Raw genomic sequence first — 282569 nt, forward strand, 5'->3', positions numbered from 1 at the left:
TACGGCGTAGGAGCGTACCCGACTCTTTTCTGTCTACCAGATTGTTTCATCGTTATGGTTCTACTCAAGCGGGCTGAATTCTTTTTAGGACCCCTGAGGAAGGCGTGTGTTTTCGAAACATGGACCATGTCGGGTCCCGGTTTTCAACACAATTGGACCATATTTTGGATACAAACTGTTCATTGGTCTATGAATTGCAATTAAAGTTTTGTTTTTTTAATTTAAAGTCTTGGTATCTTGTACATTATTGCTGCAGTTCTTTTTTTGTTTGTTGCTTGACATTTTACTGCAGTCCCGTTGGATTTTTTGCTTATGTTTTATTTATATGCAACCATGCTTTGCTTGCTATGCACTGAAGAATTTTTAAATGGCAGCCTGTATGTCAAGCTACAGTATAAGGGAAGAAACTGCTGTGAGGATTCTCTCAAGCTCAAGAGCATTTTAAATTATCTTAAGCACCAAATTCTGTTTGAACTATGTAGCTCTATACATAGGAACCAACTTTTCAAAATGACTAGGAGTAAACCCATTTGAAATGACCCCTTCCTGAACACAGTCCATGAGTTTGCTCAATATTGGGGGTGCACAAGCACCCACAAAACTGACTCCTATGGCTCCATACCACAAGCTGACCTAGCAAATTTTGCATCCAGTAAAAGAAATGGTACATTCAAGGAAGGGAAAAAAAACACACTCGTTCATTGGTCTGTGTGAGAAAACAAAAATTAAAATAAATAAATGATAAAGATGACAGAAAAGTACTTTTGTTTTCAGCAAGCAAATACTGCAATAGTGTATAAATAGTGAGAGATGTATTTACAAACAGCAGGACAGTGCTGATTCTTTCCTAAATCCCAAGCCAAAAACTGAGGTGACTACACCTGGCTGTTTCCTCCATTTGTACCCCCTCCTACTCCACCATCCATGCCTTCTGTGGACTGGGAGGAAGGAGGACGGGAGCTTCTTGAACGAGGCTGACTGGTCATTCCTAGCGGGGTACCCAAGCGATTACTCATTTGGGAGGTCGTATCATCTGACTCCCAACGCTCCAGCTCTTCTCTCACTAGACGCTCCATTTGTTCCCTGTGGATTTCATTGTCATGTCCAAGCCTTTCATCCTGTGCAACAGAGAGGACCTAGCTTTAGAGGCAATGTCATCTTGATTGCACTCATTCCATTTTGAGATTATATATACATTCAGTGGAAAACAGCAGTTAGATAATCATCCTTTCAAATTGCTGCTCCCTGCCATCTTATGGGTCCAGAGGTATACAAAAATGTGTATTTTCATGATAGGAGAAACTGATACGTATTGTCCCTCTAATAAAATGTTTTTCAAGCACAAAACCAAAATATTATAATAAATTTTAAAAGATCTGGGGGCCATTGACAACTTATTGTAATGAATAGACACCATTTTCTAGTGAAAGTATATTTGCAAATGGGGGGAGGAGGGTGGTTTATAGTTTTGACTTTAAAAACTCTACAAACCAATGCCCCGGCATTTATAGACAGACTCTTGATCCCTTATGATCCCCCTAGAGCCTTAAGATCAGCCTCTCAGCATACCCTCAATGTCCCATCCCTGAAGATAATCGGTACTCGTCGCACCCTTATTTTTTCAGTAACCGCTCCTTTGATCTGGAACTCTCTTCCTCTATATTTAAGAGCAGAACGTAACTTGCACAAGTTCAAGAGCGGTTTAAAGTGTTTTCTCTTTAAGGATGCATATAACTGCTAATGAGTTATCTACCTTCTTTAACAATTTTTTAACTGTTTCTCATTCCCATTCCATTAATTCTTAATTATTTTTTAATTTTATTTCCCATCTCCTATTGTATTTTCCTTTTATCTATTCTTTCTATAAAAAATTGTATTTCCGCCCCCTTCTCCTATTGTTTTAAAGGCTTGAGTTTGTCTGTTTAGTCCTGGTTTGTCCAATAATTTAATTATATATGTTTTACAATGCAGACATGCCTGTCTTCCTGTAATTTTTAAATTTTTTGTTAAACGCTTTGTACTGCTGGATAAGCGTTTAATCAAATACTTTGAATAAACAATAAACAATTTACTGTGGGTTTAATCAAAAGAAAAAGAATATTTATATTGTATATTTTTGATTAAATGTTAAAGGAAAGGGGGGTGGGAAGAGAATAAATTTATATATTTGATGTTATATTAGAAAGAAATTCAAGTGATGTATTTAATTTCAAATGTTTTATTATTTGTACACTTGATGTAAGATTAAAAATAAATAAAGAATTTAAAAAAAAAAACAACAACAAAAAAAAAACCCCCAAAATATTTGACCAAATTAAAAAAAAAGTTTGGCTTGGCAGCTCCTTTCTCAACTTTAACTGGCATCTACCCCAGCAGGGGCTAATGCACAATGAGAGTTCAATCCCCTTTTAATTCCTTCTTTCCACTTCCCAGCGACTATACCAAGTGTTGTCTAGTTGAGACATAGACCATGGACCTCTATGTAAATCAGTCAAAAGACAATACTCAAGCTACTCTATAAGTGCTTCTCTTGAGCACCAGCTGGAGCCCCCTCTCCCGGCCTTTGAATGTTGATGCTGCAGCCCATACCAGCCTGAAAAACTAAGCTGAACCAGTCCAAATACTAAACCATGGCCTCTTGCAGGCTGAGACCCTTAAACTTTGTAACTACCATATTTTTTGTTCTACAAGACGCACTTTTTTCCACCCAAAAGTGGGACGAAATATCAATGCGTCTTATGCAGCGAAGATACTTTTTTTTTTTTTAAACACCCCACCCTCACCCCGTTGTACCTTTCTAAAGGCCCGTGCCAAATTCGGCTCTCCCTTGCGTCTGTGAGCGCCGGCTGTCTTCTTGGCTTCCCCCACAGCATCCTCTGGATTCCCCCTTTAAAGTTAATTAGGCTCGCAATGGGCTTCCCGCACCCAGCAGAGATGTGTCTTCCGCGCTGTGACCGCCGTTGAGCCAATTACGGCAGCCTGCAGAGTGAACTTAGCAGGCTGCCATTGGCCTCCAAAGCATGTTGCCTCTGCCGCGGTTCCACCCCTGACGTCAGAGAAGGGGCTGGACCGCGGTAGAGGAAATGTGCTTCGAAGGCCAACAGCCTGCTAGGTTCACTCTGCAGGCTGCCGTAATTGGCTCAGCGGCGGTCACAGCGTCGGAAAACAATCTCTCGACAGAAAAGCAGAGCTGTCTCCCCTGATCTCTTGCCCCAGATAGCGAGCAAGAAGAGCAACTGTTGGGGAGGTGATGAGAGCATGCCAACTTCGGAGCATGCATTCGGACCCGGGCAGAAGCTGCAGCCCTGCACTCTGAGGGCTTCTGCCACCCATCCCAGCACCATCTGGGAGCCTGAGACAACGACCTCGCAGGAAGCAGTGAAGGTAAGGCCCCACCCATTGTGAGGGCCCTGGCAGGACGCTGGACCTGGACACCGGTGGGGGGAGGGGGGAGAGAGACAGAATGGGACCTTGAGGAGGGGCAGGAAACAGACTTAAAGACAGGGCAGATGCTGGACTAGAGGGGGTAGAGAGGGGAGGACTCAAAATGTTAGCAGAAGGAAGATAGAGAGAGGGAGAAACCTGAAACAAAGGGGAGGCAGAAGAGAGGGGGGCAGATGTTGGACTTGGGGTTGTATAGAGGGAAGAGAGAGAGAGAGACTGCAGAGGTGGAAAGATTCTGGACAGGGAGGGAGGAAGGAAGGAGAGAGAAGCAGAGAAAGACCTGGAAGAAAGCAGAACAAATGTTGGACATGGGGGGGGGGGGGAGGTTGGTAAACAGAAGACAGAGAGAGATAGAGACCTGGACCATAAGGGGATGGGGCTGGATTGTGAAAGAAATGTTGGAGGCACAGTCAGAAGGAAGTCCAACCAGAAACTAATTAAATCACCAGACAACAAAGGTAGGAAAAATTATTTTATTTTCAATTTAGTGATTGAAATGTGTCAGTTTTGAGAATTGTGTGTATATGAATAATGAAAGGAAAAAATTGCATTACAATTAGTAGGGGATGGGGGACAGGGTACAGAGCCTGGCAGGGAGTGAGGGAAGGCTGGGTGCAGAGCCTGGTATATGTTAGTACACAATCTGGTTTAGAATTTTTTTTTCTTGTTTTCCTACTCTAAATCTAGGATGAGTCTTATGGAGCGAAAAATACGGTATTTGAATAATTCATAGGGCTGTACATTGATTTAAAATTTTAATCCCAAGATTAATCATATAAAGGCCCCCTTGCACATTTCCTATACTGTACAATGCAAAATACAGACAGCAGAATGAAATTCTCAGAACTGACAAACTGAAAACAAAATCATTTTTCTTACCTTTGCTGTGTGGTGTTTTATTTTTCTAATCATTTTGCTCCTTGTCTCTGGTTCTGCTTTCCTCTGTGTGCTCTGAACTCTGTTTCCAGGGCCTCCTCTTCATTTACTATTTATTTTCTTTACTTTCTTCTACACTCCCTGCCTTATATCTATCTTTCACATCCAACCTTCTATTTTTCTGCCTCCTTCTCAAATCTATCTAGTTTCCAGCTCTTCCCTTTCCCTCCATCCTTGGGCAGCATCACCTTCCTTCTCTTCCGTTCCCTGACATTCATATACAGTTCCCCTCTGTTCATGTCCTCCATCTTTCTTCCATTTCCACCATCTGTCCCTCTCTTTCCCTCACTCATCATTCCTCTAAAGTTTTTGGTGAATATCTTCGTGTTATTACATTTGCAATTTTTCATAAAACATACATTTTATGATGTCTGATTGCATCCTTTCTTAACTATTATGCAATGCCCGACAATGGTTTTAATTCGGTGTTGGCTTTCTGTAAGTGAGATGAGCAATGTTTTCATGGTTCCCTATAGTCTAAAATGCATTTGTATTTCATAATTTATTCATTTCATTTTTACATTGTTTTACCTCTGATGTACACAAGATCACAATCCTGTTTGCTCAGTCTGGGCTTTGTGGTGGATTGTTGAGTTATTTGAAAGGATCTACAATTGGTATGTTTTCTTTAATGTAATTTTATCACATATGTGTAAACTGATAACCTTAGTTACCTCACTCTGCATTCATTCATAGTTATTCATATTTTTTGTTTTATTTATAGCTATTAGTATCATTGATTTTACAGTCATATGTTTAATACATTTTTACTGTCTGTTCTCTTTAAAAATAATATAATTTGTTGATATTATATTGTAATCTTTAATTTTGATATTTATTTATATACTATATATTTTTGTAGATATATGATTGTGATCCCTGAGGTAGGTGCTCCATAACCGAAACACAGATCATCGGATCTCTTCAATTGTCAATAATCACCACTTGCAATTCAACCATTTTGTCCAGTGCATTTTCTACTGTGGATTGACTTGTGTTCCAGATTTTCTACACTCTTGTTTAATTTCTCTCTTTCCCTGCCATCCACGATCAACTCTTTCTCTCTTCTCCAACCATCCAGCATTGCTCCTCTCTTTCTACCCCATCACTATTCGTTCCCAACAGGATTGTGTAAAGCACTTTCTAATACCTCAAATACATGAGTCTATTTTATAGTCAAGAAGCCTACACTAATTTTTTTCTTCAAAATCTACAGGTTCTAACACTAAAAATTAAATGGAAAGCTATATTTAGTACAACTGTTCTGTTCAGTAGTAAACCATAGATTCTAGGTGGCTGGTGAAAAAATATGCTTGAAATTCTGGAAATTTCATACCAATGGAATTCAGAGAAAACCTCTTGCCATGAAAAAGTGGCCAAGTGCACTACCTGAACATGAGAAATAAAGCAAAGCAGTGCGGTTTTAGTATTAAAAAACTGGCTACTTGCCAAAACGATATGGTCTGACTCACATGGAAAAACAGCACGGAGAAAAATCTAGTGGAAATATAGCAAGTTTTATTTTTGATGCAGCAGCTGAGAACTCACAGCAACCTAAAGAATTTGCTTCCAGTACTTTTCTCACCTCTGTCACTCCATCGAGCAATCTACCCAACACATCTCTTCTTTTCAGTTTGGCCCTTTCCATAGTTTCCAGCTTCACAATCACTGCATCTATCTTGGAGACGATGCTGCCAATAGAATGTTCCATACGATCCACACGTCTCACCAGGCTAAGGACAAAAACACACAATTATCGGTCATGGTTTTTCCATTCTTCTGGAGAGAGAATTTTTAACATATTAATGTTCAGTGGTATCTAATGTGTTTGGCAAAATATGTCCTATAAAAAAAGGTCCAGAAAGAATTTCCTGAATATGGGAAGGTTATGTACCTTGCTGATCTTCTTTCTAGGAGATAGGACATCAGTTTTGAACCAGTGGGTTTATGCACCTTCACCCGCGGGGTGTGTGTAGAAAGCCTTATTTGCATTTTTTTGCTCAGCCTCCCTTCTTCATGGGCTGTCCTGTACTCCTCAGTTCATATCAAAGTGGTCAGCCCTGGAGAACACGAGAGAGAGGGATATGGGTATTCTCCCTGGGAAACAAGTTTGTTCTACTCATAACACAACAAATAACAATAACATTAACAATGATGAACACTTTATAACCCATAACAAAGCAGAACACACTAATGGTCACAGGGTTCTATCAGATATCCCCTGTTTTCTTGAGATAGGGGAGCTTCTCTTATCTCAGTTCTTGCTAGAGGCCAAGGGAAGAAGCAAACTTTAGTGCTACAGAAAAGACAGACAGAATGGCAGGCTAGGAATCATCTGAAAGGATGGGTTGCAAGACTGATGTTTCTATCTCCTAGAAAGAAGATTAACAAGATAGGTACATAATCTTCCCCTCTAGTTCAAAAGGAATGTCAGTCTTGAATTAGGGGGCCATATCAAAGCAGTCTCTGGAATCTGGGGGGGTGGGAGGGAAATGAGCCTGCTGACAGCACTGAAGCTCCGAAGGTGGTATCCAATCTTGCCGCTACATCCATTTTGTAAAATTTTGTAAAAATATGGAGAAAGGACCAAATGGCTGCTCTACAAATCTCTTCCATGGACACTGCTTTAGACTCTGCCGAGGAAGTTATGCTCCTAATGGAGTTAGCCTTCAGGGAAGTCAGAGGTATCTTACTGCTCCTGAAATAAGCTGATGAAAAGGCCTTTTGAATCCATTTGGAAATGGTCGCTTTCAAAGCTGGCTAGTGCCTACTAACACAAAAAGATGGTCCAACAACTGAAATTCATTAGTCACTTCTAGGTAATGCAGCAACACTGAGCTCATCTAGCAATTTCATGATCCTGTCCATCTTCTTGAAACCCGTAAGCGTAGACACAGGCAACCGGACCTCCTGGTTGACATGAAAGCTAGACACTACCTTCGGCAAGAAGGATGGTAATGTACGCAGTACTATTTCCATCTTTGATATTCTGAGGAAAAGTTCCCTGCAGGATAGAGTCTCCAGTTCCAATACTCATTGTGCAGATGTGATAGCCAACAAAAATGTTGCTTTCTCAGTGACATCCATTATCAATGCCTTCTCCATTGGCTCATATAGAATTCTGGCTAGAGCTTGCAGGATGAGATTCAGATTCCACTCTGGAGAAGGATAATGTATTGGCAGACACAGACATAATGCTCCCTTCAAAAATCTGGACACATCTGGATGAGAAGCCAATGCTCCTTTGTTGATCCGAGGTCTGAAGCACAAGAGACCCATGAGTTGTACTTTTTTTTTTTTTTTTAATTTTTATTTATAAATTTTCCATTCTTACAATATTTGATTCATATATAATATTATCAATTATTACATATCAAAATTTTATCATTAATAATTCATATTATTTAAAATATAATATGATAAAGATTATACAATAACATATAGAATATAAATCCCTTCCCCTTTTTATATAATATGTTTCCATTAATTAATCAATTCCCACCCCATTCATATATAATTTTTATCATTGTGCTAAGAAACTAATCATTAGAATAATTTGTCAATGGTTGCCAAATTTTCTTGAAATTAGGAAGATTTCCCTGTTGTAACGCTATTATTTTTTCCATTTTATAAATATGACAGACAGAATTCCACCAGAACGTATAATTTAATTTGGTATAATCTTTCCAATTTTGAGTAATTTGTTGCATGGCGACTCCTGTTAATATTAGTAATAGCTTATTATTGTTTGCTGAAATCGGACTCTTAGTTCTCATTGCAGTGCCAAATAATATAGTGTCATATGAGAGTCCTACATGATTTTCTAGTAACTTATTAATTTGGGGCCAAATTGAATTCCAAAATGCGTTTACACAGGGACAGAAAAAGATTAAATGATCTAACGTCCCAATTTCCAATTTACAATGCCAGCATCTATTAGATCTAGTACTATCTATTTTTTGCAGGCGCGTTGGGGTCCAGAACACTCTATGTAATAAAAACAACCATGTTTGATTCATAGATGCTGACCTTGTAGATCTTAATCTCCAGGACCAAAATCGTGGCCATTGAGATTCAGAAATTGTCTGACCAATCTCAATACTCCAAATATCCCTAAGACCTGTTTTCTTTTTTTTATTTAAAAATCCGTATATCAGTTTGTACCATTTTGCGGCTTGGTGACCCAAAAAATCCGTCTGGAAACATAGAACCTGTAGACTATATTGATTATTTAGATTTTTCCATTCAGGGAACCCTTCCTGAATGGCCTGCTTCAATTGCATCCATTTAAAATATTGTGTTTTATTTAATCCAAATTTATTTTGCAATTGTGAAAAACTAAGCAGTGATCCTTCTGATATAACATCATTCAATGTTCTTATTCCTGCATTTATCCATTGTTTCCAGACGATTTTAATTCCGCCAATTCTGATCCTGGAGTTTATCCATATTGATTGATTTAGAGATTTAGCAATAGGTTCTGGTGATAGATTACTGATATATCTCAATGTTTTCCAAGTGTCAAATAAAATTCTGTGGTCTTTGTATCTTTTAGGCATTGTTATAGTTATTAACTGTTCTGGATATAAAGGGAACAGGAGCCGCCATTCTAAATACAGCCAATCTGGTACATTTTCTAAAAGGTCTGGGAGGATCCAATACATACCCTGTCTTAAAATATAGGCTTGATGATACCTATAAAAATTTGGAAAATTTACCCCCCCTTCCATAATTGGTCTTTGTAATGATACTAAAGCGATTCTTGGTCTTTTCCCACACCAAACAAATTTTGTAAGAACATTGTTAAGTTTTTTATAAAATGACCCCTGAAAAAATATTGGACTCATACTCATTTGGTAACAAACCACAGGCAATATCATCATTTTAACTGTTTGAATTCTTCCCCACCAAGAAAGATGTAGTGGATTCCATTGCTCACACATTTCTGTTATTTTTTTCAATAAAAGTTTTTCATTCTCTTTGACTGTATCTTCAATTGTGTTTTTGATCATAATTCCTAAGTATTTTATTCCATCTTCTTTCCAAATAAATGAATATGGGTCAAATAATCCTTTGGTGCAATGAACATTTATTGGGAGAATTTCAGATTTGTTCCAATTAATTTTATATCCAGAAAAAGTACCATATTTTTCTATTAAATTAAGTATACATGGAATAGTATTTTCCGGTTCTCTTAAATATAATAATATATCATCTGCATATGCAGATAATTTAAATTCAAAACTGGTAAATGATATTCCCTTTATCTCCTTAGTTTTGTTTATTGCAATTAATAAAGGTTCTAGGACAATATCAAAAAGTAAAGGAGACAAAGGGCATCCTTGTCTAACTCCCCTATGCAAGTTAAATCTATTTGATAAATTATTGTTAATATATAATCTTGCTCCAGGAGAGCTATACAATGTCTGAATCATTTTAATAAAACCGGATCCTATACCAAACCATTGTAAAGCTTGATATATAAAATTCCATTCCACTCTATCAAAGGCTTTTTCTGCATCTAGAGATATTAAAAAAGCAGGATCATTTATATTTTTTGCTAAATTTAATGAGTGGAATGCTAATCTAGTATTATTTGAAGAATGTCTTTTAGTAATAAATCCTGTTTGATGTACATCAATAATGAAAGGAAGGGCTTTTGCCAATCTTAATGCTAATACTTTAGCCATTAATTTGTTATCCACATTCAATAATGAAATAGGCCTGTAATTTGATACAAGAGTATGATCTTTGTTTGGTTTTGGTAAAACTATAATTATCGATTCTGCCATAGTACCAGAAATATTTTCATTCTTTATTTGATATTGATATAAATTTAACAGATGTGGTAATATGATATTTTGGAAAAATTTATAAAATTCAACAGTATACCCATCTCCACCTGGAGCGGATCCAACTCTAAGAGACTTCAATGCTGTTTCTAACTCTTTTAAAGATATAGGTTCTTCTAGACTTCCTTTTATATGATCTGGAATATTTGGTCCAATATATGAATTTAAAAAATTTAATCCATCTTGTTCTTTATTTTTATAAGAATTGGAAGTATATAATTCTTTATAAAAATCAAGAAATTGTGTTATAATATCTTTTGTGTTGGTATGTGTGTTACCTTGTGTATCTTTGATTGCAATAATCTTAGATTTTCTTTTCTTTACTTTAAGAAAATTTGCTAATAATTTTCCCGCTTTATTTGAATTTCCATAATATTGTACTTGTTTATTGAAAATGTCTTTTCTCACAATTTGAGAAGAAATCTCATTATATTTAACTTTTAATTTTAATATTTCTTGTAATGTTTTATTTTCCCATTTCTCAATTAATTTGTTTTCTAGTAATTTAATTTGTTTTCCTATTTCAATAAATTGTTGTTTTTTTTGTTTATTAATAAATGTTGAGTATGAAATAATATTTCCTCTCATAGTTGCTTTAAAAGCATCCCATAAGATCTCAGCATTAATAGTATCTGATTCATTAAATTGAAAGAATTCTTGCATTTTTATTTTAAAATCTTCAAGAAATTTTGAATCCTCTAATAAATCATTATTAAATCTCCATATTGAATCAAAGTTTTCAACTTCATAATTTTGAAGGTTAATCCACACACCAGCATGATCTGAAATTATAATGGGATCAATTATTGCTTTTAGTACATGCTGCGCTATATTATTAGAAACAAATATATAATCAATTCGTGAAAAAGATTTATGGACCTGAGAACAAAAAGAAAATTCCTGATCATTAAAATGAAGAATTCGCCATATATCTACTAAATCACAAGATAGAATCAAATTATCTAAACCTAATGATTTTATAACTTTACTTGGTTTTTTATCCAATATCGGATCCATTACAGCATTGAAATCCCCTGCTACTATTAAATTAGATGTAGCCAGTGGTAAAAGTAATTGTTGAATTTGTTTAAAAAACTCCATTTGATTCGTATTAGGAGCATATAAATTGAATAAATTCAGGGTTGTATTTCCCAGAACCATTTCGATATGTACCCATCTTCCTAAGGGATCATAATTAATTAATTTAAAATCTGCATTACATTTTTTGTTTATTAGAACAGCCACTCCAGCTTTTTTTTTTAAAGCCGGTGCAAATAAACATTTAGAAATCCAACCTCCAGATAATTTTTTTGATTCAATTTCTGAAAGATGGGTCTCTTGAATGAAGTAAATGTCCGCATTTTGATTTTTAAGGAACGATAATAATTTCTTCTTCTTAATAGGATGATTTAAACCATTGACATTCAGGGAATACATTTTTATGTCCATCTAATTAATAATTATGTTGTAACCAATATTCTATGATAATTTACAAGATTAGTTCCCAGCACATTCAATAAAAATTTATCTCTTATCCCACCCATTATTTTCCCTCCCTCCCCACCCATTATCATATTCTGATTTGGAACACGCATTGGTCATGCAAAACCTAAATCTCCTTTCCCAGGCAACTAATAATTCATTATATCATTCAAAAACATATTTCTAAATTCTATATATTCTTTATACTTCCACCCTTATATCATTGTAAATTATGTCCATTTAATCTATAAAATTTTATAAATTTATTGAGAATTATATATATTTGATTCATAAAATTAAATTCAATATCATGCATATATGTAATGTAATACTCTGAATAAATAAATATATTACAACTATAGCTCTTATTCTCTATATATTCTGTTATTCATCATGTGAATTAAATATATCCATTTTTATAAAAATATTATTATTAATAATAATGCATTTCAATCATTTCTTAGATCATCTTCATAATAAATTAATTTGAATAAATATTTGAATAAAATATACATTTTATATCAATAAATAAATTTTATGATAAATTCATATTTTATTAATTATCTACCAATCAATAACTTAATTTCTTATTTTTATAATAAGTTAATGTGACTGAATAATTGAATTAAATAAAAATCTTATAGTAGACATCTATTTTATTAATTAATCCTGTCAATAATCAAATTATTTTCTTGTATATATTTCATAAAATTATAATTTTCTTACACAGAATTAAAATATTATATTTATAATAAATTAATATATTTCATTTTTATATCTTATTCTCAATATAGCAATAATAAAATTTCCTTTCAATATTTTTAATGATATTTTCATTGTAAATCATTTCATTATTCATTAATCATAATAAATTAATAGGCTATATAATTGAATAAATTCTCTATTTTGATTAAAATGTGTATTTTATATAAATTTTTAAGTAAATAATTCATTTATTTATATTTTAATAATTAAAAAAAAAATTTTTTTTTTTTATATTTTATTATATTTTTTTTTAATATTAATTATTGTGGATGTTAATATTTTATTAATCCATTAATTATTGATTTAATAAAATAATATTATATTATTGCATCCACTATATCAATGAATTATTTTCCAATTAATAACATTTCTTATGTCTTAAAAATTTTTTTTTTTTTTTTTAATAATCTTCTTTATTTTCCCTTTTTTCCATCTTCTTTCTTCTTTCTTCAGCTGAATTATTCTGTTTTTTATGTAAAGATAGGTTCTTTTTGTGACAAAAATTCTTTCAATTTTGCAGGGTCTTGAAAATATATGGATTTATTTCCACTGGATACTCTCATAGTAGATGGATAATATAGTCCATATATGTATCCTTTTTCTTTCAGCTGCTGTCTGTATGTGAGGAATTGTTTTCTTATGTTTGCTGTATATTTAGCAAAATCCGGAACTAAAATCAGTTTTGATCCTTTATAGTTCAAGTTTTTATTTGCTTTTGCCATTTTTAATATTTCTTGAGCTTGTTGATACCTTAAAACCTTGAATATCAAAGGTCTTGGAGCAGCCTGATTTACTGGCTTTCTTGTGGGGATTCTGTGGGCTCTTTCAATTTCTAACGGCCATTTTGAATTGAGCTGAAGCAGTTTAGGTAAAAGATTTTCCAAGAATTGTACAGGATCTCCCCCTTCAATATTTTCAGCCAGCCCCAAAATTCTGATGTTCTTTCTTTTTCCTCGGTTTTCCATGTCCACCATTTGATTTTTTTAAAGCTGCTACTTCTTTTTTATCTTTGTCATATTCCTGTGTGAAGGAATCAAACCTCTCCATTTTTTCTTCCAGCACTGTCATTCTCAGTCTCTCCGTTTGGATCTCTTGTTTCATGTTAAGAAGCTCTTCTTTTACCTCAGATATTTTATTGGCATTTTCAGTCAGCATCAGTTTTATTTTGAATAGTTCAGTCATAATATCAGACTTTTCAGTGAGTTCTTCAGTCTCCATCGGGAACGGCACACTCGATGGTGACAGGGGAGTTACTTTTGTTCTTTTTGCTGATATTCCCGATGTTGAAGGTTTTTCAGCTTTCCCCTGCTTCATGCTAGCCATTTCCGACGTTGTTTTATATATTTTTAATATCGATTTGAGAAAGTAGAAGTTTTATTTTTGTTCCGTTTGTTGCCTGGATACGGGAGCGCTGCGGTTAGGCTGCCATATCGTGCGCGCTCCAAGCCACGCCCTCCCATGAGTTGTACTTTGATGGAGTCCACTGTAAGGCCTTTTTCAAGTCCTTCTTAAAGAAATACTAGCATCATTGCAATTGGGGCTGTATCCTCATTCTTTTGTGCATACCAGCTGTAGAAGCCATTCCAGGCCTTCATATGGGCTGACAGCACTGTCTGCTTCTTGGACCTCAGGAGAGTGGCAATGAGTGGTCTGGATGTTCCAGGGCAATGGGCCCCTTTGTTAGTAATCCTAGATGACAAGGTAGTCAGGCCCTGGTCCCGCTTCAAACGGACTAGATCCGCATACAATGGCTGCCTCAGCCAATCAAGTGCCACCAAAGACTACCAGTACCTGATGGTCCATTATCCTTCACAGGACTCTGCCTATCATGGGCCATGAGGGAAGATATACAGCAGCCCCTCCAGGGGCCATGGCTGAACCAGAGCATCCAAGCCATCGCTTCCAGGTTTATACCTTCGACTGAAGAACCAAGCTGCTTTCTTGTTGGATGCTGATGCCATGAGGTCAATTATCGGATGTCCCCAGTGACTTGCGATGGTGCTGAATGGCTCCTGAGATAAGAGCCCATTCTCTGGGATCTATGGCCTGGTGGCTGAGAAAATCCACTTGTACAATGTCCAGTCCCATTACATGTGCCACTAAGACTGCCAACAGATGGTTCTCTGCCCAAAGAAACAGCAATTGGGCCTCCAAGTGCAGAGGAGAACTCTTGGTACTTCCCTGCTGAATGACATATGCTACTACCGTTGCATTGTCTAAGAATAATCATACTGCTTTGCCCTGTAGGAAGTTCCCTAGTGCCTGCAATGCCAAGTGGATAGCTCTGTCAGGTGGATAGTTCCAACCTGTTGGTCGACTGCTTCTTCTGTGCGGGGGACCAATGCCCCTGCACTGGCCACCCCTCGCAATGTTCTCCCTAGCTGAAGATGCTGGCATCTGTCCTCAGCCTCACCCAGGGAAATTTAGCTCCCCCAAATCTCTGTCTTGGGCTCTGGAAGGATCTCTGGCTTTCATGAAATCAGACACAGTTTGTCTCCACCACCTCTACCGGTGACTGTTCATTTTTCTAATCTCTTCTGGAATTTGACTTGATCGAGGCTTTGTTCTTGCAGAAACTTTGTGATGACTACTTCACTGTCATGGCAAGGTTCAATATATAGTGAGGTTTAGATTCAACACGTCTGGCTGTAATCAAGCTTGGCTGTGTTCAATCAGCTGAATATAAACATCAATTAAATTTGGTCAATTGGTTGACTTGACTACCGAAGGAGGCAGTTACTTTTTTTACATGGGTGATATTAAGGGTGTTAAATACTGTTCCTTAAGAAAATTAAATAATTTAAAAACTTGTTTATTCGGGTTCCCTTTGTCCAATATTATATTTTACTTAAATATCAGGAAATATCCAGAGTAAGTAACTTAATAGGAAAATTACGGGAAGGGGGGGGGCTTTTCACCTCCTTGTGACTCTGGACAAGTCATTTAACCCTCCACTGTCCCAGGGACAGAGAAAGTACATGTATATAATAAATGTAAAACTGCTTTGGTCATACCACAGAATACTAGTATATCAGATCAATAAGTTTTACCATTCACATCACTCTCTCTCTCTCTCTGCCAGAGACAGAATCCCTCCCCCTCCAAACTTATTGATGATATTACTTCCTTTATAGGGGGCATTCCCTATAAAGGAAGTAATTTCCGTATACTAATGACAAAGCTAAAAACCTAGTTTTTAAAAACCAATTGAAGACATAAAAAAAACAGGTTTGTTTGAGCTTCCAAGGCACTATTAAAATCAAATCTGTGGAACCAAAACCTCTCTTTCTGGTCAGTAACCCAGAGACAAGGCAATATCCAAAATTAAGGACAATATTAGCCTTAAATAACTTTAGAATGGACAACAATGCAATCCCTACTTGTTTTCTGGACTTGTCAGGCTGTGAATTTGGCCTCTGCAGCATTCCTAGGTAGCTTCTAGACTGGCCTGGCAGGACTAAATGAAACAAAATTAAAGAAGGTGAAATTTAAACTTAGCTGTTATCTATGTAGGATCATTCCATACAAGCTGCACATACCCAATCTCCATCTAGACTGGGTAGGAGGAAGCTATGACGGTTCTCAGGATTCTTGTACCCAAGATAAAAACCTTCTTGTCCTAAAAACCCAAGTATTTACAGAAGTAGTTCTTTCTTTTCCAGTAGTTTGGGACAATCTAATGTATTGCCAAAAATATGATTTGAAGCAAGCCCATGCTTCCCTTAAAAACCGTATGTGCCTGCAAGCTAGGGGTATGCACAAGTGAAAGACAAGAGAAGGACCAGGATCCACAAAATGCAACATAATCAGGGAGCTGAAATTGTTGGGGTTGGGGATGGGAGGCTAGATAGAAGTACCAAAAAGAAAGAGTTCATGAAAGCTAAACCTTCATCAAGCCACTTGAATGTAGGCGATCAAGAAAAACATGTACTCTATGACCCAACCTAGCCAAGTTTCAGCAATGTGCCTTCGTCAGAAGTTGAGACAATCTAGATAGGTGCTTGTATATATGCACAGTTGAACTGACTTAAAAAGGACAGGTTTACAAACACACTTTCTTAAAATAATCCACCAAAAGGGCACTAGGGACTAGAGGTACTAGAGAAGGATTAAAAGAAAGGAAAGCGATGGATTTGATACCAGGGTGGAAATAGAAGAACTGAAGAGGAAGAGAAAGTGGGCATGGGAAGATTAGATTCTTACCTGGATAATCTTCTTTCTGTAAAAGAACTCTAGGTGAACATCGGTCACGAGCTGCTTGCAGAAGGGATTATCAATCACATTTTCAGCTCTTCCTCCTTCATTAGTGGAATACAGAGCCCTCTTCAGTTTGTATCAAAGCAATCAATATCTACTCTAACAAAATAAAGCAGGAGGGGCATGGGGAAATTCCTCCCCCAAAAGTACTTTTCTATTCTGCTCTGTAACTCATGAAAAAGAACAATAATTAGCAAGAACTAATAACATAAGTGTATCAACAAAAACACCCTGCTGCGTGTAACTAGCACAAATACATATGGGATTCAGGAATTCAATACTGTAATTATGGTTATTTTTGAAGCTGAAGGCATTGAAAGAGTTTTTGTTTGAGGAATAAAAACTGGAGATTTTGATGTATAAAGTTCCCAAGACAGGATTCATTTCCTGAGTCTACAGATACCAGCTCCACCAAAACCAGGTGTCACCAGGTTTGTTTGGTTTTTTTTTTTTTTGGGGGGGGGGGGGCAGTTATGGGAGTGAGATTTGGGAATAAGGCTGGTTACAGTAGGGAAAGAGGAGATAGTGGATGGCTTATTTAGAGGGATGCTTTTCTATTCAATGCTAGACAATGGATATAAGGCTAAACAACTGGTGGAACTATACCCAATACTCTTGTAAAAACCTACCTAGGGACCAAGGCTGATTGTTGGGGAATGTATGGTGAGTTAGGTGATTATACACATTTGGTGTGACTGTCTTTTAGTGAGTCCTTTTTTGGAGGAAATTAAGCTATTGTTGGAGAAACTATGGGGGTATGTGCTTTTGCCTAGGAGCAGAGGGCTATTAAGAAGGCCTATTTATTTATTTAATTTGTTTTCTATCCCGTTGTCCCCCAAAGAGCTCACAACAGACTTACAGGCCTAGAGAAGATCTAAATGCTGCTATAATAACATATGTAACTTCAAAAGGTTGCGAGCATTTTGATTTCCCTTAGGTTTTCCTAATAACCCCCCCCCCCACTACCACCAAATCAAGCTGCAGGAAACCCTGGGGGTGGGAATGCTGCAAGGAGAAAGGGCTCCATCAATTATCACTCACGGGCAATGACTTGGTGTGCAGAATCATGCTCTGCACTTAACCAGATCAGATCCACAAACCAGGAACCTTGGAGCAAGTCAATCAAAGCAGGAGGGGCATGGGGAAATTCCCCTCCAAATCAGTACTTTTCTATTCTGCTCTGCAGGCTAGGAGCTAGGCCAGAGACCAGGGGAATCAGCCTAAACAATCTAGTATCTGCAGGAAGTAGAGAAAATACAGGCATTTTTCTATACAGAGCATCAGCTATTAAGCACAGCTATTTACCTATAACAGGTATTATACAGGGACTGCACGCAGATATTCTTACATGTGGGTGACATCATCCATCGAGCTCAGTACAGACAGTCCACAAGTGCTGTATCACTTTAAAACTTGAAGACTGCCGTACCACACTTGTGCAAGTGCCTTCCTGTTCAGTAAAAAAGCTAAGAAGCCAACTAGGTGAAGTGGGAGGTTTCTTAGAATATTTGCCTGCTGTCCCTGGATAACTGTGCTTTATGCCAGAGTGGATTCCTTCTGCAGATAGCTCGCGGCCATTGGGAGTTAACCCACTTGTCCAGAATGACTTGCCTATTGCACTGAAATACCCATTGTATCACTGATAAAGTCAATTTTTCTACCTCCATTTGATAATAGGAAGGGAATATAACCCAATAGTGGGGATGATGCAGCCTGGATGCTAAAGAAATAGTAGTATGTGAAAGGTAACTTGACAAACAGGCTTCCATGCACGAAGGACAGATAGAAATTGCATGCCAACAAAAAGTTTGCTATGGTAAATCAAAGCCCTTTTCTACTTCCATTATTCTTTTTCTTCTTGTGAATGTGTAAAGCTTACAGTTGAAACTCTTCATATGAAACTCCACTGGAACTACTGCCTCTTCTTCTGGAACTGTGACCACTGTCCTCATCATCATCCTCTTCAGAATCATCAAGACTCCGAGGGAAGCTACGACCACTCAGGGGACGAGGCAAAGAACTACGATCTAACTCCAGATCCTCCTTGAAGAAAAGACATACAGTTAAGATTACAGAAAGTTAAGGCTGCATACTGGCCTTCATCTCATTATCCTTTTAAAAGCACAGAAAATCATATACTGAAGACCGTGTAACTTCAGCAGGCCCTGTCTATTTCTTACCCTTTCCTTCTCTAGGTCATTTCTCATCTGCTGGTGCTCGTGCTCTGTAAGCTCCTGGTCTCCATCTTGGTCATACTTTGCAAAGATTGCCTCGATCTCTGCATCAGTATGACCTTTTCTGAAAGAGAAAAAAACCAGACATTTCTCCAACTTTAACTATTTCACTCTACATTTTAACCACTAACTAAACTGTTTCATATTTACTGTTCCCTCTTTTCTTCCTGTCTTATTCACACACAAAAGTATGACCTATTTTTGTTACTGGAACTTCTGCACCTGCGAGCAGCCCTTTAGAGCAGCTGGCTGAGACTAGAAGAGCCAGAGTTCAAATCCTGCTAATGTTAATGTCATTTCATTCTCTATTACCTCAGCTACAAATTTATATCATAAATCCTCAAGGATTAGAGAAATCCCTACTGTACCTGAATGTAACTTAATCTTCAGTTATCAAATAAAAGGCACAAGTTACATTTGCTTTGAATCTAATGGATGAGCAGAAAATCTCATCCTTCCACAAAGAAATCTAAAAAGTATTTTGGAAACATTTCTACAGTAACAACCCATTTGGGTTGAATTCTTTAGTCTGCATGTTAGAAATACAAATTTGGTTTCAATAATAATGGGAGTCATTTTTCAAATACCTATTTTCCAATTTCACTGAATTTATGCCATTGTTCCGATTTAACAAAACACAATAAAAAGAATACATAAAAAGAAATATAAAAAGACCTTGGCAGCTTTCAGATTCTACCTCAGTCTGATTAATGTAAAAAGGATGATTCTCTTCTCATCTTTGTTAGAAAGCTTTTCCAGTGGAACTCTGTTTCTGTTCCACTATCCACTATAGATGTTAAATAAGACTAATTTTTATAGGGGAAGATTAAGAACTTACCTTGATAATCTTCTTTCTAGTAAATAGGCACATCATTGATCATGAGATTTACCCCCTCTCTTACAAAACTGCGCTAGCAGCTGCCGTGCGGTAATGGCCCCAAAGCCCATACAGATTTAAAGGGCTTCGGTGCTGTTGCCATATGGCAGCTGCTAGTGCGGTTTTGTAAGAGAGGGGGTAAATCTCATGATCAGAGGTATACAACCCACAGGTTCAAGAATGATGTGCCTATTTACTAGAAAGAAGATTATCAAGGTAAGTTCTTAATCTTCCCCTATAAAAATTAGTCTCATTTACATTTTTCTGCTCTACCGCCCCTCACTCTGGGCTGTCTTGTAATTCCTCAGTTCGTATCAAAGCAGATGGGCAGCCCTAGAAAAGAAACATAATAGGGAGAGGTATAGGGACTCCCCCGAGAAACAAGTCTGTTCTGCTCATATCAAAACATTTAACACAAAATAATCATGAACCATTTAAAACATATAATGAGGTAGAACAAATAAGCCACCTACCTGAGTGCAACCTGCATTAACAGTCTTGGAGTTTTGAAAGATACCCCTGGAGTTTTGAAAGCTACCCCTGGTATCTTCAGAATCCTTAACCTTGCTGGACAGAGGAAAGAAACAAGATATCCGGTAATACTGACATGTCTGAGACAGCAAGCAGGCTAATGAACATCTGACAGGGAAGGCTTCAAGAATGAGGTGCCTATTTGCTAGAAAGAAGATTATCAAGGTAAGTACCTAATCTTCCCTTTTAGAGCAACAGACACATCATTCTTGAACTTGTAAGATGTACCAAAGCAGTCCCTAGAATCTAGGGCGGGACAGTTGAGCCTGCTGAAAGTACTGAAGATTTGAACACAGTAACCAATTTGGCCACTATATCCACCCTATAAAACCTTATGAACGTATGGAGAGAGGACCATGTAGCCACTCTACAAATTTTTTCAGGGGAAACTGCTCTAGGCTCCACCTATAAGGATGCTACGCTCCTAGTGGAATATGAATTTAAGGCTACAGGAGTTTGATTTCCGTTGGCAATATAAACTGAAGAAAGGCCATACAAATTCATCTAGAAATGGTCATTTTTTAAAGCCAGACAGCCAGTACCCAATAGCACAAGGAGAAGATCCGACAGTCAAAACTCATTCATCACTTCCAGATAACAAAGCAACACTCTGTGAGCATTCAGTAATTTCAAAACTTTGTTACTTTTCTTGGACTCCAAGGGTGTGAAAGTTGGCAATCGTACTTCCTGGTTGACATGAAAACTGGAGACTACTTTTGGCAAAGAGAAGGGACTATCTGCAGAAATATCCCAGTCTCTGAAAATCTGAGAAAAGGTTCCCTGCAGGATAAAGCCCGTAGTCCAGACACCTGATATACTGATGTGACCGCCATGAAAAAAACATTGTTTTATCTGTCAGGTCCATCAATGACACCTTCTCCAAAGGCTCATATGAAGCTCTAGTGAGAGCCTGCAGAATGAGATTAAGGCTCTCTATTGGAAAAGGTTGATGTGGGGAGGAGTGGCTAAGATGGTGGCGCTAAGCGGGAAGTGTTGAGAACGCTCCCATCGCTGGAGGAATTTCCTGCTATCGATAATGCCGCATACGAAAAGAAAAGGTACTATGAGGGTACCTACCTCCTCAACACCCTCGCTTGCTTTGGTTCAGCGAACGTTGGAGCAGTCCTTCCCGGCAATTTGCTCGAGATTGGGCGAGTTAAGCCCCGCTGTGAGAACGAGTGGAGAGAACTCATTCTCGCTGGGGCAGAAGATCTCACTCTCGCCAGCACCGGTAGTACCGCCTCCTTGTCCGGCTGACGCTATGCCCAGGAAGTGGAAGGAAGGGAGGCCGAAGTTGCACCCGACGCTCCCACAGAGAGAGGTTCCGTGGCAGATAAGCTTCTGCCGATGCAGACCAGCGTAGGAGAGTCATTCTTCTCCAATGAGGACACTCTGTCAGCTATCTTCAAGATGCTCCAGAAACTGGATGTTGCCACAACAAAGACGGCAGAGGAGGTAAAGGCTCTTGGAGCCAAGTTGGACAATGTTACTAAAACTATTGAGCAGATGAATGTTGAGACTAAAAGCTCACTTAAGAAGTTACAAACTGATGTACAATCATTAAATGATTATAAGAAAACTGCAATAAAAGACAGTACTTTTTTGCAAAGGAGGCTAGAAAATATAGAAAATTATAATTGCAGACTGAATGTGAGAATATTGAATTTTCCTAAACCTCCTGGAATTCTACCATATGATATGTTTAAAAAATGTGATGGAAATCCTTGGCTACTCTTTAGAATTTACTCCCCCTTAGAATAAAATATATTATCTTCCATCAACTATTTAAAAAAAAAAAAAATCTCAGGAGGCTATGGAAGAGGAATAAGTTCAATCTGCTCAACCGTCACAGGTTGATTTAAATAACATATCTGCTATATTTGAAGAATCTATCTCCGAGTCAACGTTGAGAGCAACATTACTGATATCTTTTGTTTTTCAACAGGACATGGATGCATTTATGAAACTATATTTTAAATTTTCTAAAAATTTGTTTTATGGTAAAAGAATATGGGCGTACCTAGATGTGACAAAAATCACCCAAGAAAGAAGGAAACAGTTTTTGTCTTTAAAACAAGAAGTAATATCTTTGGGCGCATCTTTCCTTCTGGCATACCCTTGTAAATGCATTATAAAATACACCCAAATTAAGTATGTGTTTTTTTCACCAGACCAGTTAAAATCCTTTCTGGAGCTGAAAAAGATAGCTTGATGAAGTGTGCACAGGTACAATGAATAAGTAGTAGCAATCTGTGAATTAGTGTAAAGCCTTACTTATTATTTCTTATGCTAGTTGAATTTATTCTCTCAATAGTATTTAGGCTGCACTCCCCCGTTAACTGTGGTCTAAGGAAGGCTGTAAAATTATTCCACTTCTATATTTTTGGATTTATATTAATATTATTCTACTGTTTTTCTGTAACAAGAAGTTATTTTTCTTGTAAAAATTTGATGAAAATATAAATAAAGAATTAAAAAAACAGAAAAAAGTTGATGTACGAAAAGGATGCAGATGTAATGCTCCTTTCAAAAATCTGGACACATCTGGGTGAGAGGCCAATGTCCTTTTATTAGCCTGGGATATGAAACACGAAAGGCCCGCAAAATGTAATTTGAGGGAGTCAACCACTAGAGCGACTAGGCTTTTTTAAGCCCTTCTTGAAGAAATGCTAGAACCAAAGAAATTGGTGATGTGACTGGATCCTTACTCTTCTGTGCACACCAGCCCTGGACGCACTTCCAGGCCTTTGCATAAGCAGCCAATTTGGACTTTAGGAGAGTGGCAGTTACCACTTCTGAATAGACTCTCTGAACTAAGGCTGCGTGCTCAAGAGCCGTAAGACTAAAGTGCTCTGGATCCTCCAGGGTGATTGGGCTTTGTGAGAGTAACCCGATGACAGGCTAGTCTGAGACCCTGGATCCTCTTTAAATGGAACAGATCTGCAAACCATGGACACCTCGGCCAGTCTGGTGCAACAAGAACTACCAATCCCAGGTGCAACATTATTCTTCACAGGACTCTTATCATGGGCCATGGAGGGAACACATACAGAAGCCCTGCTTGTGGCCACAGCTGCACCAGGACATTCAGGCCAGTGCTTCTTGGCTCGTATCTTCGACTGAAAAACTGAGCCATTTTTTTTGTTGGCCGCTGATGCCATCAGGTCGAACATCAAGTGCCCCAATTCGCAATGATGTTGAACACTTCCTGAGATATCCGAGCCCATTTTCCAGGATTCATAGTCTGCTGGGGGAGGAAATCTATTTGCACATTGTCCACTCCCATTACCATGTGCCTCCAAGAGCGTCAGCAGGTGGATCCTCTAACCATTTGAACCTCTAACCATAGTGCAGCATTCTTGGTGCCCCTCTGCCAACTGACATAAGCTACTGCTGTTGCATTGTCCGAGAAAACTCTTTATCACTTTGCCCTGCAGTAAGCTCCCCAGTGGCAGGCAGATGGCTCTCAGCTCCAACTAGTTGATCGACCACTTCCTCTGTGAGTGGGACCAACTACCCTGCACTGGGTAACCCTCGCAATGAGCTCCCCAGCTGTAAAAGTTGGCATATGTCATTAGGATCATCCACATGGAGATGCGATGTGGCACTCCCCAGGATAGACACTGTGGTAGCAGCCACCAGTTCAGACTGCAACGTGCTTCTGTTGTCCAAGGTAGGGGCATCTACAACACATCTATTTGCGGGGATCAGCGTGATAAGAGCGCATCCTGGATAGGGTGTTAAGTGTACCCTTGTCCAGAGGACCACGTCTATAGTTGCCACCATTAACCCCAGCATCTGCAAGTAATGCCAAGCTGTTAGTGCTGGCCTGTTCCAAAACTCCCTGATCCGATTCATAAGCTCTGCGGGATACCAGGATAAAAACTTTGTCGTACTTCGTGTTGAAATGGACACCCACATACACCAGGAACTGTGTTGGCTCCAGGTGTTTTTTTTCAAAAGTTTATGACTCGGCTCAGGCTCTGCAGGAACTGGACCATGTACTCCACCGCTGTCCTTCCTTTGGATTCGGATGGAGCTCATATCAGCCAATCGTCCAGGTACAGATATACTTGTATCCTCTCCTTGCGGAAGTGTGCTGCTACTAAGACTACCACCTTGGTGAAGGTGATTAGTGCTGTGGTCAAACTAAACAGAAGGGCCGAGAACTGGAAGTGCTGTTTCAAAACGCAGAACTTCCTGTGATATGGAAAAATAGGGATATGCAGATACAGTCATGTGAAAAAATTAGGACACCCCATGAAATATTCAGTTCTTTCTTAAGAAATGTTCATCGATGTCAAATCTTTTTTTTTTATTTATCTCTGGAAAAGAAAGTAATGCAATTGCAGGTAAACCACAAAAATTTTCCTTGATTTACTCATGAAACAAAAGATATCCACAAAAGTGTGTATTCTGGGGAATAAATTAGGACACCCTCATATATCCTCCCACTTAAAGTGGCTCAAATCACACACAGGTGTATCACATCAGGTGCACACGATTAGAACATTGTTACTCAGCATTTTGAAAGAGATTTGCCCTGCTTAAACCTCAGACATTTAGTTTGGTGTGCTCATGACTGCTGCGGTGAGAGTGAACACTATGGTGAGATCAAAAGAGCTGTCTGAGGCCTTCAGAAAGAAGATTGTAGTAGCTTATGAGTCTGGTAAGGGATTTAAAAAGATCTCGAAGGAATTTGACATTAGCCATTCCATAGTCTGGAAAATAGTGTATAAGTGGAGGACTTTCCAAACAACTGCCATCATGCCTGTCCCGTGTCATTCTCTACTCTTGAGCACTGGTGAAAGCACCTAAAGCCACAAAAATTATCTTGACCTGACCCCCTAGGGACTCTTGATCTGCTGTCTGGTAATGACTTTGGCTTACAATCCTACATGTTGGCCATGAGATTGTCAAGACCCTTACCAAAGAGTAATTGACCTTTAAAAAACAATTTACTCAGAGTAGCCTTAAAGGAGGAATCTCCCACCCACTGTCTGATCCAAAGCATTCTATGGGAAGAAATAGCATATGCAGCGACCTTGCTCAGGATCCTGAATAGATCACAGAGCATCTGCCACATAATCCACTCCTGACATAAAGAAATGAGGTTCTGCGTTGGCCTCTGGTCCCAGAGTGCCACATAACCTCGAGTAGCAAACATATGCAATATATGACGCTGCTAAGGCCACATTCAACCCCAACATTGTGGCCTCAAATTGCCTCTTAAGGACAAAATCCAACCTGCAGTCCTGTGTATCTTTCAACACCACTTCCTCTTCGCTTGGGAGAGAGGTATACTTGGTAACCTGTGCCATCAGGGAATCTATCTTCGGATGCAGAAATAGCTGATGAAAATCAGCATCTTTAAGTTTCGGCATGGCCTTGGTCACCAAAAGAGACCTCTCTGGGACTTCCCAATGGTCTGTCAACATTTAAGTTATGTTCACATGGGAGGAAAAGTGTGTGGTTTGAGTCTTAGTGCTGCTCATAAGCAAGCACTGAGCAGAAGACGACTATGGAGGCTCTACCTTTAATTCTTGTAGAGACCCAGTAATTATTTCCAAAAACACTGAGGGCTTAAACAGCCTTACACTAATTGGGTCCTTTCCAAAATTCAGGGCTCCCAGCTGATCAGGACCTGATCCTCCCAGGTATGATGCTGAATCTCCTACTACTGAGGGCCCAGACTGGGAGAGTAAAGACACAGATACCAGATCTACTTCATCCCAGTTCTCTTCTGAGCCCCCATATCTTATGCATGGCTCCACTGTGGGGAAGCTGCACTCTTTGGGGGTGGGGGTGAATCCCTGGCGCTACTACTGTCTCCCCAAGGAGTCAATGCAACCACTGTCCCCCCCAAGGAATCAAAACAGCCACTGTAATTCAAATATGCTTCATCATACTATTAAATTCTGGATCAAAACACTGACCAGCATGCCCAGAGGGCCTTTGCCTGCGTTCCTGTGTCCCTTTCTGGGGATTTATGGCAGATGCACAGCTGTGCTTCGCCTGGGACACACTTACTAACTAAACTAAACCTTAAGTTTATATACCGCATCATCTCCACAGACACTTATACCATTTCCCAGCTCAAACCAGGATTTTTGACCTAGAAACTCGAGCTAAGACCCCATACCCCCAGAGAGACTAGAGAAGGGTAAGCCAGCGTAGCACGTGGAACACAGACGGTCCTCAGTCAGCCATTGCAAATATGGCACAAATCCTGGATATCCTAGCCTGAGGAGTCCATCTAAGGTGATTTTAAGCCAAACTGAGGTGTTCTGAGTCAGATATAGGCTTTTATTTCAAAATCGGGAAATTTAAGATGGTTGCAGCAGCAGTGATTTTGATGCCAAAAATGGCCCATGAGAGCTAAATAAAAGGTCAAAAAATTTGGAGAACAGGATTTTAGAAGTGGGGGGGGGGGGGGGGGGGGGAACCCTGTCCCTAGCTCCAGAAACCTTCACAAACCATTTTAGAGACCTCCCCATGATTTTTCTCAGCGCTATAGAAACAATAAATAGTAGTAGTAATGCTATTACAGTCTATATTTACTGTGCTATGCATGTGCTAGGAGCTGCCTAGGCTGAAACTGCAGCCAGAGAAAAGAGACTTCTGCCTCAGAACAAGGTTGGAAAACCAGAAAGCTTGCTTTTTCAGAGTACCTCTCGGTCCTACCAGCCGCACTAATAGCTCAAACCTCTACTGGAACTTATGCGTGATCATGGGAGGAAAAGCTGTCAGCACCCGATCCTGGAAAAACGACCACAGGGCCACTCAGCCTGTACTCAAGCTCTTTGTGGACAAAACCTGGAGCAAGCCTTGTACCCAAGGGCTTCAGAACTGTTAATGCAGGTTGGCCAAGCAGGTGCCCTGCAAAGCAGGTTGTCTCTTGGCTACAAACTTCTGCCCCAGTGTCTGTGTCTGTTCGCAGCCAGAGATTTCCCTTAACAGGAATCCTCTACAGCACTGAAAAGCCTCACGACTGGATAAAAAACTCAAAAATAAACATGAGCAGAACAGACAGGCTCCTACCATTTTGTATGTAGAGGAAAACTGAGGAATTACAGGACAATCCAGGGGGGAGGTGGGAGTAGAAAAATGTAAATGAAGCTCTCTAAATAGTAAAAAACAAAAAAGCAGAAGATTAAAAGGCTCAAACCAGTCTTTTATTAAAAAACCAAGAGGTTTCAGATATGTATAGACAGACTTCAAACAGAGTTCTTTAAAATCCCCAATATGTGCATACCTGCAAGTTTAAAGATTCTTAGTTATATTTCACATCTAAAGATTCTTAGCTGTATTTTACGTTTATAAGGGTTTCTTGTATTGTGGCTCTGACAAGTGTTTTTATTTCTCTAGAACTTTGGAAGGCTCTGCCATTAAAGTGGTGCAATTTGAGAGGTAATTTTACCAACACATTTCTTGGTGGTTTTATTTTTTCTTCTGCTTTAGTATTGATTGCTATAAATTGATAATGTCTATATTTTTATGCTTGTATTTAAGGTAGATTTTAATTGTGTGTTTGTTGTTCTTATAGGTGTATATATTATTATTTACATTCTATCAGACTCAGGTTATAATTTGTGACTGATGCCCCTGACGCATGCACTAAAACACGTTGGGCGTTTTAAAGAACTCTTTTTGAAGTCTGTATACCTACATGGGACCACTTGAACCTTTTTATCTTCTGCTTTTTGATTTTTCTATGCTGTTTTTGCCTTTATTTTTTATTGTCATTTAATGAGGCTCTCTACACAAGATCTCAAAATCAGAGGTACACAATCCACAGGTTCAAGAACGATGTGCCTATTGCACTAGAAATGAATTTACATGAAAATCATGCACAAAATTTATAAGATCTGATAACAAATGGACATATATTTTCCAATAGTATACCCTTATTACTTGGGCATTTTTATTGAAGCCCTTGGAAATGATTTTTCTTACCCTTTCAGATCCTGTCTCAGCTCATCAAAGTTTAATTTGCCCCCACTCTGATGCAGACTATTTGAAATGTCATCCACTGGGGTTCTTTTCAGCTTAAGTTTTATCATGGCTTTATTGCATCCCTAAAAAGAAGATAAATATTTATATCTCTAGATGATAATCTGATTAAATAGTGCTTCATTTGCATAAATGACTCTTATGAAGATAGCATTAGGAGTTATGAGGGTACAAGCAAAGATTGTACAAATGCTATCCAGTTTGTTGGGTTGAAGATCCCTTTTAACCAAACCATGACTGAAATTTTATATGTGAAACGGGTGTACTCAAAATCTACAAAGTGATAGCATCTAAAACATGCTAAATGATTTTATTTTTTGATTGGAACTGGATCAAGGACATATGCTAGATGTTATTTACTTAGATTACAGCAAAGCCTTTGACACGGTTCCTCATAGGAGGCTGTTGAACAAACTTGAAGGGCTGAAGTTAGGACCCAAAGTGGTGAACTGAATTAGAAACTGATTGTCAGACAAATGCCAGAGGGTGGTGGTTAATGGAAGTTGCTCGGAGGAAGGAAAGGTGAGTAGTGGAGTTCTTCAGGGTTTGATGCTGGGGCCGAACCTGTTCAATATGTTTGTGAGTGACATTGCTGAAGGGTTAGAAGGAAAGGTTTGCCTTTTTGCAGATGATACCAAGATTTGTAACAGAGTAGACACCAAGGAGGGAGTGGAAAACATGAACAAGAATCTGTAAAAGTTAGAGGAATAGAAATTCAATACAAAGAAATGCAGAGTAATGCATTTGGGGATTAAATCAGAAGGAACCGTATGTGCTGGGAGGTGAGAGGCTGTTAAGCACGGATGGGGATATCACCTTTGGGTGATAGTATCTGAAGATCTAAAGGTGAAAAAACAGTGTGACAAGGCGGTGGCTGTTGCCAGAAGGATGCTGGACTGTATAAAGAGAGGCGTAACCAGTAGAAGAAAGAAGGTATTGATGCCTCTGTACAGGTCATTGGTGAGGCCCCACTTGGAGTACTGTGTTCAATTTTGGAGACCGTATCTGGCGAAGGACATAAGAAGACTTGAAGTGGTTCAGAGAAGGGCAACAAAATTATAGAAGGTTTGCACTAAAAGACGTACGAGGAGAGATTGGAAGCCCAGAATATGTATACCTTAGAGTAAAGGAGGGACAGAGGAGATATGATTCAGACGTTCAAGTACTTGAAAGGTATTAACGTAGAATAAAATCTTTTCCAGAGAAAGGAAAATGGTAAAACTAGAGGGCATAATTTGAGGCTGAGGGGTGGTAGACTCAAGAGCAATGAAAGGAAATTCTTCTTTATGGAGACAGTGGTGGATGCCTGGAATGCGCTCCCAAGAGAGGTGGTGGAGAGAAAAATAGTGACAGAGTTCAAAAAAGCGAGGGATGAACACAGAGGATCTAGAATAAGAAAATAATAGTAAATATGGAAGAACTAAGGCCAGTACTTGGCAGACTTGCATGGTCTGTGTCTGTATATGGCCATTTGGTTGAGGATGGGCTGAGGAGGGTTTCAATGTCTGGAATGGTGTAGATGGGCTGGTGATGCTTTGACAAAGATTTCAATAGTTGGAACATAGGCACAGTACTGGGAATAGCTTTGGATTCTTGCCCAGAATAGCTAAGAAGAAGAAAAAAAAATTAAATTGAATCAGGTTGGGCAGACTGGATGGACCATTTGGGTCTTTATCTGCTGTCATCTACTATGTTATTTTAGAAGTCAGACACATGAAAATTAAAAGATTTAAGGACTAGTCACATGTACCAGGGCTTCAGATTTAGGAACAGATAATATAGGCATTAAATACCAGATAGGGAAGGGAGGGAGACTGGGTGCAGAGCCTGGCAGGGCAGGAATAGAGGGAAGACAGGGTACAGAGCCTGGTAGGACAGGGACAAATGGGGAGCAGGGTGCAGAATCTGGCAGGGAAAGGAGGGGGGCTGGATGTAGAGCCTGGCAGGGCACTTGAATATTACCCCCCTCCAATTTATATTTGAATCAACCTTTTCTCCTCTTTTTTTTTTTTTTGGGGGGGGAAGGTTACCTCAGTTTATATTCAAGTTTATACAGTACCTGGTCATATCTTGTCTTTTTAAATAATCACTTGTATAGCCTTCTTACCCCAATCCCCCACTACTTTCTAATCTTGCCTATAAGTAACAACATACTGGTTAACCGTGAGTTATAGAACACAGTATAAAGTATTATGTGGGATGTTTAAGAGCTTAAATATTTCAAATTTTGTGCCTCACAGAGTGCATTGCGGGTTAATACTGAAAAACATGTAATAGACATGCGTCAGATGCCTCATGCTATAACCATTGACAGTTCATTTTCAATTGTTGGGCAAGGACTGTGGAATGCCCTGCCTAGTACACTACAATCTTGTACAACACTTCAAGTTAAAAAAAAATCTGAAAACTTATCTTTTTATGAAAGCCTTCTTGAATACTTAAGAGAAACTTTTTGAATTTATTGCAGCACAACTCTCAGTGAATGATCTTGATGGGATGTTTTATGAAAATATTTTATTGCTAAGGATATTTGTTTTATAGTATTGTGTATGTAAATTAATATAAACTGCTTAGTTGTAGGCAGGATACAAATGAATAAAATAATTAACATCTTAAATCTGGTCCTGTAAGTGCAAAGTCCCAGCCACGTCCTGTTTCCCTCTGGGCACACTTTTACAATATAACAGGATACAGTTCTGGTGTCTAAAGTTAATTCTTGTAGATACTGTAATCCTGGTACAGTCTTCTACCGTGAAGGAGCAGCCTGAGGGTCCTGAGAACCTGGGGAACTAGGTTCAATTCCTGCTGCAGCTATTTGCGATTCTGGGAAAGTCACTTAACCCTCCATTGCCCCAGGTACAAAATACTACAAGTGCCTCTATATAATATGACAAAAACACTTTGATTGTAGCCACAGAAAAGCAGTATATCAAATCCCATCCCTTTTCCCCTTTCTTAGTATGTCACCCCTGAGAAGGGTTTATAACAGACTGCATTATTTTCTGTTTACATGGGATGACAGCCAATATCAATGGCACCATAAAGAAATTAGGTTCTTACCTTGCTAATAATCTTTTCAAGTAGATAGGTGTGTCATTCTGGACAGAAGGGTAAAATCCCCATGCTTGCAAGCCATGCAGAAGGAATCCACTCCAGCTTTTGAATCCTGCCTCCTTCACTAGAGGGCTCTGCTGCCTTCAGTTTTTCCTTCTGTACATGAGCTAAAAGGAGTCCTTCTGATCTGCTCTGTATATTTATTTTTTTCTGTCTTTATCATAGTTTTTTGATGGATTTCAGTGCTCAGAGCTCCCCTAGTTGAGGGTCCAGCCTTGCCTGCGTGGAGAAGCAGACTGAGGTCTGCAGTTGACAGCCCAATCCCTGCCTGCAGAAACTTTTCTGGAACTGCTCGCTAACTGGATTGCAGGGGCTTGAGCGTAGGCTGTCAGGCATCCATAGGGTGCTTAATGGGATTCTGCAGAGTTCCAGCTACATTTCACTTCCCCCATTCGCATGTGCGAGTCTGCAGGGGTTAGAGGCTTAGTTAGTCAAACTCCGGTCTGACTGGCAGCTCAAAGTTTCAGCAATGGAGGAGCGGTCTGTTTGAGGCAGTGATTTCTTCTCCCAGATCCAGCTATTTTAGGAGCCAAGGCAGGCTGCAGCACATATTCAGCACAGGTCACATTGAGTAAGGCTGTTACACCTATGAGGAAAACCAGGGGAGGGGGGGTCTTTAAAACCTTTTTTTCCCAGGTTTCTGCCCCTTCCCCTAGGTTTCCCCACCTCCAAAATCCCTTTTTCACTGTTTTTTTAAATTTTAGTTAAGGCATTTTGGAGCCATTTTTTGGCACCAAAATGCTGCTATGGCGGCCATTTGTATTTCATGCTTTTTAAAAAAGTTCTCCAGATCCTTCAAATCACCCCGTTTTGCCTCAAAACTGACAGGGATGGAGTCCTTAGGCTCCTTTATCTTCAATTAATGCCAGGTTTATGCTGTATTTGCACCATGTGCCAACAGCACATAAAGGGGGGAGGGGAGGCCAGGAGCAGCTAGCTTAGCCTCCCCCTTTGTTCTCCAGGGCTGAAGAACAGTCAGGGGGGAGGGGGGCTATCAGTTGGGAGTAAATCCCTTTCAGAGCCCCAGAATGGTGGTTATGCTAAGTGCAGGAGCATGGAGCCTGAGACATACAAGCTGGAGTCATCTAAAGGACACTCTGCACTGCCTAATACAGCATTTTTTCCAGAATTTGTCAATTTGATGTGGAGAGCTTCTCAGGATGGACAAGATCCCCAGGAGAAGTCTGGCAGCACACAAGGAAGCACGTGAGGGGGCTTGGGATTCCAGGGCGCATCTGCCTCAGTATCAGAGCCTGGCCAGGATCCGGTGGACCTTTCTGAGGGAGACTCAGAAGATGAGGGGTCTATTTGTATGTCTTTACTTTCACAGAGCCCTCCCTGTCTGGAGATTTACGGTTGCAGGCAGATGCAAGTGCGCAAGATATAGTGGTGGCCCTCGATCAAGGGGATGACCTCATGGTCCACTGGCTGTTTAGACCCTCAATTCTGTTAGAGCTTATTGTGGACTCTTTGCAGGAGTTAAACCTGGACTCCCAGCAGGTCCCCTCTGCTCCCTGCTCTATAATAAGCAGAGTGAGAGCCCCTTCTTTGTTTCCCTGGCATCCTGATATCAGTGTATTAGTCACAGAGCATTGGGATGCTCCTGAAGGGTCCCTTAAAGTAGCCAAGACAATGGCTCAATTGTATCCGATGGCAGAGGTGGGCTCCATCTCTGGCAGTATTCAAATCCAGGCCCAAAGCCCACTGCTTTGAAAGATGCTTCCAATTCCAAACTCCAACCCACCTTCTAAGCACCAATATCTGTCTTATCATTCCCTCTGTAATTTCCCCACCTTCTTATCCAGTTTGTCTGTCTTGACTAGATTGTAAGCTCTTTGAGCAGGGACTTTCTCTTTTGTGTTTTGATGTAAACCACTGCGTATGTCTAGTAGCACTATAGAAATCATTAGTATTATTAGTAGTGGAAATGTCAGCAGCGCGCCTTCCCTATCTGGAGATAGAAGCTTGCACCCAGATAATGAGTTTGTTGGCCAAATCAGCTCTGTCTGCCTGGCACTACCTCCAAGTGCTCGACTCCGTGGCAGCCATGACAGATGTGGTCCCATGGGTGAAGGCTCACATGCATTCTCTCCTAAGTGCATTACTATCACGGTGGTCACTAGAATTTTGGAAGCAAGTTTAGAAGAGAAACTGGCTCCTTTTTGGTTACAAAGATTTGCATGATAATTGAGACTGGCTGAGGCAGAAGTGGGACAAAGGAAAATAGGAAGGTCCTGAGGCCCTTGTCAGCTTAGTGAGTAAAGTGTATCAAGTAGGTCTAGAAGCACAATTGGGACTGGGGATGTGGTCTGGGAAGCTCCTTGAACTAACCGGCCATTTTATTTTGGGCCTGATAGTGTGGGAAAACCTGAGCTGTTTAGCATGGCTGTGCTAATTTTAGTATACAGAGTATTAAAGAACAAAATACTAATGAACATGAAACTAGCAGGCAATTAATTAGTACCTAGGCCCTTTAAGGATTTTGTAACAAGAATCTCAGAAAATAAATTCCTACCTTTCTGATGAGATCTGACAGCTCCATTTCGCTCTTCTGCTGTGCTAGATCTGTTTTGACTTCTGTGTATGTATCATTGATAATAGCCAAAAACATGTTCTATTTTTTAAGAAAAAGTTTTAATCAGCAAATGATAATAGCCAAAAACACACTTAATAAGTAGTTAGTTCCAGAAGACTCGTGATATTAAAATTGATTTGATATCTTCACAGCTGGTAGCAATCAAGTAATAATTTTCTCTTGGCACATGTGGCTTCAGGACAAGATTCTGGCTAATAACTTTCTAATATAGTCAGCACTGTTAACCCCAGAAGATACTTCAAAGATCCTTTCTTCCTTTGCTTGAATTATTTGACTACCTCCCAAAGGCACATCAAAATCAAACTAAGGCAATGTATTAACCAATAATAAAAACACAAAATTAAAATAAACAAATAACCATTAAATAACAAAATACTATAAATGAATATAAATTAAACAACCCTCTCCCTTTTACGAAGCCATGTTAGGCCTTTTTTTGTTTTAAATTGCTGGCCGTGGCAGTAAAAGCTCCAATACTCATAGGAATTCTATGCTTGTCGGGGCCTTTACTGGCACAGCCAGTGATTAAAAAAAAACCTACTGGGACTTTGTAAAGGGGGGGGGGGAGTTTACAAATGAAATTGTAATTAAAAACATCAATAGAATTATAATCTCTAAAAACAAAAAGAATAAGAGTATATAGAAAAAAAATCCTAAATATAACAGCATGACAAAATAAAACGTAAGAATTCATTCTTATTTCTTTGCATTGTTTGAACTGCTTAAATATTCTGCTCAGAAATCAATAGGTAAGGTACACTCTAATGCTGTCTGATAAGAGAAAGGCAGGGGAACACTGAGCCTTTCTACCTTCTAACTTTTCCCCTTATGTCTTACATCTGCTAGTTTTTTTTTTCCTTTAGTCCCGCCAGACCAGTCCAGAACTTGTGGGTTTTGACTATCGACCATCAGATAGAGAGAGAGAAAGAAAAAAAGTCCTGGGTGCTTCACCCAATAAGGGCACCATGCAGCTTTAGATGCTCAGTATTACAAATGACAAAATCAATTAACAATCTGTTTTCCATTCCACTTGAGCTGTTGTACTAAATACTAATCATATTGCAGGTATAAAAAAAACGAAAAACCAACAACACAAAATAAACCTTTGAAAAGTTATTGTTAAAGTAAACTGAATGTTAAACCTGAAGAGAGTATGACTGTTGATAAAAGGGTAAAAATTGCAATATTAAAGTGGTTTAATAACTAGAAAGCACAGTTACTTACCGTAACAGGTGTTATTCAGGGACAGCAGGCAGCTATTCTCACATATGGGTGATGTCATCGACGGAGCCCCGATGCGAAAGTCTCGTGAGCAGACTTGCTTGTAGAACCTAGAAGTTTCAAGTCAGCTGCACCGCGCATGCGCGAGTGCCTTCCCGCCCAGCATAAGGCGTGTCTTCTCAGTTCAGATAGCTAGCAGAGAAGCCAACCAGGGGAGGTTGGTGGGTTGTGAGAATAGCTGCCTGCTGTCCCTGGATAACATCTGTTACGGTAAGCAACTGTGCTTTATCCCAGGACAAGCAGGCAGCCTATTCTCACATATGGGTGACCTCCAAGCTAACCAGAATGGGATGGTGGGAGTGTTGGCAATATAGAAGAATAAATTTTGTAATACTGTCTGGCCAAAATGGCCATCCCGTCTGGAGAAAACATCCAGACAATAGTGAGAAGTGAAAGTATGAACTGAGGACCAAGTAGCAGCCTTGCAAATTTTCTCAATAGGTGTAGATCTGAGGAAAGCTACCGAAGCTGCTAATGCTTTGACCTTATGGGCTGTGACTCTACTCTGTAGGGGTAATCCAGCCTGAGCATAGCAGAAAGAGATACAAGCAGCCATCCAGTTGGAGATGGTATGCTTAGAGATTGGATGTCCCAACTTGTTCGGATCGAGGAGACAAAAAGTTGAGGAGCAGTTCTGTGTGGTTTGGTGCATTCCAAATAGAAGGCCAAAGCCCGTTTACAGTCCAGAGTATGAAGAGCTGATTCTCCAGGGAGAGAATGAGGCTTTGGGAAAAACACTGGAAGAACAATGGATTGGTTGAGATGAAATTCTGAAACCACTTTAGGTAGGAATTTAGGATGAGTACGGAGGACCACCTAGTCATGACGGAACACAGTGAAAGGTGGATCAGCAACTAAAGCTTGCAGCTCACTGACTCTTCGAGCAGATGTGAGGGCAAGGAGAAACACCACTTTCCAAGTGAGATACTTCAGATGAGCCGTAGACATTGATTCAAATGGAGGCTTCATCAATTGAGCAAGAACAACATTGAGATCCCACATCACTGGAGGCAGTTTGAGAGGAGGTTTGATACTGAAAAGTCCTTTCATGAATCTGGAAACCACTGGATGAGCAGAGAGGGGTTTCCCTTCAATAGGCTGATGGAAAGCAGCAATTACATTGAGATGGACTCGAATCGATGTAGACTTGAGGGCAGAGCTGGATAAGTGCAAAAGATAATCTAGCACAGAAAATAATGAGGAATGTTGAGGCTCCTTATCGCGAGATGCACCACGTAGAAAATCTAGTCCATTTTTGGTGGTAGCATTGGCTAGTGGTAGACTTCCTAGAAGCCTCTAAAATGTCTCTTACAGGTTGAGAAAACTGAAGAGGAGTTATGTTGAGAAGTACCAAGCTGTCAGGTGTAGAGACTACAGGTTGGGATGAAGCAGAGACAGAAAAACTGGTAGAAGATATGGCTCCCTGCTGCTGAGTTGAAGTAGAAGGGAGTACCGAGCTTGTCTCGGCCACCGAGGAGCAATGAAATCATGGTGGCATGAGCGTTCTTCAACTTGACAAGAGTCTTGAGAATGAGAGGGGACTGAGGGAATGCATCCAGGAAGAGATTCGTCCATTCCAGTAGGAAAGCATCTGCCTCGAGCAGAACTGAGGCAGTTTGTGGTTGTGGGGGGCTGCAAAGAGATCTATTTGAGGCATGCCCCACTGTGAAAAAATGTGATGTGGAGGCGAGGAATGGAGTGTCCATACGTGAGGTTGCAGAAAATGACTCAAGTTGTCCGCTAAGCAATTTTTCGCCCCTTGGATGTAGACAGCTTTTAGGAAGGTGTTGTGATGGATTGCCCAGTCCCAAACCTTCAGAGCTTCTTGATAAAGAGAGGAAGATCCCGTCCCTTTCTGTTTGTTGATATTGGTTGTCCATCTGAATGAGGACGACCTGGTTGTGAAGAAGATTTTGAAAAGCTTTGAGAGCATTGAAGATCACTCTGAGTTCCAACAGATTGATGTGACACCGGTGATCCGCACTGGTCCAGTGGCTTTGAGTATGGAGACCATCGAGATGAGTGCCCCAAGCGTAGGTCGAGGAATCTGTTGTGAGGACCTTCTGATGGGGGGGGGGGGGCGTTTGAAACAGTAAGCCTCTGGAGAGATTGGAAGATAGCATCCACCAGCGGAAGCTGTCTCATGGAAGGAGTGACTGCAATGCGTCGAGAAAGTGGGTTGCAAGCCTGCATTCACTAAGATGCCAGGGTCCACTGAGAAATTCTGAGGTGACGGCTGGCAAAAGAAGTTACGTGTTCTGTGGAGGCCATGTGACCTAGTAGTACCATCATGTGTCTCGCTGAGATTGAAGAGCGGGAAGACACTGCATGACAGAGTTGAAGGAGAGCTTCCAGACGTTGTTGCGGAAGGAATGCTCTAAATTGGATAGTGTCCAGAACAGCTCCAATGAGCTATAGATTCTGAGAGGGCTGAAGTTGGGATTTAGGAAAGTTGATTTCGAATCCCAAACTTTGTAGGAGCCACATAGTCCTTTGGGTCGCTACAATAACCCCCTGAGATGTCGAATCTTTGATGAGACAGTCGTCTAGGTAGGGAAACACCTGGAGACTATGGTTCCGTAGAGCTGCTGCTACCACCACCATGCACCTGGTGAATACTATGGAAGATGAATCCAGGCCAAAGGGTGGAAGGGGATGCAAGTAGAAACTTCCTTTAGATACAGAGAACATAACTACCGTATTTTCACTCATATACCGCGCACCCGTGCAAAATGCGCACACGGGTATACCGCGCGGGGAACACAAATTTATGTAATAAAATGTTAATATAACGCGCAGATGTGTATACCGTGCATGCTAAAACCTCCTCCCGCCTACTCCAAACCGGCATCCTCCCCCCCGCTCACGTCACCCCCCCTCCCCCGCGATCCTACATCCCCCCAGCACCGCAAATACAACTCTTACCCGATTGGGCACCGGCACCAGCACCAATGCACAGCATGTGCCAGTGCCAGTGCCCGAAGATCCTCCCTCGTTGGTTTGGGCTGGGCTGGGCTGGGCCGGGCGGTACGAGAGAGATCCTCCTTCTTCCTCTGCCGGGCTGGACTAGGCTTTGAGCATTTGCACATGCGCCTTTTGGTCTCGCTCTCTCCGAGATTATCTCGGAGAGAGCGAGACCAGAAGGCTTTGAGCATGTGCAAATGCTCAAAGCCTAGTCCAGCCCGGCAGAGGAAGAAGGAGGATCTCTCTCGCACCGCCCGGCCCAGCCCATCCCAGCCCAAACCAACGAGGGAGGATCTTCGGGCACTGGCACATGCTGTGCATTGGTGCTGGTGCCGGTGCCCAATCGGGTAAGAGTTGTATTTGCGATGCTGGGGGGGATGTAGGATCGCGGGGGGGGGGGGGAAGGATGCCGGTTCGCAGGGGGAATGCCGGATCAGAATGTAAAAAAAAAATTGTAAAACGCACTCACACGTATAATGCGCATGGTTATGCATGGTTTGTAAAATCGTGTATAACGCGAGCGTTATATGCGTGAAAATACGGTAATCGTTCTGATCTATATTTAAAATGGGTCTTAGATCGCCTGTCTTCTTTGGAACTAGAAAGTAACAGGAGTAAAATCCCCTGCTCTGCTGTTCCAGGGGAACTTCCTTGATGGCACGGAGACAAAGCAGACCTTGAGGTTCCTGAAGGTCGGTCTGGGATGGATTGGTAGGATACTCTCTTGGAGAAAGCTCTGGTGGAACTTGAGTGAAATGAAGAGAGTTTCCATCTCTGATTATTGTGGGATGGAAGGACATAGGCAGAAGGATGGAGGTTATGCTCTGTTGGAGTCAAAAAAGCTGCAAAGCCTTAGGTGCAGCAGAAGGCTGAGGTTCCTTGGAAGGGGCTTGAGTGTAAGGAGCCGCTTTGGAGCATAATGCCTCTGGAAAACCGTAGTAGGGCATGAAGGTTTTGTAGGAGCTGACTTTGGCTTGACAATGGAAGCAAAAAATTTTTCATGATCTGACAACTTCTTAGTTGCAGCCTCTATGGATTCATCAAAGAGGCCATTGCTCTGACAAGGAATGTTAGCCAGATGGTCCTGAAGATTAGGATCCATGGCAATGGTGCGAAGTAAGGCCAAGTGGCGCAGTGCTACAGAAAAAACAGTGGCCCTAGCCAACAGTTCAAAGGCATCATAAGATGACTGGAGAAGATGCAATCCGAGTTGTGACAGAGTAGTAGTTATGTCTTAAAACTCGAAATGTCTAAATAAATCCAGGTTCTTCAGAAAACCTGGAAGAAGATAAATAAGGAGCTTGATATAGATGGCGGGATTGGGGAGATAATTGTGAATTCTCAAACCCTTTGCAGTGTAGAGATCTATACTTAGAGACCAATTTGCCTGGAAGAGCAGGTATAGCATAAGGAGTTTCCAGACAACGTTTGAAAGCTTGAGATAAAAGCTTGTTAAGAGGAAGCTTAAGTGACTCTGCAGGAGGTTGAGGGATATGCATGACCTCGAAATACTCCTTAGAGAATTTAGAACCAGCATCGAACTGAATTTCCAGATCATCAGCTGATCCGCCAAGGCCTTGCCACGAGAATGGCTCAATGACCTCGAGGTGCCTCAAGTGGAGAACAAAGGTGAAGCCTCTCTGGAGAAATGACAATCTAAAGCAGGGGTGTCAAAGTCCCTCCTCGAGGGCCGTAATCCAGTCAGGTTTTCAGGATTTCCCCAATGAATATGCATTGAAAGCAGTGCATGCACATAGATCTCATGCATATTCATTGGGGAAATCCTGAAAACCCGACTGGATTCCGGCCCTCGAGGACCGACTTTGACACCTGTGATCTAAAGAATATGGAGACTTGGAGGAGGTAATGAACTGGAGTGAGGAGTTGGGGCCTCGAAGAACTGGAATGAGGCCCAGATGAAGAAGGCTGTTCTTTAGAAGATCTGCGTCTCAATGAATGTCTCGATGAAGGCCTCGATCGGCAACGAGAGTGGTGCTTGGAAGCAGTCTCGAGGATTGAGGTAACTTCGCCCTATATATGGAAACAGGCAATGCTGCTGGTGAATGGATAGGGCTCGAAGCTGTAGATCGAAACTCGGTGGTATGGATCGAGAAATTTCGAAGCACTCCCAAAGATTTTGCTACTTGTATGGAGTGTGAAGATTCAAATCGAAACACTTGCAAAGAATCTACTCCTTGCATAGAGTGTGAAGTTCCAATCGAGACACTCGCAAAGAATCTACTCCTTGCATCGAGTGTGTAGATGCCAGACCAGACACTCGCAAAGACTCTGCTCCTTGCATAGAGTGTGAAGCTTCAACTCGAGGCACAAGCAGGGACTCGACCTTGCGGAAGACTGATTGCCCAGGCTGGATTACAGGAGGCATTGTCGAGGCAGAACCATATTTGCTCAATAACTGAACAAATTGCTGCTCTAACATGGTCTGAAGAGAAGCCTGCAAAGGTGGATCTGCGTCTGAAACCAGACCACTTGCTGAGGCTAAAGGCTCCAAGGTGAGGACCAGCGCAGGAACCTTCTGCTGAGGTATCTGACCTGAGTGGAGCTCAGAGGAAGATAAAGCAGGTGTACTTGAGGCGAAAGACAATCCAAACGAAGACGGTCTGATGAGACTCGAGGTTGGTGAAAGCAGGAGGACCCTCGCTGGAAGGTGGGACCGAGGTAGCACTCAAGGTCGAGAGTGTCACCGAGGAGTTCATGCTGAAGATTTTCTCCAAGAAAACTCTATGACGTTTAAGGGCTTGAGGTTGAAGAGTAGCCCAGCGCTTGCACGACTTTGGATTATAGGCAGGCCCTATTCGTGAGAGAAATTGCACGTTGGCAGTGGCTACGCTTCTTGAAGCCTGTGACCGGCTGGGACATAGGAGGGAAGAGAGCCGCTGTGAAGTTGACGCCCACAGGCTGCAGTCGCGCGGCCTGGCCCGCCAGTCAGTCACTGAAGAAAAAATTAAAAATTAAAATAAGTCTTCTTTTTTTTTTTAAACTGTAAAGAAAGAAAGTAACACAGCAATTCGTGAAGAAAATAAACAAACTGCAATGAGAGAAGGCACGAAGAAACAAAGTTAAACGCAGAGAGTCAAAGACGGACTTCTCGGCTCCGCGGAAAACTGAGAACTAAGGAGACACGCCCTGTGCTGGGCGGGAAGGCACTCGCGCATGCGCGGTGCGGCTGACTTGAAACTGCTAGTTTCTACAAGCAAGTCTGCTTGCGAGGCTTCTGCATCGGGGCTCCATCAATGACGTCACCCATATGTGAGAATAGGCTGCCTGCTTGTCCTTGGATAAATATAATATAGAGAGCATTTAGACAATTTTCTTTCTAGTGCCACCATATTCAACTGGCAAAACCTAATGTCTCCTTCCTTAGCTTCCCATCAGAGCAGTCCAAAACTTGTGGAATGTATCAAACCCAGTTCCCAAGATAGATGGGACTCCAAAATCTCTATCCAAATAATTTCAGTCCCAAATGCAGTATACAGCCATGTTCCTACATGGGACCAACAGTGCATTATGAACGTAAGGAGGACTGATCAGAAAGTACTGCTTGCAACTCCTCCCATGATGTCGAAACACCTCTGGTAGAAAGTTTTCAAACCTAGGCGCTTGCTCACTTTTGAAATTAAATACATATATATGCCAATGAAGCCTTATCCCAGCTACTGGGCAATGATGGTTTTTGAAGCTGATTAGCCTTATCTGCAACTTGCAAAGAGAAAAATCTGCTCAACTTTGGAAATTGGTTATCACTCTAGTAGTAATTAAAGTACACAATAGACATGGAGCAAAAATAAAGATTTGATCTAATTGAAATAAGGACAGGAGTGCTTGATCAACATTGCTGCTTCTTGAACCAGAAAGATCTGTACATGTTAAAACTTGTAGCTCTTAGAAGAAAAGATAAAAATCAAGAATAACTATATAAAGAGTGAGATTCTTCCAAGTTGCTCCTTAAAGGGAGTTGAAGGATGGAAGTCCCAGTGTATTAAGCAGCAGAATCAAACTCTACTCAGGACAGGAGAAATGCACCAAAGAGAAGGTACACTACACTAAAGAGAGACTTTCAGGTGGCCTTGAACACATGACAAAGTTGCAACTTGAACTTAAGGGCACTCAAGCTATTCCAACCGGAAGAAAGATGCAATTCAATGGAGAGAGATCTGTCTCCTCTGTATATCACTTGTCAAGATTCACCAAATTCTCAAGTAAGCTAAAGAGGGAAGTCAATTCTGAGACTTAAAAAGCATGGCCAAAACATACTCCTCAAAAACTACAATGCTTGAAGCATAGAGACAGATTTCTTGTAGTAGAATCTCTTCTACTGGGAAGTCTGAGGATGCTGAAGTACTTTAGATTGAATCGACTATCCAAAACCTCCAGTTAGTTTGGTGCCGTAACAAAATTATGGAGGAGAAAGAAATGTGAATTTCTGGAGCATCCAACTTCAAATCGGAATAGACTGGAATATATACTGCCATGTGACCAGAGCTGCAAGTAACATACTCCTAATGGAACTGTGTAAAATTTATGAAAATTCTTCGTTATATGTAGTGTTTTTGCACAAAATTTCCCCATCCTAAGGCCTCCTCCTTCAGCTCCAGCCTCCCCAGTTCCATCTTTCACTCCAAATACAGTTCTCTCTCAGGAAGACCCCCACTACTGTCACCAAAGCCTTCTCTCACTTGCAATGCATAAAGTCTCATTCTCCCTCCCTCTCAGGCACACACCCTTACCTCTTATTCTTCTTCCTGTCAGGCATACATCAGAATCGAATTGTTTTTCCTACTTCTCCCCTTCTCATTGCATCACTTCCCCACACTCCCCATGGCATACCGTTTGACCTCTCCCCACACTAGCAGTACACACTCAACTTTTGCTGCGTCTCTCCCATTCCCATGGTACATACATTGCTTTCTCTGATGACCTCCCATCCCCATGGTACACACTCAGCTTTCTCTGCCCCCTCCCAAAAATCTCAATGGCACACACTTTTGCTGCTCGACCCCCCCCCCCCAAATGCACTCTAGATTCTAGAACATAAGACTAGCCACACTGGGGCAGAATGATGGTTCATTTAGCCAAGTATCCTGCTTCCAGTAGTGGCCAATCCAGGTCACAAATACCTGGCAGAATCCCAAATAGTAGCAATATTCCATGCTAGCAATCCCAGGGACAGCAATGGTACGAAGAAACAAAGTTAAACGCAGGAACTTGTCCAAATTTTTATAAACCCAGATACATTAACCACTGTTACCACACTCACCTAGCTCTACTCCCATCTCCATGGTATACTCACCTTGCTCTGCTCCTTCCTCCCTATGGCACGCTCACTTTGCTTTACCTCCCCCTCCAACTTTCCCTATGGCATTCTCTCCTTGTTCTGCCCCCTCTTCCATAGCACACTTGCTTTGCTTGTTTGCTGCCTTTCAACCTCTACAACGGTATTTTTCTAATCTAAATCATATTATTGATTCCAGAGGAAGGCAACAAAAATAATCTTGGGATTGCACTAAGAGACCTACGAGAATAGGCTTCACTCATGCCACTGCTTCAGGGCACAGGATTAACAGGCAGCACGCGCTCTCAACTCATACACCAACTAACTTCCACAATAGTGCCACAAACTGATGGCCACCATTGGGGTATCCTGAGTTGATTCAGATAAGCAATATTATTGATATTTTTGAGCTGCATGTTCATTTTACAAAATGTTTTAAGTGTGTAATTAACAATGAAGGATTTTTTTAATGCCTATGATGGATGGTATGAAGTAGAGCACCATAGCTCTAGTTCAATTTGTTTATGCACATGGAGCTGTTCCTTGGGTCATCTGAGTCTTTTTTTCCTAGAGCCATGATGCAGGGAAAAAAATTTGTCCATGTCCTTGCGAGCTTAGCCCCATCCCCTCCAGCTCAGTCCCCATCTCATTCCCACAAGCTTGGTCCCTGCCCCTGCAAGCCACCTGATCCCATCTGCATAAGCCTCGAATATTATGATTTTATACCAAACGTTATTTTATTAAAGTATAAAAAGAAACAATATTCTGTACAACTGTCATTTTATAAACACAAATAATACACAGCAAGGATCAACAAAACCCATCTCCCCTCCCCTTCACAAATATCCCCTCCACTATCGAGAAAACTGAATAAGCCAAATTACAGAATGCTACACAAAAAAATCATGCAAACAGAATACCACAGTCACACACAACAGGAATAGTGTTAGGGGAGTGCAACTAGGGCAACTTCCCTCTGGTCAGAGAGAGTGAGTCTAAGCCAGCTGGAAGCTAAAGAAGCATAGCCTGGGCTTTCCAGTTATGTCCAATACCAGCTCTAGCAGGATACATATTTCAAATCTGATATATTCTAATCACAAAATAGAAAATAAAATTATTTTTTTCTACCTTTTATCATCTCATCATTTTATTCTTCAAATTATGTTGGTCTCAGGCACTGGTCTCTGTTTTCCTTTGTTTTCTCTTAACCATTTGACATTTTCTTTTCTGACCATTTGACATTTCTTCTTTCTCCACGCTCACCATCTATCTTTTATCTCTGTGTATGTATAGTTGCCCATGTTCAGCATTCTCCTTCTCTATGTCTCCTATATATCCCTTTCTAGTATTTCCCCTGTGTCCATCTCCCTGCCTTCATCATCTCGCTATTCTATGATCGCCTCTTGCTGTGTACAGGGAGAGGGGAAAGAGAGAGAGAGAGAAAGATCCAGGGTGCATCTCTCCCATTCCCTCTACTGCCACATCCAACATTTCTCCCTCTCTCATCCCTTGGATCATGTGCATTTTTCACCATCGCCCACCAGCTCCATGCCCAACATTTCTCCTTCTATCACCCCTCTCCAGCACCATGCCACACCTCTTCCTCCATCACTATGTCCAACATTCCTCCCCTTGCATCCCCTTCAATCTGTCTTTCTGTTCCATCTCCACCACCATTTCCAAAATGTTCTCCCTCATGTACCTCTACCGCACTCTGTCTCTCTGCTCAACAATTTTCCTTTCCCCATGTGCACCATCGCTTTCCCTCTCACTCGCACACTCATGCCCAACAATTCTCCTTTTCTATTCCCTCCCTCCCTTGTGCCCAAATTTCATGTCTCTTACCTTTCTTCTGTGTCCCGAATTCGTGCCCCTCTCCCTGCCTTTGTCCCAAATTCGTGCCCCTCCCATGTCCCAAAGCGCTTCTTTCCTTCCTTTCTCCCAAGATAATATCCCCTCTCTCCCTTACTTGTTCCCTTCAGGGCCGTCCAGCTGGGCTGCTCCTTCCTGCCTTCAGCAGCACTTGTTTGCAGGGACGCAGTCATCGGTTCTTGCATGTGGCTGACCCAGAAGCCATCTCTCCCACGTCAGGACAGTTGGCTTCCGGGTCAGCCACGTGCTGCATCCCTGCAAAGAACAAGTTCGGCTGAAGGCAGGAAGGAGCAGCCCACCTGGAAGGAGGACTGTTGAGGTAACTGGGATCCCCAGCTGACCTGGAAGGCTTCCTTTCAATGTCAGCTCTGACATCGGAGGGAAGCATTCTGGGTCAGCTTCAGCGGAGGGGGTATGCAGCTGGAGGGCAGGAAGGAGGCCCTTTTATAAATGGGATCTCTGGCAGCGGTTGCGAATGACAGTGGCTCCACATTGGGTGTGAGGGTGGGAGACTGTTTGACCCATGATAAGGAGGGAGGGAGGAAGGCTGCTGGACTCGCAAGGGGAGCTGCTGACCGGGAGGGGTGAGAAGGAAGGCAACTCAGCAGATCCTTTAGTGCGGGGACAAGGCCATTCACTACTCCACACGGCAAGTCATGGATAACAGTCACCTTGTCATTCTCTATTTTTTCCTTCATGTTTTGACAAGACCTTTTCTTTGTATATTTGTGTAGTAATTCTTATATATGATATTGGAGAATAGGGTTGTTTTGTGATTCCAAGGTGTGTGCACCTCCAGTCCTTCCTATATTTTTTTGGTTATACCACATTCACATCATTGGAGTACAGGTCTTGCCTATCTTGGGGGGGAGGGGAAAACATCTTATAGGGAACCTAGCAAGTAAAATGAATAATTACTTTACTTTTGGTTCAAACAAATTTGACTGTTGGATGACTGGATGGACCATGCAGGTCTTTATCTGACGAGATTTACATTTACTGTGTTATTTGGTTTTGAGTTTAAAACCTCAAGTAAGGTACTTTACTGCTCAACTGACACTTAGTTCTACAACTGGTTCAAGAGCAGCTTCAGTAACAAGTCCAGGAGCAGCATGGTCTACCTGTCACCATCTGCTGGCGACAGAGAATATTAAACATCTAAGGCTGCAAGATGCCCTTACTAGACTATGAACTTAGGACTTATTTTGTTCTCCCTCTGTCTCTATCTGCTGGTTGATGAAGGCACAGCCCACAAGGTCTGGAATGATCTATGAGGACTCTATGGTAAAACAGAAAAATAAAAAATGTAAATATGAACACAAAAACCAAAGAAATCTTAATTAGTAAAAAGAATGCAATGTGAACACACAAGACCAGGTGTAGAGAGAAGATGTGAGGCATCATGAACACACACAGATAGATGAGTTTTATGCTGAAAATGCTTCTATGCAGGACTCTTAATACATTGTGGAAATCAAACTTGTTAAATAAATGTTATAGCCTGTGAGAAAGTTTTGGTGGAGTGGGAATAAAATAACTGAATTTAAGGCAGTATGGGATAAGCAAAGAGAATTTATGGAAGTGACAGTTAAACCAGAGGGAGGCCATGGTATTTTAACAGGAAGGAGACTAGTTATCACCTACTTAAACACAGAGTATTATATGATTGCAATCAGGGTGCTATTTCATTTTCAGTGGGGTTCATGCAATATTTATCATTCAGTCTTCACTGCACCTATTCTAAAATAATTTCATCAGACTGAACATATCATACCCAAATGGAAAGCTAAAAAACAAAAACAAAAACCGGCAAGAAACTGCTTATGAATGCTAAAACCATGGCAGCTAAAAATAAACAAATTTCACTTAGCAAAAGAGAAAACTTGATATGCTGCAAGGTCAGTCAGAAAACTGCTAACACTGTGGGGTACATTACTTTAGCGTCCACAGATGCAGGTCAACTCAGGCAGTCTGTCACTCTCAGAAAACTTGCCTCCTTATAGCAATGCAACCTCCAAAGTTGCAATTAGTTTCCTCTTTCTGTCAGGTTCTTAGAGGAAAAAATGGATCTGAAAATCTAAGCATGATTAATTGGACTGAAGGAGAAATCCAAGGCTTTCAACTCCCTCCAAAAGGGGGAAAACTGAATTGGCCCAAATTTTTATTATTTGCATTTTTCTACTGGGCATACTTAAAGCTAATAATGGCAGTAACAATAGCAGCTATGTTTCCTGCTAATAAAGATTTTGATAGTGCTACAGACTTATTAGATATTGCTAAAATATCTGTTTAAGAGGTCAAAGGAAACAGGAAGAAAGCAAGAGAATGAAAATAAATAGGAAAAATAAATGCATCTAGTAATTTTAACAATGTACATACCAAAAGAATGAAGAACATAAAGAACACAAAAGTAGTAAAATAAATTGGTCCCAAAATTCGATTAGCGTCTTCAACTTCTGTAAAGTTAAAATCTCCCAAAATGATGCGGAACTGAGTAAAGCTAAAAATAAAAATAAAACTCATAAAAATAAAATTAAAAACAAGCATATCATCACAAGTACTATAGCTCTTTTTAAAGGAGCCTAGTTCAAGAAAACATTCTATCAGAGAAAAAGAACTATGAGCTCAATGTGAAAATGCATGATTTTCATCCTGGGGTTTTCTCTAAAATGTAAGTGAAAGTTCTATGGAAAATAATTCTCTTTATAAATGGGCATCCTTGAACTTTCAGTCTAATTGCAATTATAAATTTCAAATTTCAGCTGATGTGTAAATTGACACCACTCTCTTCAGGGTTGCTGCCCATGTAACTACTAGCACTCCCATTTAATGAACTCTATGCATCCAACAGTATAACCTTTGAACTGAAGAACCAGTGGTCCTAGTTTATGTTGGCTGTTTGATGGTAAGTCCATGCTCTGGTTACTCAAAGTGGCACTTGGTTATCATGTGCACTGATGCCCAAAAAGCATAACTTCCAACTTGAAATGAATGAACTCATCAATCTGTTCTCTGCATATTTGACACCAGAGTAGAGAATGACACGGTGGCGGTTACCCGCGGCTAGCCGCGGGTAACCCGCCAAAACAGGGAATGAAAAATAGCAGTTGCTGCGGGGATGGGGACAAGGCCATTCACCGCCCCGTGGAGCGGTGAATGGTCTTGTCTCCGCAGTGAGGCATCAAGGATCGCGCGGTCCACCACCCGCCCGATCGATCGTTTAACCAGCTTCCTCTCTCCACCTCACCTTAGTTTGCCGGCTTTCTTTTTCGGCAGCCCGCACGCGCAGCTGCTCAGTAATCAATCTTCTGCTCTGATGCAACTGGAAACAGGAAGTTGCAGCAGAAAAGATTGAACTTTGAGCAGCCGCTTGTGCGCGGCTCTTTGAAAGCGTGCGGATCGCCGAAAAAGAAAGCTGGCAAACTAAGGTGAGGTGGAGAGAGGAAGTTGGTTAAACGAGCGAGCGAGCCAGCGGGTGGGTGGAGGCTGCGGGGACCGTGTTCCCGGCTCACACAAGAAAGGAGGGAGTGAAAGTGACACAAAGGCTTTAGAAGCTTAAAATATACTTGCCGATGGATAGAAGGAATGGAGAGACGTGATGGAAACTTTCAAATATTTGATGGGCTTCAGTAAAGGAGTCACGACATGGCATAACATTACAGGGAAAAAAGTGTAGGAAGACTGATGCCTGGAACAGTCTGCTAGTAGAAATGGCAAAAACCCAAATCTAAAAACACAGAACACAGTAATAAAGGGCTGCTAGTGGTGGTGGGGGGGCTGATAGAAGATATGAAAGAAGGGTGGTAGAAAGGAACAGATGGTAAAGGAAGGAGGGAAGGGTGGTGGTGGAAAGGAATAGAACAGACATTGAAAGAGGGTAGAGAGGAACAGACCCTGAAGGGAAATGTGGAAGGCAGAGTGGGGAGAAGACGTTGGAAGGGAAGAAAACAGATGCCAGACTATGGGGGAGCGGAGGGAAGAAGATGGGTGCTAGACCAATTGGGGGGGGGGGGGGGGTGAAGGGAGAGGCACAGTAACAGCAAATGGAAGACACAGAGAGAAGACACACAGTGGATGGAAGGAATTGAATGAGAAGATGTGGAAAGCAGAAACCAAACAACAAAGGTAGAAAAAAAAATTCTATTTATTTATTTATTTTTTGCTTTAGGAGAAAGTAGTATATTAGTTGTGTTGTTAAAAATTTATAAACAAAGCCCTGCCAGCTGAACATCTCTTTCTCTAGTTCAGCAGCAGGAAAGCACAGTTACTTACCGTAACAGATGTTATCCAGGGACAGCAGGCAGATACTCTTAACGTTTGGGTGACGTCACCGACGGAGCCCCGGTACGGACACTTTTAACTAGAAAGTTCTAGTTGACCGCACCGCACATGCGCGGGTGCCTTCCCGCTCGACGGATGAGAGCGTGGTCCCCAATTAAGATAAGCCAGCTAAGAAGCCAACCCGGGGAGGAGGGCGGGTCCTAAGAATATCTGCCTGCTGTCCCTGGATAACACCTGTTACGGTAAATAACTGTGCTTTATCCCAGGACAAGCAGGCAGCATATTCTTAACGTATGGGTGACCTCCAAGCTAACAGAGGGGGAGGAGGGATGGTTGGCCATTAGGAAAATAAATTTTGTAACACAGTTTGGCCGAAGAGTCCATCCCGTCTGGAGAAGGCATCCAGACAGTAGTGAGTAGTGAACGTGTGAACTGAGGACCAAGTGGCAGCCTTGCAGATTTCCTCAATGGGCGTGGAACGGAGGAAAGCCACGGAAGCAGCCATAGCTCTGACTCTATGGGCCGTGACAGCACCTTCCAGTGAGAGACCGGCTCGAGCATAACAGAAGGCAATGCAGGCAGCAAGCCAGTTAGAAAGCGTCTGTTTAGAGACAGGGCGACTTAACGGTTAGGGTCGAAAGATAGAAAGAGCTGAGGGGATGAGCGGTGAGCCCTGGTGCGATCAAGATAGTAAGCAAGGGCACGCTTACAGTCCAGCGTATGCAGCGCCTGTTCCCCAGGATGAGAGTGGGGTTTGGGAAAAAAGACAGGCAAAACAATGGACTGGTTGAGGTGAAAGTCCGAGACCACCTTGGGAAGGAACTTAGGATGGGTGCGCAGAACCACCTTGTCATGGTGAAAAACAGTGAAAGGTGGGTCGGCAACCAGTGCATGCAGCTCACTAACCCTCCTGGCAGAGGTGATGGCAATGAGGAAAAGCACCTTCCATGTCAGAAATTTGAGTGAAGTAGTGGCAAGAGGCTCAAACGGAGGTTTCATGAGGGCTGACAAAACCACATTCAGGTCCCAGACGACTGGAGGAGGCTTCAGAGGTGGTTTGACATTGAAGAGGCCTCTCATGAACCGGGAAACCAGGGGTTGAGCCGTAAGAGGTTTTCCGAGGATAGGCTCATGGAAAGCAGTGATGGCACTGAGGTGGACTCTGATGGAGGTAGACTTGAGGCCAGCGTCGGACAGAGAGAGCAAATAGTCCAGTACAGTTTCCACCGCCAATGAGGTGGGATCGTGGTGATGCAGTAGACACCAAGAGGAGAACCTGGTCCACTTCTGATGGTAACATTGGAGGGTGGCCGGTTTCCTGGAGGCATCTAAAATGCGACGGACAGGCTGAGACAGATTCTGTGGAGAGGTCAGCCCGAGAGAAACCAAGCTGTGAGGTGGAGCGAGGACAGATTGGGATGTAGTAGAGACTGATGCTGCTGCGTAAGTAGAGTAGGAAACACAGGAAGAGGAATGGGCTCCCTGGAGCTGAGCTGGAGCAGGAGAGAGAACCAGTGTTGGCGAGGCCACAGAGGAGCGATGAGAATCATGGTGGCATTGTCTCTGCGGAGTATGAACAACGTCCGCAACATCAGAGGAAGTGGAGGGAAGGCATAGAGAAACCGACCCGTCCAGTTGAGCAGGAACGCATCCGGGGCCAGACGATGAGGAGAGTAGAGTTTGGAACAGAAAAGGGGCAGTTGATGGTTGTGAGGAACTGCAAAGAGGTCCACCTGAGGAGTGCCCCACCGATCGAAGATGGAGTGGAGTGTGGTCGGATCCAGAGTCCACTCGTGAGGTTGAAGGATGCGGCTGAGATTGTCGGCCAGGGAGTTCTGATCGCCCTTGATGTAGACAGCCTTGAGGAAGAGATTGCGGGCCGTGGCCCACGTCCAGATGCGGATGGCCTCCTGACAGAGGAGGGGAGAACCGGTGCCACCCTGCTTGTTTATGTAATACATGGCGACTTGGTTGTCTGTGCACAGGAGAAGAACCTGAGGGTAGAGAAGGTGTTGGAAAGCTTTGAGTGCATAGAACAAGGCCCTGAGTTCCAGGAAGTTGATATGATGTTGACGTTCCTGAGGGGTCCAGAAACCCTGTGTGCGAAGGTCTCCCAGGTGGGCTCCCCATGCGTAGGGGGAGGCATCCGTGGTGATGACCATGGAGTGAGGGGGTAGATGAAAAAGCAAAGATTGGAGGAATTCAACCACCATTGAAGAGATCGCTGAAGAGACGATGTCACACAGATGGGATGAGAAAGAAGGTCCGTGGTCTGAGACCATTGGTTGGCTAGAGCCCACTGAGGTGTTCTGAGGTGGAGTCGTGCCAGAGGGAGCACATGGACTGTGGAAGCCATGTGGCCCAGTAGGACCATCATCTGCCGAGCAGGGATGGAGTGATGAAGGAGCACCTGGCGGCAAAGATGGAGCAGGGTTTGTTGACGGTCGGAGGGGAGAAACGCCCTCATCAGAGTGGTGTCGAGAACTGCTCCAATGAACTGAAGTCGCTGTGTGGGAAGCAGATGCGACTTGGGGTAGTTGATCTCGAACCCCAGAAGATGGAGGAAAGAGATGGTGTGTTGAGTGGCTTGTAGCACAAGCGGAGACGTAGGTGCTTTCACCAACCAATCGTCCAAGTAGGGGAACACCTGGAGGTTGTGAGACCTGAGGAAGGCCGCCACCACAATAAGGCACTTGGTGAACACCCTGGGCGATGATGCGAGGCCAAAGGGTAGCACTTTGTACTGGTAGTGATGGTGCTGTATCTGAAACCGGAGGTAGCGACGTGAAGTCTGATTGATTGGAATGTGAGTGTAGGCCTCCTTGAGGTCTAGGGAACATAGCCAGTCGTGTTGAGAGATAAGAGGGTAAAGCGTGGCAAGGGAGAGCATTCTGAACTTTTCCTTGACCAGACACTTGTTGAGGTCCCTGAGATCGAGGATGGGACGTAGGTCTCCTGTCTTCTTGGGTACCAAGAAGTAGCGGGAGTAGAATCCCTGACCCCTTTGGTCTTGGGGGACTTCTTCGATGGCATTGAGAAGAAGGAGGGATTGAACCTCCTTGAGAAGGAGGAGGGTTTGAGAGGAGTGAGAAGCAGACTCTACAGGAGGATTGTCTGGTGGAAGATTCTGGAAGTTGAGAGAGTAGCCGTGGCGAATGATGGTAAGGACCCACTGGTCTGACGTGTTGACCTCCTGAGAAAAAGTTGCAGGCGTCCTCCGATAGGTTGAGGAAGAGCTAACGCTGGTGAGAGACTGGCTATGCCCTGGAGAAAGGAGTCAAAAGGGCTGAGAAGGTTTTGATTGAGGGAGAGGCTTGGCAGGTTGATGAGATTGGGAGCGAGCCTGAGTTTGCTGTTGCTGACGAGGTCGGCGAGGTTGTTGCAGAGGTGGATGAAGAGGTCTGGCTGAGAATCTGCGTTGGTATGAAGACTGCTGTCTATAGGGGCAAGCAGGCGGAGTCGTCTTCTTCGGTTTGATGAGAGTATCCCACCTGGTCTCGTGAGCAGAGAGTTTCTGGGTGGTGGAGTCTAGGGACTCTCCGAAAAGTTCATCACCAAGACAAGGTGCGTTAGCCAGGCGGTCTTGGTGGTTAACGTCGAGGTCGGAAACTCTCAGCCAGGCCAGACGTCTCATGGCAACCGCCATGGCCGAAGCTCGAGAGGTGAGCTCGAAAGAATCATAAATAGAGCGCACCATGAATTTGCGGAGTTGGAGCAGACTGGAAATGTGTTGTTAGAAAAGAGGGACCTTACGTTCAGGAAGATACTTTTGTAATGAAGAGAGTTGTTGAACCAGATACTTCATGTAGAAGGAGAAGTGAAAGGTGTAATTATTGGCTCTGTTTGCAAGCATTGAATTTTGATAAAGGCGCTTGCCAAATTTATCCATCGTTTTGCCCTCTCTGCCAGGAGGGGTAGAAGCATAAATACTGGATCCCTGGGTTTTCTTCAAGGTGGATTCGACAAGAAGAGATTCATGGAGTAGTTGCGGTTTGTCAAACCCCGGGATAGGGATGACCCTGTAGAGACTATCCAGTTTTCTAGGGGCCCCCGGTACTGAGAGAGGGTTCTCCCAATTCTTGTAGAAAGTTTCCCGTAAGATGTCGTGGACGGGTAACTTTAGGAATTCTTTGGGGGGTTGCTCGAAGTCTAGGGCATCTAAGAAAGCCTGTGACTTCTTAGAGTCAGATTCTAATGGGATAGAGAGAGCCGCTGACATTTCCCGAATAAATTTGGTGAACGGGGATTGTTCAGGCTTGGAACCGGTATCGATTGTGGAGGGCTCTTCGTCGGTTGAAGAAGCCTCATCGTCGGTACCGGGTTGGGATTCTTCCCAGAGGTCCGGGTCCCTGATGTCGGTGTGTATAGGACGGGACGGTGGTGTGGATGGTTCTGCGTGGCGAGTCTTAGAGAGAGATTTGCCAGAACGCATGGAGACGGTACGGGGGAAGAGGAGCGGTGCCGGTCTCGGTCGGCTTGGCGACGGTCCCGATGTCGGAGAGGATCGGCATCAGAGTGTAGTTGCACGAGAGGGTTGATGGGTTTCCGCCGCGAGCACCGGCATGGACGTGTTTAATGGTACCGATGGAGTCGACTCCGGTGGTATGGTGCGAGGCTCGGGCCGGTCCGGTACCGTAAGGAGCGGGGCCAATATTGTTCTCAACAGGTGCTGTAGTTGTTGCTGTAGCTGCTTCTGTAATTGAGTTTGGAGTATGGCCGCAATGCGGTCATCCAGAGGAGGCACCGGTACCGCTTTTTTCTTTTTCGGTACCATAGGTGCTGCTCTATGCCCCGGCGATGAGGAGGCCGATGACGAGGCACTCACCGAAATCGGGGCGGAGCGTTTATGGGGTCGGCTGGATGCCGGGAGGACCGGTGTCGCCGCCGTGGCATGAGGGCGGTCAAGGGAAGTGGAAGGCTTCTTAGCCGGCTTACCTGACGCCATCGACCCCGAGGAAGGATCAGGCGGTGTGGAGGTAGTCGGTGCCGACTTTAGCGGCGCCGTCGATGGTGTGGCCGACTCCATGGCAGATCCGGTGCCAAAAAGGATGTTCTGCTGGATCTGCCTATTCTTTAACGTACGTTTTTTAAGAGTAGCACAGCGGGTGCAGGTGTCAGCCTGATGCTCTGGACCCAGGCACTGTAAGCACCAATTGTGCGGGTCAGTGAGAGAGATCGGGCGTGCACACCGCTGGCACTTCTTAAAACCCGGCTGAGGGGGCAAGAATGGAAACACGGCCTCCGCAAAATCAAACCCGGAGGCCTGTATGTTGGCAACAGGCCCCGCCGGGGCCGGCCAGAAAAATAAAGGAAAAGACAAATTAAAGAATTTTTTTTTTTTTTTTTTTAGACGAAAAAGAAACCCGAAGGGAAAAAAGCAAAAAAGGAAGAAAATTACGCGAGCGGGAAGGCAAAGTAGAAAATTTCAACAGCCGTTGAAAGCACATGCGTCTTCTTCGCTCCGCGGAAACGAAGAAACTAGGGACCACGCTCTCCTCCGTCGAGCGGGAAGGCACCCGCGCATGCGCGGTGCGGTCAACTAGAACTTTCTAGTTAAAAGTGTCTGTACCGGGGCTCCGTCGGTGACGTCACCCATACGTTAAGAATATGCTGCCTGCTTGTCCTGGGATAACTTTGATTTATAAGAAAGGAATAAGCTAAATATTGCAGTACTAAGGCTTATATGGATGCTGCGGGGACAGTAATGGGACAGTGAATGGGATGGCAGTGGCGGTGACGGGGCGGTGAAAGGGATGGCGGTGACAGGGCGGTGAAGGGAACGGCGGTGACGGGGCAGTGCAGAGGATGGTGGGCCGGGGACAGTGCAGTTACGGGGACAGATTTTTTCCCCGTGTCATTCTCTACACCAGAGCTCGCACAGGCTCTGCCATTATTGCTTCAAGAGACTTCCTGAAGAAAGAAAATTAGCAGTTTTACACAGCTGTCTCCTGGGGTAGGGCGAAGCAGGGTTACCACCTGTGTTTTGATGTTCTCCATCACAATACTACTCCAACATTCACTGCTGGCTTCAAGCTCGTCTAAATGTAGAGAACCAGCAGTCTCGCAGGACTTACTGGCTCCATGAATTAAAACTTCAGAGTAAAGCCAGCACAGGCAAACAATTAAGTGCTGTTCTCCACCTGCTGCTAGGAAGGACGATGAGAATCATGCTGGGAAAAATAGGAACAGGGCTATAGAAAGAGAACTGTGTATGCATTTTTTTGAGGTGGGGGGGGAAGAGCCACACACAAGCAGAGTTCACTTATGCTCTGTTGGTTCTCAGTTTCTAAGCAAAGGATAATCACTTTAAACAGAAAGCAGCACCCAATCAAATAAGGAACACAAAATCTGCAGTACAGATCAGCAGAACTGAAGCTTTGTACATAAAGTAGTAATAGCAGGTGAAAATGTGGCATGGCTTACTACTTCTTGACAGATATGTGCAGAAGCCTGGAAAGCCTGCTAACTTGTATAAGGAGAAATTAGGTTCTTACCTGCTAATTTTCTTTCTGTTAGCCTGTTGACCAGTATAGTTCTTTACTGATGGGTTATATCTCACTGTGACCAGCAGGTGGAGACAGACCAAAACTTGGCTATAGTATATTAGCTAAGGCTCCCCCTTGCCAACCCAGTCTGCCAAATAGCCAAGTAGAACTGAGCACAATTCTAACTGTAAGCAGTAAAAATACACCGAACAGGAGAATAAAAACAACAAACATATAGTAACAACTGTTGGAAAATGCATAGAACTGGAATCCTGCAGTGAAAGTGTCCCCACAACTCACCAGCTAAGCTAACTGAGCCATAGCCTCTATTCTTATATCTCCCCGGCCCTAGAAAAATACTAGAACCCACAGAAAAATAAATATCTGCACGTGAGCAAAACCCACAATCACAGTAAGAAGACAGAAAGGGTGGGGAACTATACTGGTCTACAGTAGGCTAACATAAAGAAAATTAGCAGGTAAGAACCTAACTTCTCCTTCTGTGTCGCTTGATAGACTGGTATAGCACAGTTACTTACCGTAACAGGTGTTATCCAGGAACAGCAGGCAGATATTCTTAACGTATGGGTGACGTCACCGACGGAGCCCCGGTACGGACACTTTTAACTAGAAAGTTCTAGTTGACCGCACCGCGCATGCGCGGGTGCCTTCCCGCTCGACGGATGAGAGCGTGGTCCCCAGTTAAGATAAGCCAGCTAAGAAGCCAACCCGGGGAGGAGGGCGGGTCCTAAGAATATCTGCCTGCTGTCCCTGGATAACCCCTGTTACGGTAAGTAACTGTGCTTTATCCCAGGACAAGCAGGCAGTATATTCTTAATGTATGGGTGACCTCCAAACTAACAGAGGGGGAGGAGGGATGGTTGGCCATTAGGAAAATAAATTTTGTAACACAGATTGGCCGAAGAGTCCATCCCGTCTGGAGAAGGCATCCAGACAGTAGTGAGTAGTGAACGTGTGAACTGAGGACCAAGTGGCAGCCTTGCAGATTTCCTCAATGGGCGTGGAACGGAGGAAAGCCACGGAAGCAGCCATAGCTCTGACTCTGTGGGCCGTGACAGCACCTTCCAGTGAGAGACCGGCCTGAGCATAACAGAAGGCAATGCAGGCAGCAAGCCAGTTAGAAAGCGTCCGTTTAGAGACAGGGCGACCTAAACGGTTAGGGTCGAAAGATAGAAAGAGCTGAGGGGATGAGCGGTGAGCCCTGGTGCGATCAAGATAGTAAGCAAGGGCACGCTTACAGCCCAGCGTATGCAGCGCCTGTTCCCCAGGATGAGAGTGGGGTTTGGGAAAAAAGACAGGCAAAACAATGGACTGGTTGAGGTGAAAGTCCGAGACCACCTTGGGAAGGAACTTAGGATGGGTGCGCAGAACCACCTTGTCATGGTGAAAAACAGTGAAAGGTGGGTCGGCAACCAGTGCATGCAGCTCACTAACCCTCCTGGCAGAGGTGATAGCAATGAGGAAAAGCACCTTCCATGTCAGAAATTTGAGTGAAGTAGTGGCAAGAGGCTCAAACGGAGGTTTCATGAGGGCTGACAAAACCACATTCAGGTCCCAGACGACTGGAGGAGGCTTCAGAGGTGGTTTGACATTGAAGAGGCCTCTCATGAACCGGGAAACCAGGGGATGAGCCGTAAGAGGTTTTCCGAGGATAGGCTCATGGAACGCAGTGATGGCACTGAGGTGGACTCTGATGGAGGTAGACTTGAGGCCAGCGTCGGACAGAGAGAGCAAATAGTCCAGTACAGTTTCCACCGCCAATGAGGTGGGATCGTGGTGATGCAGTAGACACCAAGAGGAGAACCTGGTCCACTTCTGATGGTAACATTGGAGGGTGGCCGGTTTCCTGGAGGCATCTAAAATGCGACGGACAGGCTGAGACAGATTCTGTGGAGAGGTCAGCCCGAGAGAAACCAAGCTGTGAGGTGGAGCGAGGACAGATTGGGATGTAGTAGAGACTGATGCTGCTGCGTAAGTAGAGTAGGAAACACAGGAAGAGGAATGGGCTCCCTGGAGCTGAGCTGGAGCAGGAGAGAGAACCAGTGTTGGCGAGGCCACCGAGGAGCGATGAGAATCATGGTGGCATTGTCTCTGCGGAGTTTGAACAACGTCCGCAACATCAGAGGAAGTGGAGGGAAGGCATAGAGAAACCGACCCGTCCAGTTGAGCAGGAACGCATCCGGGGCCAGACGATGAGGAAAGTAGAGTCTGGAACAGAAAAGGGGCAATTGATGGTTGTGAGGAGCTGCAAAGAGGTCCACCTGAGGAGTGCCCCACCGATCGAAGATGGAGTGGAGTGTGGTCGGATCCAGAGTCCACTCGTGAGGTTGAAGGATGCGGCTGAGATTGTCGGCCAGGGAGTTCTGTTCGCCCTGGATGTAGACAGCCTTGAGGAAGAGATTGCGGTCCGTGGCCCAGGTCCAGATGCGGATGGCCTCCTGACAGAGGAGGGGAGAACCGGTGCCGCCCTGCTTGTTTATGTAATACATGGCGACTTGGTTGTCTGTGCACAGGAGAAGAACCTGAGGGTAGAGAAGGTGTTGGAAAGCTTTGAGTGCATAGAACATGGCCTTGAGTTCCAGGAAGTTGATATGATGTTGACGTTTCTGAGGGGTCCAAAGACCCTGTGTGCGAAGGTCTCCCAGGTGGGCTCCCATGGAGTGGGCTCACCATGGAGTGAGGGGGTAGATGAAAAAGCAGACCCCTGGAAAGATTGGAGGAGTTCAACCACCATTGAAGAGATCGCTGAAGAGACGATGTCACACAGATGGGATGAGAAAGAAGGTCCGTGGTCTGAGACCATTGGTTGGCTAGAGCCCACTGAGGTGTTCTGAGGTGGAGTCGTGCCAGAGGGAGCACATGGACTGTGGAAGCCATGTGGCAAAGTAGGACCATCATCTGCCGAGCAGGGATAGAGTGATGAAGGAGCACCTGGCGGCAAAGATGGAGCAGGGTCTGTTGACGGTCGGAGGGGAGAAACGCCCTCATCAGAGTGGTGTCGAGAACTGCTCCAATGAACTGAAGTCGCTGTGTGGGAAGCAGATGCGACTTGGGGTAGTTGATCTCGAACCCCAGAAGATGGAGGAAAGAGATGGTGTGTTGAGTGGCTTGTAGCACAAGCGGAGACGTAGGTGCTTTCACCAACCAATCGTCCAAGTAGGGGAACACCTGGAGGTTGTGAGACCTGAGGAAGGCCGCCACCACAATAAGGCACTTGGTGAACACCCTGGGCGATGATGCGAGGCCAAAGGGTAGCACTTTGTACTGGTAGTGATGGTGCTGTATCTGAAACCGGAGGTAGCGACGTGAAGTCTGATTGATTGGAATGTGAGTGTAGGCCTCCTTGAGGTCTAGGGAACATAGCCAGTCGTGTTGAGAGAGAAGAGGGTAAAGCGTGGCAAGGGAGAGCATTCTGAACTTTTCCTTGACCAGACACTTGTTGAGGTCCTTGAGATCGAGGATGGGACGTAGGTCTCCTGTCTTCTTGGGTACCAGGAAGTAGCGGGAGTAGAATCCCTGACCCCTTTGGTCTTGGGGGACTTCTTCGATGGCATTGAGAAGAAGGAGGGATTGAACCTCCTTGAGAAGGAGGAGGGTTTGAGAGGAGTGAGAAGCAGACTCTACGAAAGGATTGTTTGGTGGAAGAGTCTGGAAGTTGAGAGAGTAGCCGTGGCGAATGATGGTAAGGTCCCACTGGTCTGACGTGATGACCTCCCAACAGCTGAGAACAGTTGCAGGCATTCTCCGATAGGTTGAGGAAGAGGTAACGCTGGTGAGAGACTGGCTATGCCCTGGAGAAAGGAGTCAAAAGGGCTGAGAAGGTTTTGACTGAGGGAGAGGCTTGGCAGGTTGATGAGATTGGGAGTGAGCTTGAGTTTGCTGTTGCTGACGAGGTCGGCGAGGTTGTTGCGGAGGTGGATGAAGAGGTCTGGCTGAGAATCTGTGTTGGTATGAAGACTGCTGTCTATAGGGGCGAGCAGGCGGAGTCTTCTTCTTCGGTTTGATGAGAGTATCCCACCTGGTCTCATGAGCAGAGAGTTTCTGGGTGGTGGAGTCTAGGGACTCTCCGAAAAGTTCATCATCAAGACAAGGTGCGTTAGCCAGGCGGTCTTGGTGGTTAACGTCGAGGTCGGAAACTCTCAGCCAGGCCAGACATCTCATGGCAACCGCCATGGCCGAAGCTCGAGAGGTGAGCTCTAAGAATCATAAATAGAGCGCACCATGAATTTGCGGAGTTGGAGCAGACTGGAAATGTGTTGTTAGAAAAGAGGGACCTTACGTTCAGGAAGATACTTTTGTAATGAAGAGAGTTGTTGAACCAGATACATCATGTAGAAGGAGAAGTGAAAGGTGTAATTATTGGCTCTGTTTGCAAGCATTGAATTTTGATAAAGGCGCTTGCCAAATTTATCCATCGTTTTGCCCTCTCTGCCAGGAGGGGTAGAAGCATAAATACTGGATCCCTGGGTTTTCTTCAAGGAGGATTCGACAATAAGAGATTCATGGGGTAGTTGGGGTTTGTCAAACCCCGGGATAGGGATGACCCTGTAGAGACTATCCAGTTTTCTAGGGGCCCCCGGTACCGAGAGAGGGTTCTCCCAATTCTTGTAGAAAGTTTCCCGTAAGATGTCGTGGACGGGTAACTTTAGGAATTCTTTGGGGGGTTGCTCGAAGTCTAGGGCATCTAAGAAAGCCTGTGACTTCTTAGAGTCAGATTCTAATGGGATAGAGAGAGCCGCTGACATTTCCCGAAGAAATTTGGTGAACGAGGATTGTTCAGGCTTGGAACCGGTATCGATTGTGGAGGGCTCTTCATCGGTTGAAGAAGCCTCATCGTTGGTACCGGGTTGGGATTCTTCCCAGAGATCCGGGTCCCTGACGTCGGTGTGTATAGGACGGGACGGTAGTGTGGATGGTTCTGCATGGCGAGTCTTAGAGAGAGATTTGCCAGAAAGCATGGAGACGGTACCGGGGGAAGAGGAGCGGTGCCGGTCTCGGTCGGCTTGGCGACGGTCCCGATGTCGGAGAGGATCGGCATCAGAGTGTAGTTGCACGAGAGGGTTGATGGGTTCCGCCGCGAGCACCGGCATGGACGTGTTTAATGGTACCGATGGAGTCGACTCCGGTGGTATGGTGCGAGGCTCGGGCCGGTCCGGTACCGTAAGGAGCGGGGCCAATATTGTTGGCAACAGGTGCTGTAGTTGTTGCTGTAGCTGCTCCTGTAATTGAGTTTGGAGTATGGCCGCAATGCAGTCGTCCAGAGGAGGCAACGGTACCGCTTTTTTCTTTTTCGGTACCATAGGTGCTGCTCTACGCCCCGGCGATGAGGAGGCCGATGACGAGGCACTCACCGAAATCGGGGAGGAGCGTTTACGGGGTCGGCTGGATGCCGGGAGGACCGGTGTCGCCGCCGTGGCAGGAGGGCGCTCAAGGGAAGTGGAAGGCTTCTTAGCCGGCTTACCTGACGCCATCGACCCCGAGGAAGGATCAGGCGGTGTGGAGGTAGTCGGTGCCGACTTTAGCGGCGCCGTCGATGGTGTGGCCGACTCCATGGCAGATCCGGTGCCAAAAAGAATGTTCTGCTGGATCTGCCTATTCTTTAACGTACGTTTTTTAAGAGTAGCACAGCGGGTGCAGGTGTCAGCCCGATGCTCTGGACCCAGGCACTGTAAGCACCAATTGTGCGGGTCAGTGAGAGAGATCGGGCGTGCACACCGCTGGCACTTCTTAAAACCCGGCTGAGGGGGCATGAATGGAAACACGGCCTCCGCAAAATCAAACCCGGAGGCCTGTATGTTGGCAACAGGCCCCGCCGGGGCCGGCCAGAAAAATAAAGGAAAAGACAAATTAAAGAATTTTTTTTTTTTTAGACGAAAAAGAAACCCGAAGGGAAAAAAGCAAAAAAGGAAGAAAATTACGCGAGCGGGAAGGCAAAGTAGAAAATTTCAACAGCCGTTGAAAGCACATGCGTCTTCTTCGCTCCGCGGAAACGAAAAAACTGGGGACCACGCTCTCCTCCGTCAAGCGGGAAGGCACCCGCGCATGCGCGGTGCGGTCAACTAGATATTTCTAGTTAAAAGTGTCCGTACCGGGGCTCCGTCGGTGACGTCACCCATACGTTAAGAATATGCTGCCTGCTTGTCCTGGGATAAAATTCTTTACTGATGCGACGTAGAAAAGCAGTATCCATCAATGGTGGGACCCCCGAAGGGCTGACAAAGCACAGTTACTTACCGTAACAGGTGTTATCCAGGGACAGCAGGCAGATATTCTTGACTGATGGGTGACGGCACCGACGGAGCCCCGGTACGGACAATTTTAGAGTGATCTCACTCTAAGAACTTTTAGAAAGTTCTAGCTCGGCCGCACCGCGCACGCGCGAGTGCCTTCCCGCCCGACAGAGGCGCGCGGTCCCTCAGTTAGTATAAGCCAGCTAAGAAGCCAACCCGGGGAGGTGGGTGGGACGCAAGAATATCTGCCTGCTGTCCCTGGATAACACCTGTTACGGTAAGTAACTGTGCTTTATCCCAGGACAAGCAGGCAGCTATTCTTGACTGATGGGTGACCTCCAAGCTAACAAAAAGAGGGATGGAGGGAAGGTTGGCCATTAGGAAAACAAATTTTGCAAAACAGATTGGCCGAAGTGACCATCCCTTCTGGAGAATGTATCCAGACAATAATGAGATGTAAAAGTGTGAACTGAGGACCAAGTAGCAGCCTTGCAGATTTCCTCAATAGGAGTGGAACGGAGGAAAGCTACAGATGCTGCCATTGCTCTGACTTTATGGGCTGTGACAGAACCTTCCAGTGTCAGTCCGGTCTGAGCATAACAGAATGAAATGCACGCTGCAAGCCAATTAGACAACGTACGTTTAGAAACAGGACGTCCCAATTTATTCGGATCAAAGGACAGAAAGAGTTGGGGAACTGATCTGTGGGGTTTCGTACGCTCCAGATAGTAAGCAAGAGCCCTTTTACAATCCAAAGTATGCAGAGCTTGTTCCCCAGAATGAGAATGAGGTTTTGGAAAGAAAACAGGTAAAACAATGGATTGGTTGAGATGAAATTCAGAAACAACCTTGGGGAGAAACTTTGGATGTGTACGCAGAACCACCTTGTCATGGTGAAAAACCGTAAAAGGTGGATCTGCAACCAGTGCATGAAGCTCACTGACCCTCCTGGCAGAGGTAATGGCAATAAGAAAAAGCACCTTCCAAGTGAGAAATTTGAAAGGAGAGGTAGCTAAAGGTTCAAATGGAGGTTTCATTAAAGCGGAAAGAACCACATTGAGATCCCAGATAACCGGAGGGGCTTTAAGAGGTGGTTTCACATTGAAAAGCCCACGCATGAACCTGGATACCAGGGGATGAGCTGAAAGAAGTTTTCCATGGACTGGCTCATGAAAAGCTGCAATGGCACTGAGGTGGACCCTGATGGAAGAGGACTTCAGGCCAGAATCAGACAAAGAAAGAAGATAATCCAACAACGTCTCCACCGCTAGGGAAGTGGGATCAAGATGATGAAGAAGACACCAGGAAGAAAACCTCGTCCACTTTTGATGGTAACATTGTAGAGTGGCTGGTTTCCTGGAGGCATCCAGAATGGAACGAACGGGCTGAGACAAAAGAGTATCAGTCGAGTTCAGCCCGAGAGATACCAAGCCATCAGGTGTAGAGACTGGAGGTTGGGATGCAGAAGGGTTCCCTGCTGTTGCGTAAGCAGAGAAGGAAACAGAGGAAGAAGAAAAGGTTCCCTGGAACTGAGTTGAAGTAGAAGGGAGAACCAATGTTGCCTGGGCCACCTCGGAGCAATCAGAATCATGGTGGCTCGTTCCCTCTTGAGCTTGAACAAGGTTCTCAACATGAGAGGTAGAGGAGGGAAGGCGTACAGGAACAGATTCGACCAGTCGAGGAGAAAAGCATCTGCTGTGAGACGGTGTGGAGAGTAAAGTCTTGAGCAGAAACGGGGCAGCTGGTGATTGTGAGGAGCTGCAAAGAGGTCTATCTGAGGAGTGCCCCATTGAGTGAAGATAGACTGTAGAGTTACAGGGTCGAGTGTCCACTCGTGAGGCTGGAGAATTCTGCTGAGTTTGTCCGCTAATGAATTCTGTTTCCCCTGAATGTAAATAGCTTTCAGGAAGAGATGATGATCTATGGCCCAATTCCAGATCTTCTGGGCTTCCTGGCATAACAGGCGAGAGCCTGTCCCACCCTGTTTGTTGATGTAGTACATCGCAACCTGATTGTCTGTGCACAACAGAAGGACCTGAGGAAAGAGAAGGTGTTGAAAGGCCTTGAGGGCGTAAAACATCGCTCTGAGTTCCAGGAAATTGATTTGATGCTTCTTTTCCTGGGCTGACCAAAGACCCTGAGTCTGGAACTCGTTCAAGTGAGCTCCCCATGCGTACAGAGAGGCGTCGGTGGTGATGACTAGTTGATGAGGAGGCTGATGGAACAGAAGACCTCTGGATAGATTTGAGGATACCAACCACCATTGCAGAGACTGACGAAGAGATGATGTCACAGATATGTGTCGTGAGCAAGAGTCCGACGCTTGGGACCACTGGGTCGCAAGGGTCCATTGAGGAGTGCGCAGGTGAAGACGGGCATGAGGTGTGACATGAACTGTGGATGCCATGTGTCCCAAGAGCACCATCATTTGTCTTGCTGAGATGGACGGCAGAGGAAGTACCTGGTGACATAGAGACTGAAGGGTCTGAAGCCGATTGGATGGCAGGAAAGCTCTCATGAGGAGTGTGTCCAGGATCGCTCCAATGAATTGAAGTCTCTGAGTGGGAATGATATGAGATTTGGGTAGATTGATCTCGAATCCCAGAAGTTGCAGAAACTGGATGGTTTGGTTGGTGGCCAGAAGGACCGCTTGGGCAGAAGTGTCTTTGATCAACCAATCGTCCAGGTAAGGAAATACCTGCAGGTGGTGAGAGCGCAGAAAAGCCGCCACCACAATGAGACATTTGGTGAATACCCTTGGAGATGAGGCAAGACCGAAGGGCAGCACCTTGTACTGGTAATGACAATGATTGATCATGAATCGGAGATATGGTCTTGAGGTTACATTGATCGGTATGTGAGTGTAAGCCTCTTTGAGATCGAGGGAGCATAGCCAGTCGTTTTGATTTAGAAGGGGATAAAGTATGGCTAAAGAAAGCATCTTGAATTTTTCTTTTACTAGATGAATGTTGAGATCGCGAAGGTCCAGGATGGGTCTGAGATCTCCTGTCTTTTTGGGAACTAGAAAGTAACGGGAGTAGAATCCCTGCCCCTTTTGATCTAGAGGAACTTCCTCTATAGCGTTCAGAAGGAGGAGGGATTGGACCTCCTGAATAAGGAGGGCTGATTGAGGACTGTTCAAAGCAGACTCTTTTGGCAGGCTTTGAGGTGGGAGAGTCTGAAAGTTGAGAGAGTAGCCGTGGCGGATGATGTTGAGGACCCATTGGTCCGAAGTGATTACTTCCCACCGGCTGAAGAACAGAGAAAGTCGACCTCCTATTGGTTGAGGCAGGAGAACAGGAACAGGGATACTGGCTATACTGCGGAGAAAGAAGTCAAAAGGGCTGTGACTTCTGCTGAGGAGGTTGTTTCGCAGGTTGCTGCTGTTGCTGCTGTCGGGGAGGCTGACGTTGCTGTTGCCTCTGACGTCGAGGTTGTTGAGCAGTGGTAGGCAATGGACGGGCTGTGAAACGGCGTTGATAAGCCGATTGCTGCCTGTATGGTCTCGGTGGAGGAGGCTTCTTTTTATTCTTGAGCAGGGTATCCCAGCGCGTCTCATGAGCCGAGAGCTTTTGGGTGGTAGAGTCCATGGAATCCCCAAAGAGCTCATCCCCTAGGCATGGGGCGTTGGCTAACCGATCTTGATGGTTAACATCAAGCTCGGATACCCGAAGCCAGGCCAAACGGCGCATAGCCACCGACATAGCTGTCGCTCTGGATGTAAGTTCAAAGGTGTCATATATGGACCTAACCATAAACTTACGAAGTTGGAATAGAGACGACAAGCAGGAGTGAAAAGATGGATGTTTTCTTGAAGGAAGATACTTCTCGAAGGAAGCCATGGTGGTAAGGAGATGCTTTAAATAAAAAGAAAAATGAAAAGCATAATTACTAGCTCTATTTGCTAACATAGCGTTTTGGTAGAGCCTCTTACCGAATTTATCCATGGCCCTTCCTTCTCTGCCAGGAGGGACAGATGCATATACACTGGCTCCTGAAGTCTTTTTAAGGGTGGATTCGACAAATAAGGATTCGTGTGGAAGGTGAGGCTTGTCGAACCCAGGAATGGGAATTACCTTGTATAGAGAATCCAGTTTACGTGGGGCCCCTGGAACAGTTAAAGGAGTCTCTAAATTTTTATAGAAAGTTTCCCTCAAGATGTCATGAAGGGGAAGCTTCAAAAATTCCTTTGGAGGCTGATCAAAATCAAGGGCATCCAAAAAAGCTTTAGACTTTTTGGATTCAGCCTCCAAAGGAATGGACAAAGACTCACACATCTCTTTCAAGAAATTGGAGAAAGAGGAAGTGGTCTGCTTGGAGGATGGGTCAGGGAGAGCCGAATCCTCCTCCTCTGAGGAACATTCTCCTTCAGAAAGAAAGGGTTCCTCTGAGTCCCCCCACAGATCAGGGTCTCTGACATGGGAAGAATGGTCCCGAGACTCAGGTGTCGATGTTTGCATGTGTCGGGTTTTGCGTACCGACTTACCCGACCTCATCGATACCGAGTCAGGCGATGTTATCGGTCGCACCGGTGCCGAAGTCTGTACCGATTGATGGTGAGCTGTCGGCTCCGGTGCAAGGACTGGCATCGATACCGATGAAGTTAGGTGAAGCGGTACCGAGACAGTAGAAGCAGGTAAAACAGGTTCGACAACCGTACCGACACGGGTTGATGTACAACCGGTACCGATGGCTCGGGTGCGGACTGGCACCGGAAGGTTCTGGTGTCATTATAGCAGGAAGGAGTCGTTCTAATTGCTCCTTAAGCTGCACATGAAGGATGGCCGTAATGCGGTCATCGAGGGATGGCACCGGTACCTGCTTTCTTCTATCTGCGGTACCTGCGGTGCCGCTCTACGCCCCGGAGATGAGGAGCCCGATGTCGAGGGACTCACCTCAATAGGGGCGGAGCGCTTCCGCTGGCGTCTAACCGGCGGCAGGACTGGGCTCACTGCACTCGAGGCCGGAAGACGTTCCAGCGGGGAAGGCTTCTTAGCCGGCTTACCTGACTGTTGGGATGCCGGTGTGGAATCACGCGGCGTCGAAGACGAGGGTGCCGACTGAAGCGGTGCCGAAGCCGGAGATCGAAGGAACGGGGTCGGACATCTCGGCACCGAATAACAACGCTGTTGAATTAAGCGATTTTTTAATGTTCTTTTCTTTAAAGGTAGCACAGCGGGGTGCAAGAAGAGGCCTGATGCTCAGGACCCAAACACTGCAAGCACCAGTTGTGTGGGTCCGTGAGAGATATAGGCCTAGCACACCGCTGGCACTTTTTAAAAACCCGGTTGAGGGGTGCATGAAAGGGAAAACGGCTTCCGCCAAATCGAAGGCCGAGGCTTCGATGGTGGCAGAGGCCCCGCCGGGGAAAAACCGAAATTGAAGAAAAAAGAAGTTTTTTTTTTTTTTTATACCAAAATAAAAGTAAAGTAATAAAAGAAAGTAATAAAGTCAAAAGTTACGCGAGCGGGAAGGCAAGTTATAAAAAAATTTCAACAGCCGTTGAAAACGCGTCTTCTTAGCTCCGCGGAAACTAAGAAACTGAGGGACCGCGCGCCTCTGTCGGGCGGGAAGGCACTCGCGCGTGCGCGGTGCGGCCGAGCTAGAACTTTCTAAAAGTTCTTAGAGTGAGATCACTCTAAAATTGTACCGTACCGGGGCTCCGTCGGTGCCGTCACCCATCAGTCAAGAATAGCTGCCTGCTTGTCCTGGGATAAAGAACACGCTCACCGAATACTGCGTCCCGATGCGTGTGAACATTCACACAGTAGTGTCTGACAAAGGAATGCAGAGAAGACCAAACTGCAGCCTTGCAAATATCCATTGGAGGCACTAAAGAAGACTCAGCCCAAGAAGCTGCTTAACCCCGAGTGGAATGAGCCTTGAGAAATTCAGGAACAGGCTTTTTCTGAAGAAGATAAGCGGAAGCAATAGTCTCCTTGATCCAGCGCGCAATGGTAGCCTTGGAAGCGCCATCCCCCTTACGAGGACCTGCTAGAAGTACAAAGAGATGATCTGATTTCCTAATTTCCTGGGTCCTCAGCACATAAGAGCAAAGGACCTAACTGACATCCAACTTGCGCAATTGTTTCTGCTCAGAAGAACCTGCCCTATCACCCAACACTGGGAGGACTACTGACTGATTAACATGAAAAGTAGAAACTACCTTTGGAAGAAAGGCAGGAACATGCCGCAACACAACTCACTCCCTAGAGAACTCCAGGAAGGGAGACTTACAAGAGAAAGCCTGCAGCTCAGAAACATGTCTAGCAGAAGTAATATCCACCAAGAAGACCACTTTAAGGGTAAGGTCCTTCAACGAGCAGGCACCCAAAAGCTCAAAAAGGTAAGCGCACCAGCATGGACAAGACCAGATTAAGATCCCAAGATGGAACCAACGGTCGCACGGGAGGCTTAGACAATTTGGCCGCCCGCAAGAAGTGAACGACATCAGGAATGGCAGTCAAAAGCTGACCTTGTAACAATCCATGAAAGGCTGACAAGGCCGCAAGCTGAACCCGGAGAGAAGATCAAGCCAGGCCAACCTGCAAGAACTCTAAGATGTTACACAGGGAAGTGAGAAGAGACCACTCCTCAAATATACACCAAACCCATACATAAGCCCGAGAAGTGGAAAAGTCTCCGAGACCCCCAAGAGGGTTAAGATCACTTAATCGAAATATCCCTTCTTACCTAGGCGGTCCCTTTCAATGAGCCAAGTCGTAAGATACAAGGGACCCAGATCGAACATTGGAATGTGGCCCATGAGACAGATCGGTCGAGAGAGGCAGAGGATCCGCCACCAAGATGCCTCACCCAGTCCGCGTACCACGGATGCCTGGGCCAATCCAGAGCCACAAGACTCACTAGGCCTGGATGTCGAACAATGTGGAGAAGAACTCTGCCCACTAATGGCCACAGAGGGAACACATACAACAGATCCTACATTGGTCATGGTTGAACCAGAGCCTGACCATCTCAGCGCCAACTGAAGATGCGGGATGTTCTGACATTAATACTCGTGGCCATCAGGTCAATGAGGGACTGACCCCAAGACTGCACTATTAGCTGAAAGGCTGCATGGCTTAGACACCACTCTCCGGTATCTAGGGTGTGACGACTCAGAAAGTCTGCTTGCACATTCTCCACGCCTGCTTTGGTGGGAGGCCGAGATATCCTGAAGATGAGACTCTGCCCAGAATATGAGCAGAGCCGCCTCCTGCGCTACCAAAACACTGTTGATGCCCCCCTGATGATTGACATAGGCCACCGCCTTGTTGCAATTTGCTTATCTGGGCCTCTGGGAGGAAGACCTTCCCCAAGGAGGTGTCGAACAGAACTCCTAGATACTCCAGGCGCTGAGAGGGGGGCCAACTGACTCTTGGAAAGGTTGACAACCCATCCCAATGACTGCAGAAAATCCACCACCCGAGTCATGACCCGAGTGCTCTCCTGCAATGACTTTGCTCGAATCAACCAGTCATCCAGGCAGGGATGAACTAGAATGCATTCTTTGCGCAATGCCACCGTTTGATGACCACCAGAACAGACTCTACTGCTCTCAAAGCTGGAAGCTTTACCGGTATCAGTGGCCAGGCTGCCATCTGAGGCAACTCTACAAAAATGGGGGGGAGGTGGAGGAAGGACCTGCCGGGTTTGACACCCCCGAGGTCGGACGGATCCCAAACAGGACCCGTCCAAGCTCCGTCCGGCACTAAAAGGGGAACCAGGAGTCCTAAAACAAATTCCAACACCCTTACAGAGGGAGCCAGATTTTTCCTACCTCTACCTGCTGGAGACTGAGAAAGACTGGGTAGGCAAGGGAGAGCCTCAGCTAATATACTACAACCCAGTTTTGGTCTCAGTCTCCATCTGCTGGTCACAGTGAGATATAACCCATCAGTAAAGAACTATACCGGTCTATCAGGTAGAACAGAAAGCACAGCTACTTACCGTAACAGGTGTTATCCAGGGACAGCAGGCAGATATTCTCTACATGTGGGTGATGTTATCTACGGAGCCTCCTAACATACGTTCTCGCAAGCAGACCTTGCTTGAAGATATTTAAGCTTGCGAGTGGACTGCACATAGTGCGAGTGCCCCTCCCGCCTGACCTAGGGCATGCGTCTCCTAAGCGTAGCCTCAGTTCAGATAGCTAGCAAAGAAGCCAACCCGGGGAGGTGGGTGGGTTGCGAGAATATCTGCCTGCTGTCCCTGGATAACACCTGTTACAGTAAGTAACTGTGCTTTATCCCAGGACAAGCAGGCAGCATATTCTCTACATGTGGGAGACCTCCAAGCTAACCAGAAAGGGATGGAGGGAGAGTTGGCAAGTTAGGAGAACAGATTTTGCAAAACTGACTGGCCAAAATGGCCATCACACCTGGAAAAAGCATCCAGACAGTAGTGAGAGGTGAACGTATGAACCGAGGACCAAGTGGCAGCCTTGCAGATTTCCTCAATCGGAGTCGAGTGGAGGAAAGCAACAGACGCCACCATCGCTCTGACCTTGTGGCCAGTGACTCGACCTGGCAGGGAGAGACCAGCCTAAGCGTAACAGAAAGAGATACAAGCGCTGACCAGTTAGAAATGCCGGCTTAGAAACAGATTGCCCCAAGCGATTAGGATTGAAAGAGATGAACAGCTGGGGAGCAGTACGATGAGGAACAGTGCACTTCAAGTTGAAGTCCAGCGCAGCGCTTATAGTCAAGGGAATGCAGAGCCACTTCTCCAAGATGAGAATGGGGCTTTGGGAAAAACACAGGAAGAACAATGATTGGTTGATGTGAAAATCCGAAACAACCTTAGGCAAGAATTTAGATGGGTACAGAGAACCACCTTATCTTGTTGGAAGACAGTGAAAGGCGGGTCCGCCACCAAGCCTGAAGCTCACTGTCCACGACGGACAGAATTAAGGGCAATAAGAAGACACAACCTTGCCAAGTGAGAAAGTTCAAGTGAGCACCACGCCGAGCGGCTTAAAGGGAGGCTCCATCAATGAGCAAGGACCACGTTGAGATCCCAAACCACAGGAGCAGGTTTAAGGGGCGGATGAACGTGAAAAAGGCCCTTCATGAAGTGGGAAACCACAGGATGAACAGAGAGAGGTTTTCCATCAATCGGCTGATGAAAAGAAGCAATGGCATTGAGGTGGACTCGAATCGATGAGGACTTGAGTCCAGCGCCAGATAAGTGCAACAGATAATCCAGGACAGAAGACAAGGGTCCTGGTGCAGCTGAGCACACCAAGAAGAAAACCGGGTCCACTTCTGATGGTAACATTGGCGAGTGGACTCCTTCCGAGAGATCTCCAGGACATCCAGCACAGACTGGGAGAACTGGAACGAGGGCATTAAGTCCTTGAGGAACCAAGCTGTAAGTGTAGAGACTGCAGGTTGGGATGAAGAGATCCCCGACTCTGCGTAAGCAGAGAAGGAAAAACAGGCAGAAGAAGAGGCTCCCTGGAACTGAGCTGCAACAGGAGGGAGAACCAGAGCTGTCGGGGGCCACGAGAGTTAATCAGAATCATGGTGGTGTGCGTGGACTTGAGCATGAGGAGAGTCTTCAGAATCAGCGGGGAATGGAGGAAACGTATACAGAAACAGGTTCATCCAATCCAGAAGGAAGGCATCCACCTCGATCCTGTGAGGGGTGTAGACCCTGAGCAGAAGCGGGTGTAACTTGTGATTGAGGGGGGACACGAACAGATCAACATCCGGAGTCCCCCAACAAGCAAACACCTGACGCAGGGTCAAGGAATGGAGAGACTCATTTCGTGAGGCTGCAGCAGATGACTCAACTTATCTGCCAGGCAATTTTGCTGGCCCTGAATGTAAGAGTGCTTGAAGAAAAAATGTTGTGGCGGATGGCCCAATCCCAGAGCCGCATCGCCTCCTGGCACAGGAACAGGGACCACCGTGCCCCCTTGTTTGTTGATATAATACATGGCGACCTGGTTGTCCATGTGAACCAGCACCACACGGTCCCGCGAAGCAGGTGACAAAAAGCTTCAGAGCGAGGAAAACGCCCAAAATTCTAGCAGATTGATGTGACAAAGGCGGTCGGCACTGGACCAAAGACCCTGAGTGAGAAGACCGTCCAGATGTGCCCCCAAAGCATAGGGCCGACGAGTCCGTCGTGAGGACCTTCTGTGGAGGAGGAGCATGAAACAGAAAACCTCTGGAAAGATTGGAAGAGAGCATCCACTAGCGGAAAGACCTGCTTCAACAAAGGAGTCACGACAATGAGTCGAGAGACAGGATCCCGATCCTGGTTCCAATTGGGATGCCAGGGTCCACTGAGGGATTCGAAGGTGAAGTCTGGCAAAAGGAGTCACGTGAACTGTGGAGGCCATGTGGCCGAGAAGGACCATCATGAGCCGAGCTGGGACCGAGGATAGGAAGGCTACCCGTTGACACAAACGAACAAGGGCCTCCTGATGAAGCCGAGGCAAGAAAGAGCGGAGGCGAACCGTGTTCAGGACCGCTCCGATAAACTCGATAAAAAAAACCCAAGAAGAGGAGTGCAAAAAGGACTACAGGGTGAAACTGAAAGAAACCAAGAGAGAGATACGTCTGGCGAAAGCACAGGCGGAAGAACAAATGGCTAAAAATGTAAAAAAAGGAGACAAAAATTTTTCAGATATATTAGTGAAAGGAGGAAGATGAAAAATGGAATTGCTAAACTAAAAGATAATGGGAACCGATATGTGGAGAGTGATGAGGAAAAAAGCAAATGTGCTAAACAAATACTTCTGTTCTGTGTTCACAGAAGAAAAATCCTGGAGAAGGACCGAGATTGTCTGGCAAAGTTACACGAGAAAATGGAGTGGATTCTGCGCCGTTCACGGAGGAAAGTGTTTATGAGCAACCTGAAAAAATTGAAGGTGGACAAAGCAATGGGACCAGACAGGATACTATGGGAGCTCAGAGAGGTTCTGGCAAGTCCTATTAAAGACTTGTTCAACAAATCTCTGGAGACGGGAGTGGTTCCTGGGGATTGGAGGAGAGCGGATGTGGTACCTATTCACAAAAGTGGTCACAGGGACGAAGCAGGAAACTACAGGCCGGTGAACCTCACTTCAGTTTGTTGGAAAAATAATGGAAGTGTTGCTGAAAGAAAGGATAGTGTACTTCCTTTAATCTAATGGGTTACAGGATCTGAGGCAACATGGCCTTACAAAAGGTAAATCGTGCCAAACAAACCCGATTTAATTTTTTGATTGGGTGACCAGAGAGCTGGATCAAGGACATATGCTATATGTAATTTACTTAGACTTCTGCAAAGCCTTTGATACAGTTCCTCATAGGAGACTGTTGAACAAACTTGAAGGGCTGAAGTTAGGACCCAAAGTGGTGAACTGGGTTAGAAACTGGCTGTCGGACAGACGCCAGAGGGTGGTGGTTAATGGAAGTCGCTCGGAGGAAGGAAAAGGTGAGTAGTGGAGTCCCTCAGGGTTTGGTGCTGGGGGCCGATCCTGTTCAATAAGTTTGTGAGTAATATTGCTGAAGGTTTAGAAGGAAAAGTGTGCCTTTTTGCAGATGATACCAAGATTTGTAACAGAGTAGACACCGAAGAGGTAGTGGAAAATATGAAAAAGGATCTGCAAAAGTTAGAGGAATGGTGTAATGCCTGGCAACTAAGAATTCAATGCAAATAAATGCAGAGTAATGCATTTGGGGATTAATAATCGGAAGGAACTATATATGCTGGGAGGTGAGAAGCTGATATGTACGGATGGGGAGAGGGATCTTGGGATGATAGTGTCCGAAGATCTAAAGGCCAAAAAACAGTGACAAGGCAGTGGCTGCTGCCAGAAGGATGCTGGGCTGTATAAAGAGAGGTGTAGCCAGTAGAAGGAAGAAGATGTTGATGCCCCTGTACAGGTTATTGGTAAGGCCCCACTTGGAGTATTGTGTTCAGTTTTGGAGACCGTATCTGGCGAAGGACATAAGAAGACTTGAGGCGGTCCAGAGGAGGGCGACGAAAATGATAGGAGGCTTGTGCTAGAAGACGTATGAGGAGAGACTGGAAGCCCTGAATATGTATACCCTAGAGGAAAGGAGGGACAGGGGAGATATGATTCAGACGTTCAAATACTTGAAGGGTATTAACGTAGAACAAAATATTTTCCAGAGAAAGGAAAATGGTAAAACCAGAGGACATAATTTGAGGTTGAGGGGTGGTAGATTCAAAGGCAATATTAGGAAGTTCTACTTTACGGAGAGGGGTGGTGGATGCCTGGAATGCGCTCCCGAGAGAGGTGGTGGAGAGTAAAAACTGTGACTGAGTTCAAAGAAGCGTGGGATGAACACAGAGGATCTAGAATCAGAAAATAATATTAAATATTGAACTAAGGCCAGTACTGGGCAGACTTGCACGGTCTGTGTTTGTGTATGGCCATTTGGTGGGGGATGGGCTGGGGAGGGCTTCAGTGGCTGGGATGGTGTAGATGGGGCTAGAGTAGGTTTTAACGGAGATTTCGGCAGTTGGAACCCAAGCACAGTACCAGGTAGAGCTTTGGATTCTTGCCCAGAAATAGCTAAGAAAAAAAATTTAAAAATTTAAATTGAATCAGGTGGGCAGACTGGATGGACCATTCAGGGTTTTTATCTGCTGTCATCTACTATGTTACTATGTTATGACTGAGACGGACAGAGGTGAGACTAGGGAAAGTTCACCTCGAATCCGAGACTCTGAAGGAGTAAAATAGTTTTATTCGTCGCTCGCAGAACCTCCAGGCAAGAGGACGCTTTGATCAACCAGTTGTCGAGGTAGGGATACACCTGCAGCCCTCGGAGACGCAGGGCCGCTGCCAGCCACTACCAGGCATTTCATGAAAACCCTTGGGTGAGGCCGCTAGGCCGAAGGGTAGAACACGATATTGGAGGTGGAGATCCCCCACCCGGAATCTCAGATACCGGCGAGAGGCCAGATGAATCGGAATGTGCGTGTAAGCCTCCTTGAGGTCCAACGAGCACAGCCATTCCCCCTCATCCATCAGGGGATACAACGTAGGAACGGTGAGCATTCTGAACTTTTCCTTGACCAGAAACTTGGTCAGAGTCCTGAGGTCCAGGATTGGACGTAGATCATCCCGTCTTCTTGGGAACCAGAAAATAGCGGGAATAAAACCTCGTATTCCACTGATCCGGAGGAACCTCCTCGACCGCCCGGAGGCGAAGGAGGGCCTGAGCTTCCCGTAGAAGAAGAGGCAGTTGAGACCTGGCAGAAGAAAACTCTCTTGGCGGAAAGTCCGGGGGTACGCAACTGAAGTGAAGAGAGTACCCTTCCCAGACAATGGAAAAACACCCAATTGTAAGACTTTCCCACTGAGGATAGAAAATGATGGAGACAACCCCCGGATGGGAAGGGAGGAAGGCTCCAGAGGGAAGGGAGCCGGCTGGCTCATACAGGAATTGTCAAAAAGATGGCCCAGGCTTTGCCGAGCCGGCGGCTGGGCTTTAGCAGGACGCTGCTGCTGCGGCTGCTTCGAAGGTGGGCGAGAAACAATAGGAGTCAATTTTTGCGGATACCGCCAAGGAGGAATTTTGTACGGCCGAGCCGGAGGAGTCTTCGGCTTAAGCCGCACTAGAGAGGCAAAAGACCGTTCATTGGCTCTGAGAGGCGCTTAGTGGTTGCCTCAATGGAATCATCAAAGAGCTCATGCCCACACAAGGGAGATTGGCCAGACGATCCTGGAGGTTGGGGTCCATATCCACAATCCTGAGCAAGGCGAGGGCGACACATGGGCGATCGCAAAGGCCGTGACCCTCGAGGACAACTCGAAGGTGTCGTAAGTCGCCTGAAACATATAGAGGCGGAGCTGGGAGAGCGTCTCCTAGAGAAGTCGGAACTCCTGACACTGAGAAGCCGGCACGTCCACCTGGAACGAGTGGAGGGCGTCCACACAGAACCTGAGATAGGACATGAAGGTAAAATTATAGTTGAGGACACGGTTCACCATCATTGGGTTTTGATAAAGACGGCGCCCAAACTTGTCCATCATACGTCCCTCCCGGCCCGGAGGGACCGCGGCGTACACCTTTGAGGGATTGGATTTTTTTAAGGAAGACTCTCCCACCAAGAATTGGTGGGAAAGCTGAGAGTTTTCAAACCCCTTGACCGGGATCGTCTGGTAACGGGACTCCATTTTGGAGGGAATGGCAGTAACCGCATAAGGCGTCTCCAGGTTCCGTAGAAATGTCTGTCGGAGAACCTGATGCAGCGGCAAGAGCAGCGCCTTACGGGGCGGGTGAGTAACACCCATCTCCGCCAGGTATTCCTGGGCATAACGGGACTCAGACTGGAGATCCAGTTGCAGGGCCTTACCTATATCAGAAATAAAACGAGTAAAGGAGTTTCAAGAAGAAGACTCGTCCTTCTGAGGCGACCCAGAGCGAGATCTGGGGGCAGCAGAGAAAGAGGGGGAGACTTCCCTCGAATAATATGCAGGAGCCTCGGAGTCTCGGGAACGAGAGACCGAGGAGGCGATGAAGAACGGCCCCATGGAAGGCGAGTTGGGGAGGACTCGTGCGTCCGAGGCACCAGCTTGCGGAGCCTCAGTGAAGATGGGGCAAACGAAAACTCCCCTGCAGGCCTCGAGGAAAACCCCTGGAAGCAGCCGCCCACCTCATCAGGGAAATCGAATCAGATTCCAACTCCGAGGCTAGCACAGGCCCTGCGGGTCTCGCGGTCGGAGACCTGCCTCGAAGGGGTGGAGAAGACTGCAGCTTTTTAGAAGAAGCAAGCCTCGACGAGGCAGAGGGCGAAGAACGGGCCCCCTTCTGGACCCCGAAAAGTCACATGCCCTGAATCCGGGACGAAGAATCACTCGAGGGCAGTCTGCGAGTCTTGTGAGTACGGCCCTGAGATACGACAGAAGAACGCCCAGGCTGGTCAGACTGGGACTGAGTCGAGACCAGGACCAGTTGACTCACAACCGAGGAAATCTGTGTAGTAAGGATAGCCTTAAGCATGTCCTTGAACATAGGCACCAAGACCTAAGGATGTTGGGTCGGAGGTGCAGCAGTGCGCTCCTTCGGGGGCGACCTCAAGGAAGAGTATTCCCTACGTAAGGAGGCACGCTTTGAATGAAGTCTCGAAGAGGCCGATGAGGTGGCACTCACATGAGACTCCGAGGTAGGTTTCTTTGCTGGCACACCTGAGGAAGAAAGAGGAGACTTACCCGAGGCCAGTGTAGCAGGAGGGGCCGAGGTCGAAACCTTCGAGGCCGAGGATTTCAAGGCCGAGGCACCCAACGACGGGGGCGAGCCCAAGCTCGAGGCCTGTCCCGCAAGATCCATCGGGCCAAACAATTGGAGAATCTTGGCCACCCTCTGATGAAGAGCCCGCGGTTGCAAGGTCGCACAACGTGGGCAAGACTCGGCACGGTGATCCGCACCCAGGCACGCCACATACCAACGATGGGGATCGGTGATGGAGATCACCCGGTTGCACTTGGTGCAGTTTTTAAACCGGTACAAGGCCGGGACATAAGAAAAAATACAGCCGTGGCCCCGCGAGGCCAGGCGGCCTGAGCAAGACAGGCAACACGGTCAAAAAGACACGAAGTGAAAACCAAATACGCGAGCACAGCGACTCCCCCGAAAAAAGCAAGCTGCGGTGCAAAGATGCACAACGAATGCGCGCGAAGCAAGGGAGCAGAGCTTCTGGCTCTGCGGAAAACTTATAACTGAGGCCACGCTGAGGAGACGCATGCCCTAGGTCGGGCGGGAGGGACACTCGCGCATACGCGGTCCACTCGCAAGCTTGAAGATCTTCAAGCAAGTCTGCTTGCGAGAACATCCGCTAGGGGGCTCCGTAGATGACGTCACCCACATGTAGAGAATATGCTGCCTGCTTGTCCTGGGATAATATATAATTTAAACACATCATAATACTGTTATATGCCACAAAACCTTAAGCACTGTTGTATTAAAGACATCACACAAGAATATCAGGGTCACATGCAAAAGTCTAAGGGTACAGAGGAGACTCAATGATACTTACATGCTGTCTTGGAAAGTGCTGAAATCATCAACTTGTGTGCCAAAAACAAGGTAAGCCAGTTGAGCATACGCCAGAAATATAATGAAAAACATAATGGCAAAGCCCATGATGTCTTTGGCACAGCGAGACATGGTAGTAGATAACTGGCTCGTGGTCCTGTTGAAGCTAACAAACTTAAAAAGCTGTGGAAAAAAATTATGGAGTCAGAAAGAGAAGTATGTTGCATTAAACTAACATGGGAAAACAAACCCTTTTTTGTACATTTACACTGCTCTCTCTTGAACATGACTACCATATGAATTACCTAAATTCCTTTAACTGATCATAAACTGGTATTACCAATTCCCCGTCTTACATGTCTGGAATCCACCAGACCTTCCGGATTTTTCTTCACAGCCCCAACATTATGGAATTCTCTTCCGAAACACATTCATAATTAATTTCAACTTAAGTTTAAATCTGCTATCAAAACATGGCTATTTAATCAGGCATTTCCAGAATGATGAGACGACACTCGGTTTTGTGTTTTGCCTATCCATGTTATCCTTTCCCCTCTTGTGTTTCCTTTTGCCTTCCGGATTGGTTTATTAACTTCTTGTAATGATTGTTTCTGCTTTGTCAAATAAATTGTAGTTTCTTTCCTTTCTTTTTTAGATTTCACACTGTCTTGCTCTGTTCCACACAGTGAAAGGAAATATATAAGAGTCACAAAGAAAATAACTAAAACAGCATAAAGATGTAAGGCATTACACAGAGGAGTCTTAGGTATTATGTGTATCTCCATTTATACACTACACTAAACTCCCTTAGTGGGAAGATACTATAAATAATAAAGACCAACAATTTCCCACTTTAGTGAAAAAGTGCATACACAATACACTATATAGCTATTACTGGAAAGGCCTCAGTCACGGAGCCTACGCAAGTCATAGACACTGACCCCAAAGATCCGCGTAGTTTTCCAGCTCCTTAGCTCCAATCATTGGCCATATTACAGTCATTAAATTACTTATTCTAAACACTTTATATTATTTTTTCTTCTTTTTTTTTTTTATCAATAACTTAATCTAAAAAGGTCACTATCTAAAAAAATTTTTTTAAATATAATTTTGCAATCTTCTATATATGATGCACCAATTCAACGTTACGAGACTATGTTTTAACATTCTCAGTTACAGTAATGTCATTAGTATTTTTCAATGAAATTACTTAGCTTTGTATTAGTATTCATATCGTTTGCATTCAGCGCTATGTTTCAAATCTTGCCAACGTGGCCAGCGTTTCGTGGAGTATTGTTCAAAACCACTGCCTCAGGGCCAACTTATGAAACAAGCTTCTGAAAATAAAATACAAAATCAGTAAAGGATATTTCTTATCATATTCAGGATTATATATTGAAGAAGTTCTTACTTACTATGTTGTACAAATCCAACAACAGTCTCCAAACAATAGACAAAATGGCGACAGCCTCATTTTAAAGAGTTTTAACAGTGTACTGACGTCAGTGCAGATATCACATTTCATTAAAGATACAGATAACAAAAAACCCCCAAAGGTGCTAACACTCCCCATATATTCTGCAACCTTTTATGGGAAACAATTCAAAGAGGATAATATACTAAGAAATCTAATGGGTAACTCAGTAAAAATGTTGCCACTCCATTTGTTTATTCAAGCCGCTTGGGTACAGGGTCTGCAGACGACTGATCCATCGTTGCTCATGTTGTGCTAAAATCCGACGAAAATTACCTCCTCTTATGTCAGGTCTGACTATTTCTATAATGACCGCCCGTAAGGAGTTAAAACTATGTTTCATCTCAATACAGTGTTTGGCCAGTGGGGCACCCATGTTGTGGTTCTTGATATTACTTTTATGTTCAGTCAAACGGATATTGAATTTATGTGAAGTTTGTCCCTCGTAAATAAGCTCACAGGGGCATCTCAATATATATACAACACCTTGCGTTTTACAATTGGATTTATGGTTTAGAGTGTATTCTTTGTTATCTTTTGGATTCTTAAATATCCTAGTGCACTCCATTAGGGTGCACATTTGACAACTCCCACACATTTGATGTCCTAGTTCTTCATATGTCCTGCTTAGAGAATGACACGGTGGCGGTTTACCCGCGGCCACCGCATTTTAGCCGGGGTCACCCGCCGAAAACGGGGAAGAAAACTAGCAGTCGCTGCGGTGACGGGGACAAGGCCATTCACCGGCGGGGCGGTGAATGGTCTTGTCCCCGCAGTGAGGCATGAAGGATCGCGCGGTCCCCGCAGCTCACACCCGCCTGCCCAATCGATTCTAGTGTTTAGCCAGCTCTCTCCCTTCTCCTCACCTTAGTTTGTAGATTTTCTTTTTCGGCGACCCGCACGCTATCAGAGAGCCGCACACGCGCGGCTGCTCAGTGTTCAATCTTCTGCTCTGACGCAACCGGAAACAGGAAGTTGCAGCAGAGCAGAAGATTGAACACTGAGCAGCCGCGCATGCGCGGCTCTCTGATAGCGTGCGGGTCGCCGAAAAAGAAAATCTACAAACTAAGGTGAGGAGAAGGGAGAGAGCTGGCTAAACACTAGGATCGATTGGGCAGGCAGGTAGTGGCTGCGGGGACCGTGCGATCGCTAGTGTTCCCGGCTCAAATTGGAAGAAGGGAGTGAAAGGGAAAAGGATTCTGGGCCAAGGATTCTGGGCCAAGGGGAAAGAAAAACCCACAGCAGGAAAGAAAGGGAAGGACTGGCAGGTGAGCCAGATGCTAGAAGCAGGGGGGGGGGAAGAAAGAGGGAAAAAAGCTAGATGGGGTTGAAAAGAAGAGACACACTGGTATGGAAGAGGAAGATAGGGGAAATCTGGACACAGGAAGGTAACAGAAAGAGGGGAAATTATGTGCATGGGGCATAGGGACAGAGACATAAAGGGGACATGCCATGGGGATGGTATATGGACACAGGGGGGAGGGGCAATGACAGATACATAGGGGAGATATTAGAAATGGAGAAAATAGGAGCACAGAAGCGAGATGGTTTGTGGGGATGGGACAGGGACCGAGCTCGCAGGCTCCAGTGGCTTGCACAAATTACATTGTAAAGTGCCATGAAAATAAGAGGGAGGAAGGTAGATAGATAAGCCACGTGAAAGGAGCTGAAGGGTAGTAGAAAGGAACAGATGGTAAAGGAGGGAGGGAAGGGTGGTGGTGGAAAGGAATAGGACAGACATTGAAGGAGGGTGGAGAGGAACAGACCCCGAAGGGAAATGTGGAAGACAGAGTGGGAAGAAGACAGATGCCAGACTATGCGGGAGCGGAGGGAAGAAGATGGGTGCTAGACCAATTGAGGGGGGGGGGTTAAGGGAGAGGCACAGTAACAGCAAATGGAAGACACAGAGAGAAGACACACAGTGGATGGAAGGAATTCAATGAGAAGATGTGGAAAGCAGAAACCAGACAACAAAGGTAGAAAAAAAAAATTATATTTATTTATTTATTTTTTGCTTTAGGATAAAATAGTATATTAGTTGTGTTGATAAAAATGTATAAACAAAGCCCTGCCAGCTGAATATCTCTTTCTCTAGTTCAGCAGCAGGAACTTTGATTTATAAGAAAGGAATAAGCTAAATATTACAGTACTAAGGCTTATATGGATGCAGCGGGGACGGTGACGGGGCGGTGAATGGGATGGCGGTGACGGTGACGGGGCGGTGAAGGGAACGGCGGTGAAGGGCGGTGCAGAGGATGGTGGGCCGGTGACGGGGACAGATTTTTTCCCCGTGTCATTCTCTAGTCCTGCTATCTGAGGTGTCTCTAAGAATCGAAGGACAAAGTATTTCCTTAAGATTTCGATTGCGGCGATAGGCTATTCTCAAGGAGTAGTCTTTGAAAGTTCCCGCTATTTTTAGTATTTCCCAATGTTTTCTCAATGTTTGGGCAATCTGGTAACTGTTATTCGAAAAGGTCAGTATGCATGTCATAATTTTCTCATGTGTAGCAGAATTATCCTTGGTTTTAGAGTTTAGAAGATGTTCCCGATGATTGTAGTATGCCCTCCTATATGCAATATTTACAGTCTTTAGTGGATAGCCGTGTTGTAAGAATTTTTCTTTCAGACAATTCGCTTGAGTCCTGAATTCAGTGTCTGAGGTACAAATTCTTCTGATCCTAAAGAATTGAGAAAAGGAAGACTCTTTTTTAAGGAACCAGGATGGGCACTAGAGAAATGTAACACAGAGTTGTTCAAAATTATCCAATGGAACAACAATGGATATACTCTTCTCAATTTTTCAAGCAGGTGAAATTGTGGACTAGGTATATTGATGACATTTTTCTTATTTGGAATGGAGGTCTGGAAGAACTGATGACCTTCCTGCATTATATTAATAATTGTCATCCCAAAGTAAAATTCACATATACCTTTAGCAAGATTGAAATTTCATTTCTGGATGTGTGGATAACTATAGTCGAGAATGAGTTTCAAACAAGGGTTTATACAAAACCCACTGACTGTAACTCTGTGTTACATTTCTCTAGTGCCCATCCTGGTTCCTTAAAAAAGAGTCTTCCTTTTTCTCAATTCCTTAGGATCAGAAGAATTTGTACCTCAGACACTGAATTCAGGACTCAAGCGAATTGTCTGAAAGAAAAATTATTACAACGCGGCTATCCACTAAAGACTGTAAATATTGCATATAGGAGGGCATACTACAATCATCGGGAACATCTTCTAAACTCTAAAACCAAGGATAATTCTGCTACACATGAGAAAATTATGACATGCATACTGACCTTTTTGAATAACAGTTACCAGATTGCCCAAACATTGAGAAACATTGGGAAATACTAAAAATAGCGGGAACTTTCAAAGACTACTCCTTGAGAATAGCCTATTGCTGCAATCGAAATCTTAAGGAAATACTTTGTCCTTCGATTCTTAGAGACACCTCAGATAGCAGGACATATGAAGAACTAGGGCGGGGGTCGGCAACCTGCGGCTCCAGAGCCGCATGCGGCTCTTTTCCACCTTTGCTGCGGCTCCGGTAGTGTGTCACGCAGGCATGCAGCTTACAAGTCCGGCGTCGCGGCGGGAAATAGCCATGCTGAGCAGTGAGCTCAGCACATACACAGATGAAAGCCTTGCTTGCTGATTGGTCCGGCGGCCCCGCCCCGCCGTGCCGCCGGACCAATCAGCAAGCAAGGCTTTCATCTGTGTAGTGCTGAGCTCACTGCTCAGCATGGCTATTTCCCGCCGCGACGCTGGACTTGTAAGGTGCACGCCTGAAAAAGAAATCATCCTGGCCGGGGTCGGTGTCATGCTCCGGAGATCTACAGCCTTCCTATCCCTCTCCCTTCTACCTGCTTCCGGCCACATCCCCTGCTCCGCGGCTCTCTTCGGCAACTCAGCAGCAGCGATCGACACAAGCTTCTGACGTCGGGGCCTACCCTCTGCGAGTCCCGCTAGTTTCAACTTCCTTTTTCCACAAAGGCGGGACTCGTAGAGGGAAGGCCTCGATGTCGGCAGCTTGTCTTGATCACCGCTGCTGACGAGTTGCTGAAGAGAGCCGCGGAGCAGTGGGGTGTTGCCAGGTGCAGGTAGAAGGGAGAGGGCCAGATGCAGGACTCGTGGGTGAGGGAGCAGAAGAGAAAGAGAGAGGGAGGGAAACAAAAGGAAATATTTCATACAGGGCTGGGCCTGAGTGGAGGGAGGGTGGAAAGATTCTGGCTACAGGGTGCAGTAACAAAGGAAAAGGGGGGGAAAGCTGAAAATGGAGATAGTGACACAAAGAAGAGAAAGGGTAAGCAGGACCTACTGAATAAGGATAGAGATACAGAGGGGACATGAAGAGGAGGTGAAATAGAGACATAAAAGTAATGCTGAAAAAGTGTGTGGGGGGAGATAAAGACATTGAAAGGGCAAATGGTGAACATGGCGTAAAGATAAGGACAGAGACAAATGAAGATTCTGAAAAAGTGGTGAGATAGGGATATAGGTGAGATGGACACAAAGAAGGGTGATGTTGGAAAATAGGTGGAATGGTAATTCTGACAGACACAGAAGGGAAATGCTAGATCAAGGAGAGATGGGGCTCAGGCTGGATGGAATGAGGAGAAATGCCTTGTTGGCCCGGAACTTCCTCTCCTACGTCAGAATTGACGTCAGGGAGCGGAATGCTGGTCAGCGCAACACTTCTGCAGGGAAAGCTTGGGACGGCGGTGGCTTGGGGGCTGTTCCCCGATTGCGGTGGCAGCAAACCGAGTGGCTTGGGGGAGGGCACGGAGACAGAAAGAAGGGGGAACAGGGAGACAGAAAGAAAAAGTTGGGGGAGAGAATGAGGTCTGGAGGAGAGGAAACATACAGGAGGCTGAAAGAAAGGAAGAAAGATTGGATGCACAGTCAGAAGAAGAAAGTGCAACCAGAGACTCATGAAATCACCAAATAGCAAAGGTAGGAAAAATGATTTTATTTTCAATTTAGTGATCCTGTATATAGCATTAAGATAAGAAACAATATATGCAGTGTTAGATTTGTTTTATAATGGTTTTGCGGCTCCAAGTTTTTTTTTCTTTTCGAAAACGGGTCCAAGTGGCTCTTTATGTCTTAAAGGTTGCAGACCCCTGAACTAGGGCATCAAATGTGTGGGAGTTGTCAAATGTGCACCCTAATGGAGTGCACTAGGATATTTAAGAATCCAAAAGATAACAAAGAATACACTCTAAACCATAAATCCAATTGTAAAACGCAGGGTGTTGTATATATATTGAGATGCCCCTGTGAGCTTATTTACGTGGGACAAACTTCACGTAAATTCAATATCCGTTTGACTGAACATAAAAGTAATATCAAGAACCACAACATGGGTGCCCACTGGCCAAACACTGTATTGAGATGAAACATAGTTTTGACTCCTTACGGGCGGTCATTATAGAAATAGTCAGACCTGACATAAGAGGAGGTAATTTTCGTCGGATTTTAGCACAACATGAGCAACGATGGATCAGTCGTCTGCAGACCCTGTACCCAAGCGGCTTGAATAAACAAATGGAGTGGCAACATTTTTACTGAGTTACCCATTAGATTCCTTAGTATATTATCCTCTTTGAATTGTTTCCCATAAAAGGTTGCAGAATATATGGGGAGTGTTAGCACCTTTGGGGGTTTTTTGTTATCTGTATCTTTAATGAAATGTGATATCTGCACTGACGTCAGTACGCTGTTAAAACTCTTTAAAATGAGGCTGTCGCCATTTTGTCTATTATTTGGAGACTGTTTTTGGATTTGTACAACATAGTAAGTAAGAACTTCTTCAATATAATCCTGAATATGATAAGAAATATCCTTTACTGATTTTGTATTTTATTTTCAGAAGCTTGTTTCATAAGTTGGTCCTGAGGCAGTGGTTTTGAACAATACTCCACGAAACGCTGGCCATGTTGGCAAGATTTGAAACATAGCGCTGAATGCAAACGATATGAATACTAATACAAAGCTAAGTAATTTCATTGAAAAATACTAATGACATTACTGTAACTGAGAATGTTAAAACATAAGTCTCGCAACGTTGAATTGGTGCATCATATATAGAAGACTGCAAAATTATATTAAAAAAAATTTTTTTAGATAGTGACCTTTTTAGATTAAGTTATTGATAAAAAGAAAAAAAGAAGAAAAAATAATATAAAGTGTTTAGAATAAGTAATTTAATGACTGGAATATGGCCAATGATTGGAGCTAAGGAGCTGGAAAACTACACGGATCTTTGGGGTCGGTGTCTATGACTTGCGTAGGCTCCGTGACTGAGGCCTTTCCAGTAATAGCTATATAGTGTATTGTGTATGCACTTTTTCACTAAAGTGGGAAATTGTTGGTCTTTATTATCTCCATTTATAAACAGAATATTTGAAAGAAAAAAAAAAGACCCTACTCTTTGTAAAACAAGTTAGGATACACCCACCTTTTGATATAGCCTTCAATCCTTCAATAGCCTTAACCCTACTCCTCTGCCCTCCAACCCAGCCAGCTGATTAACCGTTCCCCTTAACTGTATCCATGACATCCTGTTTGTCTGTCTTGGCTGTTTAGATTATAAGCTCTTTCGAGAAGGACTGCTTTCTTCTTTGTGGCTCTGTACAGCGCTGCATACGTCTAGAAGCGCTATAGAAATAATTAATAGCTATCAGGTCTGATCTCTACAATGCAATGTAAAGTGGGGCACTAAAATAAGTGATCATATAGTGTAATCTTCTTACAATAAGCAATAGCTTCTAATATAGAAAAACAGTTCTCTCAATATCTCAAATGTTTAAATCCCTTCCATTTATGTGATATATGGAACACATTTTCAATACACGCATTAAACATTCATTGTACACCATCTAGAATTGTAAGATAGTGCAGTGTATAAATGTTTTAAATAAATAAATACTGTAGGTGACACATCAGTTCAAGATAGAAGACTCTACACTGTGAACCGAAAAAACCCCACACCAAAATGGGTTTTTTTGTCGTTATCTTCCATGGAAGTTTGTGAATTGTAAAATGTTGTAAATATTTCCCACTGCACCACATCACTGCCTTGTGAAAATGAATTGTTGCTATAGGATACGCACAGAAGATGGTATTTGTAAACAGTCTCTTTATCAAAATGGTTTTCACTGCCGAAGATCGAATTCTGATAAAGAACTTGGTATTGCTAAAAGGTAACAGTGGTCGGCGAATGATGAAAGTTTCCACAGATAGTTGGAACAAAACACTTGTGGCTATGCAAGAACCGAGCAACAGGCACTGTGGATCGTAAACCAGGCAGTGGATGACCATGCTCAATTTGCAAACAAGAGCACATTGATTTTGTTCGTGATCTTGTACTGAGCCAGGAGGATGCACCACAAACACACCAAACAACTTGTCAAAGAGCAAGAGAAGCAGGAATAAACTAGACAATTGTGGTTAGGATGATTCATGACAATCTGAAATTAAAATGTCTTAAAAAGCATCATGTCCAAGAGTTAAATTTACACAACAAAGACACACGCCTGAAAATGGTGCAAGCAGCTTTTGACCAAGTACCCGGAGCACAGCTTCAGCTTCATCTGGTTTACAGATGAAAAGATATTTACAGCAGCTCCACAGATTAACACACAGAATGATCGCCTGAACGTGCCTTCAACAACAGTGAATTAGTATGTAGGCTTATAGATGAAAATTATTTGTAGAAGAATGCGTACTGTTGCGACCTAAGGGGCGGCCATCTTAGATCATTCATTCGGGTGGCCACGTCGTATAGAGCACATACAGTTCTGAGTATGCCAATAGTTTAGTTGTTTTTGGTTGATGCAATGAATTTTAGTAAGCATTGAGCACTTAAGTTATGTTTATTGTAGGGATTGTGTCCTGAGGAAACCCGAATAGGGTGAAACATGTTGGCAGTACTCTATCCCTCTTGGCTGAACCACCCAAGATAAGTTCAAACTTTTATCAATTATTTATTGAATTAACACGATAACATAGCATTGCACAAAAAAAACTTAAAAAAACTAAAGAGACCCGATGACGATAGGGGGCATAAAGCCAGTTGCTATGAGACATAATTGAGCATCTGGTGGCACCTCTGAGGGCCTGAAGACTTTTGTTAATGAACAGTTGTAACATAGAAGATATTGTGGGAGGGCTATAGTTTCAACAACAGTGAAGCATGAGGTTAATGACAAACGCCTACTATTGACCTGCCCAACTTTAAGCCAATCAGTCATGGTGTCGGTCGCAATCTTGAAACTCGGATTCACAGATCTGTTCTTCATCGATCCTGGGGTTAAGATCAACAGTGCATACTACCAGGACATCCTCTCGATTCAGAAGCTGTTGCCAGCAATCTGTCACACATCGGGAGACTATTTTATCTTCCAACAGGACAATGCCCCAGCACATCAGGCAAAGGACACCGTAGAACTGCTACATTGGGAGGCCCCAGACTTCATTGGTCCAGACCTCTGGCCTGCAAAATTACCAGACCTAAAGCAGGTTGACTACCGGATCTGGGGGCTGATACAGGAAAGTGTCTACCAGACAGCAATATCTGACGATGAAGACCTTAAACAGTGCCTCATCTCTGTTTGGGCTGATCTGAAGCAGAGCATCATTGACAAGTCCATAGATCAGTGGCTGACAAGCTGAGGGTATGCTTTTGTGCGAAGGAAGCACACTTTGAACATCTGCTTAATTTAAACATCACTTTTTGATTTTAAATTTTTCAGCAAGATACGCCATAACATTTTTGATGCGTTTTTAATCAGTTCACAATTCAGTTTCACAAGGTAGTGTTGTGGTATGGTGGGAAATATTTACATCAACTTCATTCAGGATATGATACACTAAATTTCATAAAAATCAGCTGAGTTCTGTGGAAAATAGGACAAAAAACACTTTGGTGGGGTTTTTTTTTCAGTTCACAGTGTATATGCATATATAGTCCTTTATATAAGAACATAAGCATTGCCTCTGCTGAGTCAGACCATAGGTCCATCATGCCCAGCTGTCCGCTCCCGCGGCGGCCCCGCAGGTCAATGTCCTGTAAGCGATCTATTACTTTAAATCGTTTTGTACTATATAGTAACCCTCTAATTGTACCCTACCCCTTTTCCTTCAGGAACTCGTCCAATCCCATTTTGAAACCCAAAATCGTACTCTGCTCTACCACCTCCTCTGGAAGCGCATTCCAGGTGTCTACCACCCTCTGAGTGAAGAAGAACTTCCTAGCATTAGTTCTGAACCTGTCCCCCTTCAATTTGTTTGGGTGTCCTCTAGTTTTTCTTGTCCCCGTCAGTCTGAAGAATCTGTCCCCTTGTCTGTTTTTATAATTAATATTTCACATATGTTAGATTTTATAATTTATACTACACAATATATTTGCAGTTTCTGGTTATTTTATATTGTTAATGAATTTTGTTTTCTATGGATATTGTTATGTATATAGCTTTTTATGTATGTATTATTTATACTTTTATTTAAAAAAAATTTTGACTCCTAATGCAGGCCTAGTGGCCAAAACATGTGTCGAGTCATTTTTTGATCCAATAAACTCCTCAAGCTGTATGCCATTAGACCATTGTGTGCTCTACATTTCCTCTGCTGTGTTTTGTTTATTTTTTATAATGTGCCATTTAGGAGGCTGAAGAGTAAAACTAACACCAAAAAAGCTCTTTGTATAGAAATCCTCCTTTATCTCATTAGAAACATGCACTTCATTTGCTTTACTACATCCTCAGAACAGGGCTCTGGCTATTGCTTTTGTTCACAGTATAAAATCAACTCAAAAAGAATCAGTACCTTAACCCAGGCAAAGAACACAGTAACTGCAGCCACGTTGTTGAACTGAATCTGCCAGTATGCCAGAGTCTCAAAGTTGGGAAAAGTATTCTGATCTTCCAGCAATCTCTTCAGCAGCCCATCCATGGCTGATGCTTTGTATATGTAAATCCCAATAGCTACAACAGACAGCTGAGGGCCAAAAGGACATTTCAACAATTGTAATGCTCATTTTCATATTCATTCTGCTTATCTTAACATAACATAAAACTCACTTCTATACTGTAAATACCGCTAAGTTCTATGCGGTTCACAAACGATACAGAATACAGGTGAATACAGCAACGAAGATCTAACTTCCAAAAGATTCTATAAAAAGATGCGTTTTTAAAGCATATCAAAATTGTTGGTAGAAAGTTGGAAGATGTAAAAACATAATTCAGATCCTTAGCCCATAAAGCCGCTTGAAAAGACAACAGACGCTCCTGGAACTTTTTAAATTTACAACCCTTTGCAGATGGAAAAGAGAATAGCGCATGAGATTTCCTAGAATGTAAGTGATGATAAAAGATTCCATAAGATATTCTGGGATGAGACCTGTCAATGTCTTAAAACAAACATATCCAAACTTAAACTTAATCCACGCCTCAGCCAGCAACCAATGCAATTGACGATAAAAAAAGGTAGCATAATCATACTTCTTTAAGTCATCAATCTAACCGCTGCATTCTGTATATGGAGTCTTTGGAGATTTTTTTTGGCTCCAGCAAAGTGAACAATATTGCAATAATCAAGTTGGCTAAGAACCAATGATTGTACTAACAATCGAAAGGAATTTATACTGAAATATGCTCTAATGCAGAGGTGCCCAATAAGTCGACCGCAATGACCGGTAGATCGCAAAGGCAAAGCGAGTCGATCACGGAGCCCGGGATAGACTTGCGTTGCCTTCGCGATCTACCGGGCTGATCAGCCTTCCTCTCCCCGACGTTAATTCTGCTGTCAGAGAGAAGTTCCAGGCCAGCCAATCGCTGCCTAGCTGGCCAAACTTCCTCTCCGACATCAGAATTGACATTGGGGAGAGGAATGCTGGTCGGCCAGACACTTCTGCAGGGGAGTTGAGGCGGCGGTGGCTTGGGGGCCTGTTCCCCAATGGCGGCAGCAGTGGCTTGGGGGAGGGCAAGGAGAAAGGGGGCAGGCAGTGAGACAGAAAGAAAGAAGGGAAACAGAAAGAAAAAAAGGGGGGACATGGAGACAGAAAGAAAGAAAGGGGCAGGGAGAAAGAAAGGGGCATGGAGAGAGAGAGAAAGAAAGAGAGAGAGAGAGAAAGAGAGAAAGAAAGAGGAAAGAGAGAGAAAGAGAAAAAGAAGAGAGAGAGAGAGAAGAGAGAAGAGAAAGAAAGAGAGAAAGAAAGAGAGAAAGAAAGAAAAGAAAGAAAGAAGAAAGAAGAAAGAGAAAGAAAGAAAGAAAGAGAGAAAAAAAAAAAAGAAAGAGAGAGAAAGAAAGAAAGAAAGAAAGAAAGAAAGAAAGAGAGAACAGAGAAGAGAGAAAGAAAGAAGAAAGAAGAGAGAGAAAAAGAGGGGAAAAGAAAGAGAGAGAAAGAGAGAAGAAAGAAAAAGAGAGAGAAAGAGAGAAAAAAGAAAGAGAGAGAAAGAGAAAAAGAAAAAGAAAGAGAGAGAAGAAAGAAAGAAAGAGAAAGAAAAGAAAGAGAAGAGAAGAGAGAGAAAGAAAGAAAAAAGGGGAAGGGCAGGAAGAGAGGAAGAAAAAGCTGGGGGAGGGAGTGAGGTCTGGAGGAGAGGAAGAATACAATAGGCTGAAAGAAGGGAAGAAATATTGGCTACACAGTCAGAAGAAGAAAGTGCATCCAGAGACTCATGAAATCACCAGACAACAAAGGTAGGAAAAATGATTTTATTTTCAATTTAGTGATCAAAATGTGTCCGTTTGAGAATTTATATCTGCTCTCTATATTTTGCACTATGGCCCTCTTTTACTAAACTGTAATAACGTTTTTTAGCGCAGGGAGCCTATGAGCGTCGAGAGCAGCGCAGGGCATTCAGCGCAGCTCCCTATGCTAAAAAAATGCTATTGCGGTTTAATAAAAAGGAGGGGGGTATATTTGTCTATTTTTATATGGTTGTTACTGAGGTGACAGTGCATAGTCATCTGCCTTGACCTCTTTGAAAAAAAACCGGAATGTAAATGATAATTAACATTTTCTCTGCGTACATTGTGCTTTGTGTTTTTTAAAAATTTTATTGTTGGTAGATCATTTTGACTTGGTCATTTTAAAAGTAGCTCCCAAGCCCAAAAAGTGCTCTAATGATTCTTAGTTTCCACAACACATAGAAGCCCTTTCAGACCATTGAGTCAACCTGATTTTTCATAGTAAGATTTTGATCAAGGATTACTCCAAATATCTTTATAGTTGGTTGAACAATGTATATTATAGCATTTGAACAATGGATGAAGCATCTTCCTTCAAATTCAGAGATGCAAAGAAAAATTTGGTCTTATCTGTATGAATTTTCAATTTAAATTCTGCCATCCAAGATTCAATTGCCAATAGAATCTCTACAACAGTTTGAATGATTTGAGAAAAAGAAGTAGATATAGGGATTAATACAGTGATGTTATCTGCATAGCGAAATAGTTTGATCTTAAAGTTGGATAGTCTATTTCCCATGGAAGCTAAATAGATACTAAAAAGTAAAGGTGACAGTGGAGACTCCTGAGGTACGCCACAAGGGATGCTCCAACTTTTGGAAAGCTGTTGTTATTGATACGTTTGAGACTTTAGGAAACCTTCAAACCATTTAAAGACCTGACCATGCACACCTATAGCATCCAAACATTCTAGTACTTTGTCATGGTCAATGAGATTGAAAGCACTACTTAAATCCAATTGTAAATTAGGGCACTAATACCCTTACTAAAAAGATTGCACAAATTACCCATCAGTGATGCCAAAACTGTCTCTGTGCTATATAATGGTCTAAAACCTGATTGCGATCCATGCAAAATGGAGAAATGCTCTAGATAGTTGAACCACTGTCTGCATACTAAGCCTTCCATAATTTTCACAAAAAATGGGATAGACAAAATAGCCTAAAATTAACCACTGAGGATATAGATCCCTTAATATGGCCACCAAATGATGGAAAGTTACAATTTTAAGCAAGTGAGTTAACCAGGTAAATAAATCTAGTTGAAATTTTACAGGAGCTAATTTCATAACTGTCGGGGGACACAGGTCCAAAGGACAACATGATTTCACATACTTGCTGTAGAGTTTTCTAAAATCATTCCAATCTGGGTTAGCAAAGGTGCCCCACTCTAAATTTACATAACAGATTTCTGTTGGAGGTAGCAAAGAACCTTGATTTTTACTTATAACCAATGGACAAGATGCTCGTAAGGTGTCAAATTTTTGACTAAAGTAATTTGCTAAAGTCACAGAGTTGGAAGAGCCACATGCGCTGATAGAGAAAAAGAGTTTGTGTCAAAGATATTGGTAACAATTTTAAATAGTTCTTTGGTATTAGTACCCGTTATATTAATTTCTGAGGAATAAAATGCCTTGCGTTTCTCCTTTATTAGTTGTTTATAAGAATGTACCACTTTCCTCCAAGTATCTCGGTCAATTTGATTCCCTTATTTTAACCAAATTCGTTCTAATCTCCTCACTGTACGTTTTAAAGCAAAAAGATCATTATTGAACTAATGTTTGGAGTTACAAGAACAATTTTTTGGTATTGTTTTTGTTTGGGGGGCCAATCTGTCTAAGATGGTTAAGCTTGTATTTTCCCAATGCAGGCCAAAATCTTTTGGAGTATCTGGACCTTGAGTTTGCTCATAGCTTGTCCAAAAAGTAATAGGATCTAATTGTTTCCTTGAAATTATTTCCCTTTTTAACATTGATGGTTGTTTTTTCAATTTATGGTTCCATCTAAAATTAAAATAAGAAAGTGGCCAGACCATAAATTTGGACTTCAGGAACCATCAATCAATGAAATGGTTGAATAAGCGACTCCCTTTGAAGAGAAGGTCACTAAATAAATCCAAATGGTGGCCTTTTTCATGCGACTGCGAGAAGACAGGGATAATATAATCTAGAGAGGACAAGAAAGTGATAAGATCTAATTTGGCTGTGGTAGCTTCCTCTAAATGTAAGTTGATATCCCCAAATATAATACTATAAGGTGAGGAAGTAGAATTATGCAAGACAAATTCCTGGAAATCATTCTTTGCTTTCAACCAACTCCCTGGAGAAACATAAAACAGAATGAAGGAGAGGGAGTCTAATAAATCTTTTCTACTTATTCTGCAGGACAGTATCTCCAGGGAATTGGTAGCTCTAGATTCCAGAATACTGAATTCAAAATTGTCCTGCAGAACAGCAGCAAGCCCTCCTCCTCTCTTATTCTCTCTGCAAAGGGGAAGAATTTAATAACCAGTTGGTAATAAATCTCCAATAATGGGATCATCATTTGAGAGTAACTAGGGTTCTGTCAAAAAAAGATAGGCAAGTTGCTTACTGGTAATCCAATAATTAATTACGACGGCTTTGATTCTAACTGATCTAGAGTTGGTATTAGCACAGGAAATATCTGAGAAACTAGAGAAAACTACAGGATTTAAGTGAATAGGTTTAAGCTGTCTGAGCCTTTTCTGAATGTTGCGTGTCGTACGAAAATATTATGAATACATGTTTCTATGGGAAAGGGACCTTGCTGAACTTGTGATATAAATGTACCAAAAAGATAAGTAAGTATCTATGAAATCTACGAATAGTATAAAATTGGAATTTGTTCAGATAAAGTATTAACTTCCCTTAACTTTCCATACAAAAAGTTAAAAAGTAAAATCAGTAAAACATGCATTTTGCTTATCTTTAAAATCAGTAACTATGACAGCAAGAAGATTACTTTAAACTGCACTGCACTGAAAATGACTGCTCAGACAATAACGTAAAATTTTATTTATACACCACAAAACCTTGAAGTTATATGTGATTTACAGGATAAAAGAAGACTGAAAATCACAATGAAATACAAAGCATCAAACTTCCAAAAATCTGAATAACCTTTCTTACCTAGGTGTTCCCTCTCAAGAGCCAAGCCGTAAGACAAAAGGGACCTGGATCAAATATTGGAATGAGACCCTGGGTAAGAAGGTGGGCAGCTGAAGAGGATCTGCCATGAGAAGACGAACCAGATCCACTACCACTGGCGCCTTGGCCAGTCCAGAGCCATCAGGATCACGCGGCCGGGGTGCTGAGCAATGCAAAGAAGGACTCTGCCCACCATCGGCCACGGAGGAAACACGTTCGGGAGGCCCACCGCCAGCCAAGGCTGTACCAAAGCATCTAGCCCCTTGGCCTGAACATCCCTGTGCCGACTGAAGAACCAGGGCGCTTTGACATTGACCCTCGTGGCCATCAGGTCCATGACCGGCTGACCCCAAGTCTGCACAATCAACTCGAAGGCTGCGGGACCGAGATACACCACTCTCCAGGATCTAGCACATGATGACTGAGGAAGTCCGCCTGGACATTCTCTACTCCTGCTATGTGGGAAGCCGAGATGTCCAGAAGATCAGTCTCTGCCCAAACCATGAGCAGAGCAGCCTCCTGCGCCACCAGACGACTTCTGGTTCCCCCCTGACGATTGACGTAAGCCACCATTGTGGCATTGACCGAGAGAACCTGAACAGACTTGCCTGCTAACGTCAGCTGGATGGCTCTGGTCCCCAGAACTTTGATTGACTAAGATGCCTCCTCCGGAGACCAGCTGCCCTGAGCCGAGCGACCGAGGCCCTGCTCCCCAACCAAGGAGACTGGCATCTATGAGAAGCACTGTCCACTGGGGCTGATCCAGACTCACTCCCTGTACCAGATTAACTAACCCCCGAAGAGGAATGGGAGAGTCCAAATCGTGCACCTGGGGCAACCACCGCTGAGAAGCAGCGCATACTGAAGTGGGCGTATGTGACCCGGGCCTACCGAACCACGTCCAAGGAAGCTGCCATCGACCCTCAAGACCTGGAGAAAAACCTGTGCCCGAGGACACCGGGAAGCCATCAGAAGGTGAATCTGCGACTACAACTTGACCACTTGGGCCCCTGGCAGGGAGACCTTCACCAAGCAGGTGTCAAAAAGAACCCCAAGGCACTCCAGGGCCGAGACAGAGCCAACCAACTATTGTATAGGTTGACTACTATTTCCAGTGACTGCAGGAACTCTACAACCCGAGCCATAACGTGGGACCTCTCCTGAAATGACTTTGTTTGGATCAACCAGTTGTCCAGATAAGGATGAACTAGAAGCCTTCCTTGCGCAAGGCCGCTACCATGACCACCATAACCTTGGTGAAAGTCTGCGGAGCCGTGGCCAGACCAAAAGGGAGCGCACAAAACTGATAATGCCCTCCCAAGATCACAAAGCAAAGAAACCGCTGATGGGAGGCGCAAATTGGAACATGCAAGTAGGCCTCTGTCAGATCGAGTGAGGTCAGGAATTCACCCCCAGCTAAAGCACCAGAATGACAGATCTGGGTCTCCATGCGAAAAGATGGAACTTGCAGAGCCCTGTTAACCCCCTTTAAATCCAAGATGGGCCAAAAAGTCCCCTTTTTTTGGGCATCACGAAATAAATCGAATACAAGCCAGTGCCACACTCCTGTGGAGACACTGGTCCTACTGTTTTGAGATCTAGCAATCTTTGAAGCATCTGGAAAAAGGCCTGCTTCTTCCATGCCATCTGACAAGGAGAAGCAAGAAAATGGTCTGGCAAGGAGCGGGAAAACTCCAGAGTATAACCATCCCAAATCACCTTCAGGACCCACTGATCCATTGTGATTGTGGCCCATCCCTGGTAAAAGTCTCACAACTGAGTGCCCATCAGAACCAAGGGAGGAGCCGGCAAGGAGTCATCGGGCAGGAAGGGCGATAGGGGAACCGGCAGAGGAATCACAGGCCCCCCCGAAAGGACTGCATGTGCTGAAAGAATGGCCCCAGGGAGATCCAGAGGCAGGAAAAGTAACTGTCCCTTGACCAGGGCGATATCTGTGGAAATCACACAAACACCCCCGAGCAACACCATCCTGCACAGACAGGCGGGCACGGTCCTCAGGAAGATGGGGCACCTTAGAGTCCGTTAAAGTCTGAACCAACTTATCCAAATCCTCGCCAAACAAAAAAGACCCCCGAAAGGGAAATTTTGAGGCTGCATCCACCGACCAAGCCCGGAGCCACAGGGTACAACGAGTGGCCACCCCGAGACAGGTCATAGATGGCATCAGAGATAAGAAGCACCCATCTCAATTTTGGCTTCTTTCTGTCCCACCAAGGACATGTCATCAGATTTATGGGCAAGGACAAGCTCAACCCACCAAAAACAAGCTCAAGCCACCAGACACATTGCTACCTGGACTGCTAGGGCAGTGATATCAAAATTCTGCTTAAGAAGGGACTCCTACCTACCTACGCTCCTCAGAATCCCTCAAGGCTGAGCTGCCCTCAACGGGCACCATATGCCATTTCACGATGTCCGAGACCATCGCATCCATTACTGGCGATTTCAAGGTATCCCTATCCCCATCCAGGATGGGATACAGGTGAGTCATAGAGCGTGCAAAACAAAAGGGTGCCTCCGGCGCTTTCCACTGCCACAAGCACAATATCCTGAATATCTTGATGCATACAAAAAGAGTGGGATTCTGAGCGGATCCCCCGAAGCAGAGGGTCCACTACACATGAGGGCTCTTTCACATCTTCCTCGAAACACAACACCAAGGAGACCTGAAGAATAAGCTCCTGGAGCTCTTCCTGCTGAAAGAAGCGTACCACCGACGCGTCCTCACCACCAAACTTCCGCTAGCGGCATCCATTCTCCCCGAGAGGATCCTGGAGGTCTTCCAAAGGGTCCAGGTCCTCAAGAGAAAACTGCTCTTCATATAAAAAAAATCATTGTCGCAAGAGACCCTTGGCCACTTGGATGAGAGAGGAGGAGACAGGGATGAAACTGGCGCTTAGATGGGCCTAACCAAAGTGGACCCCCTCTTCTGATCCCCAAAGCAGAAGCAGGGCCACCGGCTGCCTGAAGATAAGCCTTGAACAAGGTGAAAACAAAATCAGGGGGAAAAAAACCCTGCCGGCCCAATGGGACTCACTGCCAAAGCAGAGGACCCAGCAGAAACCAGCCCCTGTCTCTCCAATACAGGGGAAGGTCACCTGAGGCTGCAGACAAAATGGAGGTGCGACCTGCAGGAGGAGGAGGAGGATATCTAATAAAGACATTTAAATATTCTTACATAAATGTATAGGAGGCAAATCTCTTTCAATTGAAAGGAAGCTCTGGAATAAGAGGGCATAGGATATAGGTGAAAGGAGGCAAACTCAGGAGTAATAGCCTCCCAATGGAGGTTGTGGAGATGAAGACTATCTGAATTCAAGAATGTTTATGTTTATTAATATTTATAGACCGCTATTCGATATATCATCATAGTGGTTTACATAGTACTCAAAAAAAAAAAAAAAAAAGGAACTCCATAATCAATAGAAAAGTAAAATACAAAGAAAATAATAAATTACAAAGTAAATTCTAATTGAAATAAAAAATAGAAAAAAAAGATTTTAAAACTTAAAATACAATTATAAAAAGCAGCAACTGCAAATCTCTCCCCCAACGTTTGTACCAATATGATATTAAATATCCCCTGACTGGAAAAGCAATTAAGAGTATGCGAATCCGAAAAGATAAGTTTTTAACAGACTTCTAAATTGAGAGTTCACTACGTAATTCTAATTGCAACGAATTCAATAGATAAGGTACAGAAGTAAAAACGTGCAGAGGTAATCTCACTAAGTTGACTGAAGTTAAGGATAATTGATGACCATTAGTGGAAAGTAAATTTCTACCTGGTCTATATGGATCAAAAGATTAGCTAAATATTCTGGTTGCCCTGTTTATAGTGCTTTGAAAGTTAAAGTCAAAGCTTTATGCATTAGTCTTGACTTCATTGGATTTCTAAGGAACAATAAGGGATAACAGATGATATTGATGGGCAGACTGTATAGGCCATATTCTTTATCTGCCTTCGTTTTCTATCTTTCTGTTTGTTTTTATTCCTTGCCCATTTACGGTTTTTGCTCTCCTCTGTCTTATTTATCTCATCCCATCCTTTGCTTATTTTCTCTTCTTGCTTTGCTGGCTCCCTCCCCTTCTCTGTCTTTGCACTACATTCTTCTCCCCCCCCCCACTTTCCCTCCTTTATGCTGCAGTCCCCTATCTTTTACATCTTTGCCTGAGCTCTTTCCTTTCTCCCATGCTCTAGCAATAGTGCATTACTGAACTGATACAACAGTAAGAAATTCAACTCGGAAGCCTTTTAATTAAATTCTGTGGGACGGAAGAACAGTTGTACCTGAACTTACGAACTGGGGTCCTGCCTCTCCCTTCCTGTGCCAACACGCCCTATTCCTCCTTTCCTGTTCAAACATGACCCTCCACCTTCCGTGTCCTAACGCACCCCTTGTAGACCTTCCCTCCGTTCTGCATCTCAAATTTGTGCCTCCCCCCGCGGGGGTGTTTATCTCCTTTGGCCAGCTGCCTCCTCCCAGATGTACTTCTCTTCGCAAAGCCGCAAGCAGTGGCTCCTGCACGCAGCCCTCAGCTAACCCAGAAACCTTCTCTCTGACTTGGAACAATAGAGGGAGTGAGGGAAAGAGATGCAGAGGTAGGGAGGGAATAGAATGGGAGAATTGTTGGGATGGGTGCCTAAGCGAGAGGGAAAGAGAAATGGGGAAATGAAGAAAGTGGTGAATTATTGGGCACAGGGAGGGAGAAATATTGGACATGTTGGTGAGAGAGGCGCGAGGTACAAATGTATGGGGAAGAGAGAGATGAGAGGGAGAAATGTTGGATGTGGTGGTAGTAGAGGGAACAGTGGGACGGATGAAGAACAAAAGTGTAAACCTTTTATTTCCTCTTTCTATTTAAACTACAGTACTTTATTTTGAGGACTGTTTCTTTAATAAAACCTTAAAAAGCTACTGTTACCTGCACAAATTTTGGATATGCAGGCTATAAATGTTTTAAATAAATAATATTTAATGTTCTTTAATGATTTTATAGACTGTGTACTATAAAAGATCCAAGTTACAAATTCAACAAGAACAGTTTAAAGAAACAGAACTTGTTCTTAAACCGGGGGACCGCCTGCATTTTCTGTCCCCCTCACAACATACATTCCAGCTACAATACCTAAACTACATTGGTAATTACTTGCCAAACATGAGCTGATAATCAGTAGTTCTGCATCCTGCTTTCAGCAAACATAGGTTTCCTTAAAATTCTGGGGGAACAAGGAGTGATGGAAGGAGACCCTCCTCTTAGTGACTACTTACCACAATGATGATAACATCGAGACAGTTCCAGAGACTTCTGAAGTAATCCAGCTGATGAATGCGGATTTCCAGTATCTCCTCAATAATGTAATAAAGGACAAAGAAGCAAAATATGATCTGACAGGCCATCAGGAAGAAATCAAACGTAGACATGTAGAGGATCAGCTTCACAGTCTGGAACTGCCAGGATGGGACCACACCACCAGTTGCAGGGAACTCAACTAATAATCTAAATCAAACAGATATATAAATTTTTATTAAGCAAGGATTCAAGACAAAGTTAGACAAGTTTCTGCTGAACAAGAACGTGCGCTGGTAGGGCTAGTCTGTTAGGGTGCTGGTCTTAGACCAGAGGGCAGCCGCGTGAGCGGACTGCTGGGCATGATGGACCACTGGTCTGACTCAGCAGTGGCAATTCTAATGTTCTTAAGAAATCACCATCAAAACCAAATTCAACACACATACCTTATCCCACTCTTCTGGAACTCCTCTAACCCTAATTCCACTAGATCCTCCCAAAAATTGAAACTATCATTCCCCTCTGCAAAAGGTATATCCCGCGTAGGAAAACTAGGAACATCCCTCCCCTTTAGAGCCACAGAACTCTGGAACAACCTCACATCCCCGCTCAGAATTTCAAGCTCCCTCCAATCCTTCCGCAAACATCTGAAAATTTGGCTCTTTTCAAAAATCTAACACCTCCCGCTCTTTGGTACCCTGTCCCTCTTTATCTTCCTAGCTCCTTTCCTATAACCCTTTTCAACCTAACCCTGTAAACCGTGTCGAGCTCTACGCTTGTGGAGATGGTGCGGTATACAAACCTAAGGTTTAGTTTAATAGTTAGTTTCTGAAAATACTCCATTAAAAGAAAAAAAAATTAATTTTCCCGAAAACGGGCAGCTCTATCTAGCAATGCTGCAAAATCCATTCTGATGCATTTTTATAACAAATCTGAAACAAACGTTGTTGACCTGATACAGTGAATCCCTGAAACCAATTAATTTTGCAATAAATGTGAACACACTATATGCTCACTGTGTGCTGTTGAACTCTGTAGATAACCTGTTATCTTTAAGTATCCCCCTGCCCCTCCACCAAAAAACATTCAGGCCTAGCTGGAGCTTCCAGAATTTGGTGGGGCTAAAAGCGGTGCCACAAAATGAGAGGTTTAATATTTGGCTAGCTAGAAGACAAATTATGGTCAAAATGTTGTCCCTACTATTCGCTTCCCAGCATTGAATATGAGAAAACCTTTAGCCTCCTCTGCCTGGGAAAGGTTGACTGCCATAGAATATATACTTTGAATCCAGCCAGTCCGCTAACAGAGATCCCATTACCTGACAATGCAAAAAAGGTTGATGTTTGCATTGTATACGAGAAATCAATGAAGGCTGCTCTGGTCCCTCTGTCCAGCCATAGATTTTTCTTCAGGGTACTGATCTGGCTAGCAGACTCCTCTCTTGTCCTTGACAGATCCAAGTAATAGCCAGCTCCACTGTAGGTGGCAATGAAACCCCAGTGGCTGCTTCCATTCAAATCTTTTTCTTCGGTATATGTCCAGCTGTTTTTACAAGAACAGACATTCAAATTACTCACTGCAATATCAGAAAACAGTAAATACCTCCTTCACATAATGTCCTACTAGTTATATAGAAATGGCTCTTTGATATCAAATAGGCTAGAAGGAGCTATATATACACAAAGGGTTTGTATATATGCTATGAGTTGATGTGGGGGACAGGTGAATAATTAATTATACAGTAGAGGAATTACTGTGCATTTAAAATCAGTAAGGAGTAATTCTTGCTAGTAAGAAAGCAAAAAGACCTGGAGAGGGTGTCAACGTATCATCAATGATAACATCTAGATTCTTTTCCTGGGCGTCCATGTAAGCTTCTGGGGAAAAATTCCCAGAAATAACTCATGATTGGTTTTTTTATCTGGGCAAACCATCTACAGGTAGATACAGTGACTTGATACTTGCAAATAAATTCGCAATCAAAGAGGATTTTGGCATCAAAATTTGGCAGTTCATGGCACTGGCATTTCTAAAATTATACCAGCTTGACTTGAGCTGATACAATAATCTCCTGCAGTAAAAGATGACCTCATCCAATGGTTGTATGGAAATTATATTCGTGGATGGGTACAGAGAATACAACTGAAACATGGCACTGAAAACTCAAAAGTAATAGTTGGTCATGCTCATGTTGGTGTCTTTAAATTAATTACAGAATAGCAAGAGCAACAAGAGTTGGAAAGCCAGACCTCATGAGTGTATTATACAAGTGAGCAACACACAAAAAAACAACCCACCTGAAAAATGATTTCAAAAATGCCATGAAGATTGGATCCTTTTCATATGTGCTCGAAGACCCTCCTATAACACTTTAGATTTCATGCATGGCATAGACAATTTAAAATTTTAATTAGCTGTTGTATACTTTTACGATGTTAATCTGGAACTGACATCACAAATGTAATTAATTCTTGAGAACTTATGTGTGTTATTTCTGCTTGCGTGTTTGATTTTAGACCAACTGTTTTTTAGGGCATCGTGTACTTTAGAAGAAAGGCTGTTAGATGCAATTGTCCATTAGACAAACTGCAATTTGGCCATTTGTCATGGAGAATGATTAAACACACAATCAAGCAGTGGATTTTTTTTGCTAGAGAATGTGGTTCATCTAGTATAGCTGGGGTTATGAGAAGCTCAGACAAGTTCCTAAAGGAAAAGGCCATAAACAATTATGAGCAGGTAGACTTGAGAGAAGTCACTGCTTGCTCTTGGCAATAAACAAAAATGGATTTATTCTGGAATCTGGTAACACTCTAATAACTCCCATGGCCACTGGAGAAAAGATGCAAGGATACCTGGTATGACCCAACATAGTCCCGCTTATGTTCTTAACTTAGGCTTTAAAAACTCCAGGCACAGGAAATTGTTCATTGCACCTAAACTTTCTTGCCCATTCTGAATGCCATAACAGCTGTGCCTTCCCAGTCTGGCATGGTATGGTTCTCAGTGAGTTTGAGTAGTGTGGTGCCTGAACTCTTGTGCTGATCTTACAGTCTCAAATTGTATAAAACTAGCACGGGAGTTTGAACATCACATGGCTCATCAATACAGAGCTTCTCAATGCAGAAGCAGAAAGCAAAGCTGTTCCGAGGACTGCAGCGGTAACATAAGCAAAATGGAGGGGGCTGAAAGGCAAAGGGGGTGAGGTGCTAAGACAACCAGTTGGAATGAAGGTGATGTAGCATGTATATGAGATTAAAAGACAAGGGCTATTGATAGCAAATATTTATACGGATAAGCATGGATTACAGCAAAGAATGAAGCAAAGAGGCAATCAACTTAGATACAGCTAGCATGCTTGGGGAGGGAGGGGAGAAGGAGGAAACAGAAGGATTGATTTACCAAGCTTTATTTCTCCAGACACACAGAATGGGATAAAAGCAGACCTTAGAGGGGAACACAATGTGCCATCCTACCCTTCAACTTTAGTGAGGATGTGCAGGTGACAGATGCCTCAGCTGTTGGCGCCCAAGTTTTTCAACTAGTTCCTAGATCTGAAAAAAGTCACAAACTTCTAAAATGGATTTTGTCTTTACTACTGGCTTTGCAACATGCATGTGTAGTCTCACTGGTCTAAGGAAAATCAAAACTAAGTCCATACATGGACAGGGTAAAACAAAAACTTTCTTGAAAAAGAAAACTTACAAAATAGAGGCACCTGGCAACTATTTAAAAGACTTGCCTAGAGACTTCAGATAAAAGCAGACATGCTAGCTAAAGACTGCTGCAAATAATGAAGCATTACATACGCAGTTCCGTTCCCTGGTCCAAATGGAGCTCTATCTTCATTACTGACAGAATAGACATCGTAACACTCTTGGATTTCATCTTTCAAATCTTCAGGGACAGTACATGAGCCATTTCTCACTTTCAGCTGCCGGAGACGAGGCACACCTAGAAGCAGGCTCTCGTAGTAAATAAAACTTTTGTTTTCTGCCATGCTCTTGTTGTTGTACCACATGTCCCAGTAAAGACCATCCAACAAAGGGCTCTCCAAAAACTACAAAAAAAGAAAAAAAATAAGAGCCTGCTCTTAGGGCTGCAGAATCTACCTATTCTTCCAACTGTGACAGCTGCAGATATATTTAAAGCAACTTGAGGGTTTCTTCTCAAAATTTTTCTAGTACTAATAGTTTTTAATTTAGCAAAACTTTTTTTTAGAGTTGCTTTTCAGTATCTAAAGCAGCATAAACCAGGGCCGCTGTACCTAAACAAAAACTTACGCAGTTACAATGTGCATCCTGATACACCACAGCTGTAGGAAGCCTTCAAGTATGCCATATTTAACTTAAAGGGAAACATCCATAATTACAGATGCCTCTAAACTGTTAGAGATCTCTCAGGTTTACCTTTCTGGAACTTGTATAACCACTCCTCCTCCTCCCCCCCCCAAAAAAAAAAACCCCAACAATAAACAAAAAACGATAAGTCTTCCATGACTTATTCTTTTGCCTTTTCTCAGGAAAGTATATATTTTCCATAGGAAAATAAATTGGATGCTTACTTTAATTCCTACTGTGTCTAGAAATTTCACATCTTAATTTCGATATATGAGAAGGCTCCAGATAGATAATAACATGGGGACAATTTTTTCCCTGTCCCCACGGGAACTCATTTTCCCATTCTGGTGGGGTCTTTTCCTGTTCCTGCCTCACCACTGCAAGTTCTGTCCTCATCTGCACAAGCCTCAAACACTTTAAAATCATAAGTGTTCGAGGCTTGTGCGGTTAAGGCAGAGCTTATAGTAATGGGGCAGAGATAGTGACAAAACTCGCAGGGACAGGGAAATTGAGTTCCTGCAGGGATGGAGACAAATTTGTCCCCATGTCATTCACTACATCCAGACGCCAAAGCCCACAGAACAGGGCACACTACACCATACCAGAATGGCAGGAACTAAACTCTAGAAATTTAGAGCCCCTAGTAACTAAAGTGCATTAGGTAGCTAATGTAGGAATTAGCATACACTAACAGCTAAAACAGTTTCTTAACACAGTACATGCTAATTCTTAAATTAACTAACAAACATGGAAAAGGATGGGGAATGGGCAGGGGCTATAGTTTATATTTAATGTGCTATACCATACTGAATATTAACTTTGATAGCTTAACTGGGTAGAGAAGAGACCTATAGACAAAAACTTAAAAGCAGATAACATGGAGTATTTAATGCCACTTCAATAGGAGACAATGAAGTGCATCCAGGTTAAATGTGTCTGTTAGCAGTATGGGAAGGTGCTAAGCGCACCCCCAAAAGATAGCAGATAGGCTCTGCAGTTGCTGGGGCCAGTGCAGAAAGTCTTGCGGTAAAGCCGGCACAGTGCATGGCTTCTGTTGCAAAATTAGAGACCCCAAAATACCGTTACATGCTGTAAGCAATGAGCATGGAAATGACTGCCATGTTAATAAAACATGGCAGTGATCTTCAGATCACTGTGATTATCACCCTTCCTGTCAGGTCCCAAGTGGTAATTGGCTTAGGCACTGATAGGCAGAGTGACATGAAAGAAAAATAAAGTTGTAGGGTCTGTATAGGCCTCAATCCCTTCTTAAACAACTTTCCTGCTGTTTAATGGCACCTCCACACATGACTAGCCAACCCTGACTTTAAAAAAGCCCTGGTGTTTAGTGGTTATCCTTCAACACTTTCTCCAGGCCTCCCTGACAATGCTCACTTGCTTCTGCCTTTGGTGCTATCATCTTGAAAAAATGGCAGCACCTGGCCCTGCACAATGCATCCTAAGATGTACCAGGCAGGGTCCGTTTGCCATATAAAGAATTATTTCCCCCTTATTTGTTAGTCTCTGCTCTGTCAAATAAGAGGAAAAAAATCCTTTCTTTGGCAGACTGACCTTGCTTGGTTTATCTTAGAATGTACTGAATGGGGGGGGGGGTCAGGTGCCACCATTTTGAAAGATAGTAGTGCCAAGATAGAAGCAAAAAGGACGTCGCTTCTGCCTCTTTCAAAGTATGGTGGTTGGGAGGGGGAGGGGGTGGAGGAATGAGGGAGATTGGGCCAATGCAGATCACAGGGGCTCTCTACACTGCATAAGATTTGGCTGAATGTTTCTCATTTTGCGCCACATACAAAGAAAAAACAAAAAGGAAAAAACTGCAGAATTGATGTACAAAGTGTCAGGTTGTTTTATTAAAAATAAAAATAAATAAAATTATGGAAATCTCAATGATGGTTCTCTACATGAAGTACAGGACCCGACATGGGCCATGTTTCAGAGAAACACTTTCCTCAGTGCCACAGCAGGACATAATCCGGCTGTTTTTACTATCCATTGATTTCTCAAAATCCAGTTCTCCATAATTAGAAACATAGAAACATAGAAATTGACGGCAGAAAAGGGCCATAGCCCATCGAGTCTGCCCATACCAATGACCCACTCCCTGATTCTTACTCTCCTAGAGATCCCACATGAATATCCCATTTTCTCTTGAAATCTAACACGCTGCTGGCCTCAATCACCCGCTGAGGCAGCTCGTTCCAATGATCTACCACCCTTTCAGTGAAGAAGTACTTCCTAGCATCACCCTGACATTTCCCTCCCCTGATTTTCAGCGAGTGTCCTCTGGTTACCGAGGGCCCTGTAAGACTGAAGATCATCTTTCACCTCTATACGCCCAGTAATATACTTAAAGGTCTCAATCATGTCCCCTCTCTCTCTTCGCTCCTCCAGTGAGTACATCCGCAGTTTCCTCAACCTTTCTTCATACGTGAGTTCCCCGAGCCCCAAAACCATCCTGGTAGCCATTCGCTGAACAGACTCAATTCTCAACACATCTTTTCGGTAGTGTGGTCTCCAGAATTGAACACAATACTCGAGATGAGGTCTCACCATGGATCTGTACAGTGGCATTATGACTTCAGGCTTTCTGCTGACAAAACCCCTACGAATACATCCCATCATTTGTCTTGCCTTGGATGAAGCCTTCTCTACTTGATTGGCAGCCTTCATATCGTCGCTAATGATCACTCCTAAATCACGTTCCACCGTGGTCCTGGACAAGGTTTCACCATTTAGTGTGTATGTTCTGTGCGGATTTTTTTTGCCTAGGTGCATTACTTTACATTTTTTAGCATTGAAGCCCAGCTGCCAAGTTGATGACCACTGTTCAAGCTGTCTTAGGTCCTGCGTCATAAAGTCAGGCACACTGCGCTTCCATCTCATCCAGACCCCTGAGGAAGGAGTGTTTCTCCAAAACACATCCCGCGTCGCGTCCTATACTTCATATAGAGAACCATCATTGAGATTTCCATAACTGAATTTATTTTTTTTTTATTAAAACAACCTGACACTTTGCACATTGACTCTGCAGTTTTTTCCTTTTTGCTTTTCTTTGCTTGACTGTTCACCGCAGACTGGTTGGATTGTTTTTTTTGGTTTTGGCTTGTACCCCCATACAAAGTCATCAGCACACAGCCCTGCATTGCTACAAGGTAACTAATAGGCTCCTTATCATACATTTTCATATGCTGTGCATGGATGTCTAACATGGGAGTAAACTTCAGCATAAAATGGAAGATTAGGTTCTTATCTTTCATAATTTTCTTTCTGTTGTTACTACATGGAGGAGTCTGTACGATAGGTGTTCAATCTGTACCCACGAACCAAGTCTTACATAAAGCCATACACATTGTTTTTGGCTCCTCCCACATAGAGCCCCCTACAGTTGAGTCCAAAAGCAATCGAACATCACTGGAACAATGCATACATAGAAGGGGTCACAGGGAACTTCCCTGCAAACATAACAATTCTGTTCTGCATCATATAAGAGAACAATTAATAAATAGGAAACATGAAAAATAAACATGCACAAACATGGCAGCAATAAGAACCACTGATGAGGCACTCAGGCATTTATAGAATCATGCAGTTCGCAAAGTATTTAGACAAGTGCTCACAGTTACTTTTTTTTTTTTTTTTTAATAATTCTTTATTCATTTTAAAACTTTCATCAAGTGTACAAAAATTGCAACACAATAACATAGATTTAACCACTTGTACATCTTATCATTATAACTTATAGTTACTCTTGAATTTGTCAGACCTTGTCTAACACACTCTCAATTCCCCTCCCTCCTGTCCTGAAGCACTAGGCAGCAGGTCCTGAGTCGCAAAGCCCTCCTCCTCCCTCAAGCCCTGAAGTGGTAGAAGCAGGCGGCAGTACTGAGCCATGAACTCCCTCTCTCCTTCACTCCCTTCCTTACCCAAGCACAGCCAGTCAAGCAGGAGGCAGCCTCAAAACAAGCTGCTCGCGGCCAGCTCTGGCAGGGCCTTTCCTCTGATGCGTCGGAAGTGACACGTAAAAGGAAAGACACTGCGGGGCTGGCCGCAAGAAGCCTGTTTTGAGACTGCCTCTTGCTGACCGGCTGCACTCGGGTAAGGAAGGGAGAGAAGGGTTCAAGTGAGCAAATTTATGGCTCAGGTCCACCGTCTGCTTCTGCCACTTGAGGGAGGTGAGGGCTTTGCGGCTCAGGACCACTGCTGTGCTGGTGCTTTGGGGCAGGAAGGAGGAAGGTAGGGTTCGTAGCTGCTTCGGGGCTTGAGGGAGGATCTGCTGCCACTGGAGGGAGGACGCTGAAACTGGTGCTTCAGGGGACAATTTTTTTCCACTGGTGTTTATTTTAACTGGTTGTCTGAGAGGCCCGGCTAACCGAGACTCTAGTGCAATGGGGCTGTACTTACAGTCTCTGCAGTGCCTGTCTGTCAGCTCTCTCTCTGTAGCTGAAATGAAGGGAATCTGCTAGTTGGACGCAGTGATGTAAGGGGTGGCGGTCCACCCCAGGCACCATCTTGGTTTGGGCATCGGTCCTGCTCTCTGACCCCCACTCCTTCCTCGCGCCTCTTTAACGTTCATGGCGTGGGCAGCAACGTCAATCTACTGATTGTGCCACTGTTGGCTCTTCCTCTGACATCACTTCCTGGACCCACACCTAGGAAGTGACATCAGAGGAAGAGCTGACGCTAGCGTGAGCAGCAGGTTGTGGTTGCTGTTTGCATTGCGAACGTTAAAGAGGTATGGGGAAGTGATGCATACGTGCAGCAGGAGGGGGTGAGGAAGGAACTGATGGGGGTGGGGGATGAAGGCGGGGAGGGGAGGGGTGCCACCGCCCCTCTCCCTAGCTACACAACTGGTTGGACAGACCACGATTGAAACCTCCGCCCTCTCAAGATCTGCATGTCTGTCATTTTGATTATATGCAAATCTGCCTAATGCATATTCGTTAGGGATATCTTGAAAACCTGAACCAGCTGGGGGTCCCCCAGGACAGGTTTAAAAGACCACTGTGCTAGAGAAAAAAGAAATAGTGAAGCTCTAAGAAGCACGATGCCCTTATTGGAGCAAAGTAATGCAGACTTTACCCCTATCTCTTAACTGCTGATGCGCAGGCATAAACCAAGGTTTTGGACTAACTGGTGAAGATACCAAGAAACATTTTTTAAAAAATGTATTTTTCCAATATTACATCAAGAAAGCATGGAAACCCAATTAAAAAGCAAATTAACAAAAAGAAGAATACAGATGCACAAAAAAAGGACAATGCAATTTTAAAAATTCTTAAAGCTGGCTAAATCAAAGAAAAGCAAAAAAATACAAGCAATAATGGACTTTGTTATAGCAGAATACAAAAATCTCAAAAAGTAAAAACCAACAAATGAATATGAAATGTGTATGATCTATGAAGAGTATCTCTAATGTAAATAATAAAACAAAGATTCTAAAATTTGTTAAATCAACATGTAACAAAAATTACTACATTATTGTTCTCTTTTGCATTTGTTAGGTGTTTCATTTAAATCAGGATCATTCCCTGAGAATTTTCTACCCTGTTTGAAACCATCCCTATGCCATTCTTTAGTGTCTATCTCAACCTCAGTACTTCTACACCAGCATTCTTTTATGCAAGGCTGGGGGTCAGTGGTTGTGCCCATTCATACTCCGATTTCTTCCCTCTCTCCTGAAGAATGGACATGGAGATGATTTCACTGCGTGTATCCATGGGATGGGAACGGTAATGAATTCTGTCGTCGTGTCATTCTCTAGTAAAAGCTCTGATACTCACTGAATTCCTACGAGCATCAGAGTTATACCGCCACTGCCAGCGATAAAAAAAAGCCTAATGTGGCTTCATAAAAGGGGGGCCTTAGTTATTCCTTAGACCATCAAGTTTTTAAGATACCCACAAAGAACAAACACGAGATAAAAATGCATAAATTGGAGGCCAATGATATGCTCAATGGATATTCTTTGTGGAAAATCTGATATTGTGGGGTCCAGAAATGGGAACTGGAAAGCACTGGACTAGACAACTTAACCATTTGATTATCAAAACAGTACGGTACATATTGTTTTGACCCTGCTCTCTTTCTCACTGTATTATTAACATTCTGATACATTTTTGATTAAAACTATGATTATGGTAATCATGTTTTTAAAAAGGACTAGCCCTCATTCTGAACCTTCTCTTTAGCTATTAGTTCTATCAACAATCCCACACAAATGCTGCTAGACGTCTGCTTTTGCAGTAATTCTTTAAAAATATAACAAAAATGATAACAATTTAAAAATACAACAAAAATGATAATTATTTATTGAAAGCACTTGCACTTTATGAAACGTTAAAAAATAACAAACTCACACACTTAAGAGTTCCTATGATAGGACGGCTACCACACGAATATCTAGTGTGGCATTCTGAGGAACTTGTGTTGTGCAAATTCTCAACTCAGGTGGCAAATTGATACTTAGTGAGACAAGTCTCTGCTTTCTCACCTTTCCTCTTCTGATTCTTTCCCTCTCCTTTCTTTCTATGTCCCGTTGTCTTCTTCTCCATTCCTGTGTATTGTTTTCTATCTTCCTCCCTCCCTCTCCATTGTTTTCTTGTTCCCTTCCTTCTTCGGATCTATTTCCTCTCACTGCTCCTGGCCTCTTCCAGTTCCCTTCTCCCTCCTGTACTCTTTTTTCCTTTCCCATACCTCCTCTTTCCCTCTACGCCTTCCACTCCTTCATGGCATCAAGTCCCCTTCACCAATCTCTCCTTCCAAGCTCCTTTTCTTCTCCTTTCCCACCACTCCAGTTTGTTAGCAAGGGCTACTCTACATTGCTTGGGCCACTAACAAAGTCATTAAGCCTTCTCACATTAGCAAGGCTTAATAGTTTTCCTTAGTGGCTCCAAGATTTTTCCAGGAGTGATTACTCTAGGTTAGTATCAAATGCGAACAAAAAAAATAAACACTCAAAATCCAATCAGGTCTACTCTTCTGATAGTATTATTAGCTTTCCTGATAGCATATTCTTAATGCTTTATACAGTGAGGGAAAAAGCCATCAAAAACACTATTGCAAATGATTATTAGTTTTTATATTTTGTGTTCTAATACCACTCATTGGCTAAAAAATCCTCAGAATCTTAATTTTAAACAAAAAAAAATCATATATAACCAAATTTCCTTATATTCTAAAAAAATTCTTTTTTGTGAGTAAACAATTCAGCATAAAAAGTGCACTTATCTTGTATTCTCATCCAACTTTAATCCAATGGGGCCCATTTTGCCCTCTTAAATTGTGCTTCTTCAAGGAATGAGATATTCAGCTTTTAGCAACTTATCACTTTCTGCTTAAGTGCATATTTAATCATATGGCCAAAAACAAGACAGATATTCTATTGTTCCTTTAAAGATTAATTGCTAAATATTTATTTCCTTGAAGCAGCCTATATTTTTTTCAGAATATAAGAGAATTTGATTCACATATAATTTTTTTGTTAAAAAATGAAAATCTGAAGGCTTTTTATCCAATGAAGTGATAATTGGAACCATAATATAAAGCAAATATAAAACTAACAATCATTTGCGATAGTGGTTTCTGAGGCTTTTTCCCTCGTAGTATAAAGTATTAAGAATATGCTATCACAAATCTATAACACTGTCAGTACAGTAGACCTGATTAGATTTTGAGTGATACTCATAGTTCTCAAAGATCAACATAATTTTGTGTACTTTTATTCATAAAGCTGGAATGACCAAACATGGTTCATTTCTAAAATGCTTTTTTCTCTGCAAGAACCAAAAAGAGGTTCTTAATGACATCATCATGCATTTTCACAGCCAGTTAAATGTATGAAAGCATTGTTTTTAGCGCTGCTGCTTAGCATGTGTACCTTCCAAAAGTCTTCCATGGTGGACATGGTTTTGAAATTTGTTCTCTCATTTTTTGACACAGGCGTTCCAGGAAGAGCTGAGACATTACTTTTGTATAGTAATACATGTTGGAGACTCACCATTCCATAGGTCACTGAAAAGACAGACACAGCAAATGATCAGATTCATATTTTACATCAGGAACAAATATTTTATTGGCCATCAACCCCAAAAATGGAAATTCCTAATGGATTCCGTTCCAAAGACCTCGATGTCCAAAAGAGAGAGAGCGATCTTTGGTATTTAGCCCACAATGTTTCAAAATTGTGTTATTGTTTAGGGCCCCTTTTACAAAGCTGCAGTAGCAAGTCCCAGAATAGCAAATGTGATGAAGCCCACAGGAATTGAATGGACTGCGTCACTTTTGCTGCATGGAATCGCTACCTTGGCTTTGTAAATGGGGCCCTTAATGTTAAAGTACATAAGGCAATGCACTTCTGTGAAAAAACATTTATTCTGATATTTACTGTACTTAGAATGTCATATCATGACTCTTGGTTCTACAATTTCCTTTCCAACAACAAAGGTTTGCTTCCTGTGCATTACTAACTTTTAGAAATTTGAATGTCTAAACAAATTTATATCCCACTCACCAAAATTCCTGATACAGAAAATATTATATCAATCAAAAATATATATCAATCAATTCACACATCCTGTACATAAAATATCTCAGAAGGATAAACATAATATGGTTGTATATATTGCAATTAATCATGTGAGTAAACATTTTTAATTGTGCAATTAACTTGCATGATTGAAGGACCAATATCTTCCAATCTCCTGCCACTAAGTTCAACATCTCTCCCTTTCCTTCCTCCTCTACACCCTAGTCAGCTATCTCTTCTCTCTCCCATTCCTCCCTAAAGAAAAACACTTCTCTCTTTTTTCTCTTCCAACCACAGGTCCATTTCTCTCTCTCTCTACACCCCAGGTCCATCACCCCTCTCTCTCTCTTCCTTCCCACCACCACTCGAGTCTAAAATATCTCCCATCCTTCCCTCCTTGCTCCCAGATCTACCCTCTCCCCCCATCTCCATCCTCCCGCACACAGCATCTTTCTTCGTCCTTCTCCCCTTTTCCTCCCCTTGTGCACAGTTGAGTATCTTTCCCTTCACTTTCCTTCCCTTCACCCTCAGTTCAAAATCTCCCTTTCTTTTTTCCTCTTCTATGGTCCAACACCCCTCCCTCCCCACCCTGCCCATGGTTCAACAGTTCTCTCAATTCCTTCCCATTTCCCCCTCGGATGTACCTTAAATCTGGGATTCTCTCAGTCCCTGGAAGCAATTGCTCATACATGGCCTGTCCTTGGCCTTTCCCTATGACCCATACTGATGCAACTTCCTGTTTATGCAGGGGCAAGTTGGATCAGAAGGAAAGCTCCAGAGCAGTCTGATGGCAGCATATAAGTAATCACTGCCAGGGACTGAGAGAAGCCCTAATTTCCTGTACAACCGAGGGGGGTTATTAAACCATGGGCAGGATGGAAATGACAAGGGAAGACTGTGCAGAATGATTTAAAAAAATTAATCATGATTAACATGCAGTCTTAAAGATAACATTTATTAAATTAAACTTTGATCTAGTGATCACTTCAGTCTACGAATAAGAATATCAGAACTCCATATCAATGAAAAGAGCCCTTGCATGCTTCAGCTCTTACTTTCTGAAAAGGCCAAGTTTGCCTGTCCAGCTTCTTATCCTCCTGCCCTATGGGGGCCCCCTCATGATGCTATCCTTGAGCCTATCTTAATATCTTCCTTGCTCCTCTGGAGTTGTTTATTCAATCTCTAGAATTCTCCTTTTTTATATATGCAGACATCCAAATTGTTTACTCACAAAAAATGAAGGATTTTTCAGAATATAAGGGAATTTGGTTCACATATGAGTATACATGCAGTCCCCGGGTTAAGAACAAGTTACGTTTTTAAAGCTGTTCTTAGGTCGGATTTGTATATAACTCAGAACTTGTAGATTTTAAGATTTTTGCTGCTAACCTCTGCTCCCAGCAGACAAAAGGACCAACTGTCCCTCCAGTGTTCCCTCCAAGGTACAACAAGCACCAACCACATACTGTTCTTAATGTGGCCATGCATTATTCCTGAATCTGAACATAGGAGAAGTGTAGGAGTCTATGCCATTAGAAATACTGCTCAGTGAAATCAAATGAAGCCACAACCACATTCTTAAGTACGAGTTGTACTTAAGTCAGCCTTTGTAACTCGGCACTTCCTATAATGATATTTGACTTGCCTACATCAGAATTCCTATCCTCGCTATCCACTGAGCTCAATCACATCAACAAATGGATTGCCAGTAATGGCCTGAAGTTAAAATCCAAATAAGAAAGATGGGTGTTGACTTTATCTAGTGCATGTCCCAGCAAACATACTTTTACCTCTGCTACTAAAATGAATAAATTTATTCTTAAGGACTCCATTAAAGTGCTAGATGTAATTCTTTGCAATCTTTTAATCTCTTTTCACCCGTAGGCAATTATGCACTATCGCCCTCTCCTGAAACAATTTGTGCTTTGTCTTTGATTCATTCATTAGTCCAATTCACATTTAGACTACTGTAATGCTCTTCATCAAGGTTTACCCCAAATTAGAAAACTCCAACTTATTCAAAACAATTGCCAAAAAATTCAACAGTCTCTCCACTTCTTACTATTGAACACTGGCTCCCAATTCTTTATTGCATCCCTTTTAAATTTTTCATGATGACACACCTAGAGGGTGAACAAATCCATTTTTTTTCAGTTTCTGCCAAAACTTGCCATTCAAGACAGGATGCACAAAACACCATGTTGGAGAAATTCTGATTTTCCAAGCTATGCTCAGCACAAAATACCCATAACATGCAAATCGTATGCATGCTATTTATGTTGAGTATCCTGAGGAAGGAACTGTGTCTGAGCACATGATCTGAGCAATAGGCACAGTTTCTTGTGTGCTGGCCCAGTACAATTCCTGATTGCCAGAGCTGCCGAGCAAGTTTATTTTTGTCTCACAGGTGATATGGATGTAGGTGTTGTGGCATGTTTTGTGCAAATTATGTGTCCCAGGCCTAACAGCTTGTTCTGATCATAGGCGTGGAACACACATTAACACAAAACATGCACAAACTGCTGCTGGCAGCTCCAGATCTGCTGGAAAATTTTGCACAGAAAGAGAAGGGCATTCCCTTTTGTGCATAAGGAGTGCTCATTTTAATACTAATGAGCTTCTTGCAATGCATTTGCACAGGGTTCTTGGTGGCTGCTAATGCGATTAGTAAAAGCCCCCGAAAACCCTTTTGTGCATCAGAGGCTGAGCTGCCTTTCAAGTAAGACTAGGCTACAACCAGTCTTTCTTCCACAGCAGGCTTTTGACCTTCTCCCCCTCAGTTGGACAAGTGGGCCTAGCCCTCCAACAGGGAACAGCCCACACTCACTCACTCCTCTTCCACTACTAATGCTGCCCCACACCTCGAACCACAGGAGGTCCTGCTTCCACTTTCTTCTTTCCTGTCTCCCTAACATAAGAAATCCCTCCTCCAGGCCCACTTATATTCTGTGCCCCCCCTCCCCAAGTTGCCCCAGGCCTACCTTACTGTTTTGGTGATCTAGAGGCAGGAGATGGGGCAGGAGTAATCTCCAGTCACATCCTGCCCATCCTGTGCCTGCAGTCAAAATGGTTGCCAATAATACCACTGGAGATTGGAGGCAGCCATTTTGAGACTGGAATCAGCAAGGACAGGAGTAATCATTTGGATTTCAGGCTGGTTTTGCCTTTGAGGAAGAAAGGGTAACCTTCAAAAGCTAATCAATAAACTATATTACATTAGTCCAATAAAAAAGGTATTTCACTATCTTAAAAGTCAGAAATTATTTATGTATTATTTCTTCCATTTTGCATCGTACATACCTATACAGAGCTCTTGGCAACATTACAGAGGAAGGGGGTTTAGAAGAGGGTAGGGAGGACAAATGGAGGGCAGGAAGATACAGGAGGAGAAGAGGATACAAGTGAATTAGGTGTCAAAAACATGAGTTTTCAGTTTCTTCCGGAATTTGGTGTGGTTAGGTTCTGTTCATTTCAGTAAGGTACCATTCCAAGTTTTTACACCTAGAACGGTGGAGCATTAGAGTGGAAAGCACATTTGTATTGCAGATTTTTTGTGGAAGGGAGATTTAGAAGTATTCTGTTGGAGGGTTCTGCGGAAGTACACCATGCCTTGGAGAAGAGCTGGAATGAGAGGAGCCGCAGAGTTTTCTATAAAGTATACAGTGAATGATGCATGAAGTTTTGAAGGTTATTCGTGATGGGATGGGTAGCCAGTGAAGTTGCCTGATCAAGGCTGTAATTCGAGTCATACTCTAAAGTCTCTTCCGTTTGTCTAGTGTTCATCAGCTTTTCAAGCCAAATGCCTTATTTGTACTTTATAACACTGAATTTTTAATTCAAGCTTTCTCAAATCACTTCTCAATTCTCTATACATACTAGGTACCACTCTGTTGCAAATATTAGTGTCATCTATACCTAACGTGACTCATTCATTTTTTTCATCAAAACGGGACATCTATTAATTGTCAATCCAGCCCCAACCCCGCCCCCAATTTCTTCCATTCATTTTTCATGTACACATAATATCTTATTAAAATTAAAAAAAGCACACTTTACGCAGAGAAAATGGTAATTATCATTTATATTTGGGGGATTTCAAAGATATCAAGGCAGATGACTTTAAAATATGCAATGTCACCTCAGTAACTATAGAAAAATAGACAAATATAGTGCAAAATATAAACAGCAGATATAAGTTCTCATAACTGACACATTTTGATCACTAAATTGAAAATAAAATCATTTTTCCTACCTTTGCTGACTGGTGATTTCATGAGTCTCTGGTTGCGTTTCCTTCTGACTTTGCATACTTTCTTTCATTTCTTTCTTTTTGCACTCAGGCCCAACAAATGTCCCTTTCTATTCCCTCCCTCCTTCCTATGTTCTTAGTGCCCCCAATGCCTCCTTCCTATATCCTTAGTGCCCTCAGTGCCTCCTTCCTATGTCCTTAGTGCTTCCTTCCTATGTCCTTAGTGCCCCCAGTGCCTCCTTCCTATGTTCCTTAGGTGCCCCCAGTGCCTCCTTCCTATGTCCTTAATTGCTCCTTCCCATGTCCTTAGTGTCCCCTTCCTAATGTCCTTTTGCTCCCAGAATCCAGGTCTCCCTCTCTCTCCCTCTCTGTTATAGAATGCCTCTCTCTGCTCTTCCTCAGGGTCTACTTCCCCTCTGTCTTCACCTCCCATAGTCCTGCATCTGCCTCCTGTCCTTTCCCCTTTGGTCCAGGCCTTTCTCTCTCTAGCCTTTCTTCTACTTACAACACTCCCTTTTCTCTGCCTCTTTCTATCCTTCTTTCCTTCCTCCCTCCCTTCTTCCTTCCTATGTCCCCCTCACTAGCCTTCCAGCCTTTGTCCCACCCTTCCCCCAAAGTCTGCCTGCCTACCTCCCTCCCTCCCTCCCTGCCGCGCCACATCCAGCCGTGCCCATCCTTCCCTCCCACCAGAGACGATTCAACCCCCCCCCCCCCCCGCTTGCCACCCAGAAGCCTTCTTCCCAATGTCAATTCTGATGTCAGAGAAGAAGTTCTGGCCAAACCGAAAGGTAGCAATGAGCTGAAAAAGCACAGTACTTACCGTAACAGGTGTTATCCAGGACAGCAGGCATATATTCTCACATGTGGGTGACGTCATCTACGGAGCCCCGATGCGGAAGCATTTTCGAGCAAACTTGATTGAAGATTTAAGTTTGCTCTGCTGCTCCACGCATGCGTGCCTTCCTGCTCCACTAGGGGGTGCATCCCCTCGTGGTCTCCAGTTCACTTAACTAGCCAAGAAGCCAACCTCGGGGAGGTGGTGGGTTGTGAGAATATATGCCTGCTGTCCCTGGATAACACCTGTTACAGTAAGTAACTGTGCTTTATCCCAGGACAAGCAGGCATGATATTCTCACATGTGGGTGACCTCCAAGCTTACTGCAGAGGGATGGAGGGAAGTTGGCAATTTAAGCAAATAGATTTCGCAACACCGATTGGCCGAACCGGCCATTGCTTCTGGACAGGGAGTCCAGACAGTAGTGGGAGGTGAAGGTATGAACCGAAGACCACGTGGCAGCCTTGCAGATTTCCTCAATAGGTGTGGACCTGAGGAACGCTACGGAGGCTGCCATCGCTCGGACTTTGTGTCCCGTTACTCGACCATGCAGCGCGAGACCAGCCTGAGCGTAGCAAAAGGAGATGCAATCGGCCAATCAGTTGGACAAGGTGCGTTTGGAAACTGGGTGACCTAACCGGTTTGGGTCGAAGGACAAAAACAGTTGTGGGACTTTCCGGTGTGGCTGAGTGCGTTGGAGGTAAAAGGCCAACGCTCTTTTGCAGTCAAGAGTGTGGAGCGCCACTTCTCCGGAGGTGAGAGTGGGGCTTGGGGAAAAACACAGGTAAGACAATGGACTGATTGAGATGGAAATCAGACACTACTTTAGGTAGGAACTTTGGATGGGTGCGGAGTACCACCTTGTCGTAGATGGAATACCGTGAAGGGTGGGTCCCTACCAGGGCTTGTAGCTCACTAACCCGCCCGTGCGGACGTGAGTGCAAGTAGGAAAATTACCTTCCAAGTGGGGGAATTTTGGATGGCATTTGTCTAGGGGCTCAAATGGAGGTTTCATTAGTTGAGCCAGAACCACGTTAAGGTCCCAAACCACCGGGGGAGGTTTGAGAGGGGGGTGGACGTTCAGCAGGCCCTTCATGAAGCGAGTGACTAAGGGATGGAGCGAGAGGGCTTTCCCTTGCAGGGGCTGATGAAAGGCCGCAATCGCACTGAGGTGTACTCGAATGGAGTTGGTCTTTAGGCCGGAAATGAGATAGTTGAAGTAGATAGTCAAGGACCAGGGGGTACGGGGACCGACACCGGGTCCTGGCTGTGGGAGGAGCACCAGGTTGAGAATCTGGTCCACTTTTGGGAGTAGCAGGTTCTCGTCGAGGTTTTTCTAGAGGCCTCCAATATCTCCTTGACTGATTGAGACACGGGGAGAGCAGTCAGGGGGAGAAGAAACCAAGCATTCAGATGAAGAGATTGAAGATTGGGATGTAACAGTGAACCCTGACCCTGTGACAGTAGAGAGGGAAACAGAGGCAGAGGCAGTGGATCTCTGACACTGAGTTGAAGTAGAAGGGAAAACCACGGCTGGCGTGGCCAGCGAGGGGCAATCAGGATCAGGGTGGCTTGTACCGTTTTCAGGTGGACAAGCGTCCGCAGTATCAGAGGGAACGGCGGAACGCGTACAGGAACCTTCCCTCCCAATCGAGGAGGAAGGCGTCGGCCTCGAGCCGGTCCGGGGGAGTATATCCGGGAGCAGAAGAGAGGCAGCTTGTGGTTGTGAGGGGACGCGAACAGGTCTATTTGAGGCGTCCCCCACCGTTCGAACACTCCTCGTAGGGCCTGAGAGTGTAGTGAACCACTCGTGTGGCTGGAGGAGGCGCTGAGTCTGTCCGCCAGGCAGTTTTGGTTCTCCTTGTATGTACAACCGCCCGAAGGAAGGTGTTGTTGGAGATTGCCCATTTCCAGAGGCGCAGGGCTTCCCGGCAAAGGGGCCAAGATCCTGTGCCCCCTTGTTTGTTTACGTAGTACATCGCTACTTGATTGTCGGTTCGGATGAGAACCACTCGGTTCGCGGAGCAGATGTTGGAAGGCTACTGCTGCGAGGTAGATGGCCCGAAGTTCTAGCACATTGATGTGGCAGCGGCGGTCTTGTGCTGACCACATTCCTTGGGTTGCGCAGGGCCGTCCAGATGGGCTCCCCAAGCGTACTCCGACGAGTCCGTGGTGAGTACCTTGCTGTGGGGTGGGGTGAGGAAGAGCAACCTTTGGAAAGATTTGAAGAGTCGGCCACCAGCGGAGCGATCGTTGCAATGAAGGAGTCACTGTCACTGAGTGGTCGATCGGGTCCCGGTCTTGACGCCATTGAGACGCCAGGGTCCATTGAGGGATTCTCAGATGGAGGCGGGGCGAAGGGTGTGACATGGACGGTGGAGGCCATGTGGCCCAGGAGGATCATCATCTGTCGGGCTGATACTGAGGTCAGCCGAGAGATCCTTCGGCTCAGACTTACTAACGGCCTCCAGGCGCGGAGGGGGGAGGAAGGAACGGAGGCGAACTGTGTCCAGCGTGGCCCCGATGAACTGTAGGGATTGTGAGGGGCGTAGTTGAGATTTTGGGAAGTTTATTTCGAACCCCAGACTTTGTAGATAGGTAATAGTCTGTTGGGTCACTGAGATAGCCCCTTCTTTGGACGGGGCTTTGATTAGCCAGTCGTCCAGGTAGGGGAATACCTGGAGGCCCTGGGAGCGTAAGGTTGCTGCTACCACCACGAGGCACTTGGTGAAGACCCGAGGTGATGATGCTAGTCCGAAGGGGAGGACTCGGTATTGTAGGTGCCAGTCCCCTACTTGGAAACGCAAAAACTTGCGGTGAGCGGGGTGCACTGGGACATGTGTGTACGCCTCCTTGAGATCGAGGGAGCAGAGCCAGTCGCCCTCGTCGATCAGGGGGTAGAGTGTTGGTAGTGAGAGCATCCGAAACTTTTTCCCGTACCAGGAATTTGTTGAGGCATCTCAAGTCTAGTATTGGGCGTAGGTCTCCTCCCGTTTTTTTCGGTACCAGAAAGTAACGGGAGTAGAAAGCCCTTCCCCCGTTGGTCGGGGGGGACCTTCTCCACTGCTCTCAGGCGAAGCAGGTCTCGAGCTTCGGAGAGGAGTAGAGGTAGCTGAGTCCTGTTGGGAGGGCAATTCCTTGGGGGGTTGTCCGGGGGAATGGCCCGAAAGTTGAGAGAGTACCCTGATGAGATCACGCCAAGGACCCATGCGTCCGTCGTGAGTTGTTCCCAGCGAGGGTAAAAGGCTTTGAGTCGACCTCCGATGGGAAGGTGGTCTCGAACGTTTCCTGTCGGGAGGCCGGTAGGTCAGTCTCAAAGGCTCTCAATAGTCCAATGAGGTGTTTGAGGTATGATGTGAAGGTGAAAGTGTAGCTTTGCACCCTAGAGGCCATCATAGCGTTTTGGTATAGTCTCCTGCCGAACTTGTCCAGGGTTCGGCCTTCCCGGCCTGGGGGTACCGCTGCTGAGACACGGGACGGGTGAGCCTTTTTCAAGGAGGATTCCACCAGCAGCGATTGGTGGGAGAGCTGTGGTTGCTCGAATCCCGGATAAGGTACTGTGCGGTACTTGGCCTCCATTTTGGAGGGGTACGGCCGTGACCATGTAGGGGGTCTCCAGGTTCCTGAAGAAGGCCTGTTGGAGTACCCGGGTTAGGTGGTAAGCGGAGGGACTCTCTGGGCAGTGATGGCATATCCAGCTCCGCCAGGTACTCCTTAGAGTATCTGGAGTCGGACTGGAGATCTAAGTCCAATGCTGGCCCATGTCTTGGACAAAGCGAGTGAAGGATGGGCGAGATGTCCCCCGGAGCCCCGTGCGGGGTCAGGGAACGAGACCTTCGCCGGGTGGAGAAGGGATAAGGAGGCTTCCCTCGAGTATCGAGGTTCGTGCTCTGATCCATGCTCCGAGGTTGGGGAAGCACTGTGAGAGTGTTCCGGGTTGTCGATCTCGGCGTCTCGAGGAGCCCCTCGGAGACGATGCCGGGGTTAGGGGTACCGATCGATGTCGGTTTGGTGACCTCGATCCGGACTCCCTCGGAGAATGCGTCCGAGGGGGGAGTTCGGAGGATACGCGGGTTGGAGAGTGATAACTCAGCCACCCTTAGTGGTCCTGTACGAGGTGTGGGGGAACGGCCGTCGTAGGGTTGGTGAACCTCGGGCCTTCTTGGAGGTACGGCGGTTCGAGGTTTCTGTCGTTCTAGCCCGACGTTTTGCCCCTCGGCGGTCCGCAGAGGGGGAATGTCTCGGGCGTCCTCGGCGAGGAGTCCGAGGAGGATGGGATGCGGCGAGGATTGCGCACCTTTCCTCGAGGTTGTTCGGTGTGAGGCTCAGGTTGGTCTGGCGCATTCGAGGTCGAGGCCGATTGAAACTGGGCTATTGCAGCGGACAGCTCCGACGTGATCATCGCTCGGAGTAGGTCCTGGAAGACGGGCACGGACAGCATCGAAGGCATGTCCCCTGCCTCTGTGCGCTCCACCGGGGGCGACCTCGTATCAGAGTATTCCCGTGTGGTGGAGGCACGGCCCGAAGGCTTGGAGGGCTTAGACGGGGCTGTAAGCATGGGGCTTCCGCCATGCGTCGCCGTTGTCCCCGAGGCTGGCTTCTTCGCTGTTACAGAACCTGAAGAGGGAAGAGGGGACTTACCCGGAGCCGAGGCTTTCTGTTGTCCCGAGGACTTCGGGGTCGAGTCTCGAGGCGATGCCGAGGTTTCCGGGGCCGAGGTCAAGGCCGGGGCCGAGGGCCAGGGCCGACCTCGAGGCCGAAGTGGGGGGTTGGTCCGGGGTGAAGAGATCCGCCATGCGGGCGTTTCTTCGGCGGAGGGCCCGGTTTTGGAAAATAGCGCACTGGGGGCAGGAGGTCGGTTGGAGGAGTCGCCCCCAGACAAAGGATGCACCGGCGATGCGGGTCTGTGAGAGAAAGAAGCCGCTCGCACCGGGTGCACTTTTTAAAGCCGGTCAAAGGCCGGGACATTAAATCGAAAGTAGCCGCGGCTTCGATTAGCCACGCGGCCACGGGGGACCCGGAAGCCTCCGGGTCGTTGAAAACGAAGCAGGAATCAAGTAAAAAGGTAAGGAATTCGCGCACAGCGACTTAATCGTGAAAAAACAAGAAAAAATCGCGGTGCTAGAAGGCAGTTGGGGCAGAGCCTGAAAAACACGTCTTCTAGGCTCGCGGAAAATTTTGAACTGGAGACCACGAGGGGATGCACCCCCTAGTGGAGCAGGAAGGCATGCATGCGTGGAGCAGCAGAGCAAACTTAAATCTTCAATCAAGTTTGCTTGAAAATGCTTCCGCATCGGGGCTCCGTAGATGACGTCACCCACATGTGAGAATATCATGCCTGCTTGTCCTGGGATAAAGCAACTTCACAAATGTGGACTCATCCCCCTACCCTGGCTTGAAAGGGGTGGGGGGGAGGGGAAGCAAAGTGAAAGTGAAAACCATGTCTTGACCATTCAGAGGAAAACAGCCAGGTAATCCCAGTAAACAACAAAGAGCAGAGAGATGGTCACAAAAATCATAGGGCTGCTATCCCCTTCCCCACTGGAAGGCATACCTCTGGGATCAGTCTCATGCAGCAGTAGATGGCAGGCCCAAACCCTGGGTCAGGATAAAAAATGCCTGCACCCAACAGACTAAAATAAATCAGCATGGGAAGAACAAATGCCTCTGTACACTGTGGCTCCTCCACTATGAAATGCAAAGATAGTATGGAAATAGTCACAGGTAGCTTGGGCAAGTCTGAAACAGTTGCAAGTGCAGAACCAAAGAGGATCAGCATTAGGGAACCTTGGTTATATGAGCCTGTTCCTCACTATATTAAAAGCTCTGGCTCTATCCCGTCTGCTGGGTCTGCCAGTCTCTGCTAGGGATACCTTGTGACATCCCAGTGACGGGCCAGTAATGTCATAATCACTTGTGTACACCAATCCAGCAACAGGGAGTGTGAAGCAAGCCACGGGAATGTTAGATACAACCACACCTGAAATCAGCTTTAGGACTTTCATTGTATAAAGATAATGAACATCTTGACACATCACATTGGAAACCTTTTAAGAGGTGAAGTCATTTGGGGAAAAAGATAAAAGATCTGTTTCCATGTTCAATATACTGAGCAGAGGTAACTTTTGAAAGGAAGAAAAGCATACCAGAAAAGCTTATAAAATAATATAAAAGCTACCTCTTCCAACGAAAGACAGACCCTGGAAACATTTTATGCTCAGTTCGCTGGGTAAAATCACTGCACTGCATGGTGATAATAGAACAGAAGACTCGGGATGTATTTTTTCTTATACTGATGGCTATGGATAATCACAGACAATGACTATTTCTTCTGTGAAATTCATGTTCTGTGTTTCTGGTCACTTCTTTTTCTCTGCCTTCCCTCCATCTCCTTAGCAATTACTGTTTTGCTCCTGGTTTACACTTAGCTGCTCCTTTCCCTCCCCTCAGCAGTTCCTCTAACTCTGTTGACCCTGTTCTTTCTGAGTGCCTTTTTGTCTCTTATCTCCTCTGCAGTTCCTGAATCTTTTTTTTTTTCTCTGCTTTTTCTGTGGGTCCTTCCCTCCGTCCCTCCCTCCAGCGCCGATTCAACCCCAACCCCCTCCAGTCCACCGCTGCTGCTTGCCGCCCAGAAGCCTTCTTCCCGACGTCAATTTTGACGTCGGAGAGGAAGTTCCGGGCCAGCCAATCGCTCCCTGGCTGGCTCGGAACTTCCTCTGCGACGTCAGAATTGACGTTGGGAAGAAGGCTTCTGGGCTGCAAGCAGCAACAGTGGACCGGGGGCTGGTTTGAATCGGCGCTGGACAGAGGCTGGCAAGCAGTGGCATCGGCCCAGGGGTGGGGGGGGGTGGGAGGATTGAATCGGGTGCTGGAGGGAGGGAGGCTGGCTTTGGCGCAGCAGGGAAGGAGTGGAAGCGATCACCTGTCTCATTGTCCCCGCGCACAGCTTCGGGATGCTGTCCTTTAAAACGGGACACTTCAGAATCCCGAAGCTGTGTGTGGGGACAACAGGACAGGGGATCTAAAAACGGGACGGTCCCATTCTAAACGGGACATATGGTCACCTTATCTATACCTGCAAAAAAATAAACTCTTCCTTTCAACCCCACACAATATCATTTCACAAAAATAGGGAACAAAACCAGCTCCATGACTGATCCCTGAGGCATTCCACTAAAATTGCTGCTCTTGCCTCCATTTATCCTGTGTCATTTACCCCTTAGCCCAGTGGTCTCAAACTCGCGGCTCGGGGGCCACATGCGGCCCGTCAGGTACTATTTTGAGGCCCTCGGTATGTTTATCATAATCACAAAAGTAAAATAAAACAGTTTCTTGATCATATGTCTCTTTAGCTATAAATGACAATGTTATTATTAAGACTTAGCCAAAAGGAAAGATTTATAAACTATAAAGAGTTTTACCTCATGCAGAATTGTCATTTCTTTACAAATGCATTAACTATTTATTCTGAGGCCCTCCGAGTACCTACAAATCCAAAATGTGGCCCTGGAAAGGGTTTGAGTTTGAGACCACTGCCTTAGCCCATTTTCAATCCAACTAATCTTGAGACAAATTACCACGCTGCTCAATTAATTACCAATAAGCCTCAAATAGAACAGTATCAAAATTCGTTGAATGTGTTTTGCTTGGTTTTCAACATGTCTGATCCATTTCTCTAGGTACCCAGTTGAAGAACCTGTCTGGATCTTGCAACCCAATGAAATGTAGTTATTTCACCATACTTCATTAGAGTTCCCATTAGTTTTCCCACACTGCCAGCCAACAATGCCCAGCCTCTACTACTACTTTTTGCCAATCCCATACAACCACTCAGTCTCCAAAGATCTACTGAACAAGTGCTTCAGTGGGCCTGCCAAAACCTCTATGAGCTCCCTTAAGATGCAAACTAGAATATTATCTGATCCTTTGGCTTCAGTTTTTATAGTTCCACCTAAATACTCTCTTAGGTAAATGGTGTCACGTCCACCATAGTCAATGGTGTTCCTTTGAACCTTTCTTCATTGAATATTGAACAAAAATATTTGTTTAGCAGATCTGCTTTTACATCTCTTAAACCTTATCAAATCTCAATTGTTCTTCCTTCTTCCTCTAGCATACTGAAAAAATTTCTTATCACTTTGCTTTACTTTTCAGCTTTCTTCTTCCATTCAGGCTTCTTGTCATTTCCTACCTTAAATCAGGCATATGTTGTACTTTTCGAAATGCTAATAATTTAATGCCACCCTTTTTTTGGAGAGCAATATGGTTCTCTTTCATTTACTTTCCCGACATAGATTTGTTGCAGTTACTCTTTAGCACCTTTGATTAAGCCCACTGTTCTCTTACTTTACCCTACTTCCTCCCACACTCTTAGCACCTCTTTAGGGTATATCCTCATTAAAAAAAAATATTTCAATATATTGAAATAATTAATACAAGTGGTCACTTGCACAAAAACCTCAGTGATGAAAAAACATATAAAGAAACACACATGAAACAAACTCAAAATTTCTTCGTTAGACCACAATTAAAGGGGGAGGGAGTGGATCTGAAAACAAGGCCAAAAGCAAAAATAAGTTCAAAGCAAAGGCCCCAATCTGAACAAATTCTGCTCTATCTCATTGTAAAGCCATTAACTACTTGATGTTACAATACCACCGGATATTTTCTTCATATCTATGAAGGCCCTCAAGTGCAATAGATAAAAGAAAACATCATACTACACAATTGCAGGGATATGCTATCATGTTTCCCCGAAAATAAACTGTAGTATGATTTTCGGGGTAGGTCTTAATATAAGCCCTACCCCAAAAATAAGCCCTAATTGAAGTACTGTTCTTAGGTTCCAACTACTTAAGTCTATGTCAAAGCTCCCTCCAGTTCATCTATACCCTCCCAGCCATTGAAGCCCTCCCAAGCCCATCCTCCCCCAAACGGCCATATACAGACATAGACCATGCAAGTCTGCCAAGTACTGGCCTTAGTTCTTTCATATTTACTATTATTTTCTTATTCTAGATCCTCTGTGTTCATTCCACGCTTTTTTGAACTCCGTCATTGTTTTCCTCTCCATCACCTCTCTCGGGAGCGCATTCCAGGCATCCAATACCCTCTCCGTAAAGAAGAATTTCCTTACATCGCTCTTTGAATCTCCCACCCCTCAACCTCAAATTACGGTATGTCCTCTGGTTTTACCATTTTCCTTTCTCTGGAAAAGATTTTGTTCTACGTTAATACCTTTCAAGTATTTGAACATCTGAATCATATCTCCCCTGTCCCTTCTTTCCTCTAAGGTATACATATTCAGGGCTTCCAGTCTTTCTTCATACGTCTTTTGTCGCAAACCTCCTATCATTTTCATCGCCCTCCTCTGAATCGCTTCAAGCCCTTTTGTGTCCTCCTCCAAAACTGAACACAATACTCCAAGTGAGGCCTCACCAATGACCTGTACAGGGGCATCAACACCTTCGTTTTTCTACTGGTTACGCCTCTCTTTAAACAGCCCAGCATCCTTCTGGCAGCATCCACCGCCTTGCTGACAAACAGGATCGGCCCCAGCACCGAACCCTGAGGGACTCCACTACTCATCTTTCCTTCCTCCGAGCGACTTCAATTAACCACCACCCTCTGGTGTCTTGTCAACAAGTTTCTAATCCAGTTCTATGTATATGGCACATAAACAGACCACTGACCACACCACTGACCACACAGCCATACAGACCTCTCAAATGCCATCAATGATATGTGCTCTTAATGTGCTTGTTTTTTTCCCCCAAAGTTGCATACATGAATAATCTGATTTATATCAAAACTGCCAAGTCTTTGACAATTATCTGTATGTGAACAAAATGCTCTTATTAGAGAATGACATGGAGACAAATTTTTCCCTGTGGGTACTCATTTTCCTGTCCCTGTGAGTTCTTTTCCTGTTCCTACCTCCTTCCTGGAAACTCCATACTCATCTGCACAAGCCTCAAACATTAAGAGGGGCATAATCGAAAGGAACGTCTAAGTCCGTTTTCGTCTAAGTCGCAAGTCGTCCAAAATAAAAAACAGCCTAGGACACATTTTCGAAAAACACGTCTAAGAATAAGATCTGTCGATTTGATCATCCAAGTTGCTAAATCGTCCATCTTTATATCACATTTTCGTCCAAGTCAAAAATGCTTAGAACAAGCCCTGTTGAACGTGGGAGGGGTCTGCAAAGTGATGGGCTGAACACCCAGACATGGCACCTAAATAGTGGGGTACCTTACAGGGCACTGCTGTGAACGTCACAAAAAGGGTGACGTTCCCTAAATGGTGAGTCCCCCAAACCACCTCCAGAATCCCCTAGACCCACTTATCTACCAACCCAATAGCCCTTATGGCTGCAGGAGCCACTTATATGGCAGTACAAAAGGGTTTTGGGGGTGTATAGGGGAGTGCACATATTTAAGTATCAATGCAGTGATTACAGGGGCTTATGGGCATGGGTCCTCCTCTCCCTGGGTCCCTAACCTACCCCCAAGATGGCTTAAGGCACCTCTGTGCTTTCCTATGCCAGGCGGCCAGGTGATGATGGTCTGGAGGCTGAATTTTAAAGGTGTGATTAATATTTTTATGGGGGGAAGTCAGTGATCACTAGGGTAGTGTGTGGGGTCCGTATTATGTGTTATATATGCTGTACGACTAAGTCTAAACCGGCCATGTCCCGCCCAACTCCAGCCCTTGACACTCCTCCTGAAATGCCCCATTTAGCTTTGGTCATTTAGCGGCACTATGAAGGCCTAGGTCGTTTAGAAATACGTCCAAAACCCGTTTTTATTTTTTATAAATTGATATCTGGATTTATGAATAAAAAAACAAAAAATGGTCTTCGAGACATTTGGAGCATTGAGATTAAGCATCAAATTTCTGCATCTCAATGGCCATAAATTTGGTCTTGGAGAATGAGATGTACAGTGTCCGCATCTATGAGACAAACTTGGTATTTTTGTTACATAGAGCATTATGGACCCCTGTTCGTTTACAAAAGTTGGATAGCTCTAAGTCTAATAGATGCTGGCACTGTAATCTGGAAGTAGGGACCTTAGATCATTTAATATTTTACTGTCCCTTTATCATGGCTTTTTGGAAATCAATTTGGTCTCAAGTAAATTGTTTATTGGAAAACCATGTAGCTCTTATCATATGATGCTATTCTGTTTGGTATGTCAATGAGAACAAAGAGTCAAATATCAAGTAATAACAAACTTTTACTGATAATGACAGGAGTTGCCATGCAACAGATCACCAGTAACTGGAAAAATTACAGCAATCTTAGTTATACATTTTGGTGTAATTCGTTATGCCACATTTACAAAATGGAAAGAGTAATTGCTTTGCAGAATGGGAATTATAACAATTTTTAAAAGATCTGGGGGCCATTGGCAAATTATTGTAATGATTAGACATCATTTTTCACTGATAGTATATTTATACATAGGGGGTGGGGGATGGTATAAATTTATTTTTAAAGGTTAATCATTTAATAAGTTATAATATTGTGCACTTGTTGTAAGATGATAAAATGAATAAAGAATTGATTAAAAAAAATAGAAATACCAGTTTTCATTATTGGCACTTGGATGTATTTTGACAATGTTTGTCCAAGTGCCGACTTAGGCCGGTTTTTGGACGTTTTTCTCTTTCGATTAGGAGCCCCTAAGTGTTCAAGGCTTGTTTGGTTAAGGCCAAGCTTACAGGAATGGGACAGGGGCAGCGAAAAAAAAAACCAACTCATGGGGACAGGACAGGGAAATTGAGTTCCTGCAGGGACGGGGATAAATTTATCCCCGTGTCATTTTCTAGTTCTTATCTTTAAATTCAGAACACTAGAAGAAACATGAAACTCTAGGTGTGAAGAATTAATTAAATTCCAAAATCCCAAATATAATGGCATGAATGTGCTCTTTTATTATAAGTTACAAAACTGAAGAGAGCTTTGACAGCAGCTTCAACTCTGGCCTCTGTGATACTATATCATGAAATATTTTACAGTATATCATAATATCAATCAAAATGGAGAGGGAGTCAAAGTACAGACCAAACAGAAAGCACAAAAAAGAAACATAAGGGGCCTTCAAGTTCTAAGCATCAGAAGTCTATTTATTAAAGGTCTTTTAATAAACAGATTCTTGATTGCTTTAATAAATAGATTCTTGATTGCTCAGAATTTGAAGGCCCCTTGTGCTTACAGTATATCATAACCCACAAGAATTCAAAGTCAGAATATGTTTTTACAAGCCCAGTCAGAAAATACAAATCTGTTCCTGCAAATTCATGTCAGGTTATCCAGATGGCTGCTCTGTTAATACTTACAGCTGCCAAGAGCTGTAAAACTCTGCAGGAGAGCAACAGTAGACCCACACAGAGGAAAACAAACATTCTCCCTCACTCTATCCCCTTTTTTCTATAATTGCACCAAGAGGAGAAAGGCCAACAGTTGATTTAAAGAACAACAGGTAGTTCATTCCGTTATGTGAATTTAGATTTAAGGTTAAATATACGAAAGATTAGAGACAGGAAAATATTTACAATGCTATGACATCATTCTGATGTATCGTTGCTACTGCTCCCACAACTCTAAAGGAAATTCATTTTGCAAAGTCATTGAAAAGCTGACAAATGCTGTTAATCTGCCATTAGCACAGGGCACCTCAAACCTGCCCTGGAGGCCCCATAGCCACCTAGTTTTTCAGAATAAGCACAATAAATTGGCATTAGATGAATTTGGATATGCATGCCGATTTCTCTCATGCATATTTATTGTGGAGATCCCAACTAGTTGTAGGATTTCCAAGACAGATTTTAGAAGCCCTACATTTACAGTTGGAGTCTGTCCAGAGGGCAGCTACTAAAAATGGTCAGCAGTCTTCAACAAAGCACATAGGGACAGAATCTCAATATGTGTACTTTGGAAGAAAGGCAGGAGAAGGGAGATATGATAGAGACCTTTAAATACCTCTATGACATAAATGCATAGAAGATGGGCCTCTTCGGGAATTGGATGAAGGTGAAAAGGCCCCAAAAAGAAAGCCCAAGGAGGCCTCAACAACGAGACAATCAAGGCATAATAAAGGAGTTGTGAAGATGAGATGTCAATAATTCAGCCACCAGTGTAAAGTTCAAAGTTCATTTTATTCATAGTAGCACTGGGAGGACTCGAAGACTCAAGGTGAAAAGGGACAGACTTAAAAAGTAACCTAAGGTAGACACATGGAACAGTCTTCCAGCAGAGGTGGAGGAGACAAGGACTGTATCCAAATTCAAGAAAGAAAGGGACAAGCACAGAGGATCTCTAAAGAATACAAAGGAATACTTAAGACTAGTACTGTAATTGGCATGAATGGCCAAATTGGATGGTCTTTACCTGCCATCATTTTCGGTACTTTTGTGTTTCAGTACGATAATGCCCAGACACTTCAAATGTGGATCTTCCACAAATGACTTTTTCAATCTTCCTAAATTTCATTTGGCCTTAATTTCTACGTTCAAAGATTCTTATTTTCATTATGTTCTAGTTTCAAAGAGGATGGAGAAAAGAAACATGCAAATCTTTAAAGAGGCCAATTTTAGCAAACTTAGTTCCCACCAAAAGGAGAAAATAAAGAGATCAGAAATGGGAAAGGCCAAAGAATGACATAGTGACAAAATTCATCACCACTCACATCCCCACGGATAACCCCAGGAAACAATCCCATGTCATTCTTTAGTGTCTATCTCAACCTCATCCTTCTACACCAGCATTCTTCAATGCAAGGCTTGAGGGTCGGTGGTTGTTCCCATTCATATGCTGATTCTTTCCTCTCTCCTTAAAGAATGACATGGAAATGGTTTCCCTTGGATTTCCACGGGGGACAGGAATGGTGATGAATTTTATCACCGTATCATTCTAGAAATTGAACCTGCATGTTAGTGGAGGCTCATCAAGGCAAAGTTTAAATACTTTAGTAACAGTAACAATATTTATTGCCACTATACGAGACAATCGGTGAAGCCCTCAAATGTTATACAGTATTTTCAACTTTGAGAGACCTTAAATGTCATTTGATTCTGTACACATTTTTTAAAAATCAGAGATGTAAAGTGAGCCATGGGGGAATGGGAAGAATTAAACCATAAATATCACCATTGTGAAATCAATATTCTGGGGATGCCCTTTCTGATCAAGAATTTAAAACTCAGGCTCACATTATGGTGAACAGATTTAAAGAATGGGGTTATCCAGAGAGATGTTTAAAGCTAGCATATAAACTTGCTTCAAATGTACATAGAGAGTGGTTGAACTGTAAATCTCAGTCAGGGAAACCTAATACTTTAACTTGTGTTCTCCCTTATTCAAATGAGACCTTGCAGTTGCGTACTGTAATACAGAGACATTGGGATATTTTAAGGTATCATCCAGAATTTATAGATCTACCTCGGTTTGCATAAACGGGGTCAAAATTTGGGGGAATTAATAAAAAGTTCAAAGTTTTGAGGTCTTTCGCCAAATGTAAATCGGGGACACCATTCATGTGGGCATTGTGTCTATTGTCAACATGCATTAGTTACCACCAGTATACAGATAACTCATGGGGATCAACATTATGAATTGTATGATTACACAGATTGTACTTCTATACAAGTAATATATGCAATTATGTGTCCACGTGGGTTAATGTATATTGGTCAAACACATCGGGTAGTTAAGTTTACAATAGCAGAACATCTTAGTTGCTTACGTAATAAGAAAGAAGAAGCGCCATTGGTAGGGCATTGGCTTGAGAAACACCATCGGGAATCTGATTTAAAATTTGTAGTGTTGAAGCAATTGCATGCTACCCATGTGGGTAATATTTCTAGGCAATTGGTGAATTGCGAACAAAGATTTATCTTTACTCGGGACACTGTATTCCCCAGTGGATTAAATAAAGCTGTGGAATGGCCTTTGGGTTGGTAAAGGTGATTTACCCAATCAATTTGAAAAATGTCAGAAGTAGTCATGTGATTAAGAAGAGAAATGTGAGCGTGTAGTAAGTTGAGGAGAAAGCGTTTCTGTTAATGGAGTGCCGCCATAGAGCCCTTACAAGGACTACTTGATCCAATATGAGGCTGTTTGCTGCTATGAAAGTGTAAATATTTACAGAATTTGAAATTTATAGTTTACTAGTGTAAGATTTATTTAGATTGATTGTGATATGTTGCTACTTTTCCAGAATGCTGCAAATATCTTCCTCTTGACAAAGCTGAAGGGAAACACATACTGTGTCGAGTAAGTTTTTTGGATTTTAACAAACTGAACTGTATGGACTTGAATTGATTTGGAATGATGGACTATGAATTACTTTTGTATTGATGAACTATGAACTGATTGGAAGCTTTTTTTGCGCTTGTCTTTTGGTGTTTTGGACATGATTGGAGAGCACTGAGCACTTTGGATTTGCAGCTGAGCCCAGGATTTTACCGAATTTTTTCAGCGAAGATACGTTCTCCTTTATTCTTATTATTGTATGCTGCTATTTTTTGCTGTCATTTGAACTGTTTACTGATAAAGAGAGAGGAGTGCAATTCTGATCGGAGTTTGATCAGATAGAGTCCTGTACTCACTATTTAATACGTGTTGGTTGTTATTGAGCACAATGTATTAAAATTTTTTTGATTCTCTTTTTAGAAGAATATGATGCCCTTTCTGACCCATTTGCAATCATCCGCCCCCCCCCCACCTTGCTCCACACTGTTTGGTGCCTAAAATGCATTAAAGATTGAGATACTCTTCTGGAAGAACCTAAAGTCCAACACTTCGACCACCATTGTTCTAGATACTGGGGAAAAAAAGTCAAGACCCTGCTCATCCCATAGTGCCAAAGTCAAGAAATGCAAAATATTAAAAAGGTTTTCAATATAAAATGTGTATTTACCATCTCAACTGGTAATGGGAACTACCCAGGAGTTTTTAGCCTTGTACACAAGAACTAAAAAAACCTCAGTTACCAAGGAAGATACTTACAGATACATAAGAGTACAAGAAAAATAAAATAGGTGATCAGTTCTCGCAGGACACTTTTCAGGTACTTTTCTCTGCTAGTGATGCTGTCCTCCATAAGGCTTGTACCCCACAAACCTGTAAAAAAAATTTAATGTTTAAAAAATAAAGGAAATAGCAGAAACCAATTCACTAAGGGCCAGATTCTCAAAATTTTAACATGGTTGCTAAACTTGTTTTCGACGGTTTAACCTGCACGCATTTTAGCAGTGGATTATTAAAATGGCTTATCTCTGTCTTTAGTGAGCTTTCTAGCAGTCTCCGACACTGCCATGCAAATGGCTCTTCAACATTAAAATGAGAACTCCTGTGGATTCTTTAAAATCGCCGAGTCATTTTCTAAGAATGGCATTGGCTTTTAGCAACAAAAATCAGCAACTGGTCCAGGGATGCCAGTACAGTGACAGCACTGTTTAAAACCCCTGTAGCGGGAGAGATGCCCACTCTCTCCCTCTTCCAAGTGACCCCCCAGCAGTGCGAGAGATGCCCATCCGCTCCTGCTGCAAACAACTCCCCCCCCCCCCCGTGCAGCAGGAGAGATGTCCACTCTCTCCTGCTGCCACACATCATGCCTCCCTGCCTCCGACCCCCTCTCCCCCTTTGAATTAGTTGGCTGACCAGAAGGATGCCTACTCCCTCCATCCAGCTGTCCCGCCTCTTCAAAATAGGCCTTCCCCTCCCCAGTGCATCCTAGCATGCACCGGGAAGGGGCCTGAGGCTCTGATTGGCCCAGGTCATTTAAGGCCCCTCCTATGGGGGGGTGGGGGTGGTTGGCAGTGGGAAAGATTGGACATCTCTCCTACTGTTGTGTTTTTGGAGGGTTTTTCTTGCATTTATTCTGCGCATGTGCCCATCATTATCATCAGCGATGGGCACATGCACATTTAGCGAGTCTTTGCTACTCTCTGCCAACCTCATTTGCATGAGCATTTTTGGGAGAATGACTCACTTTTTTAAAATCACTACCAGAATGACTACGATAGCAGCACATCGTTTTTTAACGCTTTTTTTTTAAAATCTAGACCTAAGTGTGATCACCTGCACAATCATTAACATAAGTTAATTCACACATTAACTACCACTGACACTATTATTTCCAATGAGGTTTATAAAATCTGTAACTTTAGCATCGATTTTTGTACTGGATCAGCATAACTGTACTTATGACAAACCAACATTAGACAAGGCCACAAAGTATTAGAAAGTTCCTAAAGCATAACATTTGAATCCATTTCAGCCTTTCCTTTGACTTTAGAAATGCCACAGATTTCTTTTTCACCTGCAGAAATAGATCTTAAATAGGAGTAGCAAATTAAACCCATAGTAAAATGTGGAATGGCTTAAATCAGTGTTTCTCAGCCTACAGTATGCATACCCTAGGGCAGTGGTCTCAAACTCTTTGCAGGACCACATTTTGGATTTGTAGGTTCTTAGAGGGTTGCAGAAAAAATAGTTAATGTCTTATTAAAGAAATTACAATTTTGCATGAGGTAAAACTCTTTATAGTTTATAAATATTTCCTTTTGGCTAAGTCTTAATAATAATATTGTAATTTATAGCTAATGAGACATATGATCAAGAAACTATTTTATTTTACTTTTATGATTATGATAAACATACCGAGGGCCTCAAAATAGTACCTGGTGGGCTGCAAGTTTGAGACCACTGCCCTAGGGGGTACGAAGGCTGCCTGTTGGGGGTACATGGACTGACTGCTACGCGGAATCTCTCCCTATCTGCCCCGCTGATTCCTCTCTGCCACCCCCCACCGCCGCCAGCTCCATTCAATTATCTCCTGCCGCCACCCCAACTTCGGGCAAGGAAGGACCAGGCGCATACAGCGATTGCACGCCACAGGCCCACAAGCCTTCCCCCTGATGTCAATTCTGATGTCAGAGAGAAGGTTCCGAGCCAGTGGACCACTGGGGAAGGGTCTCAAAGTACCGAAGCCACCAAAAAACGAACTTTAAGCAAAACATTTTAGAAACAGAAGCAGAGCACCAGGAAAAGACTTCTGCTCGGACTTCTTGCAGAAATTGAAACTAAAGTTGTTTACTGTCTCTCACACTAGGGGGGTGGAGCATATGTTCAGAAAAGATGTAGATTTCTGCAACACCCAGACTGCGGGTTGGGATTGAACACCTAGGGTATGGAATCCAGAAGGGACTTAACAGAAATAGGCTTTACACACAGATAGTTTGTACACAACTATAAATTAGCAAGCTAAAGGATAATGGGAGCTACTGAACAGAAGCCACATGACTATCATACTTGGAGCCCAGGGAAGGCCTAGTACAGGGGAGAGCAACGAGGGCCGCAATCAAGTCAGGTTTTAAGGAGTTCCCTAATGAATATGCATGAGATCCATTTGCATATAATGGAGGCAGTGCATGCAAATAGATCTCATACATATTCATTGGGGAAATTCTGAAAACCCGACTAGATTGCGGCCCTCGTTGCCCACCCCTGGCCTAAAAAATGATTTTGTGAAATGTAGTCACAAGCTGTTTACTAAAACCGGAGTGCTTAGACAGGCTAGGAGGGCATGTTCTGATCATAATACTGCTCCATTGACTCAGCAAGCCACTGCAATACAGTCACTTCTACACCAATTGCACAACTATAAGGATTGGACAATCAGGTCTCAACAAATCTCAGATGCTATGGCACCTAGAAATTGGACCCTGGAGCCTGATATTTATTACTCCCCAATATTTTGTTGTTGTGCTACTGGGTAGAGGTTGGGAGGGGGGTGTAAGGAAGCCTGATTGAGTGGAGGCTGGGAGAGGGATCTGAGACAGAAAGAAATGGTGAAACATAAAAAAGAAGAAAAAAACAAGACAATTTCCTCTATGCGTCACCTGTCAAGTGGATATCACACAGTTAACACCATGCTTCAAGAACATACTGCTGTTTTTTGGTAGTGATGTACAGTGATACTCTGAGGGATCGATTTATTAAACTGTTGCTGCTTACAGGCAAAGAAAGGGAAAATAGCTTTCAAAATATCAGTTCTTAAGCAACTGCTTTTGATCTCAGAGGTGACACACCTCTACCCCCCCCCCAACCAACACCAGATAAGATTGGTGTGGGGCAGAAGAAAAATAAGAGGTTTCAGCCACTGGCTCGTGTTTTGGGGGATAGCTTCTAGATTCAGTAAACATTTGTCAAGGCCTGATACATCAACTAGTTTCATGTTTAATATATTAGTTTTACCATCCAATTCAAGAGGAAGAACACCGAGGTTTTCCATATCCCTAAAAATCAGCCTAATCAATGCAGCAAAAAAACAAACCAACAACCCCCAAACAAACCAGGAACTATGCAAGAGCAATTGGACAGCTTAGAAGAAACTTGCCCAGAGAATCTGGCTATGCCTTAATTTGCTAGCCAAAGAAGGACAGTATTTTTTTCCTTACATCTTTACATCATGTTGACTGCTGCACAAAAAAGCTAAGATGCCAAGTAGTGCTGTAATGCATGGAAACTGAGAGCAATGTCAAAACCTAGTAGTTAATATATTACCACAAAAAAATGTAGGCAGAATAGACAACTGCTATCATATGCTAAGGTAGTTTTGCAAGTTAAGACCATGTGAACTTTTTTAATTTTATTTTTAAGTTTGAAATTTTGAGGCCTTTGAGTCAATTCTGTGACTCAGACAGTAAGGTAGATAAGGTTTAAATACACCAAGGAAAGATTAGGTTCTTTCTTACTATGCTAATTTTCTTTCTTGTAAACAGGAATGGTAGTCGACCATCGGCTATACCCTCAGCTGTGAGGGTTATAGAGAGCCTACTGCTTTGTTTTTATGCTTCATTTCCCATCACTCTGGGATGAGCTCCACCCACACAGTTAGTACCAAAGTCTAGCGAGTCCTAGAGTGCAAAGCACATAAGTCTGTTCTGCTCTAAATTCAAACATTAAACAATGCTTTTAAACCACTACTAAACAAACCAAACAAGGTGGAAATAAAAAGAAGTCACCTAACAGTGTGCCATCTTTGTTGCTCAGTATTTACAATGAGTTTCTTATGAGTGAATTCCTCTTCATTCCAGACCCTACCAGGCAAAAGATAGAAATGAGACATCTGACTAAGCAGGCATGTCTGAAACAGAAAGCAGGTTAGTATACATCTGACAGGGCAGACGTCAAGACTACCGTTCCTGTTTACAAGAAAGAAGCAAGATAAGAATCTAATCTTTCCTTTTTGTGCAACAGGACTGGAAGTCTTGACCAGTGGGATGTATCAAAGCAGTCCAAAGTTACTATAGTGGGACAAATGAGCCTGCTGTCAGTACTGAGAACCCAAAAGTGGTGTCCAGCCCAGCTGCTACATCCACCCTATAAAACTTAGAGAATGTGTGGAGATTGGACCAAGTGGCCACCCTGCAAATCTCTGCAGATGAGACTTCTCTAGACTCTACCCAGGATGATGTAACGCTGTGAGTGGAATAAACCTTTAGCGCCACTGGAGACTGCTTTCTACTTCCAATATAAGCAGAAGATATGGCCATCCTGATCCACCTGGATATGGTCGCTTTAGATGCCAGTCTCTCCCGATGTGCCACATTAGTAAATATGAAGAGGTGATCAGACAGCCGGAACTCATTTCTCACCTCCAAGTAACGAATCAAAATTCTTCGCACATTCAGAACTTTCAACACACTATCTGCTTTCTTCACTCCTGTAAGTGTGAAGGCAGGGAGTCGCATCTCTTGGTATATGTGTAAACTAGACAGGATCTTCAGTAGAAAGGAAGGAACCATTCAAATCTAGATGCTAGCCTTAGAGATTTGAAGAAAGGGTTCCCTGCAAGACAAAACCTGCTGCTCCGATACTCTTCTCACCGACATCACAGCTACTAAGAAAACTTATTAACTGTCAGATCTATCAGGGATGCCTCCTCCAAAGGCTCATACGGGGCCTTCGCAAGGACCTGCAGGACCAGATTAAGGTTCCAAAATGGAAAGGATTGGCTCAAGAGTCATGACGTACAACCAAAGCATTCCGGATCCTCCAGGGCAATGGAACCCTGTGAGAGAAGATTCAGATGACAAAGAAGCATGAGAGCCTCGTCCTTCTGCAGACGTACTAAGTTTATGTACCAAGGTCATCTCGGCCAATCTGGAGCTACCAAGATCACTCAACCTGGAAGCAATCTGACCCATCAAAGCACTCTGCACATCATGGGCCAGGGGGGGAAAACACATATAGAAACTCCTCCTCAGGCCAGGCTTGGACCAGAGCATTCAGTCCATTGTTTCCAGGCTTGTACCTTCAGCTGAAGAAACGAGCTGCCTTTTTCTTAGATGCTGAGGCCATGAGGTCGAATGTTGGACGCCCCCAGAGCCCAATTATGCAGTCAAAGGTCCATATGAGAAAGAGACCACTCCCCTGAATCCAAGGTCTGCCGACTTAGGGATTTTGCCTGCAAATTCTCCATCCCAGCTATGTGAACTGCCAAGATAGGGGTATCCATCCACTGAAAGAGCAGGGGAGCTTCCAAGCTCAGCGGTGCACTCCTGGTGCCTCCTAGCCTGTGGTTGCATTGCCTGAGAAGACTTGGCCTGCCTTTCCTTTCAGGGCACTGCCCAGGGCCCGCAGAGCTAACCACATCACTCTTAGCTCCAAGCGGTTGATCGACCACTTCCTCTGAGCCGTCACCCACACCCAGGCCACCCTTTTCCGGCTTTCCTGAGAAGTAAGAAAGAGAACCGAGAAGGGTCAGTAGAATTCTAGCTTATACACCTCCCAAATGATTTCCAGCACCTACCATTCTGAAGAGATGTGTCCAAGCCTGCCAGCATCTGCCAACCTGTCCCCCCCCCCCCCCCACGGGAGAGTTGCTGCTGTCTGACATCATTTTGACAATCTGTTTTATTGAAGTCTTATTAGCCATGTGTTAGTTTTAGTAAGTTAGACAGCTTTAGAGGAGAGAGTATATAATGTTTTATTGATTATGTGTGTATGAACCTTATGCTGAATACTGTAAAAACATTAATAAGGAGTTGTGATGAGGGGAACCATTATAGTGGTGAAGGAAGGTGTCCCTAATTCTTGAAGATTGCGTTCCTTTTGCATTAGTGATGAGGGGCATGTAGTCATTTTTAGTAACTAGATGCCACATTACCTTACCCCTGCAACTAGAAAGTACTAAAGTGATGGTATGGGAGATATGGAGCCTCAAGCATGCGCATGCAGTTAAATTTGAAAGTTAAAGGTCATTTGTTTTACTTGGTTTTGTACTTATTCAGTTTGTTATATTGAACTTGATTTCTTTTCCTTCTATGGATGCATCACTCATATGTTAATGAGAGTAACTAATGGGCAGACTGGATGGACCGTCCAAGTCTTTATTTGCCGTCATTTACTATGTTACTATGCATGTTTACTTTGTAAACTGCTTAGGTCTTAGCCGGTGTAGAAAATTTTAACACAAATAAATAAATCATTGCTGTTTCTTGGAAATCACAGAGGAACAGGATTCGGATGCTTGAGGATGCCTGGTGCCCCCAATCTTTATCTCTGGTCCTGGAATGTCCTCACTCCCTCCAAGAGGAACTGGGGGTTAGTACTGCTGTTTGGATCCAGAGCTCAGCTTAGTTTAGTGGCATGCCCAGGCAATATAAGATGCCACCACTGCTGCGTTCCTTTGTGTCCTTGAGGACTACTCCCCTTCACTAGGGAGCGAAGTTTGCTTCTTAATATGTGTCACCAGGCATAGTAAATCGCTGCTGAAACTCCACTTTCCCCAGCTTCTGCTGGAATTTCTGGCCCAGAGTACACTCCAGCTGAGCACCTAAGTCATCAGAAGCATAAGGGGAGGCAAAGCCCGAAGCTCCCCCACTCCTCTTCAGATATGCCACAAATCTGGCATGAATCCAAAGTCCATCTAAACTGTTTTCTGTCAAAAATAAGGAGTATTGAGGCAGATAGAAGCTTTTAAAACAAAAACAAGAAATCCAAGATGGCCACCGCAATAGCAATTCTAGTGCCTAAAACGCCCCATGAAGAAAAAATGCAAGCAAAAAAATGCAGGGAAGATATGGGACCTGATCCCTAACCTCAGAAACTGTTAAAAATGCCTTTAAAGAAACACCCCCCACACACAATTTTCCCCATAGGTTGCAATAGCCTTTACTTACTGTACCATGCTTCTGTGCTGGAGGTGCATAGGGAAACCTCTGATCAGAAGGAAGAGATTTCTGTCTCCGACAAGCCTGGAGTCCAATAGATGGCTTGTTTCTTCAGAATGCCATCCAGTCCCCATTGTGGAACTGGACCCACAGATCCCCACAGGAGCCATGCAACATCATGAGGGGGAGTACCGTATTTTCACATAGATAACGCGCACCCGTGTAAAACGCGCACACGGGTATAGCGCGCGGGAAACCGAAATATATGTAAAAAAAATTTTGTATACCGCACACACCCGTATACCGCGCATGCTGCCCGACTCTCCCGTCGCCGCCCGACTCTCCTTTCGCCCGCCACGACTCTCCTCTGGCCACCCCGACTCTCCTTTCGCCCGCCCCGACTCTCCTCTCCCCCTTGAAGTCCTGTCCCCCCCCTGAAAGCCTGATGCCCCCCCCCCCGACGTCCGATTCACCCCCCCCCAGGACCGCTCGCACCCCACCCCGAAGGACCACTCGCACGCACCCGCACACCCACCGCCTCCCGTAGAAGCTCCTACCGGTGTCCTGCTGCTTCCTCTTGGCGGTCCCGCCCTTTCTCTGACGTCAAGCCCTCTTGCCCCGCCGACTCCCCGACACGATCGGGGCAAGAGGGAGCTCAAGCCCTCTTGCCCCAGCCAACCGCGGCACCCCCGACACGATCGGGACAAGAGGGAGCTCAAGCCCTCTTGCCCCGCTGACTCCCCAACTTCCCGACAATATCAAGCCAGGAGGGAGCCCAAGCCCTCCTGGCTCCTGCAACCCCCCCCCCCCCCCCCCCGCTAGTTGTTCGGGCCAGGAGGGAGCCCAAGTCCTCCTGGCCCTGGCGACCCCCCCCCCCCCCGCTAGTTGTTCGGGCCAGGAGGGAGCCCAAACCCTCCTGGCCACGGCGACCCCCCCCCCCCCCCGCTAGTTGTTCGGGCCAGGAGGGAGCCCAAACCCTCCTGGCCACGGCGACCCCCTACCCTCACCCCGCACTACATTACGGGCAGGAGGGATCCCAGGCCCTCCTGCCCTCGACGCAAACCCCCCTCCCCCCAAGGACCGCCTCCCCCAAGAACCTCCGACCGCCCCCTCAGCCGACCCGCGACCCCCCTGGCCGACCCCCACGACACCCCCACTCCCCTTACCTTTGTGTAGTTGGCCGGACAGACGGGAGCCAAGCCCGCCTGTCCGGTAGGCAGCCAACGACGGAATGAGGCCGGATTGGCCCATCCGTCCCAAAGCTCCGCCTACTGGTGGGGCCTAAGGCGCCTGGGCCAATCAGAATAGGCCCGGGAGCCTTAGGTCCCTCCTGGGGACGGGGCCTGAGGCACATGGGCCCAACCCGACCATGTGCCCAAGGCCCCGCCCCCAGGAGGGACCTAAGGCTCCCGCGCCTATTCTGATTGGCCCAGGCGCCTTAGGCCCCACCAGTAGGCGGAGCTTTGGGACGGATGGGCCAATCCGGCCTCATTCCGTCGTTGGCTGCCTGCCGGACAGGCGGGTTTGGCTCCCGTTTGTCCGGCCAACTACACAAAGGTACAGGGAAGGGGGGTGGGGGTGTCGTGGGGGTCGGCCAGGGGGGTCACGGGTCGGCTGGGGGGGGCGGTCTGAGGTTCTTGGGGGGGCGGTCGTTGGCGGGATGGGGGTTTGCGTCGAGGGCAGGTGGGCCTGGGATCCCTCCTGCCCGTAATGTAGTGCGGGGTGGGGGTAGGGGGTCGCTGTGGCCAGGAGGGTTTGGGCTCCCTCCTGGCCCGAACAACTAGCGGGGTGTGGGTCGCCAGGGCCTGGAGGACTTGGGCTCCCTCCTGGCCCGAACAACTAGCGGGGTGTGGGTCGCCAGGGCATGGAGGACTTGGGCTCCCTCCTGGCCCGATATTGTCGGGGAGTTGGGGAGTCGGCGGGGCAAGAGGGCTTGGGCTCCCTTTTGCCCCAATCGTGTCGGGGAGTCGGGGGGGCAAGAGGGCTTGAGCTCCCTCTTGCCCCGATCGTGACGGGGGTGCCGCGGTTGGTTGGGGCAAGAGGGTTTGAGCTCCCTCTTGCCCCGATCATGTCGGGGAGTCGGCGGGGCAAGAGGGCATGACGTCAGAGAAAGGGCGGGACCGCCGGAAGAGGAAGCAGCGCAGGCGCAGGGCTCACAGAAGGGCCGGGACCGCCAAGAGGAAGCAGCAGGACACCGGTAGGAGCTTCTACTTGATGGGGTGGGGGGTCTGGAGGCTGTGGGGGTGCGAGCGGTCCTTCAGGCTGGGGGTGCGGGTGGGAGTGCGTGCGAGTGGTTCTTCGGGGTGGGGTGCGAGCGGTCCTGCGGAGGGGTGAATCGGACATTGGGAGGGGGGGACTATGTAAAAAAATTTTGTACAACGCACTCACGCGTATAACGCGCAAGGTTATGCACAGTTTGTAAAAATCGTGTATAACGCGCGCGTTATATGCGTGAAAATACGGTAATGCAGTCGGCTTTGATTCTGGATAAAACCACCACGGGAACTGCTCAGTCTAGGCTCAAGCCCACTGCAGACAGAACCTTGGGTGAGTCATTCAAGCTCACTGTGGACGAACCTGGGGCAAGACTAAGAATTACTGATGCAGACTGGCCACACAGGAATCACATGAGGCATGTGCCTGTGGGCTACAGACCTCAGCCCTGAGTTTGTATCTTCTCACAGCCAGAGATGCCCCGGGGTGACCAGGATCCTCTACAGCACAAAAAGCCTCCAACCAGATAATAAAAAAACTGAAAATAATAAAGATTAAACTTGAGAAGAACAGACGGGCTCCCTACTCCTTACTAGTAGAGAGTAAGACTGAGGAGATGGAGCTCAATCCCAGTGTGGTGGGAGGTAAAGCATGAAAATAAAACACTGGGCTCTCTATAACTCTTGCGGCTAATGAGGGTTTAACCTACTGGTCAAGACTTGCAGTCCTGTTGCACAAGAAAAAGGAGATTATCTTGAGTTCAATAAAGGAGGGAAGACGGTCCAATGCAAATCCATCCAAGTTGCAATGTTTGATAAAGGCACTCAGCAGTATTCCCCAAATTCTATAAATGGTGCCTAAAGTTGTACGCCACTACAGCAGAACTGAATCTGGGCATTTAGCACCAGTATCTGGATAATGCAGTCAATGTTGGTGCTATCCAGATGGCAGCAATATTCAAAGCACTACCTGAATATTACTGCTACTGGATAACTCCAGGAGCTGCCTTTGCTTCATTCCAGTGTGCTCTCGATAGCACTAGGACGGTTTGTAATGATTTTCAGCAGCATTATTTGGATGCTGCTGCTGAAAATTAATGATTGGCCCCAGTAGCAGATGCTGCAGTCTGATTAACAGGGCTACATACTTTTTACCTGCCATAAGCCATCTCCTGTTCAGCAGTAGAAGCACACAAGAAAACTCATATACCATACTACCAAGGAAACTACTGTACTAAGGACTAGATTTTCAAAAATTCACGTTAAAAACTGACAGGCCACTGTCGCAACCATTATAGTAGCAATTTTTTTAAAAGAGAGTTATTCTCCAAAAATCTCTCATGCAAATGAGGTTTGCAGAGAGAAGCAAAGATTTGCTAAATTTGCATGTGCCCATCCACTGGTAATAGCAATGGGCACATGTGCAGAACGCAAAAAAAAAAAACAACCACCACCACCAACAAATCAAGCCGCTGAAGTCAAGCAACCCTACACCCGGCAGCAGGAGAGATGTCCACTTGCCCTCGCCACCAAGCAACACACATCCCCGACAGCGGGAGGGATGCCCACTCTTTCCCACCACCAATAAACATTACCCCTCCTGGCAGCGGGAGAGATGCTCACTCTCTCCCGCTGCCTCCATTGATCCCCCACCCTTCTCCCCCTTACCTTACTTAGATGACTGGAGGGGGATGCCTCTTCAAAATGGCTGTTCTTCCCCTCCCCGGTGCATCCCTGGATGCACAAGGGAGAGGAAGGCCCGCTATTTTGAAGAAGCTGGTCAGCTGGCCGGAGGGAGTAGGCATCCCTCTGGTCAGTCATTGTAAATAAGGGAAGGGGACGTGGGTTGGAGGAGGCATGGGGGTGTCAGGGAGGGTTACGTGGCAGTGAGAGTGGTTATTTCTCCCACTGCTGGGGGGTATCGGGGCTGTGCCACTTGACAGCGGGAGGGAGTGGGCATCTCTCCCGCAGCCGGGGGAGGGGTTGTCAGGTGGGGGGTTGCTTGATATCAGCAGCGAGAGGGAGTGGAGGCTTAGCGGCAAGAGGAAGTGGAAACTTAGCAGTGTTGTCTGATTGTGCAATGCAGCAGGAGAGAGTGGGCATCTCTCCTGCCAATCTTCAATTTTTTAAAAAATTATTTTAATTTGCATTGGGGGAGTGGGGGTATCTCAGCTGTCAAACCTTACTTTTCTGTCAGTGCCTGAGCCAATCAGCGCTCAGGCACTGATCAGAAAGTAAGGCAATCTGTCAGAAGATTTTGGCTGCAAAGGTGGCACAACAAGGTTAGAGAATCACTTGGTGATTATAGAGAATCGCTCAGGGTGATAATTTTGATTTCGATGTACTACATTTGCATGGCAGTATCAGAGACTGCTAGAAAACTCAGAAAAGACTTTGATAAGCCATTTTGATAATCCATCGCTAAAATACATGCAAGCTAAACCGGCTGGAACCGGTTTAGTTTTGAGAATCTGCCCCTAAATAACAACTGTATTCACAAACATATTTTATAAAAATAAGAAAATAAAAATTATACCTCACTGAAGAGTAGCCAAGGTATTTTGCATTACAGGGGTCTATGTTAACTCATATACAAGGGGCTACTGAAAAGTTCTCAGCCCAACCAAGAAGAGAATGATGTGGAGCCATGAAACTTACATGTTACTCCATATTTCTCTTGACACTTTTAATTTCAATGAGGCAAATGCATCTAGTAAATAGGCACAGGTATAGGGAAACCAAGCCATTGTGACATCAAAATGAGGCTGGCTCTTAGGCATTGGTGGAATAAGGCATTATGACATCACAATAGGAGGGGCCACTGAAAAGTTCTCTGGCCAACCAAGAGGAGAATGATGTGGAGCCAGGAAACAAGTTTTATTTCATATCACTGAAACAAAAAAATGTTAAGAAAAGTGTGGAAAATTGTACAAGTTTCATGACTCCACATCATTCTCTTATTGGCTGGGCTGAGAACTTTTCAGCGTTCCCTCATAAAAATATCAAGTTACTTTTCTGTGCACTGATAGATGTAACTCACGTTCAACTACAGCTTAAAAAGGTGTGAGGAAAATGCAAATAAATAAGCTCCTTTGCAGCTACATTCAGTCTAGTAACTGGATAACTCCTACCGGTACTTCATAACTTTTGCACTTGTACTCACAAGCTAACTTGTTAAATTGGTCAAGTGTTTTTAATATTAATATTACTGTATTTGCGCACTATGGTAGACAGGTCTCAAAGTGACTATTACTGCTTGAAACCTCAACAGCTGAGAAATACAAGTACAAAGTGTTTTTGTTTTATGTAATCATAATAAATACTGTATATACTCAAATATAGGACAAGATTTTTTGGCCAAAAAAATGGCCCAAAAATGGGGGTCTTGTCCTATATTCGGGTCATCACCCAGTGACCACCCGACCCCTCCTGGACTTGCTGCAGGCCTCTGCCAGCCTGCTGTATGATCTGGTAGACAAGGACAGGAGGGATTCTTCCTGTCTCTCATCCCGGCCAATTCTAACTATTTTTTTACCCCCTGCATACCTTTTTTCGCATCCCTAGTGGTCCAGCTGTGTATGGGCAGGAATGAGCTTTCCGTGCTCCTGCCCTGTGCCTCTCTCTCAGATCTCGCAGCCAGCACACAGGAGCAAGCTTTTCAAGCTTCCACCCAGCTACTCCGCTCCCTGAATGGCTACCGCCAGTTCTCGCGAATCCCGTGAGAACTGGTGGCAGCCATTCAGGGAGCTGCGCAGGGCTGGAGCTCAAAAAGCTTGCTCTTGCGTGCCAGCTGCTTGCAGTGAGATCTGATTGGCTGGGACGGGAGACAGGAGGGATCTCTCATGTCCCGGCCTACCACTAAACCACCAGAGGGGGAAGAAGGTACAGGATAGGAAGGTGGGACAGGGTGCAGAGCCTGGCAGGGAGGGGGAGCTGGGTTCAGAGCCTGGCAGGGAGTGAGGGGAGCTGGGTTCAAAGCCTGGCAGGGAGTGAGGGGAGCTGGGTTCAAAGCCTGGCAGGGAATGAGGGAACTGGCTGCACAGCCTGGAGGGTAGGGAGGGAGGGGGGCTGGGTGCAGAACCTTGTAGGGAGGGGGTCTGAGTGCAGAGCCTGGCAGGGCATTGACCTTGAATATTAAGCCCCTGTCTTATATTTGAATCAATCATTTTTCCTCCTTTTGGGGGGGAAAATGGGTGTCTCGACATATTCAGATCAACTTATATTTGAGTATATACGGTGTATGTTCTCTGTAGAATGAAAATTGTCCTTAAATGCAAATATTTGAATAAAAGGCACTGCATATCAAAACTGCATTAAAACTGATTACTTTATATTGAAGATTATATATTGAAAAGCATTAGCATACCTAATCTTCATGCTTAGTTAACAGCAAATGCATAACTATTAAAACTAACAGGAGCGGCGGTAACTGCTGCGACGCTCATAGAATTCCTATGAGCATCAGAGCAGTTATTGCTGCTGCCGGCACTAAAACACACGCTACGCATTAGTAAAGGAGGGGGTTTGTTTGTTTTAAGTAAAAATTTGTGTGTTTCCCATTTTTTTAAAGGAATAAAGTTAGCCTTGTGGACAAATGAAATGTGTTAATTTTTTATGGACCACCCTACTGCAACACACTAACCAATTAGTGCAAATTTCACATTCAAGTCCCTTCTAGTCTTTTAAACAGCACACTTGAGCGTGCTTTCACTTTAGACGCGCTCTGATTTTGATTTTATTTTGTTAAATGTTTGTATTTTAACCATTTGTTCATTTTTTTATTTGATGACCCATGCAGGCAGCTATGCTGAAACACATCCCATGTTGAATCCATGAATAAATAGAAGACCGATTGCCCTGAACTGGAAGGCTCTTTGTGCTTCTTTTTTTTCATGCTTCCTGTGACATACGAGACCCTACAATTTATAAAATAAGAAGTAACAGGGGCACATGTGCTAATGTGAAAATTAGCACATGGCTATTAATAGGAGAAAAAAAAAAGAGAATCAACCATTTTCCTGCTGTGGTAAAACAGACTTAGCATGCAGGAAAGACTAGAATAAGGACGTGCTAAGTAAGGTCACTTTTGACTGCAGCTTAGTATGAGAGTCCCTTAAAGTTCTTTCCAGTTGTATTGTTTGGATTTATCGTTTTACCCCTCTCCTCTAAAGGTAGCAATAATAAAAATTAAAAAAAAAAAAAAATGAACTGCTCTACTTGCACTGCCTCATTATGAAGTACCCAATCTTTCGTTAAAAGCTCGATATACTAGTCTGTTGTTGCCTAGCTACCTGCCCTTCCTCCTGTACACTACCAGTGACAGATCAGCCTCCATGTGCCGAGCCAAGGGCCCGCTCCTCTCCTCGTGTCAAGCCTCTCCCGGGGTTGCTCTCACCTCGCAGCAAGCGCAGGATCCTCTTGGCGCCCGAGGCTCGGAGACTCTGCCGCCCGGGGCTGGGGCAGCCAGGGCCCCGCTCCCCCTCTTGCCGCCGCCGCCGGCCCACTCCCGCCCCCCTTCCTCCGTCGCCGTTGCTGCTGCAGGAGGAAGCGAGGGATACGGTGCGGCGGCCCGGCCTGCACTCCACGTCCATCTCCACCACGGTCCCGCCACCGCCGCTCTCCTCCTCTTCCTCCATCACCTCCTCGTCCTCTTCGGGCTCGAAGCCCGGGTTATCACGGCTCCAAGCCTGCCGGGAGCAGGAGGAGCGCGGGGAGGGCGCCGGGACCCGACCCAGCCGCTCTAGCTCCATGCCCGACTCCCCTCCGGCCGCCGGGCCCCGCGCCCCGACCTCTTCCTCCTGCTGCTGGGGCCGGACGCGGCCCGGACTCACCATGGCAGCCCGCGGGCGACGCCGAGCAGCGACCCCAGCTCAACCCACCCCGCCGCCATCTTCCTCCCGCCCGTTTGCGTCACTGCTGGGCCACGCCCCCTCTGCAGCGTCAACGACCCCCCCGGCGCCCGCTGATGGTACGTCACAGAGCCCCTCCTTCTGCTAGTGCTGGCTTTATTCAAGCCGTTGTCGAGTCGTGTTTGGGGTCCGTTGCTTTTTGCTTTCAGGTTTCAAGTATTTCTCAGCCTTCAAGCTTTATCTTTTGCCACCTTAAGTGCATGAGCATCCCCAGTATCGAGCGCAATTCTTCACTTCTTTCTAGGAATGTTGACTTCAGCATCCTCCACCCTTTTGACAAGCTGTTTTTTTTATGATCTCTAAATTCACAGAGTAGGTTGTGTGTTCTCTCTCCATCACACTATCTGCTCAATGGACGGGATAGTATATCTGAATAAAACGTGAAACTCTCATCCCACCCAGCTATGTGTTTTCCAATGCAATGTATTCATTCTACCTCCAAATATGCAACTCAAAAAAAATTGCACTATTAATTATTTCTATAGTGCTACTAGACGCACGCAGTGCTGCAGAATCACAGTAAGAAAAGAGTCCCTGCTCGAAAGAGTTTACAATCTAAACAGGCAAGACACTAGACCCTTATTACTCTGTTAATGCCTCGTCTCCCTTCCCATCCATGCTGCTACAACATTCTGTTCACCTTCCCCACCTTAGCTTTCATCTCAAGCCATTCTTGATCTGCTCCAACCTGGATTTTTCCTTTTACATTCTGTAAAGACAGCCCTTGCTAAAGTCTCCAGTGAATTGGTCCTGGCTAAATACTATTCTCACCACCTACTCTATGATATGCTGTTCTCAGTTTACAAAACTCTTATCTTGTCTTGGTTTTTTTCTTCTCCATCACAATTTTAGGGGCTGATTGTACAAATGGCATCCTACCGCTGTCTCTCCAGCCAATCGGAATGCACATTTTTAAAAAAAATGGATGCAGCAAACGACGTCTATATTGCAGGCATCTGTCTCGCGCCTACTGAGTCATATAGGAACGCTTATGAATGCCCAAGGCCAGCTTGGGCATAGTTTCCACTGGAAGTGGCCTTATAAGCATCCCTATAAGTCTCTGTAGGTGCGAGACAGACACATTAAATTTAGGCTTGTAAAATGCTAATGAGCTATGGTGCTCAGGGGGTGGTCTGGATATCCCATTGGCACTTATATTGGATGAATTTACAGTTGGACTGAATGTTATGAATATTTAAGTATATCCTTTAAGAATTAATAGAAGTAAGAGAAGATGGCCTACATTTAAGGCATGTTATAAAAAAAAGACAATTCTGGAAAAGACGCTGATGTGTGATTGACACATAGGCTTCAGTTTGACAGTTGCCATCCTCTGAAAGAAAGTTTGCCCTACTGTCAATTTCTGAGATGTCATAAAATCTGCACAAAATCACTGACTTCAAACATTAATCAAATTGGTAGCTTGGGGATACTCTGATAGAGTTTCAAGAAGAGTTTATAAGAGGGCCAGATATGACAATTGTGATTTATTATTGAAGACAAAATTAAGTCTGCAGATGATGAAAAGCTACAAACTTGCATACTGAGCTTTGCCTCTGGACGTATAGCAGCTACTCAAATCATTAGGGACTTTTGGAACATTATACAGGTAAGGCCCGTCTACTTTTTAAGGGGGTGAGTGTTTGACTTTTTCCCATGCTAAGAATCTTAAGGAGATCTTATATTCTTCCATACCTATAAATTGTTTAGCAAGTACTGATGAAAATGGATTGAGAGGTCACCACAAATGTGGTCATAGCAAAACATGACAACACATTGGAACTTACCGAGTTTTTGAATCCCGGGGATGCTTATGGTAGATCTGTAAGTTAAAATACTTTTCCAACTGTAATAGTGATTTTGTAATATACAGTATGTGGTTAGATGTCCCTTCAACAAATTATATGTGGGGAAATAATAACATAAGAATAGCCTTACTGGGTCAGATCAATGGTCCATCGAGCCCAGTAGCCCGTTCTCATGGTGGCCAATCCAGGACACTAGTACCTGGCCAAAACCCAAGGAGTAGCAATATTCCATGCTACCGATCCAGGGCAATCTACAATCTATAAAAAGATTCAGTCAGGGTGAACAAACATCACTTAAGTCTAAGCTGCAAGAAGTTAGACACACTGATAGGTCCTTGTTGCTTGGAAAAGCAGCACACATTTGAGAGCTGGGCATGCTTTGTCATTGACCGGATGCCCTGCCTACCTATTGGTGCCCCCTCAGGCCTACCTTACACTCCTTGACAGTCTAAGGGTGTAGTCAGGGCAGGAGTGATCACCAGACACTCCTGTCCATGATGGCTCTGCTCTCAAAATGGCTGCCATAATAACTTCTAGTAGCAATCTTGCAAGAATACCACAAAAGATCATGACAGCCATTTTGAGAATATTGCTGACATGGCAAGAGCGACTGAGAATAACTCATACCCTGACTACACCACTAGAGCACAAGTCTGTTATTGAGAAAGACATGGGGAAAGCTACTGCTTGTCCTGGATTGGTAGCATGGAATTTTGCTACTCCTTGGGTTTTAGCCAGGTACTAGTGACCTGGATTGGCCACCGTGAGAACGGACTACTGGGCTTGATGGACCATTGGTCTGATCCAGTAAGGCTATTCTTATGTTCTTAAGGTAGTCTGGGAGAGGAGAGCTACTCTTTGGAATGTAAATTTGTAAATTTGAGGTGATGATAAACTCATTAGGAATCAGCTTCTCTGTGGAGATATGACATTAGCTATCACTCCAAATGTGTTGCAAAGTCAGCAATTGTAAAAGCACTGCAGCACCTTGTGTGCACATGCTATGTTGCTTGGAGGTAAATTACGATCTTTTTGGTCTAAAGAAATGGGAACACATTACCCCTTACTACCAAAAACTTTACTGGTTGCCAGTGGAGTCTAGAATTCTGTTCAAGTTTTCCTGCATTAGTTATAAAGCAGTTTTTGGGATGCTACCTGATTATCTTGCCTCCCAGTTTTCCATGAATAGTTCCACAGGAGGGGGCCTAAGCCTACTGGGCCTATTCCGGTTGGCCCAGGTGTCTCAGGCCCCACCTGTGGGCGGGATTTGAACCACCTGGACCAATCAGGTCCTAAGGCCAGCCATTCAACGGATGGCTGGCCTATCGGATGGACGGGCTTGGCACCCGTCCGTCTGACCAACGTTTTTGAAGGTACGGGGAGGGGGGTCGGCGGGGGGGTCACAGATTGGTGGGGGGGCGATTGGGGGCTCAGGGGGGCCCTTGCGTCGAGGATTTGAGCTCTCCTGCCCGATAGTGTCGGGGAGTTCGGGGGTGCCGTGGGAGGGCTTGGGCTCCCTCTTGCCCCGAGAGTGTTGGGGAGTTCGGGGGTGCCGCGGGGCAGGAGGGCTTGGGCTCCCTCCTGCCCCGATAGTGTCGGGGAGTTCGGGGGTACTGTGGGGCAGGAGGGCTTGGGCTCCCACTTGCCCCAATAGTGTCGGGGAGTTCGGGGATGCCACAGGGCAGGAGGGCTTGGGCTCCCTCTTGCCCCGATCGTTGTAGGGGGGGATTCTGTAACCGGTGTTGTTTTTGACAGACACCAGTTACAGAATCCAGCTTTTAGGCAAAGGACTTGCTCCTCCTTCGCCTAAAAGCCCTTGTTTTGGACGTTTGGGACTTAGGCTTTTTTTTAGGTTGATTATATGGTGTTAGTGTAGATGTAGTGGTGGTCTGGGCGTTTAAACAGCTGAACGTAGAGGCATGCCATTATTTTTAAAAAACCTCCTTTTGGACGTTTTTTTTGATAATGGACATTTTCCCTGCTTCTACTTTCAAAGTTTGAGGCCTTAGGCTAAAAGGGGACTTAGACGTTTTTTTTTATCATGCCCCTCCACTTGTTTATCGTGTATTTTAAATATTGACTGTATGTTATCCTTTGTTGTGAACCGCTTTGAAGTTTTTGGTATAGCGGTGTACAAGAAATAAATTATTATTTAAATTCTGGCTTGGATACTATTCGGGTGATTCTAAAGAATCTCCAGGCTCTGTTGGGCATGATAAAGATGCAGCGTTTTAATCAGAGTTGTAGTGTACTGAAGCTAGATTCTATGAGAAAGGAATCTGCGGTGATTTTTTCCCAAGCACAAAGTATTGGTCAAGCTTATGGGGAAATGATATTGCATTGAAATGAAGTTTATATATTAGAAAATAATTTGAGAAATGTATTACTGTTGATTAAAACTTTTTCAGAGAACATAAGAACATAAGAATTGCCGCTGCTGGGTCAGACCAGTGGTCCATTATGCCCAGCATAGTCCGCTCAAGCGGCAGCCCTCTGGTCAAAGACCAGCGCCCTAACTGAGACTAGCCCTACCAGCGAACGTTCTTCTTCAGCAGGAACTTGTCTAACTTTGTCTTGAATCCCTGGAGGATGTTTTCCCCTATGACATATTCCGGAAGAGCGTTCCAGTTTTCCACCACTCTCTGGGTGAAGAAGAACTTCCTTACTTTCGTACGGAATCTATCCCCTTTCAACTTTAGAGAGTGCCCTCTCATTCTCCCTACCTTGGAGAGGGTGAACAACCTGTCCTTATCTACTAAGTCTATCCCCTTCAGTACCTTGAATGTTTTGATCATGTCCCCTCTCTAGTCTTTGTATCATGATATCCACAGTGTACATCACTGTCTAGACTCCTTTACCCTATTTTAGTAAAAATCTATATCCTGCTTGTTCTTTAACTAAATACAAAATAGGAAATATCTCAACATTACTTTTTCATGTTATTTGTGCACACTTTGGGTAAGCATAAAAAGTTGGTAATCATGATTTTTTTTTTTTGCATGTTCTCACAAAGTTTTTTTTTACATAAGAACATAAGAATAGCCTTACTGGGTCAGACCAATGGTCCATCTAGCCCAGTATCCCATCTTAACGGAGGCCAATCCAAGTCACAAGTATCTGGCAAAAACTCAAATACCATATATACTCGAATATAAACCAAGATTTTGGGGCCACAAAAATGGGCCAAAATGGGGATCTTTATGTAAATTTAGGTCATCACCCCCCACCTCACCTCCTGGACTTGATGCAGGCCTTTGCCGGGCCTGCCATATGGCCTGGTGGGGTTGGCCAAAACAGGAGGGATCCCTCCTGTCTCCTGTTCTGGCCGACTCTGCCAATTTATTTTACCTCCTTCCCGCCTCCCCACATAACTTTTTGAATCCCTGGTGGTCCAGCAGTGTACCGGGCAGGAGCGAGTTTTCCGTGCTCCTACCCCATGCTGAGCCCCTCCCTAAATGGCTGCCTCGAGTTCTCATGGCCCAGCGGTGTACTGGGTATGAGGGAACTTTCCTCACTCCTGCCTGGTGCTGAGCCACTCACTGAATGGCTGCCCTGAGTTCTTGCGGGACTCATGAGAACTTGCAGCAGCCTTTCAGTGAGCAGCTCAGCACCAGGCGGGAAAGAGGAAAGCTTGCTCATGCCTGGTAAACTGCTTGGTCGCGAGAACTCGAGGCGGCCATTCAGGGAAGGGCTCAGCATGGCGTAGGAGCGCAGAAAACTCGCTCCTGCCCAGTACACCACTGGACCACCAGGGATTCAAAAGGGTATGTGAGGAGGGGGTGGGAGAGGCAGGAGGAAGGTATTAAAAAATTGGCAGTCGGCTGGGACAGGAGACAGAAGGGTTCCCTCCTGTTCTGGCCCACCATGTTATATGGCAGGCCTGGTGGAGGCCTGCAGGACATTGAGAGAGAGGGGGGTCAGGATATAGGGTAGGGAGGGGGGCGGCTGAGTACAGAGCCTGGCAGGGAGGAAGGGGGGACAGGGCAGAGGACCTAGGAGGGAGGGAAGGGGGCTGGGTGCAGAGTCTAGCAAACAGCGAGGGGGGCTGAATGCAGAGCTTGGCAGAGGAGGGAGTGAGGGAGGGGGGCAGGGCACAGATCCTGGCAGGGCACATGAATATTAACACACCCTCCCCCATCTTATATTTGAGTCAACCTTTTTTCCTCCTTTTTTGAGGGGAAAAAGGGTACCTTGTCTTACATAAGAACATAAGAATTGCCGCTGCTGGGTCAGACCAGTGGTCCATTGTGCCCAGCAGTCCGCTCACGCGGCGACCCCCAGGTCATAGACCAGTGCTTTAAATGAGTCCAGCCTCACCTGCGTATGTTCCAGTTTAGCAGGAACTTGTCCAACTTTGTCTTGAATCCCTGGAGGGTGTTTTCCCCTATAACAGACTCCGGAAGGGCGTTCCAATTTTCTACCACTCTGGGTGAAGAAGAACTTCCTTACGTTTGTACGGAATCTATCCCTTTTCAACTTATACTTGGATTGACTTATATTCTAGTATATACGGTCATAGCAGCATTCCAGGACAAGCAGTGCTGACGACTCCCAGATCTATCTCTCTGCGCTAAATATCTCTACTGAAACCCAGACCAGAGTCTCAGCCTGCCTGTCCAACATTGCCGCCTGGATGTCTCACTGCCATCTAAAATTGAATATGGCTAAAACAGAGCTGCTCATCTTCCCGCCTAAACCCACCTCTCCGCTTCCCTCGTTCTCCATCTCTGTGGACAACACTGTTTTGTCTGCTCGTAATCTCGGGGTCATCATTGACACCTCTCTCTCTTTTACCACACAGATACAACATATTGCTAAAACCTGCCGCTTCTTCATCTATAATATTACCAAAATCTGACCTTTCTTCTCTGAGTACACTACCAAAACATTTATCCACGCCCTCATCACCTCGCGCGCAGAATAGTGCAACTCGCTACTCTCAGGCCTTCCGCTTAGCCATCTCGCTCCCCTCCAATCCTTCCAGAATTCGGCTGCATGACTCATATTCCGTGAGAGAAGCTTTACCCATGTTACCCCTCTCCTAAAGTCACTTCATTGGCTTCCCATTCATTTCTGAATACAATTCAAACTCCTCTTACTGACCTACTGATGCACTCACTCAGCTGCCCCTCACTATCTCTCTTCACTTATCTCCCACTATGACTTCCCCCCTCCCCCTAGGAGCTCCACTCAGCTGGTAAGTCCCTATCTGTGCCCTTCTCTTCAACTGCCAACTCCAGACTCTGTCCCTTCTGCCTTGCTGCACCTTAGGCTTGAACAAGCTACCCGAATCCCTAGATCGGACTTCGTCTCTGGCAGTGTTCAAAGCCCATTTAAAAGCCCACCTCTTTGAGAGTGCTTTTGACTCCTAACTCCTCTCACCTTGGGTTCTGCATCCCCAGCCCTATATGTCACATCTGTTCAAGTTAGATTGTAAGCTCTTCTGAGCAGGGACCATCTACAAATGTCAAAATGTACAGCGCTGTGTACGCCTTTCAGCGCTATAGAAGTGATAAGTAGGCGTAGGAGTAGTATCTCTTCCCAACTCCCAGACTTTAAAAAAGTTTTATATGTTCTTAGGGAAGGGAGACGTAGAAAGAGGTGGGAAGTGTTCTTTCAATCTTGTACCTCCTCTGCAGACCCCTCCTTTAGATTGAGCCCGTGTCACCCTCCCTCCAATGTGCATCACCCCAGTCAGAAGCTTTTCTCTGACCAGGCCCTCACTGTGCACTTTATTTATTTATTCAATTTTCTACCATGAATTTATTCAGGTACTCAAGCATTTTTCCCTGTCTGTCCCAGCAAACTCACAATCTATCTAATGTACCTGGGGCAAGAGGGGATCAGGCAACCTGCCCAGAGTCACAAGGCTGCAGCTCTAACCACTGTGCCACACTCTCAGACATAGTATGGTAAAAGATAGCATGATAAACATTGTAAACATGGCAAAACATAGTTAACAAAGCATGGTATGGTAAAACATGGTATGGCGAGACATAGCATGGTGAGCATAGTTCAGCAAAACATAGCATGGTAAACAAAGTATTACAAAGCATGGCTAATATAGTATGACACGACTTGGCAAAAATGGTAAGGCAAGAGTGCGTGATGAAATGAAGCATGGAAGACATGGAATGGCAAACATTGTGTGGCAAGCATGGTATGAGTTTGGAGGCCATATAGGCCGGTACCATGTTGTGGAAGAGTTTGTTGGCCAGTGGGCAGTGCGCAACACCTGGGCGATTGGGTCTCGTATGTGGAGATTCTTTAAGAGTCAGATGGCGGCATTTTGCACTCATTGTAGTTGATGGAGGTTTTTGTAGTGAGCCCATTTAGGAGCATGTTGCAGTAGTCCATACAGGAGAGGACATAGAAGGCATAGAGTAGCTGAGAGAAGTCTGGGTCCGAGAAGTATCGTCTGATTTTCCGTAGCTGCCGGAGGTGGTAGAAGAGGTGGATACTATTTGGGAGATATGGTCAGAAAGCGAAAGGTCACCGTCAAGATCACCCCTAGACTGCATTCTTTGTCTTTTGCTGTCAGGGTGGCACTCCTTTCCTTAGTCTCTTATTCACATATATACAAATCCTCACTGCACCACTTCCCCAAACACTTTGATGATCCATTACACATACTCCCACCCATCATATCCCCACAGTGCCCCTGTCATACACAACTTCCAATTCTAAACCTCAGACATCTCACCCACAGTAGATCCCCCTCCCCTCCCCCTCCCTATATATACTTCCCTGTCCACCGCACAAAAATCCTAGCCCTGTCCACATTTCTGCCGCTGATATCCACTCATGCACATTCTATTCGATACCCCTCAATTTTCACACCTACCCCTCCCAACCTACTTCCTGACGGGGAACTCACAGACCCCACAAACTTGGAAAACATGGTGTTATGCGGGTTCGTTATAATTTTTCCAGCAGAGAGGCCCAATTAGTGCTAGCTATGCCACGGAATAAACGTATTGATAAAAAGTAATGGGGAACTTTTGCCTGCAAAATGTTAAGTGTATATTTGTCTATATTCTTTTTGTTTCTTGAAGGTATAGGAAAATAAATCATTGGATAAAGTCACCTGACTCGCTGGTGTTTTGCTTTCTTACCCCAAACTTAATTTTGACTTCCAAGTAGCTGTCATAAGAACATAAGAATAGCCTTACTGGGTCAGACCAATGGTCCATCAAGCCCAGTAGCCCGTTCTCACGGTGGCCAATCCAGGTCACTAGTACTTGGCCAAAACTCAAGTAGTAGCAATATTCCATGCTACCAATACAGGGCAAGCAGTGGCTTCCCTCATATCTTTCTCAATAACAGACTATGAACTTTTCCTCCAGGAACTTGTCCAAACCTTTCTTAAAACCAGCTACGCTATCCGCTCTTACCACATCCTCTTGTGAAAGAGACAGCAGCCCATTAAAAACACATTACAACAAAGAATGTCACCTCTTCCTCAATACCACAGAAATATTCAGCTCCTGTTTCTCTATAGTATATTCATAAAGATCTCTCAGTACCGTTCTGTCTTGCATGCTGTTCTTTTCCCACAGTGTGCAAATATTTCAAATAGTTTTACTTTAATAGTAACCAAATGCAAGCAAATTTCTGGTCTTGTAGTGGTGCTAAGTAATGGAGCCATTTGCAGAAAACCTGGGGAAAACACGTTTGTTTGATTGGTTGCTAAGCAGCATTCCACATGACATCAGCATGGTTTTGGACTTCTGTCAGGAGGTGGATCTGGTCCATAAATCACCTTTCACTAGCTGTGGCAGCATTAATACAGTGCTTTGCTAGGTTGGCAACAGTAATGCCTCATTACAGAAGGCAGGGGAGAAAAGGAGAAAGTTAACGCAAATAAACTTTGCTGGGTGGTGGAAGCAGGAGGGAAAGGTGACAGACTGTAACATCATTCAGTATTGAACATGTCCAGTACTGGGGCCACCTCAGGGTTGCAGGGGGTGGACAAGAGGGTGCCACACTGCCATTTTGAATCAGTTTGAAAGCACAGAAGCCTGAAAGGGGAAGGAGGTGCGGCAAGCTGCTCTTTCCTTGGGTGCTATTTTGTTGAAAACCAATCCAAATACTGCTATTACCCAGCAATACACTTCTAAATATAAGCCCAGACAGCTGGAAGGGCTCGGGTCTCAGAAACGGAGCCTACGCACAGCAGTGGCAATCACATACTGAGGAAAATCGGCGTAGTACAATCGCTCCAACTCCAATCATTGACCCACATATATATTTTTTAAGGCATTTTCAAAAAGCAATTAAAACAGCTAACCCACAGCCGGGTTGCATAAAAGAAGTGCAAGCCAGAAACTAAAAAAAACAGCAACCAAACTACTTAGCTTTTATGGCTGACTTTGCTGATTTGTCTTTATAGAAGAGTGCAGTCACTAGTGTAGATTTGCCGACGCGGCCAGCGTTTCGCGGAAATAATTAATCAAAAGCATCCGCTGCGTCAGGGCCACCAGGACGTTCAAAAAGTCAAGGCTTCACAATGAAGCCAGTGGTGGGAATCATCCTTATCCAAGATTTTTCCTGCCTTGAGCCACGCATACTGCACTTTCGATGTTCAGTCCAGTCCAATCCTGAATATCATCTAGCCATCTTGCTATTTTGTTGAACAGTTACACTGCATACAGGGTTGGCACTGGAGGGATGTAACTAGGGCAGTTATCTTGGACCCTCAGGCCACAGGGGGACTCAAACAAGCCTGAAGCTGAAGGAGGCACAGCTTATTGGATGACTTTAGAGCCCCTTTCCTAAATTCCTGCCTCCAAGTATATTCATCACCACCAGACCAGTACATATGAGAAGAGTAGCACAGTAACATACAGAAGCTTGATTCAACTCTAAAAAAAAAACAAACAAAAAAAAAAAACCGATCCTAGTATGGAAAATTTTGCAAGTATGCTGCAAGCTCTTACTGCAAATAACAGTCTGAATGGGGCAGCACAGCAGTACAGCAGGAACAGAGCCAAAGCAGTGATAAGAGAGGCTGGAGGAATTTCTTTGGTTATTCTACAACCTTAGTGACTGACTGCAAACCTGGTCTGTACCTAGAATCAGGATCTCACAGCATACCGGTAATCAAGCGTTGGAACTGTGCCACAGTTGCCATATTTTCAGGACTGAAAATCGGGATCTCTTTGTGAATGGTCGTAATTGAAGAGGTGACTTTAAACCTGTTAAGTACATTTTTTTTTTTTTCAAAAATGAGTTCATACAGGTTGCCTTTATAGACTGTCATTGGATGTGTGAAATTTGCACTAAAAGTCATTTAGGGGCCTAGTTATTATTATTAACTCTGTCTTGTGCTATTTTAACATAGGTCCCATTTTATGCAATGAGACCTAGTTACTAATAACTGGGGTTAACAGTAAAATAACATGTCCTTTTTATATGTAATAATTTTATTAAATCCAAAAGTCTGTTACAAAGACATCAACTCAAAAACCTGTAATATGGTTCCATGTAACATAATGAAACAAAAATGTCCAGAAGCCTGGAAGCACTCTTTATTTGAACATGTCTTATTGGTGGTCTACATTGATAGTGATTTACATTACATTACATTAGTGATTTCTATTCCGCCATTACCTTGCGGTTCAAGGCGGATTACATTATTACAGTTTACAGTATTACATATTACATATGAGGTATTAGGTCTTTTGGAGATACATAAGAAGTCTGGAAATTTACTAACATGGTAAGGATCAGGGAATATTGCAGGTGGTGCTTGGGTCAAGTCTGGTTGTGTTAGTTTAGTTTTATGTATTTTTTTGAATAGTAGGGTTTTTGTTTCTTTTTTGAAGGTTTTGAAGTCTGTGGTCGTGATTAGTAGGTTGAAGAGTTGCTGGTTCAGTTTTGCAGCTCTAGTGGCTAGGAGGTTGTCATACAGTTTCTTTCATTTGATATTTTTGATTGGCGGGTGCATGAATGGTGTGTGGGTTCTCCTGTGTCTGGTTGAAGAGGATTGATTTAGTTGATTATTCCAGTATGCTGGGCTGTCTCCGTTTATGATATTCAGTGAAAAATATGTTCTTATGTTAGATAGAGTTCTTGCAAATAAAAACTTGCATTTATCTAGGTTCTGGAATTCATCTTTTCAATTAAGGCTGATAATGCCTGAAAGGACAAACACCAGCTTCATACCTTGCTTTTATTTAGGAACATTCGTACAGGTTTCTGGTTCACTTAAATAAACTAATGGTGCCTAAGAACAACACAAACAAACTGGGAGGACATGTGTAGCTACACACCAGGCTGTTCTTACACATCCTGTAAATTTAGTAGGTGGCCAGAAGTGAGATCTATCTAGAGAAATCTTAGCTTTCTAATATATGGAGGAGCATTTTCAATAGGACGTCTAAGTTTGAGTTTGGACGTCTTGGGAAAGACATCCAGAAATCAAGTAAAGAAAAGGCTCATTCTCAAAACAACAAGATGTCTATCTTTTTCTTTTGAGAATGACCTATCTAGATGTTTTGGTCCCTAGTACGTCCACCTTTTCTTTCCCCATTCTCTAATATAAAGACGTTCACATAAAAAATGCACAAAAACCAGCTTTTCAGGTATAGAAACCTAGAAACATGACGGCAGATAAAGGCCAAATGGCCCATCTTGTCTGCCCATCCACAATAACCATTATCTCTTTCTCTCTCTGAGAGATCCCACGTGCCTATCCCAGGCCCTCTTGAATTCAGACACAGTCTCTGTTTCTACCAAGTTTATCAAGTTTATTAACAAAATTTGATTAATCGCCTATTATAATCACTAAGCGATGTACATAACAAAATATAATAAATTAAAAAGAGGTTCACAATTTAATAACAAACAATTAACTTAAACAAACATATAACTGGGAAGGAAAGGATAAAAGTTACAATTATCATTTGGGGTAGAATAGTGGAAATAACAGTACCACCTCTTCTGGGAGACTGTTCCACACATCTACCACCCTTTCCATAAAAAAGTATTTCCTCAGATTATTCTGGAGCCTATCACCTCTTAGCTTCATCCTATGCCCTCTCATTGCAGAGTTTCCTTTCAAATGAAAGAGACTTGACTCAAGCACATTTATATTACGTAGGTATTTAAACATCTCTCAATCAATAATCAATAAATCGTAATGACAGTAGAATAAATAATTAACAAAAGAAATGTCCCCCACCAGCAGTGGACTCAATTTCTCAGATCTAACATTCAGACAAAACAGGTGGAGAAAAAGCCTCAGGTATTATAGCAAAAACCCGAGAGAACGGTGCAGTTTAGGGGATGAAGAACTAATGTGCTTGAAAGAGGAACAAGACTTGGGTGTGATGGTATGTTATGATCTAAAGCAGAGATCTCAAAGTCCCTCCTTGAGGGCCGCAATCCAGTCGGGTTTTCAGGATTTCCCAAATGAATATGCATGGAAAGCAGTGCTTGCACATAGATCTCATGCATATTAATTGGGGAAATCCTGAAAACCCGACTGGATTGCGGCCCTCAAGGAGGGACTTTGAGACCCCTGGTCTAAAGGAAGCCAATCAGGTTGAAAAGACAACGACAATAGCTAGAAGGACAATAGGGTACATAGAGAGAGGTATGGCCAATAGGAAAAAGGAGGTATTGATGCCATGTATAAGACTCTGGTTAGATCTCATTTAGAATATTGTGAACAATTCTGAAAACCGCACATTCAAAAAGACATAAACAGGATGGAGTCAATCCAGAGGAAGGCAACCAAAATGGTCAGTGGTCTTCATCATAAAATGTATGAGAACAGACAAAGAGTGGGCGCAGTGGTTAAAGCTACAGCCTCAGCACCTTGAGGTTGTGGGTTCAAACCCACACTGCTCCTTGTGACCCTGGGCAAGTCACTTAATCCCCCCATTGCGCCAGGTACGTTAGATTGTGAGCCCACAGAGACAGAGAGGGAAACTGCTTGAGTACCTGAATAAATGCATGTAAAACCGTTCTGAGCTCACCTGGGAGAACAGTATAGGAAAATGAATAAATAAATCAATAAATCTCAATTTGTATACTTTGGAGGAAAGGCGGGAGAGGGGAAATATGATAGAAATGTTTAAATACCTACAGTACATGGCATAAATGTGCATGAGGCAAATCTCTTTCATTTGAAAGGAAGCTCCGGAATGAGAGGGCATAGAGTGAAGTTGAGGTGATAGGCTCAGGTGTTATCTAAGGAAATACTTTATTACAGAAAGGATAGAAGAGTAGTAATAGTCTCGGTAGTGGTGGTAGAGACAAAATCTGTGTCTGAGTTCAAGAAAGCATGGGACAGGCACCTAGGATATCTTAGGGAGAGGAGGAGATTGTGGATGCTGTGAGTGGGCAGACTGGATGGGCCATTTGGCCTTTATCTGCTTCAAGTTTCTATATTTGAGGGCATGAAATTGAATAGGCCTTGGCCTGCTCTATTCCATAAATCAGTGGTCTCAAACTTGCAGCCCGGGGGCCACATGCGGCCCACCAGGTACTATTTTGAGGCCCTCGGTATGTTTATTATAATCACAAAAGTAAAATTAAAGTTTCTTGATCATATGTCTTTTTAGCTACAAGTGACAATATTATTATTAAGACTTAGCTAAACGGAAAGATTTATAAATTATAAAGAGTTTTACCTCATGCAAAATTGTCATTTCTTTAATAAGATATTAACTTTTTTTTTTGAGGCCCTCCAAGTACCTACAAATCCCAAAATGTGGCCCTGCAAAGGGTTTGAGTTTGAGACCACTGCCCTAAATCTATTTATTTATTTGGCTTTATATCCCATCCTCCCAGGAGAGCTCAGAACGGGTTACAAGTTTACATATATAGCAAAGCATGGTAAAACATAACATGACAAACATGGTGTTGCATACATGTTGAGCAGTGTATGACAAAATATAGGATAGCAGCTTAGGATGCCACTTTCATCCCTCTCTTCATCCCTTAGTGCTTCTTCCTTCTAACCTGATCCTCTCTCTTCTCAGAACCCTTTTCTCAACCTCTCTCCCCTATAAGCCCCGTTTTTCGAATCCCACATAGTTCTCCCTGTCCTCATCTCTGTTTCTCTTTCTTCATCCCATAACTCACCCACTTAACTTTGTAACACTGCCCATTCCCCTCCCTCCAGCTTGTATTCACTTCAGCTCTGTTCTCCCTTTCACAATCCATATATCTTCCCTCAACCTCTTTTCCTCTCACAACCTATAAGTCTGTGCTACTCTTTCCTTTCTCTGCTTCTCTATCAAGTCCTCCTTCCTTTTGCAGTACCTCCCTCAGCAGTTCTCCCCCTCTCTACGGTAGACCAAAGGGAAGAAGCCTGACTGACCTACACTGCTACTCTCCTGCTCCTTGCTATGAACCCTTTGCTCAGCCATTAGTCAGTCAATAGCCGCAGGGGGAGGCAGGACCAATAGCTTAGGAAACATTAACCTTCCTGTCTTGCTTTCCCTTGTATCCTATTGGCTGGCTAAGGACAGTAACGAATGGTGTCTCCTAAGCCACTGGTCCTGCCTCCTTTGCAGCTTCTAAGGAATGACCAATAGGCTGCAGGGGGAGGTGGGAGCAGTGGCTAAAGAGAGCCTTACTTCCTGCTTTCCCCTGCAGTTTTACATTTGGAAGATTTCATCTCTGATGTCTGGGCAGTGCTGCAAAAATATTGGGGGTGCTCTAGCACCCACAGATCTGACGCCTATGATGTGATATTCTGAGGGCTGTACTTGATTGAATTTTTATTTTCTGGCTTTGTTTTGTTGTTTGGAAATGGACTTTGTGTTGTTTGGTTTGCCTTCACGCTGAGAAAAACACTAAGCCATGAGTAACCTGTGGGATCTTGCTACCACTGTTTGTCAAATTCTGCTTTACAGGAATAACACTATTTGCAAGCTACCTGACAAGCAGCATTATTCTCATGGAATAGCAGTGGACTGCAAAGTTGCAGGCCAGTGCTCCTGGGCATCAAGGTCAGGGTTCCCTCCATTCTTCCCTGCACTCCTGACTAAACCCCTCCTGCCCAAGACCCACCTACCCCACCTTGTGGTTGGGGAGTGTTTTGGGAGGTCCTAAGGGTTATTCTGGGCATCTTGGAAGTCAAGGGGGTCTTTGGGGAGTCGCTTCTACCCAGTCCAGCACTGCAATTACAGTGACACCCCTAGAGGTAGTTTCAACATGACTATTGTTAGTGGTCAGATTCCCACATAAAGGGTGATATTGTGACTGGGACCCCCCTGGACCCCTAAGACCCCCAGACAAATCCTCCTTGGACCTCGTGAACCTCCTGGCCTCCCCCACATAACATCAATGCTATTTTTCAGTAGCTCCTGGGTGGTGTTGGCAGGAGTTGTGCAGGAGGGTTTTAGTCAATGGGTGCAGGGAGGATTGGTGGGAACTCTCTCCTTGTGGCCCGCAAGCATCAAGCCATGGCTTTACGGCCCGAATCTTCGGGGTGGTAAAATAACCCCAGAAGAAAGCTAGGGTTATTTTACTGTGATTTTCGAGCCCTAACATGATTTAGGGTGTATCATCGCAAGTGACTTGTGATGATACATCACAAATTGATAGGGCATTTCATAGTAATGAGATGCATAGAATGCATTTACATACTTTTGCATCTCATTACTACCTAACCTGTAGCAACTTAAATAAATTGCTGTAGTATTTTAGGTCACACAGCGTTAGAGCCTTTGAAATCACATTAAGGCCCAAATAGCATGACTTAAGGTCCTCTGCATGATGAATTCACCCCAAAGGACTCTTTTGCTAAAGTTTAGCTTATACTAATGGAGTAGCATGTCCTATTTCATACCTGTGGGCCATATGGCACTTGGGCTTGGATTCTATAAATGGTGTCTAGCTCATAGGCGCCGTTTAATGCAGTTGTTAATCATCGGATAGGTACCATTTATAGAATTGTGCCTAGCGATCCCTAAGCATTCTTAGGCACTGGTAAGCATTAAAACCTTAGGTGCACTACCATTTAGGCAAGGGTTTTCTTGGCCTAAATGAGTGCACCAAAATGAAACCATGCCCCAAATCTGCCCTGAATCCATCCCAAATCAGCCTTTATCTATGCCTACTTGCTAGTAAGTACCTCAGTATAGACGCTGACCATGAAGTAATAGGCACATACTGAGTTAGGTGCCTACTAGGTAATGAATATTTTTAAAATGTTTTTTAAATTGGATTTTAATGGCGCTTTCAATTAGTGCTGATTGGGATGAGAGAGAGAAGGGGCAGATGCTGGATGGAAGGGAGGAGAGAGAAGGGGAAAATGCTGGATGGAAGGGAGGAGAGAGAAAGAGAGAAGGGGCAAATGCTGGATGGAAGGGAGGAGAGAGAGAGAAGGGGCAGATGCTGGATGGAAGGGAGGAGAGAGAGAGAGAAGGGGCAGATGCTGGATGGAAGGGAGGAGAGAGAGAGAGAAGGGGCAGACACTGGATGGCAAAAAACCAAAACAATTATTATTATTATGGGGCAGAGTCTGAGGCAGAGCTTGAGCACCCCCAAACAAATGGTGGTCTGCTGACCCTGGACACGTTGATTAGGAAGAGGATGTGCAGGTTTCATTGATCTGTTAAAGGGGTACAGGAACCAAAAAATTATAAGATCCTTAGAATATTCAATTTTCTATTCTATATTGCAAGTTTTTCTTGCTCTCCATCTCTGTATAACATTTTTTTTGGCGAGGATGCTGAAAGTTAACCCCTAAAATTAGCAGTCCTGCCTGTTCTACAGCTCTGAACAATGTGTATGTTACTGAAACACGCTGCTGCCCTCAAAGAAGGAGAAGTTATGCTCGAGGACACCTATATAAATGTCTAAAATGTAAAGTAGACACCTAGAACTATTCCCAGGAGCGCCTTCATTCTCACACACATGCTTCAAGGCAGTTGCAAATATGCACATGTTTATTTATTTATTAATTGTAATTTATTAACTACGCTTTTGAAGAGATTCACCTAAAGTATATGCGTGGAGGGGCATATTCAAAACAAACATCTAAGTCTGATTTGGACATATGGCACTAGATGCCCAAAGTTGGCAGTGGGAAAAAGCACAGTTACTTACCGTAACAGGTGTTATCCAGGGACAGCAGGCATATATTCTCACATGTGGGTGGGTGACGTCATCTACGGAGCCCCGATGCGGAAGCATTTTCAAGCAAACTTGATTGAAGATTTAAGTTTGCTCTGCTGCTCCACGCATGCGTGCCTTCCTGCTCCACTAGAGGGCGCATCCCCTCCTCGTGGTCTCCAGTTCACATAACCAGCAAAGAAGCCAACCTCAGGGAGGAGGGCAGGTTGTGAGAATATATGCCTGCTGTCCCTGGATAACACCTGTTACGGTAAGTAACTGTGCTTTATCCCAGGACAAGCAGGCATGATATTCTCACATGTGGGTGACCTCCAAGCTAACTAAAAAGGGACGGAGGGAAGTTGGCAATTCAAGAAAACAGATTACGTAAAACCGATTGGCCGAAACGGCCATCACTTCTGGACAGTTTGTCTAGACAGTAGTGGGAGGTGAAAGTATGAACCGAAGACCACGTGGCAGCCTTGCAGATTTCCTCAATGGGTGTGGACCTGAGGAAAGCTACCGAAGCTGCCATCGCTCGGACTTTATGTCCCGTGACTCGACCGTGCAGCGCGAGACCAGCCTGAGCGTAGCAAAAAGAAATACAAGCAGCTAACCAGTTGGACAAGGTGCGCTTGGAAACAGGGCGTCCCAATCGATTGGGGTCAAAGGACAAAAGCAATTGAGGGACTGTCCGGTGAGACTGAGTGCATTGGAGATAAAAGGCCAACGCCCTCTTGCAGTCAAGAGTGTGGAGCGCCACCTCTCAAGGATGAGAGTGAGGCTTGGGAAAGAACAGTGGCAGAACAATGGACTGATTGAGATGGAAATCAGATATCACCTTAGGCAAAAACTTAGGATGGGTGCGGAGTACCACCTTGTCATGATGGAATACGGTGAAAGGTGGGTCCGACACCAAAGCCTGCAGTTCACTAACTCTCCGAGCCGATGTGAGGGCAAGTAGGAAGATCACCTTCCAAGTGAGAAACTTAAGAGGACATTTATCCAGAGGCTCAAACGGAGGTTTCATAAGTTGAGCCAGGACCACATTGAGATCCCAAACCACCGGGGGAGGTTTGAGGGGAGGATGAACATTCAAAAGACCCTTCATGAAACGGGAAACCAAAGGATGAAGGGAAAAAGACTTTCCATCCAGGGGCTGATGGAAGGCCGCGATCGCACTAAGATGTACTCGAATGGAATTGGTCTTCAGGCCAGAGTGAGATAATTGAAGCAAATACTCCAGGACCGAAGAGACCAGGACTGACACAAGGTCCTGACCGACTGAGACACAGGGAGAGAAGTCAGGGGGAAAGAAACCAAGCAGTCAGATGAAGAGACTGAAGATTGGGATGTAACAGCGAACCCTGACTCTGAGATAGCAGAGAGGGAAACACAGGCAGAAGCAGAGGATCCCTGACACTGAGTTGAAGTAGAAGGGAAAACCAAGGCTGGCGCGGCCACCGAGGAGCAATCAGGATCAGAGTGGCCTTCACCGATTTGAGATGGACCAGCGTCCGCAGGATCAGAGGAAAAGGCGGAAACGCGTACAGAAACATTCCTTCCCAATCTAGGAGGAAGGTGTCGGCTTCAAGACGGTCCGGGGAGTACATCCGGGAACAGAAGTGAGGCAGTTTGTGATTGAGGAGGGAAGCGAACAGATCTATCTGAGGAGTCCCCCACCTGTTGAACACCTGTCGCAGGACCTGAGAATGCAGGGACCAATCGTGCGGCTAGAGGAGGCGTTTGAGTCTGTCCTCCAGACAATTCCGCTTCCCTTGTATGTACACCGCTCGAAGGAAGATGTTGTTGGAGACCGCCCACTTCCAGAGGCGCAGAGCTTCCTGACAGAGGGACCAGGACCCCGTCCCACCCTGTTTGTTTACATAGTACATCGCCACCTGGTTGTCGGTACGGACGAGAACCACTTGGTCGTGAAGCAGATGTCGAAAGACCACGGCGGCGAGATAGATGGCCTGAAGTTCCAGCACGTTGATGTGACAGCGACGATCCTCTGCTGACCACATCCCCTGAGTGCGTAGACCATCCAGATGGGCCCCCCAAGCGTACTCCGACGAATCTGTGGTGAGGACCTTACGGTGTGGGGGGGGGGGGGTGAGAAGAGCAAACCGTTGGAAAGATTCGAAGAGTCGGCCCACCAGCGGAGCAATTTTTGCAAGGAAGGTGTCACTTTCACGGGACGGCTGATCGGGTCCCGTTCCTGACGCCATTGGGAGGCCAGCGTCCATTGAGGAATCCGCAGGTGGAGACTGGCGAAGGGTATGACATGGACGGTAGAGGCCATGTGGCCCAGAAGCGTCATCATGTGCCGTGCTGAAACCGAGGTCAGCAGCGAAATCCGTCGACTCAGACTTACCAACGCCTCCAGATGCGGAGGGGGAAGGAAGGAACGGAGTCAAACCGTGTCCAGCACGGCCCCGATGAATTGTAAGGACTGAGAGGGGCACAGCTGGGATTTTGGGAAGTTTACCTCAAACCCCAGACCCTGAAGGAAAATAATAGTCTGTCGGGTCGCTGAGATAACCCCCTCCCTGGACGGAGCTTTGATCAACCAGTCGTCCAGGTAGGGGAATACCTGAAGACCCTGGGAGCGCAAGGCAGCTGCAACCACCACGAGACACTTCGTGAAGACCCGGGGGGATGAGGCCAGGCCAAAGGGGAGGACTCGGTATTGTAAATGAAGGTCTCCCACCTGAAAGCGCAGGAACCTGCGATAAGCGGGGTGTATTGGAACATGTGTGTAGGCCTCCTTCAGATCGAGGGAGTAGAGCCAATCGCCCTCGTCGAGCAGAGGGTAAAGAATCGGGAGGGAAAGCATCCAAAACTTTTCCCGCACTAGAAATTTGTTTAGTCATCTCAAGTCCAGAATCAGGCGCAGGTCTCCCGTCTTCTTTGGTACCAGGAATTAACGGGAGTAAAACCCGTGCCCCCGTTGGCCGGGGGGGACCACCTCCACTGCTCGCAGGCGAAGCAGGTCTCGAGCTTCTGAGAGAAGGAGGGGCAGCTGAGCCCGATTAGGAGGGCACAGATTTGGAGGGCTGTCTGGAGGAATCTCCCGAAAGTTGAGAGAGTATCCTGATGAGATCACGCCAAGGACCCATGCGTCCGACGTGATTTGCTCCCAACGAGGGTAAAAGGCTCTGAGGCGACCCCCGATGGGAAGAAGGCCTGGGACTGTGGCAGAGGGGGCCAGCCCCCATCCGCGCATCCCGTCAAAAGGACGGGGACGGTTTAGCAGCCGCAGATGGCTGGGACTTGGGCAGAGCCCGAGGATGAGCTTGTGGACGGCGAGGCAGAGGCCGCGAGAAAGCAGGAGTAGATTTTTGTGAGTAGCGGCGCGGAAGGGCCCGGAACGGTCTGGAGGCGGGCGGTTTAGGCTTAGGTCGGACAAGGGACGCAAACGAGCGCTCGTGCTCAGAGAGGCGTTTTGTAGCCGCTTCGATGGTATCATCAAAATGTTCTTTGCCCACACAGGGGAGGTTAGCCAACCGGTCCTGTAAATTGGGGTCCATGTCGACCAGGCGCAACCAAGCCAGGCGACGCATGGCCACAGCAAAAGCCGCCACCCTGGAGGAAAGTTCGAAGCCATCGTAGGCCGCATGGAATAAATGGAGGCGTAGGTTGGAGAAATCCTCCAGAAGCAGGCCAAATGCTCCTTGCCGGGAGGCCGGTAAGTCTGTCGCAAAGGCTCCCAAAAGTCCGATGAGGTGTTTCAGGTAGGACGTGAAAGTAAAGGTGTAATTTTGCACCCTAGAGGCCATCATAGAGTTCTGGTACAGTCTCCTGCCGAACTTGTCAAGGGTCCGACCCTCCCGACCTGGGGGGACCGCAGCTGAGACTCGGGAGAGGTGAGCCTTTTTTTAAGGAAGATTCCACCAACAGCGATTGGTGAGAGAGCTGTGGATGCTCAAACCCCGGGCAGGGCACTGTACGGTATTTGGACTCTATTTTGGAGGGGACAGCCGTCACCATATAGGGAGTCTCCAGATTCCTCATGAAAGCCTGCCGGAGTACCGGGTTCAGCGGTAGGCAAAGGGACTCTCTAGGCGGAGACGGCATATCCAGCTCCGCCAGGTACTCCTTAGAATACCTCGAGTCGGACTGAAGGTCTAAGTCCAGAGCGTGGCCCATGTCCTGGACAAAGTGAGTGAAGGAGGGGCGAGACGCTCCCGGAGCCCCGTGAGGGGACGGTGAACGAGACCTCCGTCGGGCGGAAAAGGACGGGGAGGCTTCCCTCGAATAGCGAGACTCACGCTCCGACCCGCGCTCCGAGACCGGGGAGACACTGCAAAATTGTTCCGGGGTCGAGGACCTGCGTCGCCTCGAGGAGCCCCTCGGGGACGACGCTGGGGTGCAAGGTACCAACCGATGTCGAGTCGGAGACCTGGACCCCGACTCCCTCGGCGAAAGCCTGGAACCCCGGACTGGATCCCCGGACCGAGGGGGAGTCAAAAGAATCTGGGGGTTGGAGAGTGATAACTCCGCTACCCTCAGCGGTCCCGCATGAGACGTCGGGGAGCGGCCTCGTAGAGTTGGGGAACTCCGGGCCTTCTTAGAGGTCCGGTGGTTCGAGGGTTCGATCAGTTTAGACCGACGCTTCGCCCCGCAGCGGTCCGTGGGGGGAGAGCGTCTCAAGCGCCTTGGCGAGGAATCCGAGGAGGATGAGATGCGGCGAGACTGGCGCACCTTGCCCCGAGGGGGCTCGACGCGAGGCTCAGGCTGGTCCAGCACACGCGAGGTCGAGGTCGGGGCCGGTTGGAGGTGGGCCAGCGCAGCGGACAGCTCCGACGAGATCATCGCTTGGAGCATGTCCTGAAAAACGGGCACGGACAGCATCGAGGGCATGTCCGAAGCCGCGGTGCACTCCACCGAGGGCGACCTCGATTTTGAGTATTCCCGGGTGGTGGAGGCACGTCCCGAGGACTTGGAGGACTTCGCCGGGGCCGAAGGCATGGAACTTCCACCATGCACCGCCGGTGTCCCCGAGGCTGGCTTCTTCGCCGGTGCGGAACCTGAGGAAGGAAGAGGGGACTTACCCGGAGCCGAGGACTTCTGTGTACCCGAGGCCTTCGGGGTCGAGTCTCGAGGCGGTGCCGAGGTACTCGGGGCCGAGGTCCAGGCCGGGGCCGAGGCCGAGGTCGACCTCGAGACCGGGGTAGAGGGCTGGTCGGCGGTGAAGAGATCCGCCATGCGGGCTTTCCTTCGACGGAGGGCCCGGTTCTGGAAAGTAGTGCACTGGGGGCAAGAATCGGTTGGATGGTCGGCCCCCAGGCAGAGGATGCACCGGCGATGCGGGTCTGTGATGGAGAGAAGCCGCTCGCACCGGGTGCACTTTTTGAAACCGGTCAAAGGCTGGGACATAGAAAAATAAACCGGCTGCGGCCCACGTGGCCACGCGGCCGCGACAACCCGGAAGCCTCCGGGTTGTTCAAAACGAAGGTAACTTCGCGATGAGCAGGAAAAAACTAAAAGAAAACGCGCACAGCGACTTTAATCGATAAAATAAGAAAAAATCGCGGTGCTAGAAGGCAGTTGGGGCAGAGCCTAGAAATACACGACTTCTAGGCTCCGCGGAAAAATCGAACTGGAGACCACGAGGAGGGGATGCACCCTCTAGTGGAGTAGGAAGGCACGCATGCGTGGAGCAGCAGAGCAAACTTAAATCTTCAATCAAGTTTGCTTGAAAAGCTGTCCGCATCGGGGCTCCGTAGATGACGTCACCCACATGTGAGAATATCATGCCTGCTTGTCCTGGGATAATGCCCATTTTCGAAAAATACATCTAGAATATTGTTTTTCCCAAAAATCATTTATCTGGATGTCCTTTGTTCGTCCAGACAGCTAGGACGTCCAAATCCCAAACGCCCAGAACAAGACCATATGGGCATGGGAGGGGCCAATCTTGTAATGGCCTAGTTATCCCTACATGCAAACAGAGCAGTGGGGCACCTTACAGGGCATTGCTGTAAACTTCACAAAAAGGGTGCCAGATAAACATCTTACCAGAACTCCCTTATAGATTATGGTGAGCCCCCCAAAACACCCCCAAACCCCACTATATCTTCCTGTCTAGAACCTCAATAGCCTTATGGCTGCAAGTGGCACCTATATACCAGTAGAGTAGGGTTTGTAGGGGTTTAGGTGGGCGCACATGTTCCACCATAAATGTAGTGGTTAGAGTGACTTATGGACCTTCTCTCTATGGTTCACTAGCCCACCCCCCAGTCTATTTAAGACACGTGTGCATCTCTACTAGGCTTTCCTATACCAGGTGCTGATGTTCTGGAGACAGATATGTACTTTTTTATTCCGATCTTTGTGGGTGTGTGAGGGGGGGGGGGGGGTCGGTGAACACTGGGAGAGTGTGTATGGGTCTTTACTTTGTCTCTGCAGTGGTTATCTGGTCACTTTGGATACCGTTTTTACATCGTCTAACTCACAATGTTTAAGTTTCATCCAGGATGTCTAGTAAAATATTAGATTATCCCTGCAGGATAACTAAGTCTAGGTCGGCCCACATTCTACTCACATACTGCCCTAACCACTCTTCCAGATAAGCCCCTTTTAGCTCTGGGTGCACAGTGGGATTCAGAGGCCTAAAAAGTCCCATGACATGTCCAGAAAATCGGTTTGATTAACAGCACTAGGATAACCTGTCTTTTAGGTCGTCCAAGTGCTGACTTAGGTGGGTTTTTAGACATGTTTATGTTTTGATTATGAGCCCCATAGTATTCATATAAGAGGGTCCTTCAAAAAGTTTCTGCACTTTCATATTTTCACGGGAAAAGGTTGGAGCAGGAGAAGTGGTAAGAGGGTGTGTCATAGAATATCATATGACTAGTCAGTCAGGCAAACCGGCTCACCTTGCAGGTAGTGATGTAATTTGCTTTTGAGACATTTAATAAATAGTGTTTAAAAAATAACAGTGCAGAAACATTTTGAAGGTCCCTCGTATATCACGATTCTATCTCTGCTCTGCTCAAACCACACCCCTAGGAATGCGTACAAATTTAGGACTAGATTTATTTATTTATTTCATTTTCTATACCATTCTCCCAGGGGAGCTCAGAATGGTTTACATGAATTTATTCAGGTACTCAAGCATTTTTCCCTGTCTGTCCTGGTGGGATTTAGTAAATGGTGCTCAAATTTGGGTGCCAAAGAAAAAGAGTGCCGACCACTATTTTATAAATGGCGCTCCAAGTCAGGCACCACTTATAGAACAGCACACAGCGCCAGGATCCGCACCCAACTTTGGGCATGAGGATTTACACCAACTGAAACCTGATGTAAAATCTTACATGTAAATTAGGAATGGATCCCCAAATACCATAATACTGCACGCATCTTTAGTGAATGCCCCTATCCTGCCCATGCGTCTCCCAAGGCCACGCCCTCTTTTCAGTTCCTTGCTTAAAGATTTACATGTGTTCTTTTATAATAAAAAATAATAATAAAAGCTTATATACCACAGGACCGTAAAGTTCTATGTGGTTTACAATAGTTAAAAATACTACAAATTGAGTAAAACTTACAAAGTTAAAAACTAGGAACTAAAAACCTTAAAAATCAGTTATTGTATAAGATTTTGCAAATCAGCTACCTAAATGTTTCAAGAACAAATATGTTTTTAGGTGTCTCCTAAATTCCTCAAAAGTATTAGTAAGCAAAAGCAATTTTTCCAAATCTTTACCCCATAATGCTGCCTGATACGAAAAAAGATGTTGATATTTTTTAAGTTTACATCCTCGAACCGATGGGGAAACAAAATTCAAGTGTGAGCTTCTCTTGTGTTTATTGGTTGAAAAAGAAAAAAAAGCTCAGTTAACCCAAATAAAATCTTAAAACAAAGACAGCCGAACTTAAATTTCACACGCGCCTCAATCGGCAGCCAATGCAGAAGTCGATAAGCAGGTGTTACGTGAATGGATTTCTTCAGCCCAAAAATCAACCTGATTGCCGCGATTTGCACCAATCATAATCGCTGCATATTCTTCTGAGAACAGTGCTTAGCAAGATGTGCGCATAAATCCAAATTGTTGACAATTAATGCCAATAATTGATTGAGCCCAATTATTGGTGCTAATTGGCTCGTTACTCAATTAAATTGCATACGCCAATTGGGCATGCATCAAAATTTACGCATGCTTATTTGAGCTTTGGATATGGAATCGGGGGGATTTGGCTAAAAGTAAGTGCAGTCTTTCAGGGGTGTCAGATTTTTACAAATGTATACCCCTTTGGAGCATCAGAACATCCATACTGGCTCAGACCAATGGTCCATGTAGCCCAGAATCCTGTTTCCACAGTGGTCAATTCAGGTCAAAAGTACCTGGCAGAAACCCAGCTGGTAACAACATTCCATGCTACCGATCCCAGGGCAAACAGTGACTTCTCCCATATTTGTCTCAATAGCAGACTATGAACTTGTCCAAACCTTTCATTTTCCATGTGTAAAACATTTACAGGTGGAGAATGATGTACAAAATTAGCCCCAAAGAGCCTACGAGTTGAAATGACTCCTGTCAGACCTCAACTGCTGCCATAGAAGTCCACTGACCACACCTTGATAAATATGTATTGGAACTTTTAATCAATATCAAAAATCAGAGCAAAATATACAATGTGATTTTTTTTCAGAACATCAAGTTACAGTATCATAAGAGGTAACATTCCAAAGATTGTAAAACTAGTTTTTACTATTTCTCTCTATATTTTCAGTAACAATCAACATGATATTAAAATATGCAGTGGCACGATGTGCATGTCTGTAGTGGGAAGACTGTGAATGGACATCACACATCCATGTTCTGGTTACTGAAGATGCCACTAATACCTGCTAGCGCCACAAGTCAGAATAAAAGTACGCCTTATTTTCAAACAGTTTTTTATCACAGGTGCAGAACACAAGAAACACTTTCATAAACACCAAGTACTGGAGAGAAGTGTTACTGTTTTTCACATATTAGGAAGAAACATTGATTACTGCTGGTGTGACGGGCCAAGGGATTTCTTCCACTTTGCTTCTGGAGTAAAAATGCATCATCAGAGCCTATATACCTTTCTACTGGTTTAAGGGGTAGCCTCTTGGCTTTCGGCACTGTTGTGGCTCTCGTTGCTGTCACTGGTGGCAGGGGTTGCTGGGGCCTGAGTGCTTTCATTGCTGGCATGACTGTCAGGATGGCTGTCATCTTCCACACTCACGTCGGGCTGGGACTTATTCTCCTCCTGGCTGTTTGACTCAGTGCTGACTGTGCCGTCACGGTGGCTACTAGAACCAGCCTGGGGAAGCCCCACGGAATCGTCGAGCTGCTGCTGACTTTCCATGTCTGGCGTGCTGGTGTCCTCATCTGTGGTATCGTGCATGATCTATGGGGAAGAAGCAGAGTGCACATGTCCCAGTAAATGGATAGTCTACTGTGAGAGATGAAGCAGTAGACTAATGTCAGATGAAATTTCACTTTAGTAGCTTTTATGCTTATAAATTCAGGCTTGGCATACAGTTGCCTATATTTATGAGCCTAATTGAGAGAGTATGGTTCAGTGGTTAAAACTACAGCCTCAGCACCCTGGTTATGGGTTTAAACCCATGCTGCTCCTTGTGACCCTGGGCAAGTCACTTAATCCCCCTATCACCCCAGGCACATTAGATAGGTTGTGAGTAGAGAATGACACGGTAACAAAATTCATCACTGTTCCCGTCCCCGCGGATAACCGTGGGAAATAATCCCATGTCATTTTCTAGTGTCTATTTCAACCTCAGTCCTTCTACACCAGCATTCTTCAACGGAAAGCTTGCGGGTCAGTGGTTGCGCCCAATTATACTCTGATTCTTCCCTCTCTCCTTAAAGAATGACATGAAGATGGTTTCGCGCGGTTATCCGCAGGGACGGGAACGGTGATGAATTTTGTCACCATGTCATTCTCTAGTTGTGAGCCCACTGGCACAGAGAGAGAAAACTGTCAGATAGAGAATAAATTCATGTAAACCGTTCTGAGCTGAGAATGGTATGGAAAATTGAATAAATAAATAGCACAGATTTTCAGCATTAGGGTCATACTTCAATTTTTTATTCCTTTCCCTAAATATGCACCAATCGCTACCCACTTTTTATGCTCCTACATTTAGGAGTTTAACTTTTAAGTATAAGTTTAGGCACTCAGACCTAGTCAATTTTCAAAGGGGCCACTTTAGGAGCATAACTTTCAAAAGGCCTTTTTTATAAAGCCGTGATAGTGATTCCTGCATGGTAAATATGACGCAGCCCAGGCATTTCCTATGGACTGCTGCATTGCATTTGGCGCATTGGAAATTGCTACTGTGACTTTGTAAAACGGGCCCAAAGTTAGGAGTAGAAATCCTTTGAATATTGAGGTCATGGGCCATTTTCGAAAAGGATGTCTAAGTCCGACTTGGACATTTCCCACTAAACGTCCAAAGTCAGAAACACAGAAATGTCCATTTTTGGACATTTTTGCATTTTGATTATGCCCCTAATAGTTGTTTTACTGTTTTCACTACATGCAAATCTCTCTCATGAATATTCATTGTGGATATCCTGAAAACCCGGCTGGGTGGGAAGCTCCCGGGATAGATTTGGAAACCACTGCTGTAAGTAAAAGAAACGCACTGGCAGCAGAAGCAAAAGTACTAATAATTTAGTTAAAGCCAAGCCCCAGAGCATCTCACAAAATGAGCACAGGTGACCATTTATATGTTCACTTAGGTTTGTCGACTAGCTTGCATACCTGCAATGTGGAACTGAAGTCTTGAGCAACTTTTGTTGTTTCCATTTTAAAATTAGCAGCCTCAAACTTTGCATCTGCTGTTTATGGTATGTGTGAGGCTGAAGAGGGTAGAATAGAGTGTGTACCACTGAAAAACACCTGTGTGCATACTATTTTACTTCTTTTGCCTCTCTAATGCAGCTGAAAGCCTGAGCACTTTTGAACCAATGTGTTCTTTAAGCCATACTTGAAAGTGATGGCTTTCTATTAAGTCACTTCGTCAGGGCCTTGAACATTCTCCTTCCCCTAGGTATGTAAATTTTACCTACTTATTTCAGTCTACAAAACCTAAGAATTGAAGCAGAACTTCTGACTGGTTCACAGAAGGTAACAGAATCAGGATCAGAACTTATGTAGCATAAAGCACATTTAATTGTTCCATATCTTTTACGCTTTTGCAATCCAAAGATATGTTTAGTTATGAAAACCAATTCAAATTAGAGGGTCAGAATGATCGGGTAAAGATAATTTGCTGAAAGGTATGATATAAATAAGGGCAGCATGCGGAAAACATGGAATTCCAGCTATGTAGTCAAGAATCCTAGTTACTCAGTTTGAAAATATTCAAAATGATGTTTGAGAGAGTGGCAAATTTCCAACAAACTATGGCCTCAAGTTCAAATTATTGAACTTTGTAGAGCAGGGGGTGTTAACCAATAGTAAACACTAAAAAATAGTGAAGATGAGAAGGTGAGGCAAATTGGAAATTCCCACAACGAATATAGACCTCACGGGTTAGGGTTCAATTTCAGAACGGCACAAGAGCCCTCAGTATATCAACTCATTGTAATTGTTCTTCTTGGGCTCATATCCTAGCCTTCTGATTTAATGTAGCTAGTATGCTTACTGTTGTTAAACCTTTGTCTTTTTCTTTTTCAAAAAGCAAAAATCAAGACTCAAAACAACCAATATTTCATTTATTACTTATCCTTTTAATGCAGTGTCTCTAGCATGCTCCGACGGGACCCGTTTCGCCCAAAAGGGCTTTTTCAAGGATTCATAGAGGAGCTTTTTTCTCAGTGGCCTCTAGCAGTCCTAGCCCCAAAGCAGAGAGGCCGCTGAAAAAAAAGCTCGGACCGGCAGGAAATTTCTGCGGACTGGCACTGGTCCATGAACCGGCAGTTGAAGAACACTGTGCTAGACAGCTTTGCTTTTAGGATTTAGAGTGAGTATGATAGGCTGGAAGAGCTCTTGGGATGATTTTGGTTAGGACTTTCTTATTACACAAATGGAGTTCCTTTTTTTTCCTCCCTTTTTAAGTTTATAATTGTTGATTTGTAAACTGCCCTGATCCGATTAGGCTAGGCAGCATGCTAAGTTTTTAAATAAACTTAAACATATGGCTTAGCAGGGATGGGGCAAGAAAGAATGATTATCCAGTAGGGATATGGGATCATGTAATCACATTCCATTGATCTAGTTGGTTCTGCTAGAGGGTTCTTCATTTTCTTTAATTCTTAGCAGTTATTTTGCTCACCCTTTTATATGCAGTTTGACATTCTAATCTTTAAAAAGTGTTTCTTATTGGTGGGGGGTGGGATGATGGGAGGGAGTGTTTTTGGAGATATGATTGTACCTGTAATTTGTTCTTTACTATATAATGGTTCATTAGCCACAGTTAACTTGTAGGCCTTGTTCCTTTGGCTCTCACAGAGTTTATTTTTATCTTAAGTGTCAATAGGCCTGTCTTTATTTGTTTATGCGTTGTTTGGAACTGAATAAAGATGATTTAAAAAAAAAAATAAAAAATTCTTATGTTACTTTTCTCTGCCCACTGGTTTATTGGACCCTGACAGCTTGTACCGGTGGCCTTTACCTGTGCCAATGGATTGTAGATCTCCTTAGGTGCTGCTCTTAACTCATATGCCACGCTGTCTCCACGGCCTGTGTTATCTCCTCTGAAGGCAGGGGTGAAGGGCACAGTTATTGGGGCATCAGTGGGCATCTCTATGGGTAGGTCATTGTCATCATCGTCGTCATCGTCATCATCAGAATCACTGTCCTCAGTTGTGGTTGCCTTTGTCTGAGAAGAAATATTTGACAAGAAATCAGTGGTGCTTCAGCTTGAGGCGCGAGAGCCATGTTTCTTTGGGGGCTCTCAGAGTGATTATTCCACTCAACTGAAGTAAAAACAAAAATCAAATATAGCATAGAAGGAATTTTTAAATGTTAAAATTAGGGAAAGCTAGCATTTGGTTGTGGCTTTTTTAGACACGACCTGCTGCTAACATGGATATTTAAGTGACAAATGTTGAGAACCAGCAATATACTGGAAATACTTTAATGATGGGATGGAGTGGGAGACTAAACCAGTGAAAAGCAAAATAGATATAATCAGCATTAATGAATTCAATTTGTTTTCTATCTTGTCCCCAAAGAGCTCAGAACGGGTTACGGCTTAAACAGTTGAACAGATATAAGCAGGATTTTTCCACAGACATGTGAAAGGCAATTCTGTAAATTGGATGCCAACATTTAAGAGCCCATTGAGCATATATGTAGATGCGTAGTTAGGCATACATGCCAGTATGCTGCCTAATTGCTATACTGTAAAAAAACGTATTCTAAAAGACCTGGTCTGGTTGGAACCATGCAAACATTTAAATTATCCTCCCCTTCTCTGAAAGGCATAGCCTCTTCTGGTAAATTGGGGAAGTCTTTAGCTTTCAAAATAACTGAATTATGGAACAATATTCCTCTGTGGTTGAGAGAACTAGGTTCTTTTCAATCCTTTCGCAAATATCTAAAAACTGTAAAATTTTTCTTCCCTTTTTCTTTTTTTATTTTATTTACTGTAAACCGAGTCGAGCTTTATTGTTTTAGGGCTCCTTTATTGTTTTAGGGCTCCTTTTACAAAGACGCGGTAGCGGTTTAGCACGCGTAATACCGCGCGCTAAACCGCCCGCCGCGTTAGCCACTACCGCCTCCTCTTGAGCAGGCGGTAGTTTTTAGGCCAGCACTGGGGTTAGCGTGTGATGAATAGTCGTGCGTGTTAAAGCCGCTGTCGCGGCTTCGTAAAAGGAGCCCTTAGTTTAGTAACTTTCTGGCATAGGGCGTATTTGCAAGGTGGAGCAAGGCCAGGACATAAGTGGTGCTCCTGCTTGCACACAAAAAGCTAAATTCTATACATGGCACCTGAAAATTCAGCGCAGAAAAAGCGTTATTCTAGAAGCTGTGTTCAAAGTTAGGCATAGGTTATAGAACAGTGCTTATGCCCTGGAAAGAAGACTAAATTTAGGCATGCAGGCCCCAATTCTGTAGTTATGTAGATAATTTAAAAGAACGCCCCCCGATCCACCCATTACCTTTCCATTTCTGCACCCCCTTTTTTGAATTGCAGGTAAAATTTAGGTGCAGATCCCGCATCTAAATATATATGCATAAGTCTTCACTGATTCTAATTAATGCCAATAATTGCTTGTTTAAAATGCCAATTAGCGACATTAATTATCTTGTTAATCAATTAAATTGCTCGTACAATTTGGGCCCATGACCAAAATTGCACAAGCAATTTTTGGTGCTTTTTATAGAATTAGGGGGATAACGTACAGAATACTGCAAGTTATGTGTGTCCCTGCTGTATTAAGTACCTGCACTTATACCAGCTCTGTAGCTGGTATAAGTGTGGGTATCTATATACTTGATATGCCTAAACTGGCAGTGCCAGTCTTAGGCAGGGACAACAGGGACTCTTAGGCAGGGACAACATGGCCCTGGCATTTTCACCTCTTTCTGAAACCCCATTTTGATGCTACTCCCGTTTCAGCAAGGCTGGGATGCAGAAGAAAGCAAGATCAGGGTTCAGCGGCCTATGGGTTATGCGAATTGCTGACACTACCCACCGCTCTCTACGGAGACAAGTAGATTCAATGTTTTAAGGTTCAGGACAAGAGATGTTCTGAGACAAGTGGACATGCTGGAGTCAGAGTGTGTGTGTAGGGTTGCCAGATTTTTGCCCTATTCTGCCCCGGTCCGCCCACAGCCCCGCCCCGTTCTGCCCCTAGTCCCAGCCCCACACAAACCCTGTCTCTTTGGGGCTACATTTGGAGGCATCTGCACATACGTGGATGTGCTGTGATGACATCACCTGTGTGCATGTGACATCATCACGTCACATCCGTGAATGAGCAGATGCCCTCCAAACATGTCCCCGAGCTCAATCCGGACATCTGGTAACCCTATGTGTGTGTGTGTGTGTGTATGTGGAAGGGCACCAAACTGGTCTGCACAGGGCCTCACAATTGCTAAGGCCGGCCTTTTATACTGGGTTATGCTAGTAATCTGGAACAGAACCTAAGCTCCTACACAACCTCAGGTTTCCTAAATGGGGGCACCCAGTTTTAGAATTGCCTCAAAGTAGATAAAACTAGCCATTAGGTGTGCTTCTTCGCTGATCCTAATCCCTAAATACGAAACAGTTTGTTTTACCTGCGCTTCCTCACTCTCGTCACTTTCAGAGGAGAGAGGAGTTGACTTCTGAAAAGGAAAGAGAACATTTATGTAAGATGGAGGATACACATTGTACTCTTGCTAGCAGCAAGGACTAAAGGGGGTGGGGATGCACTTTTGTTTGGAAGAGATCCGGGGGTGGAGGAGTAATCTTTTATATCTCCAGCTGCTTTAACTTCTCTCCTGGGAGCATCAGTTTATGAGGAGATAATAATATCTCTTTAGGTGCTGTTAACTTTCAATGGGTTTCACAGTTTACCGCAAGCCATGTTATTCATTTTGCCTGATGATAAGCTGCTCTGTCTGCATTTGCATACTTTGTAGTTTATAATTATTTAATGTGCATTCCAGTAAAAATTCCCGAGTTAAGCAGCATTATTGGCAGGTTACTTTTATTATTGCAATAAGGCAGCTTAGTAAATAGACCTCTTAGATCAGTGGTTCCCAAACCTGTCCTGAGGGACCCCCAGCCAGTCAGGTTTTCAAGATATCCCTAACGAATATGCATGAGAGAGATTTGCATACCTGTCACTTCCATTATATGCAAATCTCTCTCATGCATATTCATTAGGGATATCTTGAAAACCTGACTGGCTGGGGGTCCCCCAGGACAGGTTTGGGAACCACTGCCTTAGATTGTAAGCCTTCTTGGACCTACTTGCAATTCATCTAGAGCAGGGATCTCAAAGTCCCTCCTTGAGGGCCGCAATCCATTCGGGTTTTCAGGATTTCCCCAATGAATATGCACTGAAAGCAGTGCATGCACATAGATCTCATGCATATTCATTGGGAAAATCCTGAAAACCCGACTGGATTGCGGCCCTCAAGGAGGGACTTTGAGACCCCTGATCTAGAGCTTAGATGTGGAGCAATTCAATGTAAAATCCAATATGACTGCACTGAATCTGTATTTATGTGAGTCTGTGACCGTACACTACAACTTTTCATTTGAAAATCAAGTTCCTGGCAATAATCTACACCGTTTGGAAAATCTGGACGCCTAGACCCGCCCCCAGGCCCATCCAGTTCCACCCTTCCCCATCCTGTAATGCCCCAGTCCTGCCCCCAATCCCGCTCTAGCAAATTGTCATTTCTTTAATAAGACATTAACTATTTTTTCTGCAGCCCTCCAAGTACCTACAAATCGAAAATGTGGCCCTCCAAAGGGTTTGAGTTTGAGACCACTGGCATAAAGAAAGATGGAGTTCAATATGTTAAACCGAAGATGGCTATGTTTTCCATAACTGGAACAAATTTGTGGAACTCCCTTCCTGATGTTTTGAGATTATGTTGGGATCACATGACCTTCCAAAAACTTTTGAAAACACAATTTGTAGATGTTTTTCCGTAAAAATCTAGTGGGAACTGATTTTCTGGTTTAAGTAATTTATATTTTTAAACACAGAAGGGTCCTTTTACTGAGGCGCACTAGCCATGTTAGCGCTTGCTAAATATTAATGTGTGCTAAACACTAACGCATCCATTATAGTCTATTGATGCGTTAGCGTTTAGTGCGTGCTAAAACGGCTAGCGCACCTTTGTAAAAGGACTACAGAGATAGGTTGAGAAGGGAAGTCTTAATATGATATGGGATTGGGAGGGTATAATGTGTGAGATTCAAATAAAATGTTGATATGTGTGGAAGGGAAGGGGGGAGGGGGGATAATATAAGATTTAATATTTTTATGAAGTATACAAGTGAATTGTATGAATATTGAATGATTATTGTATACTTGTTATGAGATATGAAAATGAATAAAGAATTGGAAAAAAAAACAAAAACATCACCACGAAATTTAAATATTCCTGTATTTTTCTAACTATTTGATACTTTGTTGTTTGTTTTAATAACTATGTAAGTTTGATATACACACCCCTTAGATTTAAGCGGTGTATAAATTTTAAAAATAAATAAATCTAGGCCAGGGTTTTACCGGCCTACATTGCAGGCACCTAAGTTCTTTTGAGAATCACACCTATCTCTGTCTCCACCCATAAACATGTCCATTAAGGCATTAGATGCTTCTGGGTGCCATGCGACAGGCACCTACCTTTTAAAGAATCAGGTAGGTACCTATCAGCCAATTAAATCGGAGGGGGCGGGTCCAATTGTTAAAACACGTTTAGGTAATTATCTAGATTATATAATGGACTTATTTGTTTTAACTGAGATATATTCTCCCATTAATGTGGGCTTGAGGAGAATTGATTTAGTTATTTTTCGTTTAAATTTCTAATTTCTATGCAAATATCCTTTCTTGTTATTGTTGTTAAAATGATAATGATAAAAATTTGATAAATAAAAAAAACCAAAAAAACCCCACCTCATTTAGGTAATTAAGGTAGGCGCCTCATACAGAATCTGGCCTTTACTGCCTACAAAATAAGTGACAGTAAAAGCTCATATTCTAATGGGAAAATCAGCACATGGCCATTAATAGTGAAAATAAAAAAATGCTGCCATTTTATACCAGCTATAAAAATGGCCTTAGTGCACCATGGGAATGACCTATATAAAAACATGCTAAGGTAAAAGAGCCCCTAAGCTTGTTATTGTTCAAAAATGAATCCCAGTAGGTTAAGCAGGGGATTTTCCCAAGACCATCTTGATAATGGCTTATGGACTTTTAGGATTATACAAACCTTTTTTTAAACCCAGCCAAGCTATTCCTATTCTCTATCCTAGTAACACCTATGTGTACATCACATAAGAGTAGGCCTTATGTTTTCTAAGCACCCATTTTTATGCATGCATGCTGGGGGGATTATATAAATGCCTACCTGAATCTGTAAAATGCTTTCTGAATGCTTAAGTCAGTTATAGAATTACCCACATAATGTGTGGCACATGCTTTGTTCCATGCACTAGTGGAATTTTTAAAGGAAGATCCTACAGAGTTTCCTTTTGACAGTGAGCTTGCAGTTCCATAGGTGCAAGGTATCTGCAGAGGCTCATTTTGCCCTCCCAGTTGTCGGTTCAGTTTTCCTTTTGAGTGTCTGTTATATTTTTGTTATGCTTTCAGATTTTTCTCTTTTATAACACAGTGTAACTTTATCTCTGTCATTTACTTTTATGCATAGGGAATCTTGTATTCCTCATTCATAAAATTAAAAAGCAAAATGCTGTATTTTTGGAAAATTCACGATGAACATAGAAGACCACCTCATAAATGGGAAAGTGGACACTGTGAGTGATGCAATTCATTAAACCACTGGGCAGAGGGACTATATAACGGATTAAAGCTTTGCAGATGTGCTTGACAGAACCAGGATGCAGAAGGAACTTACTTGGTCATTTTCTGTTGAGCTACTGTCTGAGGCAGAGCGAGCAGATCTGTGCACCTACCAAACAAGATAACGCCTGGTGCTCTGTTCGATATTCAAATTGATTTAAGCAGGCCAGAGAGGTTCCCCACCCTCCCCATGATCAGACCTCCACTCCATATGGAATGATGCCCTTTAATGATAATATCACAAGACTCCTGCTAGAGCTTGTGGCAACAATTTTACTACATAGAGCCATGGATACATAGAGCAAATGGATATGCCTACTGGACCACTCAGGTGGTCTGAATCAGCAGGAGGTTGTTTGGGGATGGCTGAATTAGCAGGACTTTTTTTGGAACTTCACCAGGAACCCAGGCCCACATCTCACCCTGCTTGTCTGACATTGCTGCCTGGATATTCCACCATCATCTAGAACTGAACATGGCTAAGACTGAGCTTCTTATCTTTCCCTCTAAACTCATCTCTTCCATTCTCCAATTCTGTATTTCTACGGATAACACTGCTTGACAGAACCAGGATGCAGAAGGAACTTACTTGGTCATTTTCTGTTGAGCTACTGTCTGAGGCAGAGCGAGCAGATCTGTGCACCTGCCAAACAAGATAGCATATAAAACAAATTAGGGTTTATTTTCCCATATGTGTGTTTGTTTATTGTATCCTAAATAAAGGCCGACTGTTGAATGAAAGGAACAGCTTGCTCACCCTTAGAGACGAAGACTTTATATCTCAAGTGCCCAAAGTCAGCCACCAGAGCATATCTTAGTTGCTCTACTTATAGTTGGGCTATCATTGATATTTGTCTTATTTTCTCTGTGGGCTATAATTTAAATTGTCTTATTTTATCTGTGAGTTATTATTTAAAATAGGAACTTAATCACACAATAACACTATTGCTGTTGCTGTATGATACTTAGCTCGGGTTAAAATATTACGCCCAGAAGAAAGCCCGGATGAAAGCCGTGCGTAATATTTTAACCCGAGCTAAGTATCATACAGCAACAGCATTAGTATTATTGGGTGATTAAGTTCCTATTTTAAATAATAACTCACAGATAAAATAAGACAATTTAAATTATAGCCCACAGAGAAAATAAGACAAATATCAATGATAGCCCAACTATAAGTAGAGCAACTAAGATATGCGCTGGTGGCTGACTTTGGGCACTTGAGATATAAAGTCTTCGTCTCTAAGGGTGAGCAAGCTGTTCCTTTCATTCAATAGTCGGCCTTTATTTAGGGTGTTTGAGTATTTATACTATTTATAGATTTGGACTGTTTGTTTATTGTATGCCAAGGAAACAAAGCATAGAAGAAATCGTGATTCCTTACCGGCACTGCAAAGGCTATGCCGAGGATGCAAAAGCAGAGCAGTGCAATCTTCATATTGAGGCTTTGGCTTGACCTGGAAAGCAATTGCAATTCTGATGAGACCAAAGGCTGAAGGAGATAACACAAGCATTTATTTATTGCAGTCAACGTAATCAGTACTTCCAAAGCCTTGGTTTCACTCCCAGTTCTTGAAGGCTGTCAATGGGCCTGGTTTTCAGGATATCCTTAATGAATTTGCATGTCATAGATTCGCGTGCCTACCACCTCCATTTTATACAAATCTCTCTCATGCAAATTCATTGTGGAAATCCTAGAAGTCTTCGAGGACTGGGATTGAAGATCAAGGCCCATAAATAAAAATAAAGTACAATTACATTTGTCACATCTATTTTTTTTGTGTGTGTGTTGTAGTTTCAGTGGATTCCTTCTAGAAGCTCTACAGGTCCTGAAGAAAGCTGGTCTTAATTGGTACTAATTAACACTAATTAGCAATTGCATACTTATCTATCATTAGTCAGTATTCTATAAATTGCATGTGCAAAATCCAGAGCGTGCAACTGCAAGGCGGCGTACACCTGGGAGGGTCAGGGACGTGTCAGGCAGCTACACTTACAGGTTGTAGAAAACTGGCAGTTATGCACCTAACTGACAGAAGTTATATGAGAGCATTTGTACCAGCTAGCGTAAGTGCTCATAAGTAAAGTACATGGTCTTCATCATAAGGCATATGGGGACAGACTTAAAGATCTCAATCTGTATACTTTGGAGGAAAGGCGGGAGAGGGGAGATATGAGAGGGATGTTTAAATACCTACATAATATAAATGTGCACGAGTCGAAAGGAAACTCCGCAATGAGCGGGCATAGGATGAAGTTAAAGAGGTGATAGGCTCCGGAGTAATCTAAGGAAATACTTTTTTACGGAAATGGTGGTAGATGTGGAAGAGGTGGTGGAGACAGAGACTGTGTCTGAATTCAAGAAAGCCAATGCGGTAGGCACGTGGGATCCCTTAGAGGGAGGACGAGGTGATGGTTACTGCGGATGGGCAGACTGGATGGGCCATTTGGCCTTTATCTGCCATCATGTTTCTATGTTTCCATGTAAATGCATATTTATACTTGTATTCTATAATAGCAATTGCACACCGAGTTCGAGAGGTCTGTAATTACATGCACATCATCCCGGTTCCTAACTTTATGGCCTCCTTTTACGAAACTGCGATAGCAGTTTCTAGCGCAGGGAGCCGCGCTGAATGGCCCGCGCTGCCCTCGATGCTCATTGAGTTTCTAGGATAATCAGGAGTAGCGCGAGCCTTTCAGTGTGGCTCCCCGCGCTAGAAACTGCTATCGCAGTTTCGTAAAAGAGGGGGTATGTGAGCTATAGATTATTATCCCCTCTATGTGCGAATATTAGAATAGTAGCATATATGTACATATGTGCACCTGTGCATAAGTGTTTGCCAAATTCAGCCTATTATGTAAATGCGAGCATATCTTGCATAGCATGTACACATGAGTGGCGCCTGAGTTAGACTCACAGGTATAGACATACTTTATTTGCAGTGCATGCAAATCTCTCTCATGAGTATTCATTGTGGATATCCTAAAAACCTGACTGGCTGGGGTGCCAGGTTTGGGAGCCACTGCTCTAAGTTAAGAGTTAAGGTACCAATGATAAACATCTAATGCATTTTCTTAAATAGGTTCCACATATGTTAGCTTGCATTAAGATGCATTAACATGTTAATGCAGCACAGCAAATAAGGCTATTGGACTTTAAGCCCTCTGGGGACAGGGAAATACCTACTGCACCTGAATATAACTCACTTTGAACTACTGAGAAAAGGTAAATGTCACATAATCTTAGTAACAGCAGATATTTAGAATAATCCGGTGTTTGGCTGTTGTTTGCCAAGTAGAGGCTGAATCAACCCCTTTGGTTCTTAAACAACAACAATAACACCAACAACACACATTTCACTGCTAATAATTTTGAGAATATCCCTGAGCAGCCCTGTTTAGTTGAACTTCCCTGGTCCTTACTGCTAAATGGCTCACATAAAGCCTATTCTAGGTTTTCTCTTCTTAAAAATAAGCCTTCACCCCTTTGCAGCATTTAACTAGGTTCTGAGGTGTTCTTGGTGTATGACTAGACTTGACTTGCACCTCATAATTCATTGAAGCGTTATAGTGCCTGGTGAAGCTCCTCTTGCTGCACCAAATTGTGTTGTATCTTACAGAACTCAATACTGAAGTAATGAAGAGACTTAAGAGAGACATTTCAGGGAGGTGCAGTCAACTATTGTTTGTTTTTGCTTAATTTTTGTTGGTTTTCACTCATTTTTGTTTTATGTTTTAAATTTTTAATGCACAATAAACATTTTTACTGCGCACTGTTTAGATTTAAACGAGCACAAAATGAAACAAGCCTCACACCTCCAGTGCATTTTAGTCTCTGCATTTTGTAAACTAGCTAAAAAGATTATTGTCAAAGAAGCATAATGCACACACCATGTGCTAGTCGCTCTATTTCCTGTGCCACAAATGAAATTCTATGTAGTGCTCGAGTCAGAAGCTAAAGCACTACCCTAGCCAACTTGATGATTATACTTCATTTTATTTTATTGTTTTCTATTAGGGTTTTTTTTTAAACTTTTTGCCTTTCCTTACCGCTCTTTCTTTTTTTTTTTTTTTAACTTGATATTGTTTTACTCTACTATATTTATTGTTTATTCAATTATATTTGAGTTTATTTTATTTTGCTAAGGTATGCTGAATCCTTATATCATTTTTTAAATTGTGTTAATTTGACCTATTTCACTTACACTGCATAAATATCATAGTAACATAGTAGATGATGGCAGATAAAGACCTGAATGGTCCATCCAGTCTGCCCAACCTGATTCAATTTAATTTTTTTCTTCTTAGCTATTTCTGGGCAAGAATCCAAAGCTCTACCTGGTACTGTGCTTGGGTTCCAACTGCCAAAATCTCTGTCAAAACCTACCCCAGCCCATCTACATCCTCCCAGCCATTGAAGCCCTCCCCAGCCCATCCTCCCCCAAACGGCCATACACAGACACAGACCGTGCAAGTTTGCCCAGTACTGGCCTTAGTTCAATATTTAATATTATTTTCTGATTCTGGATCCTCTGTGTTCATCACACGCTTTTTTGAACTCCGTTACCGTTTTCCTTTCCACCACCTCTCTCAGAAGCGCATTCCAGGCATCCATCACCCTCTCCGTAAAGTAGACCCTCTCTTTTTTATGTATTTTACTTTTCTGCCTTTTGGTACAGGCAGTGATCAGATTTGGTGTTTTTTTTTTTGGGGGGGGGCATGTGTGTGTGTGCACATTCTATATCACATTATTAGCTATATCCTATCTCTTTTATCTTATCTCTAGCTTTCCTATCTCTAATGGAGTTCCTTTCCTAATTTATCTGTATTTTACTGTAAACCACTTAGATCTGTAATATGTTTAAGCAGTACATCAAATGTTAATAAAATATAAACATAAGGAGCCCCCATGCTGACATCACTGCCCATCTGAGAGAGCAGATCACAAGAGGCCAGTGAACAGTTCTCAGTCTAATCAACAAAGTTGGGGCAGTCTCAATTGAGAACTATACACTTAGTCCAGCGATTTTCCACTTTTTTTGTACCATATTTTTCCGCCGGAACAAAACAAAAAAGTGGAAAATCACTGGGATAAGTGTATAGCCCTCGATAGAGACTACCCCAACATCATATGTAGAGATGAAACATTTCTTTGGAGGCTTGTGTCCCTGTCTTGATGCATGTTTACTGAAATGATGAATTTTTTATGGGTTAAGCAATGTTGAATGACATGCAGTAAGTATTCAGTGGATGAAGCCTGGTAATGACACCATGGGAAGGGCAAATTCAGGCATTTGAGACAATGAGAGCATGAGAGCTACAATGCTAAATACAGAGCGAATACCTTGTGCACTAGTTTTCAGTGTGTGTATTTCCAGCCAAGTTTTAGTTTTAGATGTACTGAAAAAAAAAATGAAGCCTACATGTAATTCTGAATGGATTTATGAAGACTGCACTCTTGGCACAGTAACTTAAAAAATATATATATATATACTTGATGAGCATGTTTTTCATCCAGGAAAAACAGTGTTACCAGTTTTGTCTTGTGTCATTTAAATGGGGTGGGAACTTAACAAAGACAAAAGGATGAAAGGGCAGAGTTCATCATGTAAGCACAAAATAATTCAAATCTTAACACAAGGTGTAGCAGGTACAGAAAAGTAGAGACATGAAAGACAACTGATCAGCACAGAAGGTCACCAGTTAGTTAATGAAAATAATTAGGTAGGAATCATAACAGCAACTAGGGAACCATGAGGAGAAACTGTAAAATGATATTAAGAAATAAAATATAGTAGATAACTAACATTTTTATACAATGTGCAATAAAAAAATGTTAAAAGTAAAAGCTGTTTATCTCTATAAATGAACATTTCAAATAAAACTAAAAAAAGAAAGAGAGAGAGATTAAAAGTTCCAATTGTCACTAACTAGCGCAGAGATATTCAGTAACAAGACCAGTCTTAGGTAGCTTGACCTGTACCTGTGATTGGCAGCTCTTGAGTCTTGCACTGAGTATAGGTGGCAGCCAGACCTGAGATTAGCAGTTTGGAGAAGGTTTTCCTCTTCTCTGTTTCTTCATCTGCTTGATGACTGTATCATTCTGCAATTTAAATGCTGTTTCAGACATCACCAGCCAATCCCTGAGCTACCCAGTCTGATGTCACCATGAGTTTTCTTCTGCCACTGACCTGCCCATGTTCTCTCCCCACTTCCTCTTGGTTTTGTGGATTTAAACAAACAAACACAGAAGACCCACACACTATAGTTAAGCATTTGTTTGTGCTGTCTAGTACATCATTAAGCAGTTTTCCTTGGGATGTATGACATCCAATAATATGTAGGAGGTTTTCACAGGAAAGGCAGTAGAAATTTAACTGCAGTTGGAAGACAGCAAAGCATGTGCCTTTCTGTAAATGCTTACCACTTAGCTCAAGGTCTGAGAGAAAACAGTTTGTTATTTTTTTGGCAGGTAATGAATGATACATTGGCAAGTGGGTTGTAGGAAACAGTTAGCTGGGATATTTTGCAATCACTGAGCTCTCTTTTATTGTGAAAGACTCAATAGAGCAATAGTTTTTCTTCCTGGTTTGAGACCCCTTTTGCAACTTACCCGCAAACGTATGCTAATTTAGGATGGAGAAATGTCTTATGAAATGAAATTATTTCCTATGCTCCTATGTTCAAGCATTCACTTGGTGTGAGCTACAGCAGTGGTTTTTAAACCTGTCCTGGGGGACCCCCAGCTAGTTGGATTTTCAAGATATCCCTAATGAATATGCATGAGAGAAATTTGCATGCCTACTACCTACTTTATAGGCAGAGCTCGCTCATGCATATTGATTAGGGATATCAGCCACCGACTGATATGCTTTTCTTCAAGGCATCCCAACTTGCCCACGGGTTTCGGATCTTTTGCATGTCATTGTGGCCCATAAAAGAACCATCTGGACCCCTGAGGAAGGTGTGTTTACTGAAACACGGACCTTGTTGGGTCCTTGTTCCCTTGCCACTAAAGTGGACCACATTGAGAAAAACTACATTTATTAATAAAGTCTTGGCATTCTGTACATCGTCTGCAGTATTTTTTGTTTTTGTTTTTGGTTGCTTGACGTTTACAACAGCTCCATTGGATTCTTCTCTTTGTGCCTCTGGGGGTTCCCCAGGACAAGTTTAAGAACCACTGAACTACAGTGATGTTGTCAGTAGTCAACTATAGTTTTATAGGGTACAAGGTAGGAAACACCGCTTATAATATAACATAATTTCTAGAGGCATAGAGATTCTGCTGGAAAATGTAGTGAAAGCAGTCAGCTTAACAGGGTTTAAAAAAAGGTTTGACTAACTTCGTAAAACAAAAGTCTATAAGCCATTATTAAGTTGGTTTGTGGAAATCCACTGCTTACTCCTAGGATAAACAGCATAACATCTGTTTTACTCCTTGGGATTTTGCCAGTTATCCTGACTTGGGTTTGCGACTGTTGGAAACAGGATACTGGGATTGATGGACCTTGGGTATGGCAACTCTTAACGTTCTTAAGCTTGCCAGTCAGCTAGACAGTAATCTCTGTGCCTCTAAACTAAAGTAAGGAGTGTGAACTTTCGACTTAGAATGGACTGACAGTTTCTAGAGAGAACTAGTGCTCTGCCTTATAACTGCCAATAGGAGGAGAGGGGAACTGAGGGGGGGGGTGGCGCCCCTCCCCTCCCCTGCTGCATGCGCGCCCCCTTCCCTTTCCCCATACCTTTTTAACTTCTCTGGCGTGAGCAGCATGTTCACGTTGGTGTCGGCTCGCTCATTGACGTCACTTCCTAGGTGCGGGTCCCAGAAGTGACATCAGAGAAAGCGCCGATGCCGGCAGCAACCTCAGGCTGGGGAAATGAAAAAAGGTATGGGGAAAGACAAGGAGTGTGTGGCAAGGAGAGAAACAAGGGGTGGGGGAGGGGAGGTGGAGAGGAGGAGGAAGGCCATACCCTTGGGAAGACTGCGCCTTTAGGAAGACCGTGCCTGGGCGGATCACCCCTCCCCACACACACATCCTCTTTACTATGCCACTGTTCATACCTTCATACTAGCTTTCAGTATGTGTATTTCCAGCCAAGTTTTAGTTTGAGCTGTACTAAAAAAAAAAAAAAAAAATGAAACCTACATGTAATTCTGAATGGATTTATGAAGACTGCACTCATGGCACAGTAACTTTTAAAAAAAAATATGCACTTGATGAGCATGTTTTTCATCCAGGAAAAACAGTGTTACCAGTTTTGTCTTATAGTGCCATTTAACTGGGAACTTAACAAAGGCAGAAGGATGAAAGGGCAGAGTTCATTGTGCAAGCACAGAATAATTCAAATCTTAACACAAGGTGTAGCAGGTACAGAAAATAGAGACGTGAAAAACGACTGACCAGCACAGAAGGTCACCAGTTACTTAATGAAAATAATTAGGTAGGAATCATAACAGCAACTAGGGAACCATGAGGAGAAACTGTAAAATGATATTAAGAAATAAAATACAGTAGATAACTAACATTTTTATACAATGTGCAATTGGGGAGAGCAAAGGGTACTGTGTGGTTCAGACCCCTGGCCAATGCCCCTGCAAGCAAGGGGACCAAGGTTTTGGCTCAGAGTCCCGGGCCAATCAATGCAAGGGGATAAAATGTAGTTGTCAACCTCCAAGCGGCAGCACTTTCTGATCTGACAAAGAAAGGTCTTTGAATAATGCAGTCTCTGACCCTGAGGAGCCAGGAGTAGAAACCAATAGAGTCTATGAAGCTGCATGACTAATTAAGAAAACACAGGCATGAGGAGTTTGTCTACCACCACTGCCTGCTGAGAAGTAGGAAGTGGAGAGAGAGGGAAAAGATGTGTTGCTAAATTCAACTGGAGCTAAAGTTCAGACAAAGTAAAGCTTCTTCACACCAGACCTGCATCTGGAGAAGAACCCACTTTACCATAAGAACTGTAACATATGAGAGAATTAGGAAGAAAAATATAAAGGATTGTATATGTCATTTTTAACTTATCTTTGCTGGCATATATAAGTCCTGTAAATAGTTGTTGGATGACATGGGTGTATTGTCTTATCTACAAATACCAAAGTTAAAGTAAACACGTCATAGGTTTTGGTGTACTAGACTGCTTTATTGACTGTGAGATCTGTGCTGAGAGTCTAGACCAGGGCTGCCCAAGTCCGGTCCGTGAGATCTACTGGCAGGCCAGGTTTTCAGGATATCCACAATGAACATGCATGAGAGAGATTTGCATACCAAGAAGGCAATACAGGCAAATCTCTCTCATGCATATTCATTGTGGATATCCTGAAAACCTGGCCTGCCAGTAGATCTTGAGGACCGGATTTGGGCAGCCCTGGTCTAGACTGCAGTGCCAGCCAGCCTCCTAGCTTTGCTAGTCCTGGCCCTGACCCCGACTACCAGTCCAAAACACTCTGATAGTTATCTGCTTGATGCTCATTGATCAAATGGTTGCAATAACAATACAAAAGACACGGAACGTGTGTGCCTGATGGAATGCCTTGGATTCGTCTTCGATTTCAACCTCTCATTTTCTATGCACATCCAACAAACTGCTAAGGCCTGTCGCTTCTATCTCTACTCCACTCATGTCTAGCATGCCAATTAGTTAATTAAACAAACACAGGAAGAGTTAATCCAATTGCAGCAGTTTAAAGTCGCTACAATTAAGGATAATATTTTAATCCATAGGAAATTTGAACAGATTGAAAATTATAATCGGCGCTTAAATCTTCGCTTCCTGAATTTTCCTCTTGCTCCGGGTGTTTCACCAATGGATTTCCTTAAGAGATATTTAAATGAGAACTTAAAAATACCTTTAAACAATAATCTTCCAATTAATAAAATGTATTATTTGCCAAACAAAAAGGTACTACAAAAGGAATCGGGAAAAAAGAATGGTCAAGATCCTCAGATTGATTTTGAAAATGTGTCTTTACTTCTTGAACAAACTTTAACGGCTGACACGGAGAGAGCTACTCTTTTGGTGTCTTTTGTTTTTGAACAGGATGCAAATATGATCTTTGAAATTATATTTCAAGAATTCTCAGAAGTTATTTGATGTTTCTAAAATTACTCAGGAGCGAAGAAAGGATTTTCTTCAACTACGTCAAGAGGCAAGTTGGGAGCTACATTTCTTCTTGCATATCCCTGTAAGTGCCTGGTTAGGTACTTGGGCGTTAATTATACATTTTACTCTCCAGAACACTTGAAACAGTTTCTAGATATTAAGAAAATCATCAAGGAATGATTGGAAAGGGGACTGTTTAGATTAATTTAGTCGTTGATTCATGTTAAGCCTTTTTTCCTCATCGATTATGTAGTTAATTTCTCCCTATATATATGTTGACTACCCCCATTATTATGGTGGTCTAAGAAAGGATATTAAGATATGGACATTATATGACTTTTATTTTGAATAATTTTTCTTCCCTGTGTTTCACTTAGCAAGAGTTATTCTTGTGAATTGTATTTGAAAATCATAAATAAAAAAAAATAAAAAAATTAAGCAAAATTTTAAATTAAACAAAAATCCCAACAGAACAACACATTCGTTGTGGTGTGTGCAAAGTGTTCAGTGCACTTGTCTCCTGCAATAGAGCAAGCCTTTCTCCCAACACTGTGCCGCCCTGTCAGCTTCAGTTATTATGGGCATTCTTAACAGAGAAGGAAGCAGGCCTGAGGAGTACGAGGGGCCACTGAAAAGTTCTCAGCCCAACCAAGAAGAGAATGATGTGGAGCCATGAAATTTAGAAGTTATTCCACACTTTTCGTTTCAATGATATGAAATGACACAAAAAGTGTCAAGAAAAGTTTGGATTAACTTGTAGTTTTCAGTCTCTTCTTGGTTGGGCTGAGAACGTTTCAGCAGCCCCTCGTAGCATAGTGGTTAGTGTAGTCGATTGTAAGCCAAGGCCTCAAGTTCAAATTGCACTTTTTTTTTTTTTTTTTTTTTTAATTGTGAACTCTCCAGGAACAGATAATGCTTACTGTACCTAAATGTAAAAGACATCTGCAAGCCCGGAGGCTATTGAAGTGATGTACATTCAGGTAGAGTAGATTTTTTTTCTATTCTTGGAGGGCTCACAATTACAAAACCAAAATGTTAAAGTGAGATTTGAACCTGGATACCTTGGTTTACAGCCCACTTCATAAACCGCTAGGCTGACCCTCTGCTCTGCATGAATGCCTTGACCGTTTGCTAAGAATGCTGCTATACAGAAATCCACGTTTCTTGGTTTTCTTTGTTCAAAATTCAGACATTTCATTCTGTTTACAGCACATAGATGTCACAAATTTCAAGCACATGGATGTCCATCCCACATATTTTCAAACATAGAAACATGACAGCCAAATGACCTATCTAATCTGCTCATCCACAGCATCCACTATCTCCTCCTTTCCATAAAAAATCCCACATGGAGCCCAAGAGGTTGAGATATCTAAACCTATTTTGCAGATGGCCAAAGGCAGGGCAGGATTAACCAATAGGCCAAGTAGGCACCCGCCTAGGGCCCAAAATGGTTAGGGGGGCCCGATGAAAGAGGGCATCAACATTGTTTTTTTCCAAACGGTGATGGGCCCCTCCAGCATCGATCGGCAACGCGGGCCCCACCCCAGTCGGCAACGCAGTCCCCCCCCCCCCCATCGATAGAAAGTATGACAAGCAAGCAACGTGGGTAAGAAAGGCAATGGGAACTGTAATTGTGCATGTGATCTGCTTGCCCAAAGTTTCCCTCTGATGCAGCTTCCTGTTTCCGCCTGGGTGCATGGTGGGGTGGGGCGGGGCAGGGGGGCCCAGTGTACTTGTGTGCCTAGGGGCCCTCGACGAATTAATCCTGCCCTGGCCAAAGGTGTGCTCAATGATAGTTTGTGTGTTTTGATGGGCTCTATTATACTGCATTTCTGCCTCATTTTAGGAGTGCTTTACACTCAAAAACCCCAATTGAAAGAATATGAAACAATAACTCTTAAAGATTCTTCCAAGATGAACTAGCTGAGCAGATATACCCAAAAAAAAATTGTAGAAAAACTACCAGGAATAGTCCTGGGATGTTTCGCAGAAAAATAACCTGCATGGGTTAATGAGAACTCTATAGATCATTTGTTAATTGATGTAAACCGCCTAGAACTCGCTGGGTATGGCGGTATATAAGAATAAAGTTATTATTATTATTATTATTATGTGCAGAGTAATGCCCCTTGGAGAGTTGTGAAAACTGAGGACTCTATTCACATAAATTTATATTGTCTTTATTATATTGTTTACTTTATATATTGTCTTTATATATTGTCTTTATATATTGTCTTTATATATTGTCTTTATATTGTTTACTTTATTATATTGTGTCCTTTTAGATTGTTTTCAGATGTAGTTTTTCTACAATTTCTCCATATATCTGCTCGGCTAGTTTATGTTGGGATCATTTTTAAGAGTCATTTTAGGAGTGCACAGTAGGGGCCATGAGCCATGTATGCTGGAGGTAGCCTCTGTCACCTATGAGGCAGGGAACAAAGATCATAGACATGGATGTGTATCACTAGATATGGGAACGGGTCTGGGGAGGGGTCTGCCAAATGGGGTGCGCAGGTGTAGTCACCCTTGGAAGGTGGGGGGGGGGGGGGATCCCAGTCCTGCTTACCTAGGAGCCAGCCACCAGTGATCTCCTCTTGGTCAAACAGGCTGTATCCTGTTTGAAAATACATGTACAGATGGACATCTGTTTGGGATGTTCTGACTTGGATGTCCTTTCAAAAATGCTCCTTCATATGTCTGTGCTTGGGATGATTTCTTAGGCACAGATGTTCGTTTTTACTCTTAAGCTGATGACATGTTGCTTCTTGTTCTGGTGACAAAAAATTTATCTGATCCTATCATTCCAGTTAATGATTACATTAACAGAGTAAAGAGCTGGAGTAAAATTTATGGGTTAAGTCTGAATGCTAGTAACACTGAATTATTATGGCTAAATTCCACTTATAACTCAATTCTAAATTTAATCCAGTTATCTGATTACCTATTGAAAATCTTCTAAGGTATTGAGTTTTACCCTAGATACAACTCTTTCCTTTGAATGGCAGGATAATTCAATTACTGGTAAGATTTTTTTTCAAATTATGTCAACTTTGTTCATTTCGTTCTCTGTTTCTAGTAGAACATTTTCAATTATTGAGTCAAGCTCTTATTATTATCTATTAAAACTACTTATATTCTGGTATATCAGATTAAGATCCAAACTTGAAACTCTGCAAAATGTAGCAGTGAAACTGGTCTTTAAAATGAAGAACTATGATAGGGCCTCTTGTACAAAACCGTGGTAATGATGCTGCCATGGTAAATTCACCAAAGCCCATAGGCTACCAGTCCAAGATGGAATTCTCTTTAAGGCCGTCTTTTACTAAGCCTCAGTAGAGGTTTATACCGTGGTTCGGAGTGCTAAATGCTCCAAAGCTGCTCTGATGCTCTTAGAATTCCTGGGCCTTGGGAAGAATAACCTGAATCACAGTTACCGGATGCTAGAGTCCACCTTGGGGGTTAGTGCCCAAGAAAAGGATCTGGGTATCATTGTAGACAATATGATGAAACCTTCTGCCCAATGTGCGGCGATGGCCAAAAAAGCAAACAGGATGTTGGGAATTATTAAAAAAGGGATGGTAATCAAGACTAAGAATGTTATAATGCCCCTGTATCGCTCCATGGTGCAACCTTATTTTGAGTATTGCGTTCAATTCTGATCTCCTTATCTCAAGAAAGATATAGTGGTGCTAGAAAAGGTTCAAAGAAGAGCGACCAAGATGGTAAAGGGGATGGAACTCTTCTCGTATGAGGAAAGACTAAAATGGTTAGGGCTCTTCAGCTTGGAAAAGAGATGGCTGAGGGGAGATATGATTGAAGTCTATAAAATCCTGAGTGGAGTAGAACGGGTACAAGTGGATCGATTTTTCACTCCGTCAAAAATTACAAAGACTAGGGGACAATCGATGAAGTTACAGGTAAGTGCTCTTAAAACCAATAGGAGGAAATTTTTTTTCACTCAGAGAATATTTAAGCTCTGGAACGCGTTGCCAGAGGATGTGGTAAGAGCAGATAGCGTAGCTGGTTTTAAGAAAGGTTTGGACACGTTCCTGGAGGAAAAGTCCATAGTCTGTTATTGAGAAAGACATGGGGGAAGCCACTGATTGCCCTGTATTGGTAGCATGGACTATTGCTACACCTTGGGTTTTGGTCAGCTACTAGTGACCTGGATTGGCCACCGTGACAACAGGCTACTGGGCTTGATGGACCATTGGTCTGACCCAGTAAGGCTATTCTTATGTTCTCTACAGCAGCTTAGTAAAAGAGGACCTAAATTGGGTTGTATTTATTTTTAAAAGATTTAGAAGAATCTATTCCTGAATGTTGTTAAAACTCTTCTCCATTCCAAAATTGATTAGTTCACTTAGATATAAGGAAATTTTCTTACTTTGTTTTCCTTCAGTCAAACAGGATGCATTAAGAGGATCCAAGGAATTCATTACTGTTTGAACTAAACTCTTTAAGATCTTACTCTTTATTTCATCGTCTCTCAACTTTAAAAAAAAATTTCAAAAACATATTTTGGTTAAATTTATATTTACTTATTTTAACTTTTTTGTAATTCTTGTGGTACACCCTTGCCCTATACTCAGATGTAATGTGCTTTGAACCTCAAGGGGGAGTTGGTGGAATACAAGTGCTGTATCATATTGATTAGAATATTAGCTAATATCCACATAGCTCCCAAGTAACATCTTGTAGCTTCCATGTTCTCACCCCCTCTCGGAACCTTCCAAAATAGAAGCACCTACATGATGTAAACCCCCCTATTCCAAACCCTCCTTCTGGATCTGACCCCAGCAAAAGAAGTACTCCTCAATCCCAGTACCCCCTCCAGGTCTTCCTGATCGTCCTTGGTGGTCAAATGGGGAAGGTAGGCAGGAGCAAATCCCAGTCGCTTTTGCCTCTGGCGGCTCCTACTAAAAATGGCAGCTATACAGTTGGCATTTACTAACATTGCTGGTCTTTTCTATGTTTGCTTCAATGATTTTTCTGCCTAGTGATGGTTCTTGAGTAGCAAAAATCAGTCTTCTGTTTCTTTCTTTAATGTGCCACTTTTAAGTCATTGCTATGTCCTGGTGTTGTTCACTTTCTTTCAAAAACATGCCCATGGAATGATTTGATTTCCAGTTTTCTAAACTAATTTTGGACTGTTGATTTTTATATTCCAGTATAGGTTCCATTTCTGCACACAGTCTTTCCTTGTGAATTATATGTGAATTTCAATAAAATTCATTGTTTGCCCTTGTTTATCTCCCTTCGCTATTTATTTTACCTGAATAAGTCCACACCCACCAATTTTTCTCGGAATGTATGGTCTATCAAAGTCACTACGAGGGTGCAAAGCAATATTCAGAGTCATAAGAACATAAGAATTGCCACTGCTGGGTCAGACCAGTGGTCTATCGTGCTCAGCAGTCCACTCTCGCAGCGGCCCCTAGGTCAAAGTCCAGTGCCCTAACTGAGACCAGCCCTACCTGCGTACGTTCTGGTTCAGCAGTAACTTGCCTAACTTTATCTTGAATCCCTGGAGGGCGTTTTCCCCTATAACAGCCTCTGGAAGAGCATTCCAGTTTTCCACCACTCTCTGGGAGAAGAAGAACTTCCTTATGTTTGTACGGAATCTATCCCCTTTTAACTTTAGAGAGTGCCCTCTCATTCTCTCTACCTTGGAGTGGGTGAACAACCTGTCTCTATCTACTAAGTCTATTCCCTTCATTATTTTGAATGTTTCAATCATGTCCCCTCTCAGCCTCCTCTTTTCAAGGGAAAAGAGGCCTAGTTTCTCTAACCTCTCACAGTACGGCAACTTCTCCAGCCCCTTAACCATTTTAGTCGCTCTTCTCTGGACTCTTTCGAGTAGTACCATGTCCTTCTTTCGAGTAGTACCGTGTCCTGGACGTAGTATTCCAGGTGGGGGCGTACCATGGCCCAGTACAGCGGCATGATAACCTTCTCTAGTATATTCATGATCCCTTTCTTAATCATTCCTAGCATTCTGTTTGCCCTTTTCGCCACCGCGCATTGAGTGGACAGCTTCATTGACTTGTCGACCATTACTCCCAAGTCTCTTTCCTGGGGGGGTCTCTCCGAGTACTGCACCAGACATTCTGTATTCGTGTATAAGATTTTTGTTACCAACATGCATCCCCTTACACTTATCCACGTTAAACATCATTTGCCATGTCGCGGCCCATTTCTCGACCTTGTTTATGTCCTGTTGCAAGTCTTCGCAATCCTTCTGCATCTTCACTACTCTGAATAGCTTCGTATCATCCACAAATTTAATCACCTTGCTCGTCGTACCAATTTTCAAGCACCGAATCCTGGGGCACTCCACTCGTGACGCTTTTCCAGTCCGAGTATTGTCCATTTACCCCTACTCTCTGTTTTCTATCCGACAACCAGTTTTTTATCCACGATTCCATGGCTCGCAATTTTTCAAAGTAGCCGTTCATGCGGGACCTTGTCGAATGTCTTCTGAAAATCCAGCTATACAATGTCGACCATCTAGCCCTTATCTATTTGCCTGTTTACTCCCTCGAAGAAGTGCAGCAAGTTCGTCAAGCAAGATCTTCCCTTGCTGAAGCCGTCTATTTTTTGGTTTGCTGTAGAGGTTATCGAGATCTGATTCCAGCTGATTAAACTTGCGGTGGATTGGATTGGATTTATTTTCTTGATATACTGCTTGTACAATGTATTAAGTGGTTTACAAAGCTACAAACTTCAAATACAATGCATCACAATATATCTAAAAAGATATGCAATAAAACTCAATCTAAAACAGAAAATTTACAATACAATTTTAAAAAAATCCATAACATTACTAAAATAGAAGACTTCAGTAATTTCAACGAAAGGTTATCAACAAAGTCCATAATGTTGCTGAAGTACTGGTATTAACCACAGACCTGATTGGGACAAAACTTCTTTCTATATGCTAGAACATACAATTTAATGCATCCAATTGACTCAAGAACCCATATTGCTTCAAAAAATAGAGGAAGAGAGGCATCAGAACTTACATCAACTAATAGATCACAGGGCCTCCTATAATGCACAGTTATTCCAGGTTCTGATCAATCAGTTCCAGCCTTCAATCATATATCTCTCAACCCTCTGACATAAAACATTAATTGAATTAAAAAATAGAAAAATTATTCTCCTCTTGTCATTTAGTCCTAAGAGATTACTAATTCAAAATACTGCAAAAATAAATAGCAGACTGGCTGACAACTTATCTTGTCCTTTAGGATGCCAGTGCTAGAATTCATATCACTCCCGACGTTCGTCAGCAATCCCTGATTTTGATCCTTGCTTATTCAGGGAACTCAGACCTGCCTCGAGGGATTCATGCCACCAGCAAACTCAGCCAAATAGAATCTAGCTCTATATTGGAGAGCACTACCTCCTTCCTTCCAGTGGGTTACTTTTCACCCCACACCCTGTGAAAGTCCCTTTCTCTTTGAGGCCTCTTGTTTCAGGGTCTCTTTCTGGGAGGTTTCTTGATATGGGAAGTACTGGTATTGCCCATGATTTGATAGCTCTGATTATATTGCTACCATGTAGGCTTTTTAAAGGATTTTCCTTAATTGCTTGCTTTGATTTATTATTATTAATCAAATTTATTGATCATCTCTCTGAATTGACATGACGATTAACAAACACAAAGAAAAATACACACATTTATCTCACATTAAACCAGTAACCAACCCAACCCATAAACCCTCCTCCATCCTTTCTTAACACTTAACCTAATTTATTGGTCATTTTCACTCATCAATGCTTGATAGTCCTTCCTGTAAAAGCAGGATTTCAACTTCAGACAGAAGTCCATCAGATCAGGACATTTGCAAATCATCTCACATTAAGTTTTCCAGTTTTCCATCCTAAGAGAGCATCCACTAGGAGCATCGGAGTAGTGTTGGAGCATTTAACGCCCCTGGCTGTGGCAGAAACTTTTACTGCAGCTTAGTAATAGGGGGCCCAAATATTTTACATACACACACACATTTATTTATCTATCTATCTATCATACACAAAGTATCCCTAAATAGAAAGAGGATAGTAATGACACAAAATTCAACAGATCAAAAACTATATCTTCGTTTATGATGTGCAGGAGTGGTGCTTAAATAGAAGCCCAGCAGTGGGGAAGGAAGATGATGTTGGATGGACTTCTATGATCTGTGTCACGTATATGGCAAGATGGATTGGGAGGGGGAGGAGAACTGGAGTTAGCTGTGACAGTGACTCCAGCAGTGGGGCAGTGTAGCAGATGCCGGACAACCTTCTACAGTCTCTGTCCCAAATGTGGGAAGAAGGGTCAAGAGAAATTATAAGTATTTTATATCACATTCAAATCATCTGAGTACGGGGGGGGGGGGGGGTGTGTGTGTGTGAAAAACATCTTATACTGAAACTTAGCAAGTAAAATGAATAATTACTGATTTGTTGCCTTGAGAATGAATGTGACTGTTGGGCAGACCAGATGGACCACCCAGGTCAAGTTTCAAGTTTAATAAAATCTTTGATTAATCGCTTAATCACATTTCTAAGCGATGAACATTTTAAAAATATTACAGTCTTTGGGGAACAATACAGTACGTTAACAATTTTACATCCAAACGGACTAAAAGACATACTTAACAAACAGTACACACAAGGAAAACGGAGAATGAAATACAAATTCCTTAAAGAAAAGTGAGACAATTAGGGTAAAAAACAAAAGGCAGGGAAAAACCCCCCCAAAAAACTCTATAAGATAGGATTTTTTAACCAGCAGATTGTTAACTAATTATCAAAAGCATCCTTAAAAAGAAAAGTTTTTAGATTACTCTTAAATTTCTCCAGATTGCGTTCTTCCCTTAAATAAATAGGGAGAGAATTCCAAATTTGAGGTGCAGTGACTGAAAAAATGAATTGCCGTCTTGTATTAACAACCCTAAGAGACGGAATCGTCAATAGATTTTGTTCATTAGATCTCAGCGTTCTAATTGGAATATACGGGATTAATAATTTATAAATGAATGCTGGAGTTTTATAAAATAGGGTTTTAAAAGTAAGTATGCATAATTTATATGTTATCCGGTGAGCTATAGGTAGCCAATGTGCTTTCCTAAGAAGAGGAGTTACATGGTCAAATTTCCTAGTTTTAGTTATAAGTTTAATGGAGGCATTTTGAATAATTTGTAAACGTTTTATTTCGTTCAGAGAAATGCCCTTAAAAAGGGCATTGCAATAATCAAGTTTAGAGATCACCAAAGAATGAATGAGAATATTAAGAGATTTTGAACATAAGAATTGTGAGAGTGAACGAATTTGACGCAGCCTGTAAAAGGTAGTTTTAACAATATTACTTTATCTACCATCATTTACTATGTTACTATGACTGTGCATTTGTTTTGAAATGAAATGAACAGTATAACGATATGGAGGGGCATAATCAAAACATATGTCCGAAGTAGATAGTGGGAAAATGTCCATTTTTGAAAGGCAAATCACTATGGGGCAAATTCTATAAACGGCGTTCCGATTGTAGGCAGTGGTAGGTGTACCTGTCTTTTAGGTCATTCAAGTGCCGACTTGGGCAGGTTTTTAGACATGTTTAAGTTTTGACTATGAGCCCCATAGTCTTGTTTCCCATATGTTGTTCCAGAATGAAATAATAAATAAAATGAGACGGATTCATTTTATTTTAGTTGGTTTCAGTGACAATGTATACACTTTATACTGTAAGTAGAGAAAGTAATATGTGTTATTCCTGAAAAAATAAACCAATAGAGAAAAAGCCTTTAAAATGAAATAAACAAAGTGAAAAAAGGCCATAATGACCAAACCTAAAAACGGCTATGTGGTGGATCTCCTAGCAGGAAAAATACAATAGCCTGGAACTCTAAATTGAAGTGTAACTTGAGTCTTCTATTGGTGACCCAAGATAGTTGGTCTGTTCTTTGGTTGCGATTCTTTACCTGGCAAATTGTTAATTATGTGTGCTGTTTCTTTTATTATTATTAAAAATTAAAGCAGCAAAAAGAGTGAACTGGGTAGTGGTAGAAATAAACTTATTAACACATTGTGGCGGTCCATGAAACAGAGCATAAGCATGAGAAGCAGCAGTAAAAGAGATTCACTACAGAGAAAATGTTTCAGCAAACGTATCTACAGAGATTGTTTTTTTTTTTAAAATGTGAATCGCATCAGGATACACCTTGTCATCATGTGAGTTAATGTGAACATCACTAGCAGATGAGTAATGCAAAAACTCACAAGGTTTTCTGGAAACTTTCCTTCTTTCTGCTTTGTTGGTCAGAGGTTTCCGTTGCCCTATTGAAATTCTTTCACACTCCTACTCAGATTTGGAAAGCTTTCAGGTGTGACAGGTATTGCTGTGTGACATCACGTAGGCTCCAGAACAGGAACAACTCAGTAGCTACCCATCAATCATTTATGGATATCTTTATACCAAATGTAGTATGAATCGAGGCCTGTTTACTACCATTCACTGTAACTTTTACAAACATGCCAAGAGCACATACAGATTTTTTTTTTTTTTGTTAATGTCTGCAAGTAAGCTTACTTGCATTGCTTTGAAATATTATATTTTATGCTCAAGGATTAGAATTCCTGTGACTTATGGGCAAAAGTCCCCTTGACCTGTTTTTTTTCAGGCACATTTTATCCTGTGGAACTTTTTTCCCTTTTAATATTTGCAGGGAATTTAATCCTTTGTGAAGGATGTACTTGTTCAAAACTGTATGAACAAGCTGACATGTAGTTTTTTTGTCACTGAGAGGAAGTTTCTCAGCGTGTCAATGTAGTTGCCATAGTAGGAGCAATTTTACTTTTACAGGCAATTCTTAGCATAATAGCATGCAATTTATATGTATGCTATTTGTGCGGAGAATGGTCAGTAAAGGAGGGCGGGGGGGGGGGGAGGAGTTGTGCATAGCACTTTAAATTGAAGGATGGCAAGATGTATGCCCAGTCCTTCCCGCTGTTGGGGTTTCCTGCCCCCTAACAACCCCATGACACACCCTTGCACTTTAAACTGAGGGACAGCAGGAGGGATGCCCACTCCCTCCCGCCACTCCTGCCCCCCCACCCCCCATGACAACCCCCACAACAACCTTCACAGCCCACTCCCCAATGATCCCCCGCACCTTGAAGATGAAGACTGGCAGGAAGGATGCCTACTCTCTTCAACTGGCAAGCCTGCCTCTTCAAAATTTTGGGCCATCCCCTTCCCAGGATGCACTAGGGAGAGGCCTAAGGCTCTGATTGGCCCAGCCACCTAGAGCCACCGGGAAGGGGAAGGCCTACCATTTTGATGAGGCAGGCCTGCTGGCTGGAGGGAGTAGTCATCCTTCCTGCCAGCCTTCATCTTCAAGGTACGAGGAGGTGCGGGGGTGGGGGATGTGTGTCATCGAGGGGGAGGCAGGGGATCCCAACAGCAGGAGGGAGTGGGCATCCATTTTGCCGTTCTTCAGTTTAAAGTGTGGGGGGGAGATGTTAGGGGGAATTGTTGGGGAGGTGGAGGACCTCCAGTGCTGGGAGAGACTGGGCATCCCTTTTGCCGTCCTTTAATTTAAAGTGTATGGGGGAGTCGGGGGGAGTGTGTGTCAGGGGACCCCAGTGGCAGAAGGGTGTGGGCATCCCTCCTGCCGTTTTTCTGTTTAAAGTTTAGGGAGGTGGTTGTTGAGGGGGTGTGGGACCTCCAGTGGTGGCATCCCTCCTGCCATCCTTCAATTTAAAGTGCAGGGGGTTGTTGGGGTTGCTAGGAGACTCCAGAGTGGGGAGAGAGTGGGCATCCCTCCTGCTGTCCTTTAATTTAAAGGTACAGGGGTCTTTTTTTTAATTTGCAGGGGTGGGGTCTGGGCTGTCAAGCCTTAGTTTCCTGCCAGTGCTTGAACCAATCAGTCTCAGGCACTGACCAGAAAGTAAGGCTACGACAGCTCAGACACTGCCAGAAATTTTGCCTGCAAATGAATCACCCAGCGATGATAGAAAATCGCCTGGAGTACTCATTTAAATATTAATGAGCCTATTTTACTACCATTTTAATATTAATGATCTCATTGTACTACATTTACATGACAGAATCGTAGACTGCTAGGAAGCTTGGAAAAGACCATAGTGAGTTATTCTGATAATTGGCACGTTAAACCGGCTGGAACCAGTTTAATGACCGGTTTAATGACAGGTAAGTTTTTTGAGATTTTACACTTTTTTTGCCCTTTTAAACTGGGTCTTCAGGCTTCCATTATGCTTTAAATAGAATATACATGTGTTTATACAGCATCAGTAACACTGTCAATTTCTAGAAAGTGATACTGACTGGGAATAGACAACCTCTATCCTTTTGGATGCCAGTCCCCTCAGGTTTTTAGGTTATCTCAATGAATAAGCATGATACAGATCTCATGGCTGTTTACTGGGATAACCTGAAAATCTGAGAAGATTGCTAAAATTGATGTGGTTGGTGGAAGAACAAGAAAGTAAAATGAAGGAGCTGGGGTGAGAGGGGTGGGGAAGAGACCAGAATGAATATGAGAAATGTTTGCCTAGCTCAGAAGTCTGAAGACTTGGTTGATTCACCTCTCACTGGCATAGGCCAACTAATCTTAACCTCGGAAGTGGAAATACATTTGATGGAAAAACATTTATTGCTTGTTTACCGGAAATCCTAAGAGCAACAAAGTGACACCACAGCTACGTTTTGCACAGCAGGATTTGTTTTTGAAATGGGTGTACCAATGTAGAAAGAGCATACAAAGTTACTTCCAACTATAAACGCTGTGATAAGACCACAAACTTGTTATTATGCCATGCCTCAGAGACCGTGTCATGGCATAATAACAAGTTTGTGGTCTTATCACAGCGTTTATAGTTTGTATGCTCAATATTTGATATATACTTCCATAGTATTTGATTTTTGGTTTGTACCAATGTAGAACACATCTGGGTTTCGGGAAGTCTTTTTTTTTCGCCCAGTTAGACTGAGCGCAGGGACTAGTAATATTAGGGATGCACATTTGTCAGTCTGGTCTTAGTTAATAAGCACAGCTTAAAAAATTATTGCATGCCAAATCTTTTCAATGTGGGCCAACATATAGTTAACGTGCATTAATTAAAATATGCCAATGCATGTACATTAAAAAAAAAAAAAAAAAATTAAATGTGTGAAACAAAGCAAAAAAACTTATCCAAAGTTGGGGAAATTTTCTGAAGTCATTTATACAGGTTTGATATGATTTTAATACATTTATATAACACCACTCTAATACTTGCAGCAGTTTACAAAAATTACATACATATAAAAATCTATTACAAACACAAACAGGAACCCAACAATCACTGACATTAATTACATAATCATTTTCCATATTCATGTCCTACCTGGAATCTTTTTAAAAGCTTTCATATCCTGCTCTAGCCTTACATAAGAACATAAGACCTGCCGCTGCTGGGTCAGACCAGTGGTCCATCTTGCCCAGCAGTCCGCTCACACGGAGGCCCTCTGGTCAAAGACCAGTGCCCTAACTGAGATTAGCCCTACCTGAGTATGTTCTGGTTCAGCAGGAACTTGTCTAACTTTGTCTTGAATCCCTGGAGGGTGTTTTCCCCTATGACAAACTCCGGAAGAGCGTTCCAGTTTTCTACCACTCTCTGAGTGAAGAAGAACTTCCTTACGTTTGTACGGAATCTATCCCCTTTTAACTTTAGAGAGCGCCCTCTCGTTCTCTCTACCATGGAGAGGCTGAACAACCTGTCCTTATCTACTAAGTCTATTCCCTTCAGTACCTTGAATGTTTCGATCATGTCCCCTCTCAATATGGCATTTCTATACTCTTCTAGTCACACTGATTTAAATGAAGGCACATCCAGTGTCACTACCTTTGCAAACTCACAGCTGTAATTGGTTGATAAAATATAGACCCCCTTTTATGAAGCCACGTTAGGCTTTTTTTTATTGCCAACTGCAATGGTATTAGCTCTGACGCTCATAGGAAGTCTATGAGCATTGGAGATTTTACTGTTGCAGCCGACGATAAAAAAGGTCTAATGCGACTTCATAAAAAAGGGGGGGGGGGGAATAATTTGGTAGCCAAAACTACCGATGTCAGATTGTTCAGTATTTTAAAACAGCTTTAGCCCAGATCATAGTATTGATGGAGATCAACAATGAGGGGTTTTAAGCCAGGTACAAAGTCCCAGGATCATATTTAGGCCAAGCAGTGGCGTAGCAAGGTTGGGTGGTGTTGCTCTTCTCCATCCTCTTCACTGCCCCCCTCCTGCCGCACATGTCCCTTCCCTTTCCCTGTACCTTTTTTTACATTTCTGGCGTGGCATATTGGTGTTGGCTCGCCCTTTGATGTCACTTCCTAGGCGTGGGTCCCGGAAGTGACATCAGAGAGAGCACTGATGCCAATGCAGGCAGCAACCTCGTGCCGGGGAAGTAAAAAAGGTATGGGGGAAGGCAAGGGGTGCGCTTGTGTGGCAAGGAGAAGAGTGTGTATGTGGTGGGGGGGGCAGAGAGGAGAAGAAGGGCCCTTAGGAAGACCACACCTGGGGGGCGAACTGCCCCCTCCCTCGCATCCTCCTTACTACACCACCGAGGCCAAATATTATTTTCAAGGGAAAAGTACATGCGGTAGAAGCATTAACAGTAACCACAGACTTTCCTCAGTGTGGTTACTTCTGGAAACTGCTTTCTTTACTCCTAATGGGGCTGATTTTGAGACTGCAGGAGGGAGTCCAAGATCCCAATCCTGGTTCTTACCATGGTCCCTAGTCTTCTAGTCAGAGAAAGAATGATCTCTAGTCGCTCCTGCTCATTACTGCACCAGGTTCAAAATGGTGCCTCTGACCTCCAGCCGTAATCTTGCAATATTGTCATTAGGGATCGAGCCACCAAGTCAAGGTAAAATGTCCTTATTTGGCCACTTACCCATAGTACCACAAGACGGCCACAAGGAATGAAGAGCACCATTATGAATGAAGTATGACAATGAGCAGGACAACATAGAATCATAAGAACATAAGCCTTACTGGGTCAGACAAATGGTCCATCTAGCCCAGTATCCCATCTTCATGATAGAAAATCCAGGTCACTAGTACCTGGCAAAACCCCAAATAGTAGCAACATTCCAGCTACCGATCCAGGGCAAGCAGTGGCTTCCCTCATGTCATTCCTACTCTTACTAGAGTATCAGGGACCTAAGTAAGATCCAGAGCTGGGATCAGTGGGAAGATCAACGGCCTTTTTCAAGGGGAGGATGATATTGACATCTGAGAATGGGTGAAGAGGTGATGCTGACAGCTGGAAAGGGGGGTGGAGTGATACCAACACTTAGGCAGAGATTAGAGGAGGCTGGGTGAGAAAGGTGATGATCATGTGGTTTGAGTTGTGATGGGGGACTGATTGAGTGTGTGATTGGGGTTGTGAGTGGCTTGTTGCAAGTCTTTTTTTTAACTATTTGGGCAGCCAGCAACCATACCAAAAGTACACCAAAAAGAAAAAAAAAAACCCTTTTAAAATCAAAAACAAAAGAAAACTGAAAAATCCCCCCCTTAAAAAAAAACCCCAGGAAGCTGAACAGAATAACATTTTTTGACTGCATACTTCTATTTCAAGTTTAGTTCTGTGACACAGAGCAACTCATTAATAAACAGAAGTCAGGACCAGCTTTGCCCTGGGACTGCAGTGATGTAGAATTGAGATTTTGATCTCCAGCAATGGTAAAAACTTCTAGGTTTCTCCCTACATCCACCCTCCAGTTTCTTCCAGGACCCTTTACAGCCAGATATGATTTCCAATCACTCTTTCCCTGCTGCTGCTGTTTTTTTTGGATGAGGCATGTGCCATTTCCCTGAATGGTTTGTACAGTTAAATGGCCCATCAACCTCCATATGTTTGTTGGAAAAACAAGGTTCTGAACTTTTTTCTAAACTGTAGAAACGTATTTTCCTCTATTAGATCTACGGGATGGAAATTCAGTAATTGAGAACCAATGTAACTGCTTGCTCTGTCCCTAGCTGCTGCTAAACAAAACACTGATGATGGGGGCAGTTCCAAAAGCCCTAAGTGAGGAGAATGGAGCATGTAGCCTCTAAATGTTTCTTAAAATATGTAACAAGATGCATCAGCAGCCCCATATAAATATAATTATTGAAGGTAACTTTATAAAGGCTTTTTACATGCATATGGTTGTATCTGCATATAAAGGTCTCATAAATAAAAACATAAGAATAGCCTTACTGGGTCAAACCAATGGTCCATCAAGCCCAGTAGCACATTCTCACGGTGGCCAATCCAGGTCACTAGTACCTGGCCAATACCCAAGGAGTAACAATATTCCATGCTACCGATACAGAGCAAGCAGTGGCTTCCCCCATGTCTTTCTCAATAACAGACTATGGACTTTTCCTCCAGGAAATTGTCCAAACCTTTCTTAAAACCAGCTATGCTATCTGCTCTTACGACATCCTCTGACCACATCCTCTGGCAACGCGTTCCAGAGCTTAACTATTCTCTGAGTGAAAATGTTTTCCTCCAATTGGTTTTAAAAGTATTTCCCTGGAACTTCATTGAGTGTCCCCTAGTCTTTGTCATTTTTGATGGAGTGAAAAATCGATCCACTTGTATCTGTTCTACTCTACTCAGGATTTTGTAGACTTCAATCATGACCCCTTGTATACAAACATGCTATGGCAATATTGGTGAGGGCATGTTTGGGTGAAGGATGTGTGGAATTGTGAAATATTTGTATAGTTTTAAAATAAATAATATTTGTATTTAGTTGTCAAGACAATACCTACAAATCATTTCTATAGTATTTATTTATTCAATTTTCTATACCATTCTCCCAGGGGAGCTCAGAATGGTTTACCGTATTTTCGCGGATATAACGCGCGCGTTATACGCGATTTTACCTACCGCGCATACCCCTCGCGCGTTATATGCCTGAGCGCGGTATAGAAAAGTTTTTAAACATAGTTCCCACCCCGCCCGACGCCCGATTCACCCCCCCAGCAGGACCGCTCGCACCCCCACCCCGAACGACCGCTCGCACGCGCTCCCACCCGCACCCGCATCCACGATCGGAGCAAGAGGGAGCCCAAGCCCTCTTGCCCGGCCGACTCCCCGACGTCCGATACATCCCCCCCCCCGAAGGACCGCCGACTTCCCGACAATATCGGGCCAGGAGGGAGCCCAAACCCTCCTGGCCACGGCGACCCCCTACCCCCACCCCGCACTACATTACGGGCAGGAGGGATCCCAGGCCCTCCTGCCCTCGACGCAACCCCCCCTCCCTCCAACGACCGCCCCCCCCCAAGAACCTCCGACCGCCCCCCCAGCCGACCCGCGACCCCCCTGGCCGACCCCCACGACCCCCCCACCCACCTTCCCCGTACCTTTGGAAGTTGGCCGGACAGACGGGAGCCAAACCCGCCTGTCCGGCAGGCAGCCAACGAAGGAATGAGGCCGGATTGGCCCATCCGTCCTAAAGCTCCGCCTACTGGTGGGGCCTAAGGCGCGTGGGCCAATCAGAATAGGCCCTGGAGCCTTAGGTCCCACCTGGGGGCGCGGCCTGAGACACATGGTCGGGTTTGGCCCATGTGCCTCAGGCCGCGCCCCCAGGTGGGACCTAAGGCTCCAGGGCCTATTCTGATTGGCCCACGCGCCTTAGGCCCCACCAGTAGGCGGAGCTTTAGGACGGATGGGCCAATCCGGCCTCATTCCTTCGTTGGCTGCCTGCCGGACAGGCGGGTTTGGCTCCCGTCTGTCCGGCCAACTTCCAAAGGTACGGGGAAGGGGGGTGGGGGGGTCGTGGGGGTCGGCCAGGGGGGTCACGGGTCGGCTGGGGGACGGGCGGAGGTTCTTGGGGGGGGCGGTCGTTGGGGGGGGAGGGGGGTTTGCGTCGAGGGCAGGAGGGCCTGGGATCCCTCCTGCCCGTAATGTAGTGCGGGGTGGGGTTAGGGGGTCGCCGTGGCCAGGAGGGTTTGGGCTCCCTTCTGGCCCAACTACACAAAGGTACGGGGAAGGCGGGTGGGGGTGTCGTGGGGGTCGGCCAGGGGGGTCGCGGGTCGGCTGGGGGACGGGCGGAGGTTCTTGGGGGGGGGCGGTCGTTGGGGGGAGGGGGTTTGCGTCGAGGGCAGGAGGGCCTGGGATCCCTCCTGCCCGTAATGTAGTGCGGGGTGGGGTTAGGGGGTCGCCGTGGCCAGGAGGGTTTGGGCTCCCTCCTGGCCCGATATTGTTGGGGAGTCGGCGGTCCTTCGGGGTGAGGGTGCGAGTGGTCCTGCCGGGGGGGGGGGATGTATCGGACGTCGGGGGGGGGCATCAGGCTTTCAGGATGGGGACAGACCTTCAAGGGGGGACAGGACTTCAAGGGGGGACAGTGCACGGAAAGTCAGGGGGGGTGAACGGAGAGTCAGGACAGCGCACGGAAAGTCAGGGCAGTGCACGGAAGTCAGGGGGGGTGAACGGAGAGTCGGGACAGCGCACGGAAAGTCAGGGCGGGCGAAAGGAGCGTCGGGCATCATGCGCGTTATATGCCTGAGCGCGGTATAGAAAAGTTTTGGTACATATCATCGTGATTTCTGCGCGCTATACCCCTGTGCGCGTTTTACACAGGTGCGCGTTATATCCGCGAAAATACGGTACATGAATTTATTCAGTTACTCAAGCATTTTTTCCTTTCTGTCCTGGGCTCACAATCTATCTAATGTACCGGGGGCAATGGGGGGAATTAAGTGACTTACCCAGGGTTACAAGGAGCAGTATAGGTTTGAACCCACAACCTCAGGGTGCTGAGACTGTGGCTTTTTAACCACTGTATGCAGTGTTGTACACATTATATACAGGTACATTTTGTTCCTAGTTTTTGCACCTGGGACAATAGAGGGTTAAGTAACTTGCCCAAGGTCACAAGGAACTGCAATGGGAATTGAACCCAGTTCCTCAGGAACACAATTTACTGCACTAACCATTATACTCCATTCAACTGCTGTAACTATATTATAAGTATGATACAATTGAAGATATTAGCAATAATACAACTCGGGCAACAGATATTGTATTTTAAACTCCCTTCCCCCCATGTATAATTCTTCTCTCCTAATTGCTCCAATAATCCAGACCTCATCAGGTCTGGTTGCATTCTTATACCAGACTTGGATAGAATTTATCTCACCTTCCCTTTCAACCACAAATTAATCCTCTCCCCCAATAGTAATTAATAATTTAAGATCCAACTGCATGCTCATTGGGACATAAATAACCACACTGGTTCTCCAATTTTTTTGAAACTTGGTCCAAAATACATGGGCTCCACCCAGCTCGGTATCTTTCTAAGACCATCACTGCACAGTCTAAATGCAGGCATTTAGCAATTGTAGGGGGGAACTCCTGTCATGAAATATATTATTAATAAGTTATCAAATAATCATGTTATTCTGGTACTTCTTATCTTCTGTCAGGTTTCTTAAAGTCCAATAACCACGTAATAAGACCTGAACAGTGTATAAATGCCTCCAATTTTATATGTAATACCTCAGCGGTGATAGCCAGTGGTTATCTATTTCTTATAACACTGAGCTTTACTCTCACATGTCTTCATAGGTTGGATTATAAAATGCACACATACATACTTAGGAGCTAGCTCTGTGGGTGCCGAGCACTCCCAATATTTAACAAGTTCCTTCATAGTAGGGTTACCATATGGCTCTAGAAAAAGGTCCTTGTGGCCATTGTTCCAATTGTAATATTATGGTTGCAACTTCCATGTTTATTAATCCGAAAACTGGCAAGAGTTATAATTTACGTCACACCTCTACATGTCAATCAACAAACATTATATATGTTCTTCAGTGTCCATGTGACCTGTTATACGTGGGCCAAACATCACGAACGTTGACAGTAAGAATGACAGAACATAAAAGTTGCCTGAATACTAGCAAATTAACGGCCCCTATAGTCACTCACTGTGTTCAACAAAATCATAAGTTTGAAAATTTGAAATGTTATGTGATAGAAAAATTAATAACATCTTTGAGGAGAGGCGATATAAGAAGAGTACTGTGGCAGAAAGAACAGCAGTGGATTAATCGGTTGCAAACATTAGAACCTGAAGGTTTGAATACTGTACACGAATGGCAACCATTTTTATGAAGTATTTCATTCCCGGGTCTGTTTCTTCTGTTTTTGTTTTGTTTTGTTTCTGTTTTCGTGATGCATTTTGAAGCTGGAAGAACAGAATTTGAGATTTTGGATTGGCTGGTGTTTAGCTTATCACGCATCACGTTTTTCGTGATGACGTCATGACGCCCGGTTCGTTCGGCTTTTTGTTCGAGCCGGGCGCGTCTCACAGTCCCAGAACCATTTTGGAGAGGAGCCAGCTTTATATGGACTATATTGGTAGAGGTGAAAATTCTGGATAATGTAATACTCCCCTGAAGTAGCCTTGTAGGAGAAACAGAAGGACTTTTCTGTTGGGACATGACTTGAAGAATCGTCAGAACCATCTTTTTTCCAGATGAGTGAATGTTTTTTGCTCTCATTGTTGGCAGTGTTTTCAGGCTTCTACAATTATTTACACCTGTGAAGTTGAGCTGTTGCCCTCATAAATAATTCTTTAGTTAGCTTGGTTCTGGTTCACCCTGAAAAATAGATTAGTAATACTACTGACTGGGTTCACACACAAAAAAGTTTGAAAAAGAGAAAAGAGTTTTTGACAAAACGTATGAATGAGAATTATTTAAATGTACACGGAGTTTTTTTATGAACCCGTGATGATGTGAATGGGTTCAGGCACTTGTGTAGTCCTGGCCTCTCACAATTGAGGTTCATTTTTCTCCGTTGTTTTCTGTCTACATTATTTTTTCATATGTTGTGTTATTAAGAGTGTGGAGCCTGAAGGTTTTTGATATATGAGGTGTGAACGATGTCCAGCTACTAAAATCTTTATTCAATTTATTAGGTATACATTCTGATTTATTCAATTGAATCTCCTGTTATATTTAGTTCTAGAAAAAGGAGGACAGATTGAGACATTCGGGTCTTACTTCTACTGAAAGCAATGGAAGTAAGAAGGACAGATAGAGGCATCTGAGTTTTACTTCCATTGAGAGCAATGGAAGTAAAACCCGGATGTCTCAATCCATCCTCCTTTTTTTCTGGAGCTGTATGGTAACCCTACTTCATAAGTGTCTAGGGAGGAAAACTCTGTATTGTGTTTGGCATCCCCAATCATTTTCAAATGTTGGTTGTTATGCATATGTGTTCAGCTGCATACATTTACCGGTACACCTGACAAAAAGTTCCTTACAGTAGACTATTCTGCTCCTAGGGCAAAAACAGCCTCGCTGAACAATAATTACACCAGGGACATCCAATCTATTTCCTCATTAAGTCCCTCCGGTGCAAGGGAATTTAAAATATAAACCCATTTTTTTTGTTCCTTGATATTTAAAGCTTTTAAAAGCTTTAAATATCAAGACTGTTTTTGCACTGATCTCTACTTTAGTGATTTTTGTGAAGACCTACAGAAGAAGTTATTCTTATCATGGGTGAAGTCTATTTTAAATCCCTTTCATGCTGTTTGATATTTTGCTATTGGCCCCCTCAGCAGTTTTTCTGCTTGGCAGGATTGCTGAGATGGGGTCAAATTTGTCCCTGTGTCATTCTTTAGTTTAAACTTTAAACCCAGGCTTTTGTAATATAATTTATTTATATACCACCTATCAATGGAGGTTGTCTAAGTAGTTTATATTCAGGAACTAAAGCATTTTTCCCTATCTGTCCTGGTAGACTCACAATCTATCTAACATACCTGGAGCAATGGAAGATTAAGTGAAATGCCCAGGGTCACAAGGGGCAGCACAGGGCTTGAACCCACAACCTTAAGGTACTGAGGCTGTAGTTCTAACCACTAGGCTACTCATTTCTTCTGGTTCAAGATGGCACATGAAACTATGAGATTGCTGTTAACTAAAATTGGCAAACGTGCTTAAAAATCCAGGTCCTCATTAACCAAAAATTAATTGCAGCTGTTGTTATATCCACAGTTCAGACCATCAAGGACAGAGAGTCAATTTTTAACCAAGATACAGTTTTTGGCTCTGTGAAGATAAACAGGTCTTAAGATGAGAGTTTTGGTGCAATGAAAGTACCCCTTCTCCAAACCTCAGCTCTGGCTGACTAGGTCTAAATGTGCTGACCACATGTACAGTATTATTAGACCAGGCACTGAAGGAGATCAGCGGGAACACTTCTCTCTTCACTGCCAAAACTTCCGGTGGCTTGAGTCTATCAGCAGCTCTCTAACCATACCACCGGATGTAAGAACTTTCCATAGAATACAGGAATTTAGACCCTTTCCAGTCACTTCTTACACAGTTTCAAACTTGCTCGAGTATTCTCAGTCTAGACATCCTCTTAATCATAGTGAGGTAAGATTTTTTTTTCCTGTGGTTGCTCAGTGCCTGCAATTTTGGAGAGAAATGCTATTGGCATGAACATCTCTTAATCTGCCGTATTTGTAGATGTTTGCTTTCTTAGCTCAAACGTGCCCAGAGGTTTCCTGAAAAACTATGTAATCCCCCAGTAATTACATCCATGGAGCTCTTGAGCCTTTTCTATTATTCACCAATACAGTTTAAGACTAGCTATGTTTTCTGCTTCATGTTCTGCAGTACTGAAAGCAAAGCTCAAAACAATAGCAGGAGTTTAGTTTAAAGCTAGCAATGCAAGAGGGTTTGTAATAAAGCTCAGCTGCAGAATAATTCATAACACTATTCCCATTGCTACAATCTCCCCACCAATCCATAGCACATAAAGAAACACCACTCTTACTGTCCTTATTAGATAAAGGTAGATGGACTAAGGAACCCTACCTGAGCCATTGTGACAATCTATGGACATTCCCATCTAACCATAGGTGAGCAAGCTAGGTGACTGTTCCCTTCTCTCTGAGTTTTATCCTGAGGCCTATCATGTCTTGAAAAGCTGTCTGCCAGCTCTATCCTGCCTCCTTGTGACTAGGCCAACCATACCATCGATGGCATAGTGAGGAGGTTTGCAACTGTGGTGGAGGTACCCACCATTGCTGCACCATGAGCCCCCTGTACCTCTTCAAATTTCAGTAGGTTATAAGCAGCATCTTTTACCCGTTTCTTACACTGGCCTCATCCTTCCCTCTGATGTCACTTCCTGGTCCCCTGTAAACAGGAAGTGGTATTAGAGGGAAGAATAAGGTCCATGTGAGCAGTGGATGAGATACTGCTTGTGGCCAGTGAGGATTTGAAGAGGTTGGGGGAGGGGAAGAGGAGAGGTACTGTCCCTGCTTCTGCCAAGGCGGCACCCTTTACAATGCTAATGCATTCAACTGAGTTAGGCTCTACTATTTGGTGAGAAGTGACCTGGCTGGCTACTTCTGCCTAAGTTAGAGGGTCTTACTCTCCAGGAAGAAAAAGGAGGCTGCTCTTAGCACCTCTTCCACTGCTATCTTAAGGGCAAAGTTATCAACATGAGCTACTTTTAAAAGGTGTTACCTTGGGCAAGAATACGGTAGTTGGAGCTGATATTCAGCCAGCATTTGGCTAATTGATACCCCAATATTCAGTACATGTCCGGTGACCAACACTGAATATTAGGGCATAAGTGTGAGAAGCCTGGCTTGCCAGAGCTTATACGGGCTGGCCAATATTCAGCCAGGACCACATAAAAGTTTTACGGCCCCAAAAGAACATAAGAACATAATAATAGCCTTACTGAGTCAGACCCATGGTCCATCAAGCCCAGTAGCCCGTTCTCACAGCGGCCAATCCAGGTGCCAAAACCCAAGGAGTAGCAACATTCCATGCTACCGATCCAGCACTAGCAGTGGCTTCCCCCATGTCTTTCTCAATAACAGACTATGGACTTTTCTTCCAGGAAATTTTCCAAATCTTTCTTAAAACCAGCTATGCTATCCGCTCTTACCACAACCTCTGGCAAAGCGTTCCAGAGCTTAACTATTCTCTGAGTGAAAAAAATTTGCTCCTATTGGTTTTAACTTCGAGTGTCCACTAGTCTTTGTAATTTTTGATGGAGTGAAAAATCAACCATTTGTACTTGTTCTACTCCACTCAGGATTTTGTAGACTTCAATCATATCTGCCTTCTAAGCTGAAGAATCCTAACCTTTTTAGTCTTTCCTCCTACGAGAGGAGTTCCATCCCCTTTATCATATTGTTCGCTGTTCTTTGAACCTTTTCTAGTACCGCTGTATCTTTCTTGAGATAAGGAGACCAGAATTGAACGCAATACTCCAGATGAGGTCGCACCATGGAGCAATACAGGGGCATTATAACATTATTAGTCTTGTTAATCATCCCTTTTTTTAATAATTCCTAGTATCCTGTTTGCTTTGTTGGCTGCCGCCACACATTAAGTGGAAGGTTTCATTGTATTGTCTAACATAAGTGACTTTTTCAAGGACTTCCCCTATACAAAAGACAGATTAATCATTTTCTTTACTTCAAATCATTATCTTACCCACCTATTTTACAAACTTTCACTCCTTTTTTACTGCCTTTTCTCACTGTATGTCCCCAAATTTCTGGACATGCAATGGTTCTGGCATATTCAATGGACTTTTAAATCTCCCTCTTATGATGTCATTTATCCCAACCCACCAATCATGGACTAGGCTGATCTAAATTAGCCACATCCACTCAATCTCGATGTTTAGACTAAAGGGAGTCAACGTATTTAAAATGAAAATCCAAAACTGTTCTTTAAAATTTAAAATCTTTTCACAGTTGCCACCCTCCCTCCCCATTTTTACTACATCTCTAATCCTCCATTTAATATCCTGAACTTGATGATTCTTATCATGCCAGTGTTGTACCAAAGGAGCTTGAAACACCTCTCCATTGATACGTGATTTATGTTTGTTTAACCTAATTTTTACAGGGCGGCCAGGCTGTCCTGCATACACCAGTAAACAAGGGACATTTCAGGCCCTTCAGTATAATTTGCTTCCTGTGATCCTTGATTCTGCCTCATTGTTCCATCTGTGGCTCACTATACTTTTGTTGATCTTTGGCCTGCATTGCTGTTTCCCTTTGGTCTGCTTGTCTTCCATATGCTTTATGACAAAGACCACTGATCTATCCTGTTTATATCTTTCCGAAGGTGCGGTCTCCAAATTTGTACAGTCTAAATGAGGTCTCACAAGATACACACAGAAGCATTATCACTTCCTTTTTCCTGATGGCCACTCCACTCCCTATGCACCCAAGCAGCCTTCTACCTTTTGGTCACCTTAAGTTTCCAAATTTATTGGTTGCTTATATACCGCCTATCAATGGAGATTATCTAAGCGGTTTTTATATTCAGGTACTCAAGATCATAATGCTTCGTGTGCTCCCCACCTGCCCCATGTGATGACCGCTAATGCTGTTGAGAAGAACAAAAGAAAACCAGAAGATTGTGACATAAGTAGATGTCTACAGAGGCCATCATTGACTCATGGGGCCTATATTAAAAGAACGCTGGTCTAATATTATGCATCCTGTATAGTATGCAAATTTAACATATGTTATTTATTTTTTACATAAAATTTCAAGTTTTTTATTCAAAAATGAGATCACACTAATAAACTGTTCATCTTTTACATGAACCGTCCAAGTTTGTCCCTTCCTTCCCTTTCCTATGAAATTACTGTGCTGAGTACCTTCTTTTTCCACACATTTACTCACCACAGCTTGTCATTTTTTCCCACTGCATACATACCCACTAATCTTTTTATATATCAAACATCAAATTAGGTGGCTTTTTCTGTGCAAAAAATATTCCAATAAATCTGGATTGCATTACAGTACCTCGGTCTTGTACATCCTATAAAAAGCTTTCTTTAAAGGGCCCCTTTCAAAAGTTTGGACTGGATACAGCCAATGTGGTTCCTTTCCACAAAAGCGGAAGTAAGGAGAAGGTTGGGAACTACAGGCCTTGTTAGTCTAATCTCTCTGGTGAGTAAACGAATTGAAACAGCTAAGAAAAACAGGAGCGTGAATTTTCTAGAACCCAATGGGAGTGATGTAGTATGGTTATTTAATGTAATTTGTCTTGTTATGAAGATTATGTGAAACATTTTGTGTTTGTCTTGTTGTAATCCGCTTAGGTTTCAAGCGGACAAGATATTTAAAAAAATAAATAAAATAAATATGCCTTTCCACTTCACTCAGTATTTTATGCCCCCCTCCCCCCGCTGAGCCATCTCTTCTCCAAGCTGAAGAGGTCTAGCTGCTTTAGCCTTTCCTCATAGGGAATTTTCCCATCCCTTTTATAATTTTTGTCACCCTTTTCTGTACCTTTTCTATTTCCGCTATATCAAGGTGACCAGAAATGCACACAGTATTTGAGGTGTGGCCATACCATAGAGTGATACAAGGGCATTATAACATTTTCATCTTTGTTTTCTATTCCTTTCCTGATAATTCCTAACAATCTCGGTTAGGTAAATGTATTCAGCAAGCTATGTTATCCTATTGCAGTTTTCGGAAATTAATTGAGACCACTTTGTTCGATAAGTTTATTACTTAGTGAGTTTTATTATTGAAATTCTATTTTACAAATATTTGTATTTTTTACTGTATTATTGTATTTCGCTGCTTGTCCAGCTCTTTTTAATGTAAACCGCCTAGAACTTTTGGTTATGGTGGTATAAAAGAATAAAGTTATTATTATTCTATTTCTTTCTTAGCCACCGCACATTAAGCTGAAGGTTTCAACGTATCCTTAACGATGACACCAAGATCCTTTTCTTGTGCAATGACTTCTAACGTGGAACCCAGCATCATGTAGCTACAGTTTGGGTTTCTCTTTCTCACATGCGTCACTTTGCACTTGCTCACATTAAACACCATCTGCCATTTTGACGCCGTCTTCCAGCCTTGACGAAAATAGCATTTTAAGGTGTTACAAGGAAATTATTTTGCCTTTGCACTGATGTGGTATTAGAGTAATTGGGGCCCTTTTATTAAAGCTTAGCGTGCGCTAACAGAATTAGTGCGTGCTAAATGCAATAGGTATGAAATGGGCTTCAGGATTTAGGCCCCAATTCTGTAAACAGCACCTAGCCGCTAGGCACTGTTGAGCGCAATTATTAATCATCTGCTAGGTGCCATTTATAGAATTGTGCATACCGGCGCCTAACAATCGTAGGCACTGGTAGGTGTTGAAAGCTTAGAAGTAGAGGATGACACGGTGACAAAATTCATCACCATTCCTGTCCCCGCGGATAACCGCGGGAAACCATCTTCATGTCATTCTTTAAGGAGAGAGGGAAGAATCGGAGTATAATTGGGCACAACCACTGACCCACAAGCTTTGCTTTGAAGAATGCTGGTGTAGAAGGATTGAAGTTGAGATAGACACTAGAAAATGACAGTCTCTGGTATCCAGAGCAGATATTGTGATGTCACCAGTGCCTAAGAGCCAATCACATCAGTGATGTCACAATGGCTTCATTATCCTTGGCTCACTTAAGAATCAGAATATGAATGGCCACAACTACTGACCCGCAAGCTTTGCTTTGAAGAATGCTGGTGTAGAAGGACCGAGGTTGAAATAGACACTAGAAAATGACATGGGATTATTTCCCGCGGTTATCCGCGGGGACGGGAACGGTGATGAATTTTGTCACTGTATCATTCTCTACTTAGAAGCATATTTTCAAAGCACTTAGTCGCACAAAGTTCCATAGGTTACTGTGATACTTTAGCACACTGCCATTTAGGCCAGGGTTTTCTTGGACTAAATGAGTGCACGTAAGTTAGGCGTCTACTGGCACCTAAGTCAAACCGCCCACAATATCCACCCTGAATCTGCCCCTAATCATGCCTGCTTGTTGCTAGATGCCTCGGTAGGTGCCTACTGGCTAATTAATATATTTTTTAAATTGGTTTTTTAAGGGCACTTTCAGTTATCAGTGCCAATTAAGCCAATTTAAGAAAACTAAGTTAGGTGCCTAGATCAGCTAGGTACACCAATCTAAGCGTCTAACTTCAGGTGCTGTTTAGTAAAATCCAGCGCAAACTATAGTGATAAAGCCCCTTAGTGAGCTTATTCCCTTATTTGTGTAGAGATGTAGAGGAAGTATGAGTCTCTACAGTTGCTATGACTTGTACACACTGGAAAAGATAATAAATCGAATCTAATCTAATACACAATTTATTAATATAAGAACATAAGAAATGCCTTCACCGAATCAGACCCTTGGTCCATCCAGTCCAGTGACCTGCACACGCGGAGGCCCAACTAGGCACTTCCTAATGAAGACCTAGGTGTTCCCAGATGAGACCTTGTTTACCTATATCCCTCAATGTAATTTGCAAGGAGGTATGCATCCAACTTGCCCTTGAATCCTATAATGGAAGTCTCCGTCACAATCTCCTCTGGGAGAGCGTTCCAAGCGTCCACCACTCGCTGTGCGAAACAGAACTTCCTTACATTTGTCTTGGGCCTGTCGCCTCTCAATTTCAGTACAAGACCTCTTGTCCAAGTCACATTTGACAACGTGAATAACGATACGTCTTGCTGGATTCTATCAAATCCTTTTAGTATTTTAAAAGTCTCTATCATATCTCCACGCATTCTTCTCTTCTCAAGGGTGAACATACTCAGTTTCCTGAGGCATTCTTTGTAGCTCAAATTTCCCATACCTTTTACTAGCTTTGTAGCTCACCTCTGCACCCTTTCCAGCAGGGTTATATCCTTTTTTAGGTAGGGAGACCAGTGTTGGACACAATACTCTAGGTGTGGCCTGACCATTGCTCTGTAAAGCGGCATTATGACGTTAGCCGATCTACTTGCGATTCCCTTCTTAATCATGCCCAACATCCATAAAGGTTAAAAGCGATTTACATCCGAAGAAGCTGTAAAATCTACAGGAGAATACAGAAGCAATCAATAATTCAATTATCATACCCAATAATTAAATTATCATACCATGAATATTACAAGTCATAAAAAAGGGTTTCAAATTTTAATGAAACTTGAAGTAATTGATTTCAGTCCTAATGTAAACATGTAGATTATTCCAAATTGTAATGGTAGTGTAAGCAAAAGAGGGGTTGAGCTGTTGTTTATACCGTACTCCTCTAATCTGTGGAAAATGTAGTAATAAAGTACCACATAATCTGCTGGAAGAATAATGCAAATGAGAAAAAAAAGCAAATCAGATTATCTGAAGAGCTAGTCTGTAATATACGATGAACTGTGCAAGCTGAATTAAACTTAATTTGCCGATAACCAATGAAGATTCTTATACGCTAATGCAACACTTTCATATCTTTTTAGATAAATTTCTGAGTTCATTTATGGCTCAGATAAAGAAATTCTACTGTATATCACAGCAAGGCAAAAGTCTATATACCCGTTCCTTAGTTTGGTTTCTTATACCCTATCTATCCTACCCCCACCTTTTCACAAAACCATAGCACAGTTTTTAGCGCTGGCCATAGCAGTTAACAGCTCTGACATTCATAGAATTCCTATGAGTGTCGGAGCTGTTACCGCCATGGCCGGCGCTAAAAAACATGCTAAGGTATTGTAAAAGGAGGAGGGGGTGGGTGAAGTTAGTGTTAGCTCTCACCCTTATCTGGTTGACTGATCCTCAGCCATATGTATTGGATCTGTCTGGTCAGATGGGTCTCCTCAGTTTTGTTCTGTAGTTGTAGAAGAGAATCATCCCCCACAATTCAACTAGACCTCAACTGCCACTGCAACCACACTGCTGCCATTTCTATTGCAAAAACAACTGGCAGTATTCCTGGAAAAACAACCTCTTTTTTTTTTTTTTTTTTTACAAGTTTTTAGCTCATAGACTTTCATAAATTTCAGTTCTTTTGTTGCGTCTCCTTAGTTCATGCACCTATGACACACCCTTGACATAGGGTAAGTGCTAATGAAACATTGCATCTGTTTCCCTGCTGCCAGGCTCCATGACTAGGTTACCTGTGTTTCACGAATCTGTGCCAGATTTATGAATTGTTGAGGTAAACATTTCATATTGTGGTCCTCCTTCTGGATTATGGTTAGCTGTTTACTTGCTTGACGCTCAGAGGAGAAAAACATCTCAGAGAAGTTCACGTCGGTTTATTCAGGGCAACCAAATAAAAAATGTCCTGGCCTAACTCAGCATAAACCTGATTTGCCCAATTTTCAAGTAATTTAAGTGAGCAAGAAATGCTTTTGTCCACTAAATTCGCTTGGAACCAGCTAACCGCTGATATTCAGTGGAATTGAATCTGGCAGTGACTCTGGATATTGTTTCTAACTGGCCATTTTGGAGCAAGGCCATACAGAGGAATTACGGGAACAGAGCTGAAGAGGAGCCATGAGTCAAGTGGATACTGGTAATATGCAGTGCCGATAACCATATAGCTCACCGGACGTGAAGTACCGCATAAAAAGTAGTCTTAAATTTGCCTGATTAATTATACAGATGCCAGCAGTGAATATTGATTGGCACCTGCATAACTTCCAATATAAGCTGGCACCACCCAGACCACCCAACAAGGTCCAAACATCCCCTCCATCCTCCCAGTCAGAATAGGCCCCTCCTGGGCCTACCTGAACTCCTTTGTGGTCTAAATGGACACTCGGGGGTGGTCTCTATATTTTAAAATTTCAGCTAAATTACGTCCTCTTGTGTGCACAAATTTGGGGGGGTTCTCTCAGCGCTCTATGATCTTGGAGAACCGGCCAATGCTTCCTTACTATATTCTTAACCTGATTGCTTAAATTGGAATAAGGTAAAATGCACATTAGTGCATTTTCTGATTTGGAAGCTTGAGAAAGAGTTAACCAATCTCTGTGGCAACAACGTGCCCTTTTCCAGACACGCCAAACAATTTTGGCCAGATACCCCCGCTCTATAAATTTCTGATACATGGTCGATGCCTGCTCCTGACAAGTAGATGCAACCACTGCCCTTGAAACAACATTGAGCGAAACAGGGCCGCAATTATAAATTGTGGTTGAATGGCAGCAGCTGGACTCTTGACGTTTAGTTTAAGTTTGTGAAATTGTTGAACTCATCCATGTTCTTGAGACATTGTGCTCTTGTGAATTTTGTCAGCGGCTCACTTTGAAACTCTCTCCTGAAGATTTAAGCATAGCTTAAAAGTGGAGGGTTTTTCTTGTTTTTAACCTATGATTAATGAGGTTCCAAAAGAGCATAGTTTCTAAAGTCTTCTTTCTTCACCATCAATGTTTTATGCTATTCTTTGATGCTGTGAGTTGCTTGTGCTCTTCTGTGGCAATTATCGTACTATATACCAGTGTTTTTCAACCTTTTTTGGGCAAAGGCACACTTGTTTCATGAAAAAAATCACGAGGCACACCACCATTAGAAAATGTTAAAAAATTTAACTCTCTGCCTATATTGACTATATATAAAGTAATTCTCTTGAATAGGAATCAAATAAACACAAAGAAAGTATTTTATAATTACTTTATTACGAAATAAAAATTATAAAATACTTTATTCAGTGCGAAACCTGGGCCTGTTTGGCTGAACACAAAGCTGATATTCTGGCTGGAATCGAAGAAAGACACACACGTAGCTCTTCGTCAACAGCTCTCAGTCTCTCTCTGTATTTGGTTTTTATAGCATACAAAAATAGACAAATATACCCTCCATCCTTTTTATTAAACCACAATAGCAGTTTTTAGCGCAGGGAGCTGCGCTGAATGCCCAGCACTGCTCTTGACGCTCATAGGCTCCCTGCGCTAAAAACCACTATTGCGGTTTAGTAAAAGGGGACCATATTGTAAAATATAGACAGCAGATATAAATTCAGAACTGTGCATAGTAAGTGAAGGGAAGTTTTCATCTCTGGGAATTTACCCAGTTAACTATTAAGTTATTTGGGCAAATTCCTTTGAAAACTGTGGTAATACTGCCTCCACTTTGCTAAATTTAAAATAAAATCATTTTTCCTACCTTGTCTGGTGATTTCTGGTTGCACTTTCTTCTTCTGACTGTGCATCCAATCTTTCTTCCCTTCTATCAGCCTGTATGCTTTCTCTCCTCCACACCTCATTCCCTCCCCCAACTTTTTCTTCCTCTCTCCCTGACCTTTCTTTCTTTTTTTCTGTTTCTCTTCTTTCCTTCTGTTTCCCTGCCCCCTTTCTTTCTTTCTCCCTGCCGTTCCCCAAGCCACTGCCACTGCCGCTGCCATCGGGGAACAGGACCCACCAATGGATAACAGGCCCCAAAGCCGCCGCCGACGCATGCTCTCCCTGACGTCAATTCTACAATCGGAGAGGAAGTTCCGCCCAGCCAGGCAGCGATTGGCTGGCCCGAACTTCCTCTCCGACTGCAGAACTGACGTCGGGGAGAAGAAGACTTATCGTCTCGATAGATTAGATCGCCAAGACAAAGTGAGTCCTGGGTGATCGACTCACTTTGCCTTGGCGAGCTACTGGCGCCCCTGCCTCGAGCCCCCTGTCAGCTCCGGGCCCGGCGGCCCTGCGGCACACCAGGCAACATCTCGCGGCACACTAGTGTGCCGCGGAACAGCGGTTGAAAAACACTGCTATATACTGTATTTGTTGTGATAGCGTTTGGGCAGATCATGGGCAAGGTGCACACTTATGCACATAAACTATAGAATATTATGATTTACACATGTACATTCCCAAACTTGGCATGAGCATTTACACCAGCTTTATGCAGGTGTATGCACTCATGAGTAAAAACACTCGTACACATGTACTTATGCCAACTGGTTATGCCAATATTCTGTAACGAAAAGTAGGCAACTAGTTTTCTTAATAGAATAGGAACTAAGTAGACAAGTTCGTGATGTCTACGAATAGGATCCTTCTTATAGAATTACACATTCAGAGCTTGCAAGTGGATGCTACAAGACTGGGATACTGAGCATTCCAATGGCAGATGATGTTTAATGTGAACAAGAGCAAAGTGATGCATGTGGGAAAGAGGAACATAGTTATGTGAAGTACGGTTCCACATTAGAAGTCACCACCTAGGGAAAGGATCTAGGTGTCATTGTTGATGATACATTAAAATCCTCTGCTCAGAGTGCAGAGGTGGCTAGAAAAGCAAGTAGAATCCTAGAACTTATTAGGAATAGAATGGAAAACAAAGATGAGAATGTTATAATGCCTTTGTATCACTCCATGATGCTACAGCACCTCGAATAGTGTGTGCAATTCAGGTCACCGCATCTCAAAAAAGATGTAGTAAAATTAGAAAAGGTACAGAGAAGGGTGACAAAAATGATAAAAGGATGGGACGACTTTCTTATGAGGAAATACTACAGTGGCTAGGGCTCTTCAGCATGAAAAAGAGAAGGCTGAATGGAGATATGATACGTCTATAAAATACTGTGTGGAATGGAATGGGTAGACATAAATCACTTGTTTACCCTTTCCAAAGATACTAGGAAGCTTCTAAGTAGTAAATTTAACACAAATCGGAGAAAATATTTCTTCACTCAATGTGTAATTAAACTCTGAAATTTGTTGCCAGAAAATGTGGTAAACGCAGTTAGTTTAGCAAAGTAGGTTTGGATAATTTTCCAAATGAAAAATCCATAAGCCATTATTATTTGTAAGATGGACTTGGGAAAATCCACTGCTTATTCCTAGGATAAGCAACATAAAATTTGTTTTAATCCTTCGGATCTTACCAGGTGCTTGTGACCTGGATTGGCCACTTTTGGAAACAGGATACTTGATGGACCTTTGACCTGTCCCAGTATGGCAATGATTATGATCTTATTATATGTTAGACGTTACTGAGTCATGAGAATAGGGCCTTCTATCTCTGGAGAAGAAAGGTAACTTGCAGTTTTGAGGTCATATCAATGTATGTCACAAAGTTCAACTCAAGAAATGTAAAGTACCGTAGCTTTATACAGTACTGTGGCACATTTGTAATCTCCAGAAATTGTGCTTTACAGGCAAGGTGAATGAACCTCATTCATTGGGTATGCTCAGAAGCCTACCATTATGGGTTGAGACACACTACCCTTAAGTAAGAAGTGAAGCAGACGTCTGCCTTTTTCAGAAAAATCCCACCAAACTGACCTAATTTTGTTGATTGCTTTGAAATACATGAACCACATCCAAAAATAGTTGTGCCTTACCTCATGCCCGTGCTTCAAGATTTCTTTTTCACAATTATGCTTCATGATCAAAAGAGAGTTATGTTAATTACATTGCACCGACAAGACACAATCAAGTTGGAATATACCATGTGGAATTTTTCAGAAGTGCTGTTTTTAGAGTAGAAAGTTTGCACTGGAGCATTTACAGAGAGCATAGTTCTGAAGTTTTCATGTGTGTGTTTCTTGATTTATTTAGATAAAAATAAAGCCAAGTAATAAAACTCTGACCATAATTGAAAACACAATCTAGCCGATATGCAGCCAGGGAAGGTTGGCATTTTAATATCTACCGCTGGCTGGATTACCTGATATTCAAAACCAGGTCATGTCCAAGTGCTGGCATTGAATATCCAGTTCTAGGTTGGCTGCTCAAACATATGGGGGTTAAGTGTTATATTCTGCCCTTAATCACATAACATAGGACAGCTTTTTATGTGGCCCTATTTATGTGGTTGTCTTATGAGGTTAAAGGCTGAATATCAGCACTTAACTGCTAAAGTGCCAGCACCGCCCCTGGAACGCCCACAAGATAGTCAGTTTTGGCTCAGGCGCTAACCATGACTATTCAGTAGCATCCACTGGTTAAGTGGTGCGGAATATTTGCATTTAGCCATGGAAAAGTAATTTAAATGGCTTGGAGCCTCTCCGGGCTGTTTAAATTCCTTTGATTATCAGCTGAAAAGTGTCTATGTTTATGGACTTCAACATGCCTGGCTTAAGTATTTCAAACAAAAGCCTTTTGGCACAAATATCATCATTAAGGGGGTGCTGAAAAGTTCTCAGCTCAACCTACTTCCTAAATTCTGAGCGTTACTTTGCCACTGTAGCTGAAAAGAGTGTAATTTTATTTTGCAAAGTGCCAATCTGCAAAATCATAATGCTATATTATGACATTGTTTCAGATCATTGATTGAACCATGTCAATGAAAAGTGTGGAACTCCGAGCCATCATGAAGTTCCCATTCCGTCAGAAGAAAACTGCAAAGGAAATCCATGAATGTGAAATGCAGACATTGAGTGATAAATGCCCATCATACTCCACAGTGAAGAAGTGATCTGCAAACTTTCAGTGTGGAGATTTTGAGACTGAAGATGTAACAAGATCTGAGAGGCCTCAATTGGTGTCAACTCCTGAAATTGTTGACTATGTCCATGACCTGATTTTGGCAGATCGGCAGATATTGGCTAAAACAATTGCTGAGACATCCAGGGAATTTGCTGGGTGTATAATCCATGAGCAGCTGGTTATGCAGAAGCTGTCAGCCAAGTGGGTGCCCAAATGTTTGAATGCTGATGAGAAACAATGTTGAGTGGACACATAGGGCCGGATTCTGTATAGGACACCTGGCCTTAGAAACTGCCTAAGCGGCTTTTGAGAATCGTATTTGGGCGTCCTATGGAGAATCGTGTCTGTCCTCATGGACAGATACCTAAGTCCACCTAATAACCCAATTTTCTAACCAGCATCCATTTCACAGGTGCCAGTTAGAAAATCAGGTTGCCGCTGAGCTTATCGCGGCAAGGGATCTCCCTGCTGCAATGTTTAGCAGCAACTCTTGCCCCCCCTCCGTGAAGACTACTGGCAGAAGGGATGCCCAGTCCCTCCTGCCGAAACCCCCACCCCCCATACATTGCTGACAGGAGGGTTGCCCATTCCCTCCTGCTGGAACCCCCCACCCCATAAACATTGCAGGCATCCCCCCTACTGGCCCCCCTCCACTCCAAGACCCCATCGGCCCCATTGGAACCCACCCTATATTAAAATGTTGGCCGGCCGGAGGCATCCTACCTGCCTCCAGCCAACTGGCTTACCATGAATGGGGGGCCTGCCCCTTCCCAGTGCATCATGGAATGCACCAGGGAGGGGCCTCAGGCCCTGATTGGCCCAGGCACTTAAGACCCCTCTCGTAGGAGGGGCCTTAGGCACCTGGGCCAACCGGGATATTAGACCCCATTTGCAGTGCATTCTGGGATACACTGGGAATGGCCTAAGATTCTGATTGGCCAGATCCCTTAGGCCACTCCGGCAATGAATTCCAGAAATATTTAAACATTTGTATATGCCATCCCTGTTTCTTCTCTCTTCTAGGGTACACATATACAGGTCATACAAGTTTTGGTGCAGACCCCATATCATTTTGGTCACCTTCGTTTAACTGCTTCAAGTCTTTTTATATCCTTAGCAATAAATAGCCTCCAAAACTGAAAACAGTTCTCCAAGTGGGGCCTCTTCCCTTTTGCTGGTTATGCCTCTCTCCATGCAATCTAGCTTTCTTCTGGCTTTGGTCACTGCTTTGTCACCTTGAGATCCTCCTTGAGGTCCCTCTCTTGGTTCATGCACATCAGCCTCTCTCCTCCTCTCCCCTTTTAAATATGGTTCCAGGAGTGATCCATGAAATTACAGACTGGTAAGCCTGACTTCAATTCTGAGCAAGAGAGTGGAAATTATTACAAAGAATAAAATTATAGAACATGTATACAAACATGGCTTAATGGATCAGAGTCAGTATGGGCTCAGCCAAGGGAAGTCTTGCCTCACTAATTTGTTTCATTTCTTTTAAGGTGTGAATAAACATTACATTACAATACAGATTTCTATTCCGCAATTATCTTTCGGTTCAAAGCGGATTACAAAAAGAGTTATGGAAGATCGTTTCCAAGAGAGGGATAAGAAGGATCAGGGGTTGGGGAGGGGATGGTAAGAAGGGGTACTCATGGTATTAAGCTTTATTAAGGGAGTTCCTGAAGAGTATAGTTTTTATTTCCTTTCTGAACATCTTGTAGTCTGGGGTTGTTAGTTGATATAGTGCATATAGATTTTCAGAAAGCTTTTGACAAAGTTCTTTTTGAGAGACTCCTGAGAAAATTAGAGTCATGGGATAGGAGGCAATGTTTTGTTGTGGATTAGGAATTGGTTATTAGACAGAAAACAGAAGGTAGGGCTAAATGTCCATTTTTCTCGGAGAAGGGTGAATAGTGGATCCACAGGGACTGGTGCTATTTAACATATTTACAAATGATCTGGAAATTCGAATGATAAGTGAGGTGATTATAGTTGCAGATGATACTAAACTCTTCAAGGAAGCTAAAACACATGCAGACTTAAAAACTGCAGGAAGACCATCGAAAATTGGAAGACTGGGCATTCAAATAGCAGATGGAATTTAATGTAGACAAATACAAAGTCTGTTTTCAAGCTAAGTGAACGTATTTGCATCATATAAATGCAGTGGCTATTTGCATGATTGATATATGAAGAGAGAGAAGATATTACTTTTTGAATTTATGAAAGATTTTAATATCATTCTAAGTCATACCAAGTCTTTGAGCGTGATCAAAACTTTTATGCAGTTGCAATGACTGGAAGGTGAACTCTTATTACAGGGAGGTTTTTTAGCCTTCCCTTCAGAGTTTCATATCTCTGAGCTCTTTATATAAATTTTCTTTGATCACTCTCTGCAGACAGATTACCTTTAGGGATCAGTTCTTTTGATTATATAGAATCCTTTTTCTGACCTTGTTCTTATAGCAAGAATCCCTGAATTCACTTAAGGAAATATAGATGATTTTCTGTCTCAGCATTTTTTTTTCTTATTTTCTGCCTTTGTCGCTATTTCATTTTTAGTTTGTTTTCTGTCTCTCTCTGGTGTCCTCCTTCCTTTTTCTTTTCTATTTCAGTTCTACTGAAATATATAAGTACATATGTATTGCCATACTTGGCAGAACAAGGGCCCATCAAGCCCAGCATCCTGTTTCCACAGTGGTCAAACCAAATCACAAGTACCTGGCAAGATCCCAAAAGAGTAAAATACTTGTACTGTATACTTCATGAATAAGCAGTGGATTTTCCCAACTCCATCTTAATAATGACTTATGGACTTTCTTGTAGAAAAGTGTCCAACCTTTTTCAAACCCTGCTGTGCTAACCCACAGCTTAATTACTTGTTGAGTGAAGAAATATTTACTTCAGTTTGTTCTTAATTCACCTCCTCTTACTTTATCTCTTTGGCTCAGCAATGCTCTTGCTCTCCCCACGCTCATGCAGTATCTTGCTTTTGTCTCTCACTGTCCTACCTCATCCAAATACTGTCTTGTTCTCTCTTACTTTGTGCCCTCCAACACTCTTGATCCTCCCCCTATTAATTTTTGAAGCTTTCCCTCATTCACTGACACCCAAGAGAGGTCGATGCAGAAAACTTCCTATATAGTTATCACAGGTTTAACACGGCCTTACCCCAGGATAGCAATGCAGAAAGGGTTTCATCACAGATATTAACTTGTGTGAAATACTGACGGCACACTGCATGCAAGTAAAGTGAATTTGCAATCCTGTGGCGTGCAATTAAAAAATATCTTAATGTGCAGATGTGGAAATTCTCTCAAGGTCCAAGGCAGTATAGAAGGGCAGCATCTCCTCTTTCTCCCAACCTAGCTACCCTGTCCCACATACCTGTCATCAGACCCCTCAGCGGTCTAGTGTCTCCATTCCTCCCACTCTGATTACCTGAGTTTCCCCTCCTACCTATGCTTCCGAACATTTCTGTGATAGTTTAGTGGTCATCAACCTGATCTCCCTTCCGTCCCACCCACCCTCCCTTCTATATCCAAACATCTTCCCTGGTAGTCTAATGGCCCTTCCCATACCTCCCTGTCTCCAATTGCAAATAATTAAATCCCTGATTTCTAGAGGCACCCACACTACCCAGTAACATAAGAACATCAGAGTTGCCACACTGGTATAGACCGAAGGTCCATCAAGCTCAGCATCCTGTTTCCAACAGTGACCAACCCAGGCCAGGAGTACTTGGCATGATTCCAAAGAGTAAAATACATTTTATGCTGGTTATCCTAGGAATAAACAATGGATTTCTCCAAGTCCATCTTAATAATGGCTTATGGACTTCTTTTAGGAAGGTATCCAAACTTTTTATAAACCCTGCTAAGCAAACTGCTTTTACAACATTCTCTGGCAACGAATTCCAGAATTTAATTACACATTGATTGAAGAAATATGTATTTTCTCCAGGTTTGTTTTAAATCTACTGCTTAGTAGCTTCATGGCATGCCCACTAGTTCTAGTATGTTCCAGTAATTGGCATTGAATATCCAAGTTTTTTTGGGCTGGCACTAATTTACCTGGCTAAGTGAATACTCAGCGTTGGCCAGTTAAGTTAATAGCAGACAAAAATAGACCTGGTATTTATGGGAGACCCAATTTACCCACTAAACTTAGCCAGTCAGCGCTGAATATTGCTGGTTATTGCGCAATAGAGTCAGTTAACGTTTTGGCATCAACTGCAAATATTTCACCAGTTATTTCATGCCAAAATGCTATTTTAACCAGTCAGCAGCCATTGCTGGCTGATTAAATAAATATCTTTGAATACCTGGGGTAGCTATTTTGGGGTCATTCTGGGAGTGGAGTCAGCACTTAACCAGAGTAACTGCATAAGTAGGACATAAAATATAGTCCTATTTCCCCCCCCCCCTTTTACTGAGCTGCAGTAGAGGTTTCTACCACCACCTGGAGAGCTAAATGCTCTGACGCTACTCCGACACTCATAGAAATTCCCAAGAATATCGGAGCAGCACTGGATCATTTAGCGCCTAGGGCCGCAGTAGAAACCTTTATCTCAGCTTAGTAAAAGAGGGCCTTTATGAGGCAACCCCATGCTCAATAAAGGTTTGAATACCAACTTAACTGGCTATGTTCCTTACACATCCAGGGTGGGGGAGGGGAATGTATTATTGTTTACTATACTTAATTATCTATATTATTGAAATTAAATATGTATTTCTATTAATTATGGGGAGGGGGGAGAAAATGAATTATTTGTGTATTTAAAGTGCGTTCTGTGTAGTGTTTATGTTTAAATTCATTGTATGGCACTGTTAACATTTGAAAATTAATAAAGATTTATAAAAAAAACAAACAAAAAAACCTGGCTATGTTGTAGCTGGTTCCACTACAGCATGAGCAAGCCAAAGGAAGGAGATAAATATGCTTCCCTCATCGCTGTAGCCTATTGGTTACAAGCACCAACAAAAATGATTGCTGTAGGAAGAAGTAGGAGCAACAGTGGTTGAAAGAACACTTTCTACATTGACCCCTGTGGCCACTTGCTCACTTTTCTATTCATTTATGTTTTCACGCCCTGGCTTTCCTTTCATAGAATATAAACAGTAAAGCTTGCTTTGTCTTTAGAATAGTGGTCTAGACAAGTACAACAACAACAAACACACTGAGGAAAAAAAAAACTTCCTTAGGCAAAGCCATTAACTGAAAATAGAATATTCTGTATTGACATTGCATAGATGTGGTCATCCCAGTCTACACAGTCTTGTAAACAGCAATGTCTGGCAATGAGAGAGGAAGGTTGTATGGGGATGTCGACAACCAAATTTAACAAACAAGCAAGAACAGATATGAATAATCTGGGGGGGAAGGTTTCATCAAATTTTGACATCAGACTTAAAGAACCTGAATCCAAATTTTCTAGAACTATCTCACTTTTTCCTTTTTACGTTACGTATTGCCTTGCAAAAGTCTTCAAACCCATAGGCATTTTTCACATTCTGCCGTCTCAAATATGCAATTCAAAACGCATTAAGGTAGGAATTTGTTTCACTGATTCATAGGCAACAGAATGGGATGGACCACAGAGGCCATAGCCAAGTGCTTTTTGTGGCCATGACTGCTAAATTGCAAGGGTTATCTGTTATCTGGTAGAAATGAATGTTAAAAAGCATACAGTATGCTTTGTGTATTTTAATTTTGTGGTTAACCATTATGTATTGTTACGTCTTATTAAATCTTTATCAAAAGTTTTAAAACCAGAAGTTCTTAACATTCTCATTCATTCTTTGGTCATTTCTAGGCTTGATTATTGCAACACATTGTATCATGGTATAACCCAGAAAGAAATAAGAAGATTACAAATTATACAAAATACAGCATTAAAAATTATTAATAACTCAAAAAAATACGATCATGTCGCATCTCTTCTACAAAAAGCACACTGGTTACCAATCTCGCATAGAATAATTTATAAAATTGCACTGATAACCTTTAAAATCCGACAAACCAACGCACCAATATTTCTGGATCGTTTTCTGATACCATATTCTCCAGTTAGGACACTTAAGGCTCCTTTTATGAAGGTGTGCTAGGGCCTTAACACACGGAATAGCGCGCGCTAAATTGCCATGTGCGCTAGCCGCTACCACCTCCTTTTGAGCAGGTGGTAGATTTTCTGCTAGCGCGCGCTAATCCGGTGCGTGTGATAAAACCGCTAGCGCACCTTCATAAAAGGAGCCCTTAAATCAACAGAACAACATTTGCTGACTATCCCTTCTTTAAAAGTAATAGGTACTAGAAGATCTACCATTTTTTCGGTTATAGCACCCCAGCTTTGGAACAATTTACCAATTTACTTACGTAGTGAATCCTCATTAGAAAAATTTAAAAGCTCATTAAAATGTCACTTGTATAAAGACGCATTTGAGACATAGATAGGACAATTCATCTTTCATTAATCCTTATGCTCAAATACCTAATCTTAATCAGACCTTATTTATAGGTCATAATTTTCCCTACCCTCTCCTCTAGGCTTAGCCATGTTTTCAAAATTATTCATTACCCTCCGGATGATTTTTTTCCCCCTAAATGTATCTTTATCTTCTTTAAAAGATTGTAGTTCACCCCCTCTTTCCTTTTGTATCGATAATTATTTGTGTGTATACATTGTATGTTTATTTGTATAAAATTGTTTTATTTTTGTCTCCTAATTTTAAACTGTTATACGCATTGAAGTACTTGACATTGCGTGTACAACAAACTTTTAATAAACTTGAAACTTAATAAACTATGAGATGGAATGAAAACGTATTTCTAATAACATTGGTGCTGATATTCAACAGAACTTATCCAGGTGGGAGTGGCTCCTACCCAGATAGAAATAGAAACATGATGGCAGATAAAGGTCAAATGATCTATCCAGTCTACCTATCCACTATCTCTTCCTTTCCCTAAGAGATCCCATGTTCTTGTCCCACTCTTTCTTGAATTCCAATAGTCTTTGTTTCTACCAGCAGGAGGCCGTACCATGTATCCACCATCCTTTCTATAAAAAAGTTATTTCCTTAGATTACTCCTGAACCTAAAAACCTTTTAACTTCATTCAAAGTGATGGGCTGGGGTCAAGAACTGGTTGAGTGGAAGACGACAGAGGTTAGTGATCAATGGAGATTGCTCTGAGGAAAGGGTTGTTACCAGTGGTGTGCCTCAAGGTTCTTTTCTTGCGCCTGTTCTTTTTTAACATTTTTATAAACGATATTGCTAAAGGGCTGTTGGGTAAGATATGCCTTTTTGCGGATGACACCAAAATCTCTAATAGAGTAGACACCCAGGATTGTATGAATATAATGAAGAAAGACCTGACGAAGCTTGAAGAATGGTCTGAAATTTGGCAGCTAAAATTTAATGCTAAGATATGCAAGGTCATGCATTTGGGCTGCAAAAACCTGAGGGAACGGTACAGTTTAGGTGGTGAAGAACTTATGTGCACAACAGAAGAGCGAAACTTGGGTGTGATTGTATGTGATGATCTTAATGTGGCAAAACAGGTTGAAAACGTGACGACGAAAGCTAGAAGGGTGCTAGGGCACATAGGGAGAGGTATGACCAGTAGGAAAAAGGTATTGATGCCCCTGTATAAGACTTTGTTGAGACCTCATTTAGAATTTTGTGTACAATTCTGGAGGCTGCACCTTCAAAAAGATATAAAAAGGATGGAGTTGGTCCAGAGGAAGGCTACTAAAATGGTGCGTTGTCTTTGTTATAAGGTGTATGGAGACAGACTTAAAGATCTCAATCTCTATACAAAAACAAAGAAAGGGGGATTCCGGTGGTTGAGCATCACAGGTCTCTCCCTTTGTTTTTCTTTACTATAAGTCTGTCTCCTTATGCTTTCTGATGGATAGCACTGACCAGTTCTGTAGTCACTCTCTGGACCGACTCCATCGTGCATGTATCTTTTTCAAGTTGCAATCTCCAGAATTGTACTCAGCATTATAAATAGGGCCACATCAGATACTTACCATATACAAAGGCATTATCACCTCTTTTTACCCCTGCTGGCTATTCTACGTCTTATGTACTTGAGCATCCTTCTGGCTTTGGCCATCACCCTATTTTTTTATCTGTTTGGCCACCTTAAGATAAATCCTGCTGATGTATCATACTGAGATTTTCAGTGACAATTGCCCACCGGGGCTGTCTAGGGGCAGAATCTGTGTAGAGCTAGGAGTTAAAGGGTAATTATCTGGATAAAGATAGGGTAGCAAAAAGGCTCCTACTGCCTACACTCAGAGTGACTACATAGAGGTACTAATTATAGAATTGACCCCTTAGTGCTTTAAAATATGCTTTATTTCTTATAACAAGAGGTGCAAATTGATGAGAAAGATGGGAAAGGTCCAAACATCATTTGATCTCCTTCCTTTTTGACCCACAGTATGTGAATCAGTGATTAAGATCACCCAGTAGGAACTGAAGAACAGATCTGACCTGGTCTGCAGATCACACATTTGAAGAATATGTTTCTTGAGTTAGGAAGAGTCATCATTAGTGATGAATGAACACCTTGCCTCGTGCTCTTCATGTATTTACTTTGAATATGTGGAAAAAGTCAGCAACTTGGAAAATCACTCACACACAGACTCCACAATCCATGAATCATGATTTGTTAATGATTGGGTGAGATAGCAAAACTTCAAGTTAATTTCATATCAGTAATCAGGAAATGTGTAGATAATAATCTACAGATCACTGATTTTAGATCAGCTGATCTTTTGAAATCCATACCCTCTCTTCCACTCACACAAAGTATAGACTAGAAGAGTTGTTTGGAAGAAGTAAATTACATCCTGGACAAATCAAGGTCTCTACAGACACCACAAACAAAGATGAGATGATCATGGAATTTATTGCTGCTAGATACTGATGGTTAGTTTTATCTCTGTCTTTTTTTAAATTGAAGAATAGGGAATGAGTAATATATTCAACATCTGACACATCAGAACAAAGAAACAGGGGTTCTAAAATGATGATATAAAAAACTATAATATACTTCCATAGAATAAGGGCTCCTTTTACAAAGGTGCGCTAGCGGTTTAATGCGCGTAATATTACACGTTAAACCGCCGGCTGCGCTAACCGCTACCATCTCCTCATGAGCAGGTGCTAGTTTTTAGGCCAGCACGGGGGTTAGCGCAGCTTAATAAAAGGAGCCCTAAGTTTCTCATTCAGACAGATATCCAAAACCCTAAAATATGAATGGATTATTCTCAATGGAAGACGAGGGCAAGAGAAACATAATATAACATTGTGCTTATTGACTGCATAACCATTAGTTCAACGCGGTTTACAAAAAATTACTAATGAAAATCATAATAAATGGGATGAAGAAAGTTAATTGGTCAAGTAGTTAGAAAATAGGTTTTAATTTGAGATCTGAAGTCTTTATAAGAGTGAGCAAGCAACAAAGCTCTGAACTCCTTATCATGAAGGGCCAACTGGGATGCCAAAGTGTGATTGAGAAATTTAATACTTTTACAACCCTGGATTGAAGGAGAATTAAACAAAGAATGGGTTCTTCTACTATATCTGTATGAAGCCAAGGAAAATCTGTTAACCAATGAGGGGCTGTGGTGTAAAGAACCTTATTAGAAATATTAGCCTGTAAAATTAGCAATAAGGAACTAGAAGATTTCCTTTCTTGTATACTATTCTATGTTCTGCCGAAAAGCTGGCCAAAAGCTAGAGAGGACTTCTGCGAATTTGTCCTACATAATTCAATCACTTCATCACATAATCTAATTGCAGGAGACATAAACTTACATCTAGATGAAATAGACAATCCAGAAGCGAAAGACTTTAAAAACTTTCTTTCTTTACTCAATTACAATCTCCCTTCACCCACTCAAACACATGAAAAAGGCCATCATTTAGATGTGGCAGCAATGTCCATAAAGGAGATCATAAACCCTCCCATCTCTCTTTCGGATAGTACTTGGTGTCATGATATCTGGTCTGACCATTTCACTTATTATTTCAATCTAATCTGGACTCGGCTAAAATCTAAGACACAGCCACGGACAAAAAGAGAACACCTCACAAGGGGCCATATCAACCCAGAGGAATATTTGTCACAATATGATCTACAAGCGAAGATAGAAGAAGGAGTTGATTTCTATGATCACTGGATGAAAACTAGCACATCCATTTTAGATAAAATTGCCCCTACACGAAATAGCAAAAGCTGCTCAAACAAATACAACAAATGGTTTGACATCGAACTCCTAACAATGAAACAATCAGTAAGACGATTAGAAAGAATCTGGAAAAAAATGGGAAAACTGTCAGACCGAAACAACTGGAGATCCAACAGAAAACTCTACAAACAACAGATAAAAGAAAAACGTAAAACTTTTTACTCATCCAAAATTAACTCATCTAATACTAGCTCAAAAGGAGCCAATACAAAAGAACTGTTCAACATAGTTACAAATTTATTTGATACCACACGCTATACTCAACCCATGCATAATACCAAGCTACCCTCAGCAAATGATCTAGCACAACATTTCGATTCAAAAATCAAAAACCTAAGAAATAACTACTTGACAATTGTTGCATACGAACATCAATCAATTGATATTCAAAGAAATGAAATACCAGCGGACATGATCTGGAGTTCCTTCCACAATTTAGAATGGAATAACTACTTCAAGTTATATAACAAATACTCTAAATCATACTGTGTCCTGGACTCATGTCCCCCAGAAATTATGAAAGCAGCTCCATTAGACTTTAAACTATCTCTATTGAATTATCTAACCAATAACCTAAACAATGGAAAATTCCTCACTAATAATGGTCATATTATAATAACCCCAATCCCAAAAAATTGTAAAGAATCATCAACATCAGTAACCAACTATAGACCAGTAGCATCTATTCCACTTATGGTAAAAATCATGGAAGGATTGGTACACACCCAACTAATGGAATATCTCGACCAATTCTCTCTTCTGCACAAAACTCAATCTGGTTTTAGGCCTCTGTTTAGCTGAGACTGTAATTGCGGCTATCCTGGACAATTTGCGTTACTTGTTCAGTAATGGCCTCAATGCCCTAATCATGAAATTTGACATGAGCTCTGCCTTTGACTTGGTGGACTATGGAAAACTGTTACAATGCTTAGACGCAATTGGAATCAGAGGAGAGGTACTGAACTGGTTTTGAGGCTTCCTTATATCACGCACCTACCAAGTCCGTTTTAATCACGATCTCTCTGACACATGGAGTAATCCATCTGGCATGCCACAGGGATCACCACTATCCCCTTTGCTCTTCAATGTTTACATGTCCTCATTGGGTGCGCAATTGTCTTAGCTGGGGATAAAACTATTTAGCTACACTGACGATTTCAAGATAATTATCCCATTCACTAACTCTGTCTCAGAAGTCACCCCAAAGCAACAGAAGTACTAAATCGGATGGAGCAATGGATGACTGAATTCAGACTAAAACTAAACTCGAAGAAAACAAAATTTTTCATAGCATCGCCACACCCACTTGACACTAAAGCATCAGTTATCCTATTCAACCCACTATGAAGGTATTGGAAGTAACACTGGACCAGAGCCTGATCATGAAAGACCAGGTAGACTTCTTGATTAGAAAAATCTTTCTCACCCTCTGGAAGCTTCGTTCCATCAGAGCTTACTTCGATGCCTCATCATTTCGAATTCTGGTACAATCCCTTATACTGAGTCAACTCAATTATTGTAACATCGCCTACTTGGCACTCCCCCAGAAGAATATGCAGCGATTGCAACTGGTACAAAATGCAGCGGTTAGACTACTTTGTGGACTGAAGAAGTTTGATCATGTAACACCTTCCTACCGACTTCTACATTGGCTGCCGATGGAGGCACGTGTGAAATTCAAGATTGGTTGTTTTTGCTTCAAGGTACTTTATGGCTTAGCCCCTAAATATATAACAGACCTTTTCTCTTTCACAACCAACAGACATAGGCAAATTTCACACCCGAACTTTGTTTCTCCACCGGTTAGAGGTTGTAAATTTATAAGTCATCACCAACATCTTTTCTCACATCAAGCAGCACTATGGGGTAAAGATCTAGAACAATTACTCGTGCCTACTACTTATAGGGAATTCAGGATATGCCTAAAAACACATCTGTTCCTGAAATACTTAGGAAAACAACCTATACAATCATAGTCCTCAACAAACGATCTCTAGAACTGTTAATCACTAAGTCTGTACTTTGTTTATTCCACTCAGTCTGTAACATCTTTAATCATTGTAAACCGCATAGAACTTCACGGTCCTGTGGTATATAAATTGTTATTATTATTATTATTATAACAGAAGCAGCCCAACTTGAACAACACATGAGCCTCCACAGGCAGCCAGTACAACTCACAGTAAAAAGGCGTGACGTGATCATACTTCTTCAAGCCATAGATCATTCTGACTGCTGTGTTCTGTACTAATACAAGTCTTGCTAGTTCTTTCTTAGTAATTGTCAAATAAATATAATAATTTTGGGCTATTGTTCCTCAGTTACACATGACTGGTCCAAGGGTATCTGATGTCCTAGGAGAATCTTGAGATGTGTACATTCCTAATGGATTCATTTTAATTCATAACTCCTTGAGCTTCTGTTCCTAACCCAGCCCCCTATCTCAGACCTAGCAGCCCCCACCCTCCTCTAAGCCCAGTCCCAGCCCCAATCCCGACAGCCCTTTCTTTGATACCAACCAACAGCCGTCTTTATCACCATGATCCCTCTTCTTAAGTTCATTGGCTTCTTCCTTCATGCCCCCTCAATCTCCTGTTCCCATCCCAGCCCCTCCTCGCTATTACCTCTCAGCCTCAGTAGCGACTCTTCTATTTTCATCCTCAGGCCCAGATGCTCCCTCTTTCTTCACCCTCAGACCCAGCCAGCACTCCCTTCTCTTTCACTTCTGATTTTTCTTCAAGTTCCTCTATCACCATCCCAACTACCATATTGGAGCCTCTTGATCATATCTAGATCTACTGCAGCCTGAGGCTCAGGTCTGTAGTGTGTACAGTGTGCATCTTCTTTTCTTCCTCTTAAACATAGAAACATAATGGCAGATAAAAGCCAAATGGCCCATCCAGGCTGCCCATCTGCAGTAACCATTATCTGTCCTATAGGCTCTATGCTGATGACATCCAGTTCTTTTTCCCCCATTGAAGGACAATTTGGTGAGGTGGAAGAATAACTAAAATTGGTCATGCAAGGGATAAAGGGCTGGATGGACTGTAACAGACTGAAGTTAAACGTTCAAAAGACTAAGGTTATGTGTTTTTGGCGAACACAGGGTTTGGCCATCCACGAGACAGTCAAACTACTTGGCATGCCCATACAGATTTCAGCTGAGGTGAAGTATCTGGGAGTTATTGTCGACTCCTGTCTGACATTTCGGAGTCATGTGCTAGGAATGATTAGGAAAATATTCTTCAAATTGAGACTGATGAGCGCTCTTCAGCCGTTTCTCTCAGGTAGTTTGTTAAAGACCATACTTCAAACTGACGTTTTGTCCTGCTTTGATTATTGCAACCTTGTGTTTTTAGGAACGCCAGTCTCGACACTATCTGCTTTGCAGGTTGCAGAAAATTTGGTTGTGCGGACATTCTTTAGACTGAGTAAGTGGGAACATGTGTAAGAATACTACATTAAATTATACTGGTTGAAATTATATTACCAGATATGTTACAAGTTGCTTGTTATAGTATTCTGCCATATGTTCCCTTTCAGTCAAACAAAAAAGGCAAGGGAGGTGTATTTTCAAACATAAAATAAAAGCTGCTCGACTGCACACGTGACCCCTGAAGAAGGCGTTTTCCTAAACGCCGAAACAAGGATCCTTGTTGGGACCACTGTTTTAAATAAAGATTTTATTTTATGATTGAAAATACATCTCCCTTGCCTTTTTTGTTTGATAGTTTGTACTCTAAGGTGAAGTATTCTGTCTTTTTGCTTGATATGTTCCCTTCCAAATCTCTGTTCTGTGTAACGTGGTAATTTGTTTGTTCCGTCTGTTAAACACTTGCATTTGCAGGTGTCGAGGGCAGGTATGATTTTGTGTAGAGGCCCACAGGCATGGAATGAGATCCCTCTATACATCCAGGAGCAGGGAAATTTATGCAATTTTAAGAAATTATTGAGAAAGTATTTGTTTTGTAAGATGCAATATGGGAATTGAAGCTTTAATATATTTGTAGGCACTGGTTGCTGAAATGTTTTGTTTTTTAGATTTGTTAATTGTATGTGATGTGATAATGTTATGTATGTACGTTTTGGAGCCCGTTTTGCATAAAGCGGGATATAAATCAATAAACTATAAACTATAGGCAGATGCCTAGCCTGCCTTGTACTGAACCTGTAGTTGTACCCTAAACACTTTTCAGGACAATCTTAAGCAGACTCTTTTCCCATTAAAATAGATAAATATGCTACCAAAATCTTATCTGTAACTTAGAAAATGGCTGGCTATTTAAATTCTCCCAGCGCAGAAGTCCATTGAGCATCATCTACCCCTCTAATGTGTCCCAAATTTAATGTTTAGGCTTAAAATAAATGTAGAGAGCTATATAAATATTTTTATTTCTAGTATGTGGAAGGCTGACTTTAGCGGTAGTACCATGAGACTACCACTAGGGGGCTAGCAGGCACCATTTTGCACCCAGGGGGCAGGGGCAGGGGCAGAGGATCATTGCACTTGCCCTGTCCCACTAGACCACCAACGATTGGTCCTGGATAAGTCCTGGGGATTCTAATTTTTTAAGTAGTCAAAGTGGATGGGGGAGGGGTAGATTGATGTTAAGGGAGAAGTGGTTGTGGATTGATTTGGAGGTATGGATTTGGGGTTTTTGATTTGGGGAGTCTGGATCAGGGCACAGATTTAGAGATTTAGATTGGGGGGGGGGGGCAGAAGGGAGGATTGGATGCTGCAGCAGCCTCATTGGTTTTCATGATGCAGTCTTGCTATTAGACTGCTTGATAGTGCAGTCACGATAGCTATCACATGGTATTGACCCACATGTAGCTGTCACAGCAGGCCAGACACTCATGCCCAGGCACTGATCATTCTCATGGTAGGAAAAGGGAAGGGAATTGTGAAAACTCCAGGGAAAGAAAAAATGCCTACTGTGACTTTCTGTACTCGCTCTAGTGGAGAACTGCTCAATTGGAGCACTTTTTTGTAACCCGGACCTGCCAAGTACTAGGTCTAAATATGGACATCCATTTTTAGGGACATGAATGTCCTTTTCCTCTTTTGCAATTGGTGATGAACATCCATCTTTTGGTCCCTCCCTAGTCCCGCCCAAAACATGCCCAGACTACTCCCCCCGCCATATGGACCTATTAGACATCAATATTCTGGCTTTATAAAATCAGGAGCTGAACATCCATACAATATGAACATCTAAATGCTTGTTTTCCGATATCCAAAACATGAATAGAGCTTTTAAAATAACCACCACAGAAACATACCCCCCTTTTACTAAGGTGCACCACGCTTTTTAGCGCATGCTAAACGCTAATGCGTGCATGCTATCCTATGGACGCGTTAGTGTTTAGCGCATGCGTTGATTTAACGTGCACTAAACACATGCTAAAATGCTTAGATCACCTTAGTAAAAGAGGACCATAGTAAATGGCAACCTGGTGCGTCTAAATACCAGTTTAATGATAACTGGGTGATTCTTGTGATGGTCCAAGAAAAGTTATTACAATTCAGCCCCCCCCCCCAATCCCAAAAATGAAATTGCAAAGGACTGTACACGTTCTTATGAAGCAACTTGTGGTGGAAATAGCAATGAAAAACAACTTAACAGCACCACTGACTGCCAAAAAAGGAGTGCCCTGGCCTCTGACCTGAGGAAGTTAAGATCATAATTGAGGAGTTAAAATTGTTTCCTGTATGTGATTTAGCCACAGAGGTATCTACTGACTGTAAATCATGACCACATTCACAGCAATTGTTCAATTTCCTCTTCTTAAAGCATTAGAGAGAGAGAAGAATTCCCAGAATATTTCAAGAAGAGAGATTAAATAGGATGGAGTTAACTAGAAGTGTCATTCTTTATTCATAAGGCTGATCAACAATTCCGCTTCTTGGCTTCATGAAAAATGCAATCTGTTGGGTCAGTTTTTATAATTTTAACAATCAATTGATATATCGAATGGATGGGGACTGAATGCAGGACACTGAACTATAAATAGTATTTATTTATAAACCACTTATAGCCCACGTGGTTATATTCAGGTACTCAAACATTTTTCCCTATCTGTCCCTGTGGGCTCACACTCATATCTAATGCACCTGGGGCAATGGGGGATTAAGTGACTTGCCCAGGGTCACAAGGAGCACAATGAACACTAGATTAGCTTTGGCTTCAGGTTGCTATGGAGATTTTGCCATTCCCGGTACTCAAGTAATTGTAAAAGATTGTCTGATGACTCACAAGCAAATACAGACCTCTACTGATTAATATACAGTCTAATTATTCCATTAACATACTTGTTTTGCTGCTCACAATGAAACTTTTATTTTCATCTCTGCCCCCCTAGTTGGGTTTACTTAATGATTAGCCACAGTGCCAAAAGCAATGCTAGTTTTTTTTACAGAGTAGGGCCAGAATCTGTGAAACCACGTCATCCTTATGCTTGGAACAAGCTGCCAGAATCCTTACGGTGGGCTCCGTCTCTGGCAGTGTTCAAGGTCTAGTTAAAAGTCCACCTCTTCAAGAGAGCTTTCAGCTCCTAACTCCTCTCACCTTGGGTTCTGCATCTCCAACCCTATATTTCATGTCTGTTTGTCTAAGTTAGATTGTAAGCTCTTCTGAGAAGGGACCATCTATTAAATGTCAAAATGTACAGCAATGTGTATGTCTTTCAGTGCTATATAAGTGATAAATAGTAGAAGTAGTGATGCAAATCACACTGTTGAGTATCTCCAAATGGATAAAATTTAACCTCTTATAAACTAAGTGAGATAGAAGACATAGGTATGATAATTTAGGTATATGGGGCAATTCTATAAAAAGCTTGCCTAGATGGCATGCTAGTAGTATTCAAGTCATTTACAGGCATATCGAGACACATATGTAGGGCTACCAGATTTTACATCTGGTTAAGGAGAACACTTGGCCCCGCTCTGTTCCATCCTCGGGCCCGCCCCATTCCACCCCTAGGTCTGCCCTGTTCCACTCCCACCCCCAGCCCCTCTCCATTCCATCTCCCAAACCCAGCCTTACACAATCCTCATCTCTTCGGATCGGTTCTAGAATGCGTCTGCGCATGGGAAGATATGACATGATGACATCACATACATGTGTAGATGCACGCCAGACTCAGCCCTGATCTTACCAGCTTTTCATAAATCGGACAATGTGCTGGGTTTTGAAAAGCCGTCTGGATGCCCAGACAGTCATCTGAAAAGAGGACATGTCCGGGTAAATCTGGATGTCTAGCAACCCCTACACATATGTACAATTGCATATAAATGATTATTTTCTGGTTGCACGATACTCTGTATCTGCCAAGATGTGAAAGTGTGTACTTTGCAGGTGGATGCTACCATGGATGGAGTTTAGTCAGAGAGTGGGTGGAGCATGTTTTACAATCTAGGCATGAATATTTACACCAGCTAAGGTAAATGTCTGTGCCTGAAATGCGAGTAATTTGAGGTTAGAAAAAAATTGACCTCCCGTTGGTGGCTCATTGGGTTCAAAACAAGCACGAGGTCACTGAATTAAAAATTTGTGGTATTTTTATTATTTTTTTAAATAATTCTTTATTAATTTTCAAGGCAAGTACAAAAGTGCATTAGAATTTACATACAAGTATCATAAACAGCACTTACATTCGATCAATAACGATACAAAATATATTCCCCTCCCCCTTCCACTATATCCAATCAAGAAAGAATGCAAAATATAACTCCCCCCTCCGTCCCTCTCCCCCTCCCTGGATGTGTGTGCAAATCAAATAGAAAATAAAGGCATTATACAGCTAATAGCTAAAATTCGTGAATGGACCCCATGTTGTTTTAAATAGTTTATTATGACCCAATATTTCTGAATTCATTTTTTCATATCTATAAAATTTGTGGTATTGATTACAGTTCAATTGCCCAGAGGAGGTATTGTTTCCAAAATTTTATTGAGAAAAGAGCAGTGGCGTACCTAGGGGGGGGGGGGGGGGGCGGGCCGCCCCGGGTACCAGCCCTAAGGGGGTGTTCCCGGCCTTGCCGTTCAGTCCCCCGCCACCCCCGAAGGACCGCTCGCCCCCCTGGCCTCCCCGCACCACCTATGAACAGCCGCAGCAGGATCGCGAAGTCAGCGTCAGCATCCCTGCGCTGCTTCCTACGACGCGATCCCGCCCCTCCTCTGACGTCAGAGGAGGGGCGGGACCGTGGCGCAGGAAGCAGCAGGGATCGCTGACGCTGACTTCGCGATCCTGCTGCGGCTGTTCATAGGTGGTGCGGGGAGGCCAGGGGGGCGAGCGGTCCTTCGGGGGTGGCGGGGGACTGAACGGCAAGGCCGGGAACACCCCCTTAGGGCTGGTACCCGACGCTGACTTCGCGATCCTGCTGCAGCTGTTCATAGGTGGTGCGGGGAGGCCAGGGGGGCGAGCGGTCCTTCGGGGTGGGTCGGGGCATCAGGCCTTCAGGGTGGGGCGGGCGGGCAGGCAAGCAGGCTTTCAAGGGGGAGGGGGGTGACAGGCAGGCAGGCAGGCCTTCAAGGGGGGACAGGCCTTCGGGGGGGGGGGGTGCAGACATTCAAGGGGTGCAGGCCTTCAAGGGGGGCAGGCAGGCCTTCAGGGGGGTGCAGACCTTCGGGGGGGGGGGTGTAGGCCTTTGGGGGGGGTGCAGACCTTCAAGGGGGTGCAGGCCTTCAAGGGGGGAAAGGCAGGCAGGCCTTCAAGGGGGGGACAGGCCTACAAGGGGGGGGACAGGCCTACAAGGGGGGGGACAGGCCTACAAGGGGGGGTGCAGGCCTTCAAGGGGGGGTGCAGGCCTTCAAGGGGGGGTGCAGGCCTTCAAGGGGGGTGCAGGCCTACAAGGGGGGGGGACAGGCCTACAAGGGGGGGGACAGGCCTACAAGGGGGGGGGACAGGCCTTCAAGGGGGGGTGCAGGCCTTCAAGGGGGGGTGCAGGCCTTCAAGGGGGGTGCAGGCCTTCAAGGGGGGAAAGGCAGGCAGGCCTTCAAGGGGGGGACAGGCCTACAAGGGGGGGGGGGACAGGCCTACAAGGGGGGGGGACAGGCCTACAAGGGGGGGGGGGACAGGCCTTCAAGGGGGGGTGCAGGCCTTCAAGGGGGGGTGCAGGCCTTCAAGGGGGGGGCAGGCCTTCAAGGGGGAGACAGGCCTTCAAGGGGGGGGAAGGCAGGCAGGCAGGCCTTAAAGGGGGGACAGGCCTACAAGGGGGTGGGACAGGCCTTCGGGGGGGTGCAGACCTTCAAGGGAGTGCAGGCCTTCGGGGGGGGGGGGCAGTCCTTCAGGGGGGGGGGTTAGGCCTTCAGAGGGGGACAGACCTTCGGGTGGGAGGTAAAGTCCTTCGGGGGGTGCAGGTCTTCAGGGGTGGGGTGTAGCCCTTCGGAGGGGGGACAGACCTTCGGGGGAGGGGGGTCCTGGTGTAAAAGTACACAGAGGGAGAGAGGGAAGGGGGGGTTCAAAGATACATGCATATGCCAGACTTTGGGGGTTAGAAATAATGGGTCTAAAAACAGAGGAGTGGGAGAGAGATGGTGCATAATGGGATTTAGGGAGGGAAGGAACAGAAAGGGAGAGAACTTGGAAACAGGGGATGGTGTGGAGGGGGGATAGAGATACTGGATAGGAGGATAGTTGGGAACAGAAAGGGAGAGATGGTGGATCCTGGGGTGGTGGGGAGTTGAGAAAAGGTGAATCTGTGGATGGAGACAAAAAAAAGGAAAGATGCCAGATCTCCGGGAGAGGGAAGGGAAACGGAAGGGGAGAACAGAGATGGCAGACGGATGGTTAGCACGGAGAAAGGAGACCCTGGCAAGCAAGACAACAAGAGCCTGGGACCAACAAGATTTGAATATTGATCAGAGAACAAAAGGTAGAAAAAATAATTTTATTTTCTGTTTTGTGATTACAATATGTTAGATTTGAAAAGTGTACATGAGACAGCTTGAAATGGGAACTTTTCTATTTTTGTGAATGGCAAGGCTGAGTTCAGTTAAAATATATGCTTTATAAGAAAATATAATAATGTGTTTTATAAAGTTTATAAGCATTGCTGGCATACTCGGTGAGGTGTTCCTAGTGTTGGTGGTGGTGGTAGCATGTCAGTGTGTTGAGAGGAAGAGGTAGTCTGGGAAATTCTGCTGAGCAAACTCTGGGCCCATTTCCACCCCCAGTTAGTCCACTCCACTCAACTGGTTCACACACTGAGTGGGTCTTTGGGTGTTATTTCTGGGTAGTTGTTTTAGAATCTCTTCCAGTGGTTTGTCAGTATCTCCTTCTGGTCCAAGGAAGGAAACTTTGTCAACCTTAGCATTGACCTTCAGAATATGTTTGTAACAGCGCTGCTTGTGTGGCATTAGGCTATGTAGTGATCGAAAGAAAAAAACAGACCTTTGCACATTTTTGCACTATATGGTGGGTGTATGAGGAGATTCATTTCCTGCACAGTTAAGTCCATTTTTTCTACTGAATAATAGTATAGGTACAATGAAAGTAAATAGCAAAAATGTTTGAGTAGATAATTAAGGAAATCTTTTTCATATTGCTTGCTTATGGACTGGGAAAAAAGACTGTTCAAGCAAATGTCTCCAGAACTGCTTTAATGGAAAAAATGTGATTTTTTTTTTTTTAAGTACTTTGTGAAATTTATTGTTGTTGTGAAATTTATTGTTATACTTTGTTTAAACTTAAAAAGCGGTGTCATTAACAGTGAATCTAATCGAAAAAATCGATTCAACAGGGTGAATCGGATCGAATGAAATATTTTTCTCTGAATCGGGCAGCACTATTGGCTACCATGAGAATGGGCTACTGGGCATGATGGACCATTGGTGTGACCCAGTTAGGCTATTCTTATGTTATGTTCTCATCTGTAGGGGCCTTTGTTTTCACTTCTTATTTTAATGTATTTTTTTCCTGGGAACTTATCAGTGTTTTTTTATAATGGGAACAAAAATGGAAGAGAATTAATGTGTGTGGAATGGGGGGGGGTAACTAATTTCTTCAGCTAAATAATTCAATCCACTTCAAACAGACATAGGAGAACTCACGCACCATTCACACACCCTCCAACCAAAAACGTCAAAAGAAAAAAACTGTTCGACAACCTCCTAGCCATTCGAGCTGCAACACTTGACCCCCAACTCTACAACCTATTGACCTCGACCACAAACTACAAAACCTTAAAAAAAGAAATAAAAACCCTTCTATTAAAAAAACACATAAAACCAAACTAACATAATCAGAACTGTCCCAAGCATCACCTGCAACTACTCCATATGTACTTCTGATGTCATGACAATTCAGACATAATTTATGTTATGTTATGTTTGGAATAATGGTTACATAAATGAGGTTCAATAAAAGAAAATTTTCTGTGGGAGCATTTGTTGGAACTTCTGTTATCCTGATTTCTTCTATCTGTGGGCTTTCTTTAGCTAACCTACTTATCTGGGGCTTTCCACTTCTGCAGCTGCCCTTTTCACGGTCCACTTTGCGCTTGCACTCTCTGGGGAGGGGGGGTTGGGTCTGGGCTTGGTGGGGTAGGTGTGTCTGGTAGTTTTGTCTGGGTGGTGGCTGGGTGTTTCTTGGGTGCTTGTTGTGCGGATTGGTGTGTCTGGTGAGCGGTCTGGGTGTTGTTGCTTGTGGGGGTTTTTTTCATTATAAAATATGGCTGAGGGTCTAGTCCGGCTTATTATTCTTGTGGGTTCTGGGGTGGGATTTGTTTGCTTGCCCCAAGTTTTGGCCTTTTGTTGTGTATTGCTATGCCTCTCATTGGCAATTTTCTCTTGGGAGAGGCTTGTTCATGCTTGTTGTTGCTGTTACTCTCATTCTGTGTTCTTTTTGATAATGTATAAGTTTCTGTACAGACCATGGTTGCTTGTCTGGACCTTTTGCCATTCTCAATAAAAATACTTTGGAAAAAAAAAAAAAAAAAAAAAAAAAGAAAATTTTCACTGCCTGTTTCTATTCTGACCATTTATTCCATTTCATGGTTATTGCAAAAAAAAAAAAAAAAAAAAAATTTACATGAGGGGGGGGGGGGGTGTCAAAAAATGATGGGCCCCGGGTGCCACATACCCTAGGTACGCCACTGGAAAAGAGCAAAGATTAATCCATTCCTGGGGGACAGTTGAACCTTCAGGTTTAAATAAAGAGATAGAGTGGCACCTGTTATAATTTAGAGTAATTGTAGGAGGAAGATAAATAGGAAAGAGGAAATGGGTAGAACATCCTATTATGTTACTCTTCAATGTTGCTTCTCTTTAAAATTTGTAGTTCTACCCTCTCTCCTCTTGTTTTCGATAAGTCTGTCTATAAATTTGTCCTGTACGTATAATTAAGTGATTTTTTGTTACCCAGATTTTAATATACATGTAACTCGTTTTGAAATTATTATTATTATAAGCGTTTGCATCAAATTTTAATAAACATGAAACAAGAGGAAGTCAGTTCTCACAGCATTTTGACTGGTGAAAAGATCCTGGTTTGGATGTCTTGTTTCTGTAAGCTGCCATTACATGTAATATAATGAATAACAAGGTATTGTTATTATTGTAAGTTATGATGACCAAGTTTAAAGTTTGATGTTTGGTATGAACAATAAGAACATAAGAATTGCCACTGCTGGGTCACACCAGTGGTCCATCGCGCCCAGCAGTCCGCTCCCGCGGCGGCCCCCAGGTCAAAGACCAGAGCCCTAACTGAGATCAACCCTACCTGGGTACGTTCTGGTTCAGCAGGAACTTGTTCAAACTTGTCTTGAATCCCTGGAGGGTGTTTTTCCCTATAACAACATCCAGAAGAGTGTTCCAGTTTTCCACCACTCTCTGATATTATATGTTGTAGAACAGTGGTTCCCAACCCTGTCCTGGAGGACCATCAGCCAGTCAGGTTTTCAGGTTAGCCCTATTGAATATGCATGAGAGAGATTTGCATATAATGGAGGTGACAGACATGCAAATCTGCTCCATGCTTATTCATTAGGGCGATCCTGAAAATCTGACTGGCTGGTGGTCCTCCAGGACAGGGTTGGGAACCACTGTTGTAGAATGTCTAAATGAAGTGGAGCATTGACTAGTCGAAGCTCCTGAAGACTCCTATTGGCAAAACACGGAACTGTGTCGGGCTTGATTGATCTGGGTGACCGTGGTGCTTATTGGTTTGGAGGAATCACAGGAAACAACTAGACGTATTGAAAATGAACTGAGCATTTGTGCAGTAATGAAGCTTTCAAAAAATTGGCTAGTTTCAGATATATCCTTTCAAACGGGTGATATAGGTGGACATTTTAGAAATTTTAAATGATTTGTGTAGACTGGGAGGGCTCCGAATGAATTTTGTATGTATGAGGTGTGATGTTTCTTATCTATTGACATAATTTAATATTTATGTACATGGTAAGATGATTCAATAAAATGTTTTAGTAATTTGCAATAATAGCTTTTTTTGTACATTGTTTATGCAAATTCACTGGGGAAATCCTGAAAACTCAACTGGATTACAGCCCTTGAGGGCTGGAGTTAGTTACCTCTGGCCTAGATGTACTCCACATTGTCAGTAAGACTACGTGGGTCCGCTGTGGTCTGATTTTTGGCTGATTCCAAAAGAGTGACTGAAGCTCAAACAAGTTTGCATGCAAATGATTTGAGCGGAGGTTCATCGTAATCCCTGTTCGATCCCGCTGATGAATCTCTGTGAAAGCAACTCTCACACATGCGCAGAGCCAGCAGGGGAAGCCCGAACAGCTGAGAGGCAGGGGAAGCCCTGAAGCAGCTTCCTACCACTCAGCTGTTCAGGGCAGGAAACCTTTGAAAAAAAAAATGGACACAGATGTGCATGTTACCCATGCACAGTATCTGTCCCCATTAAAAAAAAAAAAAAAGTTATGCCAGCCCCCCCCCCTCCTGACCACTGCCATCGTACCCCCCTCCCCCAATGACAACCATGGGTCCTTGAACCCCACAATGATTATGGCTGCCCCTGCAACAGTGATGCATCCAGAGAGACAAGAGGGTTGCCCACTCCCTCCTACCTCCGCAACCCCATTGTGTATCCGGGTTCCTGGATCTCCCAGGCACTCCCCCATGCTCCCCCCTTCCACCACCCCACCAAGACCTCCCCAAAATGCCCTGATGGTCTGGTGGATTGGGGGAGGTCAGCTCAGAACCCCCCAGCTCAATCAACCTCCAGCCCTTCCCCATATTTCATTGTAGAAGCTGGCAATGTAGAAGCTGGCAATAGGGATGCCCACTGCCTCTTCTCAGCAGGCCCACCTCTTCAAAATAATGGGCCTTTCCCTTCCCAGTGCATCCTGGGATGCATTGGGGAGGAGCCTAAGGTCATGATTGGTCTACATTTCCAGCATTTACCTTTGATGTGAATTGCGCCTCAGTAGGCATTTTATGGTCCCTAATTCCACTTCCAGCGTTAGCCACGCCTATAGTGGTTTTAGGCACCATAAAGCATCTAGAGAGGTGCGATTCTGGTGCCAATTTTTTTGTCATTTAAACAGCATTTTTCACCCTCCACAACTGTTCTTCCACCGCTTACTCAGATGACAATCGAGCGGTTCACCATAGCGGTACTGCCAGGATCCGGGGAGGCGTTCTCTGCTTTAGGGGAGAGAGGAGGAAGCTCTCCTCTATTGGAGCATGAAACATCACTCTCGCCACCGACGTCAGTTGTCCCTCCTTGTCCGGCGATAGGTGCTGCCGCGGGAGCGGGAAGTTTGAATGCCAAAGTTGCTACAAACGTTCCTGTACAGGAGGAATTACTGCAGGAATTACTTCGCCGATGAAGATAACCAAAGAGGGAATGAAACCCTCCCAAAGAGATGACAGAGCAATATGCCAATGCTTAAAAATATGAACATTGCTGTATTAAAATCAGCTGGAGAGGTAAATGCATTGGGGGGGGAGGGGGAATGGATGAATTGATTAAATCTCTGGAACAAAATAAACTTGAGATTAAAGGCTCCATTTTACAAATACAAACTGAGGTACAATCGCTTCAAGAATTTAAAACAGTGGTTATTAAAGATAATCTAGCCTTACGTAGAAAAATGGAAAACTTTGAGAACTATAATCGTAGGTTAAACTTACATCTCTTGAATATTCCAAAAATTGTTGGTCTATCTTCGCTTGAAATGTTCAAGAAATATGTAATAGAAATTCTTAAATACTCCGCTGACTGTATTCCATCAGTTAATAAAACATATTATTTGCTGTCTTCCTCTAAACAAGTCCAACAAGAAGCTGGTAATGTTATTCCTCAATTTCCAGTATTGGATATCAACAATATTTCCGCTATTCTTGAAGAATCTATAACAGAATCGTCAGCTAGATCTACCGTATTTTCACGCAAATAACACGCACCCGTATAAAACGCGCACACGTGTATAGCGCGCAGAAATCACGATGATAAGCACAAAAACTTTGGTATAACGCGCTCACGATTATACCGCGCATGCTGCCCGACTCTCCGTTCACCCCCCCTGACTTCCGTGCACTGCCCCGCCTCTCCGTGCGCTGTCCCGACTCTCTGTTCACCCCCCCCCCGCCTTCCGTGCACTGCCCCGACTTTCCGTGCGCTGTCCCGACTCTCCGTTCACCCCCCCTGACTTCCGTGCACTGCCCTGACTTTCCGTGCGCTGTCCCGACTCTCCGTTCACCCCCCCTGACTTCCGTGCACTGTCCCCCCTTGAAGGTCTGTCCCCATCCTGAAAGCCTGATGCCCCCCCCGACGTCCGATACATCCCTCCCCCCGAAGGACCGCCGACTCCCCAACAATATCGGGCCAGGAGGGAGCCCAAATCCTCCTGGCCACGGCGACCCCCTAACCCCACCCCGCACTACATTACGGGCAGGAGGGATCCCAGGCCCTCCTGCCCTCGACGCAAACCCCCCTCCCTCCAACGACCGCCCCCACCCAAGAACCTCCGACCGCCCCCCAGCCGACCCGCGATCCCCCTGACGACCCCCACGACCCCCCCACCCCCCTTCCCCGTACCTTTGGTAGTTGGGCCAGAAGGGAGCCCAAACCCTCCTGGCCACGGCGACCCCCTAACCCCACCCCGCACTACATTACGGGCAGGAGGGATCCCAGGCCCTCCTGCCCTCGACGCAAACCCCCCTCCCCCCCAACGACCGCCCCCCCAAGAACCTCCGACCGCCCCCCCAGCCGACCCGCGACCCCCCTGGCGACCCCCACGACCCCCCCACCCCCCCTTCCCCGTACCTTTGGTAGTTGGCCGGACAGACGGGAGCCAAACCCGCCTGTCCGGCAGGCAGCCAACGAAGGAATGAGGCCGGATTGGCCCATCCATCCTAAAGCTCCGCCTACTGGTGGGGCCTAAGGCGCGTGGGCCAATCAGAATAGGCCCTGGAGCCTTAGGTCCCACCTGGGGGCGCGGCCTGAGGCACATGGTCGGGTTGGGCCCATGTGCCTCAGGCCGCGCCCCCAGGTGGGACCTAAGGCTCCAGGGCCTATTCTGATTGGCCCACGCGCCTTAGGTCCCACCAGTAGGCGGAGCTTTAGGATGGATGGGCCAATCCGGCCTCATTCCTTCGTTGGCTGCCTGCCGGACAGGCGGGTTTGGCTCCCGTCTGTCCGGCCAACTACCAAAGGTACGGGGAAGGGGGGTGGGGGGGTCGTGGGGGTCGCCAGGGGGATCGCGGGTCGGCTGGGGGGCGGTCGGAGGTTCTTGGGGGGGGCGGTCGTTGGGGGGGAGGGGGGTTTGCGTCGAGGGCAGGAGGGCCTGGGATCCCTCCTGCCCGTAATGTAGTGCGGGGTGGGGTTAGGGGGTCGCCGTGGCCAGGAGGGTTTGGGCTCCCTTCTGGCCCAACTACCAAAGGTACGGGGAAGGGGGGTGGGGGGTCGTGGGGGTCGCCAGGGGGGTCGCGGGTCGGCTGGGGGGGGGCGGTCGGAGGTTCTTGGGGGGGGGGCGATCGTTGGAGGGAGGGGGGTTTGCGTCGAGGGCAGGAGGGCCTGGGATCCCTCCTGCCCGTAATGTAGTGCGGGGTGGGGTTAGGGGGTCGCCGTGGCCAGGAGGGTTTGGGCTCCCTTCTGGCCCGATATTGTCGGGAAGTCGGCGGTCCTTCGGGGTGGGGGTGCGAGTGGTCCTGCCGGGGGGGGGGGATGTATCGGACGTCGGGGAGTCGGCCGGGCAAGAGGGCTTGGGCTCCCTCTTGCTCCGATCGTGGATGCGGGTGCGGGTGGGAGCGCGTGCGAGCGGTCGTTCGGGATGGGGGTGCGAGCGGTCCTGCTGGGGGGGTGAATCGGGCGTCGGGCGGGGGTGGGAACTATGTTTTAAAACTTTTGTATACCGCGCTCACGCATATAACGCGCGAGGGGTATGCGCGGTAGGTAAAAACGCGTATAACGCGCGCGTTATATGCGTGAAAATACGGTACTCTCCTAGACTCGTTAGTATTTGAACAGGATCTAAATGCCATAATGAAACTTTATTTTCACCATACCAAAGATTTGTTTTATGGCAAAAGGATCTGAATTTACCAAGATGTGACAAGATCCAGTCATAAGAACATAAGAAATGGCTTCGCCGGATCAGACCCTAGGTCCATCCAGTCCGGCGACCTGCACTCGCGGAGGCCAAGCCAGGTGTTCCCTGTTGAGAAACCTTGTTTACTCGTATCCCTCGATGTGATTTGCGAGAAGGTGTGCATCCAACTTGCCCTTGAATCCCAAAATGGTGGTCTCCATCCGGGAGTGCGTTCCAAGCGTCCACCACTCATTGTGTGAAGCAGAATTTCCTGATATTTGTCCTGGGCCTGGTGCCCCTCAGCTTCAGTCCATGACCTCTTGTCCGAGTCACATTGGACAATGTGAATAACGATGTTTCTTGCTCTATTTTGTCGAATCCTTTTAGTATTTTAAAAGTCTCTATCATGTCCCCTCGCAGTCTTCTCTTCTTGAGGGTGAACAATCCCAGTTTTCCGAGGCGTTCTTTGTAGCTCAAATTCTTGATACCTTTAACTAGCTTCGTGGCTCATCAGGAGAGAAGGAGAGAAGGAGACTATTCCTCTCAATGAGACAAGAGACAAGAAACAAGAAGTTTGGGGGGGGGGCCACCTTTCTATTAGTCTACCCATGTAAATGTGTAGTCAAATATTTAGATGCCAAATATGTTTTTTTTTTCACCCTAGAGCAATTAAAAGCCTTTCTAGACTTGAAGAAGATTGCTTAAATCACAACTGATAATGTAAGTTAAGAGTAGTGTTTTCAATGTTAAAACCTACATATAGTACTCCATGAGGAGTCTCTGCTTTTCAGTACAAAACCTGATGATGTTTCAATAAAAATCTATGGTAAGACTGTTCAGTAAAGCTGTAAGCTACACAGTGAAACCTGGACCCAGCACAGCAAGCTTCAGGCCATGGGTAAAAGAAATACACAGGAATCTCAGAAGAGATTTACATAAGTTAGGAGTTGGAGAAAGTCTAGCAATGAAGAGGCTCGGAGATTGTTTTTTTCTTAAATTGGACCAATATAGGGATAGTATGAATCAAACTATAAATATAATTTGTGGTGTATTAAACAGACCCAGAATTGTTTGGTGTGACTAATTGATTTTATTGTATGTCCTAGAGAATACTCTAGTTTCTCATCTGAACACCACATTGAAATTTTGTTTCTGTGAGACTTCTGGTGAGCTCACCTGACTGCACATCTAGTCATATGACCAGTTTCCTTGGCATGGAGGACTACAGCTGATTTTTCTGTGTTGCATAGCTTGTGGTGTCTCTTGTGCTCTTTCAGCCTTTCCTCTACAGCAGGGGTGTCCAACCTGCGGCCCCGTGAAGTATTTTGTGTGGCCCCGGTCAAGGGCGATGCAGTGTTTTCCTCTGCTGCCCCCGGGTGTTTACCGTCTTGCCAGCTCCCTCCTCTGTCTTGCTGCAGCATTTGCGTGGCCCCAGAAAATTATTTTTCAGCCAATGCGGCCCAGGGAAGCCAAAAGTTTGGACACCCCTGCTCTACAGTGTGACCAGTTTCACCAATGTAAGATTGGCCACAACTGCATGGAATTTCACACTGTCTTTCCTTATATATGTTAGGGAATACTATATTCACATTATCTTTCCCTATATATATACTAGGGAATACTATATTCATCCTATATATACATTCATCTACATATTTATACCATAGTACATTCTACCTACGTATATAAACACCTAATACTAGTATCGTGTATTATGCTAATTTTTAATCCTATTTACAGTATATACCTGCATAATGCCTATATCGTGTACTTTGTTCATCCTCGATTCACACATCTCCTGATTATTCTTGCTCTCTGTATTTATTCATCATTTCCTTAGCGCTCTGGGCATATTTAGTGTGATTCATCCTTTCATACAGAGACATTGTGATTAAGGAAACGAGAAAGGAACAAACTGACACATGGCAAAAATGGTTTCAGAGAACCAAGTCCTAAATTTAGCCATGGGGGGTGGGGGGGGAGGGGGAAACAGCAATTTCTTTTTCCAAGAAGTAGCAGCATGTAGGAAGGCAGGCACAGAATTGGAGAAAACGAGAAAACAACGTGGCGTGGTGCTACTTCTGAAGCAAACTCCTATGCTACAGATTCCACGTTGTCACTGTCCACAACATTGTCTATGCTGGTCTCGCCAAAATTACAAGTTGATCTTGAAACTGAATACGATAAGTGCTTGTTCCTGCGAGTTATGAAAAAGTGTAGCTAAATATAAAGGGGGATATTGTCTTCTAGAAAATTACAGCTTGGTTTCCAAACATGTTTGCACAATTGTAGAACATATTTTTGAATCTGATGTTTTCGTCTATTTGCACGTCTATTTGTTGGCCAGTGAATGATGGATTTCCGCATTATAATATTGAAACATCCAGTTTTCTGTCCAGGAAATGGACATTATGAATGAGGAGTTCATTCTGCTAGTAGTAAATGTTTTCCTGCATCGCAATGATTGACACTGGTACTGTATATTTATTATGGTAGAATGATTGATTGATTGATTCAATTTTCGGTGTCAGGTCAAAAGCGCGCCGGGACAAAGGCGCGCCCAGACAATTGAGCGCAGCGTGCGCCGCCGCGCTGCTCTAAATTACTGTTTTTAGTGCTCCGATGGGGGGTGTGGGGGGGGGAACCCCCCCACTTAACTTAATAGACATTGCGCCGCGTTGTGGGGGTGTTGTGGGGGGGTGTGGGGGGTTGTAACCCCCCCACATTTTACTGAAAACTTCACTTTTTCCCTGTTTTTAGGGAAAAAGTTCAGTTTACAGTAAAATGTGGAGGGTTACAACCCCCCAAACCCCCCATAACGCCGGCGCGATGTCTATTAAATAAACTGGGGGTTCCCCAACAAAACCCCCCGTCGGAGCCCCTAAAAACTGTAATTTAGAGTGGCATGGCGGCGCGCGCTGCGCTCAATTGTCGGGGTGCGCTTTTGTCTTTCGCGCCGTTGTCTATGAACCCAATTTTCTATACCGTTCTCCCAGGAGAGCTCAGAACGGTTTACATGAGTTTATTCAGGTACTCAAGCATTTTTCCCTGTCTGTCCCAGCGGGCTCACAATCTGTCTAATGTACCTGGGGCAATGAAGGGATTAAGTGACTTGCCCAGGGTCACAAGGAGCAGCGTGGGTGCTGAGGCTATAGCTTTAACAACTGCGCTTAAAATCCTTAAAATAGAGTCCTTAAAATAGGTAAATCTGTTAAAGAAAATAAAACCTTCTGTACCACTTAAAGTGGGCAAGATCTTTATGACTCCTATGACCTTGGCTTGCATTTCTTGGACCACAAATGCTTTGGTATATCAAACTGTATAAAAGAAGCATGAAAATTAGTTTCTTCATGAGTCTGGCTATTCTAAGCCTAATTCAATTCCTTCAAATGAGGAGAACATGATCCCTCAAAGCCCTCCCCCCCTCCCCCATACACACATTCTGACCAGAACCCAGGAAGCTGCTCTTTGAACAAACTGCAGGCACTGCATCAGAGTTAAGAACATAAGCAATGCCTCTGGTGGATCAGACCATAGGTCCATCGTGCCCAGCAGTCCGCTCAAGCGGTGGCCCATCAGGTCCAGGACCTGTATAGTGATCCTCTATCTATACTCCTCTATCCCCTTTTCCTTCAGGAAGTTATCTAATCCCTTCTTGAACCCCAATACCGTACTCTGTCCTATTATACCCTCTGGAAGCACATTCCAGGTGTCCACCACCCTTTGGGTGAAGAAGAACTTCCTAGCATTGGTTCTGAATCTGTCCCCTCTTAATTTTTCCGAATGCCCTCTCGTTTTTGTAGTTTTTGAAAATTTGAAGAGTCTGTCCCTCTCCACTTTCTCTATGCCCTTCATGATCTTGTAAGTCTCTATCATGTCCCCTCTAAATCTCCCCTCTAAGTTCTAAGTCTCCCCTCTAAGTTCTGATATTTCCGGTGCACTGCAGTAGTCCAGTTGGGGTATCACTACCGGAAAATCATGTTTCAGAAAATAAGGCCTTAACATTAAGGTACCCTTTTTCTAAAGTACTTTAAGGCCATTAATGCACGGTTTGGTGCATGTGAGCAGCTAATACACAAATGTATTAAGAGTTTACGTAGTATTTACTGCATTTGGTTAGTGCATAGTAAGTTGATCATTAAGGTCATTTTTGGAAAGAGAAGGAACTGGGCAGGGCACACTAAATAATGTGCAATTACAGACAGTCCCCGAGTTACAAATACCTGACTTAAGTACGACTCGTACTTAAGACCACAGTTGTAGCTTCATTTGATTTCACTGAGCAGTATTTACAATGGCTTAGACTCCTACATTTCTCCTATAGCAGATTCAGGAATGATGCATGGCCACATTAAGAAGTGTGTGGTTGTGCATGCTGTACCTTAGAGGGAACATTGGTAGAACAGTTGGCTCTTTTAGTCTGCTTTATTTATTTATATCCCGCTCTTATCCAGGATGGGTTACAAACTACATACAAAAATACTAAATTACATCTCAAAATACAAGACAGACAAAATACCAAACAATAAAACAAATAGCTAGGAGCAGTGGCGTACCTAGGGGGGGGCGTGGGGGGCGGGCCGCCCCGGGTACCAGCCCTAAGGGGGTGTTCCCGGCCTTGCCGTTCAGTCCCCCGCCACCCCCGAAGGACCGCTCGCCCCCCTGGCCTCCCCGCACCACCTATGAACAGCCGCAGCAGGATCGCGAAGTCAGCGTCAGCATCCCTGCGCTGCTTCCTGCGCCGCGATCCCGCCCCTCCTCTGACGTCAGAGGAGGGGCGGGACCGTGGCGCAGGAAGCAGCGCAGGGATCGCTGACGCTGACTTCGCGATCCTGCTGCGGCTGTTCATAGGTGGTGCGGGGAGGCCAGGGGGGCGAGCGGTCCTTCGGGGTGGGTCGGGGCATCAGGCCTTCAGGGTGGGGCGGGCGGGCAGGCAAGCAGGCTTTCAAGGGGGAGGGGGTGACAGGCAGGCAGGCAGGCCTTCAAGGGGGGACAGGCCTTCGGGGGGGGGGTGCAGACCTTCAAGGGGTGCAGGCCTTCAAGGGGGGCAGGCAGGCCTTCAGGGGGGTGCAGGCCTTCGGGGGGGGGGTGCAGACCTTCAAGGGGTGCAGGCCTTCAAGGGGGGCAGGCAGGCCTTCAGGGGGGTGCAGGCCTTCGGGGGGGGGGTGTAGGCCTTTGGGGGGGGTGCAGACCTTCAAGGGGGTGCAGGCCTTCAAGGGGGGGAAAGGCAGGCAGGCCTTCAAGGGGTGGACAGGCCTACAAGGGGGGGGGGGACAGGCCTACAAGGGGGGGGGGACAGGCCTTCAAGGGGGGGTGCAGGCCTTCAAGGGGGGTGCAGGCCTTCAAGGGGGAGACAGGCCTTCAAGGGGGGGAAAGGCAGGCAGGCAGGCCTTAAAGGGGGGACAGGCCTTCAAGTGGGGGACAGGCCTTCGGGGGGGGGTGCAGGCCTTCGGGGGGTGCAGACCTTCAAGGGGGGACAGGCAGGCAGGCCTTCAAGGGGGGGACAGGCCTACAAGGGGAAGGGACAGGCCTTCAAGGGGGGTGCAGGCCTTCAAGGTGGGACAGGCAGACCTTTAAGGGGGGACAGGCCTTTGGGGGGGGACCATGATTTAGAAGTACACGGAGGGAAGGGGGTGTTCAAAGAGACATGCATATGCCAAACTTTGGGGGGGGGGAAGAAATAATGGGTCTGAAAATAGAGGAGAGGGAGAGAGATGATGGACCATGGGATTTAGGGAGGGAAGGAACAGAAAGGGAGAGAAATTGGACACAAGGGATGGTGTGGAGGAGGGATAGAGATACTGGATAGGAGGGTAATTAGGAAAAGAAACGGAGAGATGGTGGACTCTGGGATGGTGGGGAAGGAGGGAGAGATGCCGGATGAAAGGGTATTTAAGAAAAGGTGGATCTGTGGAGGGAGATGAAAAAAAGGAAAGATACCAGACTTCCTGGGAAGGGAAGGGAAATGGAAAGGGAGGACAGAGTTGGCAGATGGATGGTTAGCATGCAGAAAGAAGGAGACCCTGGCAAGCAAGTTATCAGAAGAAAACCAGAGCCTTGGACCAACAAGATTTGAAATATAACCAGACAACAAAAGGTAGAAAAATTAATTTTATTTTCTGTTTTGTGATTATAACATGTCAGATTTGAAATGTGTATCCTGCCAGAGCTGGTGTTGGACTGCAAACGTGAGCTAGGATTTAACAGAAAGAGGAAAAGTCCTTTTTGTTTCTTTATTTTATTTACACCACAGCGCCAGTGTGGTTAGGAGAAGCCAAAGGGGGTGAAAAAGCTATAAAACCCACCAGGAGTTTTGAAAAAAATCACCCAACTGGGCAGGAAAATCGAATTGAAAAACCAATTCAATAGGGCTGAATCGAATCAAAATTTTTTTTTCCTGTATCTGGCAGCATTAGTTTGCGCTACTGTCTTAGACTTTAGGACCTGGGATTGGGGAGAGATGGCATCCTCAGTACTTCTTATTTTAATGTATTTTTTTTCTGGGAACTTATCAGTGTTGCAGTGTTGCAGCTCGAATGGCTAGGAGGTTGTCGAACAGTTTTTTTCTTTTGACGTTTTTGGTTGGAGGGTACCAAAAACGTCAAAAGAAAAAAACTGTTCGACAACCTCCTAGCCATTCGAGCTGCAACACTCGACCCCCAACTCTACAACCAATTGATATCAACCACAGACTGCAAAACCTTCAAAAAGAAATAAAAACCCTTCTATTCAAAAAACACATAAAACCGAACTAACACAATCAGAACTGTCCCAAGCATCACCTGCAACTACTCCATATGTACTTCTAATGTCATGACAATTTAGACATAATTTATGTTATGTTATGTTGGGAATAATGGTTACATATATGAGGTTCAATAAAAGAAAATTTTCACTGCCTGTTTCTATTCTGACCATTTATTCCATTTCATGGTTATTGCAAAAAAAAAAAAAAAAAAAAAAAAAAATTTTTACATGGGGGGGGGGGGGGGGGGTGTCAAAAAATGATGGGCCCCGGGTGCCACATACCCTAGGTACGCCACTGGCTAGGAGCAGAGGTAAGCTGCAAGAATTTTAAAATCAACAAGTTATGAGTTACATACATATCTGACTTAAGAACAGCTTTAAAATTACTTAATTATAATTTTGTAAACACATAATTGTCTTCTTGTATTAATAATTGGGAGGAGGGGGAGAAAATGATTGTTTTATGTATAAATTGTGTATTTAATAGTGCGTTTTATGAAATATTTATGTTCAAGTAATTGTATTGCACTGTCAAAGTTTAAAAATCAATAAAGATTTATAAAAAAAAAAGAAAAAAAGAACAGCTTTAAAAACATAAGCATATAAGAATAGCCTTACTGGGTCAGACCAGTGGTCCATCCAGCCCAGTATCCCATCTTCATGGAGGCCAATCCAAGTCACAAGTACCTAGCAAACACCCAAATAGTAGCAACATTCCATGCTATTGATCCAGGGCAAAATATTACAATATGCATTCCTTTCTACAAGAAAAAAAATAAGATTAACAAATCATTAGAGGAAGCCATTGGGATAGGGTTACCAGAAGTCTGTATTTCCCAGGACATGTCCTCCTTTTGAGAGCCCCAAGGGTGGATGGGCAGTATGTAAATTTCCCATGGCACCTTGTTTTTGAGATCCCTGGGCCAACCAGAAGTTGCTAAAATGGTAAATTTTGTTTTGTACCTAGTTTGGGGGTTTATTTGGTAAGTTGACAGAGGAGGGGAATTTCAGCATAGTGGTCCTTAAACAGGATCTAGAGAGGATTTTGGTCAGAAGACTGATCTGTGATTTGCATTGACTTACTGTATTTGCCTTGAGAAGCTGACAGTCAAACCCACTCCGGGAAGGCTGGTGGTCTTTGGAATGAGGGTTTAAGCTGTTGTTTTTTTTTTCTTTTGGACTGAGTCCAGATGGAGTGTTTTGTTGTACTGAGCTGAACTGAGTTTGAACTGCTGGGTGGTTGGCTGCAGCCTGGACTCCCAGCGGTTACCAGGCAGTGGTGCTTGGCTAAACTTTTGAGGGACAGTATTATGTTTCAAGCACTGCCTGAATGTTAACCTGCTCAGATGAACTCTTTAGCACTTATAGTAAGTGCAGATGCATTAAAATCTGCTGACCTCATATGACCGAGGAAGACTGTTCTGGGTTTATTTGTTTTTTTGCTTGAGTTTTGCAACCTGCTATTTTTCTCAGATCCCATTGGCCCTTCTGTCGCAGTGCTTGGGTGTGACAATATGTATACATTTATACCTATTAGGCCGGATTCTCTAACTGACGCCATTATCGGTGGCTACCTTAAAAGCTTTAAACAAGTGCACGCAACAGTGCCATGTAGAGAATCGTGCCTCCAGCAAAGGTAGGCGCCAGAAATGTAGCCCACGGTTTTCCAGGCCTACATTTCTGGCACATACCTTTGATATGAATCATGCCTCCATAGGTGCTTTAAGCAGCTAATTCTACTTCTGGTGTTAGCCATGCCCACACTGGCGTTAGGCGCTGTAAAGTGCCTATGGAGGAATGATTCTTGTAATGTTTTTTTAGGCGCCAGTAGGCACCTTGAAAATCAGTTTAAAACATTGTTTAAATGGTGCTCTTTACTGAGCTTGGGTGCCTATAGACATGTTAAAAAACGGTGTCATTTAGAGAATCTGGGCCATTATGTATTTATTTGATTACAGATGTTCTTTTAATTACTTTTATCCTCTTTTTAGAGTGAGTCCATTTTATATTTATATTAAACTAGCTGATGCCCCAGCGTTGCACGGGTATTTAATTATAGCAATAACACTGTAAATGGAATCAAATAAAGATACTTTATAGTGGTGAATGAAATTATTTTTTAACAGCTTTATAAAAAGTACAATATTCAAATTATAATGTGAAATATTTGACAAAATGAATACAATACAACTAACACAAAACTTGATTATAAACAACATTTTTAGTTTCACCTCCAGGAGCAAGAACATATAAATTCTTGGGTGAACCCACCCTTGAGCAAGCAACATAGAGTTGTCCATGGGAAAAACAGGGGGATCTTAAATCCACTCCACAGTATGTAATAGTCTGTCCCTGTGATTTGTTGATTGTGATAGAGAATGCAAGTCTCACTGGAATTTGCAATCTGTTAAACTAAAAAGGAAGATCTGTTGGAATAAGTGGCATCCAAAAGTTCCAGTATTGATTAAAACAACTCAATATGTGGAAATTCAGGTTGAAAAGAAACTCCATGCAGTTGTTTCCCGGTTCAGAATGGAACCTGTGTTCCTAGTTCAGCATATGAGAGTACTCATGTAATGTAATAACATTATGAACTGGGGTGCATGAAGGAAACAGTTACAAACACAGTTAGAACATACAAAATCTATATGTATGGGGTCCGTGGTAGAATAGAAACGATGTCCCTAGTGGTTATAGTGTCATAGAAAGTGTTTTATAGTTGGAATTACGGTGAGAATGGCAGCTTTTTACATCCTTTCCATTGACATGAATGGGTGAAATCTGATTTTCTGTTTGTAGCTCCGCCCACGTGTGCAGGTGGGCAGCGAGACCCCAGAACATATCACCCCAGGTAGTGAGGGATCTGCATACCAAGTTGCGTTCAAATCGGTCATGCCGTTTTTAAATTACTGAGAGAATGGCAGCTTTTTACATTTTTTCCATTGACATGAATGGGTGAAATCTGATTTTCTGTTTGTAGCTCCGCCCACGTGTGCAGGTGGGCTGCGAGACCCCCAGAACATATCACCCCAGGTAGTGAGGGATCTGCATACCAAGTTTCGTTCAAATCAGTCAAGCCATTTTTGAATTACTGTGAGAATGGCAGCTTTTTACATTTTTTCCATTGACATGAATGGGTGAAATCTGATTTTCTGTTTGTAGCTCCACCCACGTGTGCTGGTGACCTGCGAGACCCCCATAACATATCACCCCAGGTAGTTGGAATTACTGTGAGAAAGGCAGCTTTTTACATTTTTTCCATTGACATGAATGGGTGAAATCTGATTTTCTGTTTGTAGCTCCACCCATGTGTGCTGGTGGGCCGCGAGACCCCCAGAACATATCACCCCAGGTAGTGAGGGATCTGCATACCAAGTTTCGTTCAAATCGGTCAAGCCGTTTTTGAATTACTGTGAGAATGGCAGCTTTTTACATTTTTTCCATTGACATGAATGGGTGAAATCTGATTTTCTGTTTGTAGCTCCGCCCACATGTGCAGGTGGGCCGCGAGACCCCCAGAACATATCATCCCAGGTAGTGAGGGATCAGCATACCAAGTTTTGTTCAAATCGGTCAAGCCATTTTTGCGTGATCGCGGCACATACATACATACACACATACATACCTCCTATTTTATATATATAGATTATATTTATATATAATATTTATATCAAATTATAAATTTACCATGTTTAATTATATTGGTTATTGCTACCATTGTACTGTGTGACAATTTTTTATGTATGCACTTGTATATATTACAACTTATTTTTGTATATCACCATTGTTTAATTGGTTTTATTAATTAACAAATTAATAGATTTATAGAATTTGATATATATTTTGCATTTATGTTTATATGGTTATTTTATATATTTTGTCCTTTTTTATATAGTATATTTCACAATTTGATGTGCTTTTATATTACAAAGAAAAGATCTGGGTGTCATTGTAGACAATACGATGAAACCTTCCGCTTGGTTGCGCCCGATGTGCAGCAGCAGCCAAAAAAGCAAACAAGATGCTAGGAATTATTAAAAAATAGCTGGTTAACAAGACTAAGAATGTTATAATGCCTCTGTATTGCTCTATGGTGGGTTCTTACCTGGAGTATTAAGTTCAATTCTACTCTCCTTATCTCAAGAAAGATACAGCAGAACTAGAAAAGGTTCAAAGAAGAGCAACCAAGATGATAAAGGGGATGGAACTCCTCTCGTATGAAGAAAGACTAAAAAGATAAGGGCTCTCAGCTTGAGTCGGCTGAGGGGAGATATGATTGAAGTCTATAAAATTCTAAGTGGTATAGAATGGGTACAAGTAGATCGATTTTTTTACTCTATCAAAAATTACAAAGACTAGGGGACACTCAATGAAGTTACAGGGAAATACTTTTAAAACCAATAGGAGAAAATATTTTTTCCCTCAGAGAATAGTTAAGCTTAGTACGCGTTGCCAGAGATTGTTGTTTGAGCAGATAAAGTAGCTAGTTTTAAGAAAGGTTTGGACAATTTCCTGGAGGAAAAGTCCATAGTCTGTTATTGTAGGGATGGAGATCTGATAAGTTCTGATCCAGGGCATCAGAACATAGGCAGGGTCAGCACACAGGCGGTTCTGAACACAGACCAGGTCGGCACACTGACCTAGGCCCTGTGTGCGGATCTAGGCCCTGTGTGTGGATCTAGGCCTGTGTTTGAATCTGAGGCCCTGTTTCTCATTCCCTCTCCCTCCTGTCACGTATACATTCTAAGCAAGGCCAAGTTTTGCACCTTGTGACAGAATGCTGAGGCATTTCTCCTCCCTTCCTGTCACATATTAACCTGACACACATTTACCCTTATTTCCTTATCTTGTTTAAGCATCCCTTATATGGGCAACAATCAGATTTAAGGCTAATCCAGAAAGAAGTATGCATTATAACCTTTGGACTGTCACATGCTATAGTAAGATTTGAGACATATCAGAAATGTACACATTGGGAAACACTTTATTGTAACTGTTATTATGTATTCATATATCACGTGAGATAGTAATTTTGAGAATCACATGAAATATGTAAACAATGTATTGCTTTGGTCTAATCCTCACTGTAAATGCATTATGACATTATAACCTTGTAGAGCATTAACTAAGTAATTAATGGAGCTATGATTCTCAATAAAAGGGGGAGAGACCATCCATTTAGGTCGCCTCATCCCACTCTGAGCCTTGTGTGTGCAGCATCATTCCTACATGTTATTGAGATAGACATGGGGGAAGCCACTGTTTGCCCTAGATCAGTAGCATGGAATGTTGTTACTCATTGTGTTTTTGCCAGGTACTAGTGACCTGGATTGGCCACCTTGAGGACAGGCTACTCGGCTAGATGGACCATTGGTCTGACTCAGTAAGGCTATTCTTATGTTCTTATGTACACCTAATGTTGTTTATATGTTGTTTTGTTTTGGATGTACAAATTATGGCTTTTGAGAGCCAAAACCTGGCCCCATGTTGAGTCGTATCCTCTTGGTGAGACATTGAAAGCTCTTTATATTGATTTTTCAATAAAACTGGTTTTTGAACTTCTATTGAACATCTACTGGCCTCCTTTTTGAAAGACCATCTATCTAGCCCTACTCTTTTGCTTTTAAGGTTTATTGTGCCAATACTCCCTAAATGTATACTAGGATTTGCTGAAAAGTTCTAAGCCCAGCCAACAAAGTTGGGGCAGTCTCCATCGAGGGTTATATGCTTAGTCTAGTGATTTTCCACTTTTTTTGTTCTCTCTGAAAAATATGGAATGAAAAAAAAGTGGAAAATCACTGGAGTAAGTGTATAGCTCTCGAAGGAGACTGCCCCAACTTTGCTGGCTGGGTTTAGAACTTTGTAGCGGCCCCTCATATCTTCCATAGTTTAGTGATGTTAAACGTATTCAAATCCAGACTCAAAGCCCACTTCTTTGAATTCCAAACTCCAACCCACCTGCTAAGCACCAATATCTGTCTTATCATTCCCTCTGTAATTCCTCCACCTGAGCACAGTATATTGATGCACCTTCTTATCCAGTTTACATAGTAACATAGTAGATGATGGCAGATAAAGACCCAAATGGTCCATACAGTCTGCCCAACCTTACCCACTCTAAATTACTGATTTAATTTAAAATTTCCTTCTTCTTAGCCATTGCTGGGCCAGAACTCAAAGCTCTTTCTGGTAGTGCGCTTAGGTTCCATCTACTGAAATCTTCATCAAAGCTCACTCCAGCCCATCTCAACCATCGAAGCCCTCCCTAGTCCATCCTCAACCAAATGGCCATATACGGATATAGACCATGCAAGTTTGTCTGTCTTGACTAGATTGTAAGCTCTTTTGAGCAGGGACTGTCTCGTCTGTGTTTTGATGTACTGCGCTGCATATTTCTAGCACCACTATAGAAATAATTAGTATTAATAACAGTAGTATGATATCACAACACCTAGATTCTAAACTTTGTAATACTGTATTAGGTCTTTAATTTATACCTTAGATCTATATGTGTTGAACTTATTGGATGGGCCAAAACTTATGCTTTCACTGAATTTTAGCAATTTGGACTAGTCAGATACAGAATATACTTGCTTATTCGTTGATGCAGCTGATGCTGGAGTATTTCTAATATGAACGTAAGAGAAACCAAGAAAACACTGTGGAGTGACGATGATCCTGAAATGGACTTTAACGAAAGATTCAAAGTTCCAAATATACAATAAAATAATCCACATGAAAAAATAATAAATAATCCACATACAAATCAAAAGGACCTAGTTCGCTAGTAGCATAGGACCCAACACCGTCCGTGTTTCAACAAGATGTCTTCTTCAGGGGTCCCTAAGAGTCCTATGTTGATGAATATGTGTAAAAACTGGTATATGGAGAGACGAACGCTGCTTGAAACCAAAGCAATAAAAAGTGAACGTAAGACAGCAGTGCCTCACTGATAATTATAGATTGTTGACATCCTGTCAGAATTTTCCCTTCCTAAATCCTAATGAAATTTACACTGTGGATATTCCTTTTTCTACATAGTCAGACCCCCCCTCCCCACCATTTATGCTTTGGGAAGCCCAGACACTAACAAAAATATCAATTCAGGTGATAGTTAAGTGCACATTCTCCATCTGGTTTAACCGATAAAGATCACTTTATTCAGTGGCATTTAAGAATCAAGACAAAAGACCACTAAGCCAAAAACCCAGTAAAAGTGGAGTTGATGGACTGGAGAAACACAAGTTTATTAATAACATAAAATAAACTATGACAAACAATAAAACTATAGCAATTGGCAGTTCTGTCAAATAGTCCCAAGCCGACGCAAGCAATTCCAGTTTGGCAAGAGCAGTAGCAATATTTCTAAAGTTGTAGATCAGCTGGCAGATAGTATGATAATTAAAACCAAATGAGTCAGAAGAACACTGCTGGAAGGTGTTGAAGCATATGAGCTCCCAATTGCATGAAAAGGACCCTACACGGTCCGTGTTTTGGCATGCAGAAGTGCCTTTATCAGGGGTCCATTGGTAGAATCACCTTGCTAAGCCCCAAAAATTGCACGTTCATAAAACTTGTCACTCCCCTTCTACGAGAAGCGCACTAGTTACCTAGCTCACATTGTACTACATATAAAATTTTATTGTTTGCTTTTAAAATTAAACATACGCGCACACCGGCCTTTCTCGATATACTCATTATTGCTTACTCCTCACCACGGACCCTTAGATCAGAAGACCAGAACTTAATGTCTGTCCCCCCAATCAAGGAACTTTTACTACACCAGAAATACAAACTTTTCCGTTACAGCCCCAACTCTATGGAATGCCATGCCATCTCACCTTCGCCAAGAAAATTCTCTCGATAAATTCTAAACAAAACTAAAAACTTTCTTATTCCAAGACGCATTTCATAGCGCTTGACAATACCCGTTTTCAACAGCAAATCAGCCCACAAAAAGAACCGCTTCTATGAAGCGACACCCTCTCCTGGTATATTTTCCCCTTCCCTTATACTTTCATTTACTTTTATTTTTTACAATATAATTATAAACTTTCTTCCCCCTCTCTCCTCCAAGCTCATGTACGCCATCATCTTCGTCTACTTCATGTTTTATTTTTTATTTTTTACCCCATTTATTTTCATGTTTTTAGCTTTGTAAACCGGCCAGATACAAGATGATGGTCGATATATTAAAATGTAAATAAACTTGGAAACATGGTAGATTGAAGGCATCTCAAGCGACTAATACTAAGCAGTGGTGTAGTAAGGTGGGGACGGTCCACCCCGAGCGCCATGTTGGTGGGGGCACCGACACCCCTTCTCCTCTCTGCTCTCCCACCTCTTCCCACTTCTCCCCTCGCCACGCACGCACCCACCTTCCCTTTCTCCTTGCCTCTAGTTGGTCACCGCCGCGAGCAACAACTTCAACGTGCGCCTCGCAACCGTGTTGTTTCTCCTGCTGATGCCACTTCCTGTCGCCTTGCATAGGAAGTGATGTCAGAGGGAGAGCCGATAGGGCCAAGAAGAGCACATTGAAGTTCTTGTTGTTTAACTAGAGGCACAGGGAGTTGAAGGAAGGTGCGCGCGTGGCAGGGGAGGGGATCAGAGAAGGAGCAGGGGGAGGAGAAGGGGGTGGGGGAGGGAGCACCATCACCCCGGGTGCCTCTCACCCTCGCTACGTCACTGATGTTAAGTTAGAAAGCCAAGCACTGTTTGCCGGCTGATCTACAACTTTTGAAATATTGCTTCTGTTCTTGCCAAACTGGAATTGCTTGTTTCGGCTTGGGACTATTTGACAGAACTGCCAAATGCTATGTTTTATTGTTTTCCATATTTTAATCTATTATGCTTCTCCAGTCCATCAACTCCACCTTGGCCGGTTCTTTGGCTTACCGGTCTTTTGTCTTGGTTTCTCCTTTATGAAGTGGAGTATTGAGGTCCTTTGGATTTAAGAATCAAACTCAGATCTTTAACCTGCAGTTAGCTTGATGTTACAAAAAAACAACAATGGCACGTCACACATGCTCCGAATAAGAGAAGGAATTTTCCTGGCAGATATATTAAAATACTTTGTACAACTGAGAACTAAAAATGGTCCCTGGGTGGCCATGGGTCACTGGAAAGGTACAGTATTCGCTCCAGGACAAATAAACCGGAGCTAACAAGCGCAGTAAACAGAGAATTATTCATTACAGACTTTGAATACTATGACAAATGCTGTACTCATTACTTGGGAGAGAGTGGATGGGAATAACACATCTATTTATTTTAGCTGCAATAGGCAATAAACTTTCTTTTGTTATTCTTTAGGATTGCTGGGAATGAACGTTGAAAACAAATCAATATTGATTAACAAGCACAGGAAATCACAGGGCATATGCAAGGAGTAGCTCAGACTACTGTAGAGCTATCGAATGCCTCTGAATGTTTGAAATTCAGACATGCCAAGTCTTATACATTAAAACACTCCTGGGGAAAATTTGCACAACTGTGCAATACAAAATTTGAATAGATTTTCCACCTGCCCATTGGGTAGCTGAGGGGTGGGGTTTAGGAGGGAGGTAGAACAAGCTGAGAGTATGCCTTGGGGGGGGAGGGGTTGTAGAGAAAGCTGAGAAAATGGCATGTGGGAAGAACAAGATGAAAATTGCCATGGAAGTGAGAGGGGCAGATCAAATTAATAGTGTGCCAAGTAGAGGGATGGCGTAGCAAACCTGAGGGTGTGCCATTGATGTGTGGGGATCAAGGTTGGAGGCATGCCATTGGGGAGGAGGAGGAGAAAGGTGAGGAAGGGTATGTGCCTTGGAAGAAAGAAGTGGGAGTCCTTGCCAAGGGTGAAAAATAGTAAACAGTGGAGTGCCGCAGGGGTCTGTACTGGGACCAGTGCTATTTAACTTATTTATAAATGATCTGGAAATTGGAACAAAAAAGTGAGGTGATTAAATTTGCAGATGACGCTAAACTGTTCAAAGTTGTTAAAACGCATATATATTGAGAAAAATTGCAGGCAGACCTTAGGAAATTGGAAGACGTGGTGTCCAAGTGCCAGATGAAATATAATGTGGACAAATGCAAAGTGATACACGTTGGGAAGAATAACCTGAATCACAGTTACCAGACATTAGGGTCCACCTTGGGGGTTAGCGCCCAAGAAAAAGATCTGGGTGGCGGTCAATAAAGCAAGCAAGATGCTAAGAATTATTAAAAAAGGGATGGCTAACAAGACTAAGAATATTATGCCTCTGTATTGCTTCATGGTGCGGCCTCACCTGGAGTATTACATTCAATTCTGGTCTACTTATCTCAAGAAAGATATAGCTGCACTACAAAAGGTTCAAAGAAGAGCGACCAAGATGATGAAGGGGATGGAACTCCTCTCGTATGAGGAAAGACTAAAAAGGTTAGGACTCTTCAGCTTAGAAACTAGACAGCTGAGGGGAGATATGATTGAAGTCTACCAAAATCCTGAGTGGAGTAGAATGGGTTCAAGTGGATTGATTTTTTACTCCATCAAAAATTACAAAGACTAGGGGACACTTGATGAAGTTACTGGGAAATAGTTTTAAAACCAATAGGAGGAAATATTTTTTCACTCAGAGAATAGTTAAGCTCTAGAATGCATTGACAGAGGATGTGGTAAGAGCGGATAGCGTAGCTGGTTTTAAGAAAGGTTTGGACAATTTCCTGGAGGAAACGTCCATAGTCTGTTATTGAGCGACACGAGGGAAGCCACTCCTTGCCCTGGATCGGTAGCATGGAATGTTGCTACTCTTTGGGTTTTGCCAGGTACTAGTGACCTGGATTGGCAACCCTGAGGACGTGCTACTGGGCTTGATGGGCCATTGGTCTGACCCAGTAAGGCTATTCTTATGTTCTTTTAATATTTTACACAGAATTTCTCCAGGAGCAATTAAGTGTGAGTCTCACACAATGGAAGGGATCTAACACTCATATGCTATAAGTCACTCCTCTCGTGCATCAAAGCCACTAGTAGCAAGTGCAGTTTCTTAGCAGGATGTGTGTACCATGTATAACAGAAATAATGTGCAGCCCAACAACTGTCTCTCTCCCCCCCCAAAAAAAAGGAAAAACTGATGAGAGATTCTTGTGGATACCACCCTCTTCTCTGCCCTAAACATTCAGCACTTTCTCTCTCTCATTCAGCCATCCCCAATCTCCCTGTGAGCAGTTCACCTGCGATGCAACAGGCCTTCCCTTGCTTTCTCCTCTCTCACCTATATCATCTTGCTCCTTCTTGTGCTCTCTACTTGAAATATCAACCCCCAACCCTGGTCCTCCTAACCAACTCCTACCCTATTCATGTGGATCATACCATAATGTCACCAATCTTAGTTCTGTTCCCCTCCTTCCCTCCTCTTCTCTGCCCTTCTCATGTGCAAACTCTGCCTCCAATAAGCTTACCTAAGTCCACGACCTCTTCATTGCCCAAGTTCAAAATGATCTTAGGACCTAAGTGCTGGGACCCTGTTATACCTTTATTAGAGCAAGAACACTGGCTACCAGTACCAGTGAGAATCTCACACAAAGGGCCCCTTTTACTAAGCTGCGTTAGGGCATTAACATGCGGAATAACACACGCTACAATGCTGCGCCCGCTAGACGCTAATGCCAGCATTGAGCTGCCGTTAGTTCTAGCCGTGTAGTGCAGGGTTAACGCAACCTAATCTGCTGCGTGCGCTAAAAACGCTAGCACACCTTAGTAAAAAGAACCCAAAGTCTTAATATTAACCCATAAAATATGTCTCTTAGGAATGTCTTTGTTCCTGTTCCAACTGTTCCATATGCTTTCTTGTTCACTTCAATTGACTTAACAATACCTCCTAACAATATTGTCCTTTCACTTAAATCTGCTTTGAGACTATATGGCCCTCTATATTCTCTGTTGTTCTTTCCCTATGGAACAACCTTCCTTTGAACTGAATGCTTATATCCCAGATTTAAGACAGGCTTCATAACATATTTCTTCTTCAAATGTTATGGTGTCTGATAATTGCTCCTTTAATACCCCCTCCCTCCCCCCAATTCTGGCTGTAGGCTAGAGAATGATACAGGGACAAATTTGTCCCCTTCCCCGCAGGAACTCAATTTCTCTGCTCCGACCCCACGAGTTTTGTCGCTCTCTTTGTCCCTGCCCCATTCCTGTAAGCCTTAACTGCACAAGCCTCAAAAACTTATGATTTGAAAGCATTTGAGGCTTGTGCAGATGAGGATAGAGCTTGCAGGAATGGGGCAGGGACAGGAAAAGAACTTTCCGGGATGGGATGGGAACATGAGTTACCGAAGGGACGGGGAAAAATTTGTCCCCGTGTCATTCTTTACTGTAGGCCTCAATAGCCTCTGTAATATCACAGTAAATTAATATAATTTCTTTGGTTATTGAAGTTCCCTTTCCTACTTTGATGATTATGATATATTTGTAAACTGCCTAGATGCCTATTCTGATGGACGGTATATCAAATGAGAAATAAACTTGAAAACTTGGAGGTTGATATTCAAAGTGATAAGGAGGCACATTTTCAAAGCACTTAGATTTACAAAGTTATGTGGAGGGGCATTTTTGATATGAAGTCCAAATCCGAGATTGGACACTTTGTGGAAGAGAATCAAAAATTCAGTAGCAACATAACCATTTTCGAAAGGGAAAAAGTCTCTTTTTCCCCCCCGAAAATGACCATTTCTTTTTTTTTTTCTTTCTTTTTTAAATTCTTTATTCATTTTAAAACTGACAAACAAGTGATTAATATTAAAACATTACATTACTAATAAAATATACAGCACTTGACATTCTTATACAGTGGTGCCTCGCATAAAGAACGCCTCGCATAGCGAACGCTGTACACAACGAACTTCATTTCATGATTCATACAACGAACTTCGTTTCACACAACGAAGTCGCCCGAGCTTCCACGATCGCTGCCGATGTATTGCATCCTTCCGCGCAGGCACTGCAGGCAGTCGTTAGTCACTGCGCTTAACTTAAGCACGTATCGCGGCAATCGTTCTTCATTACGAATTAAATCACGCACGCACGCACGTATCACGGCAGTCGTCCTTTTAAGATAAACTCAATATTTTTTATATATCATGGCTTCTAAAAAAAGCAGGAAGGTGATTTCTGTTGAAATGAAACGGGAAATAATTAGAAGGAGTGAATGTGGGGTAAAACAGTGTGACCTCGTCAAAGAGTTTGGCCTCAGCAAGACCACCATTTTCACCATTTTGACAAATTTATCTTTTTTTATGTCATCTTAGCATATTTTATGCTGCAGAACGAATAATTTTTTTTAACATGTATTGTTATGGGAAAACGCGTTTCACATAACGAACTTTTCGCATAACAAACTTGCTCCTGGAACGAATTAAGTTCGTTGTGTGAGGCACCACTGTACATATAATCCATTAAAGTAGAAATTATAACCCTTTCCCCCACCCAACAATTCTTCAACAGAAATCCAATCATTAAATAAAAATATTAATCATCCAATTTCCCCCCTCCCCCCAATAAAATACATGTATCCATCAGAAAGGAAAACGATGTTCATTCATTACAATAATTCTCTAATGGCCCCCAGATCTTTATAAAGTTGTTATAATTACCTTTCTGTACAGCAATTGCAGTTTCCATTTTAAAAATGTGACAAAGTGAATTCCACCAAAAAGAATAATTAAGATTTGTATAATTTTTCCAATTAGCCGTAATGTGCTGAATTGCCACCCCTGTCATTATTAATAGAAGTTTGTTATTATAAGATGAAATTTGACTTTTTTTCCTCATAGCCATGCCAAACATGACCATTTCTTGATGTGTTTGCCTCAGTGCGTCTATCTTTCTGAAAAAAAAAGGCCAGATGAAAAACGCACAACACAAGCCATTGAAATGTAGGAAGAGCCAACAATTGTAGTAGACTGGCCACACAGGCATCCCAGCAGAGCAGTGGGGCACCCTAGGGGACACTTCAGTGAACCTCACATAAAAGGTCCAAGTATACATCTGACTGTAACCCCCTTACATTGTATGTTGAGCCCTCCAAAACTCATCCACAACCTCTTGAACCCAACTGTATACCTCTCCAATAGCCTATATGTCAGTACAGTAGGTTTTGGTTAGGTTTTGGAGGGCTCACACTTTCTACCACAAATGTACTAGTTAGAGTGGGATATGGGCCTGGGTCCTGCTCTCTGGAGTAGAGGTCTGCACGGGAACAGGGATCGCGGGAATCTCGCGGGTCCTGCGGGAATCCCCCTCTAACCCACAGGACTCCCACGGGGACCCCCCTCTGGTCCACAGGACTCCCATGGGGATGGAAGGCTTTGGAAGTAGGGTTTGTTCATATAATATAATGGACACATCAGCCTTAGTAAAAGAAGGGGTTTATAAGTTAATTACTTGAACAGAAAACAAAAAAAGGGTTCCACCAAAGAGATTCCACAAGGAAAACAGCAGCACAAACACAAAAGAAACTGTGGAATTGATGATCCTGTCAGAAGTAATTGCTGCTTTTTACGGGGACGGGTGGGGATGGAGGTAATTCCTTGCGGGGATGGGTGGGGATGGAGAGGATCCTGACGGGGACGGGTGGGGACGGAGAGGATCCTGGCAGGGATGGGTGGGGACGGAGAGGATCTTGGCGGGGACGGGCAGGGATGGGTGGGATTTCTGTCCCCGCACAACTCTCTACTCTGGAGATCACTGCACTGACCACTAGCCTACTCCTGAGACTTGCTTGCCACTCTAATAGGACTGTCCATAACATCTGAAGCTGTTATACAGGCTGGTATGTACTGTTTCATTCACATCTTTGAGGGGTGGGAGGGGATCAGTGATCACTGGGGGAGTTTGGGGGTGTCCATGCCTTCATGCCTGCAGAGGTCATCTGGTTAATTTGGGCACCCTTTTGGCACTTATTCATTGTTAAGCAGGTGGAGTCCAATTGTGCCCTGGAAAGCTTCTAAAATGTTCGATTATTGCAGAAAAATGTCCATATCATAAACCCTCCCTAGTCCTGCCCACACCATGCCCCCTTGGTAAAGGTAAGCTACAGATGAACAGCATAGATATAGAAAATAGGTTTCGAAAATAGCGAACTGGGAGGGCTTGGTGAAAAAAATGTCCATCTGTCCCTTATGAGCCACAAAGTCATCTATGGAACTTTGTAAGTCTAAGTGCTTTGAAAACGAGCTCCTTAACTAGCCAGAAACAGCTCCTGGCCAGTTAAATTGCTTGTGCAGGACTATCCACTGATAATCAGTGGCACTTAACCAGTTAGGGGGAAATTCTGTAAATAGTGTCTAAAAAAAATAGGCGCTTATAATATATGTGCCTATTGGTTCATAATCTGAAGCGTGCGAGACAAAGGCAGGCAGACAATTGCGCACATGACATCAGCACACCGGATTTAAACTTAATTTTCCGAGGGGTGTGTGTGTGTGTGTGGGGGGGGAACCGCCGCAGTTAAGTTAGTAGTGTTGGCGATGCTTTTGGTGGGGGGGGGGGTTGGAGGAACCCCCCATTATAGAGGAAATAGGCTTTTTCCCTATTTTTTAGGGAAAAAGTTCAGTTTCCTCTTTAATGTGGGGCGGTTTCCCCCCCACATCCCCCAATGGCAGCGGCAACACTACTAACTTAAGTGTGTGTGTGTGTGTGTGTGGGGGGGTACCTTTAAACATCAAATTAGAACCTTCATTAGAAAAATTCTGAGCCAAAGTCAAAACATTTCTCTTCAAAGACGCCTTCAATATGTTTAATGTTTATTAAAAACTTTATGGACCACATAATAGCTCGTCTGGTATAGAAACACTTCAGCAGAGAACTACAAACGCTTCCTGTGAAGCAACCCCCTTCCCATTTGTGTTCCCCCTCCCTTTTTTCCCCCTTTATACTTTATTTTTTATCTGTTTTATTTTACTCCCCATTGTTCTTTCCTACTAGTCATGTAAGGTTACATTTGTCGTCATTCCCCCTTCTTTTTCTTTTATCATACTTTATATAGCTTTCATGTTCTTAAGTTATATTTTTAATATAAAACTTGCTGTAAACTGTTTAGCTAAACTTGATAGATGGTATATCAAATATTAATAAACTTGGAAACTTAGTGCTAAAGTGAAAGCCAGCTATTTTGTGGTCAGCCTGGGGGCAGAATCAGCACTTACTTGTACAGTGAAGTGCCAATATTCAGCAATTATCTGTCTACGTTTAACAGTCAAATTGGACTACAATACTCCCCCGAAATTTGTGGGGGTTCTGTTCCAGGAACACCCGCAAATTTCAAAAAAACGCGAATGTGGTTTAGGAGTTGATCACAGACAGGAGAGGCAGGAGAGAGCAGCTGGGGCGCCAGCGGGTGCTGAAAATCATTTGCGGTATTCTCCGACCACCTCTTCCTGGTATTAAAATCAGGCTACACCAATCAGGAGCTTTTGTGACACACCAGATAGCGTGTCAAAGCAGCTCCTGATTGGTGTAACAATGACTTTAGTACCAGGAAGAGGTGGTCAGAAAATACCGCTTAGTTTATAGTTCTACTTGTTTCTGTTTATGTAACTAGAATTTTGTACATTTTGTATTGGAAATGTGAATATATAACTTCTTTTTTTTCCCAATTCTTTATTCATTTTTAAACAACCAATACAAAGTGCCACCAATTATAAATAAGTGATACAATAGACAGCACTAATAGCAATCCTATATAATAAAACGTTAGCGGCGCATGCGCTTTTAAAAAAGCGTGATTCCTACCGCTGTGGTGTGTGA

At 43.7% G+C, this 282569-nt stretch overlaps 2 protein-coding genes across 4 annotated transcripts; both read right to left on the reverse strand.

Annotated features, from left to right (window-relative positions):
* Positions 1 to 435: 435 nt before the first annotated feature.
* Positions 436 to 149542, reverse strand: PKD2 (polycystin 2, transient receptor potential cation channel). The gene is given in 18 exon segments (XM_033959554.1): positions 436 to 1118; positions 5966 to 6113; positions 18616 to 18779; positions 18917 to 19034; positions 28335 to 28456; positions 34021 to 34119; positions 47891 to 48011; positions 78540 to 78721; positions 89847 to 90017; positions 100233 to 100461; positions 101570 to 101606; positions 101609 to 101793; positions 104061 to 104311; positions 112486 to 112553; positions 112556 to 112598; positions 112600 to 112619; positions 134230 to 134343; positions 149013 to 149542. Coding segments are annotated over 18 exon segments (2754 nt in total). The 5' UTR covers positions 149452 to 149542; the 3' UTR covers positions 436 to 875.
* A 26456-nt stretch (positions 149543 to 175998) lies between these two features.
* On the reverse strand, positions 175999 to 192120 carry SPP1 (secreted phosphoprotein 1). 3 transcript variants are annotated; one of them, XM_033959637.1, is made up of 7 exons: positions 191889 to 191990; positions 191250 to 191305; positions 187287 to 187359; positions 186492 to 186545; positions 182649 to 182696; positions 180037 to 180243; positions 175999 to 176801 (listed from the first exon to the last, which is right to left on the reverse strand). In XM_033959637.1, exons 3-7 carry the CDS (start codon positions 187338 to 187340, stop codon positions 176505 to 176507), a joined length of 660 nt encoding a protein of 219 aa, XP_033815528.1. In that variant the 5' UTR covers positions 187341 to 187359; positions 191250 to 191305; positions 191889 to 191990; the 3' UTR covers positions 175999 to 176504. The 3 variants fall into 3 exon arrangements, with proteins under 3 accessions (XP_033815528.1, XP_033815521.1, XP_033815536.1); XM_033959630.1 differs by lacking the exon at positions 191250 to 191305 and having other exon boundaries at positions 191889 to 192120; XM_033959645.1 differs by lacking the exons at positions 186492 to 186545; positions 191250 to 191305 and adding an exon at positions 185958 to 186011 and having other exon boundaries at positions 191889 to 192108.
* Positions 192121 to 282569: the final 90449 nt, after the last annotated feature.

This window comes from Geotrypetes seraphini, chromosome 1 (assembly GCF_902459505.1).
Source record: "Geotrypetes seraphini chromosome 1, aGeoSer1.1, whole genome shotgun sequence".
Taxonomy (NCBI): Eukaryota; Metazoa; Chordata; class Amphibia; order Gymnophiona; family Dermophiidae; genus Geotrypetes; species Geotrypetes seraphini.

Bases quoted from the DNA above. Each gene is read 5' to 3' on its own strand.
- SPP1 (XM_033959630.1), bottom strand. From the start codon at position 187,340: ATGAAGATTGCACTGCTCTGCTTTTGCATCCTCGGCATAGCCTTTGCA. The intron at 186,546-187,286 runs GTAAGGAATCAC...CTTGTTTGGCAG, and splicing joins GCATAGCCTTTGCAGTGCCG to GTGCACAGATCTGCTCGCTC. The intron at 182,697-186,491 runs GTAAGTTCCTTC...TTTCCTTTTCAG, and splicing joins GCTCAACAGAAAATGACCAA to AAGTCAACTCCTCTCTCCTC.